This window comes from Populus nigra, chromosome 10 (assembly GCF_951802175.1).
Source record: "Populus nigra chromosome 10, ddPopNigr1.1, whole genome shotgun sequence".
Taxonomy (NCBI): domain Eukaryota; kingdom Viridiplantae; phylum Streptophyta; class Magnoliopsida; order Malpighiales; family Salicaceae; genus Populus; species Populus nigra.
Window position 1 is genome coordinate 10,776,678 of NC_084861.1, and position 273,170 is coordinate 11,049,847.

At 35.3% G+C, this 273,170-nt stretch overlaps 35 protein-coding genes, 1 long non-coding RNA gene and 3 pseudogenes across 86 annotated transcripts; 21 read left to right on the forward strand and 18 right to left on the reverse strand.

Annotated features, from left to right (window-relative positions):
- Positions 1-762: 762 nt before the first annotated feature.
- On the forward strand, positions 763-4,168 carry LOC133704339 (probable WRKY transcription factor 3). Of its 2 annotated transcripts, none has more exons than XM_062129139.1 (4): positions 763-1,457; positions 1,984-2,666; positions 2,750-2,911; positions 3,140-3,553. In XM_062129139.1, the coding sequence occupies exons 1-4, from the start codon at positions 1,089-1,091 to the stop codon at positions 3,207-3,209; spliced, it is 1,284 nt and encodes a 427-aa protein (XP_061985123.1). In that variant the 5' UTR covers positions 763-1,088; the 3' UTR covers positions 3,210-3,553. The 2 variants fall into 2 exon arrangements, with proteins under 2 accessions (XP_061985123.1, XP_061985121.1); XM_062129137.1 differs by lacking the exon at positions 3,140-3,553 and adding an exon at positions 3,591-4,168 and having other exon boundaries at positions 769-1,457.
- A 4,736-nt stretch (positions 4,169-8,904) lies between these two features.
- LOC133704276 (uncharacterized) lies at positions 8,905-9,731 on the forward strand. Its single transcript, XR_009844036.1, has 2 exons — positions 8,905-9,354; positions 9,456-9,731. It is a non-coding gene; the product is annotated as an uncharacterized LOC133704276 (long non-coding RNA).
- Positions 9,732-14,410: 4,679 nt separating this feature from the next.
- On the forward strand, positions 14,411-20,363 carry LOC133705832 (probable protein S-acyltransferase 22). The gene is made up of 9 exons (XM_062131219.1): positions 14,411-15,161; positions 15,271-15,384; positions 16,780-17,178; positions 17,500-17,568; positions 17,649-17,720; positions 18,303-18,431; positions 18,508-18,588; positions 18,818-19,006; positions 19,216-20,363. The coding sequence occupies exons 1-9, from the start codon at positions 15,120-15,122 to the stop codon at positions 19,978-19,980; spliced, it is 1,860 nt and encodes a 619-aa protein (XP_061987203.1). The 5' UTR covers positions 14,411-15,119; the 3' UTR covers positions 19,981-20,363.
- Positions 20,364-21,984: 1,621 nt separating this feature from the next.
- On the reverse strand, positions 21,985-23,485 carry LOC133705833 (uncharacterized). Its single transcript, XM_062131220.1, has one exon. It carries the CDS (start codon positions 23,189-23,191, stop codon positions 22,190-22,192), a length of 1,002 nt encoding a protein of 333 aa, XP_061987204.1. The 5' UTR covers positions 23,192-23,485; the 3' UTR covers positions 21,985-22,189.
- A 2,198-nt stretch (positions 23,486-25,683) lies between these two features.
- LOC133704095 (uncharacterized) lies at positions 25,684-29,155 on the forward strand. 2 transcript variants are annotated; one of them, XM_062128838.1, is made up of 3 exons: positions 25,684-27,448; positions 28,588-28,887; positions 28,953-29,155. In XM_062128838.1, exon 1 carries the CDS (start codon positions 26,123-26,125, stop codon positions 27,203-27,205), a length of 1,083 nt encoding a protein of 360 aa, XP_061984822.1. In that variant the 5' UTR covers positions 25,684-26,122; the 3' UTR covers positions 27,206-27,448; positions 28,588-28,887; positions 28,953-29,155. The 2 variants fall into 2 exon arrangements, with proteins under 2 accessions (XP_061984822.1, XP_061984821.1); XM_062128837.1 differs by having other exon boundaries at positions 28,588-29,155.
- A 644-nt stretch (positions 29,156-29,799) lies between these two features.
- LOC133704097 (uncharacterized) lies at positions 29,800-33,132 on the forward strand. Its single transcript, XM_062128839.1, has 7 exons — positions 29,800-29,979; positions 30,336-30,435; positions 30,751-30,780; positions 30,964-31,065; positions 31,155-31,262; positions 32,410-32,464; positions 32,834-33,132. The coding sequence occupies exons 2-7, from the start codon at positions 30,344-30,346 to the stop codon at positions 32,900-32,902; spliced, it is 456 nt and encodes a 151-aa protein (XP_061984823.1). The 5' UTR covers positions 29,800-29,979; positions 30,336-30,343; the 3' UTR covers positions 32,903-33,132.
- A 3,042-nt stretch (positions 33,133-36,174) lies between these two features.
- On the reverse strand, positions 36,175-37,350 carry LOC133705299 (ethylene-responsive transcription factor ERN1-like). Its single transcript, XM_062130435.1, has one exon. It carries the CDS (start codon positions 37,348-37,350, stop codon positions 36,175-36,177), a length of 1,176 nt encoding a protein of 391 aa, XP_061986419.1.
- Positions 37,351-40,313: 2,963 nt separating this feature from the next.
- Positions 40,314-49,179, reverse strand: LOC133704976 (CSC1-like protein At1g69450). 3 transcript variants are annotated; one of them, XM_062130059.1, is made up of 11 exons: positions 48,989-49,179; positions 48,361-48,689; positions 48,122-48,277; positions 47,114-47,177; positions 46,608-46,817; positions 45,143-45,307; positions 43,671-43,969; positions 42,697-42,973; positions 41,757-42,032; positions 40,885-41,118; positions 40,314-40,717 (listed from the first exon to the last, which is right to left on the reverse strand). In XM_062130059.1, the coding sequence occupies exons 2-11, from the start codon at positions 48,639-48,641 to the stop codon at positions 40,550-40,552; spliced, it is 2,130 nt and encodes a 709-aa protein (XP_061986043.1). In that variant the 5' UTR covers positions 48,642-48,689; positions 48,989-49,179; the 3' UTR covers positions 40,314-40,549. The 3 variants fall into 3 exon arrangements, with proteins under 3 accessions (XP_061986043.1, XP_061986041.1, XP_061986042.1); XM_062130057.1 differs by having other exon boundaries at positions 45,128-45,307; XM_062130058.1 differs by having other exon boundaries at positions 45,128-45,307; positions 48,943-49,179.
- Positions 49,180-52,370: 3,191 nt separating this feature from the next.
- On the forward strand, positions 52,371-54,396 carry LOC133704176 (26S proteasome non-ATPase regulatory subunit 11 homolog; annotated as a pseudogene).
- Positions 54,397-55,531: 1,135 nt separating this feature from the next.
- On the forward strand, positions 55,532-57,701 carry LOC133704678 (vesicle transport v-SNARE 12-like). 3 transcript variants are annotated; one of them, XM_062129590.1, is made up of 6 exons: positions 55,532-55,690; positions 55,777-55,925; positions 56,009-56,067; positions 56,165-56,353; positions 57,053-57,223; positions 57,366-57,701. In XM_062129590.1, exons 2-6 carry the CDS (start codon positions 55,829-55,831, stop codon positions 57,519-57,521), a joined length of 672 nt encoding a protein of 223 aa, XP_061985574.1. In that variant the 5' UTR covers positions 55,532-55,690; positions 55,777-55,828; the 3' UTR covers positions 57,522-57,701. The 3 variants fall into 3 exon arrangements, with proteins under 3 accessions (XP_061985574.1, XP_061985576.1, XP_061985575.1); XM_062129592.1 differs by having other exon boundaries at positions 55,536-55,690; positions 55,771-55,925; XM_062129591.1 differs by having other exon boundaries at positions 55,542-55,690; positions 55,781-55,925.
- A 6,303-nt stretch (positions 57,702-64,004) lies between these two features.
- On the forward strand, positions 64,005-69,974 carry LOC133704244 (serine/threonine-protein kinase VIK-like). The gene is made up of 11 exons (XM_062129022.1): positions 64,005-64,731; positions 64,875-64,949; positions 65,681-65,797; positions 66,332-66,426; positions 66,952-67,072; positions 67,190-67,269; positions 68,265-68,324; positions 68,573-68,694; positions 68,783-68,868; positions 68,950-69,068; positions 69,563-69,974. Exons 1-11 carry the CDS (start codon positions 64,411-64,413, stop codon positions 69,687-69,689), a joined length of 1,323 nt encoding a protein of 440 aa, XP_061985006.1. The 5' UTR covers positions 64,005-64,410; the 3' UTR covers positions 69,690-69,974.
- Positions 69,975-71,737: 1,763 nt separating this feature from the next.
- On the reverse strand, positions 71,738-74,247 carry LOC133704740 (transmembrane emp24 domain-containing protein p24delta9-like). Of its 2 annotated transcripts, none has more exons than XM_062129683.1 (4): positions 73,905-74,247; positions 73,610-73,819; positions 72,113-72,189; positions 71,738-71,983 (listed from the first exon to the last, which is right to left on the reverse strand). In XM_062129683.1, the coding sequence occupies exons 1-4, from the start codon at positions 74,121-74,123 to the stop codon at positions 71,953-71,955; spliced, it is 537 nt and encodes a 178-aa protein (XP_061985667.1). In that variant the 5' UTR covers positions 74,124-74,247; the 3' UTR covers positions 71,738-71,952. The 2 variants fall into 2 exon arrangements, with proteins under 2 accessions (XP_061985667.1, XP_061985666.1); XM_062129682.1 differs by having other exon boundaries at positions 71,738-71,988; positions 73,905-74,245.
- A 4,436-nt stretch (positions 74,248-78,683) lies between these two features.
- LOC133705349 (rhamnogalacturonan I rhamnosyltransferase 1-like) lies at positions 78,684-83,691 on the forward strand. Its single transcript, XM_062130490.1, has 8 exons — positions 78,684-79,371; positions 80,339-80,406; positions 80,480-80,568; positions 80,651-80,813; positions 81,714-82,003; positions 82,335-82,539; positions 82,924-83,081; positions 83,190-83,691. The coding sequence occupies exons 1-8, from the start codon at positions 79,137-79,139 to the stop codon at positions 83,461-83,463; spliced, it is 1,482 nt and encodes a 493-aa protein (XP_061986474.1). The 5' UTR covers positions 78,684-79,136; the 3' UTR covers positions 83,464-83,691.
- A 145-nt stretch (positions 83,692-83,836) lies between these two features.
- Positions 83,837-87,730, reverse strand: LOC133705351 (fructose-bisphosphate aldolase-lysine N-methyltransferase, chloroplastic). The gene is made up of 6 exons (XM_062130491.1): positions 87,225-87,730; positions 87,081-87,109; positions 86,455-86,666; positions 85,760-85,882; positions 84,973-85,377; positions 83,837-84,371 (listed from the first exon to the last, which is right to left on the reverse strand). Exons 1-6 carry the CDS (start codon positions 87,689-87,691, stop codon positions 84,159-84,161), a joined length of 1,449 nt encoding a protein of 482 aa, XP_061986475.1. The 5' UTR covers positions 87,692-87,730; the 3' UTR covers positions 83,837-84,158.
- Positions 87,731-90,112: 2,382 nt separating this feature from the next.
- On the forward strand, positions 90,113-94,203 carry LOC133706022 (phosphate transporter PHO1 homolog 3-like). Its single transcript, XM_062131520.1, has 12 exons — positions 90,113-90,902; positions 91,027-91,427; positions 91,537-91,608; positions 91,748-91,877; positions 91,998-92,118; positions 92,231-92,489; positions 92,594-92,698; positions 92,787-92,831; positions 92,916-93,065; positions 93,209-93,487; positions 93,605-93,741; positions 93,828-94,203. Exons 1-12 carry the CDS (start codon positions 90,314-90,316, stop codon positions 93,925-93,927), a joined length of 2,388 nt encoding a protein of 795 aa, XP_061987504.1. The 5' UTR covers positions 90,113-90,313; the 3' UTR covers positions 93,928-94,203.
- A 426-nt stretch (positions 94,204-94,629) lies between these two features.
- On the reverse strand, positions 94,630-100,874 carry LOC133705094 (phosphate transporter PHO1 homolog 10-like). Its single transcript, XM_062130187.1, is given in 17 exon segments — positions 94,630-95,021; positions 95,361-95,497; positions 95,584-95,602; positions 95,604-95,860; positions 96,761-96,910; positions 97,005-97,049; positions 97,140-97,244; positions 97,429-97,687; positions 97,785-97,926; positions 98,082-98,187; positions 98,486-98,557; positions 98,793-98,841; positions 98,936-99,284; positions 99,372-99,452; positions 99,768-99,864; positions 99,866-100,383; positions 100,643-100,874. Coding segments are annotated over 16 exon segments (2,445 nt in total). The 5' UTR covers positions 100,340-100,383; positions 100,643-100,874; the 3' UTR covers positions 94,630-94,918.
- A 5,532-nt stretch (positions 100,875-106,406) lies between these two features.
- Positions 106,407-108,796, reverse strand: LOC133704757 (uncharacterized). The gene is made up of 3 exons (XM_062129719.1): positions 108,436-108,796; positions 107,201-107,274; positions 106,407-106,651 (listed from the first exon to the last, which is right to left on the reverse strand). The coding sequence occupies exons 1-3, from the start codon at positions 108,697-108,699 to the stop codon at positions 106,573-106,575; spliced, it is 417 nt and encodes a 138-aa protein (XP_061985703.1). The 5' UTR covers positions 108,700-108,796; the 3' UTR covers positions 106,407-106,572.
- Positions 108,797-111,343: 2,547 nt separating this feature from the next.
- Positions 111,344-113,897, forward strand: LOC133705654 (galactoside 2-alpha-L-fucosyltransferase-like). The gene is made up of 2 exons (XM_062130971.1): positions 111,344-111,771; positions 112,240-113,897. The coding sequence occupies exons 1-2, from the start codon at positions 111,495-111,497 to the stop codon at positions 113,697-113,699; spliced, it is 1,737 nt and encodes a 578-aa protein (XP_061986955.1). The 5' UTR covers positions 111,344-111,494; the 3' UTR covers positions 113,700-113,897.
- An 843-nt stretch (positions 113,898-114,740) lies between these two features.
- On the reverse strand, positions 114,741-117,421 carry LOC133704209 (uncharacterized). 2 transcript variants are annotated; one of them, XM_062128990.1, is made up of 5 exons: positions 117,296-117,421; positions 116,725-116,889; positions 116,251-116,360; positions 115,778-115,920; positions 114,741-115,083 (listed from the first exon to the last, which is right to left on the reverse strand). In XM_062128990.1, exons 2-5 carry the CDS (start codon positions 116,873-116,875, stop codon positions 115,041-115,043), a joined length of 447 nt encoding a protein of 148 aa, XP_061984974.1. In that variant the 5' UTR covers positions 116,876-116,889; positions 117,296-117,421; the 3' UTR covers positions 114,741-115,040. The 2 variants fall into 2 exon arrangements, with proteins under 2 accessions (XP_061984974.1, XP_061984973.1); XM_062128989.1 differs by having other exon boundaries at positions 117,265-117,403.
- A 1,257-nt stretch (positions 117,422-118,678) lies between these two features.
- Positions 118,679-120,548, forward strand: LOC133706078 (uncharacterized). Its single transcript, XM_062131603.1, has one exon. It carries the CDS (start codon positions 118,837-118,839, stop codon positions 120,436-120,438), a length of 1,602 nt encoding a protein of 533 aa, XP_061987587.1. The 5' UTR covers positions 118,679-118,836; the 3' UTR covers positions 120,439-120,548.
- Positions 120,549-130,355: 9,807 nt separating this feature from the next.
- LOC133704248 (transcription factor MYB106-like) lies at positions 130,356-132,331 on the reverse strand. Its single transcript, XM_062129025.1, has 3 exons — positions 132,168-132,331; positions 131,904-132,033; positions 130,356-131,405 (listed from the first exon to the last, which is right to left on the reverse strand). Exons 1-3 carry the CDS (start codon positions 132,298-132,300, stop codon positions 130,523-130,525), a joined length of 1,146 nt encoding a protein of 381 aa, XP_061985009.1. The 5' UTR covers positions 132,301-132,331; the 3' UTR covers positions 130,356-130,522.
- A 10,920-nt stretch (positions 132,332-143,251) lies between these two features.
- LOC133705341 (anaphase-promoting complex subunit 2) lies at positions 143,252-150,432 on the reverse strand. 6 transcript variants are annotated; one of them, XM_062130480.1, is made up of 17 exons: positions 150,148-150,431; positions 149,789-150,071; positions 149,355-149,671; positions 149,057-149,128; positions 148,369-148,613; positions 147,526-147,632; positions 147,216-147,438; positions 146,896-147,097; positions 146,651-146,762; positions 146,445-146,527; positions 145,737-145,856; positions 145,537-145,625; positions 145,374-145,455; positions 144,740-144,931; positions 144,116-144,184; positions 143,864-144,027; positions 143,252-143,711 (listed from the first exon to the last, which is right to left on the reverse strand). In XM_062130480.1, the coding sequence occupies exons 1-16, from the start codon at positions 150,367-150,369 to the stop codon at positions 143,905-143,907; spliced, it is 2,541 nt and encodes an 846-aa protein (XP_061986464.1). In that variant the 5' UTR covers positions 150,370-150,431; the 3' UTR covers positions 143,252-143,711; positions 143,864-143,904. The 6 variants fall into 6 exon arrangements, with proteins under 6 accessions (XP_061986464.1, XP_061986462.1, XP_061986463.1 ...); XM_062130478.1 differs by having other exon boundaries at positions 143,252-143,704; positions 147,216-147,632; positions 150,148-150,432; XM_062130479.1 differs by having other exon boundaries at positions 143,252-143,704; positions 143,857-144,027; positions 147,216-147,632; positions 150,148-150,432.
- Positions 150,433-151,027: 595 nt separating this feature from the next.
- LOC133705342 (methyltransferase FGSG_00040) lies at positions 151,028-153,860 on the forward strand. Its single transcript, XM_062130482.1, has 2 exons — positions 151,028-151,202; positions 151,910-153,860. Exon 2 carries the CDS (start codon positions 152,018-152,020, stop codon positions 153,644-153,646), a length of 1,629 nt encoding a protein of 542 aa, XP_061986466.1. The 5' UTR covers positions 151,028-151,202; positions 151,910-152,017; the 3' UTR covers positions 153,647-153,860.
- Positions 153,861-154,260: 400 nt separating this feature from the next.
- Positions 154,261-155,295, reverse strand: LOC133705346 (protein SHORT ROOT IN SALT MEDIUM 1-like). The gene is made up of 4 exons (XM_062130487.1): positions 154,902-155,295; positions 154,757-154,798; positions 154,621-154,683; positions 154,261-154,524 (listed from the first exon to the last, which is right to left on the reverse strand). The coding sequence occupies exons 1-4, from the start codon at positions 155,016-155,018 to the stop codon at positions 154,429-154,431; spliced, it is 318 nt and encodes a 105-aa protein (XP_061986471.1). The 5' UTR covers positions 155,019-155,295; the 3' UTR covers positions 154,261-154,428.
- A 29-nt stretch (positions 155,296-155,324) lies between these two features.
- LOC133705344 (protein SHORT ROOT IN SALT MEDIUM 1-like) lies at positions 155,325-158,257 on the reverse strand. 8 transcript variants are annotated; one of them, XR_009844245.1, is made up of 5 exons: positions 158,038-158,257; positions 157,134-157,337; positions 155,959-156,004; positions 155,758-155,832; positions 155,325-155,670 (listed from the first exon to the last, which is right to left on the reverse strand). XR_009844245.1 is itself a non-coding variant. In XM_062130486.1 (4 exons), exons 1-4 carry the CDS (start codon positions 158,119-158,121, stop codon positions 155,816-155,818), a joined length of 351 nt encoding a protein of 116 aa, XP_061986470.1. In that variant the 5' UTR covers positions 158,122-158,257; the 3' UTR covers positions 155,325-155,815. The 8 variants fall into 8 exon arrangements, 3 of the variants coding, with proteins under 3 accessions (XP_061986470.1, XP_061986469.1, XP_061986468.1); XR_009844246.1 differs by having other exon boundaries at positions 155,325-155,676; XR_009844244.1 differs by having other exon boundaries at positions 155,325-155,832; positions 155,959-156,751.
- Positions 158,258-158,700: 443 nt separating this feature from the next.
- Positions 158,701-159,706, forward strand: LOC133705300 (uncharacterized; annotated as a pseudogene).
- A 3,432-nt stretch (positions 159,707-163,138) lies between these two features.
- Positions 163,139-165,045, reverse strand: LOC133705343 (transcription factor MYB106-like). The gene is made up of 3 exons (XM_062130483.1): positions 164,818-165,045; positions 164,551-164,680; positions 163,139-164,189 (listed from the first exon to the last, which is right to left on the reverse strand). The coding sequence occupies exons 1-3, from the start codon at positions 164,948-164,950 to the stop codon at positions 163,304-163,306; spliced, it is 1,149 nt and encodes a 382-aa protein (XP_061986467.1). The 5' UTR covers positions 164,951-165,045; the 3' UTR covers positions 163,139-163,303.
- Positions 165,046-174,895: 9,850 nt separating this feature from the next.
- On the reverse strand, positions 174,896-178,414 carry LOC133704719 (anaphase-promoting complex subunit 2-like). Of its 7 annotated transcripts, none has more exons than XM_062129647.1 (6): positions 178,279-178,414; positions 178,087-178,183; positions 176,474-176,665; positions 175,839-175,907; positions 175,587-175,750; positions 174,896-175,434 (listed from the first exon to the last, which is right to left on the reverse strand). In XM_062129647.1, exons 2-5 carry the CDS (start codon positions 178,168-178,170, stop codon positions 175,628-175,630), a joined length of 468 nt encoding a protein of 155 aa, XP_061985631.1. In that variant the 5' UTR covers positions 178,171-178,183; positions 178,279-178,414; the 3' UTR covers positions 174,896-175,434; positions 175,587-175,627. The 7 variants fall into 7 exon arrangements, with proteins under 7 accessions (XP_061985631.1, XP_061985635.1, XP_061985633.1 ...); XM_062129651.1 differs by lacking the exon at positions 178,279-178,414 and adding an exon at positions 177,147-177,372 and having other exon boundaries at positions 178,087-178,243; XM_062129649.1 differs by lacking the exon at positions 178,279-178,414 and having other exon boundaries at positions 174,896-175,427; positions 178,087-178,245.
- Positions 178,415-185,484: 7,070 nt separating this feature from the next.
- On the forward strand, positions 185,485-186,962 carry LOC133705860 (NAC domain-containing protein 2-like). Its single transcript, XM_062131265.1, has 3 exons — positions 185,485-185,803; positions 185,935-186,215; positions 186,351-186,962. Exons 1-3 carry the CDS (start codon positions 185,635-185,637, stop codon positions 186,768-186,770), a joined length of 870 nt encoding a protein of 289 aa, XP_061987249.1. The 5' UTR covers positions 185,485-185,634; the 3' UTR covers positions 186,771-186,962.
- Positions 186,963-187,080: 118 nt separating this feature from the next.
- On the forward strand, positions 187,081-190,524 carry LOC133705859 (cytochrome P450 704B1). Its single transcript, XM_062131264.1, has 6 exons — positions 187,081-188,318; positions 188,479-188,694; positions 188,957-189,253; positions 189,337-189,723; positions 189,910-190,110; positions 190,231-190,524. Exons 1-6 carry the CDS (start codon positions 187,989-187,991, stop codon positions 190,408-190,410), a joined length of 1,611 nt encoding a protein of 536 aa, XP_061987248.1. The 5' UTR covers positions 187,081-187,988; the 3' UTR covers positions 190,411-190,524.
- Positions 190,525-190,863: 339 nt separating this feature from the next.
- LOC133705861 (2-hydroxy-palmitic acid dioxygenase mpo1-like) lies at positions 190,864-193,472 on the reverse strand. Its single transcript, XM_062131266.1, has 4 exons — positions 192,850-193,472; positions 191,421-191,483; positions 191,271-191,342; positions 190,864-191,176 (listed from the first exon to the last, which is right to left on the reverse strand). Exons 1-4 carry the CDS (start codon positions 193,204-193,206, stop codon positions 191,060-191,062), a joined length of 609 nt encoding a protein of 202 aa, XP_061987250.1. The 5' UTR covers positions 193,207-193,472; the 3' UTR covers positions 190,864-191,059.
- Positions 193,473-194,659: 1,187 nt separating this feature from the next.
- On the forward strand, positions 194,660-195,377 carry LOC133704588 (photosynthetic NDH subunit of lumenal location 2, chloroplastic-like; annotated as a pseudogene).
- A 344-nt stretch (positions 195,378-195,721) lies between these two features.
- On the reverse strand, positions 195,722-199,050 carry LOC133704319 (casparian strip membrane protein 5). The gene is made up of 4 exons (XM_062129116.1): positions 198,888-199,050; positions 196,521-196,778; positions 196,301-196,424; positions 195,722-196,208 (listed from the first exon to the last, which is right to left on the reverse strand). The coding sequence occupies exons 2-4, from the start codon at positions 196,742-196,744 to the stop codon at positions 195,993-195,995; spliced, it is 564 nt and encodes a 187-aa protein (XP_061985100.1). The 5' UTR covers positions 196,745-196,778; positions 198,888-199,050; the 3' UTR covers positions 195,722-195,992.
- Positions 199,051-203,680: 4,630 nt separating this feature from the next.
- On the reverse strand, positions 203,681-208,745 carry LOC133705113 (KH domain-containing protein At4g18375-like). 11 transcript variants are annotated; one of them, XR_009844198.1, is made up of 9 exons: positions 208,506-208,740; positions 207,634-208,289; positions 206,826-207,227; positions 206,481-206,735; positions 206,063-206,329; positions 205,879-205,943; positions 205,631-205,706; positions 204,485-204,523; positions 203,681-203,938 (listed from the first exon to the last, which is right to left on the reverse strand). XR_009844198.1 is itself a non-coding variant. In XM_062130217.1 (8 exons), the coding sequence occupies exons 2-7, from the start codon at positions 208,231-208,233 to the stop codon at positions 205,658-205,660; spliced, it is 1,638 nt and encodes a 545-aa protein (XP_061986201.1). In that variant the 5' UTR covers positions 208,234-208,289; positions 208,506-208,740; the 3' UTR covers positions 203,681-203,938; positions 205,631-205,657. The 11 variants fall into 11 exon arrangements, 8 of the variants coding, with proteins under 8 accessions (XP_061986201.1, XP_061986200.1, XP_061986198.1 ...); XR_009844196.1 differs by having other exon boundaries at positions 204,614-205,706; XR_009844197.1 differs by having other exon boundaries at positions 203,681-204,523; positions 204,614-205,706.
- A 1,805-nt stretch (positions 208,746-210,550) lies between these two features.
- On the forward strand, positions 210,551-214,307 carry LOC133704517 (uncharacterized). Of its 2 annotated transcripts, none has more exons than XM_062129361.1 (6): positions 210,551-210,909; positions 211,291-211,386; positions 211,665-211,718; positions 212,148-212,244; positions 213,621-213,683; positions 213,771-214,307. In XM_062129361.1, the coding sequence occupies exons 1-6, from the start codon at positions 210,646-210,648 to the stop codon at positions 213,962-213,964; spliced, it is 768 nt and encodes a 255-aa protein (XP_061985345.1). In that variant the 5' UTR covers positions 210,551-210,645; the 3' UTR covers positions 213,965-214,307. The 2 variants fall into 2 exon arrangements, with proteins under 2 accessions (XP_061985345.1, XP_061985344.1); XM_062129360.1 differs by having other exon boundaries at positions 210,553-210,909; positions 211,500-211,718.
- Positions 214,308-228,539: 14,232 nt separating this feature from the next.
- On the forward strand, positions 228,540-230,718 carry LOC133704296 (expansin-A1-like). The gene is made up of 4 exons (XM_062129093.1): positions 228,540-228,693; positions 228,827-228,960; positions 229,064-229,376; positions 229,859-230,718. Coding segments are annotated over exons 1-4 (756 nt in total). The 5' UTR covers positions 228,540-228,691; the 3' UTR covers positions 230,166-230,718.
- Positions 230,719-238,424: 7,706 nt separating this feature from the next.
- LOC133705095 (agamous-like MADS-box protein AGL30) lies at positions 238,425-244,002 on the reverse strand. Its single transcript, XM_062130188.1, has 12 exons — positions 243,198-244,002; positions 242,918-243,103; positions 242,530-242,589; positions 242,410-242,428; positions 242,210-242,274; positions 242,084-242,099; positions 241,916-241,977; positions 241,712-241,808; positions 241,135-241,182; positions 240,914-241,041; positions 240,246-240,624; positions 238,425-238,905 (listed from the first exon to the last, which is right to left on the reverse strand). The coding sequence occupies exons 2-12, from the start codon at positions 243,100-243,102 to the stop codon at positions 238,894-238,896; spliced, it is 1,071 nt and encodes a 356-aa protein (XP_061986172.1). The 5' UTR covers position 243,103; positions 243,198-244,002; the 3' UTR covers positions 238,425-238,893.
- A 1,983-nt stretch (positions 244,003-245,985) lies between these two features.
- Positions 245,986-251,310, forward strand: LOC133705831 (transcription termination factor MTEF1, chloroplastic-like). Of its 14 annotated transcripts, none has more exons than XR_009844349.1 (4): positions 245,992-248,866; positions 249,428-249,918; positions 250,614-250,897; positions 250,974-251,310. XR_009844349.1 is itself a non-coding variant. In XM_062131216.1 (3 exons), exons 1-3 carry the CDS (start codon positions 246,230-246,232, stop codon positions 250,779-250,781), a joined length of 351 nt encoding a protein of 116 aa, XP_061987200.1. In that variant the 5' UTR covers positions 245,992-246,229; the 3' UTR covers positions 250,782-251,310. The 14 variants fall into 14 exon arrangements, 2 of the variants coding, with proteins under 2 accessions (XP_061987199.1, XP_061987200.1); XR_009844348.1 differs by having other exon boundaries at positions 245,992-248,573; positions 248,774-248,866; positions 250,614-251,310; XR_009844344.1 differs by having other exon boundaries at positions 245,993-248,866; positions 250,614-250,653; positions 250,746-251,310.
- Positions 251,311-265,341: 14,031 nt separating this feature from the next.
- On the forward strand, positions 265,342-272,493 carry LOC133705301 (uncharacterized). Its single transcript, XM_062130436.1, has 5 exons — positions 265,342-265,615; positions 268,721-269,368; positions 269,487-270,008; positions 270,338-270,630; positions 272,374-272,493. The coding sequence occupies exons 1-5, from the start codon at positions 265,342-265,344 to the stop codon at positions 272,491-272,493; spliced, it is 1,857 nt and encodes a 618-aa protein (XP_061986420.1).
- Positions 272,494-273,170: the final 677 nt, after the last annotated feature.

Here is a 273,170-nt window from a genome sequence, read left to right on the forward strand (position 1 = left end):
TCCAACTCAGGTAGTTGGTGCGATCCATGGGGACAGTGAACAAGGATGAGATATTGAAGGAGGTGGGCAAGGAATGGGATGAGAGTGGAGGAGAGGAAAGTTTTGACATTTCAGAAATCAGTTTTGACATATCAAGATTACTTGATTCTCCAGATTTGGGTGTGTTGGCCATTGGTTTGGGTAGGATCGATATTTTGAGGGTTAGCTCCAAAGAGCTCTGATACCATATAAGGATTATAAACTCAATGGAAGAGAAAAAGATGAGAGCAGAGAGATTGAGAATTATTGCTACACAACCATGTCTTCTATTAAGTTGTATGCAGTATAAATATTAGTACAAACTCAGCAATGTAAGGTAAGTCCAATCAATTACATGTATTACAAAGGGAATGTCAATTAATCATTCTAACTAAGGAATGCAGTTGCTTGCGATTAGGAGACTTCCAAGGCTGATGTAGTGGAATCAGCAGATTGCATGGGACTAACAGATTTTATATGATTTGCTGATGTAATTGTCTCTGCAGGTATAATATTCTCTTTAGTATGGGCATAAACAAGCATGCTTCTCCCTCTCCGGCTACTCTCTTTTAAAAATCGATTGGACACCAGACTCCAAAGCTCCATCCTCCGATTAGCACTCATGTCAATCCAGTAGTCGTCGGGGACACAATAGTGATTTCACCTCCTTTCAATGAAGTCCCTGTCCCCGTAAATTATCTGTAGCTATTTGCTATAAAAAATTTAAAATAATACTCTTTAAAAAGATACATTTTAAACAAAGGCTGGAGACTGATTCATTAATCGTGCGTGTGCGTGAATCAACTGGGATTATAGCAGAGTATAAGCTTGCAAGATCATCATGAAGGCTGGAGACTGGTTCATGATTCATTTACCCGTAAAAAATAAAGAACAGAGACAAGTCCTTTTTGCTATATTAATTTCGTTTTCTTCTTCTCGTACCAGCAGCTAGCGTGGACTTTCTCTATCTTTTATTAATTTCCAGATCCACCAACAGCCAAAGAAACAATACAAACCGAAACTAACAAACTGGACACAAACAAACACACGGAAAACAAAACTATAATCGAATGGCTGATGAAAAGGAGAATCAGCAGCCATCTTCCCGCCCGATCACCATAACACTCCCTCCACGTTCCTTCACCGAAACTTTCTTGTCCAGTGGGCCTCCTGGTTCCATGGGCTTCAGTCCAGGTCCTGTGACTCTTCTCTCTGGGTTCTTCTCCGACTCCGACGACTGCAAGTCCTTCTCTCAGCTTCTTTCCGGCGCCACGGCCTACCCTAACTTCAAACCAACAGATGACAAGAGTTCCGCCGGGGACTTTAGCAGGCCGGGAAACTTGTCGATCGTCCCTCCCTCGCCGATGTTCACGATGCCGCTGGGGCTCTGTCCGGTGGCTCTTCCTGATTCACCGGGGTTCGGGCTCTTCTCTCCTGAGGTAATCGAGTGCTCATATGATGGTTGCATCAGTTATATATTAACTCTTCTTTTTCGTAGTTTACTTTCGCTTGAGAAAGTTTCGGTCTTTTTCTTGTTTTACACTATTTTTTATTTTCATTTTTATTTTTGATTACTTAGAAAGAAATAAATCTTTTTGACATTTTAAGTTTATCTAAGAAGGTCTTTCGTTGTCTTTAAGATAGACATTTTGTTTGCTTGGAGATTTTTTTTGTTTTCCTACCTTTGGTAATAGCTCAGGTGCTTATTAGTCACATGGATTAGTTTCCATGAGGATTCTTAGCAGAAGGAATATTAAATATTTTTTAGCTTCAAAGTGATTTATTTGCTCGCAGTTTCTATTATTGATGCTTTCAAGAATTAAGATTGCAATGTGGTAAAGGTTTGTATTTTATTAATTTATTTCTCCCCTCTATCATTAATACGCCACCGCTCTTGTAATTGAAAGCCTGTATTTTTATTGTCTAGCTATACCTGTATTCTTACGATTTTTGAGATGTCTGCAGGGCTGTGGAATGATACACCAGCAGGCACTAGCACAGGTCACGGCACAGGCTGCACAAGCCAATTCAAATATGCATGTTCAACAGGAGTATTCGACACCGGCAATGTCTTCGACACAGTTTTTGACCTCTATCAATAATTCAGCAGCGCAGCAGCAGCAGCAGCAGCAAATGTCAGGCTCAGTAACGGACTCTAGAGTGACAGTGCAGGAACTGTCGGGCATTCCTCACGCTGATCGGAGATCCGAATCTCCTTCTTTGGCTGTTGACAAGCCCACTGATGATGGATACAACTGGAGGAAATATGGGCAGAAACAGGTGAAAGGAAGCGAATTTCCTAGAAGTTATTATAAATGTACACATCCTAACTGTCCTGTCAAGAAAAAAGTTGAGCGATCACTTGATGGTCAAGTAACTGAAATTATCTACAAGGGGCAACACAATCATGAACCACCACAACCCAATAAGCGTGGAAAGGAAGGGATAAACGGCAATTCAAACAGTCAGGGGAATTTTGAAATGACTACCCTTCAAAGTGGATATGTCAGAAAAACGAGAGATAGGAAGGATCAGGAATCCAGTCAAGCTACACCTGAACATGTATCTGGGATGAGTGATTCTGAGGAAGTTAGTGACACTGAAACTGGTGGTCGGATTGATGAAGATGAGCCTGGTCATAAGAGAAGGTACTTTTGGGCATGCAAATCTTAGTGTGCTTTTACTTGGAGGACTGGAGTATAACTAATGAAATAGTTCATGTCATGTGCAGAATAACTACAGAGGTTAGAGTGACAGAACCAGCTTCTTCACACAGGACTGTGACAGAGTCTAGAATCGTTGTGCAGACAACCAGTGAAGTTGATCTCTTAGATGACGGCTATAGATGGCGCAAGTATGGGCAGAAAGTTGTCAAAGGCAATCCTTATCCAAGGTGGTTCCTTAACTCCATAAGATTGTAGTTTGTATTAGTAAAATCTGGTTATATTATTGGTTACTGTGCTGGTTTACTCATGCATTTTGGCCACTTGCTGCTTTTAGACTTGCACTTAAATGTTGTGCAAGCGCAAGCTCTTGGTTCTTGATATCAGTGGGGGGGGGGGGGGGGGGGATAGGCACACATATTTTATTCCTAGTTAACATCGATCATTGTTGTGAACAGCTCTGCTAGAGTTGGAAAGGGATATAGAGTTTTGGAATGGGATAAAGATTTTGTCTTGGGTTACCATTGAAAATCGTTAAAATGTGAAACGTGCTCTAAAGCTGTTTATTCCTCGATAGAGATCCACGAGCTGCATCCTCAATAGCTTTGCTGGACAAAGGTAGTTCCTGTAGATTCGGTTTCAGAAACTTGTTAGAAGGGCCTGGATGTGCTTGTGGTGGGATAATGATGAGCAGCATGCTATTTCGATGCCCAAATAGCGGCATGCTGCTAGTGTAATTGCTGAATTCATAGGTTGTCGTTGTTTATTCTGCAAATGGAAAATGTATCTCCATTTTATAATGTCTGGTTTCTATCTCTAAAATATGTGGGCGGCACTTGCACCTTGGATGTCTATAGAATATTTTTAATCCATCTTTTCCTTCGGTTTTCATTTCTGTACAATCTACAGGAGTTACTATAAATGCACAACCCCAGGATGCAAAGTCCGTAAACATGTCGAGAGGGCTGCAGCAGACCCTCGAGCCGTTATAACAACCTATGAGGGCAAACATAATCACGATGTACCAGCAGCTAAAAATAGCAGCCACATCACAGTCAATAGCAATGCATCTCAGCTGAAACCACAAACTCTGGAGGAGAGTGCATCAAACAACAGCAACAATCAACAGCCTATAGCACGTCTGCGGTTAAAATAAGAGCAGATAACATAGTTCATCTGAGTCCGTATCATAGCAGGAAGATAACAACAAACGTTTGCTACGGACCGGGGAATGGTTGTAAGTTATCTTTTTCTCGGATTTTCATGCTTTGGCCATTATTTTGATGAAGGTCCCCATGTCACCCAACTGCGAATATACAGAAGATAAATCAATAACAAAAGATATACATAAGGAGAAGTTAATATGAAGCGAGCTTTCTTATTATATGTAAAAAACAGTTCAACGGACACAGTTCCTTGAAATTATGCTCTGTGCATTCTTCTGTACATGGAAATATGAAAGAAATGTTTCATGTGATTGTTGACCACTTCAGCCTTTGGAATTTCATGTTTGACAGTCTCTCTTTCCCGCTTTTACGTTGATATAGGAATTCCTTTATCCACTCTGCATCTTTTACTGCTGGTTTAACTTGATTTTTTCCCCAAGTTTGGCGAAAAAGTTCTTCAGTTGTTAAAGGTTAAGACCGTTCTTGAAGTCAGTTCTGGTTTGCATGCAGTAGCTTCGAATCCATGTCCATTCAGTTACATAAGTTACTTGGTGAACAAGATGTTTCGATCCGGCTCAGCCCGTAACACGAGACCGCTTGCTCATGAATGTTTTATGGGATCCCGCAAAAGAGCTGGAGAGCATGAGACTTTTTATTCAACACGGAGAATAAAACCCCTCTACTATTAACGATCTTAAGAAGGTTCAAACTCGTATACTGTTGACGCATCATGGACGAGGCGTGTCCTCAAGAACATTAGTGAAGAAACAAATAATTTCAACTTCCTATTTAATACCCGTAAAGTTTGGTACAGATGTAGTTGTGATGATAGCACTCTTGAGCCCTTCGATATCATTAACTGCCTTCAGATTTTGTCTAAAGTAAAAATCACTGAAGGCACGACCCCTGTTTCTTTCTCTCTTCCCCTCGTCAAGTAGTGGGTCCATTAGAAAACTAGGGGCCCGGACCCCATGGTCTTATAATTATCCCGAGATTCCACTCTTCATGGTGTAAGGATGAGATGTCATGTCAACAGAAACCCCAAAGAAGCCTTTGCGGAACTGATAGCACTTTGTGTTTGTCGTGGATAGGCAGTGGGCTTGAGAAAGCAACTGATCCAAGCAAATGGCTTCTTGTGCTTTCGTGTAATGGAGTGGGAAATCGAGCCCATGAAATGCACTCCTCCAGATCATTGGTCTTGTCTCGGTCGAGCCCAGACCTGCAGGGTCACCCTGATGGCGCAAACCCAGTCGTAGCTGCCAGAGTATCCTCGTCAATAGTTCCCCTTCAACAATTTTTTTTTCATTTTGTGAGCAATTCTCTCCAGCATATCGAAATGCTGGCAGCTCCGCAACCTCTTTGAGGAGGATAAGAGTGCTTGGGTTGGTTAACTTAGACAGCAGATACAGGAACCCGCTTGTGTTCCTGTTGCGGAGATATTGATTGATTCCTTTGGAAAGGTACTTCCACTTCTCAGTATGTTGCCGCATAGGGTCCATAGGGTCACGCATAGTACAATATTGACCGAGCTCAAGGGCATGTTTATTCTGTACAAAACTAATAATAAAAAAAAGGTTGAAGTCATTTTTTATTATTTAGATGCATACAAGAATATTTTCTCTGTAATAAATTACTCTTACATCCCTAGTTTTAAAATAATGGTTATTTTAATAAAATAAAATAAAAATAGTAGTAGTGATGAGGCGAAACAGTTGCTGTTGATGTTGTATTAGCAGCAATATAGTGTTATGTTTAGATTGTAATAAAATGATGGTTTTATAGTTATAAAATATCCTCTTATATTTTTTTCCCACGCAATTAAAGTATAGTTTAAGGGTTGATTAAAGAATATTTTCCTTACTTGTTATTTACTCTCTCCTTTTTTTTTTTGTATTCAACTGAAAAAAAGAAAGGAAAACGTTTGATGTGAAATAAAAAGACTCCAAGACCACGTCTTTTCGCTGTCCCTTCCAGGACCACCTTTGGAAAAAAGGCAGAGCTCCAGAAAGGAGAAGAAAGTGGGGATTGAACATGTACCAGATGGTGGTGAAAGAAATAGCTCCTCCTCCTCGCTCGGCCAGGGCCAGTAGGGATCGATGAACACACTGTTAAATCTGTGACATTGTAAAGCAACTGAAAATGTAAGGTACAAGCTTCGCGCTTTCTTTCTTGTCCCAACCTCCCCTCTTGCACCCAGATGAAGCAACTTCTTCTCCATCGTTATCCTTTGGATGTTGGATTGGGTCTTTTTTAACCAGAAGATCCGTTTTACGTCCGGAAAAACACATTCAATGTAGACGCTGACTTGAGTTGGTGAATTTTTTTTAATTTGTAAGACTTAAGTTTGTTTTGGAAACCGATGCCTGCTTGAGTCGACTAATTAAAATGGCTGCATCCCGGTAGAGAAACTTGAAAACAAAATGTCGCTGGAATAAATTAACAAAGAGACACGGTGCTTTTCTTTTATTTTTAACAATAGCACATTAAAAAAATATAAATTTAATATTTTTCAAGTGAAATATTTTCTTAAAATAAAAATAAAATTACCGCGATCTCAACCAGAAAATTAGTTTTTCAACTCCCAACTTAACTGAACATCATCTGATTATTTTTCATTAAAAAATCCTTTTTGTTAAACTTTCATTCGAATTTAACAGCATTAAACACATGGATACGCGTTTTTAAACTTATCTGTCAAAATTTTACCCGACTGATTACACATGTAATGTTTTTACTTTTTACCAATCTTGCGAGTAAAAACAGTAAATTTCTAATATCAAGATTTAGAAGGAAAAAAAAAAGAAAAAAAAGCTTTATGCAAAAGGAGAGCGAAAGGCCATAGGTGGCACTTCTATCTTCACGATGTCGCGACGGATATCGATCAGATCGTGCCCTAGAAAAGATGGAAAATAAAGGAGAGAGAAAACACTAGAATGATCACTCACGGGCCACGTCCTTTTATTTTGTCACATTAAAGCGATATATGCTTGCCTTAATAAATTACGGTCAACATTACAGCGGCACGACTGAATAAATCTTAGATCACGAGTCACAGCTTAGTGGGGAGGAAAATACATAAAGTTCCTTCGCAGTATTCGTTCCTTGTCTTTTCCCTTTCTTTCCTTCCAGCATACCAGCCTCATGTTCCTCTCCTCCACGGCGCGGAATCAAAACAAACAATACCTCAAATATTCTATAATAATTCAAAGCACCGGTGTTAAAATTGCTCCCAAATCTATGAAAGTGAACACTGTCCACCTCAGCGTTGTTATTTTGAACTCCCAGTTACACTCTGACTGTACTGTACCTACGAAAACCTAATTTCAAAAAAAAAATAAAAACAAAAACAAACCATATATAATTCATCGGTCAAGAGCACTAAAAGCAACAGTATTATTTCAGCTTCTCGTTAGATCAATTAGCGAAGCTATAAAATACTGCAAGCTGTAGCAATTATCATCCATGCATGCATGTGCTTTCTTCAGGAGATGTTGTTTCGTCTTGACTAGTGAACGGGACATGAAAATGTTCCCCAGTCTTTTCTCTTTTTTTTAATTTTTTTTCTGGGCGACTCTCTTGCATGGTACGTAATAAACCCAGCCATTTTTACCGCAGACAACCCATGGCCGACTTGGAGGAACAGCCACGTGTACACAGGTCCATTTCCTTCTGGGACCAGGAATAGAAAAATCCGAAAACAACCTCCTGTTACCAGACCGAAGATATGCATGTGCAGCTAGCTAGGAGGTGCATATATGGCGCCGCGTGTATATATATATAGGGTCCCCCTTGTACAAGATGGTGTTTGGTACGTTCATGTGTGAGTATATGAATGGATCGTTACAAAAATAATATTCATGGATGTAAAAGCGAGTATGAAATTGATACTTTAAGATTATTGTTCGGCGCCAAGAGGTTAAGATAAACTATATTAGTAGAGTCAATTGGAAGAATATTGCATTGTTGCCTCGGCGCTGAGACCTCAAAATTGTTACTCGATGAATTTCTAAAACTCCAAGTAGCATAAGATTTTTGGATTGGATGTTCAGTTAATTAGTTAAGCATAGCAATCTTGTTTATTTTTTATAATCAAAATGATTGATAATTAACTTGTATTTTGTATTTGGTAAGATAAGGTGGCATGTGACTCATACCTATAAATAGTTCTCTTCAATGGATGTGTGAATTATCTGATACTTAAATAAATGTTCTTTTTTAAAAAAAAAATACAATAATATTTTATAGAAAGATGCCTTGAAAATATATATGTAGTCTAAAATGAAAATTATGAATCTTTGTTATGGAGATCTCGTGATATATTTGTAATTAATGAGTTTTCTTTATGGAGAAAAGAGATTAAAGTGTAAATTTACACTTTTGATGTTTGGAGCTGGCCTTGGCACACCACCAACCCCAATTGTGATCGAGTCTGGCATTGGCCACCCCCAACGTGCCCGGGGTTTGACACACCACCAAACCCCAATCATGGTCGAGTCTGGTATTAGCCACATTGCTGCCAAACCCGATTGTGGTTGAGTCTGTCTAGCAACAGATCCAAAACGTTTTTATAAAAAACATGTTTATGCTCAAGGAGATTTATACTCGTAAGTATTTATTGATCCCTTTTTTATAAATTATTTAATACACACAGACTTGTGTTCTACATATTACATAATGAAGAAACAATGAACAAATTTTAGCATGGAATCAATTTTTTCACGCGAGACAAAGAAGACCCCATTGTACCTAACGATCACCGCATTCATGTTTTCCTAATAAATATAAATCGATGACAAAAAGTTCCACGACTCGCGTGTGAAGCACCACCCTGTACCCAGTCCGGTTCCATCTTCCCCGGCGCGGGGCTCAAATATTATACACATGTCCTTGACCTTGACCTTCTAGGAATAGTTTGTAATTGTTTTTTAAATAGCATTTCTTAAAAATTTAATATTTTTTTATTTTATTTAAAATTATTTTATTTTAATTTTTAAAACTATTAATATAAAAATAAATTTGAAAACATAAATTTTTTTTAAAAAAGTAACCACTGTCACTCCATTAATGTTGTGTCTGGTCAAGGCCCGTGATCATATGAAACCCATTTCTTGCGATACCGGAGATCTGTACGAAATGAACGCGCAGCCAGAGAAGCCTGTGCAACATGAACTTGTTCACTCATGTCCATCCTTCACCGTCAGATCCTTCTTGGAACAAATATCAGCGTCATAGCGTTCTTTCAATATCATCTCGTCATTACCATCAAGTACTGTCAGCTCAGCTGTGACCTGTACTCCTGTCAAGTTGAATTTGAAAATTCCCTTTAGGGTCAACCTCGGGTTTTACAGTGGATGGATACGGTATGGTATTTGTGGGGCGCTGTGCTGCGAAGGGGAGAGAGAGAGAGCAGAGGTGTCTTTTGAGGAACGACAGATTGGATCCAAAGAAATTAACGCACTTGATCTACCCCTTCCACTTCACTCCAACACTCTATCAATTAATTCAACGTAAACGCCCTTTTCAATTCCTTATTTTATTCTCTCTTTTTCATGATTTACGTGTTAATAATGCTGCAAGAATAACTGTTTTTTCTATCGAATTCTGATAGCATGCAGCTAGGATGTCCGTGCTCATTGGACTCCGTTTCGTTGCCCCGTCAATCTTCTTTCCTCCCTGCCCTTCCTCTTGCCTTTCCACTATTCCCCAATCGTGCATGGAAGGACTTTTGTCTCTGTCGCGGTGGAGGCTGATAAAATCACAAAAACACTCAACGATCTCAGCTATGGAGATCGATGAGGTATTCTCCGACGCTATTCATCATCAAGTATGTATGTTTAAGATTTTATCAATACATATCTAGAATAACCTATATAGTTATTTATAATGTTGTCTATTTGTCGTCATGCGTGCAAAACATCTTTACTCCGATCGAGTAGTTCTTTCAAGAGGACTGCGTATTTAATTCAGTTAATTGCAATTAATGGACAATATTGTGATAAAGCATGTGAGAAATCTGATAAAAGTTGATGTCTTGAATTGAAATATGAAATTGGATATGGAGGCCAGGATATAATAAAACTTCATTTCCATCTGCTTGGGATTCAAATCCCATAAAAAGATTTTTGTTTTATTTTTTTAAAATTATACAAATTAATTAGTAAATAAATGAACCTGTTTAATTTAAATGAAATTAAAAAAAAAAATTAATACCATTAAATGAGAGCGTACTCTGAAAAAAATCTAGCCTTGGATTATAATTAAAATTATGTGAAGTAAATGTTTAACAATATAGTAGCAGTTACTTTTCAAATAACTTTTTGTTCTGAAATGTATGTTAATGATTTTTTTTATTTTTTAAAAATTATTTTTGACATCAACACATCAAAACGATCCAAAACATACAAACCATATTAGATTTTAATAAAAAAAAATTAAATTTTTTAAAAATACAATTTGTACCACGTTCTCGAACCATTCCTGATTTCCTAAGCTTAATCTTATATCCAAACAAGCATAAATATAGGGTAGTGAATATCAATCATCGTACAATCTTGACTAACGATTAACCTTAATACCAGGATGTGAAAATTGACACGTAATAAATAGTCTTGCAGTCCGGATATAAAAAAAGAAAACTGTTAAGGGAGATGTGGCCATGGACATGACTTTCCAAGCAGGCCATGCTGCTGTCCAATCCCAGACATGTATTCATGCCGAACGCATGTAAATTCCATACATACGTGTTATGCGTGCACACTTTATGCAACAGTGCTGCCCATACACCCTGCACAGGATGCACGGACCATCTTCCAAAAAAACAATCAAGTGGTATCAGATTAAAGTTGACCCCTGATCTTACGTGGAGACAATAATGATGACTGTAATGATGATCATCACGAGCCCATTGTATCAAATATCACACTAATCTTGCTGGTCACCACTGCGAGCCTTCTAATCACAGACCACAAAAGGGGTTTCAGTACGTAGAATTTTCATATACTGTGTTTGTAACTGTATTTTTAAAATATTTTTTTATTTAGAAACATATTAAAATAATATCTTTTATATTTTTAAAAAATTATTTTTAAAACTCATCCCCGTGTAGAGTCTGTAGACCATAATCCAAAATAAGAGCATAGAATGCTGATAGATAGTGCATATGTATGCTCGGCCACACAAGATAATCTCTCTCGCTACAATATTTTAATTACCTGCGATTAGCCTATGTATATTTTACTTCGCTCATCAAGTCCAATACCTGACAAGAAAATGCCAATTACATCTTCCAAGCTTTTGCAGAACCCTAAAAATAATACCTGCTGTAAACACCATTCCCCATGAGCCTGTTTCGTAATGGTATATTAATGTGTATTTTTATTTAAATATATTAAAATAATATTTTTATTTTATAAAATTTATTTTTGATATTAATGTATTAAAACAATCTGAAATAAAAAAATAATTTTTCAAAAGTAAAATAAACTGGCTATGTATCTCTCTCTCTCTGACTGTTGGGTCGCTCTCCTTCCTCTTTGCCATCGTTGGCTGGGAGCCCCTCATTTAAAAATTAGTTGAAATACTGTAGCAATTTCCGCTGCAACTCTGCATTCACAGGTGACGACGAAATTTCATTGTTTGTGTGTTTTTAAAATATTTTAAAAAATATTTAATTTTTTTAAAAAATAATTTATATATATATTTTTAAATCATTTTAATGTGTTAATATTAAAAATAATTTTTAAAAAATAAAAAAATATTATTTTAATATATTTTTAAATAAAAATAATTTAAAAAATAACTCCAATCATATTCACCAACGTTTTTTATCTTCTCATTTTCATTATATTTTGTGTTTAGTTAATTCATGATTGAACCTAATGATTTACTTCCATTTACTTTGCATATGATTCTCGTGGTGCTGGAAAAGAAATTATGTCGCCTGGTTTAGAAAAAATAAATTCAATCTTATTAATTTAAAATAATTAAAGTTTTAAGAATTAAAACAAAACTTGCTAAGTCAAGAATTGTTTTGAACAGAAATGAGAAATTTTAGAAAAAGTGGCCAATATGTGCAGCACAAGTGTCGTCTTGTGGAAGAGGTCGCCGCATTTGAGCGGCATGTATAGCAGCCTTCAACGTCTGTTTCAGGCTTTCAGCCCTTTCTTGCTGTCAATTGAATCGCCTCGTCGTGCTCTATCTCCACGAGCAGTGTGTAGGTGGCAGGGCTCCAGTTTGGCTTCGACAAATCACTCTTTTTTTTCTTTAATCTATTTCCATTTTCTTTATCCTCACTGGATCTCTACGTTTAGCACTATATAAAAATCAAAGTGGGCTGCCAAATTATTTTTTTAAAAAATAAAATTTTAACTATCATTATTTTGATTAATATTTCTACCAATCATTTTTTTACCATTTAACCCTTTGGTAATTTTTCTTTTTAAAAATTGATTTCATGATTTTTTTAACTTTTTTGCAAAAAAAATTGATCCTGTTTTGTGAATTCATCAAGTTAGCAACAGTTTACTCAAGTTTTTTTTTTATATTAGTTTTTTTTTTTATTTTATCTTTCAATATTAGACTAGTTAAAAATTATAATGCATATTTTTTTTATGTTTTTCCATCTACGAGGTAATCTCGGTCTCATGACACTAGTTGTAGTTTTGCAAGGCCTGGCTAGATTGACCTGAGTTTTTTTTTAAATATATTTTTTCTTGATTTAATTTTTTAAATCTAGATTAGTTGAGATTTAAACTTCATGATTTTTTTTATTTTTTTTCTACGAGGTCATCTTGATCTAATGACATGTGCTGTGGGTTTTATGTCATTTTTATTTTAAATTATTTTTTTTCAACTTCACCATCCAATAATGAGTTGCCTATAAACTGAGCTTTGTCAATTTTTTAAAAGTTACTTTTCATAAGATTATCTCGTTTTAATGATCCGTATTGTAGGTTTGATAATATAACTAAAGTTGATTTGATTTTTTTTTATATTTTAAAAAATAAAATGTTTTTTTTCTCTTTAATTCTTCAACAATAGGCTAGCTTGAGCTGGACTTCTTAAATGCTTTTCAACTTGCTTTTTACGATGTTGTCGTATTCTCATAACCCGTAAATTTATCAAAGTTAATCCAAGTTAATTTAATATGTCGTTTGTATCAAAATTTACACATAAAAATGTCATATAACATGTCATTGTCTATGAATTTAAAAAATATGTTGGCAATTATGCATTGAAGTTTTATCTTGTTTGAGCTGGCGGTGAATCGGACTTTATAAATGAACTTTAATTTGTTTTTCAACTTGTTTTTTATGAGGTTATTGTATTTTTATAACCCGAATTATGAATTTAGTAACTTAATCAAAGATGATTCTAGTATATCATTATTTATATATATATATAAAAGAAATATAATTTAATAATCAGCTATCTTCATGTATATATAAAAATCATGTCATCGGATATGCATCACATTTTCATCTCATGATTATTTTTTTAATTCCAACAAGAAACATGTTAGCAATGCATTAACGTTTTTCACATTTAATATTTTTTTTCCCGACCCAGAAAGCGGTGCGGAACAGGTATGTAGTTGCTTCGAAGTGCACAAGGCCATGGAATATTTGGCCAGCCCCATTTTTTCCCATGATTCCTCACCTCTTTCCATCCATCCATCCTGTTTAATTAATTTTTCATTTCACGGGGCTGAAATGTGCTGCTGTTCACTATCTACTCTATTTTTTCTCTGGTCACAACTGTGAAGCAAAGCAACCATATCATATAGCCTTTTTGACTTTTTGCGCAAGCGCTTTTCAATTAACCCTCTACCATCCATCCCCCATATTCGACTGCGTCCATCTTTGTCCCACCCCTCTTACTGAATACTGAACATGATTGGTAGTTAAACTCCGTCTTTCATGTCTCTTTTTTAATTGGAAGCGGTAGCTAGCACAATAATCTTATGTTTTTGTTCAATAATTGCTCCTTGCTAGGCGACACCACAGAATAGAACAGAGAAAAGGGATAAAAAAACATCGCCACACTGGGATCTTGTCAATTGTAAAGCTCACCCACCTATGGCATATGCCACCTTCAAGCTTCATATTTTCCTTTAGGAATCAACCACTCCATTTATAGTGGTATGAAAAAAAGAACAAGGTCAATAAATATAGTAGGTATTTGTCTTAATTCCTCCAGATGAGTTACCAGCCAAAAAGCATGCCAAGATGGCGATGATGGATACAGGAGCTCTAAAAGGAAGAAATGCCATTGAAGAAGTGGGGTTCGAGGGGAGGGTTCTCTGTTCCCTCCATTTGTTCCTCAACGTGCTATTCCTTTCCACGAAAGAAGTCTTTAATTAGGAAGGCGCAATTCTGCGTCGATGTGGGCCTTCTTCCCTGCCAGTTTTTCTGCATAAAAAAAAAAACCTGTATAAGTGCGTATGTAAATACAAAAAAATCCATCACAGAGAAAATATCAGTAAATAACTACAACAAGATAAGGTACAATGGGGTGTTACTGTTCAATATTGAAAAGGGAAGAGAGGTTGGTGGCAATTACAAAAGTGAAACCAAACAACTCTCTGTTGCACTGGCCTGTTACACATGATTTGGCCAGAGAAAAGGCAACGCTAGAAACAGGGAAAAAGTAAAAGGGAGGTTGCAAGGTAATTATAGGCACGAAAAGAAATCCAGACCCCAATGTTGTTTCTTTCTCTCTCCCCTACAGTCACATGTCTTCTTCTTTTTTTTTGCCCAAAGTGAAAAGCTTTGCTTGAATATACAAAACAAACAAAGAAAAACCCAAATCCTAAGCCAGGCCAAGCCACACTCTTTTCTCTCTTTTTTCTCTCTTCTCTTCTTAATTTTTCTTATCCATCTCCTTCAATTCCATGACCTTAGGCCATGAATGATTGAGTGAACTAGACAAAGGTTTCCTCCCTGTCTATTGACTCTATCCCTCTTCACCACCCAGCACACCATACTAGTCATATCTCCAACCTCCAGCTCCTTTTCTAGTGTCCTTTTCTCTCCGCATTTCCTCTCCTTGTTTGGCTAGACTCATGAGAATGATGGCCATGTGTTAACCTTTGCTCTGGTTGGTAATGCAGTGGAATGAGAGATTTTAAAGTAGCCTTTTTTACTAGGAGAATGAGGGAAAGTGAAAGAAAATAAGCAAAACTTAAGCCACTCCTCCTGCTTTCCCATTCATTTTCACTCTTTTATCTTGAATACATATTTTTTTGTGCTGGGCTGCTTCATTTGGCTAGAAAATGAGAAAGCATGGATGGCAACTTCCTTATCACCCTCTTCAGGTACTTTTTTTTTTTTTATTATTATTCTTATTTCTTTTTATTGTGTTATTTTTCAGTGTTCTGCATCTTTATTGGTTGAAAGTTTTGATCTTGAGTGGTCGATGTGAAGGTGGTGGCTGTTGCTGTATTTCTGGCACTGGGGTTTGCTTTTTATGTGTTCTTTGCTCCTTTTGTGGGGAAGAAGTTATTTCAATACATAGCGATGGGAATCTACACTCCTCTTGTAAGCGAATTCACACTTTTCCGTATAGTATTTTTTTTCTCCTTGCATTTTTTTTAATGTGTACTTTCATTATTTTTAGCGGGTTTCACAACCGAGATCTGTTTTCCTCTTCTTGGTTCCAAAGCTCTTAGCTTTATTTTCTCTAATTCGATTTCCTTGTGTGTTTCTGTTTTCAGGGATTCTTCTATCTATAGATCCTTTCAAACATACTGTCACTTTAGTTGATAAATGTGATTGAGTTGATTGTTGTCTGGTCCCTGTGTTTGTTACCTAAAACCATAACAAATGAACTACAAATTTGATCCCCTAAAGATCAAAATTGTGGCACTAGTTGGAACAAAGCCACTGTGCCATTTGTTTCTCTGTGAATGCTAGCCCTTGGCATATCCCTGTGTTAACAAATCGGGGATATTTGATACAGTATGCTATTAATTGTGGTCTTCCAATGAAAGCAGTATAAAGCCAGTCCTTGCAATTTTCTATTTAGACTGTAATTGCTTAATCAGTGGCCTCTCTCTCTCTCTCTCTCCCCTTTTTTTATTTGTGGATTTTCACAAACTGTCAAAACCCCTCCAAAGCATGCATTTTTTTAAGAAGAGAGTCAAAAGACTTTCTGGATTAACATGGAACTCAAAATAACCATTAATTAATTTCATTATTCTACCCTTTCATGGTCTTGGGAATCCATGAAAACATATCACCATTATGTCACTTGCAGAATATGAATGGTGTCTATGTATAACAAATGTTTTATTGCTAAGTACTGAATAGACAGCTAACAAGCTTTCTATTCCGCCAACACACATAGGCGCGATGATACTGAAAGCAGTTAATTACCAAAATACAGAACTGGGTTAGATTTTATTAGTGCATGCTATGCATTTTCAGGCTACCTAATTCCATGTTTAACAATCAACTTCTCTTGCATGATTCACTGTATGCCTTTGGATTGATATATTTCCGACTGATTAAATTCTGGATGAGAATTTAATAGGTAGTAGCTATGGCATCAATATATTTATATCTGACATGCTAGCCCATGCTAGTCAAATAGATATCCTTGGACCTGGTGATATATTCGAAACACTTTACATTTGGCTGTTAATGTGGTCTCTAAACGATAAGTCATTTGCTAGAGGAAAAAAATAGTAGGCTTCTATTTCGGTCATGCTATGGTTCTAAATTTCATTTGAGCAAATCATGACATGAGTCAGCCATTTTAAGCATAGAAATTGCATCTTCTAGTCTTGTTTATTAGTGACAACTAATACAGGTAAGTGTAAATGCAACATACATGTACTTCACAACCACTGTTTCTTATGCTGGTTTCATTAGATGTGTGCTCTCCGCTTCTCCTCTAGTTGGCACTTTAATAACTGCTCCTCTGCTTTTCAGATTACCTGTGCCTTTGGTCTATATATTTGGTGTGCAGCTGCTGATCCTGCGGACCCTGGAGTGTTTAGATCCAAAAAGTATCTCAAGATTCCAGACAGTGAAAAGCATAACCCACAGAAGGATTCAAAACTCGGTGGAGGGTCAACTTCATCAATACATGATGCAAATGCTTCTACAGTTGTAGGAAATTCTCTGGAAAAAGAGGTGGTGGGTGCAGAATCAACTAAGAAAGAGCCCAAGACTCAAATTGATAAGGTGTCATCAGGGAATGCATCTTGTTTCCAGTGGGTTTTCTTTCCTTGTGCTTTTATCTGTAATCACTGCAGTTCGAGTGATGAATCTTCTGAGCTACAGATGAGCGAAGATGGGATGTTCTATTGCAGTTTGTGTGAAGTTGAGGTTGGTAGGAGTGCTTGAAGTCAATAGATTTTTCACTTATTTTTAAATTGTCCAGTAGAGTTAATAAATATGCGCACTGACTTGGTTGAAATGAATAGCTTGACACTCAAGAATTATTGTTCTAATAATGTAAGCATATGCTTGCAATTTTTAAGTATTTCTGAGGATGTTTATTTTTATAGAGAAACCATTTTGATACATTCAACCTGCAAAAAGCTAACAGCCATTGCACGCATCTTGAGTTCAATCTAAAGTTCAACTGTACTACTTGTGTTTACAGTTCATGAAAGTTTCTGCTTATGAAATTATAATCCTGTCCAGGTTTTCAAGTACAGCAAGCACTGTAGAGTATGTGACAAATGTGTTGATCGTTTTGATCATCACTGCAGGGTATGGGAGGTCTTGTTTTTTGGAAAATTTTCTTTTTCATCTTATAATCCTTATGCTCATTTGGTCCCTGACATTTGCAGTGGCTTAACAACTGCATAGGCAAGAAGAACTACAGACAGTTTTTCACACTTATGGTTTCTGCTCTCCTCCTGGTAAGCCCAAGCCTCCACATTCTGCCTTACCTGGAATCTTCAGATGGTCAGACTGCATCAATAAACTGTAATCCCAGCTTCTGAAGGTCAATAGGATTTTCCATGCCCTAATTCTCAAAATCTTTCCATTCTTCCCTATGCAAGTGTCTTCGTTCCCAATCATGTGAAGCGAACCAAAAAAATTCATCCTGAGTCCATATGATGCTGTTGCCTTCTGTAGTACATAACTTATCCATGCATGACACAATCTTTTGAAAGCTCTTTCAGTTGAGTCCAAGACAGATGGATATTTTTTTTTTATTCCATTGGTTACTTTGCTTAATTGCTTGATTATCACGTTCCACTGGCCTCTGGCTTTACTGTTTGTGCTTAAATAGTTTCCCAATGATGTCTGAGATTCTTGAATCATTCCTGGTATTAAACAAGTTTTCACTTCCTGAACTTTCTACCATGATCCCCCCAAGCAGCCTCCCATTACTGAAGATTTCCCAGAGTAAGCGTTTAATTTTCAAGCCATTTTCAATTTAATTGACTATTGACAGGTATATACATGGTTTGTGTACCTTGGGCTTGAGATTGCAGCTTATTCTACAATGGTCGACTGGAATCCTTGTACTTATCTGCTGTTTTCTTGAACGGAGGCGATTCTCTGTTGATATCTCTGTTAAACTGGGAAGCAGTTTCTCTTTGGCACCCTTTGTTATTGTAGTGGTGAGTGCTCTAATGTTGTTATATGTACCGCTTCATTTCTTTGCATTAAACTAATAGAATGTGTACATTCATGTAGTTGGCCTGCACCATCTTGGCTATGATTGCAACCCTACCTCTTGCCCAGCTTTTCTTCTTTCATATCCTCCTTATAAAAAAGGTAATGATGCCTGTCATTTTATCTTCAAATTGCGCCTTCTGCTATTTTTTATTATTAAATAAAAAAATATAGTATTGATAAAGCTTTTTTTAATTTTTTTTCCTTTTTGTATTTTCTGGGCAGATCAGCCGTACATATTTGTTTTGGTACCTTTCACTATTGTTTTGGTCTCATGCAGTTTTATGCCTAGTTGTTAGGTATAATAACATAATTTCTGCACACGTCACAGGGAATCAGCACTTATGATTACATAATAGCTCTAAGGGAGCAGGAACAAGAGCAACAAGGTGTTGATGGTCAGCAGAGTGCGCAAATGTCTCCAGCCAGTTCACTTACTGGATTAAGCAGTGCAAGCTCATTTTCTACTTTTCACCGGGGTGCTTGGTGCACACCACCTCGCCTTTTTCTGGAAGATCAGGTACCTCTCACTAATCAATATTTCTACTAGGTGTATTGTGTGATTGTGAATCTATATATTAAAAGAGGGGCGATAACTTCAACACTTGTTTTATTTTTAAGATTTTTTCTGCTGTCTTTTTTGAATGCTTTGCACTTAAGCACGAGTTTACACTTTTAACGACACTTCTAAACTTCTTGATGCTACTGTAACATTCCCTGTTCTTTCAGTTTGATGTTGTTCCTCCAGAGACTGGATCTGTCAGCTCATTAGGAAAGAAGACTATTGGAGAAGAACCAATCAAGAAAAAGAACCCGGCGGCAGTAAAGATCAGTCCTTGGACTTTGGCCAGGTTAAACGCAGAAGAAGTTTCAAGAGCTGCAGCAGAGGCGAGAAAGAAGTCGAAAATCCTGCAGCCTGTGACAAGAAGGGAACCCCCTTTTGGGCTAGACATGGATAGCAGCTTTGGCAGCAGTGGCCGTCGGATGGTCCCAAGGACTGATAGTAATAGAAGGAGAGCTAGTAAGCGAATACGCATTCCAGCTGACCTACCCATGGAGTCTGTAACTAAGGCTTCAGGTATAGCTCCTGACAAGGGTTTCACGGAGACATCAACAAGCTTGGCCCCTCTCCAGCTTGAGGCCCGTAGTGCTTTCCAAACAAGCCGAGCAATGTCAAACTCAGTTGGGGTTGTTGCTTCTTCTCCTGAGAGCAGTTTAGACTCCCCAGATATCCACCCTTTCCGGGTTTCCTCATCCGGAGAGTCGAGACGTCTCATGGGTCTATCAGTGGGTGGTCCTGTTTCTCACAATTTATTTCCACTTTCAAGGTCTACCAGTGATGGCTATGAAGCTTCTGGCGGGGAAGATAGTGACAGGGTTTCTTCCAGGATTGCTCAAAGGTCTAATAACTGGAGTAACCTTCTCTTCCGTGCTGATCAGGATGAGAGTGTCTTTAGATTGAAAGCATCATCTTCATCCAGCCAGGCACAATAGAAAACCTTGACAATGACTCATTGAAGTTGGGTTTCGCTTTGGTTTCTCCGTGGGGAAAAGTTGAGCATTCTTTCATTTTTGGGCCAAGAAATAACTGGCCACTTACTTCGCCTATTGACTTTGTATTTTGCTATGGATTCTGGATTCAAGGCCCCAGGAGAAGACATGACACTGATGCAAAAAGGTCGTTGAACTTTCTTGTTTCTCTTAGCCACACTGAAGCTTCATGCACTCTCATGGCAACGGTCGGTCCCTGGCTGTTGCATTTGGTACCAAAACTTCGATCTTGTATTGTTTATAATACTTGATTTGTATTCTATTGGAAGGGTTTGTTGGAAATGGACTCTCATGGATGGTTTCTATTTAAGATTTTACTTTTAACATTCACAGACTAACAGTGTATTGTTTCCGGTTCTGTCAATGGATCCAGCAAGGAGGAAAAGCTCAGTGCCAATTAAAAACCAAGTGCAAATGCACCCAAGTCAATAAGCTTTTCAATCCTTTCCACCTCATTTTCTTGTTTACTCTGGATTGTCTGATCGTCTTGTGTTGGTTCAGGTACAACTTATAAACTACTGATTAATGGGTACCAAATTTAGGTGGAAGGATATCCCAATTACTAATTCATGTATTCCGGTATTAACAATGCCAAAGCTGAAAACTTGCTGCTACCAATTGCTACTGTGTTACCTCGTCCTGCAGCTTCTTCCATGGCTTTGTTTTTGTGGTTTGGATTTATTTAAATTTTTTCTTGAAAAATATTAATTTTTTTTATGTTTTTGATATGTTGAAGTTATTTTTTTTTTTGAAAAAACAACATTTAAATATATTTTTCATTGAAATGACCTTCTGGTGGGCTTTGTTTTCTCAACAACCACAAAAATAGCTTTCCAAGGACTGTTTTGTTTGGCTTTGAAAAATTTTGAGTACTAATTATTAATATTTTACGTTTCTAAAAACAAAAAAATGAAAAATGAAAATGATACAAAACAATTCCTCGGCTGTCAAAACTCTATGAACTGCAGGTCTTATGGCTAGAATTTCCAACACCAGACTTATTCCATGCATGTCACTGCCAGACTGAATAGTAGTGATTAGAGTATATGATAGCACTGACATCGTGAGTCCGATAGTACCAGGTGAAGGCATAATATTATAGCTCCATGTGTCTAAAAGAAGAAACTTCATTGCATTAATCTCTGCGAGCTTTAACTTTCTATGGCACAGATTTGACAAAACTATTTGAATCGGAACAGAGTAAGGGCAATTCAATTTCCAATAAAAAAAGCAGGGGACTCAATGGGTTTCTAGGTTTGCACGTACCATTTTTTTTCCCAATTCAGATGCTTTAACGATTGGCAAATGACAGCAAGACATCTTAAGATTCAGTTTCAACATTAACTGCAGTCTGTAGTACACCAAAACTAACATACTGCACGATAGTAAATGCAATGATTTATTACGAGAACTGAAAAGGCCCACCAACCTCCATGAAAAACTGTCCAAAACTGAATCAAACTGGCTATCTATGTCACTGTCAAGCCACAAGCAAAGACAAACCTAACAAACTCACCTACAATCTCTATTCCTAGCTCCTAACATAAAAAACCTTCCACGTCCAGGCACAGCAGTATTTGGGGGGCATAAATCTAACAAATGCCCCCACAGATGAAGCTTCAGGATTCAGAAGGTCATAGCAATTAGGAGATAAAATCTGAACTATTTCAATCACCAATCCCACCAATAACAATGCTGCCAATGGTTAACCACTTTACAATTGAAACCACTTAAAAATCCTCAATATAGTGAAAAAGCTTTAAGCCACACCTTGTTCCTTAACTGCGTTTGTGATTCGACAAGGCATTGATACAACGGAGTCTCAGGGATATGATACATACATCTTTCAAGTTTATGTAGATCAAATGTATCAATATCCCACCAGTATGGACCTGTTCATTCTCCATCATAGATTTAGCCAAACCAAATATATGTGAAAAGACGAGCTATAATAATATCCATTCATAAGCACCAGCAACTCAAATCTTATTTCAGATGATGGTACACACAAGTTTCATACTCATTGCAGTATCTACATAGAAGTGAGTTCAAATACACAAGTACAGACTAGGATAAGCTAGAAAAGAACAACCAACAAAACATGTAATGCAAACAAAAGGGATTACGAGGTCGCTAACCTTAGTACTGCATGTCATATATAAGCAACAGAAACAAAATGAGGGGTCTTTCCATCATCAAAAGGCAAGCTAACATAGTCACCAGCAAACTCCTCAGCAATCTCCAAAACAAGCTCTCCGTGCACAGCCTTGCAATCCATGTAAAGAACAGCAAACGCCGCGATATTGTAAAGCTGCAACACCATTTGGAGTGCTGAAGTCACCACAATTCGAACAACAAAAGGCCAAATCTTCCATGCACTGTCAATATTACCAACATGCAAACCTTCCCAAGGAAATGAACTGGCAATTACCAACAAGCCAGAGAAAAACCCAAAAAATAAAACCATAGACAAAGCCACTCCCTTCATTCGTTTCATTAAGTAGTCACTCCTTCTCAACGGCTCAAGACCCCAACTTGATTCGGCAACCACAATTACCTGAGCTAAAATCCACTTCAATTGCAAATTAAGCAATACGAAGACCAAAACAACCCCAAGAATCACAAGAAAAACAATAAAATAAGGCGAAGAGACATTAATTTCAAATCCAGGAAGCTGAATTCCATTTATAACAAAAAACAACAACAACACAAAAGGGAGAAGGACCCCCAAAAAGATAATTTCAACAAAAGAGCCAGTGATCAAAAGGGGAAAGAAAGAAGTGAAAGCAGATTTGATTGAAGACCAAAGCTTTACAGGTCTACCGTAGAATCCATGAATAACACTGTAGGTGATGGAACCTAGAGCAAAAGTTGAGAACGTGATGGTAAAGAGTGAAACGAGAAGAGAGAGGATAATGAAATTTGTAGTGAAAAGATTTGATGGGTCATCTTGATAAAATGTACGAGAGAGGAGGGTTTTGGAGCCCCGAGTGGAGAATTGAGAGATGATGTTTTGGATGGCGGGGTAGACAGAAAGAAAGAAAGAAAGAGGGAGGATAAAGAGGACAGAGAGAGCCAAGAAATGGCGGGAGTGAGCGTTTATTATACGTTGTGATTCTGATAAGACGGAGCAAAGGTTTGCTGCTGATCCCATGGTGGAGATGAAGGGGGAGGGAGGTCGTGGTGGCGGTCTTGTTTTATGGGATGAAGAGATGGATTTGTTCTGTCTTTTTTTTTTGTGTCTGGAGAGATCGAACAGTTAAAAGACGGGAAGTTATTTCCGGTCGTTTACTTTGTTTGTGTGCTGCTTACTTGGTGGTTCAGGCTTGAGATTGGAGATTGGAGACAGCAGCACAAACCATTTGATCGCCAAGAATTTTCTTGTTCGTGATATGACGGCTAAAACCAATCAAACTAGATTGGCATCAGGGGACGGGGACGGGGACGTTTTAAGAGTTAATAATTATTATAGAATTTTAAGGGGTCTCACCCGCTATATATGAAAAAAAAAAATATTAAGTTATTGGATTGAAGGAATCCACCAATTTTGACATTGATTGTGTGATTGGTTAACTCAGTAAAATTTATTTAAGATACACGTCAACTAGAAGGCTTGATTCGTTACAAGAAGTTAACCCATGAAAAGCTACCCTGGAAATAATCCAATTCCTATATCAATGAGGTTGAAGATCCTCTTATGGAGACGAGGCTTTTGCTCAAAATTGATGGGAATGAATGTTCTTGGTTCATCATGTAGCAGTGATGACTAGAAAATCTGCAAAGACAACTTCTGTTGTTATCATTAAAAAGTATTTCAATTTGGGCTAGGAAAGGAGAATCCGAGATTGTATAACTAGATCTAACTAGAATAGTTAGTTATGGTTTTTTGAGGTCGAGTTGGAAATAGAGGGAGCCGTCTACCTCTTCGAAGGATAAAAGAGTCCCGATTGTCGCTTGTCCTGGGAAGACTCGCATAAATTAACGAACATGTGGAAAGAAATAAGCCTTAGAAACCGTGTTGTTTTTGCAGGGAGATCAAGAAGGTCGAAAATTAAGGTTGTTTACTTAGTCAACTTGCATGAAACCGAGAATAAACGAGTCAATTTCACCGCCATCTCAGCAGGCTTGCCAGTCATAAACACAGACATAAGACTAAATCTATTTTCAGATCACTGAAGCTTAAGCTATCCGTTCAAGAACCGATGTCAATAATGGCAGGGGGAGGGTTTATTTTAAGACGCGGAAGATGGGGAACAAACAAGTTTTCCAATTGGATCCTCGACATTAAATTAACAGGAAACGAGGATCTATGTGTCTTGTTTTGATGCCAAGTTTGTCATAAAATAATTCTAACGAGGAGAGTTAGGGCTTGTTTGTCTTTCCCTTCCATTGTGATATGCTTTTCAAAATTTTAATTTTTATTTGTATATTATATTATTTTGATGTATTAATATCAAAATAAATTTTTAAAAATAAAAAAATATTATTTTTATATATTTTTGAATGAAAAACATTCATCACTACAATATTAAACACTATCTTAATCGGGTGAGTGAATGATGCTTAATAAAAAAGTTATTTAAATTAATTGTTTTTTGGGCAAACATTTTTTTTCCTAGAAAAACAACAGTGGAAATTAAATATTTTGTATTATATAATCGAACACAAACCTTGTTAAAATTTCCAAAAAAATTAAAAGCTCGAGACTCGAAATAACCATATCAAGGATGCGATGCTTGAAGAGTTACACCACTTGAATGAAAACTGTTCCCAGACTTGTGTTCTTGTAAACTAAAAGAGGGCGAAGAGTGAAGTCATGAATCTAGCAGTTTGGGGCTACCTGGAATCTAACAAACAAGAAAAAAGGAAAAGGACTTGAACCTCTCTACACAAAAATACTCAAATTTAATGATCGAAGAGATGAAATTTGCTGAATACAAACAGTTGAATGTTCATAGTTCTAAGGATAACAAAATCATGGATTAAAAAATTAAGTTATAAAGAGACTAACACAGAATTTATCGCTGTCCTTTTCTTCTTTAACTTATGTTTTTCCTTTTTGAACACCTTTGACTGTAAATGGTAGGAGATCAATGAAGAATAAAGTTTTAAACTTTGAGGATGAAATGAATTTCTAGAGGGTAATGATTTGCCTTGCTACATAATCATTACTAATCAATGATAACATGATAGAATCAGAAGGATGTGACTGCCTTTCTCTCCTTTAGAACATCTAAGGTTTTTTTTTGTTGTTGAAAAAACCTCAGTTTAGTTATAAATCTTTATATTCATTCTCAATTGAATCCAGATTTATAAATTTTACCAATTTGATCACAATTTTATTTTAAAAACTCTCAATTAATGTTTATCGACATTCTCATCAAATTTCCTCAAATTGATGGTGATTTAGTGCATAAATATACACATTAGACCAACATTATTAGTGTTTATTAATTTTTCCTTCATTTGTTTCCTGAGATTAGGTCCTTTTATTTAGTATATAAAACATGCATATGAAATTTAAACTATTATAAGAGCTTGACAAAAGGATGCAATTGAGAATGTATGGGATCTAATCGATAAGATTTATAGGTTTGAAATGCAATTGGAAATGGGTATATAGTTTGGGGACTAGATTCAGATTCCCAATTTTTTTTTAACCACTTTCACGTAACGCCCATCCAAGACAAGCGCAGGCTGCAGCTAAAAAAGCTCCAATGGTGGCATCTTCAACTGCACACCTTAGAAAAAATGCCAGCATCCTGCATCTATGACACACACACGCTTTTGAATCACCATCCCATTCACGCCAAGAACCCACCGACTCTTCTCTTTCAGTATCAGAATCCCTCACTATTAATTCCCTCCAATTCCAACAATTATTTTGCAAGTTCCCGGGTTTTTTTCACCATCCGATCTATCTTTTCCATGTTTCTCTTATTGCCCTATAAATCTAAATCTAAGTTTTGTTTCTTTAAGTTATGTTGCCTGGCAATTTTTTTAATTCAAGATCCAATATAGTGGCACTGTGTATGCATTGAGTCTTGTTTCTTTATATTGTTGAGTCTATAAAAATATCGATCAAATGGAGGTTTCTTGCGGAGCTTCTCCTAGAATGAGTTTGGATCAGCTGCAAAAGGAGGGATCTGAAGAAACCCATCTCCAAAATTCTGAGCTTTATTCATTTGATTATAATGATAGCCATAATCTTCAGTTCTATTCAACGAGTGCATTGGATATCTTGAGAGAAACAGCGAGGATTCTCCGATGTAATTCATGGTCGTTTATGACAATTGCTGCTTTGCTTATTTGTCCAGTATCTGCCATTCTTTTGTCGAATGTATTGGTTGATCAGTCTATTGTTAAGAGATTGAGTACTAGGCTTTTGTTAGTTGCGAATTCTAGTGGACTTCCATTGAGGCCTCTTATCAATCAGCTGTGTCATCGTTTTGCCGAGATGGCTGTTTCGTCCGCAACGTGTTTCCCGTTGTTTATTACCTTGTCTTTGTTATCAAGAGCTGCGGTGGTTTATTCTGTAGATTGCACATATTCGAGGAAAGATGTTGATGGTTCAAAGTTTTTGGCAATGATAAGTAAAATTTGGAGGAGGATTGTTTCGACGTATTTGTGGTCGTGTATGGTGATCGTCGGCTGTCTCACGTTATTCTTTGTTCTTCTTTTAGCTGTTTGTAGCACATTTTTGGTGCTTGGGTTTTGGCCGGAGTTAAATCTGTATGCTGCGATGATAGTGGGGCTAGTTTTCTCGGTTATTTTTGCCAATGCGATTATTGTTTGCAATATTGCTGTTGTGATCTCTGTGTTGGTGGATGTTTCAGGGCCGCAGGCACTGCTCCGGTCCAGTATTTTAATTAGGGGACAGACTCAGGTGGGTCTTTTAATATTTCTTGGATCAACAATTGGGATGGCATTTATAGAAGGTTTGTTCGAGCATAGAGTTAAGACATTGAGTTATGGAGATGGGTCTTCCAGGATTTGGGAAGGTCCTCTCTTGGTTATTATGTATTCATTTGTGGTGCTTATTGATTTGATGATGAGTGCAGTTTTCTACTATAGTTGTAGATCTCATGGCATGGACGCCTCGGATGGCGAATGCCTGTCAATTTTAGGAACAGTTACTGTTTCTGCCGAATCTGTGGGCATTCCATGACGTGATCTTGTAAATCGATTGACATTGTAGAGTTTTCTCCAGTTAGTGAAGGCAGGACTTGTATGGGAACTCTCTACTGATAAGGAAGTCGCATATTGGAACTTCACTTGCCATTAGCATGCAAAGATTATGGCTGTTGCTAAACTCAGATGAATCTCTAGTTTTCTATAGAAATATTGTTACTGGAATGCGGAACATCACATTCTTGGTATTCTGCAGGAGACAAAATAAAATTCAAAACAGGTATGTGAAGTTTGATGGGCACAGTATAGTTGTAAAACAAGATAATCCTTGAAGATAAACCTTTAAAAATGATAGTAACATTTTCCTTTCATCTGGTGGAAATCCATTTCCTATTAGCTTCTTCTTTTATTTTTTCAGCTACCTTTTGTCCTTTGCATATGCTGTCCTCAATCATGGATGATCAAATTTGTCTAGACGTATTCAACTGCAACTATGAATTTGTTAATATTTGAGTTCTATAAATTAATTTGTTCATTGTATTGGATGTAGTTTGCCAGTTATATGCATTCTTTTCCGCACGAGGACATTGCGCGCATAAGTTTAAAATGTTGGAAATGCCTGATGGACCAAATGAAATTCATGATTATCTTGCTCAGGATTGATTTTGATTTCTTTTGCCCTGTTTCCCAAGTCGTTGAGAAAGTGTGTAATTTCATGTACTTGTAATCATTGTAGCATTCATATGGGCAGTCAGTGATATAATAATTCCGTTCCCCCGGTCTTTCACTTTGAAATCCTTACATATAGCTATTGTCACTCTTGTTGGTTGCTGGAAAATTTAGGGGAAAGGATTTCAAAGTATGCTTCTCAGGTTTTCTTTTTTAATAACGGATATCCCTTATTATATTCAGATGCATGCTGGAAAGCAAAACATCTCTTAAAGAGAAAATCACAGTTTTTTTTGCTTGTAAGAGACACACCTTCAATTTGAAAACCATTCTACTTACTTATGAACAACCCTATGGGATTAATTTTTTATTCATGTAGTTTCATTGCCTAAATCATCAGAATTTTGAGAATTGTCATTTATGCTGTGAATTTCACCAAAATTTCATCCAGGTGGAAGCAAGATTCAATAGGTCACACTTCTTCTCGAATATGTTCACCACAGTACCTTTATTATAAGTATCCAAACTATTTTGTTCTTGTTGAACATAAGCTACATAAGCTGGTGCTTGTGCTGCATGAGGCTTTTGCCGAACATTGGGTTCTCTAACACCTCGATCCTTGTTTCAACATTAAGGAAGTCTACTAGTCTCTAATTCTTACGCCCTTTAGATGATTTGTTGTTGTGCCAATTCTAAGAATCAGGTCTTTACTTCCAGGAGCTTCACTGTTATTGTTGCACAATCTCACAGGTATTTCAGTGCTTGTTGACCCTTCAGGCTGAGTTCAGATGCCAATACTTCCATTACTGGATTTTCCTTCTCTGAAAACTAGCGATATAAGTGAGACAAGATGATTTCTCGCATCTAGACAGTCTATGTACAGAAAGCAAGGATAATACAGTACAATACAATTCTGCTGGTAGCAAATTTTGATGTTAAGTGTTGCAAGTCATACCCACAAGATTGATTTGTTCTTGTTAACAAAGGTTGATGCTTCTCGTTGCCTCATAGTTTGCCGGAGTTCTTGAGGGTTCACATTAATGCCAGAAGGTCCTGGATCAATATTGGTAGCTATTTGTTTCCTTTTATCCTCAGATAATGCCTGCTGCTAGAAGGTCCTGGAAAATGAACGTCATGTTTTCATGGTGGGAGGAGTAATGCGCAAAGCAAGGCCGAAGGAGCTTAGCATTAAAATCAGTGTGATAGAGGAGCAGAAACTATGGTGAAATTTGATTAAAAAAGAATGTTGGTATTGTGAAACATTGGAATCTCTTTTCTAGGTGCCGCTTGAATTTTAAGGTTCAGTTCTAAACTCTAATCTAACAGCGTAACAGACCCAGGACGCCCTGCGGAAGACATGTCGCTCATAAATAAAATAAAAGAAAAAACCCTCCATACTGGACGTGAAAAATAAAAGACATGCCATTCATTTGCTCATTCATATTCATGACATGTCGTTTATCCTGTCTAAACGATCTACTCATCACAGACAGTGGTTGCTTTACTTGTTGCCAATGTTAAAGAAGGAAATCTCAATAATGACTTCATAAATCGGTGGCAAGCCAAATTGTTGTAACCCTCCCCCCTAGCTCATGCGAAAAATAGAACATACCTTCGAAGAAATAAAAAAATAAAAATCCTTATTTTTGGTTTATAAAACAGTTTTTATTTAATACAATCTTGTTTTTAAAGAAAAATGATTTTTTTATTTCAAATTATTTTTTTAATATTTTAATATGTTTTTATAAAAAATAAATTTTAAAAAGTAAAATCATTTTAATATATTTTTAAATAAAAACAAAAAAAAACCCCTAAATCACAAAAACACTTTAAATTACATTATTTTAAAAACAATCTCTGCAAATCACAAACACTGTCAGAAACTAGCAGCGGGTAGTGTCATGACACGTAGGTTGAGCTTTCCCTTGTAAAATAATTTAATTTAATAATATGCAAGTGAAAAAACAAACTATAATATTTCTTCTTTTCGGCTGTAGCCTGTAGCTGTGGCAGTGCTTGGAAAGAACTGGACGCCTCGCCTCGCGCCCATCACCGTATAAGGAGTAAGAACCCCGAACAGCTACGATTCCTCCACTTCTTGTCAGCGTTTTATATATGAACAAAACCTAAACCTGGGAAAAGGTGAGCAATTTAGTTATTTAACACACATATAATTCGTATTTTCTCTTGGCTTGACAGCGGACTAGTTGTTTAACTCCTTTTTCTTTGTTAATTATACTAATCATTAATATTCAACTCTATTGCATATATTTTTTTTCCTGTCTATCAACCTGTGTGCGTAAAGTTGAGCATGCGGTTATCTGAGTTTGTGCACTCAAACTGTTCGACAAAAAGCCTAAACGAAAAGTTTGCTTGTTTCGTATTTGATTGAAATGCTTTAGGTCAACCTTTTTTATACATATATTATATGTGCAAGTTTGCATAAGAAGAGTGTGACTTCTCTAGTAGGACGTCTAATGAGCTATATTTTGTAACAGGGATAATAATGGACAGCTACATACAGGAAAAGATCCATAAATTTGAGGAATTTGTCGATGGCCATTTGAAACCACAGCTTGTTCGCGCTATTGCTGAACGGTATGGATAAATGTTTTCCTTTTTTGCTTGTTTTCTTTTAATTATGGCTGCCACCTCTTTTTACCATTATTCTTATTACATAAGTTCTGTTACTGCTATTGTAATCTCAAAGTTTTCTACTTTTTAAGTGAGAATGAATGGGAAAAGAAGCTTAAAAAAATTAAGTATAGCTTACATCAAATGCTTAGCATGTTGCTTCTTTAATTTGCTGGATCGAGAGTTCACAAGTAAAAAGAGATATTTATAATTTACTCTATGTTGAATGCTGGCGTTGTTGGATGCTTATTAAATGTTTTCCATGTTCTTATTTTGCAGGGACAAGGTTTTTGAGCAACAAAAGATTTTGTATCCTTTTGTTTCTGTTCATGTTTACTTTGAAAATAAATAAATAGTGGGTAGTCAATACCCAACTGCTTATAACCAAAATATCCTTGTGCACCTTGGACATTGAACGTTTTTCAATTCAATTTTACAGCTCATTTAATGATCCTTGATAGCATCAATGTTTTCTTGACTATTTACTTCTAGCTCAGATTTGCGAAGGAGTATAGAGAACTTAGAGAAGAACAGTGTAACTAATCTCAGAACAATGGTCAACCTTGGCTCTGAAGTGTACATGCAAGCTGATGTGTAAGTGCTTGTTGCATTGAAGTACTCTAGTTTCTATCAGTAGCTGCATGATTTATCTTTCTTTGATCTCCATGTCTTTTACATATTAGGCCAGATACACAACGCATATTTGTGGATGTTGGACTTGGATTCCACGTGGAGTTTACCTGGACTGAAGCTTTGAATTTCATAGCGCTAAGGGAGGAAAAAATAGCAAGGTATGCAATTTCTCTTTGGTTAATCAAAGCTTTCTCTTAGCCTTTACTTAACAATATTTTCATTGCCACCAAAATTTTCATGCCATTACTTACCAAGCATCAGAAAATATGTCAATGCACAGGTTACGGTTAAATATAAAATATTTTGTGCAAAAAAAATGCTCCCTGAATAACAAGACAACTTGCTGATGGCAGAGTTGAGAGAAGAAATCCTTGCTGGTTACTTTTGTCATGTGTTATCTAGAAGTAGTTCGTAATATAACAAACCTTATTAGTCATTACATATTCTGTCATGGTAGTACCAAACGCAAAGAACCAAAAAATTATATCTTGTCATGCAAGTTCCTACATCTGAACATGGTGTACCTTATTTATCTCTAGACTCCCTTAAAATAACTAAGAGAGGACACAGAACTAAATCCTGAATTGATAGCATATATTGAGATCTCAAAGCGCCTCTGAGGCAGAAGTTAGCAGTGCTTGTCAGATTATTCTTCTCTTTGATCATTTTGCTTGGCCTCAGCTACAGTAGGAGGGAGGGTAGAGGATGTTTAGGAGTGTTTCCCTTTTGCTTGACACGTGGTCAGGTATAAGGACAAATGTAGGGGGTGGCCAGGGGTGGTCCTGGCTCTCCCAAAGTTTGAAATTTTTTCAAAAGCCCTCCTACATTTATAAAAAATTTGAAGGCATTTTTATGAAATGCCCCCTCCCCTCAAAATCAGAATTGTATGTTATGCCTCCCTACAGTTTGCCAAGTCTAGATTCGTCCCTGATCATGTGGACAACTTGTTGGCATTAATTATGATGAACCCTTGGGCGGGGATGCTGGAATAGGGCTACTTTTCATTGTGATCGAATTCTGGAAGTTCAATAATGGAATGAATGATCTTAAAGGCTTTTGCTTAATACTGTAGGGTATGCCACAGGTCCCATCAATGACATGGACTGCACTTGCATCTTCCCTTCAGTTTCTTGTCTGCACATCTAATGTCTTTGTATCCATCACTCTTGCCATTGTGTTTGGCTGTATCACCACTCTTGCCATTTTCAAGTCCTGTGAATATTTAGGGGTGTTCTGTATTCATTCTCTATAAGGAAAGGGTGTTCTATTCAAAACCTTAATGATTCACTGAATTCGATTCTGCAGACAAATAGAGGAGTACACTCGGTTAATATCATCAATTAAAGCCAGGATCAAATTGGTAAGTTTTGTTGTAATCAAGGCTCATTTTGTTCTAAGTTCTTGCTGTTTAGGAAAAAAAAATCTCTCATTTTTTCTCAAAGCATCTGAATGCTGCTAGGAACTACTTTTAGTAGGTCCTTAGTCCTGTATGTGTTTTTCTCGAAAGGGGCTTCAGGACGTAAATTGTATTCTTATTAACAAACAAGGTGAGGTATGAAGAACATTGCATTAACTATATAATTGCTTTCACCGGTGAACCAAGAGCTTTTCTTGGGTGAGAGTTTTAACCAGACATATCCATGGTGAAAGCACTTGATACTATGACTTATTTCTTAGCATTTCTTGATAGTTTCTGGGATTTGAGAACTATATCATTGGTTGCGCGCAGGTCTGTGAGGGGATTCGAGAGTTGCTCCAACTGCCGGCAGAGAAATCTTTACCACATCGTGTTTTTTAATATTTACGAGTTAAAAGTGTACTGCAACCACTTACCCTCCTTCATAATTTGCACTCGGGAAAGTGATGGCCAAGAGAGTGAAAAAAGATTCTTGCTCTGTGATGTAGAGGATAATAGTTCGGCGTTGATGCTTTTCTGTTACTTCACTTCTGTAAGTTGTCCCTTTTGCAGTGTTGCTGAATTTACTTTTAACTGCTAAAACATAAAGTAGAAGTAGATATAGTTTGGTACTTTTATTTGCCAGCAGGGATGCTGTAACACCCATGTCGTAATTAAGAAATACAAAGAAGTCACATAATTATATAGATTTATTTTTTGAAAATTAAAACTTTTTTAAAAAAAGAAAAAAGAATGGGTATTTAAAAAAGAAAAAAGAATGAGAAACTAGCACAAGCTAAAAAAATATTTTGAAAAATAGCATAACTGTGATACAGTTACCAAGTATAGTATTTTAAAAAAAAAACACTTGGGAATTGGGTATTTTAAGTTGTCAAAATGAATAGAATGAAAGGAAGGAAAGAAAGAATGAGATTTTAGATAGCTTGTTGAGAACATAAAGGAATGCTATCAGTGGCTGGAGTGATCTGTAAAGGCTCACTTAAGGATCTCAATTTTTATTTTTTTTTAATATATATATATATATTAAAATATGATTCAAGAACATCTAAAAAAATTAATTTAAGCTAAATTAAAAAAAAAACTAAACAGGACTAAGAGTTTCGCACTGGTCCTCTAAAAATTCAAATCTTTTTTTTTTAATTTTTTTTGATATTTTTAATTGTTATTAAAAAATAAAAAAAATATTATTTTGATATGTTTCGGTACAAAAAATATTTTAAAAAATAATAACAACCATATTCTCAAATATTATCTGCCCTCACCTCCTATAATGCACCAACCTAGTTACGGGCTAGCAGTGCGAGTTGGCTCATACTGAGGGCTAATTATGGTGTTCTTGTGAAGGAAGATGCCTAATTGTTCACACCTTTGAGATAGCCGGTTTATGAATTTTGGAATGTTCGACTTCTGATAAAGGGTGACTCCAAAACTTATCAGTGCCCATCTTTGGATTCTAGTTCCTTCAAAGACATAGCTATCCAGTAGGTTCCACTGGCGATCATGGCGAGAAGGAATGGGATCTCACGACATAGCTATCTGGAAGTTTCTTTTTTGGTTTTGTCTATACCTATGATTCATTAACACCATGTTGATTCTTACCTTCGGCTTTCCCTTTTCCCTAAACTTTTGTTATCATGATTAGTGGTGATGGCCAGTGGGGATGTGATTGGGGGCCATTCATGCACTTGGGAAGGCGGGCCTTTCCAATTCTTTTAAAGGATAAAACATGGTTGAAATGTGGCGATGGGACAATGTCATTAGAGTGGAGCCGAGGATAATACAAACTTTTTTTTATATTATTACTATTATAAATTCTGACCACATCAGGCCCCCTAGTAGTGGTGGTTTTGCAAGATAAAATCAGAAGATTGGACAAGCAATCGAAATTTCCAAATTACAACGAGTCAGACATGTGGCACCATCAAAATTCCCTGTTTAACGTTGAGCCTTTACGCCACAAGACTCTCAACTGGGGCTATGGGCAAAACAGGCGACCTAGGTAGGTGACAAATAAAGAGAGCAGGGCATGTAGAGCCAACAGTATAAACGAATCCATGTGACCTCGAAGAACCGATGATGTAAGCTTCGGTTGTTAACACATGGTTTGGACGATGGACCAATATCAATCTCAAAAAAATTCAGGGGCAGAAGAGGATAGCAGGAGGAGCTTGGGATTTTGATCCGGGGGGCCAAATAGGGCACAAATGTATTGAACATATCGTATTGAACTTGAGGTGGGAGGGGGGTTTACTTCTTTTCTTGTAAAGGGGGCTTAAAAATTAAAGTTTTCCAATCAAGTGTGCCCTGCTCAAGAAACATTTAGGCAAATGAAATAAGAGTAATGCAGAGAACAATCTCTTGAAAGAGGATTATTCAAACACCCTCCAGGTATGCTAATCAGTGAGATGTATGCACGCATTTTTCATGAGTTTAATCAATAGTTTGTAATTCCCGCCAAGGATCATATGATGTTTTTCTTCTTCTTCTTCTTTCTTGTGAAAAAGGAGTGAGAGGTATCACCGCAACCAAAACGATCAAATTATCAACAAACAAAGAATTAAAACCCTCCAAGATGGCTCGTTTTGTACCATAATGCGGTGAAAATAATCCCAACATATGTAGTGGGTAGTGGCCATGCTAGTGGGTATGTGGGTGCCACGAAAAGGGGCGTGGAGGGAAAAAAAATTCAGAGTTATACGAAGCCTGGAAAAAGAAAGATTGGTTAGATAGGTGGCTATGAGAGAAATAAAATGCATCTGCCTAGCAGCTGTAACACGAATTGTTTGCCTGCCATGCCAGTTAATGTCTCAGAATCTGTCACATGAATATCTGCATTTCTATTCTGTGCTCCCGGGTGTTCCTTTTTATCCTCACATGAATATCTGCCATCACCACTTTGGAATCATGCACCTTCTCACGAAACACAACTCTGTTAGCATTATAGACACTTTGAATACGCTCTCTAGCCACTAATTTAGAGTTGAACTTGGTACCAAATAGAAACATCTTAAAGTCTCTCTCGCACTCTCTTTCTCTAGCTAAAGTTGTAAGTCAAGCCTACAACGCTCCATGAACATGATTTAGGTAAATGGAAGGGAACTAAACTTTTGACATTCTGCACAAAGGCTAGGAGAAGTCTTGGATCATCACATTAACTAGAGTTAATAAGGTTCTTTATCTTCCCAATTAGTGATGGTTAGTTAACCTCTCGATTGGTTTAAAAATCAGGTTTATGGGTATTGCAGAAGCACTAGGTGTGCTCAAGGATAGTGGAAAGAGAGGAGCAACCCTGGATTTGAATCCTATTTTTTTTTGTAATTAATTAGAGTACCAAAATGAAAGTACAGCGTAATTACACAAGTGATAACCACATAGCTTATTTATGGAGGCGAGGCAAGCAACCTCCTTCTAGCAGTGCTGTTTGCTCTGCTTTAGATTCTTGTACATTGGGAACATAATTAAATAATCCAAACTTGACAATTAATTGGAATTTGTTTGATTATTGTTCTCTGCAATGTAGCATGAACCAAATGCAGCAATGCTGACCTACAATTGTCACTTATTTTGATGCTAAATGAAATATTAAGAATTCTGCCTTAAGTTGCTACAAAAATAGGAGTAACACAATTAGCTTAGACTATGACCAATATCGCCTAAATATTATTGAAGCAGATAGGAGGAAGATCGAGCGAGCTCCAGAGAGACAATTCACCATCTTCCTTGCTCAAAGAAGAGGAAGAAGATGAGGACCCCTTTTCTGTTGGTGTTTGTGGAATCTCGACTTCTTCTTGCACCTCCTCTTTGGCATCCTTTCCCGTGTCATCTCTTCTCTTTTCCTCCTCGTTGTTATTACTATTGATCCCAAGGTTAGATGGCAACTCATACCCACCATTTGCCATCGCTGGCATTCCTGGTCTGAATGCCAGCCTTAAACATTCGGATACCCCATTGTAGGCATAAAGAGAAGCTGAGAACTTCCGTTCGTGCTTCCACCGCTTCATGATCTCTCTAATCATTGGTGGCTCATCCCCATGATGTTCCTGCTCCATTGGCTCCATCATCTCCTGTGCTATATCAAATGGAGAATGGTAGAAAGATGATCCTAATGCATCATCAAATTGAAAATCAATCAGCCCCATATCAATCTCTTCTTCTCCTCTCCCTTCTTCCTGTCCACCTTGACCACTGCCATCAACATTACTCCAACTATCATCCACTTCAAATGTGCTTGTGCTCCCATGATCTTCTGTAACATAACGTGATTCAAAGAAACCACTCGTGTGATCGCTGATAGTCATAGTATCAGCAGTGCTATTAGCAGTATCACTATTTTCAACAATGCTGATATCTCCAGGCATTTCGAAGAAATGGTCGAACTGGTTTTCCTGTTCTCTGGCTTCTTGCTCCTGTTGGTTAACAGGGAAAGTAGTGGCCTGTGTCAGTGAATTGTGTCTAGCTTTAATCCTAAGTAACAGGAGGTTGACAATCTTTGGGGGAAGAGCTGGCTTTGAATGAGAAGACGGGGAGCAAGGCCAGAAATTTGTCCGAGTATTAGCTCCACGGAGCAAGCAAGCTGCCTCGTCATAAGCCCTTGCGGCTTCCTCAGCAGTATCATAAGTCCCCAACCACACTCTAATCTTCTGAATTGTGTCTTTTATCTCTGCCACCCATCGGCCTGACGGCCGCTGCCTCACCCCAAGGTATCGTTTTCGAGCTCTCCGAACTCCATGGAGTGATTCAGCCTCCTCCATCATTTGGTCCCAACCCACGTTCCCATCATTGCTTACCCTCTCTTCTTCACCCTCACCTGCCTTTCTCTTCCTCGCCATATTCCTGATCTGACGATTGTTTTCTAGTTTACAGTCTTCCTGTTTTGTTTAAATACGGTGTTCTGGTTGATGGAGCTTGCACGTAAGCTCGCTTTTATGTGTTATGTGCGACGTTTTCAGACGTGTATATAAGGGTGAGGGGGTGCTGTCCACTTGCATGAAGCTTGTTAATGGTCTGGGATTCTACTGCTTGTAATTACCTCGTTGTTCCTTGTTTAATTCGGCTCCTTTTTTCTTTCTTTCTTTAAGCAAAACCTCACTGGGATATCCCTTTCGACGAAGAGGAGAATTCAATGTAGAGCAAGTTCTATGAAATCTTATGAGACCATGTCAAAGCTCTTTCTTAAATTATTTATGAGTCGAGAGAGGAGTACGGTTTGTGTGTACTGATTTATTTATCACTTGTGACAACATGCACGCCATATTTTGATGGGTTTTAATTTCCTTCTACTTCTCTCTTGTCACGCAGGGACAGTGATGTGTGGTTTGTTTCGAAAACCAACACTAAATAATCTTTCAAGTAATGACCAATGAACATTGTAGAAACCAATCTAGTTAAAGGGACATGCTGTCTCATAGTGCTTGTTGTAATTCAGAATATTTACCCTTCTTCTTCGTTACATTCAACACAAGCAAGATTTTCCAAGAAATAATACAAAACCATCAACTTCGCAAGGGAGATAAAATCCACAGATAAATTGAGGGTAAGGTTGTTTGGTCATTGCTTTTTTTTTTTTTTTTTTTTTTTATCCCGGTCTCTATACGCTTATCCCGTTTTTGAGGCCAATACGAAGCAAGCACTTCAAATACCCTGGCCATATTTCCTAGACCTGTAATGGAAATTACCCGGCCATGGCATTTTCTCTGCTGCTGCACTTTTCAATAATTGAATTCTAGCATTTTATATTTTCGGTGGTTGGTCTCCAGACTATCAATGAGGTTCAATTCTTCATGCTTGAGCTCAAACTAACACCATTCCTTCACTGGTTAATTGTTGTGTGGTTCAACTACGTTTTTTTTATTTTTTGGAAAGTTTTACTAGGGTCAAAACCTCTTGGAAGAAAAGTGAAAAATTAGAAACTTGACAAATGAGACGTAGCACAGCTACAACAATGTTTGCGGAGACAATCCCAAAAGATGAGACAAACAGCCCAATGCTCTCGATGAATTCCCCGTCTGCGTTCTTAGTCTTGTTCCTTGCTCCATTGATATTACCATCCTAGATTAACCCATTCGAGGCTTAACCCCTCTTGATTTTTAATGCAATTTTAACAGAAATTTCGAGGGAAAAAAAATAGTTTCATTCATTTGTTGTAGCTCCAACAATTCAAACTGCGAGAGAAGATTTCCCTAAACAAGAGCTACGAAGCGTGCCTTCACCAATCCGAGTGCAAGGTCACCATATCTAATGGTCACCAACCTTTTGATTTGCATTTATGAAGAAACTGAACGATAGGATATCAAAAGCGCAGGAGTAGCAGAGCAGACCCCGCTTATAGCTAAGAATCTCTGCTTTTTCTGATAAATTGCAGAGATAACTGTTACTTCATGATGGAAAACATTGTGAAGGACATTTCTATGTTCTTTGTCAGATTTATCTGCCAAAAGAACTTGAGCATGAACAGTTTCAGGTAAGGTTATGAGCTCTCGGGGCAGTTTAGTGCTAAGAAAAGGATTTCTGCAGTAATTCTTTCTAAGTAAGTTTAGAAGCATAGAACACGATGAATTTGAGGAACTGGGAGGAGGGAAGGATACAGTATGCTTCTGGTATTCTTCATGAAATCGGGGGACAAGATAAACTGTAACATTCAGTCTCTCAGTGAACTCCATCTAGTACCCCATTTCTCAGCCCAAAGTGTACATAAGTACCTAAATGTCTCTTGGGTTATGCTATACATTAGCTAATTGATTGTCAGGTGTACAAAACCACATGTACTGTTTATCCCAGATGAACTCCAAGGCCAAAATGCCTCTAGTTTTCACTGCCGAATAACAATCTCCCACTTCGAATATGGCCTAAAGCTCCTAGATTCAGTTCCAGACTTTGATAAATCATGAAGAAAATAGTAAGAGAATGGTTTTGAGAGTAAAAAAGTGGAAATATGATTTGCATGTAGGAGCATCCACTAAAACAATTACTCAGCAGCAAATCAAAACCATTTCATCATCAAAATCACCCAAAATGATCACCCACATGGGCGGTGCATAGTATAGCTTTGAGAGGGCCATCTCTCCACCCCCAGCACAAAAAAAGGAAAAAGGAAAAAGAAAATTTAAAAAATGCAATATCAGTCCCTAAAGTTCAGCTATTTTTCATTTCGATCCCTTTAGAATTATTTGTTTTATCACGTGACAAACCATCCACCAGCCATTGGTCTCCTCTGCCTTCCAGGATGACTTCTAACACTTATAAAGCCACTCCGATAAGGATCGTCCATGACATGGATTGATAATCTGCCGGTGTTTGATCTCCCCAAAAAACAAAAGGCTTGCTGAACTTGATGCTTGCATTAAACCAACCATCCTTCTAATATAATTATTTGGTACTCGACATTCTACAACTAGAAGCCTTTGCCACACTGATATCATTCTCAAAACAAAAACATGGAAAAACAGAAGGCTGATATTTTAACTGAAAAATCCATGTTGCAGGGACCTGTATCATTCATTTTATATTTCAACTTCTCTTCAATTTCGTAGATACCAAACATTTCCAGCTAGGCGATATTAGACGAGTACTTAATTTAATAATGGTGTAGATTTGACTAAAAGTACAGTTTTAAAGTGAAAAATAACCTCCTACATGCACTGAAAAAATAACCAGTACCAACTTTTTAAAAATAAACATGTTTTCGACTGCCATTTCTCTGTGCTTCTGGTTTTTCTCCTATTTTTCTAGCTCACTGACCAATGGCGAGTAAAATGTAAAGGAGGGGAGCTAACTATTAGATGAAAATAGTCAGTTGAAACAAGTATTTAGAATGTCATTGCAATAAATTGGAAAGCATGTACATGAATAAATACAAGCATGCGTAGACTAATATGTGCTCACATGTGCATCGGATGTGTTTTTCAAGGCACTTGCTATTTCACTTGAAAAAATGAAAGATAAATCTAGGGTAGCATATGGAAATGGTGGTTGATAATTGAAACCACCACTACTATTCAGCTCAATAGTCAATACAGTGCAAAGACAGCCTCACATTGACATTTCAGCAGATGATATAAGCGGTCTGTTAAGACTTTCACTGTCTGCAGAGTACTGAATCGGCATTAGAGCCGGGTCCTGATAGGTGGTGGCCAATTTATCAAAAAATTCAGACATCGTAGCATCATTTTGATCTTCCCTGTCCTTCTTTATCAATATCTGAAAACACATATCCAGGTCAATATTTGGGTTGAACATTGGACGCAGAAGAAATCATAAGAACACTTGGGGAAAGGGTGGCGGAGAGGGGATGAAAGGATGAAAGCACAAGGATTGATATCCCCTTGGCCATGGTGTGCAGTAATAAAATTTGAATATCAACATACCTCAGCCGGATAAGCTGTAAAAATGGGGAGGAAGCGTTTCCTGCAGTACTCATTAAACAGAAGCGTGAGAACTGGAAGAGGTAAGACTAAGGTTGATGCGAGAGAGAGCTTCTTCAGAGAAAAGATTCCCACTGCAATCGCATGCATGAGTACCAGAGAAAATATCACCAAATTGTGTACGATAGGCCAAAACTTCCCTGCAGTTTCGTGCTTGGGAGCATATACATTTATGAACTGCATCATAAATTTGCACAGTATTAAACTTATTCCAGAACCTGTAAAACTAGCACTAACATAAAAATATTTAAAATTGAGCAACGCAGAAATACAAACTGTAAAAATCATGGTCCCTTCCTAACTGTTTACAGCATAAAATCTCTTAAAACACTGTTCATGCAACTGTTTACAGTCCCAAACATCTCCTGAAGAACAGCCCCCATAGCGATCATACATCGTAATGAAAGAGGAAAATTTACACAAACTCACGCTTGCAGCTACCCGCACTCTCATTATGATTATTCTATTCCCTATATCTGCTATAAACAGGCATGAGCTAAGACCACAGTGGACTCTTACTAGCTGATACTGCTCACCACATTTTTTCAGTGGTAATCTTTGCTGTTATAAAAAGGTAATGCCCCTTCTTCATATCTCCCTATTTACCAAAATAATAAAATTGAGCAGGTAGATATAACTGAGAACCTTGTATTGTTACTCATTCTGTAAACATTTTAGTGTTTCCACACTTTAACTGTCTTTGACAATGATAAAATTCTGAAACTACATAACAACAAAACAACCTACCCTGACATGATATATTTTGAAGTCATAAAATTATAAAAAGCATGATAAAAAAAAAAAGGAAAAGAAACCTGGTTGCGGAAGATGATGTATGCAAGACAGAAGTACACCAGAAGGAAGGGCAGAATGACGGGAGCTAAGAAGAAATATGCAATACCAAGAAGTCCAAAGAAAAGAATCCTGGGAATGTCCCTGTGATAAGGAATAGATGGAACTTCAATTTCATCATCTGTACTCTCAGCACAACACTTCGTCATTAGACTGCAAATTAGAGGGATTATGCGAAAAAGTTCCGATGAAGTGCTTGTCCATCCAGATGTGACAACATAAGCAATGAAAAATGATGCCTACAAAAAATAAAAAATAAAAATTACACATTCTTGTTATATGCCACAGCAATTTTTCAATCAGAAAATCATCTAGCTGTCATGAATCTCATAATTGGCTATTTCACTCCTCATAGTGGAAGGCCGCCAAATATTTTTGGGATGATTATAAAAATCCTCCTATAGTTTGATTTCAATTTCACTTTCCCTCCATACCTTCATAAATTACACTTTCCATCATGTAGTTTATATGTTTAATAATAGTTTACATTCTCAACAGTCAACAGTGCATTTTATTTGAATTTTTTGATTAATCCAGGATGTAAAGTATAATTTCTGAAAGGATGGAGGGAAAGCAAAGTTTAGATCAAACTATAGGAGGGTTTTTGTATTTTATCCCAGTATTTTTAAGTTCCCGGTCCTTGAAGAAGTTGTATTAAGCACTCCAGTTGACAAAATGCTCTTAGATATCCTTCCACTTCAAAAAAATTCATTTGTTTTTTTATTGTCTTTTCAATATTGAGAAAAGGAGTGGAGAACAATGCAAGATATAATTGATAGAAAGAATTGAGTTTTCAGCAAACGTGTCAGGTTTCTCTGCTACCAAAAACACACACAAGCTCACACACTCCTCTCTCTCATATCAAATTGAAAATTTTGTAATAAAATCTTAGCATATATTCACCTGTGCTGGAACAACAACAGCCAGTTTTGTAGGAATATTCTTGGGATCAAGAACAATGGAAATCTGATTCAACACGGAGCCGGAAAATACAGTGGCGAAGAAGATGTTCCATACTGTGAACCAGAGTACTTTGTTGCATGCACTCCTCTCTATCTCGCTATGAGAAATGTATCCTTGAATGGAGGAGAGGAACTCCATGATTGGGGGCACGATCTTTAGGAACAACATAAGAATCAGACTAGGAAGATATCCTGTAACTATTTGACTGACAAATGCTCTGCAAGATTCACAAAATTTAGTGTCTTGCAAAAATCCAGCTATAACAGAGTAATTCTTATTAATAACCTCAGTCAAGTGTCAAAGAAGAAAAACATTTTTTTCTAATCTGGAATGAAATAGTAGTTGAAACAATTCTATTTGTTTGGCACATTTCAGATATGATTGGACTTCAGAAGGGTCCCACTGTAAAGAGCTGATGCAGTTCATCAAGAAAGTACTTTTCTTCCAAGATCATGAAAAACGAACTTAATGCACTTATTATTGATAATCTAGTGGCAGCATATAACACCAAATGCCACGTCAACAATAAAAGCATCCAATGTATAAAAAAGGGTTCCACGATGTCAATAGACGATCCTTGGAGAAACTACATATGAAAAATTCTGAATTATTTCATTGATGTTGTTCAGCATAAATCCTTAAAATTCATAATCATGGTTAAATCCTATCACATTGACATTCATGAAATGCATACTAGAAGCAAGCACCCCAGGATATACTCTTAACATACCAGTCACCATTCTTTGTTGACAGTACCAATTTCAATTTATAGTGGGAGAAAAGTAGAAGGCAAGAGAGAGTGGGGAAGGGTTTTCAAGTAAAATAGCAGCAACAGAAGCAGCAATGATAATTGAAATGTCAAGGATGATATGATGGAAACTCTGGTAATACAAGGACTTGAGATCATTACTTACAAGGTTAGAATGCTTTTGAGGAATGGAAACCAAACTTCCAGCTGACTCAGGTTAGTAAGACCTTGTACAACTACCACAGGAATAAGGAACAAAATTGTAAGAAGAATACACGCAACTACAACCAAAAGCTTAGAAATCCATCTTCCCATGAATGATGAAGAAAAAAAAGGCCAAAAGACGTCATTTGGCTGAGGAGCTTCTTCTGTGAGCCAATGTGTGGGGTTGGTTGATTGTTGCAGGTGGAAAACAGTGGAAGCACCATACCGAGTCTTGAAGGACACAAAGGCAGCATGAGTGTCCTTTTACAAGAGAAACAATGTAAATTAATAGCATTCACCGCACAATACCAAAACTATTAAAAAATAGACAATCTAAATAAACTAATCAGAAGGCGTGGAAATCAATGGAAAAAATACACATCTGGGCATCAGCTTGATTTTAGAAAGCCAGGTTTTTGTAGTCATCCTATACCTGAAGATGATGAGTTATAAACTTATTATGAAACATTCCATTCAGAGTACAGTTGCTGCTACCATGAGACTTGAAGTGCTTCAGAAAAAATGATGTACTGCAAAGTTTCAGTTATAGTGCTCTAGAGCTGTGACGAAAATGAAATCCAAAATAAACCATCCAAAATTGGTATGAGCAAGCACACAAGCATGTACTAGTGTGCGCCTATCTAGACACAAACAGTGCACTGACAAGAATGTCATCTCCTTTGGGGAAGTGGGTTGAAGGAGAGAGCATAGGGTTGTTATCAAGCACACAAGCATGTACCAGTGTGCGCCTCTCTAGACACAAACAGTGCACTGACAAGAATGTCATCTCCTTTGGGGAAGTGGGTTGAAGGAGAGAGCATAGGGTTGTTATCTTTCTTTGAGGTGAAGAGGGAGGGGAAAGAGCAGGGTTGTAATTTTCCTTCCTCCATAAGCTCCAAAACCGACACAAACATTCAAGCACTGATTAATCCAAAGTTGTGCTTTACCATTTTGACTTGGGTTATTCTTTTGCAAGTCTTTGCATTTTTCTATGGCAATATTACAATTTCAGAAACTTCTTGATCTCCAATAAATTCTTGACAGGAGAAAAAAATTCAACCAATTTTCTTCCTTGTTTTATTGGGGGGGAAAATTATGTGAACCAACAATATCATGCAAGCATAGCTGCCTTTTCTTTTTTGAGAAAAACTAAATTGTACTGTAATGCTATAACCATTTTGATCGATCATAAACACTATTTACCAAGATACATGCCAAAGCATTCTGCAACTTGCACATCTTTGAATGTTACTAAATTTGATACTTGTGATGCACAACCAAATTTAAAGGATTTGAACACCTTCATGTATGTTTGATGGTTATTTGAATTGTTGAATAAGATATAAATTTGATAATTAAAGAATGTAAATGGAATTTAAATACAACAGAAAGGATAAAAGTGAAAATTGCACCACATACTTTTGCCAATGATACCTCAGATTGCTCCAATCTCGCATTCTGCTCTAAGTCTTCTAACCTCTTCCCATAATGATCCAAAAGATCAACCTTTTTTTCAGACAATCCAACTTGCTTATACTTCTGCTCAGATGGTTCTGATTGCAAGTGAAGAAGCCTCCTGTATAATTGCTTTGCATCATTCTGAACCCACAAGAAAAACAAAGGAAATAAATGTGAAGTAATCTAAGGGGAGTGGTGTTTCACTGATTATCCATTCCAGTTTTTAATCTAATGGCTAAATTACTCATCAAAGAATAGCTCACTTTTTTTCTCTTGCCATCACTCTGAGACGTGACCAGAATTTGGTACCTGGTTTCTTGGAATAACACTGAGCAGCTTTACAATTTTCATTAGTTTTGTGATTCCAGAAATGTTTAACAATCAAAGAGAACTAGTAGGAATTTTATGTAGCACATCTCATGTTTCCAAAAAAGAAAAAGGTGTATCCAATTCAAATATCAACTATTATGCCAGGTGCAGTTTTCAAAGGAATTTATCATTACAATCTGACCCGGGATACTAGCAGCAGGTTTTCTACAATTTTGGAGAATAATTAACCACCAAGAAAAAGCTTCATAGCTACTTTCCCTGGAATATTAATATTTTTTCAGCAGTTTTGCAACAATGATGTGCATAAAATTAGTCTGATTCGAAAAGTTGATAATTCTTAATTTAAGGTAAACTGATTTTCAATTGAGATATTTATATGTATGTTATAAGGTAAAGTGTACAAGCCATTTAACAATTATCAGCCACTAGCTGGGAGTTAGAATCCACATGATTCAAGGGAACCAACTTTCACAAAAATTGTAGTTTGCAGAGATTTTATAATAAAAACAATCTCATTTCAACAAGTCCTTAAGAAATTCTCATCGTAGATCTATATGCAATAAATGATTGGACAACCCCACCCCCCACCATCCAAAAAAAATAAAACACCCAGTCTTCGTTCCATTACTCTTTTTTATGTCCAACGCAATGGTAACAGAAGCCTTGGACTTATATGACCAAATCGATTACAGGTTCTAAGACTGAAAGCCTGCTAATTCAAGGAAGAAAAAAAGAACAGAAAGGTAGAACCTTCTACAAATTTCCTTCTCACAACCCCACTTTGTTTTGGTTTTACAACTGTAATGATGATCTTATCTGCCTACCACTGTTATAATCCACCTCCCAAGTCTGTAAGTGCAAGGTCTCATCATAGGGCCTTGATATAAAGACACCATGATCATATAGTTTTCCTTTTGGCGACTGCTTTTGGAATCAGCCTAATCCTATCAAGACAGACCACAAACACTCCAAATCAAGCTGCCCTGTGACATGCAACTCAGCACAACACTAGAACCGTGTATTTTTCCCAAGAGCTCAAATATATAAAACAAAAGAAAGATAAAAAATTAATTATAAACAATGGTGACAAAGAAAAGGACAAGTTACTTACAATGAGGCTCTGAACTTTGCTAGTTCGGCGAACAACTATATGTGACAGATATGTGGTAGGGTAATACTCGGTAAAGAAGCTCTCAACACTGTCACTGACACTGCTTCCAGCTGAGACAGGGATATTGCGAACTAAGATGGTGAACTGATGTGGCTGAGGTTTGGATGAATAAAAATATGCAATCCTTTTTGAAGAAATATAGTTATATTCCTACATAATCAAATACACATCAGCAGCTGTTTATGTATCAAGAAATAACTTATTAATATATTTTATCTGTTAATTAAGCAAGAGAATTATGATTGCCACCCCGCTAAATAATTAACAGTTTCCTTCCCATGTGAACAATAAATATGGATCTACACCAAAATATATATCTGATTATCACCTGACCATCAAAATGGAAATCTTACAGTCACAGTACCAGGAAAAAGACTTTGGAGGTAATCAAATTCTGCTAAAATAAGAGTAGACAATAACCTATAACTGCATAAAATGGAACTTACATGATAAAGTAGATAGCAGATGAAAATAGTGATAGCGTATACAGAAGAGAAGTGAATCCATAACCTGCAAAAATGGACAAATTGCGTGAGTTTCTCTACCCACTACACACTAACTTGCATAATAGAGTAGATGGCAGATGAAAAAAGTGCAATATGTACAGCTGAGAAGTGAATCCATAACCTGCCAAAATGGCAAAAATGCGTGAGCTTCTATACACAACACACACTATCCTTACCATAAGAATACTACACTGCCTGATACTGTGAACATTGGACGAAGTTAATTCATTTCCAGATACTCACCAGGGCATAAATATGTGAATATTTTAATGGGAAAGCGAACCATCTCACTCGGATTTACTTCAAATTAACTATGCATATGAGTTATGTATCATTTTTAACAAGTGGATTCTTAATTTTGGTTGAAAACCATTTTCCATTACAAATGAAAGCCCAAATAAGCTAGCACCATTCGGACAAAATGAGCAACATTTTCTAATGTAATCAATATATAAACCAATTACTGATGAGAAGCAAGAACAAATATGTTTCTTAGAGTCATCAATTAAGCAAATCATAAGAATCAAAATATTGCTAAAAGCCATAAAAAGAGTTTCAAATTAGTATTCTAAGCATCAAAGCCACAGTAACATTGCTAAAAATTATATAAAAGTTTAACCAAGTCTTGCAACTGAATATAAATGTGAGTGGTGAAGTTTCCAGAATTAAGGTTTCAGGCAAGGGTTGCTACTACATATGTTCAAAATGAGAAATGAAGTTTAAAATTGAGTTTTACAACTAAGAACTAAAATAAAAGTGGACAGTGAAATAGGAACTGCACGAATAAAAAGAAGCAGCAGTTAAGAGCAAATATAACTTTAGAAGCAATCCTGAGCCTCAGGGGATTAAGAATATTCACATGGATAAATTTAGCATGTTAACATTTCTTAATTGAATTGAATGTTGGTGCTGATTCAAGTTAGAACCAAATCTGCAGATGGAACTTACCACTTTGAGCCTCGATTTACATTTGAAATGGTGAATACATCCAGAGAATTACTATACAAATCTTCGAAGTCAATTTGGTGAAGCTCGGTCCCCGAACAGTTCACTGGAAGAAGAATAAATATCCCTATTATCCCAGCGAATGAAAATACTTTCAAACTGCAGTATTCAGATAAAGCAAGAACATATAAGGCTTTGTTTAATGGCGAATAAAAGGCTTCATCAAGGAGGACTATAATTACCAGAAAGTTATAGTTCGCATATACACCACGGCGTCCAAGCCTGAAGAAGACAACATTTCCTCTTCCGATAGTTTCCATGCCTTGGGCAACCAGCCAGTAGATGGTATTAGCCTTTCAAGGTTGAAACGGCTTCTCCGTTTAGAATTCCCTTCCGTCAGCAAGCGCGGTATATAAACTTCATAATAACTTGGTTGTTTCTTCAGTATAGAGTACAGTACAACGAATAGAACACATAGAGCAGAGTTTATCCCCACTGATGTTAGAATAGCGGAAACGAGCATTTCAGCATACCAATCTCAAAACCTCCAAAGCATGAACGAACTCCTAAACTGCAGCAGGAACAGGACAAATATTTAACACCCCTGAACGGATTGCACTCTCCTTGCAATTAAGAAATGATAATCACAATACATCTTGTTACTTCAAATTAATCACTGCTTCTCTCACTCTCAGTAGAAGCTGACAACGATTGAGAAAAATCTAATGCAAAGCTCAATTAATTTGATTTCTTTCTATATGTTAGTCAAGAGGTAAAAGATGATGCTCCAGAAAAGAAAAGGAAGGAGAAAGAAAGCAAGAAACCTGGAAAATAGAAAGCAAGAAAAATGTCAGTGGAGAAAATTCACACCTCGTACGGTTTGGATTTGGCTGCTTGTGAGAGAAGCGAGATGCTCTGCTGAATCAAACAACTACTCTAATGTGTGGTGCGATCTAATGTGTGGTGCGATCGAAAGTTCGCAGCAATTGAGCAGAGACTAGTGGAGGTAGAATTTGGTACTGTTTTGCAGGGAACGTAGTGGATGGCTAAACCGTGCATTCAATAATGGTACTGAGCTTGCTTATTTTAGTTTGCTGATTGAGTAATTACCGGTAATGCCCCTGGTGGTATCATGTTATTTGCTTGTTTCAGAACGGCAAATAAGAGGGCAGGGATGATTTGGGGATTTACGGGGGAAAAGGAAGGAACGGTTGGTAATCAACGTCTTTGAAAATGATACTATTTACTCCATGTGCAGCGTATAATTTCCCTGATACTCTGGTAGCAAACTATCCCACCCGACACTCTTTTGGAGTGCCGTTGTTAAGCAGCCACGTGTCTCTTTAATACTAAAATACGCAGTTATAAGACTGGACAGGTTAATTCAATGACCTGTAGCCTGTCATTTCATGTCAAATCACTTTTTTATTATTAAAAAACTCAAAATAATATTATTTTAATAAAAATAAAATAAAAACTACCAGTCAATGTACAAGTTGACTTTACCTCTTCACACCCGGCATCAAGGATCGGATCTTGTAGTTATGAAATTAATGAGGTGGCAGGCGCTACGTTATGGTTTACTTTTTATTTTATAAAAATTAAATACTCAAGAGTATTGGATTAGGGTATAATATTGCATTCAAAAACATTGAGATTCAACAATAATATTTATAATATTAATAATAATATTTAATTTTTATATTTTTTAATCTTTTAAAAAAATATAGTTTTTTTATAATAATAATAGTTTTTTAAAATTTATTAATGATAATAATAATAATTTTTAATTTTACTCTTCCAATCAAATCTATAGTTGTTTTTCAATCTTGATAGTAATTTTTATAAAATTTATTAATTATTTTATTAATAATATTAATTATAATAAAAATACTAATATTTTTAATAAAAATACTAATATTTTTAATACAAATAATAATATTTTTAATATTAATACTTTCAATTATAATAAAAACAATAATATTTAAAACTCAAATAATAATATTTTGTATGTTAATACTTTGAATTATAATATAAATAATTCTAATTCTAATATAAATAATTATATTTAAAAACTTAAGATCCAAGAACCTTGGGTCTTGACGCTGGACCCAAGGCTAACGGGTCCTAACGCTGGACCCGAGAGAATTATAATAAAAATAATAATATTTATAGTACTATAATAATAATAATAATTTTAATTTTAATTTTAATTTTATCCTTCAAATCAAATATATGGTTTTTCTTTGGTAATAATAATATTTTATTTCAAATTTACTAATGATAATAACAATAAGAAAAATAATAACTTATAATTTTACTGTTTAAATCAAATCTATAGTTGTTTTTCAATATTAATAATATTTTGTAAAAAATTTATTAATTATTATATTAACTATAAAAAAATAATAACATTATGATACATATAATACTATTTATCATATTAACAATGATATTAAAGTTCTCTTGCTTAAGTTTTTATAATAATAATTTTTTTTAATATATCAATGATAATAAAAATAACAACAATTATTATTATTATTATTTTAAAAAATTAAATTTATTATTCCTCTTTTGCATGGTCTGCAAACCTCAAGCGTCGGCCCGTAAACAAAGATAAATCCCGGCGCGTGATCTCCAAACCCAAGTACTCTGGTTTGTCACCCATACACGCGGGTCTGCATCTCTAGGCACATGGGCCTATAGATCCAGGTAAGCACACCTGCAGACCTACTTTCTTGAGTCTGCAACCATGTATGCGGATCTGGCCCTAACATTCAGGGCAGAGTAACTCCAACACCAAGTGTTTACAGCCTCACAACGCGCAGGTCTAGCCTTAATATCAGGGCTTTTTAGCCTAACACTAGGTGTCCACGTATTGAGGTCTTTAACCCTACCAAAACCGGAAGCCCAGTCTATTTACTTATTCTTTCTGTATCTCTAATCTTGGGCACGAATTAGGTTACCTTCCAATTGGGTCTGGCTAACGATAAAACATCTTTTTTAAATTTTCGATTAATTTGAGATTTTTATCTCATTTTACTAAAATAAGATGGGGATTTTAAGCCTTTTTCGATCTACATCGCTCAATTCAAAACTGTTATTATTTTTGTACAGGACAGGGGTCGGTAGTGATTGATGATGGTTTTGTGTTGATTAGCTATCGGTAGTTTAAGTGTGCCCATGGTTAGTTTATTGCCTCTGGTGGTAGTAATTGGCTCAGCCAAGCCAGTCTGCTGGACACATGGTGTTTTTAGTAGCTCCTCGAGTCCTCTGGCACATGTACTGGGTACGATCGAACTCCATTGGGGCGGACTAGGGTTTGGTTGGTTGAGGTCCATGCTGGAGTCCCGTCTGCAGTGGACATGCAGTGCATAATTGGGGTTTCCTTCATGATTGATGGAAGAACAGCTCCTAGTGGAGGAGGAAAAAATGTTAGGAAGCGATCAAGCTCCTCTTTTTGCTTTAATCTATTTCTACTGCCCAAGTAAATTACCTGCCCAGCAGAAATGTATCGCAAACAGCCTTTTTACCTTGAATTGGCAGAGGGTCTGCAAAATCGAATCATCAAATCGTCAGATTTTATAAACTATGCATTCGACAACAGAAAAAATAAATAAATTACACGATCTAGTTCATGTCGGCACTATTTTGTAAATCAATAATATTTCCATTACTCTTCTTTGTTAATAAGAAATTTCATATTTTGTGTTTTCTGAAACTCGAATAAAAAGGTCAAAAATGGTCACCGCTTAAAATCTTTTTAAATTATCACTGATCATCATATTCTATCATTAATAAGTTTTCTTCTAATATCTCTAATAGGAAATAAGTAAACATGTATATTAAAATTACTTTCCATCGAATTACATGCAGGATATGCAAACATCAAAACTCTCTCCTTTCTGATCATAGCTTTTAAATATATTACTGAGATGACATTGAAATTTTCCAAAGTACCACGCATCGATTATTTATTAGAGAATTTATTACCAGGAATATTTTACAACTTAGTGTTCTTATAAATATTTTTCAAACCAGCTCAATTAACAGACCTTAAAGAAAGCCTCAATTGTGACCAGAATAGAAAAGAGAAGGAAAGCCTAGAGAATTGGAAAGTCAACGAGCTTTTTAAAAGTGGGTCACGTGGCACATTCATCGCCGCACATTCCCACATCTGGATAGCCAGGCCATTGTCGCACTCATTAACATTGCCATAAATTGTGTTCATTGACGCCCGTTGAGTGTTGAAGTTGGCTGTTAAGATCAGTGCTTTTTTAAAAATACTGATTTCGTGATATTGTTGGTTTTTTGTCTTTTTTTTTAGGGATGAAATGGTGTTGCGAGCTCTAATGTTATTGGCAGTATCAGAGACAATAATTGGAATCTGGTGCAGCAAAAGGTTTTAACACCATCATGTTGTCAAGATTGCTAGCAGTTGCTCAGGAATCTTGCCTGGGTATTCAATACCTGTGTTACTGTCTAGGCTCTAGATGGAGATGCTGCAAGCAGTTCTTCTTTGGACATATGCATACTTTTGTTCTGTACCGTCATTTTTCCTTTCTCGAGGCAAGGTTGCACATTTCAGATAAATTTTCATTTTGCAGGACTTCAATATTTTAAAAGCATTCACCATGTCAGCATCGTATCTTTCTGCAACCACGGATTCAATTGCCCAGGCTTTAGATGCAAAAAATCCATCTGAAGCCATTTTAATCTTCTACCGTATACTAGAGAACCCATCATCTTCTCCTTGATCCCTCAGGCTTAAGGAGCAAGCCATCATGAATCTCTCAGATCTTCTGACTCAGTTCAGGCCCTTTTCTACATTGATTCCCAAGGCAAAAACTGCTAAAACTGTTCCTGAGATAATTGATGCAGTTGCTAAAATACCAGGCACTGCTGATCTCCAGATTTCTCTGTGCAAATAGATGGTGGAAAGCAAACTTTTCTTCGGCGGTGAGTATTCACAAGCGTTGGATCTGCTTTCTAGATTGGTTTAGGAGGTGAGAAATTCGACGACAAGCTTCTTCTCTTGGATATAGACTTGCTGGAGAGTCCGCTCCACTTTTCTCTAAGAAACCTCTCTAAAGCCAAGGCTGCAGTACTGACAGCAGCAAGAACAGCAGCCAATGCAATTTATATGCCAGGGTACTATAGAATTAGCAGAGTGGATACTTCACGCGAAAGAGAAGGATTAGAAAACTTCTTACAGCTACTTCTTTGAAGCATTTTAAACTTTCAGTACTCTTGAAGATCCCCGAGCAGTATTTAGCCTCGGGTATACGTTGTTGCGCAAAATAATGGTGAGCCAAGCTGATTATGTTGCATGAATGACATCATCCAAAACAGGGCTATAATATGCGGGATGAAAACTGTTGCCAAAACGCTCCTTGAAGCTCTTTGAGACTGCACTTATGGACTTTAAGGCCCAACTAGAGGAAGACCCAATTGTTCATCGGCATCTCTTATCCCTACATGACACTTTACTAGAGCAGAACCTCTGCAGGTTGATCGAGCCATTCTCAAGAGTTGAGATTTCTCACGTTGCTGATCTGATTGACCCCTCAAGCTGCTTCGTAATGCAATGGTATTGACCCTTCTTCGAGGGTTGGAGAAGAAACTATCTCAGATGATTCTGGATAAGAAAATTGGGACTTTAGACCAAGGTGCTGGATGCCTCGTCGTTTCTTATGATCCAAAAACGGATGCAACCGACCCCAGCTGCATCGGAGACCATTTCCAATATGGGCAAGTTTGTTGATAGCCTCTATGTTAGGCCTGCCAATATTTGGTCTTAAGGTTCTGGATGCAGGGGGGAGCTGCCTATCTGCTGCTTGCATCCATGCTTCCGAAGAACTTTCTGTTTTTTGTTGCGGAAATGCATTTATCATTTCTTCAATTGATTTGGCTTAATGTTTCGTGTATGGGTTACATTATCATCCATCAAGTTCGAGAACTGATTTTTTTTCCCTCGGTGTTAATTGAAGCATGCCGTTCAAGTTGGAATGTACACTGGGGTGTTTTCCTTAACCAGCAGAAAGTCCATTACCGCCGGGGAATGTATTCCTTGTACGTGTCTGCATGACGAAATGATAGTGTTTTTAAGTGTCGGTGCAGGGACTGGCTCCCCCGACTCTGATTGCTTTACCCGTGCGTGATCACATGAACGAAATAGGAATCTGATATTCAAGCGAGAGACCAAAAATGAGTATCTTAAATAGTTTGTTTCGGGTGCCTCGTTATAATTTATCAAATATTTGTATGCCATTAAATTACTCATAGCTACTTAGAGTCAAATTGAATTTAATTTTCGAACTTTGAATTTTTTTTTAGTTAAGTATCATTGATTATGTTTGTAGTAAAAAATAGGCTTCTCGATCTAGGATTTTTATTTCTCTTGTTAACTTTTTTTTCCACTTGAATTATGTGTTTTCATCGCAAGAGTTTTTAAACTATTATTTATGATCCAAATCGATAAAAAGTAACTATTTTTTTAAACAATTAATAATTTGAAGTATACAAATAAAAAATTAAAGTTGAGTGATCAAGTCCAGATTGACACAAAATCAAAGATAATTATGGATAATTTAGTTCGTGTTTTTTTAAAGAGGTACGAGAAGATTTAGTGTGTAAATTAGCTATTTTACATGTATTGTTAGATTTATTTTTCAATAGAAAAAGATGAATATACTAACTTTTTTGATACTCTTATTATATAAAAAAATTTAAAGTATAAATTAAAAAACTTATATATGTATTTAATTAAATAAAACAAGAATAATTTATGTAAATAAATAAATAAATCAAATCAAACTTAAAAAATTAAGAGATACATATTGATTAAGATATTCGATCCCACAACACAAGTTATACCCAGTTATGTTCGATGAATTCGTTTATTAAAATCAAATTGTTATTCAATCAAATAATAATAAAAATAAACACACATGTGAGATTGATTTTATAAAATAAAAAATATATATATTATGTATGATTGCAAATATTAACTAAATTTGCTAGAAATTTGTGATTTGCTAGCCAAAAGTTGCCATAGGTTCTAGTTCAAAACACGAGAACTTGGGTGCCCAAACTAGCCTTATTCTGATTTTGGAGTAATTAATTATTTTTAAGAAATTTTTAAAATTTTTAATATTTATTTTATGTTTTTAAATTATTTAAGTGTGTTAATTTTAAAAATAATTTTTTAAAACATAAAAAAATTTATTTTAATATATTTATAAAAAAAATATATTTTGGAACTATCATTATTACCACAAACATGACGAATGAAACAATTTCTAAAACTCCACTCTTTACAAAAATAATTAAATAAATAAAAAACAAAACCTCCCATGATAAAATCAACAGACAATAGGGAAAACGGTGCGTTTTGGTTTTCTATTTCCGGTTTTCTTGGGGCAGCAGCCACGGACAAAGCTGAAGGTGTCTCACATAAAAGTCAAGAGATATCCATTTCTAAATTTGCGGTCAATCCGTTTTGCGGGCACCTACCTTCGCTCAACCAGCTCTCATCTCAATTCCAGATAATCAACGAGCAATTAATTACCTGTAAGTAATCATAACATTTTTACGATACTTTTTTCTTCGTGGTCTTACTCGTCGAGAACAGAATTGAATTTGACATCTAGATCTAGGTAGGTCACTTCGCGATTCAAACCGGACCAATTTTTCTTTCCGTGCAAAATCATGAGTGAAGTCTTCGAAGGATACGAGCGTCAGTACTGCGAGCTCTCTGCCAATCTCTCTCGAAAATGCAACTCTACTTCTCTTCTTCCCGATGGAGGTATCTACAATTCCCTCTAAATAAACTCTCCATCCTTTTTCTTTTAATTAACTACATAATTATCAATTTCTTGAAAATCGCAGTGGAAAAGAACGCGAAGGTCAATGAGATTAAATCTGGACTGGATGATTGTGATGTTCTGGTATGCTGTTCATTAGTTTCTGTCTTGCATTTTAGTTTTAGCTGATTATTATGCGGTTTTGAATTTTCTAATTTCGTGGGGGGTTTGGTTTGGGTAGATTAGGAAAATGGACCTTGAAGCTAGGAGTTTGCAGCCGAGTGTGAAGGCTATGTTTCTGGCCAAGTTGAGGGAATATAAGTCTGATCTGAATAAGTTGAAGAGGGAATTTAAAAGGATAACGTCCGGTGATGTTAGTCAGGCTTCCCGTGAAGAGTTGTTGGAGGCTGGAATGGCTGATGCGCATTCGGTATGCATTTCTTCTTTTTATTACAATAATGAAACACCACCTTTTCTGTTTAGCAGAACTTGCCTTTAGATTATTTGTCTACTTCTGGGTCTTCGATTGCATGGTGTTACTTTCACTCTTTTGTTTAGTCTCTTTATTGATTTGGTTTTGTTGAACCAATGCATAGTTTTCCCTTGCGCGAGTGTTTTCAACTCTCTGTTTTTTTTTTTTAATTATTATTATTATTATTAGGCACTGTTTTAACTCTTCTCGAGCGAGGTTCTGATTTTTATGTTTGCTGGAGTTGAGGATGTATTTGTTATTAATTCTGCCGTGCGCTACTGTTTAGACTACTGAGCCAGTACTGTTTGATGTGGTCGTACGTATTTGCCTGCAATAAGTAGACTTTGTAGCAGCAGTGCTTTGTGCTTAGTGGGCTTCTGAAATGAGAAGTCTTCCTGTTTTCCTTGAGTGAAATGACTCTAAACACGTTAGGATAGAGGTTAAAACACAAATGTAATTTGTGTTGGTCAATCCCTAACATTCATCCCAGGAATTTTAGAGTTTCACTTGATGTATTTCAAATGATTTCTCTCCTTAGACATCTCGGTGTTATGTCTAGAAGATGATTGGAGGGTTCCTTGGATATCTTATTGTTCGAGTGATTACAAAATGCATTTGATCAAGAATGTTTTGGTAATTGGTCAAATACCGGCACAGGTTTCTACTGATCAAAGGGAAAGATTGACTATGTCAGTAGAGAGATTAAATCAGTCCAGCGATAGAATTAAGGAGAGCAGAAGAGCCATGCTAGAGACAGAAGAGCTTGGTGTCTCAGTTCTTGAAGATTTGTATCAACAGCGCCAGACGCTCCTGCATGCTCATAACAAGGTATTGCATCTAATCTTTTCCCCTCTAAATGGACAAGCTCCTTGGTGATACTAGTTAATGACCCATGGATCCAATGTGTGCACAAATTCATCAGAACTAACGAGTTTGTTGTATTACGAATCATGTATTGTTCCTTTTCCAGCTTCATGGAGTAGATGATGCTATTGACAAGAGTAAGAAAGTCCTATCTTCCATGTCAAGAAGAATGACCAGAAACAAGTGGATCGTTGGCTCAGTAATTGCTGCTCTTGTTGTAGCAATCATTTTTATCATCTTATTTAAGACTTCTTATCATTAATAAACACTTGAAATTATTGGTCGTAAATTTGTTACAGTTGGTGGTCTCCGGTGTCTGTTAAATTCACTCCACTGTTATTCGTGCACGTGTGTATAAAGAATTTGTCAGTCGAATTCTAAGCATCTGCCGGTTGTAATTGTGCCATCACTAGGTATATGAAAATCCTGTGTTGTATGTTTAGCCTTTCTTCTTTATTGGTTTTTTGCATTCAAAAAGTAACTATTCACTTAATTATTTTTATTTATGGTATAAGTTGCTTTGATAAAGTCACGTTCAGGCAAAAAACACTTGATGACGAACATCAAGTCTCTTGCATAAATTGCTACAGAAGAGTTTCAAATGAAGAAATTAAGAAATTACAGGTTATACGTTTATTTGTTAGAGGTTTTTTTTTAAAAGTTGTTTTTATTTGAAAATGCATCAAAATATATATATATATATATATATATATATATATATATAATAATTTTAATATTAGCATATTAAAATAATTAAAAAATACATTAAAAAAATTAATTTGAAGTAATTTTTTAAAAAAAATATGATTGGATCGCAATAATAAATATTATTTTAAATTCCTAACGAATTGTGTTTTAGCCTAACAGTGGCTCCTTCATTTCAATCAATTTTTCATTTGTTTATCACTCTCATTTCACCGTCATGTTTATTTATAGCCAAATAGCTAAACTAGGAAATGTTTTTCGCAGATATACATCGTTTTTTTTTTTTTTTTCAGTGATCAAATCTTCTAGTTGAATGTATGGGTTCAACTACAGCAAGAACAAATGCACATGCGTCTTCAAGCCTTCAAAGTTCAAAGTGCTCGTGAAGGCTATAACCATACAAAACAAGGCCCATTGGGCCACCAGAGTTTCTAGCGCAGGCCGAGGCTGCAGGTTGGTATAGGAATCGAGACGCTCAGCAACTATCACGAGATTCAACCACGTGGACCAACTGCGGCCTGATCAAATTTTCCCTCGCTAATTTTTCACACACCCAAATATTCCTGGACCCACCGCACCAAAAAAAAATAAAAAAATCCCGCAGAATGCAGATTCGTCCACAGGAGAAAGAAGTTAAAAGAAGAATCAGAATCTCAATGCAAACTTTCCTGGTTCCTTCAACCAACCACTCAACGATTCGGTTACAGGGTCTTGTTACGCCGAGAATTTGTGAGCGCTTTTCTCTCTTAATCCACACTCTCGCAACTTGTTCGACTATGCTACTGACTCAATAATAATCAAAATTCATTTCCCTCTTTTGTTTATTTATATAGAGTGAGTGAGTGATCGAAGACTCAAAGCTAGTAGCTTCTAATCATGGATTCTCTCACCCCGGTTTCTCCATCTAATTGTTCTCCCTCTCCCTCTACGACGTCGTCGAGTCTTAACTCCGTCATCTTTCTCCGCTCATAACCACCGTCCTCTTCCTCCTCGGCTTTCTTCTCTCTCTCGAATTTTCTACAAGGAGACGATTTTCTTGTAAATTAGCGAGCGGTAGTGGAGATGGAGATGAAAAAGAAGAGGACCACAACAACGATGATGGAAGTGAGGAAGTGGAGAGAGCGTTTCATTCAGACGGCACAGTTCCAGGGACTTCAAATGAGATTGTGAAGAAGGTGTCGTCTCGTGCTTATGATATGCGTAGACATCTTCAACAGAGTTTTGATAGTAGCAGCTATGATGGTAGTTACCTTCCTGACTAGTTCTGCCATGTAGTTCTTCCTTATATATTCTGCCAACAAAGTTGATTCTAGCTAGCTTGCTAACTTTTAGCTGGTTTCTCTGAGACTTCTCTCCGTCCCTTTTGCTTTCACTTCTGTTCCGGTGCATGTTAATTGGTTAATTGCTACTGCATGCGTGTTTTCTTGATTAGTGTGTTTTAAGTGTTTTAGACTCGAGAATTTAGCGTTACATCACAGTTTTTTGGATTCTGAAGCTCATATTCGTTGCTCTAGTTTTTTTGAATGATGTATCATTTTGCATTTCTAGTGAAAAAAGAAAACAGAGGTTTAGTTATTGAACAACAACCAAGCCTCAACTGCGAACTAGTTTTCTTTTGTTCTTGTGAAGTAAAGAAATTAGGAATTTTGACAAATTTGTAGGCATTCTATAACTTCTTGATTCATTGAGATCGAGTGAAGTGATGTATTTTCTGCATACCGAACTTGGTTTTTGAGGGAGGTGCTTTGGCCTCTCCCTCTTCTGTTTTTGTGGGAGAGGTGCTTCCGCTCTGCTGCTGAATGACACAACTCAATCTTCAGTAGCTGCCTGCCTGTATATGAAAGAGTTGCAATTGAAAATGTGGCACTGATCAGCGAGCAGTCTACTTTGGGCTCAAGTCATGGACTTCACGAGTTCATTATATTTTAGCAGCCTTTTGCAGCTATCCTTTCTATCACTTTACAAAAATTAAGAAAAATAGAAAAAAAAAATAAAAATCTTCTTCCTTTAATTGGTGGTATCAGCTTAATTGATGATGCTACCTGATGATCTCCAAGCTAAACTGGGGTGTTAGCTCGTATTAATCAACGTACTTGATAATTCTTCTTCATGTTGTTGTTCTTTTGAGATGGTATTTCTTTCACATTCTTTAATTAATAGAATAAGACAGGTGGCTATGTTTCATGGACATTGACCATGAAATTGATGTTTAGAATTTCCAATTTAAGAAACCATCCTAAATGTGTGCTGGTGTTGGACTTGACACGCTTTTTTAGCATTAAAATCACATCTAAGATAAATAATGTGTTTGTTTGGTGCACAAAATCAAACAATCACTTTGCTTACGTGTAGTGTTGTGCAACTCTGAAAATGGCATTCCCTAAAGCATGCGAGAGCAATTGTCAATTTTGTCTTTCTTTCAATTTAACCTTTCCTCTTTGACTTGAGTCTTAGTCTTCATTTCTAGCACATAGTTCTCAGTGTCTGTAATCACTACTCTCATCAGTTTGCTTGAATTGAGTATTTCAAGTATTCAACTATATTGGATTCTCATTGATGTCTGAGGGTTGTTTCACAGATACTTGATTACTTTTATCTTATGAGTGAGTGTTTTTGGAAGCACAACTCCCTTAATGAGAGCGGGACCGAAGACCAGTTGGTAAATGGATACATTAGTACACTCTTACGTATTGCTTTGAGTAAATCTGCAGTTGTATTGATTTATGAAGTCCTTTATTTGCTTTTTTCACAAAGCTTCACCAAATTTCTCCCTTATCGTTCTTATTCAGTTCTGGATGCCAATCCATGGAGAGAAACCTCAAAGCTAGTGTATGTGCTCACTCAAAGAGAGAACCAGTTGGGCACAAGGAAAACTCGAAGAAATCGCAGGTTTAAGTTGTTTTAGTACCTTGTATTCTCCTGAGTAACTGTTAGAATTGTCCGAGCCCAAACTCAGGTTTTGCTTTTGAATAAGTGAAGTTGAGAAGGTGCTTGGGCTACTTTTTTCCGAAGGGGGAAAGTGGACTTCGGAAATAGGAAGTCAGGCTAAACAGTCGAGGAGAGGGACAAAGTTCCAGATGCTTATGGACAGGGCGGGCTAGGATTATTTAGTAGGAGGGATCAAAATTAATATAATAAAATATAATATTTATTTTAATTTATTATATATAAGTTGTAAAACAAAACTTATATAATTTAGTTTTATTCAAATAATTTACTATAAATATATAATAATATTTGTATAAGGTAAAAGGTTTAGAGCAATACCAAATTGAGTCAAAGCAATGATGTTAATTTTATCTTCATAATATATCCATCACTTTAATATTGTTAGTCTTTATACCTATCAAATATAAACATACAAAGTATATAAGAAACATTAGCTAAAATAAAACATTATTTATGTTTGATAAACTTTGAAATAAAGCAAAAAATAATAAAGAATGATTCTTACATATTTATTTTAATTATATTCGTTGTTCTTTCATATAATAGAATTCATCGATTATCATATCAATTGTGAATCTTTCAGCAATTTTTTTTTCTATATAAACAATCAAATAATTTATAAGAAAATCATCCTCTATCCGATTGCGAAGTCTTGTTTTAACAATCTTCATCGCTGAAAAAGCTCGTTCAGTAGGTTGTAAGTTATCAATATTTTTTTAAAAAAAATAAAATTAATTCTTCTTATTTTGTTCATGGTTCAACCTAAAATCAAAACATATATTGTAAGAAAAATTGATAATTTTGGCGGTTCTGCTAAAAACAAAACGCAAAAAAAATCCAAGTATAATCAAAACAAACCAATAAAATATATCTAATTAATTAAAAAAAATCAATATAACAAGAATTCAAAAAACAATTGATAGAACTAGCAGATCTAAGGAAAAAAAGAGCAAAAATGATAGAATTATTAAAAAAACCTCATCAAATTATTAACAAACATCTCAAAACAAAACAAAAATATATTTTAAATTTAAGTTACCTTATTTTGTTTGATGAAAGATAAATGAATTAGTAACTCTGCTTCAATCTTTTTGTAGAAAAATTTTGCTCGCGATTTATGTTTTTGATTGGCTGCAGGATTTATATTATGATAAATTGGTGGCTCTGTTTTTTATTTCACAAAATAATATCTTTATATTTTTTTATTTTTTAAATAGGTCAAGAGTAAATTCAAAGAATAAAATAAAAAATATAACACTTTCTCCTATTTAATTATCTAATTACCCCCCCCCCCCCCCCCCTGCTTGTGGAGGATGTTAGGGAGAGTGCTTGTAAATGTCCGATTATTTTACTTGTTGAATTTTCTGCAATGCTAACCAAATGCTTCAGCAAGATTAGCATAAGATTGGTCGTGCCTGAATGCATTTAAGTCAACTGCTAGTATCACTGAACTTCTTAGGTGGCCTTTTTTGTTTCTATCACGAGGTATGTCATTTCAGATTATTCCTTACATGTTCATTGTTCAAACTTTAAGAGTGTGCCATCACAAGTTATGGTAACAAGTATCAAGTCCTCACTTCTACCCCCTGATCAGATGCTTTGGAAACTAGGATAACCTTGCATGCCACTTCCTGTGAATTGTTGTATCAGGTCTCCTTATTTATTTAAGATCCCACTGAGTCTCTGGTTGCTTAGCCAAAGATACAAACTCTTCACTCTTGCCGCAGGTTTTTGAAGATGAAAATGAAGCTGTGGAGGAGGTCAAGGTTGTGAAGGTGTTGCTGAAATCGAAGCCTCATCGGTAAGAGTCTTGAGCAAACTTTCAATCCCACCAAAATCTTGTTGCAGCTTATAGATAAGGTATCTAATGGTTTCCCTACTTTTCCTGCTGGTATTAGATCTTTTTCGGAAAATGAGGGCTCATGCTGTTCTATTTCGTCGGGGTAGGAAACCTCCTCTACCTCAAAGCCTTGAGCTTAACTTGAGGGCTCGTAAGCGGTCCCTTGAAGACCAAGAGGACTTGGTTTACATGAAGGAATCAGAAGATTGGAAGTAAATATTGTATTGTACATCAACGTCTGCAATTTATGTACAGGAACATGGTTTACATGTTGTCATTTCTTTTTCAATCTATATATAGAAAGAAGTTGAAATTCAAAACGCGTGTTGATTCTTGGGAGTTGATTTGATCATATAAACGGAATTGGAATATCTAAAGGTGGCATGTAATCATACGAAGTTGCTAGCCATTGAATTCTTTCCTCTCTTTTTCGGTGGCGGTAAGTTGGTAACAATAGGGACTGGGATCTCACCCAGAATAATTGGACTGGTGTGGCAACTTGCTCTTTCTGTGCAGTGTATAGATCTGATTCGTTATTAAGGCTAGTCAACTTGCCTGTTTTAGAATAAAAAACAACAATTTGCTAAAAATTTACTATCAATTTGTGAAACTCTTATGAACTGAAGTTTGAATTATAAGGAAAAAAAAAAACACTGGATCTTGACAAGCTCCAAACACTGCTGCTCCTTGTATGGATGTATTATTCAATGCACGGTTGAAAGGTAGAATCATAAATAATAATTCATCTCAGACGAATCTTGTTTCTCAAGGCTCCTATTGCACTTTCCATCTGTTATGGCCGCACTCTTATCTTGTCTAAAGGCATTAACGTTACCTTTCCATTCCAGCCAGAAGTTGTCGAGAAAAAAAAATTGTTTAATTTTAATATTAATGTTGCTGGCCGTGGTGTATATACTACTATTACATCCATATTTTCACACGTGAATGAAGGAAAGGTATTGGGCTCAACCCCAAACCCTAAAATTAATTGTTTTCTTTAGTAAGATTATGGGTACGAAGATGGGTTGATTCCATACCCGACAGGGAACATGGCACTCAGAGGACCCCTCCCCCCAAACATCTGGAGGGAGCCCCACCGGGACCGAAGCTAAGGGTACTTTATTGAGTGGAGCCCACCAAAGGACAGTAAAAATAATTCGAACCCAAGATCGAGGATGAACGAGCGCCTACTTTGGGGGCACCTTACGATTAATTGATCATTGGTAAACACTGCTACCGTCCAAATCCAAACCCCTAAAATCCCAATTAAAAAAATATAGTTTCATGATATTTATTATTCGCCCTGCGGCGAGATCTTTAAAAATCGACACGGTCCTCACTCCTCACCGCCCCAGCTACGGCCCGTCTTTTGATCTGAGAATATAAAACGAGACACCGAAGGGGGATGATCGAGGAAAGAAAGAGGGAAAAAAAAAAGCAGAGAGAGGGAAGCGAACGTTACATTTTCTGTTGAAAAAGTAAAAAGCGGAATAACGGATACAAACCTCCGCTTTTCTTTATAGAATTCCCTCCCCTTCCAATTTCCCTCCCCATTTCCCACTCTAAAATAAATTTCATCCACACGCATTCAAAGCAATATTAACAAAACCAGAATCACTCTTCTTCTTTTCCGATCCTGATCCCGATCTTCCTTCTCATGAGCTCCGAGACTCCATCCTCCGTTGCCGACACTTCCACGGCTGGAATTTCTTCTTCATCTTCGTCGTCTTCGACGGCAGGCAAGCAGAAGGAGAAGGCGAGAGTGAGCAGGACGTCTTTGATACTGTGGCACGCCCATCAAAACGACGCCGCTGCCGTCCGGAAGCTTCTGGAGGAAGATCCATCTCTCGTTAGTGCTAGGGATTACGATAAACGGACTCCTCTCCACGTGGCATCTCTCCATGGATGGATCGATGTCGCTAAGTGCTTGATTGAGTTTGGCGCCGATGTCAACGCCCAAGATCGCTGGAAAAACACGGTATCATCATCATCATCTTTCCCTGCTCTTTTGGATGCCGTTTCATTTGCCTGTTTTGTGTCTTTTTGATATGCATGGGAGTGCGCTTGTGATGGTTGCAGTTGATAAGTTGTCATGTAAATTTGGATTTTCTGTCATTGCAGCCACTAGCTGATGCAGAAGGAGCTAAAAAGCACAGCATGATTGAACTTTTAAAATCATACGGTGGCTTGTCATATGTGAGTACAGTCCTTCTCCAATCCTTTATTGACACATGTTTCTGTCTCATTGATGATAAAATAAAGTATTTTGTTTCTTGGGGATATATGTTTATTCTACAATCAGTGATGAATTAACCAAGGAACGTGCTAGCCATGTTTCCCTGTTTTCACCATAACTAGTGTTAGCATTTGTAGCTTTGGAGGTTTCTTGCTGGATATTTTTAACGTATTGTTTCAGTTCATAGCATCCAACATTCGGGATTTGGGCGTTTTAGATAGCCACTGCTAATATGATCTATCATATTCGGCAGCATACTATTGTATAAACCTATTGGTACAATGAAATTATGTAGCTCTTGATTGTTGGGCATTTATTGGTGGATTAATTGCAAGCTAATTACTTTACACCATGTAATAGAAGGGGAAAGCTTTTACCCTTTGCTTTATCACTCAAGTAACGACCAGCCTAGCAATTTTCCAGCAAGACTGGCGTGTAATGAGTGCTACTCTGTGTTGGCATTGGTTATTGACTGTTTTTTGGTTATCTGGTTCTTTTCGTCAGCTGTAACTAATGTGTAGTGACCCACTGTGGCAATTTGTTTGATAACTCAATGTTCCTTCTCAACACTCCAATGCCGTATGCTTTGTGCTTTGCTGTCATACACTTTATACAAATATAATTGCACATCACTCATTCTGTGTCTTTTAATTGCCTGTATTAGAGCTAACTTCGTTTATTCAAATTGCAGGGACAAAATGGAAGCCATTTTGAACCAAAGCCTGTTCCACCCCCTCAACCAAATAAGTGTGACTGGGAAATTGAACCTTCTGAGCTGGACTTCTCTAACTCAAACATTATTGGAAAGGTTTGATTCTATTTCTCAGGATCAATTATACAGATAATAGAATGTCTAAAGTTGACAAACTATTGTATTAATAAGTTTGAGTATAACTGGGAAATCGTTATTTGATGTTTTTGGATGGTCAATCCTGTCAAGTTTTTAGTGGACATTATAAAACTGTTCCGTGTGTAGAAGTTCTGCAGCAGTTTGATACATGTTAGAGTTCGTGTCTTTTAAACAGTGTCTTTTATTATGATAAAATTACCTTTACTGTTCTAATCTTGCCTTATATATATGCATAGCCATCTCTCAACAAGCAATTGTAGTTTAAGCTTATATTTGACTTGAATAAAGGGAATAACTTTTTCGGCTAGAAGATCTTAAGTAAGTTTTGGTTAATATGTTTTCTTTTTCCATTTTACACTGTTGGTGTATATTTTTTGCATCTGACATCTTTGCTTCATTCTAATGTCAAATGTTTGAACTTTGGGGCACGACTTTCAGGTTCTTGGTTTATTTTCTCCGAATATATCCTCTAATTGTAGCTTATTCTGTTAGGGATCTTTTGGTGAGATTTTGAAAGCATCTTGGCGTGGAACACCAGTAGCTGTTAAACGCATTCTTCCATCCCTCTCAGACGATAGATTGGTGATGTAAGTCCTTTCTTTGTAACGTTTTCCTAGTGTTGAATTGCGCGCGTGTATTACAGTTGCATTTCCCTTGTGTGTTTGTTAAACATTTTTTCCTTGTGAGTAAAAACTTTGGGTGATTTATAACATGAATTTTGATCTCATACCAAAACAAAAGATGGCATCAACATCAACAATCAGGCTTAATATGTGAACTTCTTACTTTGACCAATAATTTATTTGTTTTCCTATTTGCTTATGCTATATGCTACGAACCATATCATAGCAGTGAATCAGAAACAGGTAGAAGATAGGATTGATGTATTTTTTCACTCAGAAAGGATGAAGTTTATTCTAGATTCTATAGTTTCTTCTGATATTGACAAACCTCCACTTTCTATTGAAATTAAAAGAGAATTTCACTCAAATGGGGACAATATTTCAATATCTTGATCAATCTGGTGCCTTTTGTTGCTGCAATACACTTTCTTTTTCTCTAGTTTTTTATATTGTCAATTTGTCAACTCTTCTTTCACTTTACTGGTTCAGTCAGGACTTCAGGCATGAGGTTAATTTGTTAGTCAAGCTTCGTCATCCTAATATAGTCCAATTTCTGGGAGCAGTCACTGAGAGGAAGCCTCTTATGTTAATTACTGAATATCTGCGAGGGGTATATGACTCAATATCTGTTTGTTATTCCAAATTTTGGATTCTCTTTGAAAAAGGTTTTTTTTTATCACTGATTAACTTTCTAAGCCAATCTTAATCTATTCATGTGGTGACACAGGGTGATCTTCATCAGTACCTCAAGGAAAAGGGCGCGCTAAGTCCATCAACAGCCATAAACTTTGCGCTGGACATTGCCAGGTACATAAAAGCTTCTATACTTCTGTATTTGCTATAGGGGAAGGAGCACCTTTCTACCCATTTATCTGGTTTGTTGTAGCTACTAGACCATGCTTTCATTTTATAGGTGTGCATGAATACCTAAAAGAGCTCATCTCGCAGGGAAGCTAATACCTTTGCTGTTAGAATCCAATTCATTGGGTTTTCAGAAAATAAGGGAGTTTGTGAATTGACAAGGGTAGTAACATGACCCAAGCATAGCAGAACCTCTCCACTTTCTGAGCTGTACCAGTAAATTGTCTAGTATTTATTCTTTCATTGAAACATTAGTTTTTCATTCAACTGTTTAAAATTGTTGGATGAGATTCTCTTATAATTTTTTTAATATAAGACCATTATAGTGAAGCTAATTACAATTAATTGAATTATCATTCTTTTTCAAATATTTTATAGATCAAGGAAGCTATGCTTGTCAAATAATTTCTAATCAAAGCCCCCTTTTCTCTTTCTATGTCTTCTTGGTTTGGGCCTCTTGAAATCAATTGTTCTACTCACCAGAAGATGCTTTTTGGACCCTGTGAGGGCAATATGGTCCTATTCACATCACATGTGCCTTCTCTTCCTTCCTAGCTGCAGTTACTTGGTGACACTTTAATAATAGGAGTATTTTGTTCAGGTCCAACTACCTGAACGTTCCTAGTTTTTCAGTCATATTTTTCAAGAAAGAAGAATGAGAATAATTGAAGAATCCGTATCATTGTACTTGAATGTGAAGAAATGTATTCTTTGTTAACTTCCCTTGTTTTCCACGCATAGCTGCTTTGTGAAACATGCACAAGCCATGTAGCTTTGTGCAAATAGTATTGCAGTATTTCATTTATTTGGGAAAATGAAGCATTAGAAAATTTGAAGTATTTTGAAGCTTTGTCTCAGAAAGTTTTATCCAAGTTATGGATGCAACTGTAGTGGTTTAAACTGTCATGCTAATCTGAGTTCTGTTTATCTTATATGACCAGAGGCATGGCATGTCTTCACAACGAACCAAATGTCATTGTTCATAGAGACCTAAAACCAAGGTGAGTGAGTACAATTTTTTTACGAATCACGCGGACATTAATTATGCCTTATAGCTCTTTAGCTAATATTTCCATGCTTTAACTGACGCCTTCCTATTTGAAGAACTCTTGGCTAACAGACTTAGCTTTTCCTGACATGCAAAATGCATTTCTTAGATGTTTGAGCCCTTCCAGTATCTAGAATATGTAGTTGATAGTTACAGCACCCGCCCTTTTTTACCTGTTAATATTTGTTCTTCAAATCTCAGGAATGTTCTTTTAGTCAACTCCAATGCAGACCATTTGAAAGTTGGAGATTTTGGTCTAAGCAAGCTCATCAAGGTTCAAAACTCTCATGATGTGTACAAAATGACTGGCGAGACAGGAAGTTGTGAGTGTCTCTTGCATTTTTTTTTTTAATAAAATATGATCTCATGCTTACTTCTTTCTTTCTTCCCTTTTTTTTGAACAAACAAAAGACCGGTATATGGCTCCTGAAGTTTTCAAGCACCGGAAATACGATAAAAAAGTAGATGTTTTCTCCTTCGCAATGATACTATACGAGGTAACTGTGATTCTGTTGAGTATAAAAATTAGAAATTTTATATTCAAAACAAGTCTTGATGCGTTATGTTCTTCGTTGCAGATGCTTGAAGGGGAACCACCTTTTTCGAATTTTGAGCCTTATGAAGCAGCCAAGTACGTGGCAGAAGGGCATAGACCGACATTTCGATCCAAAGGATTCAATGTCTTCGAACTCAGAGAGTATGTCAGATTTAAGATGTTCTAAGTTCATTGGTTTTGTTTTTTAAATATTTCCTGTCTACGAAGGTCTACAGAAGTTCCACGTCCTGTACCATTCCATAACATACTCCTAACTACTGATGGTAAATGTATGTGAGGGAAAGCGAAGTTGAAATTGGTAGGCATCTTCCAAAGCCAGTAAACCAAACTGCACTGCTAGATAGACAATAACTGATAAGCCATATCTAATTTGTCAAAATGAAATGGGAACGAGTTTCATGGTTTTAAGTATTTGACAGTTACCTGAGAAGAAAAAAGGAAAGAAGCTATTGATATAGTTATGAAATGGGCATCCTGTGTCTAATAATTATCAAATCTTTCAGCATCATTCTTTATCTTGAACTGCCCTTCGGCTGTTCAACAACCAAAATATCAGTCCATGTCAATGCTCTATCTTCTTCAGCGGAGGTGTCTGAACCTTTGATTGCTAATTTTTTACTGTTCAATGTTTTTAGATTGACAGATCAGTGTTGGGCCGCTGACATGAATAGAAGACCTACTTTCTTGGAAATTCTTAAGAGACTTGAAAAGATCAAGGAAAACTTGCCGACAGATCATCACTGGCATATATTCAATCCATGAACGAGGAGCACGATGAGAAGGTCAAATATTCTGGCCTTCTACCATTCCTGCCAGTCATATTCTGTACTCATGATTTGCGCCAGTGTAGTGGATAGATTTTGCTAAGAAGACATGAGAATCAGCGATATTCCATGTCCAGAGATTTTTAAAGCTTCTAGGTTGTATTTCTTGTGCAAGTTGTAAATGCTAGACTTCGTTATTGCATTGAAATTCATATTCTTTTGGTGGATTAATTATGGTTTAGTAGGTTAACCTAATGAATCTAATGAAATTTTATGTTTGAAACTCTTTTGAGTATCAAGATTTGAATTGAATTTTAAATGAAATTTAATCTCTAAAAATACTATAAAACTAAATCAGAGGTCAATTCCTTTAATTGAAATAAGATAAATGTAATGAGGGTAATATAAAAAATAAAATGATTTGAATTTTATCTTTTTCAAATACATGAATTTAATTTATTTATTTATTTATTAAATTTAAATCAAATACTATAATTTAGAATTGATTATAAACAATCTATAAAGCTTTTTTTCAACTTTTTTAATAGCATGAAATTCAATTTCATATATGATTTAAATTCAATTAATAATATATTATAATTTTTATGTTTGTAATAAAATATTAAATTATATAATTGAATTCAATTATATTGTTTGGAATACATATAGAATTGAATTGGATTATCAATCTTGATAATTTTACTCTTGATTTAGAAATTATTTTTTTATATAAATCATTTTTTTATTACAAGTATCCTTATATTTATTTAAAATGATATAAAATGCAGGAACTTAAAAAAAGATATAAGTAGATCTATTAATAAAAAAAACTTTTTGATTAAAATATTCTCATTGAAATGTTGAGAGAAAAAAAATACATATTCCAATAAAAATCCTAGAGTTTTCTTATATCAAACTTAATAAAATAAATTAGGAAGGTATACAAGTCATTCAACTGCTTCAAAAAACAATTTAATCCCTCTAATCACAATTTACTCACTACTTCAGATATCTTTGTCGACTTCTAAACTCCATGAAAGAAAAGCGAAAGAAGAAGAAGAACATTGCTCTCTGTGAGACAGTGGTAGTAGAGTGATTCAAATGGAGGTTGTTTTGCCGTCGTTCAATATGAAGAAATTTAAAGAATGGTTTAAGGGAGGGTGTCGGTTGGTAGTTAGAAAACCAAGATCAATGCGCCTAGGATTTTGTCTCGGCGAAAAAGTCGGTGTCACTGTCTCAGTATAGATTTTCTAGGTTTCTTGTCATTGACAATATAATACTCGTTGTTCCTGTTACATTTTTATTTTATTTTTTGGTGAAAACAACCCCTAAGATATTCAACCAACCACAAACTCTTAAGGAAGTTGAAAATACACAAATAAAGAGTGCGGTGTGTGTAATATAATGCAAGTTCTTCGTTTTTTCATGTCTTAAATGAACTGGTGGAGCTATTGGAAATCACAAGTGTTAAAATAATTTGAAATTTTATCTAATTATTTAAGATTTTAAATTGAAATAATTATTCAATATGATATTAGAATATTGATAACTAAATAATGGGTTCAAATCTTATTATTTTTATTTAATTAATAAAAATTAAATATAAAATAATATAAATATATATAAATTTGAAGTTCAAAAGAATTTTCGAAAGGAGAAAAGTCCCGAGCCATTTGTTTTGAGCTGGAAATCTATCCCTTCTTAGCCGCTGGAAGCCCGAGGACGTTTAGATCTGCCGGTAACTACAGTATAGTGATAGGATTGAGGAGGTGAAAGCAACTGAATGGTCATCCCAACGCAGAATCAATAGCTACTGTACCGTGTTGTAGTACCAAACTTTCGCATATGCTTGGCCATTAGCCAGTGATTCGAACCCACATAACTAAAAAATTTATAACACCATCCCACTCGGGTCAAGCAAAGTTACCAAGCGCAAGTCTGCAAGGACTGTAGGTTTTGACGAGGAATCTAAAAGCATTACAAAGAAATGCTTCCCTTGTATCCGGAAAACTGTAATTGTACACAAGATGGCTCGAAAGTCGTGAATAGCTGGTTAAAGTCGTATTGTTATTCTTCCTCAAAAGTATTACCATGTGTAAAAACATTTTACAAGGGGGGAAGGATGAGATAACTGTTTATCAAATATATAAAATTAAATGAGCTTCTTTTTCTGGAAAAAGGTCTTCAAGTGCCACACTTGCAAGCCCGCCACTGATAAACTTACAATAATCGAAAGAAAACTCAACCAGGCCATCTTTACATTAGTAGATGTGTTCAGATCTTGCATTTCGTCTTCTCTGCAACAAACATCAAGCATGTTAGAAAGTGTTTGATGTCCAGATAAACTACAATCCTGCAAGAAATAGCATATTTAAGCTTATTAGCTCTCATGATTGTTGGAGAAAACAGATAAATCTTCACCTTTCACGGAGATAATTCATTTCCTCTTGAATGGAAATGACTGTGTCATACATTTTCTTCAGCTCCATTTCCATAACCTGGTGTTTAAGATTGATGCAAACGGATAAGAATCTTTCATTGTTTCAAGCCTGGCACTTTCAAATAGAAAACTAACGTGGAATTGGTAAAACAACACAACACACAATATCAAAAGGTGTCAATGATTTTACAGGAGAGTACTGTTATAAAACAATAGACAACAAGTACTGGAGACTGTCTTTGTCTCAGTCTGCAAATCACTACTTATGGATGCTAAGCAGCTGCAAACAGCAAATCACTGATAGTCTAACTCAAAGCTAAGAGCTAAAGCGTGGAAGATTCCATGGTTTCAGAAGAACAACAGCATGTCTCTCGCTTCTAGGTTAAGATCATCTTCCATCGCCAGTTTTTTCCACTCATAGAACCCCTTTTATGAAATTTAGATGCTATGCTATAGATTAGATAACCCTTAAAAATGAAAATACAAAACGGGAAAGAGCCTTCAACTTAAAACCCCAGGGAAAGGATGAAAGGGTGCTTGAAAGTCAGCTATTAGAGGTGGCAAGGATTGCTGTTGGGGGAGGGGATACAAAAAGCACGAGCTCGGCTTATAGAAGAAGGTATCAGTAACAACAGGTTTTATTCCGGGGCATGTATCCTTTTCTTTTTTCAGCTAATTCACAAGGTTTGCAGCTTTCAACTTGCTGAACTAAAAGACAATTTCTATGGCGCATCCTTTTAGAATTTAGACAATCCCTCCAAGACCTTTTTTTTAAACTGTAATTCCCGCTCCTCATGGGTTACTCTAAATAATGATCTCTGATCTGACACAAATTCTTAATTAACCATGCCATTCCTGCATACGTCATAGTTTTTTGATGAGCCATTCTAAACACATCATTTGAAGCTAGTATTGCTCTTGTAGCCTAGTTGCTATCACATGAGAATCCAATTCAAGTTTCCTACAACACTCAGTGATACACTGCTTACGAAAATGACAGGCAGCCATGTCAGGGTTATGCAAATCAAACAGCCACCATAGACTGGTTCTACGGATAAAGCCCAACTTTTCTGCTACAGTTAATTATTTCTCTGCTATCGTTAATTCTTTCTTACATCTATGTGGATCAGAGCTACAGCTATGTGGCTCCATAGATTAGGTTCCTAGGGCGCCTAAAACGACATCTCTTTATTCTTAGACATCATCTAATCTTACAGTAGGCGATCACAATCCATCTGATAACCTTCAATAAGAACTAAAATAGGAGAATTTCCCCTGATCTATCCACTAAACCCAACTGCATATTAGCCTTGAACTCAACATCTTTGTCCCCTTCATTATAGCGCACCTAATACTTAATCATAGTATATGATAATTAAGACTATTAACACAAAAACCAAATAAGAACAGCCTCAAATTCAGAAATTAAAATCAGGGCAAAAAATAGATAGATCAATAACGAAAGCAAGTTGACTTACATCCACAGAGCCTTTCTTGGCAACATTAGACCAATCCTTAGCAGCCACACCAGTCTTCCAATCAAAATCAACAGACAAAGTCACAGTTGGCTTATGATCCGCCGCCCAAAAACACGCCATGTAATCCCCTGCTTCCGCCGCCGTGAAAGCAAACTGCCCTGATTCCACACGCTCTGAATAATGATAACTATTCCCATAACTCGATGTCACCTAAGAAAAACACAAATTACAAACTTTAAAATAGCCAGAAAAAAAAATCGAGAAGAGAAATCATGGGTCTTTTTCAATATCCTACCCTGACAGTGAGTTTATGTGATTCGGGCAAGGGCTGGCTATCATGGGGGTTGACAATGCTGTACTTTCCAACAGTCATAGAATTGCTTTTGATGTCTTCTGATATGCATTTCGTGTGTCCTGACTCTAGCTCGAAACGAAGTGATTTTGATGGAGATGATAAAAGCCCAATTATAGTCATTATTACAAGGAGATAAAGGTTGAGTCTTGGGGTAATCATGGTGGTGGATTATGAGCTGAGTTTTTTTTTTTTTTCGTTTGTTGAGAGTTTCAGTTTTTGAGTTTTTGGTTAATGAGTTGCTTTTTCGGTTTACGTTTGTTGTTTTGAAATGAATCGGGACCAGTTTTGGTAATAGGAGGAGGAGGTCAGACCAGCAATTGAATTATTGACAGCTGGTAGTATTTGATTGGTAGAGACACGTATTTTTTTTTAAAAAAAGATACAGAGCTGTCTAGTTTAGTTTAGTACACTGAGAGGATATACAGAGTGTACAGTGTGGGAATAATTATTTTTTAAAATATTTTTTAAATATATTAAAATAATATTTTTTATTTTTTAAAAATTATTTTTAATATTAACAAATTAAAATAATTTAAAAATATAAAAAAATAATTTTAAAAAGAAAAAAATATAATTTTAAAAAACATAATTTTGACTTCATTCTCAAATACAGTTTTAGACATGATACATACGGATGCGTCATATTATTATTATTTATTTAGAAAATAAGTTGATTGCTGTGTGTTTTATAAAAAAAAAATTACATGGATTATAAACCCAAGTAGAATAAATAAGTCCATTTTTTTAATTAGATGTTAAGAAAATAAGTAATGATAATATACATACTAGATTTTTTTAAAAAAAACAGCGGTTATATTAACTTGGAAAAAAATCTTTTTTTTCAAAAGATGAAAAATATTGTAATTCAAATTGTAGACAATTAAATATAAAAAAACAAAAATAGATAAAAAAATTTGATTTAGGTCAATTTAAGCTATCATGACAAGTATGTAACATGGATAATAAGAGGCGAGTCAACATGAAAAACTCACGGTCCATATCACGATGTTAGGATAACCTGATAGAAAATAAATAAAAAAAAACTATAGAGTTTAGTTTTTTTTAAGAAAAAAACACGACATTGAACGATAAAACGAGAAAAAAAAAAAACAAGTAAAACAAAACAAAAAATGTCAACATGCATTAAGATCCATGATCTGGGTCATTAGACCAAAAGTACCTTACATGGAAAAATCACGAAACTCAATCCCCAGCTAATCAAATGTTAAATGATAAAATCGGGAAGAAAAATCCAATTACACAAAAAGATTCAAAACCAGATATAAGAATTAAAGGAATGAAGATCAGAATAAAATATAAAATAAATTAGAGGACAACTATAAATTTTTGATTGAATTGTGAAATTGAAAAGAAAAATCACTATAACAAGAGTAAAAAAATATATTTAAAGAATAAAGTTCAAATTAAAAAAATAATATATCATAAATTTGAATTAAATAATGAATGTGAAAACGGATAAAAGTTGTACAAAAAAGTCAAGAAAAAAAATAAAATGAAAAACAAATAGGGACTAAAATGAAAAACAAATATCACAAATTGAGATTGAATGATGGAATTGAAAATAAAAATAAAACTTAAAAAAACCAAAAATAAAAAACAAAAATTCAAAAGAATAAAGATTGGGGTTGAACTATCAATAACTAAGAGTAAAACTCTAAAATTGAATGACCAACGTGATTTTACGTGATTTTCAAGGGAATGAGGAAAAAAAACCTCATTGGCAACAACTCAACCCACAACCAGAAAGTCATGGATGCTTGACACTTTTCAACAATTTTTTTATTTAAATAATATTTTATGTTTATTGGAAGACTTGATTGTCCTCAACCAACATAGTAATAGCATAAGAAACATGATGAAAAGACTAAAAAGCCCCTTGACGCCTCGGCCTTTTCTTTCCTGTCTTCAAAAGATAAATAAGATACACATTAAATGTGCTTGGAGAGGTAAAGAGATAAAAAAAGTTCTTAGATGCAATCTTTAAAACATTTTGGTTTTAAGAGCATTTTAATATTTTTATAGTGCTTGAAAATAGAGAATATACACTCACATGCAGTCAATCTTGTAATGACTAATGCATCATAAAACAATTATTGAAATACCCCTGTTATAAAGGCCAAATATTTTTGTTGAGAAGGGCAAAAAATAATTACATTGTTATGCTACAATATTTTTGCCTTGAGTGCATTTTTTTTCCCTATTATTGGTAAATGTAAAGCTCTAAGTCGTGACTTTGTTAGGCTTTTTCACCACGCCATATAGGACCACACTAGCCTTGATGCCCGTTCTTCACTGCAAGGCTAAATTATTTTTTTTAATGATATTCAGGTACCAAAATGAGGTTAAAAAAAAGATAGAAAAACACCGGTCACAAAAAACCTGTAACCCTGGTAACTATGACTAAGCCAACCCGAGATATCCCACCAAATTAGCAGCTAAAATCATGAAACTTAAATAACTCTATAAAAAAATAAAGAGGATTATAAAACTTTTTTTTTTTAAAAAAAAAGTAATCATGTCTCAAGTCATTACATTCAAAGCACCTAATCTGGAAAAACTATTAAGTTTAATTCCTAATCAATCAATGTTGAAGGATAAAATTAAAAAAAATTAATTATATAAAAGGACTCAAAACAATAGAAATTAAAATATCGAGGATCAAAATTAAAATACAACATAAATCTTATATTTAATTGAAGGCAGAAATTCAAAAAAAATAAATTTAGTAAAAACAAAATGAAATTAAAAAGAATGAGGATCAAAATTTACATAAAAAATAAAAACAATACTGTAGTTAAAGGGTGATATTGAAAAAGAGAATATTTTTCATAAAAGGGCCAAAAAAATAGAAATCAAAACAACAAAGACCAAATTATAAAACATAATACTGTCAATTTGAATTGAAGAATGAAATTGAAAACCACTAAAACTTTTACAAAAAATGACAGGAATAAAAATTAGAAATTCAAAAAATAAGAACCACATTGGAGAATATAATATTTGGTAAACTGAAATTGAATGATAAAATTGAAAAAAAAATAAAACTTTTACAAGAAGGTTTGAATAAAAAATAAAAAATCAAAAGAACAATGACTGAAATTGAAATATCAATAACCAAAAGGGTCAAGTTATAATTTTCAATTAAATAAGAAAAAGTAAGGCCCACCGACACCAAACTAGACCATCGATGGATACACATGCAGCAACAATAGAAAGAGAACACGATAACGCTTCCAATAACAAACAAAATGGTATTTTTGGACGTTGAGAGGCGCTGCACAAGCCACTCGAAGGGCACAAGGGCCTCCCACGTGACCTTGGGTGCCGTACATGCATGCTCACATTTTTTTTGACAGCCCATGAGTTGACTTTGTAACTACAAAAAACAAACACCATGAAAAGCCAAAAACACCATTTGACCTTAGGCTTTAAATTTTTTATTTAAGGATATTTTTATAGTTTCATTGTATATTTTTTATATATATTTATACAAATATCAAAGTGTCCCTCAACTTCAAAAGTAATAGCCCAAAAACCACTATGAAAAACACAAAAATACTCATTGATGTCGGGTTTAATCTTATTGTTTCTAAAGATTTTTGGATCATTTTACTATACAATCAAGATAGATTTCTTTTTTGCGGCTTTATCTAATAATGATATAAATAAATCATGTAAAAAGATCTCCATGCTTTTGGTTAAAACTGTGGTTAAATAAAAAATAGTTTAATGTGTTTGGTAAACATGCTTTTCAAATTGAGGTTATAAAATAACTAAAAAAGATGTATGTTAATATTGATGGTTTTTAATTTAAATATTGTAGATTTAACTACCATTATTACATCATTAAATAAATAATATTTTATATCAAATATTTTTTATTATTCCATTAACTTCATGGTTTTTTGAGCATGCAACAAAATCAGGTAAAATATCATCAAAAACAAAATTGAAATTGCGATTAAATTCCACAAATGCTATGTCATCATGCGATGTTCTTTTAATTTATGTAGTGTTATTAAATAATATTAAATACTAGTTTTTCAAATAAAACACAATTTTACAAAAATTAAAATATTTTACTGGGTCGGACACGGTCTAATGAACACTGTTCACGTTAACAGTGCCAGGTGAATGCTTCTTACGTTGCTAGGTGAATTATAATTCACCTGGCATGGGCACTGTTGTGAACAGTGCCCAGGTGAATTACACGAGAAGCAACTCCCAGCTACTTTGTGCGAAACCAGTTTGAGGAAAAAATTTATAGGTCCCACCAAACAATAAGTTGCTTTTTTCATATTACCAAATGCTTAGTTTACGTGGTTTGCTTTAAAAGCTAAAGCTACCGCGTAAACAAACACCCATAAAATGGGTTTGAACCACAAGTTTGCGGAAAGCAGCTGAGAGCTGCTTCCCCGCATCCTGCAGACAGTAGAGAGTGACTCCACTATTCACGTGAATAGTGGAGTCACTCTCCACTATTCCAGCCGGACTGGGTCCGGTCCAAAGCTAAATGCATTGAACCGGGTCCGTTCCAGTTAAAAAAAATTAATTTTAATTTTAATTACCTTTTCTGCTCTAAACTTTCACTCAACTAGCACCGCGAAAGCAAAACAGCCAGCCAATTAGCACGGTGTGGCTAAAAGACTCGTACGAATATCCAGTAACAGATAGAGAGAGTTTTAACTGATTAACACAAAATTATCTAATAATCCCTGTATTTTCAGTCATTATTCTAGAAAAAAAAAATTACTTAATTTATAGCCGTCGGATTTCTCGAACATGCATATCTTCTAAGAACTTGATCACATTCCAAATTCTCTGGCAAGAAAGTTTCTTTATATATTCAGTCAATTCCTTTCCCGGAAAAAAAAAAAAAACCTCTTTTCAGAGTTTGGTTTCTGAGATATAATTAATTTTAACTGGTCCGCTCCTTATGAGTACATTTTTCCTCGTGCTTTCCTTTTCTTAACACTATTTTCCCTCCCTTGTTCAAAGATTTAATCAACTCGTGATCGTCCTATCCCTTATTTTCGTCTGGATTAAATAACAATGTGGATCCTCTTTTGTTGATCTGAAAATCCAATTAAAATCTTAGTGTTGTTGTTTTATTGTAAATGAAGAGGCGGCGATGAGGAGAGCAAGAGAGAAATGGAGGTTGTTAGATCTGAGAGTGGAGTAAGGAGCGAGAAAATAGCAGCGCCGGTGGCTCCAGTCATTGCTAGAACTAAGCGATTACAAGTTTGGTTTATCAGGGTTTGTTCCAGTATTCTTTTATGGACCTGTTTGGTTCAGCTTCTCACGGTTGGAGAGTTATGGCACCACAATTTTATCAATATCATCGCCCCCTCCGTTAAACATCCTCCTCTTCCCCTCCTTCCCCTTAGTAAGTCTGAAAAGAAAATTATTATTTTTTTGTCTTTATTTTTGTAGGGATTTATTTTTAATATTTAAATTATTGAAAAAAAAAGGAACGTTGGAATTCTGAATTCTAATCGGGACATGGCAATTTGTGATCTTGGTTTATAAGAAGACGAGGACAGTTGAGATTACTAAGAGCGGGACTAGTGTATATATCATAAGTTGTAAGGTTTGGTGATTTGTTTATCTGCAATTTGGTTTTGGTTAAGTTGTTGATTCTTTTAGTCAGCCAAGTCAATTATTCAGTAAAAAGGGAAAAAAAACACTGCATTTTCGTGGGGTTTGGAGGTTAATTTCTGTTGTCTGAAAGGTTAAAGTACGGATTTTTAAAACATCTAGTTTGGTTATATTTTGAATTAATCCCAATCCCTGTAGCATTCATTCTACGTGTGGATTGCTGGTTTATGGTGGTACACATAATCTTAAGTTATGTCGATGATGTAAGAGTTTTGGAATTGTTAATCAATAAAAGTTTCTTTTTTGGCCTTCAACCTGTCTTGAATTTTTTTTCTAAAGTTCAAGTGCTAATGGTTGAGTCACGATTCTTGCTTCTCTGGGAGCTCTCGTGAGTGGTTTCATCCAGAAGTTACATCTTGGTAGTCCTTTCATAACTCTTAGCTTTCTCCTGTGACTGATTCTAGCTTCTGAACCAAAGTTCTTGAGTTGGTGGTTCATCATATACATCTCAAACACCTTCTGTTTGAGTTTTACATGCATCTGCATTTGCTATGATGATTTCTTTTTGAAGAAAAACATTTCTGGAAAAATACTAAAAAAGTTCTGTTTTAAATTGTGGTGGGACATTTTTCATGTGCAGTTAAAGCTTTAACGTATAGAATCTCTCAAAAGTCCAAGACTTCTTTTATGGACGCCATTAGGGTCTTTCTGTCTATCTCTGTAAATAAGACATTAAGAGCTGCAACTTTTTGCAGGAAACTATACAAGCAATGGTTATCTTAAAGTGTCCTGCAATGGTGGCTTGAATCAAATGCGATCCGCGGTTTGTACTTCTTCTTTTACTACTTGCCGTAATTGTTCTTCAGGTCACTAACCTGGCTAGTCTGGAATTTCAGATCTGTGACATGGTGGCTGTCGCCAGGCTTTTGAATCTCACTTTGGTTGTTCCAGAACTTGATAAAACATCTTTCTGGGCTGACAATAGGTATTTTTTCTGTTATTGGCATGCTTTGATATTTTCTTCTTTCACAGTTATTTAATATTAACTACGCAGATTCTTTCTGCAGTACTTTTGAGGACATATTTGATGTGAAACATTTCATTGAGTCACTAAGAGATGAAATTCGAATTGTCAGAAGGCTTCCAAAGAGATTTAGTAGTAAATATCGATACAAAGTATTTGAGATGCCCCCAGTTAGCTGGTCCAGCGAAGAATACTACCTGCAACAGGTTTAAATATTCTTACTAGCTTCTATTAGTGGAAAATATGTTTATATCAGGCATTATTTAACAGTTTGTTTAAAAATTAGTAGATAATCATGCAATCTCTTTATCTTAAAGCTGGGTCGTTAGATATTGAAATTTTGCTCCAATTTGGCTAGTCAGATCAGCAGTTGACCTGTGAGAGCATCACTTAAAGTTGATTCTATGTAAGGGTCAACTATCTTTAGAATGAATGTTCTGATTCTCTCCTAAGTTTTGGTATGATCTTTTGGGGATTTGCTAGAACTGTCATGAAGATCAACTTTATGCAACTTAGTAACTTTCTGAGGAGTTCACAATTAGTCAAAGACTATAGTTTGCCAGAGATCATCTCCTCATCTCCCAGTTGTATACAGAGATTCCCCAGATACAGGATTTGCATGTCCTGAATTATGATGTATAAGTGGATGATGAATTGAAATGGCCATCTTCATATTGTAATTTTTTTTGTGTGTTATATGCTTGTAAAGTTACAGCAGATGGTGTGGAATTACTAATCAAACCAACTGGGTAAATGAGCTCTTAGAAAATCAATTGCAGAGGATGAAAGAACAAAATGAAGAGATTTGAGTAGACTGAATATGGTAATTAGAAGACTCGGTTGATTCTTGTACTGAAGAATAATAGGCACAACAATGCCACCGCCGAAACTCTTGTGTAATAATGGATTAGGGATTTGGTTCTGATATATAAACTTTTAAAAGCATTGTTTCATTTATTTATCTTGAGGTTCAAGGCTTTCAAAGTACTTTTAAGCTGTGGGATAGGAAGATAAATTAGCCTTTAGCTGAATGTATGAGTTATGATGCTGTTTCTACTTTCTCTTAGTAATACTTCTTGTTTAATGACTTTGAACTGGTAATGCAGATCTTGCCACTTTTCAGTAAGCAAAAGGTGTTGCACTTCAATAAAACAGATGCACGTTTGGCAAACAACGGGGTTTCAATTGATCTTCAGAAAGTCAGGTGCCATGTTACTTTTCAGGCACTGAAATTCACTCCAGAGATTGAATCTTTGGGGTACAAATTGGTTCGTGTTCTACATGAAAGGGGGCCTTTTGTGGCTTTGCATATGAGATATGAGATGGACATGTTGGCTTTCTCAGGTTGTACTCATGGCTGCACCAAGGAAGAAGCCGAGGAGCTCAAGCAGTTAAGGTTTGTTGTATTTGAAAATTGCCATTTCTTTTTTTCATTTTCGGTATATAGTTAATGATCCAACTAAAAGTCTTGTTCTAAAATAAACTAACGGTCTTCAATCTTCATCATTCTTATTCTGCTTGAGGTCTGCCCTCATTCAGTAGCTGCTAGTAGATACGTAAGTTGAGAAAGAGAATCAGTAAATTGTAGTCATTGCTAAATATTTGACAAACTAACTATTTTATAATCACCGTAAGAAAGGATGCCAACTTTGAGGTAATCCATTATTTTCATCTCTTTTGTAGAGATGTATAATAATTTTTTTATTGCATTTTCACATTTCGTTTAGGTATGCATACCCTTGGTGGAGAGAGAAAGAGATAGTTTCTGAAGAGAGGAGATCACAAGGTTTGTGCCCATTGACTCCTGAGGAGACAGCGTTGATTTTGCAAGCATTGGGTTTTGACAAGGACACACAGATATATATTGCAGCTGGTGAGATATATGGCAGTGAGCGGAGACTTGTGGTACTAAGAGCTGCTTATCCAAGGATTGTGAGTTATTAACCATTCTCTCTGTCGTGTTATTCAAACACTAGCAGATCTGGCTAATGCTTTGCAACAATCGGAAATGTCTCGAAGAATATTGGTCAGTACATGTTGAATCCCATATCATTGATTGTTGCTTGTGGTCCATTTGCCAATGGGCCCAGCATGCAAACTGATGGGTTTGAATCTAAAGTAGCAGAGCAGTTGGGTCTTTTGGATTTTTATTAGAGCGATGAACTAGAGAGGACCTCTTTTAGGGCCCTATCAAATGGTTTAAGCTGACTTTGGAATATGCATGTCCACAATAACTAATTCCATATTATTGAAACTAGTTAGTTATCATTTTGATTGCATGTTTCTTCTGGATCTCAATGCCAAAGGTTATTTCAGGTGAGAAAGGAAATGCTATTAGATTCAGGGGAACTGCAGCAATTCCAGAACCATTCATCACAAATGGCTGCACTCGATTTCATGGTCTCAATAGCCAGTGACACTTTCATCCCCACCTATGACGGAAACATGGCAAAAGTTGTGGAAGGTCACCGCAGGTACAAACACCGTTTCTCTCATGCAGTGTTTATCTGATATCAATTTACCATGGAAAAAAGTCATCATTTGAAGCATCTTGGAGAGTTCCTGATTAGTTTTTTGTGCAGGTATCTTGGGTTTAAGAAGACTATCCTGCTAGACCGAAAAAGACTTGTGGAGTTACTGGATTTGCATCAGAATGGGACACTTACATGGAATGAGTTTGCGTTTGCTGTTCGATCAGCACATGAGAAGAGGATGGGACAGCCAACTCGACGTAGGGTTATTGCAGATAAACCAAAAGAGGAAGATTATTTTTACGCAAACCCTCAAGAGTGCCTCTGTGAGGGAACAAGCTGTGATGATTTATTAGGACTTGGTAATTCAAGTTCAGTTCCGTGATTGCAACAAATCCAAGCACACCGAGATGGTGTTCTACTTAATTTTTCATAGTGTGGTGCACATACCGTGTGACTTCCATCAATACCTAATTGACCAACGTCTACACACCTTAGAGATTTGTAAGGAACGACAGACCAGAATCCTTTGAGTGCCCATTTAGGCTACCAAAGGCTAAGCTCTTCAAGTTTTTCTGTTGATATATTTATTCATTTCTTCTCCTGCTAAAAAGTTTGTTCAGGAATGTCATATAATCCCACAGTTAAAAGTTATACCTGTAGCCATTTCTCTGATACAAGGCTTCAGAACAATGTCTGTGAACTAACAGAAACAATTTCCAGGATAGGCCCAGGAAAACGGAGAAGCAAGAGTAGTGTAAATGAAAGAAACGGATCCATTTCTTTCCTAATGCAAAGTGAAATATACAAAAACGCCGACCTCAACTTTGCATGCAAATTTCAGAACCTACTTGGCATACAAATGCCTTTACGTTTCCTTGAACTCTTGTTATATCAACTGTTTCTAAAAAAATACAGGGCGTGCCGACTGGAATAATACATGAAGCAAGAGAATTTAGGGCAGCAGAAACTATCTTAGTGCATTGCTTGGATATGAATACAACTAATGTGCGTGCCGACTGCCAAGGGTGTTCTTTCTTGAGAACTTCATGAAGGGCGTCCAGAAAGTAATGGCCTCAATTACTTGGACTCCCAAAATATGATATCACCTTGCTCCCCAACTAGACCAAGATCCTTGAGCCTCCTCTCCTGGTAATATTCCAACTCATCTAATTCTGATTGTCTCTGCTTGAAAATCTCCTCAATTTGCTGCAGCACCTTCTTTTCCCCTGCCCTTATTCCAATTGCAATCTCAAGCCTTGGGTTGAGTTCTCCTCCTTTTAGCTTCTCATCCTACATTTCACACTTGTATTTATTTACTTCACATTTTTCGCTATTAATTAAACATCAGAAGAAGCTATCTATTTTAGAATTTGGAAAGTATAACTGCAATGGAACAGGGGAAAAGGAAAGGCCCTGTGTGCCAAGAGAAGTAGAATGCTCTGAATCATCTGAAAAAGGAAATTAATCTAATTCTTTCTTGATCAAATTGTGCATTAGACTAGCTTTATTTGAGCTCAAAATCCTAGAAGCATCGTCTCAAGATGAACATAACTTGTAACCAAGGAAAAAAATATATGAGTATAGCTTAAGTTGTTCCATGATGCTCAGTTGCATTACTACTTAAGACTGATAGAATCTCAAAAAGATTCTCTCATAGGAAGCATGTTGAAATAAACATAAACAGGTGTCAGCAAACTTGTGTCGTGAGCCATCACAAGCTCTGTTGCCTATAGTTATGCAGATATTTGTATAATGATTTATTCAAGCTTAGCTTGGTGACCTTGTTAAATGTTCATGTAAGATATACAAACACTGCTTCCTATATTGAAGCCAAGCACATAACATGGACCACATAATAACAAATATCTTATCTGCTTGGATGAAAAATCACCTCTTCAATGGTGGTATGATATCCAGAAAGAGCAGATTTGCAAGCATCTCTGACCACTCTGCATATGAGCTCCTCATTGGCACGGCTTACTGGCAATTCAAGATGGCCCCATATAGTGTTTCTGAAAATAGATTCCAAGAGGAAAGAATCGGTACCCCCAAGTGCTACCAGCCTCAGATATGGAAGCAATGCTGGTGGAAGAGGATTGCCTAGAACAATGTCAAAATCTGCTATCTCACCCAGACCATTTGTCTCGGCAATATCCAGCTTGTCACCGAAAAATGGGTCTGACTCAGATATCTGAAGTGTCAAGGTATACATATTGCGGTCTGACTTTGCTTCTATGAATCCATAGTCCACAGCCAACTCAGCATTGCTCATGTTTAAATTATATTGGATAAGTACCTGCAGAACATCCCTCCAACTTAGTCATAATCGATAACAATATTGACAGGATCACAAATCAACGATACGATCAGGTCTTTTTTCTACTAAACTCTCGAGGAGTTGTGGGTTCTTGGTGTTTATGTGGAGACTCCCTTAACTAATTCCTCATGCATTTTTAATTATTTCCAATGTTTTAAAACCCTCCAATTCTGTTTAACCCCCTTCCCAAATAGATGTAGATATAGATAAATGCTTTAAAGTTTTGCAAGGATGCCATCGGAAAATACACATTCAGATTCATTGCAAGCTAAGGATACACGCAAAGTGATCGATGTCTCTAAAACCTTTCTAAAACATACTTTTGAAAGCTTCAGTAGAAGTATTTGTTGGAGTACTTCACCTGCTCACCAGCCTTGAGTGAAATGGGGGACCGCAAAGAAAATATGAGATCTCTGGAGAAAAGACCTGCTCCTTTAATCTCATAAACACCATCTTCTATGGTAATGTCTGGGCTGTGGTTGACCTGATCCAAGAGCCAGGTTTGCAGAAAATTACACTTTAAGGAGGAGGGAAATCATAATAAATTAGCCAGGACATGTTGAAATTGGATTTGCCTTTTCTTTTTTCTTTTTATTGGTGAATAAAGCCTGTGTATAGAAGGTTGAAGCTTAACATTCTCGAAAACTTTTTAGGGCAACAAGAGCTGCAAAGTTCTGAGCTGTATATTTTCTTCACTATTTCCTTGTGATGATTGGGATTCGTGTATCAACATTGCTTAGTTATGCTGAGCTAAAATCAGAATGCTGTGTGCAAGCAAAGATTCCGTGAAGTAAACTAACTGCATGGCTAAATCACACATTCTGAATTGCTCAGTGAAAAGGTCAAGTTTCTATTTGCTGAAGTATAAAACAGGCTCCAACCTAACCGAGTTCTTTTCTAGTAAAATACGGGCACTGATAAAAAATCGAGGCCATTTCCAGAAGATCTCTTGGTTATTTCAAGCAAAACCAGCAACTAGCACACCACAAGTATTATGTACATTGTACGCTTTAACTAGCTACTGAAAACTGACATGAAGAAAAAGAAGGAGCTTACCAAGTCTGCCAAGGGGATCAAAACAAGGTTTTGACCACGAAGACGTGAAAACGACCTTGATCTGAGAATCCCAAATGCCCAAGAGAAGTCATCCAACGTTACAGGGGAGGGAAAGAGCTGCTTATGAGGGACAAGGATTTCTTCTTCTACTTTCAGAAATTCACGCTGCAGATAGCTTTTCACACCCAATGTTGTGCTCAAGAGCTGGGTTCCTGTACTTGAAATCAAGAAAATCACAACGATTGGTGACGAAGACAAAACAACAGCGGATAAAAAATGACAAATCTAGCATTAGAAAAAAAATCATAAGAGTATCTATGCATAGATAACAAAATGCAGATAGGAGTGTTGATTGTACCTCGAATTTCATCTAATTTTACACGGAACTAAACAGTTGAATTTACAGTACATATTAAGCGTTCTAAATTCCAAGTTCTTGATATGGAACACGCAACTCTTATCATTTATATACACATGATCAAGATGAAGCTAACCAAAGTATCAATAAATAGTCTCATTTTTTATTCCCAAACTATAATTAGCAAGCTCTAAAGACTCATATAGCACTAATTCGACAGTAGTTAAGACAATATACGATTATAAACTAACGTAAAGACCACACTAACCTTGAAGTTCAGCAAGCTCCTCTTCCGACCTGCACTGGAATCCATTAAAACCACATTTTATCAACCCCAAAATCTCAATTCAAAAAACCATTTAGTTAGTTCAATAAGAAAACTCCGAAACAATGAAAGCCAAACCCAACCCACCAAAATATAGTGGAATTAGTACTTTCGGGAAGGACATCCAAATAAGGCCTCCAAGTCGAATCCTCCTTTAACTTCTCTCTTATCAAGAAAAGTGCGACGGATACCCAAGGCTTCACTCCACCGCACACATTCCCTATCTCAGAAGCAGCTACTACATCCGGGTTTATCCACAGCTTCTTTGGTATCTCCAAAACAACTTCATTTCTTGAAATATCTCTCTGTGCTACCAGCCCCAGGCCTTGAGGCACCAAACCAGGCCTTGCAGGAGTCTTGGCTGACACCACATCTTGATCACTCAGCCACTGCCAGAATGTTTGCACTGCCGCTGCAGCAGCTGCTGGTGGTGGTGACTGAAAAGAGGTTATAGAGAGTGGTTTCTTGAAATGAAGAGATGGGTTCTTGGTGAAGAAAGTGGAGTTTTTGAAGGGTTTTGAAGGAGAGAGTGAGAGAGGTAAGTGTGTGGCCATTAGGACAGTCGAGAGTACTTCCTTCAGTTAATGGGATAACGAGAAAAACCGAGTTTATAGCTAGCTAGTGGTTGATCATAGTCGAGGGTTTGAAACGGTGTGTCGTTTAACTGCATGGGAGACGTATTAATTGCTTAAGAAATGAGATGTCGTTTATTAGTCACCGGGAACAAATGTCGTTTTCTTTCTTTGGTAAACTAATATTAGTGAAATTACACTTCCGCATATGTTTTAATCCTCTTTATACCTTATGTTTTATTATCTGATAAAGTATAGGGTTTGATTAGAAACCTAAAGGGCATATACGTAATTACCCAATACATCAAAGTAAAGTTGCTTCGTGAACAGCAAGGCTATTGGACACGTGCCAAATTTTATCTGGAAGGACACTTTGCACGTGCTCTATGTCCACTTGCTTTGCATGCAGGGGCTGGTGTTGTCATTGGTGGCGGGATCAATGTTGTGCATGCACACAACACAAGCAATTTAGAGTCATTTGTTGTATAATAATGGACAGCAAGTTCATACATGCATATGACTGTGAAGACGATTTTCCTTGATTTTTTCCTTTTGATTTATTCTATATTCCAACATGTTTTTTTTTTCCTTTTTCATTCAACAGATTTTAATTAAAAAAAAAAAATACTATTCTAAGGTATCCTCTCGAAATTTGAATACCTATAAAGAAAAGAAAAGACAAGACGAAAACGACAAGTTCCCTGCACCCAAGAAATGAAAACAAGATGAAGAAATTGAACAAATATTAGAATAATTTATGGGACGGTATTCCGTATCATGAACACCTTAAATAATGGATGGCACAGCAAACCAAGAAAAAAAAAACTATACCTTAGTAAGTTGATTGATTTGATTATTGCATGCCTTTTTCGTAAGTACACGTTTTTTATTAATTGATTTTATTTTATGCTGTTTTTTTTTTCTTGGATGAGTTTTTCTGAAAGAAATTTGAGGTCTCCGACTCCGTTTCCAAGATTAGAGAAAAATAAAATAAAATCTTTGTAATGAGGTTTACAAATTCTCAGTGCCAGGCGGCCGGGCAACCATACTACTAGGATGTAATAATTGCAAGGTAGATTGGCAGGTATTAGAAAAATCAGGGATTTTTGTATGGGTTTTAAAAGATCTTTAAAATAAAATAAAAAAAAAGCTTAGGGATAAGTAAATTTCTTACAAGTTCGGTTGTTTTGCAGATTTCTCTTTTTTTTTTTTCTTTTTTTAATTTAGAAGAACAAATTTAGAGGTGGGAATTTTCTCTGTTCTTCTTTTTGAATGGTTAGTAGTTTTAAGAAAAAAAACTAAAGAAAAAAAACAACACTTTGATTGATTGCGAGTGCGGTACAAATACTATACTCCAAAACGTTTTTACCGAAAACCTTGAAAACGTGTGACTGTCTATCTAAAAGCAAAGTAGGAAATTACCCATCACATCGTCACAAATCACAATAAGTGGGCTGAGAAGCCGAAAACAAACGGCCTCCGGGCCTGTATCAGCCGACCTAGAGAGAGAGAGAGAGACTCCATTTTATGTTCAATGTATGCTCATAGAGAGGGTAGATGGAAGATCTATAGGATTTGGGGGTTCCCTTTTTTTATTCCATCCATGTGCACCATGCGTTCTGATATAAGGATACACCTGACAATTTTATTCTTTTTTTAAAAAAAAGAAAGAGAGAAGAAGAAACAAGACAATTACTGACACCCCACCCTACTATCCGGGGGCACAGCCATACTTGACTGGAAAAGGAGCAGGGAAGGGAAGCACAGTCTTCAAGGGAAGGGGTTGCTACTTAGCCTTTTGTCCATACAAGTCCATTCAAAGGCAATATTAAATTTACGGTACCAACCCTTCCTCTGTCGCCAGCACCTCAACGTTTACAAATCCTTGCACATTGAAGCGCGAAAACATCTTTTTTGCACGTTCTCCCTGTTGTTATACAACTTTTACCTACGAGACAAAGTTTTTATGCACAGGAGAGAAGGAAACTGCTAGTCGATGTGACTGCTTCCACGTCAAAAAAGTGTCAACTAAAGTTCTGTTTTGAACCATAAAGAAACCAGCCACTCTAAATTTGAATACAAGCAGACAGAGATTGCGAAGGATGATAATTTAATAGAACGCCACGCATGGGCGTTGAAAGATATAATATTTTATTATTTTCGGGGCTTTTGCAAAAAGAATACACGACTGGCCTATTTCTGTCTCAGGGGGGAAAGTGTTTCCGTACCTGTAGCCCACCACCCACCCCTTACTTTTTCTTCCATTTGGAAGTTGCTGTTGACAAGGAAAGGAGAAAATTCAACAACTAATTACAGGATTACCCGAAGCTAGATACCTCTAAGGAGTTATATATATACATCTGATGAAACCTCACACCCATCAAAGCTGCTTTCAATGTCATTTTCTAGTTGCTTGATCTAATCAACAGCATCCCTTCAAACATCCATAATATAGATTCTTATTACAAACGGTTGGCTAGGTACCACCTCATAGCTACTCTCGCAAGATCAAGCAGCAATATTAATTACCAGCTACTACTAACCAAACACCGTTTCATATAAACTGTTGTTGCTGCTACTTACTAGACATACAAAACCTGAAAGATGAAGTTTGGGAAAGAGTTCCGCGTCCAAATGGTGCCTGAATGGCAAGAAGCATACATGGACTATGATTTTCTCAAGACCCTTTTGAAAGAGGTACAGAGTTTCCAGCTAAGAACCAGGCCACCCGCAGCTAATCCAGTAGGCCTAAAAAGAAAGCTCTCGCTATATAGAGCTTTCAGTGGCCTGACACAAAGGACTAGTGACTACACCTCTAAGAGCCCTTCTTCTCCTGATATTGAAAAACAACCTATTTTGGTGAATTCTGTGAACCTCGATGGATCTCAAATCTACCAGACTTCATTTCTTATGCCTACTGTCGAAGGAGGAGAATATGAGCTTTTGTTTTTCAGGAGGCTTGATGACGAGTTCAATAAAGTGGACAAGTTTTACAGGTCTAAAGTGGAAGAGGTATTGAAAGAGGCTGCAATGTTGAATAAGCAAATGGATGCTTTGATTGCTTTCAGGATTAAAGTGGAGAATCCCACTGGGTGGTCTGATAGAACTGCAGATATGACTCGCCTTGCTTCAGATGTTGCAGCTTCTACTGCTGCATTGGCAGCTTCCACCCCATCTGGAGCTAGATCAAGCAGTAAGTTCCCCTAATTGTGACTACATCTGTTACCAGTGAGCCTTCAAAAGCATTTTTTTTTGAATTTCAATAATCTTTCTTAAATTTGCTAATTTATTTGAAAATCCTTCCGCTTAATGTGCAGGAAGAGGTCTACAGGTAATGGATGCGATTGATGAAGGGCAAAGCATGCACGAGCGATCAAATGAGTCAAACCATGATAAAGTAGAGAAGGAAAGCGATAACACTGGCCAGAAGGAAGTACAGAAGCCAAAGAACATGATCAGAACCTTTAGGCCAGCTCCACTGGAGATCCTAGACAACGTGAAGATTAACAACACACTGGCGACACCTCGCTCTACCATAAAAAACTTCCTTAAAGTTCCCCAACAAACCGAACTGAGATTCACAAGGGAAAATCTTAGGAAAGTCGAAGAACAACTCAAGGGTGCTTTTGTTGAATTTTACCACAAGCTTCGCCTTCTTAAGAGTTACAACTTCTTGAATACGTTGGCATTTTCAAAAATTATGAAGAAGTACGATAAGGTATATAAATCATCCCTCGAGAATCCAGATTTTGTCTCCCATAACTTATATTTTAATCCACAGGAGAGTTTGAATTTTTTCCCCTATTCGCTTTGCATAATTCTGGCAGATTACCACAAGAAATGCAACTAAATATTACATGAAAATGGTGGATAGCTCCTACTTTGGAAGCTCTGATGAGGTGAGCTTAGGTTCCGTTTCATAATGTTGAAGGATACAATATTCAATATATAAGCTTTTAATCCAAGTACATTTGCTTATCGAGGATTCATTCTGTTGATCAATGCCTTATTTAACTTGCAATATACATTCCATCACAGGTTACCAAGCTTATGGAAAGGGTTGAGGCAACATTCATTAAGCATTTCTCAAACTCAAATCGCAGTAAAGGCATGCGCGTCTTAAGACCAAAAGCAAAAAAAGAGAGACATAGAACAACATTTTATATGGGTAAGATACTAATTAAGATTTGGTTTACAACATGATTTCACGCAATTTAGTGTAAAAAAGCTGTCTTGATCTTTTCAGGGATGTTATTGACTAGTTGATAACTCATGAGAAAATTTTCAGGTTTTTTTTCTGGCTGCACAATCGCTCTGCTGATAGCCCTTGTTTTAATCGTGCATGTCCGCAAAATCATGAATGAGACAGGAAGAATCTTATACATGGAAACAATGTTTCCTCTTTACAGGTAACACTATTTTTGTTTCAGCATAGCGTCTACAATTACTTTCTACTTCTATCACTCAGTTCAACCTGAACAACCTTATCCCAAAATTTCGTTTGACAACCTATGTTTGCAGTTTGTTTGGATTGATTGTTCTACACCTGCTCATGTATGCTGCTAATATATACTTTTGGAGGCGCTACCGAGTGAATTACTCCTTCATTTTTGGTTTCAAACAAGGAACCGAACTGGGCTACAGACAAGTGCTTCTTTTCAGTTTTGGAATTGCGGTACTAGCTCTATGCAGTGTGCTCTTAAACCTTGACATGGAGATGGACCCTAAAACGAAAGATTACAAGGCGTTCACAGAACTTCTCCCTCTGAATGTGCTAATAGTAAGATTCTTACAAATACTCGTTTTTTCCCCTTTATTCTCTCTCGTTTTCCCCTTCCACCTTCCATTTTTCGCGATTAAACTGATATTTTGCTTTCCCTGCAGTTCCTCCTCATCATATTGCTCTTGCCATTCAACATGTTTTATCGCTCAGCTCGCTTCTTCCTCCTCACATGTGTCTTTCACTGTATTGCTGCTCCTCTCTACAAGGTGAAAATTGGTGGCAGACAATCACAAAATGTAGATATGGAAGCTAGATTTTTCGAACTAATTTTCTTGTAAAATTTTTCTTCTGCAGGTAACACTCCCTGATTTCTTCTTGGCAGACCAACTAACTAGCCAGGTGAGTTATCAGCCTAGGCTGTACTTCGGTAGTTCAAAAACCTGTTTTTCAGAAGTAATAGAAAGCATCATTATATTGATGCAGGTTCAATCTCTTAGAAGCCTGGAGTTCTACATTTGCTATTATGGTTGGGGAGACTATAAACACAGACAGAACACTTGCAGAGGCAACACCGTCTTCAAAACTTTCTCATTCATCGTTGCTGTGATTCCGTACTGGTCTCGCCTTCTTCAGGTTTGCAAGCAGCCAGCCTGGTTGTCTGTGTGTCGAACATGCCTAGCTTTTTAAAACTTTCAAACACAATCTTTTGATTGAAACGTGGAAGCAGCGACCACCAATAGAAATCACTTATCAACAAGTTTTCCTCCTTGTTTCAGTGCCTCCGACGCCTATTTGAAGAGAGAGATCCAATGCAAGGATATAATGGATTGAAGTATTTTTTGACAATAGCAGCTGTTTGCTTGAGGACAGCTTACAGCCTTAACAAAGGAGTTAGTTGGAGAGCAATAGCATGGATTTTCTCAGCCATTGCAACAATATTTAGCACGTATTGGGATCTTGTTTTTGACTGGGGGCTACTTCAGCGTCATTCTAAGAATCGATGGCTGAGAGACAAACTCCTTGTCCCTCACAGATCTGTGTATTTTGGAGCCATGGTACGTAGCCTAAAGGAAAGAAGAGCAGAAAGGGAAAGAAAGAGACCTAAATTTGATAAATATCAACTTGTCATAAAATTAAATCGCTCCTAACAGTAACCTTCACTTGATTTACAGGTCTTGAATGTATTGCTCAGATTTGCTTGGCTGCAAACAGTATTGGACTTCGGGATTACTTCCTTGCACAAAGAAACCATGACTGCCCTTGTGGCCAGCCTTGAGATCTTTCGCCGCGGCATGTGGAATTTCTTTAGGTAACAAAAATCTTACGTGTATGTGAAAAATTCAAGATCCGTGATTAACAAGAATCTCTAAATCTTTTGGTTGAATTGTCGGTCAGGTTGGAAAATGAACATTTGAACAACGTAGGAAAATATCGCGCGTTTAAGTCTGTGCCTTTACCTTTCAACTACGTAGAAGATGATGACAGCGATGACTGAACTACGCTGCAACATTTGACAAGGAAGAAAACAAGATGAAGCAAAATAAGACAAGAACTCTAGCGGTGGCAGAGGGATCTAGAATGCATTTCTTGAAAAAATGTTACAAAAAGAGGTCTGGATTCGATACCTGTTTGGAGCGTAGATTATCTTTCTGCAAACGTGGTCGTATTCTTTGATTTACTTTTAAAAAAGTCCAAGATTGTAAAGCAATGCCATCCATGTTTGTCAAAATGACGTTTTTTCCATTTTATATGAAAGTGGACCAATTCTTTCCGCGTCGGAACTGTACGGATAGTATATTTAGCAAGTCGCGTGCAAAGGTACGTACTTGTCGGTATTCCACAAACGGAAGCTCTGATAAATTCAAATCATGAAGGCTCTTCTTTCCACGAACCTTCAGCTAGCTACGATAACTTTTCACTCATCTTCAAATTCGTGTCCTCTCTTTTACATCTCCCTTTCATACCCTCCTAATCAATCTAAACATCTGAAAAAGCCTTCGCCAGTGCTCGAGAGATAATCCATTGCGAGCAAGAGAACAAATCAGAGATTCGTTGAAGTAGATTCTCATGTCATGATTCTTCAAGGCATTGATAAACTTTGAACCCTTTTCATATCTTGCTCTTTGAAATGTACCACAAGAGAAGATGAACTCTGAAGCCTTTTCATATCCTCGAGGAGCCTTAAAGAACAAACTAAATCTACTCAATTACTGCTTTTCAATTTGTAAAAACAATTTTTCATCCTGACCACTTTTCAGGCGAACTGTTTCTTCAAATTGCCGCGAGTATATGTGGTTAGGGTAGCTTAATCCCGCTTATTTTAGAAAAGGTGTCATTCCCCATCATGGAAATCAAAAGGTGTTGGCAGTGCACATCATCCTCAAAGCAATATCATTTCCTCATGGAAGTAATGTCGAATACAATGATTGCTCATCTTCATGATCAGTCATTCTTGTTGATCAACAGAATAAAGTCGTATTTGATGCTTAGTCATCCTTGTCAGCATCGGTATCATAGTAAGTGAAAGGAAGAGGGACTGACTTGAATGCTCGATACTTGCCAACGTTGTTCAAGTGCTCATTCTCCAACCTGATGGAATTTGACCCATTTCTCAAAGCACGAATTACACATTAAAAATCACTGGAGAAGACTTCACTTAAGACAATTTTTTAGCCCGCTAAGGTGTCAAGACTTGTATCATTGTATTCTACAGGCAACTTCCATTACCACAGGGCTTTAACGACAGACAGGTGTTGGGACAGTTTAGAGGAACACAGGAGAACTCAAATGATTTAGAGTTTAATACTTGATCCCAAGTAAATGGAGTTGGCTACTAAAATTAGTTTTTATCCAGAGCCATATCGATTAGTGCGTATATGATACAAGAACTCGACGAATGCCTATCATAATATCAAGAGTGACAGTTACCTGAAGAAGCTCCAAATACCGCGGCGGATGATCTCTAGGCATGAAATTGTAGTTAACGCGGCCATTTTGTGAATACTCTGCAAATTAAATTCTATGACCAATTGCATCCAAGCAAGCCTCAGAACTACATTCATTATCTGTGATGAAACCTCATTAACATGTTGGATCAGTAGCAAGTCAGAAACTGCAAAATTATGCCACATGTTTTAGTACTTGACCTTACCATAGCTGCAAAGTAGACACTTATGTGAAATCACAAGTTTGTCTCTCAAAAAAGCATTCTTTGATTTTCTTCTCAAAAGCCCCCAATCTACTGCAATATCCCAGTATGTGTTCACAATTACTGCAACAGCTGAGCTGATCAATGCAAATACCATCCATGTCCTTCCCTTCTTTAGTTCATAAGCGGTTCTAATTAGAACTGCAATAATCGTCAAGAAGTATTTCAAACCATTATATCCGTGCACTGCATCTTTCTCTTCACACAATCGACGGAGACACTACAAATTATATGCATCATATGTTAGTATATTTTCTAATAGCTAGTGATTCATTTAAGAAGGCTACTTCAAACGTTTTTTCTTGTCATTTTGAATTTTAATAAAGGACTGAAATGGAATTGAAGTAAGAAGTTTAGTCAATAGAAAGGTCTTTGTCCTCGTTTTGTGCATTGGTGCATGGGCAGAGGCTATTCATAGTCCTTTTTGTTTGCACTGTGATTATGCAAACACAAGGTGAATGGTTAATTGGATTTGCTGCACCTCTGGTGTTTAAATCAAAGATATCACGGTTAGCAATTGCAACTAAAAAGTAAAAGCCCTCAGTTCTTTATTGCTAGTAATGTTCTAGTTTCACCAATCCCGCCAACTCAGAACAGCATGTTTTCTTTTCAGAGTTAGCCCAGGTGACTGGTTGGGAATTCGAAACACGGAACTGAAACAGAACAGTAGTCAATGGCACAATTTTATCTTGAGCAGGCAAGTTCCAAAAATTATTAGAATGGAAATTCTTAAGAGTGAACAATCACACAATGAAAAATATTTGTTGTTCAATGGCCCACTTTGATTATGAAAAAATGAGGACCTTTCCCGGTCAAAGCTGCAGCTGAGACATCATTGAAATGCTAAATTTATAGTAATCAGGAGTGTTTTCTGGTTGTCCCAGCTGCAAAACTGACATATTTAATGTGAAAATTTCATTTATTATATTAGTGAACTCTTATAATCCTCTCAAATAAACTGGTGCCAGAACAAATGTATTCCAAGAGACTCATCGGTCCACGCACACTTCTCTCAAATGTTTGATTTGATACTTTATCACCATTAATACTATCGAAAATTATATCATAGGATGCGGCCAAAGTTTGGACATGAGAAACGAGTAGAGAAAAGAAGCGTTACCTGCAGAAGGCGGAGCCAGAATGGTACTACAGCAACAACAAAATAGAAAGCATTATAGGCACCATGGCTATGACATTTGTTTTGCCTTCTGGAGTATTCCCCTAAACCATAATAGCAAATGTACAACTCGATACTTCTTATTGCTTGGACCTGAGGGGTCAAACAGAGGAAAACACTACCATCAAAATGTAAGAATTGTAACCTTTACTCATCGTTGCATGAAATTTTTCTGTAAGACATTAACCTGGCTGGTAACGTGGTCGGCCAAGAAAAAATCTGCAAGTCTAACCTGCAAACGTTTTCTGTCAAGAAACTTTTCCATCTCACCTTAGTTATATCATCTATTTATTGATGTTTAAAGCCTTTTAACTTTGTTTACCTTGTAAAGCGGCGCACAAATACAGCGAAACAAACATTGAACAAAGAAGAAACGACTTGAACGATATATGATGTTGAAAGGGCAGAAGATGATGGCAAGAACAACCTCTATAAGGAAATACGTGTATGGAGTTATACAAACTTTAAGTCTTCAGACTATTATCCCATTTACAATGAAACCATAGTGTAATGCAAAATATCAAGTAATTTCCAAGGAGCAGTAGTTTGTCCACTACATCTCGTGTAGAACATTTTAATAAAAGAAGCTGTAGCTTCTAGTAGAATCTTACGGTGACTAAGCCCAAAGGAACGAGTTCGGTGATTGTTTTGTAATTTGAAGCTTTAGAACCCAAATCCAAGTGTAAATTTGCCAGGAAGCTGGATAGTGCAAGTACTGCAAGACCAGTGCCCAAAAGGAAAACGTCACGATGTCCCAGCTCAGTTCCTTGCTTGAAACCAAATATAAATGGGTAATTGACCCGATACTGCCTCCAGAAGTATATGTTTGCCGAATAAATGAGTATATGCAGGACTATAAAAGCAAATAAGCTGCATAAAAACATAGCCTGGCTAAATATTTCTTGAAAATTTTCATCTGATCGGTTAAAAATGTAAATCTTCATGGAGGTTTATGGCTGTCACTTGCCTGTAAAGTGGGAAAATGTTGACCATGTATGAGGCACCTTCAGCCTTATCCATAAGCTTTCGAGCTTGTATTCTCAAAACAACAGCAATCAGAAGTGCAATTGAGCAACCAGAAAAGAATCCTGAAAATAACAGCAAGAAATCTGAATAAATCAGTTCAGGCCACAGAACCATGACACCTAGTCCAAGATGTCACCCCAACCTTGCAAATCCATTACAAACTCAATGTCATCTTGGTACATAGGTATGATGTGACATCTTTCAGTTACTACTGTTACTTGCCTGAAAAGAATGTTACACTGTGCTTTTGCTTTTGGCCGCAAAGAGTCCATACCTTCCCTCCGATTTGAGTTTGCAAAATGCTTGATGAAGGTAGCCTCCACCCTTTCAAGGAGACCATTCACCTATAATAACTCAAAGATCATCAACTAGTTTGCCAGCCCGCCCGCCCCCCACCCCCCCCCCCCCCCCCGGTATCAAATAGTTTTCCAGATTGTTGGAGAAGAAAAGATGTTCTTATAGAGAGAGACTTTACTATATTCAGAATTTGAACTGGGAGAACACTGATTTAATTGAAATGTAGCTCAAGTGCAGGGGAAATATTTTGTTCATTGTCAATGTGTAAAATGAAAACAAGTATCCTAAATACAGTATGTCCAACTTCTGTGATCTTACAACTGGAAGATGGATGAAACAACGTACCTCATCAGAGTTGCTGAGGCAGGAGTTGTCCACTGTTTTCATGTATGATCTAGAAGCTCTCCTTGATGAGATCTGAACTATTGCGAATAAATCATTAAGCAGAGGAATTTAAGCAAGAATATAGTTTAAAACTGCTGAGAATATGTTTTCCCGCCTCCCGCCTTCCAATCCCCTTAAATAGAACAAAGAAAAAGAAAAATGCAGAACGAAATGCTTCCTCTTGACCTGTGGTCAATGTAGGTTGATAAGTACTTGGAAATGTGGAAATGTAAGAGAAGATTAAATCCTTTTAGGTAAAATTCTTGACCTTTTCATACTTCTTCATGATCTTTGAAAATGCTGCAAGGTTCATATAACTGGTTCGACCATTTGCAAAACAAATAAACACACAATAAGTACGAAAACATCATTCAAGAGTAGAATTTGTGCAAATCATTGAAAAACTTCCACCTGTAGTGCTTTAGAAGAAGAAGTTTCTGGTAGAATTCGATTAGTGCAACTCTCAGTCGCTCTTCAACTTTCTTCAGTTCCTCTTTCTTGAAGCTCAGCTCTTCTTCTTTTGAGTCCTTAAAGACACCTTTTATGGTTGCTAGTGGAGATTTAAAAGTGTTATTAATCTTCACGCGCTCAAGGATTTTCAAAGGATCTTCGTTGTAGTCAGTGAGGTTGTCCTTCTCTTGGTGAGCATTACCATGATCTTTGGCTTGCACTTCAATTACTTCTGGACCACGAGTAGACTCTTCTTGGTTACAATCAGTTCTTCTAACCAGTTCACTGGTCAATTCCATATGCTCCCTTCCTGCATATTGGCACAAAATTAGAAATCTAAACTTCTCAAGGGTAGGAAGTTACTGTAACTGTGATCACAGGATCAGAGATGCATCACCACTCTGTTCATAAGAGGATTTCTCCAGCTGAAAATCGTTACTAATCTCAGCTCCGCGTTCAACATTCATATCCTCCACTCCTGCAAATAATATTGCACATAATACTGAACTACATACCTTATTAGAATTATAGTTGAATTTGCGAAGTGTCATAATGATTTGAGTCACATATACAACTTAGATATAATTTCAAATCCAAGATCACAATATCTTGGTCCATAGATAAACTATGTCAAGATTTTAAACTCAGGCTACCAAAAATCCTTCAGTTATTAGCTACTTCCCAAATTCTGCTCTTTAACCAACTTAAACAACTAAAATAATTCTGGTTTGTTTTTCTGATCTCTCAAAGGCTTCTTTGAAACTCAACTACCACCGTGTATGTGCTCTCATACCTGAAGTTGTATCTCTGCTTGGACTCTTCAAGGGGTTTGTGGTAGCGACACCAGTTGTATCACGTTTCCTCGCATCAGAGCCGTCAAAATGAGGGTTATATATCCACCTTGATCCGCAAGGCAATCAAGGCATCCATTTGCTTATTCAGCAAAAATGCTTCATGCTTCATCTCCTCGGACTTATCCTTGTAAAATGTGTTAACGTTGTTGAGTTCTTCATCAAGTTTCTTAAAGAACTTCGCCTCTATTTCGCCTCCTTCTTCAGACTCCCTCAGGAACTCAGTCTTATAATATAACTTTCTAGAACCCTCTTCAGGCGACGCGTTAACATCTATAACTTGGTCCTCAATATCGCCCTTACTGGAGAGATTGGTAGATTGCAGGTTTAGTCCACTGAAGTGTCTATGCGAAGTTAATTTGTGCTTCATTGCTGCTCTCAAAGGTGTCGAGGGCTGCCTGCTTTGCTTGTACTGCAAGATCTCTCCCAATATTCTTTTAAGACCATTATAATCCATATAAGCACCAGTCCATTCTGGCACCTTGTGTTGCTTGAAATGCTTTCCGAACTTCATCTTTCGCTGATCTCTTCCAAATTCACCTTCACTTTCTTAATTATCTGTATTCGAAATTAAGCAAAACTGATTTAGGAGGAAGAAGAAGAAGAAGAAGAAAATCTCTGGATTTATCTCTTAGATTTAGATTGGCTAAACATAAATTAGTGAAGAATTACAAACTGATTCGACAACAATTGAAACACATTCGTTGATTACTTCAAGAAACAATCATGATAAGCTAGCTAGCCAAAATAGTTTCTGAAAAAAAAAACAGCAGAGAGAGAGAGAGAGAGAGATTGAATACTATTAGTTGATAATTACCTTTCTATCTTTTGATGAAACAAGAATGAAGCCGGATGGAATTTTCCAGACTCAGCATCAACACTGCCATTGAAGATTTCTTAAGTGTGTACATCTCTATCTCGATCTCTCTCTTCATGCAGAGGTGCCATCTTATAAGGTGCCCTATAAAAGCTGCCCTCTGTTACACTCAAGTTAGTTATGCTAAAAAAAATCCGATGCTCCAAATACCAATGCACTCGTCTTGTTTCAAGCGATCAGACCCGTGATTTTGAAATACAGTGGACGCGACCTCACATGATTGGCTAAAACCAAAGCGGAGAATGGATGAAGCATACACATGGAAGAGAACCCCATAGTATATTAGTATATTATTTCGGTGCAGTATGATTTCCGCTAGTGGCTTGACACGTGTATTTCGCTGCTCGCTTAGATTGTGAAACGTCTCTTAAAAGGGAGAACGGTGCTGCAGTCGGGAGCATTTTATAGAACTGAGACCGCTTTTTCGACCGTTTTGCTTTGAGGAGAAATACATGTCAGAGATTGGGATAACTCCAGTCCATCTTCTTAGATGCAGCAGCCGCCTTGCATGTGTTGTATGGTGTGTACAGGATTATCTCTCCCTTGAATTGCTGTGTGTGTGAATGTGTGTGTCTATATATTATATTAATTTTTAACTGTGTGAATGTTAAGATCAGCTTACACGTACCTCGATTAATTTTCAGAAGTTCTGAAATTAACGATCATATAAGTTTTTATTAGCACTGAGGTTTGTAGCATTCAAATTACTATTATATTTATTTTAATATGTGCTAGATTAATCCTGCACATTTCTACTGTGTGCTAACTATTATCAATATATTTTTATTTTTTTGGCTTGATTTTTACCTTCTATGTGCTTGTTTGTGCTATTATTATTACATAAAGCTAAAACATGTAGGGAAATCACTGTTCATCAAGACTCATTGCATTGTGGATTGTGATAGTGTTAAAAATGAACAATATTCACCAAGACTCGTTACATTATAGATTGCACCATTTGTGGGGGCATTGTGTGCTGCAGCCCAGGCACATGCAATTGGCGCAAGGGCAGTCCATTCCTAGCCACAAAAGTTCCAAGGTTGCAGGGGGGAGGGGTTGCGGCCCAGGTTGCGGACACTTGTCACTTAAGTTGTCATGCCTGGCACCGAGGCCATACCCACAAGCTAGTTGCCCAACCAAGCTAGCGGGGTCTGCTAGCAAGACCCCTTTATGTTGGGTCAGGCATCGAAACCCAACTGTCTTGGGTTCGGACGCAAACCCCAAACCCAAAACAAACACTCCTAGGCCTGGCCATGAAAGGACCTAAACCTCAACCATATTAGGTTCGGCCACGGACCCATCCCCCAACCCTCTTGGCTCATGACAACAAAGGACCCACACCCAAACGCTCTTGGGTCCGGACATGGACCTAGCCCCCAACCCCCTTGGGTTCGCACTCCAACCCCACCCCAACCCCTTTAGGGTCCGAACTAAGAAGGACCTAGACCCCTTAGGTCCGAACATGGACCCAACCCCCTACCCTATTGGGTCTGCACTCCGACCCAAACTCAACCTATTTGGGTCATGACTAAGGCCCGAGTGGTTATGGCAGCCCCAATATCACGTGACGCAAGGGCAACTCAAATGTCAGGTTTCCGCTTCTCATTGTTATTATAATATTATTACTTATAATAAAAATTCTAATATTTATACCTCAACTCATAATATTTTTAGTATTTATACTATTAATTATAAATAGAATAATAATATTTATAACACAAATAATATTATTTTTTATATTAATATTGTAAATTTTAATAAAAATAATAATATTGTTAATGCAAATACTATTCATTATAATAAAATAATAATATTTGTAACACCAATTATACTATTTTTAAGAGTAATAGTTTGAATTATAAGGAAAATTAAAATATTTATAACACAAATTATACTATTTTTACTATTAATACTTTTAATTATAATAAAAATTAAAATATTTATAACATAAATAATACTATTTTTTATATTAATACAGTCACCCCCATCGCCACGTGGCGCTAGAGCAGTGCAAGACCTATTGAGCTGGAGTTATGACGCTGGACCCAAGACAATCGAGCCCTGTCTCAGACCTCAAATCATCAGGCCATTTGCCATGACCCAAATGTGTTGGCTCACCCCAAGCCACCCCCTATCACCATGTGGCGCTCGGGTCTGTACGTGGGATTGGTGCCCCCTGGCTCACCCAAGCACTCCCAAGCGCCATATGACAGAATCGAGCACCACATAGCGCTGGGGCCATGGCAAAAGGCCAATTGGCTATTGTAGCACCAACACCACGTGGCGCTCGATTAGCCCCAGCGCCACATGACCCAAGAGCAACCCAAACGCTATGTTTCCGCTTCTCATTGTTATTATAATATTATTACTTCTAATAAATATACTAATATTTATACCATAGCTGATCATATTTTTAATATTCTTGCTATTAATTATAAATAAAATAATAGTATTTATAGTTTAAATAATACTAATTTTATATGAATATTATTATTTAATGCAAATACTATTCATTATAATAAAATAATAATATTTGCAACATCAATTATACTATTTTTAAGAGTAATGCTTTTAATTATAAGAAAAATTAAAATATTTATAACACAAATTATACTATTTTTTATATAAATACTTTTAATTATAATAAAAATTAAAATATTTATAACACAAATAATACTATTTTTTATAATAATACTTTTAATTATAATAAAAATTAACATGTGTAAAATCCTTCATCAAGACCTAATAGAAGTGGGTCATGCACGACCCATTGGGCTGGGATTATAACGCCGGACCCAAGACAATCGAGCCCTACCTCAGACCCAAGATAATCGGGTCCTTTGCAATGACCCATATGTGCTGGCTTACCCCAAGTCAGCCTCATCATTACTTGGCGCTCGGGGTGGGGTTGGCATGCCCTGGCTCACCCAAGCACTCCCAAACACCACTTGGCTCTCGCAACTGATTGCTAGGGAAGGGTCGCCCTAGCGCCATGTGGCGCAAGGACAAACGAAACGCCACGTGTCTGATTCCCATTGTTATTATAATATTATTACTTATAATAAAAATAGTATTATTTGTCTTATAATTATTTTTATTTTTATTATGATTAAAAGTATTAATATTAAAAATTGTATTATTTGTTATAATTATTTTTATTTTTATTTTTATTATAATTAAAAGTCTGTGGGTCTGGACGTGTCCACGCTCACCCGTCCACACCCACCTCGAAGTTGGGCCTGGACACGTCCCCACCCAACCCCAAGTTGGGTCTTTTCTCACAAAAAACTGTGGATTGCTACAAATCATTCTATTTAGTCTCTAAGTTTTTAATCACCAACACAACTTTTTTTTTATCATGAAATATTAGCTCAATTGCACCTTTAGTTTTCATTATTTATTTAATATTAATTTGTAATTATAATACTATCAAGTATATTTATCATAGTTTTAAAACCCGGACCGGCCCGGCAGGTCGACCCGGGACCCGGCCGACCCGGGCATGAAACCGGTCCGGGTCTTGGTAAAAACTTGCTTGGGAGTTGGCCCGGAGAAACCCCGTCGACTCGGCGGGTCAACCCGGAACCCAGGCGACCCGGGTAAACCCGGCTGAGACCCAGCCTCTTTTTTTATATACATGGATGCGAAACGACGTAGTTTTTTACTCTCATTTTCTATTGCTACATTTTCTCAGAAACCAAACTGAGGATATCAAACAAAGTAGAGGATTTCAAAGTAAATCAGGAAACATTTAAGTACCAATCATTTAATAAAAATATATCTTCGTACCAAGAGAAAGAAATTGTAAAGCCCTTAAATTTCAATTCAAAGAAAACAAAAAGAAGAAAAAATCATAATTTTAAACAGGCATGAAAAATATATAAAATCTCTTTTTGAGCATCAAAAACTCTGTTTCTTATGACAAAATCATTTTCTTGGAATATCTAAGAAGATATTGCCCCTCCAGATTTGCTCACAACGTTCCTATCATCCGTGTATCAACTCAACCAGAGAGCTCATCTCAGCTGCTATATTCACAAGAAAAAAAAGCTCATTTTCTTCTTCTTCTTCTTCTTCTTCTTCGCAGCTAAAGAGACAAAGGGAGAGTCTTCTTCTTGGCTGATCCGTGTATATGAGAGGGGAGTTCAGAGTTGGAATATAAATGAAGGGATATATGCCACGTTATGAAATGTTAGAAAAGTGATTAGTGTTGATTATTACTGTGTGAATTTTGATTTTCCCAATACTCCTTTCATTAATTGTTTCATTAATTGTTTTAATTTAATTTAATTAAAGTGGAGGTAAGTGGAAGGAGCTGGGAGGAGAATTCAAAGAAAGGGAGGCGCCTAAATAAATGATAGCATTTAATGCTTTGACTTAATACTGACATGTGAGTTTTCATGGAGGGTGAGGATGCTTTGTAGACCTCTGGTTCAGTAAATGACAGATAAAAAAATAAGTTTCGAATTTTATTTGAAATTTGCAAGTTTTGAATAAGTTTGGTTTTTTTGGGTTGACCCGGGTCAACCTGTCTAACCCGTGATCCGGTTATTAAACCGAGTCGATTACCAGATCAAGTTTTAAAACTTTGATATTTATTTCATAACTCGTGACAACACGCGAGCATATTATCTCGTCGTGCATATTTATTGTAGCTAATAAGAAAATTGGGCGACGCGGGAAACTTTCTTGCCTTCTCGGTCTTGAGTCCAGCCCAGCCCTGCCTATAAGAATCATCAACTCTCAACATCCTTGCAAGGTTTGTGCGTTGTGAACAGTCAACGGTGACATCAAATCGCTCTTTTAAGAAACTAATCACTTTCAATTTTTAAAGTGTATGGAATTGTCAAGATTTTAGATTTTAGAAGACGAAAAACACGGTATGAAAATGTTAAATTTTTTTGGATATGGAATGCTTTCACTTTACATATGATCATTACCAAAATATTAAAAGATCCAATACTTTTCTTATTATTAAGCGAGGCCCTTGATCCCCACTCCAAATAACATTAGTTCATGTCCCAATTTGTACTATAAATAAGCCCACATGTCTGTGTCTGGTTAGATTAATTATTCCAGCTATGTGTCATCATTAAAACGTGGGGGCCTGCCTCTGTTTCTTCTCCTTCCTTCCTTCCATCTGCAGCCAAGACATAAAATAGAAAAACAAGAATATGCAGCAACGACTAGATCAGAGATCGGAGAGCCAAAATTGCCCAGTCTGGATTTTTTGGCGGGGTTGAACTCGTATCCCGCCACCATATCCGTGTTGTGCCATGTCTACAGGGGTACATCGGGGAAAACCAAAGAGTCCAAGCATCACAGATGAAAGCACATACTTAACTCGAGCTACATGCACGTTCAAAAAAGAAAAGAAATAAATGCACATGCATTCTGCGACCAAAATAGCTCCAGTTACCTGATAAGAAATAAGATATGCTAAGGTCTCAACTCAACAACTTAATTCCAGAGAGCTTTTATAAACCATAACCAACCGTGTTACACCTCAGTATCCTTTAATATACAAGCTGTGTGAAGGTCTTTGCCTTCGTACTGATCCATTGGCCACAACACCGCATGAAGTCTCCATTTTGGATTTTTTTTCCCTACTCCTTTTCCTTCCTTCGTTTTACATTGTGTATATTAATATCTCTTGCAATAGGGAAGGCAAATTTTCTCATAAAAGATTTAGAGGGGAAAAATGTAAAAGAACAACTAACACAATGCATTCCACATCCCCACAAGAAAACCATTTATTCAAGTTCTTAACAGCTACATAAATTTCAACCATGGAAATAGAAATTTAAATGCTTAGCTATATAGGCTATCAAAGGAAGCCATTTCATAGCCAGTTTACTTGACCAGATTGTTTAATTATTTCGCTCGCCATTCTTCCCCCGGTCACCACTGCAACAGTAAAAGTGTGGCAGCTTAACTTGTCCACAGCTCCTGCAATCAAACAATCAATTGCAGCACATCACTTACAAGGCATTGGCATACTCTGCTCATAGGTGAATATTTAAGGAGCTGGAATCAAACAAAAATGCTACACTCGCAGAAGTTATGAGAATTAACAATGGGTTTGAAATTCAATGATGGATAGATAGTATATGAGATTAAAAGGCAACTAAAAATAACAGAAGTCAAAACTGAATTTATTCAGTCATGTCCTTGTTCAAGGCTTCACGGTACAGAATTGTTTCAACTTTGTTTAATCACTTTATAAGACGCTCCTTTTGTTTGAGATCATGGACATATAACGTGATAAGTATATCTCAGATCCCTTCTGACTCATTTATCTAGTAACCCATAAGTTAAAATGCAAAAGAGAGAAACCACAATTCTTTCTTAGTTGCTGGATGAGCAATTTGTACTGTTAACTATTTTATTTCAATTTCTCTAGGTTTATCTTTTCAGATTTTTATAATATAAGACTGTCAAGATTTTGCTTCATATAATGATTTCCATAAATTGCCAACAACATTGGCAAATCCTTACTTGCAGCGAATAATCACTGGTATTGGTTTCAAAGCCTTTGGCCCATTTCGTATACCTCTCTTATGGGGAGTAACCTGCATGAGGATAAAGATTTAAGAATCACTACTGTAAATTGAAAGAAAAAAACAAAACATAAGCATGAAAAGAAAATCAAAAACCAATTTAATGACACATAAAAAAGCACACTAGAACAGATTTCGGTGTTTAAAGCACCATATTCATGCATACGAGCAGTTACTGTCAACCTGATAATGGATATATAATGAGTTTATTCATCAACAGACCTGACAACTGAAAGAAACTATACAAAATAAATTATCAAACAGCTGGGAAAATGAAATGCCTGTGGAAAACACTCTACAGGCCAAAACATTAGATATGCTGATTGCTGAAAGCAAAATCCCCAATTAAAAAGGGACAATATCTGACAATATCCAGGTCAACCTCATCACACTCTAAATACAGAACCAAACAAGTAATTGCAGCAAAATCCCCTAATACCCTTATCACATCAAATATGAAACCAAACCATAAGGAAATAAAGCAAGATGTGTTGGGTCATCAAATATCTGACTTTAGGGACAATTTCTTCTCAGTAAACATTAATTTCTCTGGCAGACTTTCGACTCATTTCAACTACCAATACCTAATATGTAGTTAAGTAATGCTATAGTGCAGAGAGGTTTTCCTGCAGTATTGACTTTTAGAAGTGTTGGGTCATCAGGTTCCAATCGCTCTTTTTACAGATAGATGAAAACACAAGCAGTGGGTTCTTCCCTAATGTTATACCTCGTGCTTTATGTTCTTTAATAAGGCCTTTCAAGGACAAGGAAAAAAAAACTGCAGAACTTAAAATTCAGTCTTAAAATAAAACAAACTAAAATGGCAGCTCCGAATCCTCTGAATGGTTCTAATCAGACAGCAGTCTGTATATAATGTTAATACACGAATGACCAGTTTCCGAAAACTAAAACAATAATCATAAGAAGTACCGTCGCCCTAATATTTCAAAATTCAATGATAAAAAAGAAAGAATTCTTAGGCTCTCAAATCAGATAGGCATCCATTCTAAAACCCTAAACCCTAATTATCACAAAAATCATCACAGGTAGTTTAAACCTAAATCCTAAACATCAAAGAACACGTAAAAAAATAAATCAATAAAGGCATAGTCACCGGAAAAAAGCAATCAAATGCTTAATGCTAAGAAACAGAAATGGAGCGAATAACTTTACCTTCCTTTTAGGAACAGCCATGAGTTCCATGGACCCACCAAAAGAAAAACCCGGCAACCCGAACCCAGAATTGCTACTGTTGCTGCTGATGTCTTGGTTTCCATCGAACTCGGGTAAAGTCAATTGTGGAGACGCAATATAGCTTTCTAAGGCGCCATCCAAAGGCCGAGCCATGACTGGAACATGGGCCCACCTCCTGATTCCTGACCTGCACCCACTGTTGCCGCCGGCAGCGCATTTTAGCATTCCCAGTCTCAACGCCATTGTTGCACGAAAGTAAAGTGATAAAAACCTTTCAGTTCTGCTTGTGTTCAAGAGCGAGCAGCGGAGATTTATTAAAAATTTATACGGTGTCGTTTCTTCTTCTTCTTTGTTTTTTCTCTCCTTTTATTCCAGGCTAGGTTAGTTTTCATGGCATTGTCGTTGATAATATTAAATTTCTTTTCTTTCTTTGTTTTTTTTTTTAGAATTGATATTCAATTTCTTGGTCATACATGTAAATGAGCATTCTGGTAATTCGAAGAAAAAATTTCCAATTCATAATTTTTTTTTTCCAAAATTTCCAACCTAAATTTTATTTTTTATTTTTTGAATTAGGTTTTTCCAGATTATATTTAAGAAAATTCAAAAGAACAAATCCTATATTTTTCGAAATAATTTGAGTTTTTTTACCCAATAAACTTTAGATAGTTTGAGCTTTAGACAATTTACTTGTATATTAATTAAAAAATATCTCAAGTGATTTAGGGTACCTCGGAATTGTTTTCCCTTTACTCAATTTTTTTGAAATTTATTTTGGAGAATTACCTGATTTTTCCATTCTCTTAGAATTTTTTTAAAAAAAACTGAATTATCTAAAAAAATCATATAATTCAAAAAAAAAAACAGTACTCGCGCCTGGTCACACTTTAAATAGTAAAATTTTGAAATGTATTGAAAAAGTGTAATAAATTATTACAACCAGATGAAAAGACATAGAAAAGAAATATAAGCCCCCTGTTTCAACACTTTATAGCCTAACAAAAACAAACTCGTTGGATTTGAGCAGAAACTCAATTCAAGCGTATTTTCATTAATTTACTCCAATATCATTTCAAATATTTTAAGCGATTTTCCAATAAAATTTTTAAAAAATACTTACTAAAAAAGTATTTGACAGTATGATTGCAGTTGCTTTTTAAATAATTTTTTATGCCAAAATACATTCTAATGATATTTTTTTTTAAAAAAAATTATTTTTAACATCAACATATTAAAACGATCTAAAATATACAAAATATATTAAATTTTAACCAAAAAAAATTTAAATTTTTTAAAAACATGATTGAATTCTCAAATACCAGCTGACACAAGAAAACACAACAAACTTATGGAGATTGGTGTAGTTGGCTCCCAGGAGACTATATTTGACCTTGAATATTGTTACTTTATTTATGCATATTCAAGGAGAGCAATGCATATTTTGGTCGCTTCTTGAAAAGGAATTTTGTTCGCTGCAAATATAGATTGTCTAGGTATAGATACATATTTTGATGCTTAATTGAGCAAGAGATGTAGAGATAAGTGGTTCATTTTTTATTAATTTATCAAGTATTATGTTTAAGATTTTTATTGCAAGATTTGAGTTTCTTAATTGAGATAACCAATTCGACTATATTATAATGATAAAGTAATATATGATATTCGTAATATAATCTTACAAAACATATAAAGATAAATATATTTTCATTAAAGAGAAGTTAGAAGATAAATTTGTGTAGCTGTCTAAAATCAAATCCAAGATCAATATCACGTGTACTTAAAGTTTTCGGATAAGTTGAGCATGTATTTATACACTAATTTGAAAAGGAGTGTTGAGATTTCTTTATTTTAGTTAATTTTCTTATTATTGGATCCTTTGATTTTCTATACAATTAATTTTCTAATTTAAATAGGATATATTAGGGGTGATCATTTTCGGTTCGATTCGGTTTTTATCAAAAAAATAACCATACCGAATTTTTTTACTGAAATCGGGTCAAACCGATCGGTTTCGGTTTGGTTTTTTAAGGCAAAAAACTAGTTCAAACTGGTTTGGCTTGGTTTTTCTGATTTTGGCTCGGTTTTCTCGACTTTTTCTGGTTTGGCTCGGTTTTTTCCAGTTTTTTTCGGTTTCGGTTAGGTTTGGTTTTTTCAGTTTTTCGTTTATAAAACCGAAACCAAACCAAACCGAACCGGCCAATTTTTTTAAAATTTTAATCGGTTTTTTTTGGTTCAGTTTTTTCGGTTATTTTTTTTAGTTTTATCAATTTAATCAATTTTTTAGTTTTTTACTCACCCCTAGAATATATGTGTGTGCCCGTGTGCTATTTTCTTTATGTCAAACATTTCAAAATTACAACTAAACAATGAGAATAAAAGAAAATTCAACAAACAAGTTTTCCCCTCCACGTTGAATACTTTAGGTCCGTTTTAAACTTGTGAAATTTCATAAAATATTCTACAAACAATAATTTATTTACAATATTTTTTAATTATTTCAATTATTACCATCATCTTCATCTCACCATGATTGTCTTCTCTGTCACCACCGCTATTCAAACTAAAAGGCCTATTAAGATCAAACCACTTATTATCCCACCATTACCTTTTTTTTTATCATAATTATATCATTATCATCTCATCCATCAATACTAGAATTTTACCATTAATTTTTTTATCACTAATATTAAAATATATTTTATATATAAAATATTCTATAAAGCTATAAAATATTTTCCACATAACAAACCAACCTTTAAAACCAAATAATTTTCCTTCGGACGACCCCCTTGAGATGTTCCTAGTTTGGGTTGGATGCTAATTTCGGTCTGCCCTTTTTGACCTTTCCACCATCTGCCGACTACATGGCGAATGTGTAAATAAATACGTTTTAAGTTTTACCCTGCGGAAAACGAAATGAACCTCTCTTTCTATACAGCAGAGCACACTCTTTCAAAAGAGACAACCCTCTCCCCGTCCTTCTCTTCGCAGTGAGGTGAAAATCGAAACTTCAGAGATGCAGAATTGAATTGAATTGAATGGATCTGAATTCTTCCACAAGGAGGCGATCACCACCGTCGGAGGACACAGATCAACAGCTAGCCCAAAACTCAAAAATGCAAGCGAAGAGATTTGGATCCAATGCGATCACGTTCACCCAGATCTTTGCTTATTGCTTGGTAGCTTTGCCAATAATATTCGCAATATCATTGATCTTTAGACACCCGTCGTCTGATCGAACGATGGGGTTCGCGGATGCTAGAGTTCTTGAAAACAGAGGAGTCAAGCAGAATGCCACGCTAATTGGAGCAGGCGGTGAGTTCACATTTTGGAAATTGAGTTTTTAATTTAAACCATTTCGAGGTTTCTTAATTGCCAGGATTGTTTGATTTATTCGAATTCATGACTTGGGACCTGGTTTGAAAACTGTCGTGCTAGCTTTAGTGATCCGTGATTTGATACATTGGATGGTTGCATTATTGTTTTTTTAATTGTAATTATAGCTATCTAATTGATTAGGAAAAAAACGCGGTTTCTAACTGTAATTGCGTAAGTTAAGGATCTGAATTTACCTTCTTTGTCAAAGCAAGAACGCCCTGGTCTTTTTTTCGTGGACCACAGCTCTCTTCTACCATTACTGTTACTGCTGCATTTCAAATTGAAGATTCAAAATCCGTGTTGAAAGTCTACGCATATATTATTCAGTTTACTACCCAGTAAAGGATCGGAATTATATGTCTTGCTGAGTTGTTATAACTTCCCTTTTCTTCTCTGATTCGTTAGGCTCGGAGGGCGTTCTGTTTCAGCACGCTGACAAGTATAATGGCAAACTGCTTGGAGGGCTTCTTGCGGATGGGTTTGACGAAGCTGCTTGCACGAGTAGGTACAGTTCATTTTTATATCGCAAAATTTCTCTCCATAAGCCTTCATCATATCTCATTTCGAGACTCAGAAGCTACGAGGATCTTCATAAACGTTGTGGACCAAATACTCAATCCTACAATAAAGCCTTGGAACAGCTCAAGTCTGGCAACAAAATAGGTTTGACTGACTGTAATTATATTGTGTGGATATCTTTTAGCGGCTTGGGCAACAGGATATTATCCCTAGCTTCAACATTTCTTTATGCTCTCCTGACAAATAGAGTCCTGCTTGTTGACCAAGGAAAGGACATGGCAGATCTCTTCTGTGATCCGTTTCCTGATAAATCTTGGTTGCTGCCCAGGGACTTCCCTCTCATTGATCAATTCGACAGCTTTAATCAGAATTCTCCTCACTGTCATGGGAATATGCTAAAGAATAATGCCATAAACTCTTCAGCAATGTCAAAACCATCATATTTATACCTCCATTTAGTTCATGATTATGGCGATCATGATAAGCTTTTCTTCTGTGATGGGGAACAGTCTTTTCTTGAAAATGTCCCTTGGTTGATCATGAAAACAGATAACTACTATGTTCCTTCACTTTTCTTGATTCCATCTTTCGAGACAGAACTGAGCAACTTGTTTCCTGAGAAAGGAACTGTTTTCCACCACCTCGGACGGTACCTTTTCCACCCTTCAAATCATGTGTGGGGACTAATAACAAGGTATTATCGAACTTACTTAGCCAAGGCTGATGAGAGAATTGGCATTCAGATAAGAACTTTTGATTCAAGACGTGGCCCCTTTAAACACGTCATGGATCAAATTTTAGCTTGTACTTTGAAAGAGAAGTTATTGCCTGCAGTAGACATGCAAGACTCCGTTGTCAATCCTTCTGAAAATGCCAAATTGAAGGCGGTTCTGGTGACATCCTTGCTTTCAGGGTATTCTGAAGATTTAAGGAACATGTACTGGGAACATCCAACCATGACTGGGGAAGTCGTTGGAGTCTACCAGCCTAGCCATGAGGAGTTTCAACAAACAGAAAAGCAGATGCACAACAGAAAAGCCTGGGCAGAAATGTACCTTCTCAGTTTGACTGATGTCTTGGTCACAAGTGCATGGTCAACATTTGGCTATGTGGCTCAAGGTCTTGGAGGTTTGAGGCCATGGATCCTGTACAAGACCGAAAATGATACAGCCCCCGACCCCCCTTGTCGCCGGGCCATGTCGATGGAACCTTGTTTTCATGCTCCTCCCTTTTATGACTGCAAGGCTAAGAAAGGAATTGATACAGGTACACTTGTTCCTCATGTGAGACACTGTGAGGATATCAGCTGGGGTCTAAAGGTGGTTGATGATCATAATGACTTGTAGTTTCGGTTGTTATTTTTCATTAGTTCACCAATTTTGCATAGAGTTTTAGATGTAGAATGTAATGAATTTTCAAATGAATTATGCTCGGAGAGCTTTGATGTGATTTTCTTGCTGTGAAGTACCTGTTAACAAGGCGAGTAAAGGTGTTTGTGTTGAAGGCAGACTTCCTTTCATCAATGACCCGCCGTTCAACTGAAATTAGTGTCTTTATTCCTTGTAAGAGGTATTTAATTTGCATTTTTTATTATTTTTGTAACTGGAAATTTAGGAGAGTCGACCCCCACAGTGAACTGCTGTCAGTGAGTTTTCCGTTTAACAAAATTTCCGTACTTCCATCTATACTCAAACATTGTTGTTATCCACGTCGCTTACAAATTTTCTTGAGGTACGAGATTTATATGGCGAGTGTGTTTGGATTTAGAAACTGTTTAGAAATATGATTGAAACCATGATTTTAAAAAATTTAATTTTTTTTTATTAAAATTTAATATAATTTATAAGTTTTAATGTGCTATGTTAAAAGATAATTTTTAAAAAATAAAAAAATATTATTAATATATATTTTAATATAAAATATTATTTAAAAAACAATTACTACTACGCTAATGTTTCCGAGAAAAAAGAATTGCAATGTAAGAAACGAGGATTAGGCGAGGGAGAGATCCAAGGTTGTTGCGAGGGATCGGTGAATATGCAAAAGCAGATTAGCATGCTCTTAAGAATCCGCACTACAGTGGCAGGCATTATTTGTTTTCATTGACTTCTTTAACTAGCTTTTATGCTGGGCACAGAAGACCATTTACCAAAACAGCAACATGCTCTCTTTGTTCGACACAAGAAAAAAGTACGACTGACCGCAATTGATGGAGATATTGAGCTCAGGTAGAGATCACCCTCGCTGCAAGCATTAGCATTGTAATTTATGGAAACTACAATTGATAGTAACCCCTGCTATCCCGGCGAGAATTAACATGGCAAAGCTCTTCTCCAGCATACCTGCTCCTGGCCCCGTCCCACTGTCCTCCCAACACCCGCAAAAGATAAGAAATATTCTGGCCTCAATTACACAGGCAAAGAGGTTGATATGTCACAAAATCACTAGATATCGTATCCGCAATAATACTTTTGGGTTCTACCTGTCCACTCATCGCCTCTGGCTGGGCTTCAGGCCAGCAAGTGGACAGAGAATGACCCGTCTTCTTCATCTTAATAAATTCATTTCCTTAGTCACAGAAAAAGCGAAAGAGCCATTATGTTCACAGCAACAAAAAGTGTCTAAACACATATTTAATATCGCACAAGCCACTGGTCCAAGACTTCTCCATCAGAAAGGCAGCTCGATTAATTCTTCCTCCCTTCACACAATATTACGTGATACCCATGTCTGCACCAATTTATAACTAGTCATGGTATAGAAGCTAGCAAATTTGCATGCAATCAGAGTTTAACGAAAGACAATCCTGAATCTTAAACCAGGAAAATGTAGTGAAGATAAAATCTACGAAAACACACCAGCACCAATGCAAGATCACAATGTTATGTCACAGGCACAACTATAAAATCAAAGGATGGTGATAAAAATAGCATATGCTGTTGGCAGCAGGGGAAATATCAGAATATAATCAGGATTATAGCAAGGTAGCATCATTTTTGTCAATGGAATACTGTGCAGTAAGTTAAATCCTGAATGTTTCATGGACAATTTGGACATGAATGTGAGCGCTTCTCTCTCCTAGGATCCTTCTTGTTTCCATGGAATCATGTGTTGAGGTAACATGATTTCCAAGTGTTTGGTGCAACTATATGACTTTCCATATTTAGTCACGTTCTCGACTAGTTTTGAATGTGATTCGCCTTTTAATAGATAGAAAAAAACAAAAGGGATTATTTGTCCAACATGAAACTTTCACGACATGCATGAATATCAGTATTGCTATTTATTCTCAAAATTCTGTCATGCTTTGTGGTGAAGGATAAATTGCATATAAAGGCATAGAGACACAGCCGCAGAGCAAGCTGCAGTCAAAATGATTCTAGAAGTAGAGAGGATTGGATAATCAGAAAAGGTTATTACATACGTTGACTTGAATGGTGCACTTGTAGCTCCAATTTGAGTGGCAAATGCCACATCTTGAAAGGGACCCGCCATCTTTCCTCGAGGGAACCATCCAAGGTCTCCGCCTTTCTTTCCTGATGGACACTCTGAGTACTCGGAAGCCAACTGGAATATAAAAGGATAAAATATTACATAAATTCAATACCAGGAAAGCAATAGGCTATACAGGCAATAACCAAACTACCAAAGCAACACCCAAGATTCCTTTAGATATTTTGCATAACCAGAAGTTCAAGCCAAATTTATCCAATTTTCCGCTTGCAATTTATCATATCAGAAGAAAATTGATCCAGATTTAAAAAAAGTCTCTTTGCTATAGAAAGAAAGGAAATGTTGGAACATCCTCAACCGGGTAAAACAATGATTTCTGTCGATACTCGATGCATATTCAGAAACCAAAGTCTTGCAGAAATAGATCATAACTAGTGAGTTTACCTTTGCAAACTCAGCTGGAGGAACCTTGTCACCATTGCTTAGCCAACCATCCTGCAACTTCTGGTATGCCTCATTGATCTTGCCTTGCTTCTCACATAATATATGCCTCGCTGAAATAAACAATTAAAGGCAATTTAAGAATCTCAGAAACTGGAGGACTGATAGATCACGTGTAAGGGATATAATAATTGAATATGTGTCCCCTTGAACAAAGCCAAGCTCATGTTGACAAGTAAAACATAAAACAGGTACATAGTTTGATGCATAGTGTATAAGCATGCCATCCTGAGCACAAATTTCTAATCCAGGGAATCCAAAATTTATCTTCTACAATCAAGTTTCTGAACAACAGTCTTCAAACAATAACATTGAAAAAAAACAACTTTCTAATGGATTGTAAGAGATCAAATTTCACTTTTAAACCAGATAGAAAAATAAAATAAAAAACCCACTAGTAGAGCATTCAACAAACACCTTTGACATAAGTGCAAGTGCCGAGCCCATCTGAAGCCTTTCCAGATTTTCCTTTCCCCTTGGAAGCATTTTCATCACTCCCACCCCCTGCCTGCTTTCCCTTACCCTTTCCCTTCGCTCCAGCGTCTTTTGCCTTCGAGTCCTTTCCCATTTTAGCTTACAATCCTAAACCAATGATCGATCATGAGATACAGGACTCGTTACATAAAAATCAATAAACTAAAGAACGGTATCTAAAAGAAAAATCAACTAGCAGTAAATTAAAACCACAGTATTTAATAATAGACGTGCAAATTGACAACCCCCAAGTTCAAAAAAAAGAAAGAAGGAAAGAATTTAGCCAGTAATAATAAGACCCCGTGTGGAAATTATAAGCAACGAGTATCAAATCTTGCTGATCAATACACAGAATCTCACGCCATCATAACGGCAATACATCCGAAATTAGAAGACAATAATAAAAATTGAAAAACAAAAACCAAGACTTCTAAACTTTTGATTACAGTTATTAATACTCTATTAAAAGAACATGAACCCAACTGATTATTAGACGACTTCTACTACGCCTGACCTGAGTTCTGATTTCTGAGTTCTACCTTGGAATGGGGAGTAGGTAAGTTCGGGAAGGAAGTAACCACAAACTTGGAGATAATAATAAGTTTGTCCGCGTTGAATCAGTTGGTGAACCAGTCAGCCCAAAGTCAGTATAATAGAAGAGCCCAATTTTGTTAATGTAATTAAAGGGCCCGTGAGACTATTCACCGATCCATATTTTATTCTCTCCCGGTCTACAAGAAATGTTATAAATTAAATTCTCGCTTCTCGTCACGAGTCATTTATTTTTTAAAATAAAAAATTATATATATAAATTTTTTTAATATAATTTTGTAAGTGAAAATATTTTTTTAATATATGTAATTAAACAAATAAAAAATTATGTATGTTAATAAAAAAAACCATAAACAATAGCTAAAAATAAAAAAATAATTAAACATATAAAGGTAAAAAGATTAAAATCTACCTAATAACCCAGAAACAAAAAAATCTACCCTAGAGATTTGTTTTTTCATGAAATTTAAAGGTAAAAAGCATATAATACAAACTTTCTTCGTCAAATTAAACAATTTAAAACAAATAATGACTATTTTAACGTGATTACCTATAACAACATGGGGGTGTTTTACAACAAGAGCTAGTATTGTTCATGCATACACAAATCACTGTAAATAACTTTGTTATATTTTTATATATAATTTATTTTGGTCTTTTAAATTTTATTTTAAATAATTTTATTTTAATTTAAAACCAATTACTTTTGATTTTGTAGTCTAGTGAAATTAAAAGAAAAGGAACCGGAATAAAAAAAATATAAGACATGGATGGTGTGCCAAAAGTTTTGAAAAAGATATAATTTGGTCATTGAATTTTAAAAATAATATAAATTATACGATTTTAATGTCTCGAAATTTTTTCAAATTAATTGTGATATAAAAATTTATTTTTATTTTTTTAGTTTCTGATTGAAAAGAAAAGATAAAGAGAGATTGTCGGATTCTAATAATAAAAAATAAAAAAAATATTATGGAAATCAATTTACGAGAGATTGTTCTTTTCATTGCTATAATAAAAAATTAATTACAAGTGGAACTGACTTACAAAGAGATTGAACTTGTTACAGTCTATGTACGAAGATGTTTAAAAAAGAAAAGAAAAGAAAAATCTATAACATTGTATAGGAATAATTTCTGAGGACATGCAAACAGATTAGCTTTCTTGCCGAAAGCGAAAGGATACAGTGAAAGGGCCTAAGAAAAAAGAAGCTTGCACAATAGTCTGAAGTTACCTTTCTTGAGAAGGAAGAACAAAATATCTCTAAGAAAGAACAATGATAAAATTTATATTAAAGAACAAATGTGCAGGGGAAACATCATTCTCCGATGTAACTTTAACTTCTTATGCCTGAGAAGAGGTAGCGAAATGCAGGCAAAATTGTGATTTTTACAGATCAAAAACCAAGAACATAATACCCTGCTTTTTTTTTCGAGTGCTTTTGCTCCATGACCATTTTATGGCTCAAGTTCACCACGCGCACCTACACGGGCTAATGATCATATGGAAATTCACTTCTTGGCCGAAGTGACTAAAAACTTCCTCGTCTCTTGCGAAACAGGCTGTCAACATTTTATTTGTCCTTGCTTCTACAAACAGACACCACTCAATCTCCACCACTTCTCTCCTGCCATGGAAGTCACTCTATCATCAGCAGCTTCAGCTTCAACACTGAAAAACGCTAACGTCTTTGCAACTTCCATCACTCAAAAACTAAACACCTCGATCCTAACATGGCCTTCTTCTACAAATCCCAAAGTGCTACATCTTTATGTCCCAAAGAATCCTGTCCAAAGAATCAACACCCTTCTGTCTCTCACTCGTTGCTCCACAAAACCAGACACCAACACAAACAACGAAACTGACCAAACTTCTACCCCTGAATCCAATTCAAATCCAGAGCCCCAATACCCATCAACACCCATTTCTTCAAATGATTCGCTGCCCTCCAATTCTTTGCCATCACAGTCATTATCTAGGGGATTGGTGTTTGATTTGGGTCCCTCAAATTCATGGGACGGCAAAGAAATTGGGTCACCGGTGGTGAAAAGATTCTTGAGTGACGAGGAAGAGAGATGGTACATGTGGTACCATGGGAATTCTAGTCAAAACTCAGGCTCAGCAGATTCAATAGGACTAGCAGTTTCAAGCAATGGAATTCACTGGGAAAGAGGGGCAGGGCCCGTTAGCTCCAGCGGTGATGTGGGTTCGGTTATGAAGTGTGGTCAAGATTGGTGGGCATTTGATACAATGAGCATTAGGCCTGGTGAAGTGGTTGTAATGTCAAGTTCAAAAGTCAGAGCTTCAAGTGCTGTTTACTGGCTTTACTACTCTGGTTTTAGTTCTGAGAAGGTGGATTATACGGATGATGATTCCTTGGTGTTCAGTTTAGAAAACCCAGAAAGGTTTTGCCTTGATAATGTGAATAATGGGAATTTTGATAAGGGAAAGATCTTTAAGTCTCTGCCTGGTTTGGCAATGAGTCAGGATGGGAGGCATTGGGCTAGAATTGAAGGGGAACATCACAGTGGAGCTCTGTTTGATGTGGGGTCTGAGAGAGAGTGGGATTCTTTGTTTATTGCTGGTCCACGGGTTGTTTTTCATGGTAATAGTGATCTTAGGATGTATTATCACTCGTTTGATGTGGAAAGTGGGCAATTTGGTATTGGGATTGCAAGGTCAAGAGATGGGATTAATTGGATGAAGTTGGGGAAGATAATTGGAGGAGGAAAAATTAGTTCTTTTGATGAGTTTGGTGCAATAAATGCATGTGTTGTGAGGAACAAGCAAGATGGGAGGTATTTGATGGCTTATGAGGGTGTCGCTGCTGGTGGAAAGAGGAGTATTGGATTGGCAGTGTCTCCTGATGGATTAAGAGATTGGAGGAGATTTCAAGACGACGCAGTGCTGGAGTCATCGGTGAAAGATGGATGGGATAACAAGGGAGTTGGATCTCCCTGTTTGGTTCAAATGGACGGGGAAGTTGATGAATGGAGGTTGTATTACAGAGGAGTTGGCAGTGAGGGAAGGACTGGAATTGGAATGGCAATTTCTCAAGGAAATGATGTTAGTAGTTTTAGACGATGGACAGGATTCCATTTATAAGATAATGTGAACTAGGTGATTTCGTTTTCTTTTGTTTACTTGTTATCATCATCTAGATCCATTGTAGTTTGCTCATGTGCACGAAGCTATTATAATCTGAGTTTTAAGTATATTAATTTGTTTTTCTCACCATTCCTACAAGCATGATAATCTGCGGTTATTCGAAACACAGGTTTAGATGTTCCGAGTATATATTCAGGGTGTGTATTTAGGGTGTTTTTAAGATTTTGACAGTGATGATAGTTTAATGTGTTTTTTAATTTGAAATATATTAAAATATAATTTTTTTATTTTTTAAAAATTATTTTTGATATTAGTATATCTAAAAATATATAAAAAATTATTTTAAATAAAAAATAAAAAATAATTTAAAATTTTTAAAAAAGATATTAAAATGTTTTTAAAAAACCCACAAAAAACTAGCACTAGAAAACTCAAAGAAAGCACTAGAAAACACAAAGAAAGAGATCGAGGAACCATCTACGTGGTAACTCAGTGATAAAAACTTGAGATTAAAAGGTTTATTTTCTCTGTGGTTTTATGTTCGAACCCTTTAGTTGTTTATATGATGTCTACTAGAGGTTTATATAGTCATTAATTTTAGAACCTGTAAAATTAATTGAATTACATGTAAATTGATCCTAAAAATTACATTAATAAAATAAAAAAAAAACTAGGACAGATAGTACATAAAAGGCGTGCAAACATTGAATGGCGGCAGTAAGATTAGATGGGATAGCATATGCAGACATTATTGCGATGATCAATAATAGCGCAACGGGAAAATGTTATTGCCCTCGAGACACCATGTCTGTTAATATAGTGTCCACCGAGTGGCTTCTACGTCCAGGGAGAGATCCTTTAGTTAATTCAATGGTGGCAACAAATGGCTCGTCATCTGTGTTTAGGCAAATCCCATTCCCTTTATCCGGTGGTTTTTCTTTTTGTTTCTGCACTTTTATTTCACTCATGTCTTCCCTTTTTGTTGCTCTGTTTTCGGTTGTTGTTTTTTCTCAGCCTCTGTTTTGTGTTCCCTTCTCCATGTAGATTCCCACTTAATCACTGTTTTAATTGATCTCGGCTTATGAAAAAAAATAAAAATAAAATTACAGATAGATGCTTGACTCGCGTGGAAAAATAATAATCACAATATTACGACGCGTGTAGATAAAGAAGACAACCTTGGTTCGTGAATTAATGACTTGCTCCGTGCAATTCTCAGACGGTCTGTGTAATGTCACTTGGGTTGCCTCATATCAGTCATCTGCCTGAGATACTCGAGGGGTACTGCTCTCTGCCTGAAATAGCGAGACACTGTGCATGATAATAGACCAAGTGATGCGACACCTCCATTCATTAATGCCTTTTCAAAACACCGACCAGGATTCTTTTTTCGCATGGCTGACAAGATGGAATTAGGTAAAGACAACAAAATGCAATCTTTATTTGGAAGGCATGAGAAATTGGGGGAGATGATCACTTTTTTTTTTATTTTTTTAAAAAAGAAGAAGTTTCGGGGTTCGGGTGTCTAGGATCAATTCATGTATTTTTCTTGTTTAGAGTTAATTATAAATATTTAAAAACATTACCATGTGAAATAATAATTATCTAACGTATTAAATTAATATCATTGATTTTTATTTGAATAATGTTTATTTTTTAAAATTTTTTAGCATAATTTAAATATAAATGAAGTCTAATAAACACATTCCGCTAATACTTAATGTGTGCCCTAAGGCTTAATAAGCCTATTTTTTGTGCAAATCAAGAAACTCATTTCCCTATATTATGATAATTGGGTTAATTGAATAATAGAAAAAAACCATAATTGATTAATCAACGTAGATTTTATAATATTAAAGTTGTAACTAATAGTATTTTATAAATTATAGTTTGAGTCATCAATTAATATGCCATGTTATCGGTCCATGTTAGCAAATTCTAAAAATCATCAATTATGTCAAACTTTTTATTTAGAACAACTACTAACATGAAAAATTAAATGGAGACGAATACTTCTTAAAGCCAAATTACTGAGCATTATAAAATTTGTCTACGTGGCACAAGAACATTTGCATTTGTGCCATGTCTCAAGCTTAAAGACCAAGTCCTTTGCATAATCTAAATAATTAATATAGCAATGTTACATAAGAATGATATAAAATTATTATTGATATTTCATTTAATAATTTAAATTTTTAAGTTAACGTAATTTCTTTATGATTTTAAGCATTAATAACATTATTCTTGATAGTTCATGTAATAATTTAAAATTTTAAGTTAACATAATTTTTAATATAATTTTAAGCATTAAAAACCGAACAATTTGGTTATAAGTTCCAATCTTAACACCTGATTCTCTCTAATTAAATTATATAAAACTAAAATAGTGATGGACATGTTAATTAAATAGCCAATATAAATGTTATTGGCCATTTTCTAATCAACCAGACAAAGAAATCAAGGAATCAAATAATGAAAACAATTAGAAAAATATTTTCATAATCTAATCAAATGAAAAAAAATCAAGAATTCTATATAATTTATTTTAATTATGTTTGCTTAGTTGTATTACTTTATAAACTCTCATTGAGTTGATTGTTATTGAATCTCTTAGTTTAATTTGGATTCCATCTAAAAAACTTAAGTTGTATGGTAGGTGATCTATTTTCAATTTTATATATTACTCTATAGTATTTTTATTTATTTTATGCATGATTGGTGGTTTTAACACTCCCTTCATTTACAACCTATATTTTTTTTTTGAGGTTAGTCAAGTGGACTCGAGGATCATTGAGTTATAGTGACTTTAATACCATATTAAATTTTATAGTTAAGTTTACATTCTGTCTAAAAAGATTCGAGTCTTATAATAGGTGATTCATCATCAACTTTACACATTATTTTTTTATTTTTTCATTCATTACACTTATAATTGGTAGTTTTATCTATTATAATTCATGATCAATTACTAATAATTTCATTTTTTTAGAACCATGTAGATTTTAAATTTAAAAGCCTTTTCACTGGAAGAAATGGATAAGAGAACAACATAAAACTATTTCTAATAACTACAATATAAAATGATGTTGTTTTAGTCGACATAGAAACAAAAAAAAACAGAGATGTCAGACGACTTGTCGCATGCCTATTATTCATCATCTTCAACCTTTTATAACCAAAAAACTGCTCAGGTGGCTACTTTTTCAGAGCATTTAATACCTCGTCTCTTCAACAAACCGGGCAAACAATACACCACTATAACGACTTGACATTGTACTACACCCCGACGTAAATCTTGATCGTTGGTTGCCCCTACAGCCATCGTTACGTCACCCCAAATAGGCTAACCCAATCAGCGTTTAGCAGCCAAATTTTTGCAGCTTGTGATGATGATTTTAAGCCAACGACTAGGATCATTCCTGATTGAATCTGGAGCCAAAATTGATCCCTAATAAAGACAAGATGTCCCCTTTTCAGCCCTATAAATAAGAGTGGATCTCGAGCATTGAGGAGCAAGAAATAAGAGTGCAAAGTGAGGAAAAAACCAACCTTTTTTAGCATTTTCAACATTGTTCTTCCTTTCTACCGCCACTTCAACCATCTCCTTCGCTGTGAATCCCAACAGCTTCAACCTCTACACTGTGACTGCAGCGGCCCAACACCTTCTAAAGTTCCTTTTCTTATCGGTAATAGGAGCAATCTTGTTGACACTAACTTCTTCAATTCTTTTTAGACACGTTAGCCTCCATCATTCTCATGCCGAACCTTCTATCCATGGTAGTTACACCCCCTCCACGCTAGGTAACCTTCTTTTCGCTTCCCCTCACTCCCCTCTAATAACCCAATTTTGAATTCTCCAAAATTTTCTTAAATGTTACTTTATTTATATTTTTATTCATAAAATCCAAAAAATAAGGAAAAAGTTGTAAATTCAAAAATACATTTTTCTCGAGTCAACCGCTTTTTTCCATGAAAACCGAGCCCATCAGGTCAATACGAGTCAAACCATGTCGACCGGGGTAAAAAATAAGTTTCAGGTCATTTTCGAGTCAAAACCATCACTTTCGGTCGAAACCGAGCCCATCAGGTCAATACGAGTCAAATCACGTCGACCAAGGTAAAAAATAAATTTAAGTCCATTTAGGGTCAAAACCATCATTTTTGGTCAAAACCGAGTCCACTGGGTCAAACCATGTTGACTAGGTCAAAATTGAGTTGTGAAGCCATTTCAGGTCAAAATTGTTTTTTTCAGTCAAAAACCCGGTCGATTGGGTAATACTGGTTAAAAAATATTTTTTTGGTGTTTGTAATTTTTTTTTCGATAATCAAAATTGATTTTTAACGGCTGAAACGAGATTTTTCTAATATTGATTTGAGTTTTTTAGTTTTACCCATATAAATATTTATTATTATATATAATAAAACAAAATCAATAATGCAGAAGTTTTTATTGCAATAGTTGGTGCAACTGGGATTGTGAAATTTTTTCTTCAATACAGTATTTCCTGGTTATATATTCTCATGTACCCTCAACGTTACCTATAAAAGCAATGAAAATTTGAGAAAAGGAAAAGGAGGAGAAAAAAAAGAGATTCTGATATTACTAATGATGTTTTTTTTTTCAGTTTTTCTTCATGCGAGTAAAATATTGATTTAAAAAAAAACAATTTGAAAAATACAAAAAATTAATATCCTAACCGTTAGATCTAATAGTCTTTAGTTCTGGATCCTTGATTTGATAGGATCTAATAGGGCTCACCACACTGAATTAAAACCCGAATCCATCTTAGCCCTTAAAATAATCTGCTCTTCGATCCTGTCGTGCTAGATAACCCGGTGTACCAAGCTATTGGTACATCTCACCACACTGTAACAACAATCGGTTCTTCAAGACCATCCGATCAACTTTTAGATTAAGCCAACCTCAATCGAAGGATTAGCTCATCAATAATCCAGTGGTTCACAACATTTTGATGCACCGATTTACCATGCTAACGACCGCACTCTAGCATATCTCAGAGATTCTCTCTCTTCTCCTGTCGGCGTTTCTCTCTCTCTCTCATCAGATCTCCCACCTCTGGCCACTTAAAGACTTCGGACTACCACAGAAAGGTTACTTGCCTCCTTTCAAGTAAAACACAGGCAGTTTTCAACATCTTCACCGCCGAATCCGGCAGGAAGAAGGTCGCGACTTCTTCGGCCACCAAAAGTTTCAAACCGTCGATTCTCTCTCCTTAGCCATCAACGGCCATCGAAATCACCGTCATCAAAATCCTCTCTACCAGATCTACCATAATCTACCCTTGTTGGTCCGGAATCAAGCTGAAGAATTACACCCCTCCAACAGTGGCCGCGCGTGAGCTACACGCACCATCAAGGGAATTTTTGTAATTTTCTAAGAAGTTCAAGGGTATTTCAGTTTTTTGCTTATACAGTGGAACTCAGGTAATTTTGGGGATTTCTAGTAGTATTTTATTTATTTTTTATACAAGTATTTGTAAAATTTTCTTTGTATTTTGTAAATACCCAAAAGAAATATAAAAAAGAATAATGACGCGGGTCTAACACCCATTTTATCTCGTCATTGTGAGCGGGTCCAAAGCTTAATTTTCAAGTATGGGTTATGCTTATTTTTTAGCTATACCCACATAATCTTCCTTTTTAGGAACCAAAATTGTTTGTCGACACGTCTTTTTTTTACAACAAAAAGACCGATGTCAAAAGTTTAAAAATAAAATATGAATTATGTCCATTGTTTCTCTTTGTAACTCAGACGTAGCTCTTCTTTTTAGGGTTAAAAGTCAACATTTTAGACAAGTCTTCTATTTTTAGGGATTGATGTCATTTTTTAACGTGTCTCCTATTTTAGGGACCGACATTAACCATCTTTAAAAACATATTGCAAATAAGCCCAAAATATTATAGCATTTGAATAATAATAATAATAATAATAATAAAAAAAAAACATAAGTAAGGGTAACCTTTATCTTGAAATGATGTTTTAAGGGCGGTGTCTATCTTCCCTTAATCATAATTAACCCAGTACCTGAATCTCTAAGACCAGTGTCTAATTTGGAATTTCTAGTTTATTACTAAATGGCAACTCCAATAAAATCTTCATTTCCCCCAATTAATCTTTTTGTTAAAAATAAAAATAGTGGAGTCGCCGTGCAACATCGTGTATCGACACCCCCTCTAAATCTCTTACTGCTTCTACCATTTGCATGCAAAACATGAATTCATGTTCCGCAGCAGAATAATTCACATGGTCACTAAGTGGGGTAAGTGACCATGTGACGTGGGTGGGCCCATTTCAGCTCACCCCACACAGCTTGGTCGGGTTCAACCTATTTTTTTTAAAAAGAAAAAGGTTGTTGGACCTTCAGTTGGACCAACCCAATCTGATCAGGTCGGGTTTGGGCCTGAGCAGCCTATACAACAACAACAACAATAATAAAAATTTTAAAATTTTTCAAATACCATTTTTATAATTGTCGCCTGTGTGCGACGTTGCAGCGATCGTCCTCCCCACTCAATGTGCGGTGTGTATTTGGAAAATATAGGAAGACAAGGAATTCTTGTCTTTTATTAGTGGAAAAATGGAATGGAGTTGCCACCTAATATTATGGTAACTAGGAACCCTAACTGGTCTCAGAGATCGGGTACGTAGACTGGTTGCGTAACCCCAAATAGGCCCTACCTAAGATAAGCTGCATTGTTTTATTTGTCTGGTCAAAATCTAAGGTTTGGTCGTGTTTTTTAATTGTTGGTCTTGTCTATCTAAAATTCAAGAAAAGCCCTCCTCAATAAGGAGGTTCTTATCTTATGGGGCAAAGCCTAACCATTTTAATGTCTATAAAAGAAAACTACCTTTTTAATATTGGGAGTACGTTTTACGTATAAATTCATAATCTCTGATATTAAGAAAACAAAATAATTTTTTTGGAATTTTTGAAATATTGGCCAAGTTCTCGTGACTTTAATAAATTGGTTATTAAAGCCAAAATGCATGCTAAAACATTTTTTTTTGAAGTTTTCTTTGTTGTATGAAAATACAATATGAGTTTTTTTTTTATTCTTAGAGACTTGGCCGTATGCATGAAAACAAAAACATGTTTTTTTTTTTAATGTTTTGACAAAAACCGGGTATTTTAATACCGGATGTATATTTTTACAATGTAAAAATACAAATCAATATTAAGCAAAATTAGTAGAAAAATACGCAGAAGAGTTACAAATTTTGGAAAATATTTTTTTGAATTTTTTTTGGACCGGGATGGACTCGGCCCACTCATTTTGGACTGGCCCGGACTTGTCCGGCCCAGTGAATAGTGGAGCACTCTCCACTTCACATGCTACGTGAACAGTGGAGACAGTGCAGCGAGGAAGAAGAAGAAGGAAGAGGGGCGGACCTGCGGTGGCTTCGAGACTGTGCTGCTGGCGGTGGCTGACCGGAGAACGGCTCGGACGGTGGTCGGCCTTTCTTCTTCTTCTCTATGTTTTTTTTATTTTGCTTTGTTCTTCTCTGTTACTGTTTTTTCAGTGTTTCTTCTTCTCCCCGCTTCTGTCTGCTGCTTCTCCTTTCTTCTTCTATTTCTAATGGTGGCGCTGCTGGTATCAGAGGAGTTGTTGTCGCGGCTCAGTGGTTGTGGCAACCAGTGCTGCTGTTTTTCTTCTTTTTCACGGTGCTGCAGCAGGGAAGGAAAATGATGGGAGGCTGACGGTGGCGCTGGTGGCGGTTGCTGACCCGTGGAGTTGTTGTGAGGGGCGACGGGGAGGAAGAAACAGCGGTGGTGCCCAGGGGGTGAGGTCGGTTCTTCTTCTTCTCTGTGCAGAGACCGCAGTCTCTATTTTCTATTCCTTTCTCCCTTCTCTCGTTTTTTTTTCTTTGCCTGTCTTTGGTATTCTTCTTTTGATCTTTTTCTTGTTTCGGTTTGCTTGCCTCTGCTCTACTAATGAAGAAATCGATGGTGGTGTAATGGCTTCCCCCTCTCCTCTATTCCTTCTCCCCCCGTTTTTGCAGCTTGCTTCCCTCTTCTCTCCAAAAAATTTCTCCTCCCTCTTCTTGTCTTTCTCTCTGCCAAAAAATCACCCCTCCTCGGTTTCCTTTTTCCTTTTCCTCTCCCCATTTGTCTTTTCCCTTCTCTGTATTTATAGCCACAGGAAGAGAGGGGCACCTTACCACTGCCATGACGCAGGGTAAGGTGGCTACACTGCCCATGTCTTGGCACAGGGTAGGGTGGCCGATCATGGCTTGCATTAATGGTGGCAGGGTATGGGATGTGGCTTGTGTTTTTTGGGCAAGTGAGGATAGCAAGACAGATAGGGAGCATAACGGGAAAAGATTTTCAAAAATCTTGTTCTCCCCTGTCTCTGCATTTTGCAGGGGAGAAGAAACAGCATAGTGCCGTTCAAAATGGCATTGTGCAGTTTTTTTTATTAATTTTTTTTAGAAAATTAAAATGAATTTGGGAGTGACCTAAAAATGGGTTACGACAATAATTTTTTGTGGGACCGTCGCGTGGGTTTTCCAATAATTTTATCTAATATCAGGTTGTAGACTTACATTATAAGATACAAATCCAGTATAAAAAATATGATTTTTCTCTAAAACTAAAAAAAATAATCCAAACATAAACTTTATTCTTAAAAAAATAATCCAAACATAAACTTTCTAAATCATATTTTTATCTTGTTTTAAGAAATGTAGAAATGGATATCGTAATCGGTTTTATTATTATCAATTAGGGTTTGATCAAGATACCAAAAAACCTGTAATAATTAATTTGTTATTCAGAACGTTAGGAGTTAGCTATATCTAGGAAATAAATGCAATGATAAATCTAAGTCTAAGAATGGTTAGAATTTAATCCAATAAGATAGAAACTCTCTCATAAAAGAAGATCTGTCTTGAACCTTAGATGTGAACAATGGATAAAAATATGACTTAGAAAAACAATCAGTCAACAATGCAGCTTACCTTAGGTGGGGTGTACTAGGGGTGATGCGTTTTCCCCTTACACAACTAGTTCCTTTACCCAAATCTCTAGCAGACCATTAGGTTTTTTAGTGACCATAATAATGGGTGTCAACTCTTGAACCCTATAATAATAACTTTATGATTAAACTTAAAACTTTTCATTTCAATTCCAGGAGGCAGCTCTGTCATTCGATGTCGTGCACGTCACGACATATATATAGGAAAGACAAAAACTAGCTATTGCATCTAGAGAGCAATTTAATCTGAACCAAATGGATATTGACCTGACCTGACTTAAATGGACGAGTATTTTTTTAAGATAATTACATTACTTGAATAATAATGGATACAATATGAATATTGTCAAACTCGACATAAAACCCATCCACACGTTACCTAAAATATATATTTATATTATATAAATACATTTGTCTATTATATAGATATATTTGTAGAACATTTATATTTTTTTAATATAGTATGATATATACATATTTTAATATCAACATAAAACATGTACACACACATACGTACATGCATACTTCAAATACAAATACTAACTATTTTATTTTTTATTGAATAATAATCAAATAATAAATACTAGAATATCAATAAATAATTTATAAATATCTAATTTTTTTAATAAATAGAATATAAAACCTATTATAATCCCTAATTTCATCTTCCGATCTGCGAGGAAAGAGCTAAAAGTTGGGGTAGCATTGTTTAAATAAAGGATGATGCGACCTATATATATATATATCAGCGAAATAGTCAGCTAGGCAACCTTTACACGAAATCCTAGCCTCAAAAACTATGCAATATTTTATGACAAAATTTGGAACCCACGAAGAAATTGGCGAAAGAGATCCTTGATCGAGTAATATATGACCACAATTTAGTTTCAATCCCTAGCAGCTAGCATTCAAATTAATTACAGACAGAACATCTAAAGAACCTTTATTTATAAAGATCTAATGTTACACTTGATGCAATGAAATTAACCATTACGAGTCCCTCAGTCAAACCCTACAATTAGCCTTTTTTTCCTCTCCTTTCTTTATAGTACTAGAACTATAGAAGTAGCTATAGTGTAGATGATCAAAATACAGATGACCCAGTTGGAGAAGCATCCACCAGATTGAGTAAGCTATTCCAATAATTATCTTCAAGACTACCAGCATAGCAATCATTAATATTCTCTCCAGAACAGGTCGGGTTGGGGTCCAGAGAATTACACACTAAAATTTCCGGAAATCCATCAATGATATTCCCCATAGGTGCGTTTTCACTCGCTGAAGAGTCAACAAACCACGCATTATGATCGCCGGCATACGGGCTTATATCATGAATTGCCATTGAACTGTCCAAATTTCGTTTCACTTGTGCTGGATCTTTCAGTTTCTCAAAGCACTCCAACTGGTTTCCCCTATCAAATTCACTGGCCGTAGTCCCTCTGTTGCATGTAGCATTATTTGTGGCAAAAGCTAGTGTGGTGGTTGGATTTTTCTGAACTCCAATGAGTGGGATGGCTAATGCATTTTCTGAGAAATTCAATGTGGATGTTGGAGACTCGAGAGAGTCAGTGCTGCCTACCGAGAACATGCTGAAGACGACCCCTTGCCATGCTTTGAGTACATCAAGACACCGTGGTCTTTCTGTTGGAGGTGCACTACCTTTGTTGGAGACTTGAGCTGAAACTGCAGAGCCTAGCATGTTTTTGGGAGGATTAGGTACACTTAACTTTGACTCACGGACCAATCTGGCTTCTGCCTCTAGTCGAGCACTCTCCCATTGAGCCATGTGGCTTAAACTGGCAGCACCCTTGGAATGGCCACCTCCTGAGCCGAAAGAATCAGCTTTTGGCTTGTGTGTCACAGGATCAATGCCCATTTTGTCTAATCTTTTCTTAAGATGTGTGTTCCAGTAATTCTTGATCTCGTTATCGGTTCTTTTCGGCAAGTGAGTAGCAATGGCTGACCACCTGTATAAAACAAGACGGTCATCTTTACGTACAAAGCATCATGCATGTGTCACTGTCTAAAGCAATCCGAGCATTGATTGCAACACCTAGAGTTTATACTTGGTACGTAGTGATGTCTATGATAGCACCAATATCAATAACTGACTGAGAGCTTAACTTTATATCAAGTCCCAGGATATCATGTTTAAAAGTGTTTTTGTGAATTTTTTTAAAATATTTTTTTAAAAAATATATTAAAATAATTTAAAAACATAAAAAAAATATTAATTTGAAATAAAAAAATAAAAAGATTTCAATATTTTTTAAAAATATTTTTAAAATATAAAAACAAACTTGCATAATAGCTTTCCAAAGACAGACACAAAATCCGAAGACCAAAGATCATCGAAGGAATAATAATACCAAATTAAGTGGAAACCATGAGACCACACATGATGAGAGTGTGACGACCGTCAATTTCAAGATCCTATATATCACCGCGAGGAACTACCATCTCACCTGTTTCCAAGAAGAGCATGAAGCTGAATGATTGATTGTTCTTCCTGCAAATTAAACTTTCCTCTCTTGATATCTGGCCGAAGGTAGTTGGTCCACCTGAGTCTACAGCTCTTCCCGCATCTTCGAAGTCCTATATATATATATATATAGACACACCAAAAAACAAAAGGAAGGGATAGCAATCAAGCTATCGTTTAATAAAGACTAGGGCACCAAGTGAATAAATAATTGGGAGTAAATAAAGGGTCTGTTAATGTAAATCACCAGCTTTGGCAGGCAAGGCTCGCCAGCTTCCATGCCCATGCTCTTCGATGTAAGCCAAAAGCTTCTGGTCTTCTTCAGGAGTCCATGGCCCTTTCTTCAGTCCCACCTTCTCAAAGCATTGAGACTTAACCATATCTCAGACCAACCGAGAGAGAAAGAGAGAGATGAACTATAACGTGGAAAGTAAGGAGAAATATCAGGGGAAGACAAGTGAATTAGAAAAACACATTCAGAATATATAGGCGCGCTGGTAATATAATAAATATTATCGATATGGATCCGTACAAATCCACCTTGAACCTACTAGCGATGTAACCAGGTATTTTAACCTAATTCTCAAATTATTTTTCTTTCATACCCAGGTTTAACCAAGCACCTCAAATGTGAAAAACGAACTGAAAATGTGAGCAGCTTTAGTGAGACAAATATTTAATTATCAACAGACAGCAGATATTTCTTTGCCTTGTCAGCCAGCCACGCATGCGGTCACTCTATCTCCACATGACCGACCGATTTTTCTAAGGCCATTCATTGGGCAGTTGATAGTATTATAACTCCCAAAGCTATTCTTTATCAACCATAAATGATTTCTTTTTATAAGATGAAATAATAAATACGACTACTTCAATTGCACATGAATACCCCCCCAAAAGAAATTAATTACATATGAAATATTCCATCTAATCCTCGCCAACTTGATCCTCTTCCACAGGGATCCCAGATGAGGGAACCCTAGGAGAGCTGCCGACTTCAACTATACCATGTACGATCCGTACTAGATTAGAGCTGACCAATTGTCCATCCTATCTCCTCTACGTTCTTGACAGCCTAGCTATTTTTATCTCAGTAGAGTGTTTCAGCCGCTGATGTTGTGGTAAAAGATTATTGACTTCTAGTTGCAGGAAAGAAAAATTCTTTAATACCTGGCCAATGATAGGTTCCGCTTGTTAGCGAAGCTAAAACCATAGTTATCATACCTGGCCGGAGTTGACCCGGCAAATAAATTAGATTCTAAATTTTATGAGTTAACCTGAATCATCTCGAGTCAACTCGAAAATTTTTTAAAAAAAATATTTAAAGTTTTAATATTTTATATAAAAAAATTAAGAAAAAAATCCATATGAATATAAACTATACATGTTGTAAATAATGAAGTTTAAAAGATATTATGTTATCTTTTTAAGTTAAAGTATTTAAACCAAAAACGTTTCTTATCCCACATTGAAAAAACATAATTTTTTTCTTGTGAACATAAAGTATATATACTAAAGGGTTTCAAATCCCACATTGAAAAAATAAAATATTTTTATAATATTTATATAGTGAGCTTTAAAAAGTATTAATAACCAACTAAAAATATATATAAAAAAGGAGTATAGGAGAAAAATTATATTTGAAAAAAAACACATCGGGTCTCGCCCGGGTTTGTCCGGGTCGCCCAAATCATGAGTCAACCGTGTCATTGCACCGGCCGGTTTTTTGACGAACCTGAATCGGTCTAGTTACCGAGTCCCAGTTCGACCCATCGGACCTGTCTAGGTTTTAATGACTATAGCTCAAACTAGTACTAGTACGAGTATGCAAAATCTTGAGTACAAATTCCTTTCATATATTTGTTGTTGTTTGCGTTTATCAAAATTAAAAAATAAAAAATAAATTGTGAATGCTTTAAACCTCAATTTAATATGTGTATTGATCTTCAAGAATATAAAAAATAATTCAAATTACCTTAAGTTATTATAAAAACAATTTAGTATAATAATTTGATTATGTATAACTTACTATTTTGTTATCTTAATTTAAGTCAAGACCTTTTCTTAATTAGATAATTTTTATATTAATAGTTCAGACATAAGAATTTTCATGTACGCTAAATGATTGTTACTGCTAGTTGTATAAATGAGGCAGATCTTGGAGACTTAATGGTTTTGGCTTCGGAATAATAGAGGCAGACGTTCAAGAGTATTATGAAATTTTTAATTAGGGCATAATTCGGGAGTAACAAATTAATTTGCAGCATCTTTTCAAGGAAAAGCCCTTGAAGGTTACACGCATTAAGAAAAAACATATATATATATATATATATATATATATATATATATATATATATATATATATATATATATATAGATTGCATTCAGATTGAATGCATTACGAGTGAACACCTCCCTCGTATTTTTGGGTTACATGTGCAATTTTTTTTTACCGTGTTATTATAAAACTAAAAGGGCATTAATTATAACAACTGCAAATTTAATGTCTTTTTGTTGCATAGAAATTTGATGTCAAATCTAAATATAAAATGTAAAGTTGTTGTTATTAACCTTAAATTATATTATATTTTTCAATACTTTTAAAACTTAAAACCATCTCTTTAATTTTTCAATGGAGCATTTTGTAACACTAAATAATGTGTCTTCATAACTAAACAATTTTTTTTATTAACATGGATATTCGAGTCAGTTTGTGCGCACCTCGACAAATTTCATGAGCCCTGAAATTAACGATCATGTACCTCATGTGGTCATTATATTAGCAACCATATGACTCGAACCTGAGAACACAGGAAAAACAAACTCTTTAGTTCTAAACTTTTATCATTGTATCACCTACTAGATGATTCATAACTAATCATTCTTTATTTAGAAGAAACCAACTATCAGATTTTAGATCGTATAAAAACAAATTAATTGATTATAAGATATGTCTATCAGGCTTGCATTCTACCTAGGTAAAAAAAACAAATCTAAACCAAATCAAAATAGAAAAAGTAGATGAACATTTGTTTCATTTAAAAATAATTAAACCGAAATCAATGGAAAACAGAACTAAACTGAAAATTGAGGTTGGGAGGGCGGCGCGTTCCAACCGGGGAAATTCCCTTGCCCGTGATCTTGAACGCGTGCTTTTGTGGGTTATGGAGCTAGCTAAACCGTCCGAAACTGAAAATATATGCATTTTTTATATAGTAAACACACACTCCCAAAATTTAGAGGCAATTCGCTCGCATGTTAGATGGAAAACTTAAAATATACTAAAGAAACCAAATTCAGTTCAAATTAACTTACGCGTGATACACACACACGCACCCCTAGTCTGCCCAACAACAATAATAATAACTTAATTTGAGTGCCAAAATATATTAAAAAAGATCAACTTAGACTCCATTTAGGTATGGTTTTAATTTTAATTTTAATTTTGGCATTGGAATTTGACTTTTTAATTAAGGCTGATTTTATCTTCTTTGGAGCCGAGTTAAAGTGCATGAGCCGCCGTACGTTATCCATGTAGGCACCGTTTAGGAACGTGGCTGCGGCCGCGTTCTCAAAAAATTTAAATTTTGTTTTTGTTAAAATTTAATATGGTTTGTATGTTTTGGATCGTTTTGATGTGCTGATGTTAAAAATAATTTTTAAAAAATGAAAAAATATCGTTGGCATGCATTTAGACACGAAAAGTTATTTTAAAAGTATCGGCAATCACACTGCCAAACACACTCGTAATTTGGATGATTTCGTGAACTGTCAGTGAAGAGCGTGGATGGAAAGTGCAACACTGCGGAACAGAGTATACATTTAGGATAAACCTTGAGAAAACTTTTTTTATTTTGGGGTGAAATCAATAGATATAGAGATCAATTTATCAGGTTAAAATGTTTCTGGCCAATTTGTTTTTTTTTTTTAAAAAAAAAAAAGGAAGAAGAAGCAGGAGCAGATGAGAGTTTATTTTATATTAATTAGAAATGCACGGAGGATTGAAGGGTCGACGTCATCGCAGATAAATGCAGATTGAAGGATTTTAATTTCCGTAGCTGCAGCATTTAACTCCTTTCATAGCAAGAGAGTTTGGATTGATAGCGTGATATTAATTTGTAATAAATTTTGAGTGTAGGGGTGATTTTTTGAAAAAAATATTTTTTTATTTAAAAATATATTAAAATAATATATTTTTTATTTTTTACAAATTATTTTTAATATTAATAAATCAAATAATTAAAAAAAATAAAATTCAAATTCAAATTTTACGCAAAACCCGGTTTTTAAGACGCAGGGTGAAACAGCGGCGACGGCACCGTTTGGGAACGCGGCTGCGGCCGCGTTCCCAAAAAATTTGAAAATTTTTTGTTTTTTGTTTTTGCAAAAATTTAATATGATTTGTACGTTTTGGATCGTTTTGATGTGCTGATATCAAAAATAATTTTTAAAAAATGAAAAAACATCGTTGGCATGTATTTTGGCACGAAAAGTTATTTGAAAAGCACCCGTAACCACACTGCCAAATACGCTCGAAGTCTATTGCCCAAAACCAGTGGTACAGCCAGCACATGTTACCGACGATCGAGATCTTTTCTTACATTGCAGAAATTTGACAAATACTTATCAATTATTATTTTTATAACAATAGTAGGTTGTATGTATTATTATATGTGTATTTATGTTTACAATTACATGTCTGCTGAGTGTCTGATATTCGAATGAATACTGCATTTACTCTGTGGGATGGGTCCTCAGCACATTAATAAGAAAATTAAAACGTTCGATGAAAAACGAGTTGAAACTGTTTCCCTTCGTCTTTAATTCAAGATAACAAAGAGTATTGATGTCATTAGAGTTAGAACCCACCTAAAATTTTGCCTGGCTTATGATCTTGGGTGTGGAGTTGTAAACATGCGTGGCCTGTTCCATGCCTGTGTCAATAAAGCAGCTAATATAATTATTGATAGCAACGGTCATAAATGACAGGCTTTCTTTCTTTTATAATTATTAATAACGAAAGGATTATAACTTTTTGATCCAATTTCAAATCCCATTATTTATTAAAAATACTTATCTTTGAAGAAAGATTAATTAGAAAAACAAAAGAAGATTAGGAAAAGAAATATCGATCTTATTATCCTTGCTTTGCCTCTATTCTTTCTCGTTTTCTTCTTTTTTTAGTTTCCAACATTATCTTGAAGGTGTGACGTTTTGGGGGATCCATCAGGGTAAACTTTATGCATTCCCCTCTTCGTGCATGAAGTTATTTCATTCATTTGTATCCAGACTCTGAGGATTAATGGTCCTCGTTCCTTTTTATATATGATGCATATGTCGATCCAGCCAAAGCATTTCACGTGGTAACGGGTAACTCAAAAGATTATCAAATGTCGCGATAACAGACTCCCTGGAGCTCTTAATATACATAGGCCCATTGCATCAAAAACCAGCAGACAAGATGGTAGACGAAAGTATTTGAAGGTGAAGTCGAGTGACCATATTGAAAGATACACAATCAAAATAAATGATGTGATGGAAGAAAACTTCATATTGAAATATGTTTGATGAAATGAACGAAGAGAAATGTTCATTCAATGAAAGCAAAGGGAAGAAGTTCGATGCATGAAATTCTTATCAATCTAATACAATTTGAAAGGAGATTTTTTAATTTTTAAAGCTGAAGAAACAATAACAAGGTTAAAGGTATGAATATGGTTGTTATAGATCTCAATGTTTGTTATAATATGATAGGATTTCTCTTGGAAAAAAAAATGAAGCGTCTAATATGCATTTTATGTTTAGCTGTCTAATTAGAAATCCTTTTTTAGTGTTAAATCATAACCGTTGCTTTATCTAATGCATGATGATGCATGTAATGAATTTAAATATCGATCATTGCATCTAAGAATTGAAAATTGTTCCATTACATCGACAGATGATTTTGGGACTTTATCCACGTACTTCTAATCAAATGAGAGGCTGAAACTTTATTATATTTAGATTTTAACACTTAAATTAATATTCAAAAAAAGAAAAAAAAGAAATTGTAAAAAATTAGCAATATAAGCCTTATTTTCTAGGATAAACGATCGATATATAGGTATTCCACAACTCTGTCTAAAAGCATTGCCCCAGTACCAATAAACCGTTAATGAAATATATTTTCTTGACAACAATTCTAAAAAAGAAATGGCATTCATCGTTCTGGGTTTTAGTAGTATATTTTGTTAGATGTAATAGCACTTGGAACTTTTCAGAAAATAATTTGAGCATTTGTTTTTAATAAAGAAAGTTAGCAATTATTCAATTAAAGAATCAATGCGTGCCTCGTTAACTGGTGAGAATATATATATATATATATATATATATATATATATATATATATATATATAGAGAGAGAGAGAGAGAGAGAGAGAGCGATATTATATTCACTGGCGAGGCCGGTGGAGTAATTGTGTACAGTTTCCATCACTGGATCGGGCAGCATTCTTCACTTCTCCCTTCCCGTTTTTAGTACTCAGTGAATCGAGTTTTTTTTTCCTGAGAAAAAACTATCACATGTTGAAAAAATATTTCACAAACCAGCAACAGCTTAACTCAGAATTGTTATGTTTTCTCAAATGCTTCTTGAACGGTGCTAATTTCAATTCTCAAATAATATTTTTCGTCGTGTCAGTGGAAACTGCAGATCAGTGAATTTGGTTTGTTCAGGTCTGCGTAAGCAATGATTCGGCACTGATTCAAATGCTCATCATAGTTAGAAAGTGATAAACAGTGTTTATAGTTATGGTTCCCACTATTACACGCGACCACCGCTGCCTCCCTCCTTCTGTTGGCATCTGGCAAGCAGGATTAGGAAGTGAAAGTGATGTTCATCTAATTAGTTATAGTTACCGCTATTACACGGGATATAATTTGCGTGAAATGGGATATTCAGGTGAGAATAAACAAAAAGAGATGAAGGAGTGGTTATCTAATTTTATAGAAAATATTTAGGACATTTAAGCATGCTTCGCAAGTATTTTATAACAAAAAACTGGTTATACCAAGAAAAAAATCACCAGAAAGTATTCTACTTGAAGATAATCCTTCTTCAATGTATTTTGAACTTAAGAGAAAGTCATTTCTTTTATGTGAAATTGTATATAATTGTTTTGTTATTGAAAGGTCCAATCCTCATTTGTTATTTGTACTCGTATTCTCTGAGCTGCCTTCCTTTTTTCTCATGAAAGTAAAGTATTTCATTCAGATCACCGAACACCATCCATGGCAGAGTCGATTGTTTTCGGAGTTGCCTGAACAGTGTCCAAGTCTTATGCTTACTTATTTCCTCAGAATGCCTATGAACACCTGTTAACCTCCAAGGTGAATTAGCTAGCACCTAGTTGCTGCACATTCATATCAATACAATGATAAGACATGGTTCTGAGCTGAAGATCCCATTCTTCTGTTCACGGCATAATTAAACCAACCACCTTTTCTACCATGACCCTCTCCTCCACAATCTACACATAGGCTACTGAGAAAAGAAGTCTTCTCTTTCAACTCCTTCCAAATTCTTTGTTCTTATATTGTCACCGATAAAAACACAATCTCGGGGTTTTCAAGCTTAAGCAGCTTGCATAAAAATTGAACTGCACTTGGGTGCCCCAACCCATGGCAGTTCCAACTCAACAGACTCATGGCGATAGGCTGGGTTGCTGAGCCACCTCCGCCTCTGATATGTTTTGGAAATCTTCCTCACTTCCTCATATCTTCTGTTGTGAATTTAAAAATGCTTTCACCCAAACGGTTTATCTTTTACCGACAAGCTCACATACAGAACTAACTAATTCGTCAGTAAAATTGACAGTAATCTACCACCAAAAAAAATCTTCCTCATATCTTCTGTTGGTGACGAACAAGGCCAGAGTAACGCTCTCATGTAGCCTCGGGTGGAGCATGTTCTATCACGGGTCATGTCATGTCTTAAAGTGGTATTCATTGATGTGTTGACAGATGAGTAGGAAGATTCTACCTCATTTCCTAGCAAATAACTTCAAAGTTGATGGTTCAATTGGAACGAGTGTGGTATTTATGGTTGGTTGAGCTCTCATTATTCTACTCAATGGTTGAAGTAGTGTTTTGATGTGGACGAGAGACTCACACGTAAGTGAGTGGAGAAATCCGCCATCGATTATGAATAAAAAGTTTTAAGTTGTTTGTATACAAAATAGACTCGTAATCGAACAAAGGGTTTTCAATATAGTTTTAAGTTTACTGGACGGAATAGGTAGCTACTAGCTAGGGATGTTAAAAAAAAAAGTCAGATTTATAATTTCATTGGAGATGCAATTGTATTTACAATCTATATTATAATTTCATTTTTAAATACAGTTATATGAAAATTAGTAATAGAAATCTAACCCTTGAATATCTATACAAAAATTTAATTCAATCTATATATCCAACTCATTTAAGTTAAAAAAATAAATAAATCAAGTTTATAATTTATAAAACATCATAAATTAAGTTAGATAAATCAAGTTTACAATCAAAATTACACTTCCAATCCAAGCACGTTATTAACTTCAAGCCAAGTATTCTTTTTTATATTGTTACTTTGAGTTTTTTTTTTGTTTGCTTAACTTTTTCTTATTTATACTATTTATATTGTCGCAACCGACATCGCGACGGTTTTAAAAATAATTCTATTATGAAAAAAATAGATTTCTGGCATCTTGTTCTTTTAGGGGGAAAATATTTTGTTTGGGGAGTCGCCACCTAGTATTATGGTCACTAGGAATCCTAACTGGTCAACAAAGATTCTATGGTTCGGGACTGGTTACGTAAAAGGAAAGATATTATCACCCCTTAAACGTTTTGTCTAAGGCAAACTGCATTGCTATTTTTTTGTCTTAAAATGCTAAATTTTTATTGGTTTACGTTCTGATGATTTATTGACAATATTCCTGACTCTGGCGTCAATGAATATTCGATTATGGATAATTCCAACTCTGGCGTTGGTAACTATTACGTAGCCATAAAAATAAATTTAGATTAATATATTTTTTTATTCCTGACTCTAACGCTAGTAAATAAACAAATAAACTAAATTCATTTTATTACGCATTCACATATTTTTTTATTTCTCATGTAAATAAAAAAAAATTAAATCAGTGTTTTTTATTCCTGACTCTAGCGTCAGTGAATAAATAAATCAATTTATTTTTCATACATGCACATATTTTTTTTATATAAATAAAATAAAATATAATGAATAAGAATAATATAAACTTAAACTAGTATTTTACTCCCGACTCTGGCGTTGGTGAATAAACCGGTAAATTTATATTATTTTTATTCATGCTTAAACATATTTTTTTCTATTTTTCTATTTCTCTTTTTTTAATTATTTTTGGCTCAGCCCATATGGGTTGGACTAAGCCCAGTCGGCCTAGCCCAGTCACTGGCCCAAGCCAGTGACCTGGCTAGGCCACAGCACACATGAACTAGCTTCATGCGTGCATGGCGTTGTGCCAAGGTAATTAATTACCTTGGCACAGTGCCTAATGCATTGAACTTCCAAAAAGAAAAAAAAACGATGAAAACAGAGGAAGCCTACCTTGTTACAGTTTGCTTCGCCGGAGTGCTAGCGTGTCGGGTGACGATCAGTGGTGGCATTCGTCAATAATAAGCTAGAATCCCTCCTTCAACCTTTGCCTTTATGCCCCATGTTTCCTCTATCTTCTTCTGAAAAATTATCCTCGTGCTCTGTTTTTCAAGTTCTCCCAACTCTCTCTCAGTTCATTTCCGTTTTCGTAGTTTTAGGCCAGTGTTGGTGAGGGGAAGCTCGTTTTCGGTATGGGGTTCCAAAAATACTCAAAAAATGCAGCTGGTGTCTTTGTGTTTCGGGTTTCTTTCTTCTCTCCCTCCTCTGTTTCTTTCTCTATCACTCTCTAACCAACCTTTGTTTTTTCGATGCTCCTCCGTTTATATAGAGTTCGGCGGGTGGTAACGGGCGGCAGACTGAGGGTCGACCACCATTAAGGCGCCCATTACTGAAGCCAACGGACGACGATTACTGCTGCAACGTTCGACGTCCTTTACTGTAGAAAACGGTCACTGGGTTAAAGGAGAAGAAGATGAACAACGTCTTCAAAACGACGTCATTCGGCCATTTGTCCTTTTGATCCATGTAGTTTTGAAAGTCTTGTAATTAAACCCCTGGTTTAAACTGTAATTGGCCCCCTGCATTTGCGCGCCTTTTTTAATGTAGCTCTTGGATTTTAATTTCGCAATTTGGACCCCCAATTAACCCCAAACTTTGCTATTTCTTCAATTAAGTCCCTCATTTCATTAATTCAATTAAATCCAAAGTCCAATTAAGTCTAAAACTTATCAATTCTCTAATTAAGCCCCTGATTGAATTAATTAGATTATTTCCAAGCTTAATTAAGTCTCAAAACTTATCAATTCTCCAATTAAACCCTTGATTGGATGAATTAAATTAATTTCAAGCTTAATTAAGTCTCAAAACTTATCAATTCTCCAATTAAACTCTTAATTGGATTAATTAAATTAATTCCAAGCTTAATTAGATTAATTTCAAAGTTTAATTAAACCTCATAACTTCCAATCATGTTGCCTTTAACCCAAATTTTAATTCATTCTTCATTTATTTCATTTTACTTGTTTTTTCATCAATAATAATAATTAAAATAAAATGGTCAAAAATTAGGTTATGACATATATAATAAAACATGGCGATCTTTTATGTTATTTTATTCCCATACCATCATATTATTAAATTAATATTGAAAACAAAATAAATAATAAAAACAAAGTATAAAAGTATTTGTGTATTTTTTGGATAATTAAATTCAATGAAAATATATTAGGACATGTAAGAAACATATAAAATATATACAACATAGAGAAAATTAAATAAAAAAATCTTTAAATTCATATACTACAAGATTATGTACAAAGACAAACTAGATATTATCTACATTTTAATTTTATTTCTTGCTCTACAACCATACAAAACAAAGACAAAGTTATGTTTTATATACCTAACAAGCACAAATCAATCCCGTCCCGTCCCGTACTGTTTGTCTATTACGTTTTGGAGCATAGCCGTCACACCATCACCATTACTATTAGAAAGTACGTTGACTTTTCATATTACAAGAATCAACCAAGTTTAGTTTAGTTTTGAGATGGGTTGGAGCAATTCAAGGCCTCAACTGATTTATCTTTGTAATACATATAATTGTTATGGCAATACAGCGTGTGTGTGTGTGGAATTGTTATGTTTTTTTTTTTTGTCAATGGAGTAGACCATCATGATCAAAACATCTTCATTCAATGTCTACTTTACTTGCTCGTTTTCCACCATTCAAAATTTAAGATGGTCTTTTGGAATCCACCTCTTCCTGCTGGGCCGATCAATGTTTTCAACCACATATGACACAAATTTAATTAATTAACGGTGACAGCGAGGGGTCATTGTTTTAATTAATAAAGGAAGCCACAAAAGGACACCCTTATAAATTTTGTTGGGAAATTGCAACTCATCTTTTGTTTTCTGTCCTGTAATCAATGTATGGAAAGCTCCTAGAAATCACCCGACGTGCATAGCAGGAGTACTTGGCATAACGGGAGTTGGATATGATTCAAGAGGACAGTTGGGATTGCTGATAATTGGAAGGGAGACAGTCTTGCTACAGAGATCTCCATCTTCATAAAGCTGCATTTGCTGTTCCAAACCTCCCTCTGATAAGCTATATCAATATCTTCCTGTACACTTTTCAAAAGCCCCACATGAAACCAGTGACCATCAGTGCCAAGTTTATAACAGATAGCATAGTATTACAAAAGAGTTACTACTCTATATTATAATGAAAAACATTGCGCGCGGTCTACAGCAAGGTTTTGAGAGAGAATCTCACTGCTTACTATTTCAATAGTTGATGGGTGAATTACAAGAATGCCAGCTTTTACTTCTTCAAGAAGTACATCCCATCTCTAAGTTCTAACTTCTCTTCAGAAACCAGACCTGATAAAAAGCTTTGCAATTGTTGGAGTGACTTGTCGTAAGGAGGATCAGCTACGCAAAACATCTGGAGCAACATGATGTTTGGAGTGATTTGGTTCAAATATATCCAACAAAAGTAATGGGGCATGTTTAAAATCTTAAACCATTCGCACCTTGAGAGTATTGTGAATGCGATCCAATGCCATGCTGCCGAAATTGGTGAGCATGCCCATTATAAACTTCTACAAGACACCAACTTAAGAAAGTTAGAGAACAATGATACTTCAAAAAGGTTTGAGCACAATTTAACGTGCACAACTACATCTAATTTTCATTTAATTTCCAGTATTTGTACTTGGGAAGCTGTTATCCAGATATGAATCCTCAGCCCCACCCCACACCCCACCAAAACTGACATCTTCTTCGAAGTTTAAATACAGCAGAAGCAACAGCTCATTAAAACATTTAACCTGTCAATACTAGGGGCAAGCAGGCAGGGAAGCAGCTACACTAAATTCAATTTTACAGTTGAACCAGTTTATGACAATTAAAAATGTGTCTGAAATGATAAACTGCAGTTAGGATGAGAAGGAGAGTAGATATATTCTTCCTAATCTTAGAGGAATTGAGCGAATCCACAAGGGGAAAGACCATATCCTTAACAGCAGGCTCTTTAAGAGCTGAGTTCAACTGAGAATAAATCACTGAATTACATTACACTCGACACTGGTTTCAAGCATTAAGCATTCATTGAGAAGGTGAAAACTATCGATATCAAGAATATTCACGTCACAAACCTCATAGATGGTCATTTCCTTGCGTATCTGGTCCTCGACAGAGGCTACAGATCTCTCTCCCTCCTCATCACCTCCTAACAACTCCTCACAACTACCAGTATTGCCACTGTTTTTGCCAGCATCGACAATGCTTTCCACTAGGGTAAATACATGATCATTCAAGTCTTTGCCCAGTGATTCTGTAAGAATTCCCTGCGTATAGAAGTGAGGTGAAAACTACCAGTCAAACTCCTAACTTGTAGCCCGTGAAATACTAAATAAAAAGCCAATCCAAACCATATAGAGAACTTTCAGCCAAACTTGTTCAGTCAACATGACAATCATCGTATTTGTTAAAACTGTGAGCAGGCATTATATCAATCTCAAGAAGTGACTGAACATTGCCAATCCAAACCATATAGAGAGCTTTCAGCCAAACTTGCTCAGTCAACATGACAATCATCGTATTTGTTAAAACTGTGAGCAGGCATTATATCAATCTCAAGAAGTGACTGAACATTGCCAATCCAAACCATATAGAGAGCTTTCAGCCAAACTTGCTCAGTCAACATGACAATCATCTTATTTGTTAAAACTGTGAGCAGGCATTTTATCAATCTCAAAAAGTGACTGAGCATTAAGAATTCAAATATACCTTGCTTATCCAAAAATTTATCCTCCGATTCAACACATCCACAGGTACTCCAATAACAGTAGCAAGCCTATTTGAGGTCCAACTGAAGCAGAAACAAGCACACTTTTACACAATCAATGAGATACACATCCAGTCTTGCAATGGAAATGATTCCTGAGCTTACCTTGTTTGGTCTTGAAATTGCATGATAATTGCAGCATGTATGGGAGCCACGCTTAACTGCATTGTTCTATCTTCAAATTGCAACTCCAACTAAAACAGCAAATCCCAAGACCAAAAATAAATGAGATGAAATAAAGCATTGTAATATATCATGTGATGCAATAAAATAAAGAACTGGATGGAGATTTTGAAGCACCTAACCTTGACTGTTCCAAGATTTTTCTTCCAGAGTAGCTTACGAGGGGTCTTGATTTCATGGAATCTTTTTGCATAATCAGTGAGTAGCTGGTTTACAGGTTCAGGTACATTAAGAGCCTCATCCTGAAATCAAGTGCAACAAGATTTGTTGCTTGTCAAAATGTACTTGTATCGAAAAGAGTGGCCTTGAAAGAAAAGCATACGATGACCAAAAACATAATACGTGACATGTGAACATATCAAGCTTGTCAATTTCTGACAGTGAAATGGAATTCGAGAATGTTCTTTTTTTTTTTTTTTTCAAGAAGGGGGGAATATGGGGCCAAATTCTGGAGGTATATTTATGTCACAAAAGAAAATTAGAATATCAGCACTTAATAACACAATAATTCAATGTGCTTGCAGGAATCATGCAGAATGTTTTATTAAAGCTGACACCAAATGGAAAAATCTAAAGCAACCAAGGTCCTCATATGGATTAGTTGTTTTCAGCTACAATTAACTTCAGAAAGTGAAAGACACAGCACATGGCCCTGCCTAGAATAGCATTGACCACAATAGAAGATGGCTTTTACATAAGCCCTCCAAAGTTTCATCAAAAAGCACGTCTTAATATATCACTATGAGCCACCACTGCCCCGGTACCTTTTAAAATAATTGAAAATGCATCTCAATAACAGCAACAGACCAACAAAAAGTTTTCCTTGGTACCTGGATTGGAGGCCAAAAATTTGAAGATAGGATTGTAGCATTAAGGATATCCATAGATGCCCCTGTTTCTGCTGGTTCTGAACCTAAGAATTCATTCACCATAAGGAAATTCATCAACAAAAATTCAAATGCTAATTAGAATTCATCTGCAAGAGTAGCCAAGAGCTATCTGGTGCATTTAAAATCTTCTAATTTTGTATGGTTACCTGTTTGAGCTGACTTAATTGTTGCTTTAATATTGTGGTTTGTCCTCTTGGAATCAATAAGATCGTTAAGCATAATTTCACACCTTTGCATACTACTCTCTCCAAAATGTATCTGGAACATGACAAGAAAAAATAAATTAAAAGGCTGGAGCATTTTATACCCAATTAAACACAAATGAACATGCCCCACATGGTAAATCTAATTAAAACAAAGATCACATGTAAAAGGACTGGTGGGAATCTACCTTGAGGAGTTCTAAAGTACGTATTTCCAAGTCAATATCATAATCAGATTTGTTGAGAAGCTTTTCAGCCAGCATAACACGGTATTCATTGACAAGTTGGTCTTTTGAACCAATTATGCCGACAATCATCCCTAGTATGTCAACCTTCCTTTGATTCCTGCTGCCCTTCAATGGATCAGCCTCGACAGGATCAGGCACCCAGCTGAATGGGCAAAAGTCAAGGAGAGCAACATGTTAGCTTTACAAGTAGTTGAAGGATATATACTAATCAGCTAAGTCTACAAAGTACACTCCATTTTCAAATTACAACTTTTGCATACCTTGCAGCATTGACCCATGCCTGCTTGTCATCTGTGTTGAAATCATCATCAGCACCAACATTCTCCTGACTTTCCTCATCCCTATTTAATTCTTCAAGAAGACTATCGCCAGTAATTCCAGATCCATTTGGATTCCCACCAGTCCCATCAGTGAGCATGGTGACAATGCATTTTATTGTATCTTTTCTACCCCTTAAATAGTCTTTTATTGGTTCACCAACAGCTTCAAGAAAGACACCAGCCGGGTCAATTGTCCGCAGTGCTTTAATAGTCGAAACATACTGATGCAATATATCATTGGTTGAGGCACCTGCAGTGAGCAAGCGATATCTCAATGCAGAAATAAAAGACTCCACAAGTTTAGAATGCTGTCCAGTATAGTCAAGGCACTGCTTCAAGTCTTCGATTGCAGGAGAGCTGCGAGGTCATTAAATAATTAGGAAAGATAAGAGTTTTCCCAATAGCATCTTACATAAACATTATCAAGCACTTGTAGCATCAAAAGACAAGCAGGATTCAGATCCTAGAAGCAAAGAGGAAAGGAATAGCAACTAAAATTGGATTGATATGGTTTCCAGTTTCAACACTTGTTTTCAAGAAAATAATACATAGACATCATTCACAAGATCCAATTTCACCAATGCATGTCCCCATCAAAATGGGATCCAAGACTTCTCATGCTATACTAATATATTGGTTATTAATATCTATGAACAATATGGAGAGAGAGAGAGAGAGAGAGTTTTGATGAATCACCAACAGTGCCAGTTTACCAAATCTATTTACTTATAAATTTAAACAGTAATTTGTGAAATTTCAAAATCACTTTCTAACACAACACCATGACCAAGATTTTTGAAGGTGAGAATATGCCCAGTGAAAAGTGCTAGTTTTAATGCACAATCACAAATGTGAGCAACCACACAACATTCTGGATTCGTTATGTGAGACTGTAGACACCAACCCCCACCATATTCTGTTTGTTACACAGGAATCTCATAATCATCGTTTAGATTAAGGCAAAACTATAAAGATAAAACATCAGATAACAGTAACTGTCATTGCTGCCTTATGAATAGGAATCTGTAGAGGAAAATGAGGTTAAGAAGACTCTGTTGAGGAATATGAGATTAAGAATCCAAAAAAGAGTTACCTATCAGGATAGTCAACAATAATCTCAAATAGTTTGGAAATCCTCAAATCTTGCAATGTTTCATAAGCAAAATACTCTAGTCGCAAATGCCATCTAACAAGTCCTTCAGAGGGAGCATTAATTGCAGGATAACAAGCTGAAGGGTGAGAAGCAAGAGGTGACCTGTGACCTGGTGAAGGGCTATAATAGCTAGTAGTCTCACCAAGATAAGCAAGGAGTGCATGCAAGAATTGGAGAGGCACATCCTGTAATTATTACCCAAGGAATCGTCAATCAATATTATAGAAATAGAAGAATATACAGATAAGAAAAGTAAGGCATAAAATAAAAATTAAAATAAAAAATACAATGAAAATAATGCGTGAAATGGCATGATGAGCATTTTTAATGCTTGCAGGTTCTGAGTATCGCATTCACACGGAATGACAATAAGATTTGCTATAGCTGCTCTTTGCAGTGCATTACCATTTAAAATAGCTTGTCTTTATAGTGCAATACATGATCATGCATCTGATGCGTGACATTCCCTGTGCATTCCTCATGTAACTTGACAAATGCAGTTTGTCAATTTAATGCAGCACATGGATGGTGTTACGACACAATAAACGAGTCAATAGTACAAATATCTATGATGCAGCAATTGTATGAGGTGGAAGAAATGTAAGCGCTGATAAACACTGGAAACGACCTTGATCCACTCATTAATGGAGCCCAAAACTGAAGCCCTGTAATCGTCGCCGGCCAGATCATGTACTTTAGCCTGCCATCCAAATAGGAAATATGTTGTTACAAATAATGGGGATACATAATTCAGAAGATAAATGATGCAGACTAACTTAAAATAAGTTGCTCTTATTTTTGTGTGCACATGCGAGTGTGTACTAATTATAAGGTTGTCAGACAAAATATGTTAAAACAACAGAAAGTCAGAGTGGAAGCAAATTAATTTGGCCAAGCATTGATTGCATGGCAAATCACACGCTCACCTTCAGAAGCAAAAAGATGGCAGAAGCATACGCATCTTCAGTCATAGATGTGAATCCAAGACTTCTGAGGTCACGTACAACCTTTCCAATATTCTTCACTAAATTGTTATTCTCTGTAAATTTCCCTTGTAGGCAGCTTTCATCAATATCCATCGCACCATTCCTATGTAACATTTTCCCCATCTCATCTAAATCCATGTCATCTTTATCTTGAGAAGCATCATCATCACCACCATCATCATCACCACCATTAAACTCTCCATCCATTATTGTACTCAGCTCCTCCAGCCTTCCCTTAAAATACCAGTGTAGTAGTTCTAAGAACATTATAAATCACGGAAACAACACTACAAATTAACCTTACTATCAAAACATCTTTAGCCGCACATAAATCACTAACAACAAAAAGCATACTAATTACGAGGCACGCATACCAGGAAAATGGCGAGGAAGACTAGCCATTAGAACTGAAGAAACCATCAATCGATACTTGGAAAAAAGATATTCTCTTTCGACATCAGAATCAGTTTTTCCTTCCAGTAATAAAGCACGAACTAACAGTAACAAACACTTCTCCTGATACTGTTTCTCTAACGAAATCTCTTCAAGTGCTCTGCACAAAACTTGCTGCAACTCAATTTCATAATTAGCTCCTACATTGCTATAACAATCAAAATACCGCCAAAATTTTGACGCTAGGTTTCTCTCGAAAGCTTCCTGTCATGAAAAAAAAAAACACATTAAATTGCAAATGCTTAAAGCGTTCCGTATGAGAAGCATTTATATACGATACCTCTAGTGACTTGAGAAAGAAATCGCGAACGAGAGAAAGGAGGCCGTGCTTGCAGAGGATTTGAACGTGGGAGAAGAGATCGGAGGCGTCGCCTCCGTGGAGAAGAGATAGGGTGGCGGAACAGAAACTGCCATAGCTGCCAACAATTTCTTGAACTGAATCAGCGCTGAGTGTGTCTAGAATTTCTAGATTGCTTACTAATGATAGAATTGATTCTTCCATTCTCTCTACAAAACCCTAGAAAGAAAGAGTTGTGGGTTTTGGGAGGGAGCGTGAAAATCGAACATCTCTAGAGATTATTTTCTTTTTGCACCTTGGTCCTCGTATTATACATAATGTTTGAAGATAGTGATAGCGTTAAGCAATGTTGTCGATTGAGTACATCTTGTTGGTTAACGTGGGCGGGTATATCCACAGGCTCCTCTCTCTCTGACTGTGATTGCAATGCCTCTCTCTCATGTCCAGATTTTCTTCTGTTTTCAACAGTTTTCATATTTTGTTCTAATCACAAGCAATCTTGCATTTAAGCTTGATTTCTCTTCCAAAAAGAGAGGTGTCAAGTACAATGATTTCGTTAATAACATGATGGTCTAAGATTGCTAGGAGTATTTAGATCATATTCACTGCATGCATGAGCTGATGGATTTCATCAGAACATGTGGGACAAAGTCAAGTGACATGAAATATTTGCAATATCCCTAGCACTAGCCTTATGCTAAGGTATATTGTTATTGCAGCTCCTGCGATCTCCCATGGTGCCCTTTATTTCTCAAGCTGGGATTGATACATCTTTGCAGTCTAAGCATGCGACGGGTCTCTTCTCTGGAAGCAAAACTCGGCAGAGTTATGTTACCGGCTTCTTTCACCTCTCTTAACATCAACTCTATTGTCTCAAGATCAAGCGCCATGATTGCTGGTAATTTACTTATCTCTGGGCTTTATTGGTATGGTGTTGTTATGGCCGTCAAGAGAACAACAAGGAAGCTAGCATGGATTCCTCGGGTTGAAGCCCATTTCACCAGTGTCATCACCATGTTCGCAGCTTATTACAAAAGGTTAGTCAATCTCACTTTAGCCCTTTCTATGTTTTTCTTGCCATTCCAGATTGTCCTCGGAGAAAACAAACTTTGATGGATGCGCTTTTTTTTTTTAATTATTATTAAAGAGGTTCAAACTAGAGACAGTGGCGGAGAAAGTAAATTGTTGTGGAAGCTAAATTAGAATTATCACGAGACTTCGTAAGTATTAAAAGATGTTTTGAAAATTTTTGGAGGGACAGGGTAATAATCTCCGAGGGATTAGCTTGAAAACATGCATAAACTTAAGGGACTTTACTGATTTTTTCAAAATTTGGTGGTCATGCCCCCTCAAAAAAAGTTTTTTTTTTTTTTTAACCTGAAAGCCCACAATTCAGGTCCAGCTGACACGTAGGTATTAGTATCCGAGTCAAGCTCAATCCTTATACAAATTAACTGGTCATGTTATAAGATAACAGTGTTTTTTTAAAAAAAGTATTTTTTAAAAAACAAAATGTATTGAAGTATTAGTTTTTATATTTTAAAATTTATTTTTAATATTAGAAAATTAAAATAATTAAAAAATAATTTCAAATAAAAAATATAAATTTCAATTTTTTTCTGAAAAAATAAACATGCTCACGGTGGCCTGCCACATGCAATCTCTTTTTTTGACGACAACATTCCAAACTTAACTTTATCCTTTAAAAAAAAATTATTGATTGATATTTGACTCATTTATCTAGCTGTTGCGTTCAAGGATGTGACCGTTAGAAGCCCCCAATTTCAAATCCGCAGAGAACAAACCAGTCAAAACACTAGAGATACCCTACTGGCCACCACTGCCAAAAAAAATGAGAGAAGAGGACCAACTGCAACAGCCATTAACACCAGAAGAGTTGATGCAAGAGCTCAGATTCAAAGCCACTGAGCTTCTTCTCAGAGAAGAATGGCAAGAATCCGTTCAAGTCTACACCCAGTTCATCAATCTCTGTCAAGACCAGATCTCTGTCAAGTCACATCAAAATCACCCAGACCCAGACCTCCTCACCAAGCTTCAAAAATCCCTCTGCTTAGCCCTGTCAAACCGTGCTGAAGCACTGTCCAGGCTTAGAGATCTCACGGGAGCGCTCAAAGATTGTGATCAAGCATTGAAAATTGAGAGTACACATTTCAAGTCCCTTGTTTGCAAAGGCAAAATCTTGCTTAGTTTGAACAGGTACTCAGTGGCCTTGGATTGCTTCAAAACTGCTGTTCTTGATCCACAGGCTAGTGGAAACCTTGAAACTCTGAATGGGTACGTGCAGAAATGCAAGAAACTGGAATTTCAATCAAGGACAGGAGCTTTTGATCTCTCTGATTGGATCCTAAGTGGGTTTCGTGGCAAATCTCCAGAGCTTGCTGAGTACACTGGTCCAGTGCAGATTAAGAGGTCTGAGCTCAGTGGAAGAGGCCTGTTTGCAACAAAGAACATTGATGCAGGGACTTTGCTGTTAGTGACTAAAGCAATTGCCACAGAGAGAGGTATATTATCAGGTGAAGATTCTTGTGAGAATGCACGGTTGGTCATGTGGAAGAATTTTGTTGATAAAGTTGTAGATTCAGCTACTAAATGTGAAAGAACTCACCATTTGATTAGCACATTGTCAAGTGGTGAAGATGAGGATAAGCTTGAGGCTCCTGAAATGAGTCTATTTAGGCCTGAGGCAGAGGAGATTGGAGAGTTAAATGAGAAGCTTGATAAGGTTAAAATTTTGAACGTATTGGATGTGAATTCTCTTGTTGAGGATTCAGTTTCAGCTAAAGTCTTAGGGAGGAATAGTGATTATTATGGTGTCGGATTATGGGTTCTGGCTTCATTCATTAACCATTCATGTAATCCTAATGCTAGACGCTTGCATGTTGGGGATCATGTGCTAGTTCATGCTTCCAGGGATGTTAAGGCGGGTGAAGAAATCACATTTGCATATTTTGACGTGCTTTCTCCATTAAGCAAGCGAAACGAAATGTCAAAGACATGGGGTTTTCATTGCAGTTGCAAGAGGTGCAAATTTGAAGAAGAAATGTGTTCTAAGCAAGAGCTGAAGGAAATAGAGATAGGACTTGAAAGAGGGATTGATGTGGGCAGTGCAATTTTTAGGCTAGAGGAAGGTATGAGAAGATGGATGGTGAGAGGGAGGGGGAAAGGCTATATGAGGGCATCATTTTGGGCTGCATATTTTGAAGCTTATGGCTCTGAGAAATCTTTGACGAGGTGGGGAAGACGAATTCCGGCTGTCGATATAGTAGTGGATAGTGTTGCAGAAGCTGTGGGGTGTGATGAGAGAGTACTGAAGGTTTTTATGCAAGCATTTAAAGGAAACGGCGTTAGCTTGGTGGATATGGAGAAATCACTCAAGTTGGGAAGAGGAGTACATGGAAAGGTGGTCAAGAAACAACAAGCCTTAAGGTCCCTCCTTGACTTTGGCACTCATGATGCTTGAACATAGGCTATTGAGCTAGTAGCGATGCCAAGTTTTTTCTTTTTCTTTTTTCTTTTTTGTCTCTGTTTTTCCTTCTTTTTTTAACTATTGCAAGGTCATTTTTTACTTTGTTTTGTGCCATATTGACACGATCTGTAGCTTTTGTTTTCTGGCACTGTCCAAAAATTAGTTTGTGTTACCATTCATAAATAACAAGGAAGCACTTCTCTTACAATATCAGAATATCAGGTAAAACTCTAAAAAAGTAGTTTTGAGCATTTTAGTTAAATGCGTGCCCATCTGCATGGCAACATCCAAATTAAATTTAGAGTTCGCTGGGAGAATCATGGGCAGACTGCAGAACTCAGTTTTGTTCCGCAATCTGACTGCATGCACCTGAGCACCAAAACCATCCGGCGACACTTCTAATAATGGCCATATCGACCCCTAGAAGCAATTTGTGACGGCATAGCAGAGAAATTTTTTTTCTTTTTTTTCCCGAAAAACTCCTTGGACGAGGAGTGGATTAATTCGCCACTCTTGGAACAGGGGATTTGAGCATAACTCCAAATTAGGCATATGAAAATACTTCATTATCATCAATACCTGCCATTTTCTTTTTCATTAACAAGAAATAATGTAATCTATTTTTCCCCCATTACAAAAGTAAAGTTATAAATAATTTCTGTTGACAGTAAGATATGGTGACCTCAAAACTAATACAGTTACATGCACTCTCAAGGGAGCAAAGGTGCATTGTAACGGCAGGGTAACTGCAGTACAGACCAGAGCAGCCTGAAAACCTACAATATCAAATGATTCATTCTGACCAGCTTATTATAGAGAATGCAGTCATCCCTCCCAGTGTTGTTCTCCAACAAAGCACTTTGCACAAGTTCCTGATGCAAAAAACCATTGGAAACTAGAAACAGCACATTTGTACGAGTGCAACCCTTATGGGAGAAGCTGAGAGGATACAGAAGCACAGTTCTAACCTTGACTTCCGTGTGGGAAAGAAATGTCCCCAAGCTGTGTATAATCAACCTCATGTCTTCAACCTGAATAGGCAGCAGTTAATCCTCAACACTCCCAGACGCTGACAAAGAGCAAAATTAGGAATTTTAGTCCTACCCTGATGTAGCCAGTTTGATTCCAGTCAAAACACCTGAAAGCCTGTCCCAAAAAAGAATTATTGATAGTGGGTAGATCAAAGAACAATCCTGATATTCTCAAATTGCAGACAAAGAAAAGGGAATTAAAGTTTCTGAGAACATACCTCCAATAATTCCTTATCAATCACAGCCTCCTTCCCAGACAGCTCTTTCTTCTGTCTCCACCTTGTCATCTTTTTTTTCAGACAAATCTGAAACAGACTTGGGTTTTGTACCTGCATCTTTTAAGTCCGTTTTGTCCTCAATTGCTTCCTCTGTCTTGTCTCTTTCATCACCAGACCGAGGTTCATGCTCAGCATCCCCACTGGTCTTCCCCTCATCTTTTTTCTGTTTAGCATTTCACCCAATAAAACAACTTATGTCGTACGGAATCTCAATGTTTTTACAGGAAAACCAATATTATAATAAATTATCAAACTTGAACTGGAAACTTTTAACATGCAATCCATCTTAGACTTCCCCAACTTGATATGCGACTATTTTGCATGAGAGAGCTTGTCTGAAAGATTATAAAGAAGAATTCTTGCCTCGTTAGATGAGTCATGCCCAGGGTCATCCATTTGTTCATATTCTTCAGGATCGTCCATTTCTTCACATTCTTCAGGATCTTCCTCTGGGTCTTCCTCAGCTTCACTTTCTTCTTCCTGCTTTGGCTTATTAATAGGATCAACAAAAGTATCCTCCTCCATGACAGTTTTTTCGTCATCCGGCTGATCTGCACTTGACAGTTCACTGTTAGCAGATTAGCTTTCAGAGGTAGAGCTCACTAGTCTTCAGGCGCCTTCCTAATGATTTCTTGTCGTCCTTCACATCCATTCCGCCCCACTGCCTCTTGCGTCGATTTCTTTTTCTTACGAATTTTATTTGTAGCTTCTGCATCTAATAGAGGAACACTGGAAAATGCCTTAGCAACTGAATCAAGTAACATTCATGTAGATGGAGTAACCATTGTGAACCAACCTGGAGAAATGTCAAAAGACGAGATCACATTTGATACTGAAGCATCTCATATAGTGATTCAGCAAACAGTGAGAGCTGCAAAACAACAGTTACATAACTCTCAGCACACAGAGTTTCATTGAATTTAGGCATACATAAAGGGAAAATATAACACGGTATTAACAAGGCAAACGTCAAATGTTGATTCCTCAACATCCTTACCAGTGTAATCCAAAAGTGCGTCCAGGGAAAGTGATAAAGAGCACAGCTGTGGCACAGAATGTATCATTAGGCAATAATATTAAGTGAAGGCAAAGTGTTTCATATTATTGGTCTTTTTTTTTTTTGGACAACACTGACAATTAATATAAGTTGCTTATGCCTTTTAATGTAGCAGTTAGTAACATAAATATGTGCCAAGCAATAATCAAAACCTATTTTGCCTTCCTCGTTGCCTTTTGTTTTCAAAATAAGTCCAGGGTGTCTAGGAGGTTGTTCAGGCTTCCTCTTTTCCTTTACTTCTTTATTTGATTTGTTCCAGGACTCATCATTTTCACCTTTGTCCTTGTTTTCTTCCTTCAATCTTTCATAATCCTTCAACTTTCCTCCCTTACTATTAGCATTATCCTTCAGGGCAACCTTTTGCTTGTCAGCCTTAACTTCAGTTTTAGTCCCTGAGCTGCTTTTCTGGTCAATTTCCTTTTCATCCTTCTTATCCTCCTCGAGATCCTTCACGGCCTGAGCAACTTTTTCCTCATCCCTTTTGTCATCTTTCTTAAGGTCACCCACCACTGGCTCCTGAACCGTTGAGCTTTCTTTTCATTACTTTCTTAATTATTTTCTTTTTTATGGTAGTTTTGATACCAGTACCTTGTGCAACTACAGGACTGATGGTATCTGAAGTATTCTTTGGTTGATCCTCACTGCAGTCCTTCTCAGCTTTCATATCAGACTGCAAGCCATTATCTTTATTTTGAGTAGATTTACAACGCAGCAGACTAAACTTGCAGCCAAACTATTTAGGAGGACAAACAAAGAAGAACATATATTATTTAGATGAAGTTAGTTTTGGATACAGAACATTTTGTCCTATTCAAGATTTCAGGGACCACAAACATGAGAGCGTAAAAAAAAACTCCAACATCAATGTGTGATGTAATCTTAGATCCTAAGAAATTTGTAGCAACTAGCAAGTACTTCACATTAAGTTAGGATATTATCTTAATACATGCAGTAGCAAGAATTTCAACCCACATTACTGATTAAATACTAGAAAACATGCAAATAAGCTAATGAAAAACAGAACACATAACTATAAGGATTATGTCAGGTTATAGATTTCCTTAAATTAGAAAAAAAAAGATTCTGAAATGACTATGAATAGCAGTAAAAAAGACCTGTTGAGCACCACTCATGGAAGTTGAGCCATAAACAGCTCTGTACTGGTCCTCATAATGTGATGTGGCTGAAGCATAATCTCTGTATCCACCAACATCAGCCTCCTGAGGACCGCCGAGAATCGATGAATGCCTATAGGCCAATGAATGTTGAGAGCCCCCATCAAGCCCTCCAACAGAGCTCCCAGAATAGGTCATTCCCAGCTAACCAGATTTCAATTAAAAAAACGACACGTATATCCCGAATCAATCAAAGCATGAGACACGTATATCCCGAATCAATCAAAAGTAATACACATAAGAGTGATTGTCCAAATTACAAGAAAAGCTACAATAATTTTACTGATTTGCGTACAATCAAAATTAACAAGCAGTAAGAAAGAACAATATGCTCGAATTACAAAGGAAAACTCATAGAATAAGCAGCTCCCAGTTGTGAAAAAAGAAAAACAAATAGCGAGAAGACGAGATTTCAAATTTAAAAATGAGACCTTTACTCCACGACCACTCACACAGGAAGAAAAAAATTACACCAGAACACAGCATGGATAATTATCAACTAATCAAGCTTTGGTATTGCGTTTGCTTCTGCTTTTCAAATTGATTTTCACCTCAAAAGCATCAAATTGATGCTTTTGAAAGTAATTTCTAATGATTTTGATGTGATGATTTCAAAAATAAAAATAAAAAATCATTTGAATGCATTTTCAATTGAAAATCAATTTTGAAAAGCACCTCATCACAATAACATACACTGAAAGAAATTGCCCAAGAACAGCAATTTTCAGAGTCATTCATACGTCATCAAAATCGAAAGACGGTGAAAAGTATTAATCTGGCCTAAGTACAAGAAAAGCTGCAATTTTTACTTTGCAGTGAGCAACACGTAAAAGAAAGTTCTTACATATTGAGCATAGGCAGATTGGGCACCATAAGCATTGCTGCCTCTCGGAGAATACATATTATTTAAACCAATGAATAAAAACATGGCAAAAAAAAACCTGCAATTAAAAGCCAAGCAAACATATTACAAAAACAAACATTGAAAGAGACAGCCAGTGATTAGAGAAGAAAATGATAACAACCAACCCGCAATTGATATTATACGGACTGCTGCTAGTGGGGTTTTTCTTTTTCTTCTTAAAATCTCTAAAACAAGAGACCATTGTTCGCATTTGGGCCCTGAATTAAAAAAAAAATAGATAACGTGTTGTTTAATTTGCTTAGATTTTAGTGATTGATATAGCTAGAAAATTAGAGTTGAAGTTTTTTTTATTAAAGAATCTGTTTTTTAATTTTTTTAATTTAAAATATTTTAGAAACTGTGATAAACTCATTAATAATATAAAAAAAACTAAAAAATCATTCTAGAAATTAAAATAAAAAATTTATCCAGAGATTTGTTTTTCACAAACTAAAGAATTATTAAAAAAATTAACACATTCAAAAAATATATAAATAAAATGTTCATGTAATTACACTCTTCATTAAATAATACAATTATAGTATATGTATCAATATATACTGTTTATGTTAATTGTACTGTTAAGTAAACAGTATAATTAGCATGAATAGTTTTCAAAAAGTATGAATTCCCTGCTTTCTAAAAATCGAGTTCCTGCGTAAATAAATAGTGGGACTCATTTTTTTTATTTTTTAATAATTCATAACCAAACAGCTAATTAGTATGTTTTTTAAAAAACACGAACGCTAACGCGTAGACAAACTGTTTCTAGTCAAGTTCAAAAGTAAGAGCTTCAAGTTCTGTTTACTGGCTTTACTACTCTGGTTTTAGTTCTGAGCAGGTGGATTATACGGATGATGATTCTTTGGAGTTCAGTTTAGAAAACCCAGAAAGGTTTTGCCTCAATAATGGGAATGTTGATAAATGAAAGATCTTTAAGTCTCTGCCTGGTTTGGCAATGAGTCAGGATGGGAGGCATTGGGCTAGAATTGAAGGGGAGCATCACAGTGGAGCTCTGTTTGATGTGGGGTTTGAGAGAGAGTGGGATTCTTTGTTTATTGCTGGTCCACGGGTTGTTTTTCATGGTAACAGTGATCTTAGAATGTATTATCACTCGTTTGATGTGGAAAGTGGGCAATTTGGTATTGGGATTGCAAGGTCAAGAGATGGGATTAATTGGATGAAGTTGGGGAAGATAATTGGGGGAGGAAAAATTAGTTCTTTTGATGAGTTTGGTGCAATAAATGCATGTGTTGTGAGGAACAAGAAAGATGGGAAGTATTTGATGGCTTATGAGGGTGTCGCTGCTGGTGGAAAGAGGAGTATTGGATTGGCAGTGTCTCCTGATGGATTAAGAGATTGGAGGAGACTTCAAGACGAGGCAGTGCTGGAGTCATCGGTGAAAGATGGATGGGATAACAAGGGAGTTGGATCTCCCTGTTTGGTTCAAATGGACGGGGAAGTTGATGAATGGAGGTTGTATTACAGAGGAGGTGGCAGTGAGGGAAGGACTGGAATTGGAATGGCAATTTCTCAAGGGAATGATGTTAGCAGTTTAGACGATGGACAGGATTCCATTTATAAGATAATGTGAACCAAGTGATTTCGTTTTCTTTTGTTTACCTGTTATCATCATCTAGATCTACTGTAGTTTGCTCATGTGCACGAAGCTATTATAATCTCAGTTTAAGTAAATTAATTTGTTTTGCACCATTCCTACAAGCATGATAATCTGCGGTTACTTGAAACACAGGTTTAGATGTTCCATGTATATATTCAGACAGTAGCTAGGTTACATGCATCCAAGACCCTAGCTTGCATAAGCTTCTTGGGTTGTTTGGAATGGGATTTTTAAAGCGTTTTTTATTTTAAAATATATTAAAATATTTTTTTTAAAAAAAAAAATAATTTATAACAACCACGTATTAAAACAATTTAAAAATTAAAAAAAATCAAATTTTAAACAACTCTGTGCAAACACAGCTTCTTCAAATAAGGTCTTCAAATATCCTTTTCGCTTTAATCTCTAGGAGGGCCCATATCCACCAAACTTGCATCTATTTTCTTTTGGATATGTTTTCTTGTTTGCAATCATGATCCCGGTCCAATGGACTTCGAGTCTACAAGGCTTCACTAAAGAGTTCTTTTGACGGTCAGTATGTTCATACTTCAGACACCCTGAAAACATGTTACCCGTGAATAAGAATGGTTAATTGCAAATGCTAGAGATCAAGAACGTTGAGTGTGTTTTTTTTTAATAATATCTGTATATTAATATTATTTCCATTTGTATTGTATTTTGAAATTATCCCACGAAGGTTCAACATTGGGATGTGCAGTTACAATGAATTGCCTAAATAATGTATAAGTTTTTTAGAATTTTGAAACTAAATCTTCATAAAAGCTTGTATGAATCAAAGTGAAAGAAAATGCTTTTAGTTTAAAATGCAATGAATTCTAAGAAGTTAGCCGAGCGATTAAATTAGAGGTATGCTTCATTCATTACCTTGTTGAATTTAAGATTTGAATAGATTTATTCTCTGTAAACGCACTAAATTAAAACAAGCGTGTGTTTAAGATTGTTTAGAAAACAGATTTAATCTTGATTGATGATGCATTATCTAGTTTAAAGAATAATCTTTGACATGGAAAATAAAATAAAATGCAATGCCCCTGGCCACCAAGATTTCCAAGCCATAGCGTGAACCGTCACCTGTTACCACATACAGTGATGTATGCATAAGAGAAAAGGAAAGATGCTGAAAATATTGTTGTTGTTGTTATCATTTCAAGCATGAATATTTCTAAAACAATTGCTAATATTACCAAGAAAAAATATGATCTTATTCAATATATAGTCCTGGATAATTTTGCAAATATTATGTAATTTTATTTGAAGAAACAAAAATAATAATTAAAAGAAGGAAATTGAAAGTGACGTGCCAAAATGTTCTTAAAAAACCCGCAAAAAACTAGCACCGGAAAACACGAAGGAAAAGATCGAGCAGATCGTAATTAAGAGGCAAAGGCATTTAAGAAATATATGTACAAACATTGAATGGCGGCAGTAGGATTAGATGCAGGGGTGGAACCAAAACATAAAATTAAAGAGAATTAAAATGTTATAATTTATGCGATTTGTGCGGTGTCTTATAAAAATACTAAAAACAAACTTAAAAAGGGTTGGAAAATTTTTTTCCTTGCAGGGTCCAGCCCCTACCAGCCTTTCCTGTCTCCGTCCCTGATTAGATGGGATAGCATATGCAGACATTATTGCGATGATCAATAATAGCGCAACGGGAAAATGTTATTGCCCTCGAGACACCATGTCTGTTAATATAGTGTCCACCGAGTGGCTTCTACGTCCAGGGAGAGATCCTTTAGTTAATTCAATGGTGGCAACAAATGGCTCGTCATCTGTGTTTAGGCAAATCCCATTCCCTTTATCCGGTGGTTTTTCTTTTTGTTTCTGCACTTTTATTTCACTCATGTCTTCCCTTTTTGTTGCTCTGTTTTCGGTTGTTGTTTTTTCTCAGCCTCTGTTTTGTGTTCCCTTCTCCATGTAGATTCCCACTTAATCACTGTTTTAATTGATCTCGGCTTATGAAAAAAAATAAAAATAAAATTACAGATAGATGCTTGACTCGCGTGGAAAAATAATAATCACAATATTACGACGCGTGTAGATAAAGAAGACAACCTTGGTTCGTGAATTAATGACTTGCTCCGTGCAATTCTCAGACGGTCTGTGTAATGTCACTTGGGTTGCCTCATATCAGTCACCCGCCTGAGATACTCGAGGGGTACTGCTCTCTGCCTGAAATAGCGAGACACTGTGCATGATAAGAGACCAAGTGATGCGACACCTCCATTCATTAATGCCTTTTCAAAACAGCGACCAGGATTCTTTTTTCGCATGGCTGAGAAGATGGAATTAGGTAAAGACAACAAAATGCAATCTTTATTTGGAAGGCATGAGAAACTGGGGGAGATGATCACTTTTTTTTTCTTTTTAAAAAAAAGAAGAAGTTTCGGGGTTCGGGTGTCTAGGATCAATTCATGTATTTTTCTTGTTTAGAGTTAATTATAAATATTTTAAAGCATTGCCATATGAAATAATAATTATCTAACGTATTAAATTAATAATTGGGTTAAGAAAAACCATAGGTGATGCATGAACATAAATTTTATACAAGCATGATATTGAATTGATTAATTACTTCAAAAAATTCCATATCGCAATAAATCTTTCTATAGTAATCTCTTTACATTATATTCAATTTCCTTCTTTGGTATAGGGAAAATATTATCTGTATATCTAACTAAGCTTGTGTAATAAATAGCTATTTAATAGCCACTGGTTCGGTTTTTATATATAAAAATAATAAAAATTACCTATTTAATTAATTTAATATAAAATAAATAAATATTGAGCTGACATGATTTAAATGATAGATTTTTTAAAAAATAATTACATTACTTGAATAATAATGGATACAATATAGATATTGTTAAATTCAATCTAAAATCCGCCCAAACTAACTTAAATATTTATATTATATAAATATATTTATAGAATATTTAGATTTTTGTAATATAATATGATATATATATATATATATATTTTAATATCGAGATATATATATATATATATATATATATATATATATATCATTTTATTATTTAATATATATATACACTATTTTATTTTATATTAAATAATAATCAAATAATAGATACTGGAATATTGATAAATAATTTATAAATATATAATTTTTTTTACTCAATAAAATATAAATATGAAGAAATTTACCAATTAACACCCATCATATTCCCTAATTTCATCCTCCGATCTGCGAGGAAGGAGCTCAAAAGTGGGGGTAGCATTGTATAAATAAAAGATGCTGCGACCCCCCGCCCCCCACACACATATCAGCGAAATAGTCAGGCACGCAATCTTTACACAGTAACATATCAAGTAATTTATGACCACAATTTAGTTCCAATCCCTAGCAGCTAGCATTCAAATTAATTACAGACAGAACATCTAAACAACCTTTATTTATAAAGATCTAATGTTACACTTGATGCAATGAAATTAACCATTACGAGTCCCTCAGTCAAACCCTACAATGAGGTCTTTTTCTTCTTCTTCTTCTTCTTCTTTATTGTACTAGAACTATAGAAGTAGCTATAGAATAGATAATCAAAATACAGAGGACCCAGTTGGAGAAGCATCCACCAGATTGAGTAAGCTATTCCAATAATTATCTTCAAGACTACCAGCATACCAATCATTAATATTCTCTCCAGAACAGGTCGGGCTGGGGTCCAGAGAATTACACACTAAAATTTCCGAAAATCCGTCAATGATATTCCCCATAGGTGCGTTTTCATTCGCTGAAGAGTCTACAAACCAAGCATTATGATCGCTGGCATACGGGCTTATATCATGAATTGCCATTAAACTGTCCAAATTTCGTTTCACTTGTGCTGTTTCTTTCAGTTTCTCAAAGCACTCCAACTGGTTTCCGCTGTCAAATTCACTGGCCGTAGCCCCTCTGTTGCATGTAGCATTATTTGTGGCAAAAGCTAGTGTGGTGGTTGCATTTTTCTGAACTCCAATGAATGGGATCATGGCTAATGCATTTTCTGAGAAATTCAATGTGGATGTTGGAGACTCGAGAGAGTCACGGCCGCCTACCGAGAACATGCTGAAGACGACCCCTTGCCATGCTTTGAGAACATCAAGACACTGTGGTCTTGCTGTTGGAGCTGCACTACCTTTGTTGGAGACTTGAGCTGAAACTACAGAGCTTAGTACTTTTTTGGGAGGATTAGGTACAGTTAACTTCGACTCACGGACCAATCTGGCTTCGGCCTCTAGTCGAGCACTCTCCCATTGAGCCATGTGGCTTAAACTGGCAGCACCCTTGGAATGGCCACTTCCTGAGCCGAAAGAATCAGCTTTTGGCTTGTGTGTCACAGGATCAATGCCCATTTTGTCTAATCTTTTCTTAAGATGTGTGTTCCAGTAATTCTTGATCTCGTTGTCGGTTCTTTTCGGCAAGTGAGTAGCAATGGCTGACCACCTGTATAAAACAAGACGGTCATCTTTACGTACAAAGCATCATGCCTGTGTCGCTGTCTAAAGCAATGCGACCATTGATTGCAATACCTAGAGAGTTTATACTTGGTACGTAGTGATTTCTATGATAGCAACAATATCAATAACTAATTAAGAAATTTTAATTTTTTAAAAAATATTTTTGAAATATAAAAGCATTCGTACATAGTAGCTTTGCAAAGACAGACACAAAATCCGAAGACCAAAGATCATCGAAGGAATAATAATACCAAATTAAGTGGAAACCATGAGACCACACATGATGAGAGTGTGACGACCGTCAATTTCAAGATCCTATATATCACCGCGAGGAACTAACATCTCACCTGTTTCCAAGAAAAGCATGAAGCTGAATGATTGATTGTTCTTCCTGCAAATTAAACTTTCCTCTCTTGATATCTGGCCGAAGGTAGTTGGTCCACCTGAGTCTACAGCTCTTCCCGCATCTTCGAAGTCCTATATATATATATATATAGACACACCAAAAAACAAAAGGAAGGGATAACAATAAAGCTATCGTTTAATAAAGACTAGGGCGCCACCAAGTGAATAAATAATTGGGAGTAAATAAAGGGTCTGTTAATGTAAATCACCAGCTTTGGCAGGCAAGGCTCGCCAGCTTCCATGCCCATGCTCTTCGATGTAAGCCAAAAGCTTCTGGTCTTCTTCAGGAGTCCATGGCCCTTTCTTCAGTCCCACCTTCTCAAAGCATTGAGACTTAACCATATCTCAGACCAACCGAGAGAGAAAGAGAGAGATAAACTATAACGTGGAAAGTAAGGAGAAATATCAGGGGGAGACAAGTGAATTAGAAAAACACATGCAGAATATATAGGCGCGCTGGTAATATAATAAATATTATCGATATGGATCCGTACAAATCCACCTGGAACTTACAAGTAATTTACATGTCGACAGATAGCAGTTATTTACTTGCCTTTTCAGCCAGTCATGCGGTCACTCTCTCTCCACATGACCGAGCGAGCCATTCATGATTTATTTTTCTAATGCAATACATTTGGCGCGCAGTTGATAGTATTAAAACTCCCTGAGCTATATATTCTTTATCATCCATAAATGATTTATTTTTGTAAGATGAAATAATAAATACTACTGCTTTAATTGCATGTATACCCCCCCAAGAAGAAATTACATGTGAAATATTCGATCTAATCCTTGCCTGAAATGGGAAAGAAAAGGCAAACGAATTAACACGATCTCAACTGCTAGCTACTTGGGATTCTTTGTTTGCACATTACATCACATATATAATAGCAAAAATTATACGGCGTAGGAATTTGACTTTTTAATTAAGGCTGATTTCATCTTCTTAATTTTGAGCGGAGTTAAAGTGCATGAGCCGCCGTTATCCATGTAATTCGGATGATTTCATGAACTATCAGTGGAGAGCGTGGATGGAAAGTGCAACACTGCGAAACAGAGTATACATTTAGGATAAACCTTGAGAAAACTTTTTTATTTTGGGGTGAAATCAATAGATATAGAGATTAAAATGTTTCTGGCTATTTTATTTTTTTAAAAAAAAAACAGAAGCAGATCGATGAGAGTTTATTTTTATTATTTAGAAAAGCAGGGAGGATTGAAGGGTCAACGTCATCGCAGATAAATTCAGATTGAAGGATTTTAGTTTCCGTAGCTGCAGCATTTAACTCCTTTCATATATAGCTAGAGAGTTTTTTTAAAAAAAAAAAAATTATTTTTAATATTAATACATTAAAATGATTTAAAAAATATCAATAAAAATTTCAAATTTTGCTGGAACCATTTGAGATGCAATGTGAAACAAGGGCGACGAAGTCTATTGTCCAATTGTCCAAAACCAGTGATACAGCCAGCACATGTTACCGACGAGATCTTTTCTTACATTGCAGAAATTTGAAAAATACTAATCAATTATTTTTCTTATAACAATAGTAGGTTGTATGTATTATTATATGTGTATTTATGTTTACAGGTACATGTCCTGCTGAGTGTCTGATTTTCGAATGAATACTGTATTTACTCTGTGGGAGCGATGGGTCCTAAGCACATTAATAAGAAAAGACGTTCGATGAAAAACGAGTTGAAACTGTTTCCCTTCGTCTTTAATTCAAGATAACAAAGAGTATTGATGTCATTAGAGTTAGAACCCACCTAAATTCTTGTCTGGCTTGTGATTTTGGGTATATATGGATCGGAGGTGTGAACATGCGTGGCTTATTTCATGCCTATCAATACAATACAATACAGCAGCTAATTCTAAAAAATATCTTAATTCATTATATTTTAAATTTGTTTTTTAATAATCATGAGTTCGACTAATCTTAGAATTGCTGGAGACTTACATGATCATTAACTTCAAAACCTATAATATTAGTTAATGTACATGCAAACTCGTCCAAATCGACACTTATACGTTAATAAAATAATAAAACAACCTTTAATATAATTATTGATAGCAACGGTCATAAATGGCATGCTTTCTTTTAAATTTTTTTATTTCCAACGATAATAACGAAAGGATTAAAAAAATTGGATCCAATTTCAAATCCCATTATTTATTAAAAATACTTGTCTTTGAAGAAATATTAGAAAAACAAAAGAAGATTAAGAAAAGAAATATCGATCTAATTATCCCTGCTTTGCCTCTATTCACTCTCTTTCTTCTTTTTTTAGTTTCCAACAATATCTCGAAGGTGTGACGTGTTTGTGGATTCACAAGGATAAAAATTATGCATTCCCCTCTTCGTGCATGAAGTGATTTCATTCATTTGTATGCAGACTCTGAGGAATGGTCCTCGCTCCTTTAAATTTTATGATGCATACGTCCAGCAGCCAAAGCATTTCACGTGGTAACGGGTAACTCAAACGATTATCAAATGTCGCGATAACAGACTCCCTGGAGCTCGAAATCTACATAGGCCCATTGCATCAAAAACCAGCAGGCAAGATGGTAGACGAGAGTATTTGAAGGTGAAATCGAGTGACCATATTGAAAGATGCACAATCAAAATAAATCATGTGATGGAAGAAAGCTTCATATTGAAATATGTTTGATGAAGTGATCAACGAAGAGAAATGTTCATTCAATGAAAGCAAAGGGAAGAAGCAAGGTTGTCAAAATCGCGATTCAACTCGTAAAATCGTACGTTTTTACGAGTTGATATAGGCTTTACGTGCTAAATCGTTTGTAAAACTCGAAAATGGGTAAAATCGGGTCAAAATCGCGTAAAATCGCGATTTTACCACCGATTTAACGATTTTGCCCACAGAAAAAAAAAGCCTTGTATCTGCCAGGTGTCGACCGCCTATTGGATTTAACAAAGCAAATGCAATGTTTTTCACTTTCTCTTCAGTCTTCTTCGCATTTCAGTTCCAGTTCCAGTTGAAATCCCTAAATTGAAATCCCAAAATTCCAGTTCCAGTCGCCCCTAAACTGAGGATTCCTCAGTCACTCAGTGTCTCAGTCTCTACTCTCTATCTCTTTCTCTCAGCCGTCCACGATTCCAGTTCATCATTCACAACAGCCCTCGCCTCTCATCGACGACGTCCTTTTCACCAGCCACCGTGAGAACCAGAGTCCACCCAACAACAACGACGTCTCTCCAGTCTCCACCAGGTAAGTTACTGTTCATCTTGTTTCTCTGGTTCTCTCTTCTCTGTTGGTAACTACCAGCGGCTGGGGGTGCTTTTTTTCCCCTGTTCGTTTCTTACTCTAATGCAGTAAGCCAGTATGCTAATATTTGTTTGATTGAATTTGCAGGCTCCAAGTTTGACTGCAATAATGATCTCCTCGGTGCTCACTGCTCAGAACAGAGGTAAGAGTTTCTTACCATGTCCATTTCTTACCTTGTTTGTAATCTGTCGTAACTGTTGTTTATGACCATTAGGTGCTTTAATCTTTACAGTTTAATGATGTTAAAGATTGAGATTTTGATTCAAAGTTTCTGTGACTGTCTATTATTGAGATATTGAAAATCAATTGGATTAAACCGTGCGGTGTGTGTGTGTGTGTGTGTGACTCTGTGAGTCTGTGACTCTGTTTTTTCACATAAATCAATTGTCTCTGTTTCTTGATCTGAACAAGTTGGAGTCAGGTTAGTAATCCATGTGCAATTTTGTTAGTCCTTGTTAGTTGTTAGTAATCTATCGTGACTGTTAGTTGCTAGTGAATTGAGCTGTGAAGCCTGTGAATTGTGATTATGTTGAAAATGCATGTTGCTTCTGTGTGCCTATGCACCGGCACCCAGCATGCATTTGCTATCATGTATTGGGTGTTTGATGTTTCTGTTTCTTGCCCTTTCCTTCTGGCTTTTATTTCTATTTTTTTTTGGAAGCTGTAATGGTTACCTTATATGCATAAAATGTTTGGATTGATTACAGGGTTGATTTGAATTGATTCTTGAATTGTTGAACTTATGGCATCTAGGAAAAATTCTTCTGGTAATAGGCTTGATGTGGGATGGCAACATGGTATAGATATTGATAAGAATTCTAGAAAAGTTCAGTGCAAGTATTGTCAAAAAATTATCAATGGAGATATTTTTCGTTTTAAACAGCATTTGGCTTGCACTCGTAAGGATGTTGAACCATGTCAACAAGTACCAGAAAATGTTAAGCAGATGATTTTAGGTGTTTTGGTGAAAAATCTAGAAGCAACTGAAAAGAAAAGAAAGGCCCATCAATATAGTGTAAATGATAATGATGATGATGATGATGAAATAAAAGAAATTAGCTCCAAGGACAAAGGAAAGAGAGTAGCTAGTGGGAGTGGAAGTACACAAACAACTCTAAATCAATTGCTAAAAAAAGTTATTAGAGAAGAAGCATGTCGACAAATTGCAAGGTTTTTTTACACTAGTGCAATTCCATTTAATTGTGTAAAAAACCCTGAGTTTCTTAAGGCACTTGAATTGGTTGCAAAGCATGGGCCAGGTTTCAAGCCTCCATCCTACCATGATATTAGAGAGAAGTATTTGAAGCAAGAAGTGGACCAAACTATGAATTTGCTTGAGGATTACAAGCTAGAATGGAAAAAAACTGGTTGTTCAATAATGTCTGATGGATGGACAGATAAAAAAAGACGTTGTATTTGTAATTTTTTGGTTAATAGTCCTAAAGGGACAGTTTTTTGTCATCGGTTGATACTTCTAATATGTCCAAAACTGCTGATAAGGTATTTGAGATGTTAGATGCCATTATGGAGAGGATTGGGAAGGAAAATATTGTCCAAGTAGTCACCGATAATGCTGCAAATTATAAGGCAACAGGACAATTATTGATGGAAAAAAGAAAGAGTTTGTTTTGGACACCATATGTTGCCCATTGTATTGACTTGATATTAGAGGATTTTGAGAAGAAGTTAGAGATTCATCAAGTAACTATTGCTAAGGGAAGGAGAATCGCCTCATATATTTATTCAAGAACTATTCTTATTTCCATGCTAAGGCACTTTACGAAAGGAAGGGATTTGATTAGGCCTGCTGTCACACGGTTTGCTACTGCATATTTGACTTTGGGATGTTTGAATGATCATAAAATGCAGTTGATGACTATGTTTACTTCCAATAAGTGGAGTTCATGTAGGTTTGCAAGAATAGAAGAAGGGAAACGAATTCAAAATTGTGTTTTGGACAGAGCAGGTTTTGGCATGATGTTACTATATGTATTAAGGCAGCGTACCTCTAATTAAAGTTCTTCGATTAGTTGATTCTGATGAGAAACCAGCTATGGGTTTTATATATAAAGCAATGGATAAAGCAAAAGAGAAGATACAAGTGAATTTTGGTTCTGTGAAAAAAAGGTATATATCTTGCTAATTTCTATTTTAGATGTTGTCATCTATTAATATGAATGTCTTTAGAGATACTTTCAATTGAGATATTCCTTGAGTGTAATGATATATTTTTTTTATATATAGTTATATACCTATATGGAATATTGTTGATGCAAGATGGGAACTTCAACTCCACAGACCCTTACATGCAGCAGCTTATTATTTGAATCCTCATTATCATTATAATCTCAATTTTAAGGTTAATGCCAACATTAAAATTAGATTATATCAATGCTTAGAAAGGATGGTGCTTAATGCAAGTGAAAGGTGCAAAATTGACTTGCAACTTGAATCATTCAAAGATGCAAAAGGGTTGTTTGGCATTGAGGCTGCCAAGACAGCAAGAGATAAAAAAAACTCCAGCTCAATGGTGGGATTCTTATGGAGATGAATGTCCAGAACTACAAAGATTTGCAATTCGAGTTCTAAGCTTGACTTGTACTTCATCTGGATGTGAGCGTAATTGGAGTGCATTTGAAATGGTGAGTTTTTTTTATTTTTTTATTTTAAATGTTGAAATATTTGATAAAAATCTTATAAATTTGAATTGAATTATTTATTTAGGTTCATACAAAACGAAGAAATCGTTTGCACCAGAGAAAAATGAATGACTTGGTATTTGTAATGTGCAATCTGAAATTGAATAATAATCAAGTCAAAAAGCAAGCAGATGATTTTGGTGTAGAAGATGATCTTTCATCTGATGATAATTGGATAACCGAGGGAGAAAAACATTCAAACATTGATTTGTTTGGTGCTATTGACAATGCAACACGAAGAAAAAATGGTAATGAAGATGAAAGTGATGAAGAAGAAATTCCTAATGATGCTGAAATAGAGATTCATGGTACTGAAGATGATTTGGAGATTCAAATTGATGATATTGGTGTTGGTACTAGTAGTAGCACTAATACTCATAATATTGGTGTTGGTACTAGTAGTGACACTAATAATCCTCTTGATGAGTGTTTGAGGAATAATGAGGAAGATGAAGGCAATGAAGCTAGTTTTAGTTTACATGACACACCAGCAGATTATTTGTTTTAAATTTGTTAATTATTAGCTAATGAATAGTTATTTAAATTATGTATGGATTTTTATTTGAAACATGTATTTTAAGATGCTTGAATTATGTATGGATTTTTATTTGAACCATGTATTAACCGTGTATTTTAAGGTGCTTGAACTATGTATGGATTTTTATTTGAAGCATATATTTTAAGGTGCTATGAATTTTTATTTGAAACATAAAATTTTTTTTAATGTATTTTAAAATTCCTTACGATTTTACGATCCGAGTTTGGTTTGCATGTTCCATGCCGTGTCAAAATCGTGATTTTGACAACCTTGGGAAGAAGTTTGATGCATGAGATTCTTAATCTAATACAATTTGAATGGAGATTTTTGAATTTTTAAAGGTATGCTTTATCTAACCGTTGCTTTATCTAATGCATGATGATGCATGTTATGAATTTAAATATCGATCATTGCATCTAAGAATTGAAAACTGTTCCATTACATTGACAGATGATTTTGGGACTTTATCTACGTACTTTTAATCAAATGGGAGGCTGAAACTTTATTGTATTTAGATTTTAACACTTAAATTAATATTCCAAAAAACAAAGAAATGAAATTGTAAAAAATTAGCAATATAAGCCTTATTTTCTAGGATAAACGATATATATAATAGAAACAAGGGTATTCCACAACTCTGTCTAAGAGCATTGCCCCAGTACCAGAAAACCGTTAATGAAATATATTTTCTTGACAACAATTCTAAAAGAGAAATGACATTCATCGTTCTGGGTTTTAGTAGTATATTTTGTTAGATGTAATAGCACTTGGAACTTTTCAGAAAATAATTTGAGGATTTGTTTTTAATAAAGAAAGTTAGCAATTATTCAATTAAAGAATCAATGCGTAGTTAACCGGTGAGAATTAACAATATACTAAAAGGCGTGGGGGAAAACACTGTAGCTTCCCCACACCTTTCACATCCTTTCACTTATTAATATATTATATTATTATTATTATTATTATTATTATTATTATAGAACTGTCTTTATTTTTTTTTTTGTTTTTTAATGAATGTTTATTTGTTTGATTTAGTTTATTAATGTTAATTTTTTTTATTTAGTTATCATATTTTCATGATACGGATCTCGGGTTTGATGGATTAACCTGATTTGACGAGTTAACCCGGATTTTTTTCTTTTTAATTAATTTTTTTCATTTAGTTTAGTTTGTTGATGTTAAATTTCTTTCTATTTAATTTTTATACTTTCATTATACGAATCCTAGGCTTAACGGGTTAGCTTGGTTTGATGGGTTAACCCAGTTAAATCTAGGTAAACCCATCAATTTTTTTTTCTATTTAGTTATCAAACTTTCATGACGCGAATCTCAGGTTTTACGGGTTAACTTGGTTTGAAGGGTTAACCCAATTAATTCAAAAAAATTTTTCTTTTTCTTTATTAGTTTTTTTTCTTCCTGTTGGTTTTTTTAATTAATCTATTTAATTATCACACTTTTATGAAACGATCTTATAGCCGGACCCACATCCAATATTCTTGAATCCAGTGTTGCAGTCAGGTTCAGTTAAACTTGGATCATGTAAGTTTAATGTTATTATTAATATTATAAATATTATTTTTAGATCAGGCGTTGCAGCCAAATCCAAGACTTTTGGGTATAGCTTTGCAGAAAAACTCAAAACTTTTAAATTTTAGTTTTTTAATATATTTTTTATGAAAAAAATAACCCGCAGCATCGCGCGGGTTATATAACTAGTAAGAACTCTAAAACGCGTGAGTTTTTTACTGTAGCAGCAGGATATTTTTTTTTCGGTTTTGTTTTTTTTTTTACATGTTTTTTTTTCCTTTTTTTTTACCCAAAATTGATTTCTTCTTCTTTTTTTTCTTTTTTTTTAATTTTTTGTTTCAAAATTATCTTTGCTAATTTTTTAAAATATTAAGCTGGTTCAAAATTTAACTATGTAGTTTTTTTCTTTAAAACATTGTGGATTGCTATAATATTCTCATACATTATTTTCTTTTCTTTTTTTTTTTTTCAAAATGATCTTTGTAGATTTTATTTTTTTTATATTAAGTTGGTTGAAATTTAGCTTTGTAGTTTTTTTAACCCAAAATTGATTTCTTCTTCTTTTTTTTTGTTTCTTTTTTTTTAATTTTTTTTGTTTCAAAATTATCTTTGCTAATTGTTTTTAAATATTGAGCTGGTTGAAAATTTAACTTTTTTTTCTTTAAAACATTGTGGATTGCTATAATATTCTCATACATTGTTTTCTCTTTTTTTATGATTTCTTTATTCTTTTTTTTTTTCAAAATGGTCTTTGTAGATTTTATTTTTTTTATATTAAGTTAGTTGAGAATTTAGCTTTGTAGTTTTTTTTTTAAAAAAAATATGGATTGCTACAGTGTTTCCTCTACATAATTTTTGTTTTGTTGCAGTGTTTTCCCATATATTTTTTTAAAAAATTATCTTTATCGAATTTATTTTTTCAATATTACGCTGGCTGATAATCTAGCTTTAGCTTTCCCCACATGTTTTTTTTATTTTTTTATTTGTTTTTCTTTTTTCCCAAAATTGTCATTTTTTACATATTTTCTTTTTTTTTTGTTTTGTTTTTTTCAGAATTATTTTTGTTGATTTTATGTTTTTACTATTCAGCTATTTGAAAATTTAGTTTTTTTTGTCTTTTTTTCAAAACATTGTAGCTTCCCCCACGTGTTTTTTTTTCCGCTTTTGTTTCGGTTTTTTTTACATGTTTTTTTTTTCATTTCTTTTACCCAAAATTGACTTTTTGTTTTTTTAAATAGTCTTTGTCGGTTTTTTTATATATATTGAACTGGTTGAAAACTTAGCTTTGTAGTTTTTTTATAAAAAAAAAACACTATGGATTACTACAGTGTTTCCCTTACATGGTTTTTGTTTGGCTGCAGTGTTTTCCCCACATGTTTTTTTTTTAAATTATCTTTGTTAAATTTATTTTTTCAATATTGAGTTGGTTGAGAATTTAGCTTTAACTTTAGCTTTCCCCACGTTTTTTTTTTCATTTTTTTAAATTTTCCCCACGTTTTTTCATTATAATTATAATTATAATTATATTATATTATATAACTGTTTTTTTCTTTTGTTTTTTCTTTTTAATTTTTGACGAGTTATTTTTTTCATTTAGTTTAGTTTGTTAAAGTTAATTTTCTTTCTATTTAATTATCAAACTTTCATACTTTCATGACACGTATCCTAGGTTTGACGGGTTAACCTGGTTTGATGGGTTAACCCGGTTAATTCTGGGTAAACCGGTCATTTGTTTTTCTATTTAGTTATCAAACTTTCATGACGCGAATCCCAGGTTTTACGGGATAACCTGGTTTAAAGGGTTAACCCAATTAATTCAATTTTTTTCTTTTTCTTCATTAGTTTTTTCCTTCATGTTGATTTTTTTTCTTTGTTTTTTTTATTAATCTATTTAATTATCACACTTTTATAACACGAACTTATAGCCAGATCCACATCCAATATTCTTAGGTCCGGTATTGCAGTCATGATCAGTTAAACTTGGATCATGCAAGTTTAATTTTATTATTATTATTATAAATATTACTCTTAGGTCAGGCGTTGCAGCCAAACCAAGATTCTTGAGTATAACTTTGCAGAAAACCCCAAGATTTTTAAATTTTTATTTTTTTTAATATTTTTTATAAAAAAATTAACCCGCGGCATCGTGCGGGTCATGTATCTAGTATATATATATATGAGAGAGAGAGAGAGAGGAGAGAGAGAGAGAGAGAGAGAGAGAGAGAGAGAGAGAGAGAGAGAGAGCGATATTATTTATATTCACTGGCGAGGCCGGTGGAGTAATTGTGTACAGTAATGAGTAATGACTACTTATCGCGCGCATGGGTTTCCATCACTGGATCGGGCAGCATTCTTCACTTCTCCCTTCCCGTTTTTAGTACTCAGTGAATCCACCTCTTCTTGCTGGGCCGATCAATGTTTTCAACCACATATGACACAAATTTAATTAATTAACGGTGACAGCGAGGGGAATGGTTTTAATTAATAAAGGAAGCCACAAAAGGACACCCTTATAAATTTTGTTGGGAAATTGTAACTCATCTTTTGTTTTCTGTCCTGTAATCAATGTATGGAAAGCTCCTAGAAATCACCCGACGTGCATAGCAGGAGTGCTTGGCATAACGGGAGTTGGATATGATTCAAGAGGACAGTTGGGATTGCTGATAATTGGAAGGGAGACAGTCTTGCTACAGAGATCTCCATCTTCATAAAGCTGCATTTGCTGTTCCAAACCTCCCTCTGATAAGCTCTATCAATATCTTCCTGTACACTTTTCAAAAGCCCCACATGAAACCAGTGACCATCAGTGCCAAGTTTATAACAGATAGCATAATATTACAAAAGAGTTACTACTCTATATTATAATGAAAAACATTGCGCGCAGTCTACAGCAAGGTTTTGAGAGAGAATCTCACTGCTTACTATTTCAATAGTTGATGGGTGAATTACAAGAATGCCAGCTTTTACTTCTTCAAGAAGTACATCCCATCTCTAAGTTCTAACTTCTCTTCAGAAACCAGACCTGATAAAAAGCTTTGCAATTGTTGGAGTGACTTGTCGTAAGGAGGATCAGCTACGCAAAACATCTGGAGCAACATGATGTTTGGAGTGATTTGGTTCAAATATATCCAACAAAAGTAATGGGGCATGTTTAAAATCTTAAACCATTCGCACCTTGAGAGTATTGTGAATGCGATCCAATGCCATGCTGCCGAAATTGGTGAGCATGCCCATTATAAACTTCTACAAGACACCAACTTAAGAAAGTTAGAGAACAATGATACTTCAAAAAGGTTTGAGCACAATTTAATGTGCACAACTACATCTAATTTTCATTTAATTTCCAGTATTTGTACTTGGGAAGCTGTTATCCAGATATGAGTCCTCAGCCCCACCCCACGCCCCACCAAAACTGACATCTTCTTCGAAGTTTAAATACAGCAGAAGCAACAGCTCATTAAAACATTTAACCTGTCAATACTAGGGGCAAGCAGGCAGGGAAGCAGCTACACTAAATTCAATTTTACAGTTGAACCAGTTTATGACAATTAAAAATGTGTCTGAAATGATAAACTGCAGTTAGGATGAGAAGGAGAGTAGATATATTCTTCCTAATCTTAGAGGAATTGAGACCTCGGACCCGAATCCACAAGGGGAAAGACCATATCCTTAACAGCAGGCTCTTTAAGAGCTGAGTTCAACTGAGAATAAATCACTGAATTACATTACACTCGACACTGGTTTCAAGCATTAAGCATTCATTGAGAAGGTGAAAACTATCTGATATCAAGAATATTCACGTCACAAACCTCATAGATGGTCATTTCCTTGCGTATCTGGTCCTCGACAGAGGCTACAGATCTCTCTCCCTCCTCATCACCTCCTAACAACTCCTCACAACTACCAGTATTGCCACTGTTTTTGCCAGCATCGACAATGCCTTCCACTAGGGTAAATACATGATCATTCAAGTCTTTGCCCGGTGATTCTGTAAGAATTCCCTGCGTATAGAAGAGAGGTGAAAACTACCAGTCAAACTCCTAACTTGTAGCCCGTGAAATACTAAATAAAAAGCCAATCCAAACCATATATAGAGAACTTTCAGCCAAACTTGGTCAGTCAACATGACAATCATCGTATTTGTTAAAACAGTGAGCAGGAATTTTATCAATCTCAAGAAGTGACTGAACATTGCCAATCCAAACCATATAGAGAACTTTCAGCCAAACTTGCTCATTCAACATGACAATCATCGTATTTGTTAAAACTGTGAGCAGGCATTTTATCAATCTCAAGAAGTGACTTGACATTAAGTTAGGATATTATCTTAATACATGCAGTAGCAAGAATTTCAACCCACATTACTGATTAATTACTAGAAAACATGCAAATAAGTTAATGAAAAACAGAACACATAACTATAAGGATTATGTCAGGGTATAGATTTCCTTAAATTAGAAAAAAAAAAGATTCTGAAATGACCATGAATAGGAGTAAAAAAGACTTGTTGAGCACCACTCATGGAAGCTGAGCCATAAACAGCTCTGTGTTGGCCCTCATAATGTGATATAGCTGAAGCATAATCTCTGTATCCACCAACATCAGCCTCCCGAGGACCACCTAGAATCGATGAATGCCAAGAGGCCAATGAATGTTGAGAGCCCCCATCATGCCCCCCAACAGAGCTCCCAGAATAGGTCATTCCCAGCTAACCAGATTTCAATTAAAAAAACGACACGTATATCCCGAATCAATCAAAGCATGAGACACGTATATCCCGAATCAATCAAAAGTAATACACATAAGAGTGATTGTCCAAATTACAAGAAAAGCTACAATAATTTTACTGATTTGCGTACAATCAAAATTAACAAGCAGTAAGAAAGAACAATATGCTCGAATTACAAAGGAAAACTCATAGAATAAGCAGCTCCCAGTTGTGAAAAAAGAAAAACAAATAGCGAGAAGACGAGATTTCAAATTTAAAAATGAGACCTTTACTCCACGACCACTCACACAGGCAGAAAAAAATTACACCAGAACACAGCATGGATAATTATCAACTAATCAAGCTTTGGTATTGCGTTTGCTTCTGCTTTTCAAATTGATTTTCACCTCAAAAGCATCAAATTGATGCTTTTGGAAGTAATTTCTAATGGTTTTGATGTGATGATTTCAAAAATAAAAATAAAAAATCATTTTAATGCATTTTCAATTGAAAATCAATTTTGAAAATCACCTCATCGCAATAACAAACACACACTAACATACACTGAAAGAAATTGCCCAAGAACAGCAATTTTCAGAGTCATTCATATGTCATCAAAATCGAAAGAAGGTGAAAAATATTAATCTGGCCTAATTACAAGAAAAGCTGCAATTTTTACTTTGCAGTGAGCAACACGTAAAAGAAAGTTCTTACATATTGAGGATAGGCAGATTGGGCACCATAAGCATTGCTGCCTCTCGGAGAATACATATTATTTAAACCAATGAATAAAAACATGGCAAAAAAATACCTGCAATTAAAAGCCAAACAAACATATTACAAAAACAAACATTGAAAGAGACAGCCAGTGATTAGAGAATAGAGAAGAAAATGATAACAACCAACCCGCAATTGATACGGCTGCTAGTGGGTTTTTTTGCTCTTTCTTAAAATCTCTAAAACAAGAGACCCATGGGTTTGAAGACTGGCAAAACAAGCGGTGTAGGTTTACATCTCAGACCGGCTCACGGGTTTGCATTTGCATTTCAGGGATTGGTTCATGAAGGTGAGGCCTGAAAGTTTAATTCCTCCTGGCCTGATAAAAAGTTTTTATGCTCGTTCTTGAACCAGGCCTGGTTGATTGGAGTTAGAATCCAGTGGATCTAAGTTGTCTTACTGGGCCCTGGCTAGGTGGCCAGGTTTCTTCTTCTTCTTCTTCTTCTTTTTTGCGATGGAATAGATAGAAACCAATGTTAAGTATTAAATCATTAATCCGTTGATTTTTCTTCCTCGTCCCTAAAAATTACCAAATAAGATTAGGAAGGATTAAATAATAAGGGATTAACATGTAGAGGGACTTTTATCTCTATAAAGGTGAAAGTGGTGGCGGTTAAAAATTTCCGAATTATACAAATATGAAGGGAGACGTAGCATCATCCAGCTTGATGGACCTCTACATTTGAATTTATTATTAAAGTTGTTAGCTACACCGGAGGTGGACCAATTTGATTATTTATATTCAAGATTATGCAGTGGTATGATCTGGATCAAAACTTTTTAAATGAAAAAAATAAAAAAAGACTTTGTTAATATTTTTTCTAGCTGAAAAAAAGATTGTATGGGGTTTGATTAGATTGAATCTGTTCAACTTAGCAGATTTACAAACAAACCAAAATAAATTATGAAATATAATTCTTGATTAACTCAATATTGAGAGATGAAATTATAAAAAAAAATCAATTTAAAAAAAATAAAAAATAACTTAAATTAACTCGTCAAACTCATGATTCGAGTCATGAGATCAAGATAACTTCATATAAAGCAAACAAAAATAAGTCAAGAAAGCCTGATTCATGATAAATAAAGTATTGAATGATGTAACTGAAAAACATACCAATAAAAAAAATAAGTCAATCAATTTAATCAGTAACTATAATTACAAGGTTGTGATAATTTTATAAAAATTAAATTAAAATAAATTATAAAATTTAATTCTCAACTAGTTGAATGATAAAATTAAAATTATATCTATAGATAGATTTAAAAAAAATAGTAATTCATGAGGTGGTCCATCATTATTATTTTTAATGTTTTATTAATAAAACAATTTGAATAGGTATTTTTTAAAAATTTCCATGACCAACTTTGTTTAATATATATATATATATATATATATATATATATATATATATATATATATATATAAAAGATACTTTACCTTTTATGGTCCAAGTCTTTTATTTAATGGGAATTAAAAGTGAAAAAAAATCACATGGAACTTCAATTGAGGTTCGTTCTTTGGTGACAATGAGCATAAAGGAATAGAATTTCCTTCGATGTGAACGGGGACGAATACGAAGGCTGGAAAGTCTTTATGAAAGAGAAGGGCAAATCATACACTTCATTGAACCTCCATTATAATCCAAGTCAATAATCCAATCCTTTCTAGTACAAAACTAATCATAGCATCAAGGTAATAATTATTTCTTAGAAATTCATGTAGATCCTAATCAATGATTTACTACCATGTTCTCATTCTAGTAACTATTTGGATAGTTGTATATTACTTGTTTTAGGCTTTTAAAAACGATATAAATCCATCCTCATTTAATATTTCTTGTTTTTGTGTGTTATAAAAATATTTTAAAAAAAATTAAATTTTTTTAATTAAATTTTGTTTTATATTTTTAAATTATTTTAATATTCTGATATCAAAAAAATTATTTTAATATATTTTTAAATAAAAAATTATTTTAAAAACAATAATTATTACATTTCATAGTAGAATAGGACAGAAGAAAAAAAAAAAAAAAAGAGATTTGGACCAGTAATATACGGTGATCTATCAACCGTGAAGGCAGATCCCGCGCGGTTAAGAGAGGGAGTGGGTAGTTAAGGAGAGGACGCGTTGTTACAAAATCAAAACGAACACAACAGCACAACCCTCCAAAACTAAGTGCCCGTTTTTGCAGAACGGAGGGGCTTTTTTTCAAAAAAAAAAACATGTTTAGGTTTAGTTTTATTACTAGATTTGTGTGTCCTCGAGCGCTAAGTCACAGGACATAATATTTTTTTAACAAAAAAAATATGTTTAGGCAACATAAATGTGTTCTAATTTATTTTTAAAAAATATATTTGGGACATACGATTAGCTAAGAAAAAAAAACTATTATATAGACCAACCTTAAAAAAAAACATTGAAATCTAAAAAAAAGGTTAAAAAAATGATATAGAAGGAAGTTAAAGAAAAAAAACAAAGCTCAATCACTAATAATATAAAATGTTGAGTGGTGAAATTAAAAAAATATCAGTTTAAAAAAAATGCATAAGCAAATATTCCAAACTCGTAACCCATTAAATTTTAGATTCGGGCTCAATTAAAAATCTTAATTCCCAATCAATTTAATATTGGGTAGTCAAAATAAATCCAACAAATAAAAAGATATAAGAGCTAGAAAAGCAAATAAACAAAAATAAATTTAAAAACCTATCTAAAATTAAACAAATAACAACTGAAAAAATGAGAATTATATTCGAAAGATAAAAGAAAAATAAAATAGGATGAAATAAAAAAAATTATAATCTTGCAAATCATTTAAAAGAATCATTTCAAATATTAAAGGATAGGGTTGAGGGTATCTATTTAAAGAATTATAAAAAAAACAAAGAACGGTAAATTAAAAGACTCGAGATAACCAAGTCATTTTCAAAACCAACAAAAAATTAAACATAAAGCAAGTTGAAAAAAGAGGGGAACTTGGTCTCCGATTAAATGATTGCTGAAGAATGAGAAATGAGAAAAAAAAATTAGCTTAGATAAAGAAAAATAAAAAACCAAACAAACCTAGAAGAACCTTCTAAATTCATGAAACCCTGGCTCCATGTTCAATTAAAAAACTTCATTGCCAACCAATTTTAAAAAATTTCTAAAGAAAAAAATAAAAAAATCAAAAAAATAAAGATCAAACTTATCGAAAAATAAAACAAATAGGGTAAATTGTAAAAAAAATCAATTTAAAAAAACAAACAACAATTAAAAAAATACAATTTTTATAACAAGGACCAAATATGAAAAGTTAACAAATTAAAAGGAATTTTTAAAAGGTTAACATGAAAATCTAGAAGAGAGAGAAAAGGAGGGGTTGGTTGCCACCACCAAACCGGTTGGAAATTTGAAACATACATCGTCCCATCACGAAGAGGGGGCGTTGTGAGGATTTCAACATCGTCGATGAAGACGGGTTTTGGTTGTTAAACGACCCCATGTGTTAGCAAGTTTTTTTAAATATTTAATATTTACTAACAATACAACAATGACCATAAACTAACTCAATATTACAAAAAAAAAATCACGGTAAAAACAAATCTTGGTAAAAAGATCAAAGAGTTTATTTGGATTTTTTAATTAAAGAGCTGTAAAGTATTAACACTTTAAAAAATTGAAAAGACTGAAACTTGTTGTAGTGAAAGATATTTTTTTAGGGTTATATTAGTGATTTTACTATGCAATAAGAAAGAAAAGGATTAATCTAAAATAAAAGGATTAATCTAACCCCATATAATTTATAAAAAACAATTATATTATGAAAAGACCATCTTGTCTAAAAAATTTAGTTCAAAAGTTCCATAATTTAAGGGCAATTTTGTTAATATAATAAATAGTGTTTTGCTCCTTGAGCTACAAGCCTCCCTTCTACTCTAGATTTTTGTTGATGATTTTTTTTTCAAAGCTAGATCAAAAACCAAATACATAGGTTTTATACTTGATGGTGAATCTAGAAATACATATATTTAAAATATCATATGCAAGAAGTTGTCGTTCGATTTAATATCTCGATTTCATTTATCTATAAAAAATTAATTACAATGATTGTTTAAATACGTGCAACCTTTTTTTATTTAATAAAAATTGAGAAAACAAGATGAAAAATCAAAGTAAAAAATAAAACCCAATGACCCAATAACAACACTACAACCTCGCAAAACTAAGTGCACATTAATTTTTCATACTTCCTGAAATGTTTTTTTGTTCAAAAAACAGGTTCATAAGCAAAAACAAAAAGTGTCTCAATCTAAATCCAACTCCATTACGTACAAACATAAGTCAACTAACTAACCCTCCAAGCATGATAAATTTACAACAATATTGATCGCAATCGTAAAAAATGGTCACACAACTAATCCAATAATTAAAAAGTTCATTACAAAACATCAAGAAGACCGAGACCGAACTAATATTTTACAACCGATTTTTTTTTTAAATTGTCCGGAACAATCTTAACAAGACATGAAGTCTTTTAACAACACTAATCTCGTCCATTGATAGGAGGGAGTAGCAATGAAAAAAATATAATGCATGTACATTTATAGTTGATGTCAAGATGAAAAACAAATGAATGCATTTTCTAAAACTTGAAATAAAAAGTGCATAAATTAATACAAGGGAGTTAACGGGTAAAAGTAATTTTGTCCATCTTTAGAAAAATCAGCTAATACACTCAAAACTAAGAAAAACCACCGACACACACACACACACACACACACAAAAATGAATTTAAAAGTTGTAAATCAAGAACTGAAATATAGTTTTTTATTTTAAAAAAGCTATATATATATATATATATATATATATAAAGATATTTATTATGTGTTTGAGAATGTAATAATTAACTTCTATTTTTTAATATGTTTCACTTGAAATTGCATTAGATATATATATTTTTAGTTTATTTTTTATAGTTTTGATATGTTAATATTAAAAACTAAAAGTATAAGAACAAAAATTATTTTAATATATTATATTATTTTAATGAAAATTACTTTTTTAAAACAACCCACTCCACAATAAAAAAAACTCACCTAACAAGCATTTTTTTTTTATGATTCTATCTATCCAAATACCAAGCAGCAAACTTGGACCAAGTAAAAAAAACAAGGAGAGAAAGTCCAAGAAGGATGGCCGCAACTTTTACCTTGATTTTTTTTATGCCATGTATCAGCAGCCAATTCTCAAACTTTTTTGTTTCCCAGATGAACTTCTAGGATCTAATCGACTTCACATCTGTCATGTTTTGTTTCCAAAACCGGCACCTTCATGATTTAATCCTCTCCTAATCTCGAGAAAGGACCCACATCGTAGTGGGGTCATGACCTAATCCTTTCCTTAATCAACCTAGCTCCCAAAGCTATTCTATTCCCATTTCTGTAATGCGTACGTGGATGCTCCATCATCTCCATCCTAGAGGACAAAACAAGAAAACAAAACCTGGGCGGGTCAATAAAAACAAGCCACCAACTGGTGACGCATGCTATGCCCAAAAAAGGAGGCTGCATCTAACGGCTGAGATTCATAGAATATTCCGTCCCATTTCTTGACATCCTATAAAAGTAATCACTGGAAGGGTTGGTTTGATGTTAATCCGGATGACCTCATAATATCAACACGTATTCATTAAAAGATTGATTAATGCAGTGATCAAGGATGCTGGTTTAAGCCAATCAGGACAGAGTGCGTGAGGTGGCTAGATAAGAACCACAGAGTATAAAACACTGGCCTACAATTTCCCCCGATGCTTATCCCTAGTCTACTACTCCTACTTTTGGCAGGACACGTGTCGTTTCAATAGCAACCCCAGACTCGGACAAAGCCTCCGCCATGATTCCATTCCTAGTCTCTCGAGTTGTAAAACGGAGCGCACTCTCTTCTCAACCATTACCTTGCTCGCACGAGGAACCGACTGGGTTTTGAAAGAAAAACTCAAAACACGACCCTGCAAGAATGGTTTTATAAAGCAAATTCCCTCCGCCAAAAAGTCTGGATGCAAGAATAATTTCAATCTAATCTTCATATATGTAATTTAACTTATTAGTTATAAATTTACACTTGAAAAATTATTAGTTTAAATTTTATAAATTTTAAGATCATTAGATATTTATATAATTGTTAATTTTAGAATCTATAAAATTAATTGAGATACATTCAAATTAACTTAGATATTCATATTAAAATAAAAAAAATCAACTTTTTTTTATCATTCTACAAAATAAAAAAATATACAAGGTGTATATTTGTTCCAAAGCTCTTGAAAGTACATGCTTAGCTACCTTAGAATATGTTTGGCAACAACTATTTGCCAAGTTTTGGCTAAAATTTGATTGGTTTTTTTTTAGATATTTTTAAATTATTTTAATATGTTGATTTTAAAAGTAAATTTTAAAAAATAAAAACATATATTATTTTAATACATTTCTAAGCAAAAAATACTTTGAAACATAACTAATATCATAACATTAAACACTACCTTAAAAACATGGTCTATTATACAAGTTGTTTAGGTGTTGTTTAATATTACGGTTTAATTGTACTTTTTTTAAAATTTTGAATTATTTTTTTATTTTTATATATTGATGTTAAAAATAAAAATTTAAAAATAAAAATATATTATTTTAATATTTTTTTAAATAAAAAACACTTAGGAAAATAAGCTCTACCACTCTCCGAAAACAAACAATTAATCCCAACTTTAAAGTCATTGCATAGCATTTGAACATCAAATTATTTGATCATGTCTAATTTGACCACTTTATATAAAGAAGAATTCCAAAAGAGGAAAATTTCGATTGAAAATACTTGAAGAAGCATATAGATATAATACATGGAACAACAATAGTGCCAAAAGAGTTGGACTTTTCAATGAAAATATCTTATTGGATATTCTTTGTACATAAAGGTTTGTTTTTATATTTAAAAATACTTTTGAAAAAAATTGATTTTTTTTAAGTTTTTCTTTACTTAATTTTTTTTTAGTATTTTCAGTTTGTTTTAATATATTAATATAAAAAATTATTTTTTAAAAATAAAAAAGATATTTTTTAATAACAAAATATAAAAAAAACAACAATTATATCATGATTCGAAAGAGCAAGTGCAAAGAATGAAGCATAAAAGTCAGATTTAGAAGGTGTCCTCAATCTTTACACTCAATGCGACTATGGCTACCTAGGTATCATCCGAGGTATTCAAGTCAACAAAACAACCAATAACCATGCATCCACAACAGGACAAAAAACCCTCAAAAATAAAAGGGCCAGCCATCTCCTTGCAAACATTTCAAACACCCTCATTTCTCTCAAGCCATCCCCTCTCCTCCCTCCCTCCCTTAGCCAAGTCTTCATCATGAGGTCTCTTTAATCTTATTAGCAAACTACCCCAAGCTTCTGTCTTTCTTTTTAAACACCACTTGTCTTGTTTGAGCAAAAAAAATGCAAGGAAAAACCATCTATAACCAGCTTCCTCCTGGTTTTAGGTTCCACCCTACCGATGAGGAATTGATCGTGTACTACCTTCGTAACCAAGCCACTTCCAGGCCATGCCCTGCATCTATTATCCCAGAAGTTGATATTTACAAATTTGATCCCTGGCAATTACCTGGTTGGTTTCAAATTAAAGGGTTTTCTTTTCTGCGCACATGCAATTTAAAGTGTCCTTGTAATTCATAATCATGCTTGACTGTTTCTAGCTAGGCCTTGTGATATTGATTGTTTAACTTATGTGATGTGTAGAGAAGGCAGAATTTGGAGAAAATGAGTGGTACTTCTTTACCCCTCGTGACCGCAAGTACCCAAATGGAGTGAGGCCTAACAGAGCAACCGTGTCGGGGTATTGGAAGGCCACGGGCACAGACAAGGCCATCCACAGCGGATCTAAATATGTTGGTGTCAAGAAAGCTCTTGTTTTTTACAAGGGCAGGCCACCAAAGGGTGCCAAGACAGATTGGATTATGCATGAGTATCGCTTAAATGATCCAAGAAAACAAGCCAACAAGCAAAATGGATCCATGAGAGTAAGCTCCCTTTTTCGCTTCTTTTCCTCCCTACGGTGAATATGTATCATTGGATATTATTACGATTATTTGCCATTCAATTTACATTTGTGCATTTTTTTCATTTGACCATGGTTTTTGTTTTTTGTGTTTCAGTTGGATGACTGGGTCCTATGTAGAATTTACAAAAAGAGGCACACGATAGGACATTTAGAGGAGAAAACAGAAAATACAGTAGATGCCCATTTGGACGTCACCCCAGCTAATGATGTTAGTGAACAACAAATGATGAAATTTCCAAGAACATGTTCTCTTTCTCATCTGTTAGAATTGGAGTACCTGGGTTCAATTTCCCAACTCTTGAGTGGTGACACATACAATTCAAATCTTGATCTCCAAAACCTCATGAGCAATGCTGGAACTGACCACGTTGAAAAAATCCAGCTAGGACAGATGTCTCTCCAACACACAGATCGTGGGAAGTTTCAGGGGAACCTGCAGGGCAGTACCTTAAACCAGCCACTATTTATGAACCATTCCAGTGACTTGCATGGTTTTGAGTCTTTTGACCATTGAATCAAGAAAATTTGGGTTTATCATCATATTGAAGACAACACAGTGGTTAACATCCAATTAAAAATGTACAAATTGTTTGTTAGGACATATATACATTTATCTTGCGCAGTTGTCAACTGTGAACCAGACACTTGCAGTTTCTTTAATGTGGCACCTACTAGGCATCTAAAAAATATATATTATTTTCACACTTATAGGACAAGCTTGAAGGTGTTTCCTTTTGTTCTGGGCACGCAATTTATAAATATCCCTTAATCCAAGGCAGCCAGCCTCAATATATATAAAAAAATTCCCAAAGATTTATGTAAATTAAAGTGGTGCTTCTGTTAGTGAAAGTCAGAAGACTTTGCTGCTGGTTCTTTTGTTATAGCTAAAACCCAGGATGGCCACAAACAATACAGAAATGTAATTTTCACCATATCGAGCAGATATGCAGCCGGTCATGCACTTTATATCATTATTTTTCGAACTTTGGAAAGTAAATCTCACCTATCTAAGAAAAATATTGAAATGTTAATTTTAAGATTGGTCAAAAACAATGTGGAAAGCAAATTTTATTGATGCAACTAACCAGGTGTTTCGGTGGGTGCATGGGTTAATTTGTCTTTAGCTTGATAGCGATTTATACAGGTAAGAGCTTTAAAGGCTTTAGATTCCGATCATTACACATCATCAGCACAGCTAGTTGCATTAGGAAGGTTGAATTCCATTATAGGTTCTATCCATTACCTGCTTCTCAGACCGAGTCAATATTGGATCAGCTATAAACTCTACCGGGTCAGAAATTTAATTCTGATATTCTACGTATACTGAGAGTAATTGCCGCTACTTATGGAAATCGTTGCTATCATTATTATTATTGAGCACTACTTTTGGATGGTCATTGGCAAATGCAGACTGTAGAGTTAGAGGTGTGCACACAAGTCTTGAGCCTCAAGGAGCGAATGCAACCATCAAGTTATGGCCCGAGTGATTGCTTGTCTACGGTAAATTAGGTTAAGAGCAAAAAAGAGATGAGGCATTATTTTATCTAGAGGATGCCTAAAGCACACAAAGATTGTTGACAAAGAAAACGAGCTAATTCAGTTGTTCATAAGGTTCACCACTTCTTTACCAACTTCTCAGTTACCTTTGCCAGACTCCATTATAAGAATCAATTCCAGTTAGGCCTTCTCTACCAATACTTTCAATATTTTTGCCCTTTGAATTTTATAATCAATGGAGGAAGATAAGAATCTTCCATTAGTTTCTTCTAATTCAGATGGCTACAACATGGGAATGGTATTGATGCTAGCTTGCATGGTTTTGTCTTGGATTTTTATCCACAGATGGAACCAGAGGCAAAAGAGAGGCCCGAAAACATGGCCGATTGTAGGAGCAGCAATTGAGCAGTTTATGAACTATAATCAAATGCATGACTGGCTTGTTAAATACCTGTCTGAGTTAAGAACGGTGGTTGTACCAATGCCATTCACAACATATACTTACATTGCAGATCCTGCTAATGTAGAACATGTCCTCAAGACCAACTTTGCTAATTATCCCAAGGTAATCGCTTGTAAAACAATATATTATTTACTCATCTATTCTGAGTTCAATAACGCATCTGCATTGACATTGAATTTTCACTCTACCAAGTTTTTGGGTTTTAAGGATCTCTCGTAACTTTCTATATATGATAATAATGGGATATGAAATTTCATTGAAGGGTGAGACATACCACTCATATATGGAAGTCCTGCTTGGAGATGGGATATTTAATGTAGATGGAGAACTCTGGAGGAAGCAGAGGAAGACTGCTAGTTTTGAGTTTGCTTCCAGGAATTTAAGGGACTTTAGCACAGTAGTCTTCAGGGAGTATAGCTTGAAGCTCTCTTCTATTCTTAGTCAAGCATCTTTCCACAATCAAGAAGTAGAAATGCAGGTAACTTTTAAAAGTTTTTAGTTTTCAGTATCATTTATTGCCATAAGGTTAGAGCACATTTTGAACACCATGAAAATAAAATCATCCAACCCTGTTCTACATAACATTGAAAATAAAACTATAGTCGAATTTTCAGTTTTCCTCACAGAAGTCGAGCCTAAAAGCATTGTGAAAGAAGCTATTCAGACTACTTTTGATTTTCGAATAGAACTTGCGAGGATTTCTCTGGTTATAAATAAAGCTCACAATTTCTCTTTTATAGGGATTGTTAATGAGGATGACTTTGGACTCCATATGCAAAGTTGGGTTTGGAGTAGAAATTGGAACGCTGACTCCCAGCCTACCAGACAATCGCTTTGCTCAGGCATTTGATACTGCCAACATCATCGTGACGCTTCGGTTCATCGATCCATTGTGGAAAGTAAAGAAATTTCTTAATGTGGGTTCAGAGGCTCTACTTGATAAGAGCATTAAAATCGTTGATGATTTCACCTACTCCATGATTCGCAAAAGGAAAGCAGAAATAGAAGAAGCGCGTGGCACTGGTAAAAATAACAAGGTAACGTCATCTTTGTGAAAGATTTAGTCTCTAGAATGATAGAAGGGATTGTGTTCACTAACCAAATTTATGGTCGCTGTCAGATGAAGCATGACATACTATCAAGGTTCATTGAGCTAGGTGAAGACCCGGAAAGCAACTTGACAGACAAAAGCCTAAGAGATGTTGTCCTGAACTTTGTGATAGCAGGGAGAGATACAACAGCAACAACTCTCTCATGGGCTATATACATGGTAATGACACATAACCATGTAGCCGAGAAGCTTTACTCCGAGCTCAAATTTTTTGAAGAGGATAGGGCAAAGGAAGAGAATGTTAAGTTGCATCAGATAAACACAGAAGATCCTGAATCTTTCAGTCGAAGGGTAATGCAATTTGCAGGATTTCTGACTTATGATTCCTTGGGAAGATTATACTATTTGCATGCAGTGATCACAGAGACACTTCGTTTGTATCCAGCAGTCCCTCAGGTATGCCTAATGTATTCACTGAAAACCGTCTAAAAACTTCGGATAATAGAAAACATAGATGATTAAGTTCATATAGCTAGAGAAAAGGGGAATCTAGTCCTGGAAATCTTGGTTATGATATACAAGCTTTTCACAGAAAACATGACAACAGTAGACAGCTCAATAACTGTTATTGAATGATTGCAGGACCCCAAGGGTATCCTGGAGGACGATGTCTTGCCTGATGGAACCAAAGTAAAAGCAGGAGGCATGGTTACTTATGTTCCCTATTCCATGGGTAGAATGGAGTATAATTGGGGTCCTGATGCTGCTTCATTCAAGCCTGAGAGATGGCTCAAAGATGGTTTCTTCCAAAATGCATCTCCGTTCAAGTTCACTGCATTTCAAGTAAGTTAAAAAGAATTCACGCTCACAACCAGTATGTTAATGCTTAATCATTGTTCCGTATGATTTGTGTTTTCTTGAAAATTAAGGTCGCTCGCGATCATTGATTCTGATATTCCACAGGCTGGACCAAGGATATGCCTGGGTAAGGACTCTGCATATCTCCAAATGAAGATGGCACTGGCCTTATTGTGTAGATTTTTCAGCTTTAGTTTAGTTCCAAATCATTCAGTAGATTACAGAATGATGACAACACTCTCGATGGCACATGGCCTGAAGCTTAGGATAGCCAGGAAATCGTAAGTCTAGAAGGCGTTATCTTGATGTTAATCCGAGATAGATGCAATCAATTTCCATGAAATTTCGAAGTCATATCACTTCGAGCTAAATATAATGACAATTGGTTTAAGGTTTAAACAGCAAGCAGCTGGTATACATTCCTGTTCTCAAGTAGAGTTGTGCCGCTCCACTCGTATAGTTAAAAACCATTTCATGTTACTCCAGTTATTATGTCGGCGCAAATATTGCATCTGAGAAAATGGAACTTGTTCTCTCACAAGTCACATCTGAGTTGCAAAATAAAAAACAAGACCGGCATTCTGAATCACGTTGAGTAAAGGGAAAGAAAAGGGTAAAAAGTGGGTAAAATAGCAAAAAAGCTTCGCTAAAGATGCTGTCCCTCCGCGAGAGTAATCACAGAGATTAAAAACTAATCACAGATATTCCCAGGGTTGAGAAGAGGAAAGAAGAAATGCATTTCGTATCCAATACTATTTCGAAGCTTTATCAACAGAAAATAAGTACAGGGAATAAAATATAATCACACTCAACTCACAATAAAGTTCTAGGTACATTGTGTTGATCAGTGATATTGTTTAGAAGATGTGGCATGATTTGTTTGGTGGCAAGGGGATATAAACTGATCAATCATGTTTATTGAAAAGGCTCCAGTTTAACTAAGCAACTTAAGCTTCTTCTCTCGCCACTCTTTTATTTCAGCATCAATCTTTGCTTGAACACTAGCATGGAACCCTGGGTACGGTTCATAACCGAAAGAGGTTTGAAGAGCCTGAAGCAAGGCAACATAACCACCATAGTTTTGAGATCAAATTGTCAAAAAAAATGCATGCAAATGACGAAGAAGATTAAACTAGAAGTTATACCTCCAGCAGCACAAAGAAGGGAGCCATTATAAAGGCTTGAATGAGGTTATCCAAAAGTGCAGGGGCTCGTTTCTGCAGGAAATTATCTGAACTTGAGGCACATTTTAATATAACCAAACTTTAATAACTCCAGATCACAAGATCAATTACCTCAAAGACCCCATGCCCGATGAACTGTCCAGTCCAACAAACTATTTGAGCCACCAGAACAACCTGGAGAACAATTTTTTTGTCTTTAAAATTGAATGAAACAAAACAGAAACACCATCTCTTGGTTTGCATTGTTGAAAGAAAATGCATGATGCATGAATGTACAGAGTCAGATTTAAATGGTACATGAATCAGATGTTTATGTGCAGCAAATATTTAAAATAAATTGTACAAGGAAATTATCACACAAATCAATGTGATAATGTCCAACAAAATGATCAGTGAAGAAGCATGCCTTAGAAACACTTCTATACTGCATTATCCTGTAACACCGCTTGCAGCCGTAAAAAATCAATAACTACTTTGATCCAGCTAACAAGACTCATGATACTCCATTATTGAGATTGGATCTGACTTCTACCTCCAAAACACCATTTCTCAAAATTGGATCAAATCCAATAACAATTTAAGCCATGGGGACTCTGAACCAAGAAGCATTACATTCATCATCCCCTTCTTATTTATCAGACATTAGTGTCAATCGAGTACACACCGATTCAATCCTCCTCTTGATTCCAGCACCCAGCATGGCACAGTAAGAAAAATGGATAGATTCAGGTTGTTCACCAGTCAAATTTACAGCCAATACCCAGATTCCAAACAAATGCCTTATCTTCATATAAAGTCAGATATGGACCAAGAAAGCCATTCAAAACCAAAGAAGGCCTACATTTCTCAAGCCTTGGCTACAGGAAAAGTATCCATCTAGAATTCTAGATGTGAAATATGACATATTCTCTACAGGAAACATATGGTTTGCAATTATTACTGGCCTCCTAATTAAAGTTTTCTGTTATACAGAACGTCAAAGAATAGCAACAGATTAGGCTGTATGAAGAGCCATATTAATCAAAGCCACGTTGACAAACAAATTGGAACATCGGAAAGGAAAGAGATTTCGAATTTCTTCTTCCATGCTTGTTTTGACCCTGCAATTCGCAATATTTGTAAAATATAACTTTTAAGAGGACCGGATTATTAAATAGAAGCCATCTACTATTCTAAAAGACATTTTTCTGCTTCTACAATAAATGCAAACGACAGCTTCCAGAGAAAGAGTTCTAGTGAACTTAAAGAATATAGACGCAGCAACATAATTATTTCCAATTTGACAGTAGCTACAAACTTGTATAAAATTTCGTATTCAGGTTGCAGATCATCAGAAGAAGAAAAAATATTTAACGAGGCATATGAATAAGTAACTATCATTGAAATTTCAATAAAAAATGGCAGACCTCACAACAGACTCATTATTCTCGGTTTTTGAATTTCCATGAGCCATAAGCTATCACCAACAACTGAACATTATTGTTCAATACCCAACAAACCAAAAACTAAGAATAACACCAAAAGAGAATAATAAAATTACCTTCCAAGCAAGAGAGAACCCGAGCCAACCAGCCACCAAAGAACTAGCCACCCAACAAAAAGCACAAAGCAAAGCAGCCAAGGAACCAGCTTTTGGGTCCAAACAGATATAAAACAAAGCATAGATCAAAACAAGAAAGAACCCAACGTTAAAAAAGAGAACAACACCATAACCAAACAGAGATAACTGGACCTGAGGGAGACTAAACAGAGGAGGTGTGAAATAAAGAATCAAACAAGCGGTGAAAAAGATTGGCCAAACAAATATCATATGAATCAATATGTTTATTGAGTTACTATGGTATGCACCATAGAATGCAAAGTGCTTCTCTAGATCAATCAATCCATACTTTCCCATCGAAACCAGAAAGAAAAGGCAGAGGAAAAGATGGGATTTTTTTCCTGGGAAAGTATTAATGGGTCTAGAGCGTGTGTATTCACTGGGGATGGAGAAGGAATCTATGAGATGAGATGGTAGATGTGAGACGGCGGGAGGTTTCTTAAATTTTTATAACCAACACACACAACATACGACAGACAAAAGAAAAGGCAGCTCTGAAAACAGGGGTTTGCCGTGAATGGACTTCCATTTAATTTTTAGGTGCTGGGTCAATAACTTCTGTACAAAAAAATTATTACTATTTCTTTACTTCATGAAATAATTCCAAAAAAAAAAAAACTTCTGTACAAAAAAATTAGAATTAACAGTCTTTTTGATACCTAACGAGTTATTAAAAAAAGACTAAATCTCGTAAACTAAAATCATTAAATTTTCTCAATTAAAGGCAAGAAAGTAATTCATTGTTGAAGCTAATAGTAATTTGTGAAGTTTTTGGGAATTTCAGGGAGGCAGCAAAAACGAACGTTCCTCCAATAGATTGGATGAGAGAGACGCATCCATGGAGAGAAAAGGAGGATTAGTTTAGGTTCTTGGTGTTTATTTTTAAAAAGCAAACCAAGATGGAGTCAAGTCAACTAATTATCGATTGGTTGGTGAGGTTTCTGAGAAGCTGAAGGAACTTGCACCGCGCGAGATGACAACGCGAACCAACCTCTCAGTGGTACAAATTAAAAGTTTTAGTTTATTCTCGATGAAGCATACCTGTTGAAGATGCCGTAATTACTAATTACTTATTATATTTAGTTTAAAATGGATTATACACTCATCTAGAAAGACGATTAATTAAACCAAACAATTTGGCTGACGTGGCAAATTAAACCCGATCTTAATCTTATCATTAAAAAAGATAATGGAGTTCAATTCGACCATATGAAACCACTGGCCATATGCCTCTGCCTCCGGCTGGTTTTCCACAGTAACAATGCTAAAGGTGAATAATAGTTTGTTTGTTTTCATTTTGAAAAAAAATATTTATTTTATTTTAAAATTATTATTTTAATATATTGATAATAAAAATATATAATTTTTAAAAAATTAAAAATATTATTTTACTATATTTCCAAAAATACAATACTTTAAAATATAATTATTACTACACCTCCGAAACCTTCTAATTATCAGAAACCATGGATTTTAGTAGTTAACGGTAAAAATAAAAATAAAACACCAGAGGTAAATGGTCGGAGTGTATTCTTTCTGGCTTCTAATTGGATATGTTTTTATGGTAAAAGAAACAGGAAAGGAACAATTTTCCTTTTCAAGATAATTTCCTCATAACGACGGTCCAGGTTGAAGTGGAGGGCAAGAGGTCAGCACGCCGACCTACCACAAAATCCGTACAATTCCTCCCTTCCCTGCATTTCCTAAGAAATTGAAATAATAACACCTCCACGTTTTATCCAAACTCCGCATGAGCAGCTTCACTAACACCCCAACTCTCCTCCATGCCCATAACATCATCAATAAACCCCACAAGCACCAATTCAAACACTCAATTCCAGTAATCAAAGCATCATTTCACCCCAAGAAAATGTGAGCAACAGAGGGGGAAATCATGACATTTTTATCCATTTCACTAGCACTTGGGCAGCTACATGGCACCATGCACGACCGCCGCTAGCACTAGCTGAGAACTGGGGTTCACGTTCATTATCACGGGATCATTTTTTTCAGCTTCATTTATCACCGGAAGATGCAGTTGTAAGAATCAGCCAAACTGATGAGGGGCTACATAGTATTGGAGACATGCTAGAGAGCATGGCTTGGAGGTATATATGTCATGTTTTAATTACATTGGGCAAAAACAAGCATATCTTTCCAAAGATTTGAAAAATGCTTCATCTACTTTGCCTTCGAGTCGCCGGGAAGATAATGTTAAAAAGGCTAATGAGTTGGTTGATAATATGGACGGGGTATGTGCTTTGATACGTATACGATGCGGAAGAATGATGATGTGCTAGCTAGAACAACTCCAGATTATGTTATCATAAGATCTGTACTCTTAGATTTTGTACTCAATGCCTGGTTATTTTAACCACATCGAATTCAGTTTTGAAAATAATAATTACTGTACCACGTTACATTGCTCTGCACTGCACGACCATCAACTCTTGGTTCTTTCCTGTCGAGTTGTCTTCTCTTTCATTTTTGTTATTGCATGACAAGAGTGAATGGTCGTAACCTATAATATTTTGCAGCAGCTTGGGGTTCAGACATATGTAGTTGGATGGATATACATTGGAACTAGGTTCAAGTTATAAACATTCCAGCACTTCTAGTTTTTAAATTAGATATGCTGCCGCAACCGTCACTTGCATAAACAAATCCAGCAGTAGTTTAATCGGTTATTTAGAATATTCAACCATAATTTTCAATATTGCTTTTGTTGAAGTTTTGAGATCCCGAATAAAATGTTACGTGCTTTGTTCTAGGAAAAAAAAAACAGAAATAATTGTGGAAAGATAGGAAACTGTTTGGAGAAAAAGCATTCAAGGCTTCGATCGTGAAAAATGTTCATGCCTCCAATAAATTGTAGTCGTAGGCTCCGTTAGGCATTTATCAAGTGGCTGGACATAACATGCATGTATAATACCACACTCCTAGTTTCTTACCACAAATACACAAGCTCTGGATATTTTCAGTGACAACATCTTATAATATACTAATCAAGAAATATAGATACATATGATCTAAGAACAGAGACTTAATGACAGTACGGATACATGCATCGCATTTATAATTCATTAGTGCCGCGAAAGAGCCACAGCTGACGCGATGATCATCAGCATAATCATAATTATTGAGGCAAAAGAGCCTATTAAAGATCCAGATATTCGCTCACAGAAATTATTGAATTGTTGACAGATTGCCAACCAATTTGCATTAGCATTCCCCTTGTGTGCCAAGTATACAACGACTGTTGCAGCTGAAGCCCCAGCAGTGAGAAGTTCCACCATTGCCTTTACATGGTTGAAATTCATTAGAAAGTGAGTTTCTTCAAATTATACAAAAACTACTGATCCTCGCTAATTAAGAATACAAGTGGCCATACCGTATTAAGGATGACCAAGATAATCCTGGTGATTCTTGCTTCTCTCCTGATGAAGTGGGAGATAGATAGGGGGATGGAAAGAACAAGATACCCACATACAATAGAATTTGCAATCACAAAAAACCTGTTTGACATGGATGTCCACGTCCATGATTATTATGTTATGGAAAACTTTGGAAACATGCATACGAGGAATATTTAAGATATGGAAATGACTTACGTTAGGGAGGGGAGATCATTATATTTAGCCCTGATCATGATGGGTTGTGTGAAAATTGTAAGTGTTTCAGTAGTAGTTCCCATGGTCAAAGCACTTGCAAAAGTCCCAATAGCCGCTACACCTCTTAAAATGAGGTCTGCTATTGAGATCCCTCTATTAATCCCTCGTTTTGGAGCTGCAATGATCGTGGATGCTTCACCTGATTCAACTGCTTCTGCCTTCATGATTGACCCGAGAATCTTCCCTCTTTAATTTCTCCTGCAGTACGTTTTTGGCTCACCCTGTTAACAGCTATAACTGGGATTTTGTATAGCTCTAATTTCAGCTCAAATAGCATCAGATTAAGAGGCGAGGAAAAGTAACGCAAGGTATATTAATTTTAATATTGAATTAGCACGCCCAAGCAAATCTGGATTTTCTCCATGGACGCAAGGGTAAGAAACAACTGCAGCAGGTACGATTAGGTATGCCAAGGCTGATGAGGTAGCTTCGTTTTGCTTCCCTAAGCATTCATTGTAGATGTCACTGTCGTCTGACAGGCTACACGATCTAACCAAAGTAAAGCTTTATGAATACTGATTTCTCTATGTTTTTCAATGTACGTGTTCATATATATATATATAAGCGCCCAGAATGCTTTCCTTCTATTTGATCCCTAGGATCTCCAAAAACAAAAAAATAATCCTAATTCCAAGAATGCAAGTCAAATATGCCGACCTTAGCAGCTAGCCATTTATATATTGATTTTCTTCAAATAAATTATTCAACCATTTTTTTAACATTCGTATCAATTATTTCATTCAATTAATAAATTGATCGTGCGCATCTACAAAAACAATTGTTATAAATTTCTTATAAATGAACAACTTTGAATTGTTATTAGATTAAAATGTTGAAAATGTTTGATATTTACTAATATGTCCTTCAGTTAATAAGTTGATCACATAAATAAACAAACTTTAAAACAACTAGTTTGCCATTTTCTTTTAAAATAAAGCTAAACATTAATTATAGATGAAAATTATTACAATCAAATGTTAAGATATAAATACGATAATAAATATAATAATCTAATATTTGATTTTGATGAATTGGAGTGTAATTTAATCATTTTCAATTTCATCAATTTCTATTGATTTATTTTTAATTAATCCTAAAGTTTTCGAAGATCAAAATAAAATGTAAACAATATATTATATGGGATAAAAATAATTTTAAAAGTTATTTTAAATTATTTAGCGTTTTATGCATTGTATAAACAAGTATAACAACAAAAATAAAACAGCCTATCTCTTAGAAATTAGTAAAAAGTTCTCAAGAATTTCATCAATGTTCGTCCCTTCTGTGATACAAGAGCAGCGCTCATGAGTGTGTATACGCATAAATCCATGAAAACAGTCCCATCTTCAACCAACTATTGTAGCTTGCAAGGAAGGGCTACGCTGGCTTGTACTTTCTCACAATATACAAGGGCTAACAAGTACTGTCTGTTGTGAGGAGAGGAGGCTATGATGTCTTGTATTCAAATCTCTCAATAGATAGCATTTACAAGGGAGGTGCGAGTCAGTGGCCTTTCCGGCGGGGCCTTGCCAATTTTCGGATTTGGAACTGTAATTAATAATTATATCCCATTTGACTTTGAAAAGAAAATAAATTGAACGTGGAATTTTCCCTTTCCTTGAAAAATCGTAGACGTCGTGCTTTAGGAATTAATAAATAAGTTATAAAACATTACATAATCAAACTTTAAATCTTAAAAATCTCAAATAAAAAAAGTTAATTGGTCAGACCAACTGTAATCGCTAATTAATAAGTATCATTGTTAGCATATTTGAGGTATACAGTTTAGTAGACCTTTTGCTTTTACATGATCTGTTCTCCAAGTGTAAGCAGAAGTTGGAAACTTCTGGTACTCAATGCAACAAACCTACCGTGAAGAAGAATCTAATTATCTACTCATGTGGATCGATCATCCTTAACCAATTTCATGTCGATCAGTGCTACCCAAGAACAATCTGTCTAAAAAGTAAAATAGTGTTTATAATTACAATGAGAAAATTCAACTTTAAAGTGCGACGTAGAAGGACGATTTCCAGTTATCTGATTGATGTAAAAGATTCTTAAATCCAAACATTTCGTTTAATAAAAATCCCAAATAATGAGAAGTTTTGAGATCTAATAATATTTTCTATAAATTGAAGGTGTATAATTAATTGGATTCTGTTTTTTATAATATGATAATCAGTCGAAAAAACACCATATTTCTTAATAAGTAACGATATATATATATAGATAGATAAACACAGAAGATTTGTTCCTGAAAATATATAGAAATTAGCTCAAGAGATCATTAGGAGAGAAACTTACTTGTGTAGCTGATATGACTTGTGTAGCTGATATGACCATCACCGCATCAACCTTTTGCTCCATGTGAACTTCACAATTGCCGATAGTAATCATCGTAGATCTAGCATGTGAATGTGAAATAGAGACATAGCCAAGGACAGCTTGCCGATCATTTCAACCAGACAATGGCCCAAAAGTTTGAAATACGAAATCATATATATATATATCAAGGAATTAAAGTTTTTTTTTTAATTTGGGATGAACGTCACATCGATGTAGCAATGCCATCAATGAAACTCGAAACAAAATACGTGTGAGGAGCTTGCCGGCAAGTCATCCTTGGCTGCGCCACGATATCTCATCTTCACATGTTAAGATCCTAGATGAATTAATAAATCTAGTTCTTCTTTCAAAGAAGAATTATTGCAACTCTGACCATGGCACCAGAGGAGAGAGCTATATATATATATATTTGAGTGATATCGTATCACAAGAATATGAGTAATGCTTTGGTTTTTAAGATGACATGATTGTGTTGCATTGAGGCATCGGACTCTTTGATTCAATCATTGCATGGAGGAGCTCAAACTTCATACCCATATATTATTTCTAACAACCAACGGGATGCGAGAGACGTCAGGAGTTGAATTGATGGTTTTCAAGGGGACTGGTGTCACAGGATAAGAGATGATAATTAAAGATCAGAGATATGGACATATCTACTCCATAATCACATGATAAGGTTAAAGTATATCCTAGTGGTGGTGATTTTTCATTTTATGTACCACGTGATGTGATGATATCTTAGAGAAGAAAGCAATATCTACCTACAAGATTTTACTGCTTTCAAATTGTTTTGAAAAACAAAAACCTTATCACTGGCCAGCTTCAAAGCTCGGATAAGGAAGTGAAACTGATTCACTCACCAATTTCGGTGGCATATTCACACTATTCAAGAAAGTTTTTGAAGGCAATGCTTGGCTTGCACATGGAGGTCGCTGTTTTGGAGGGGTGAATTCCCATATGTTTAGCAATTACCATTCATAGTTCTTACACCAACCATAAAAGAAACCAACACCGCAGGTCATTTCTATTTGTGTTGTTCACGCATACAAGTCAAGAGTTGTCATATGGTCATGGGAACTTGTATATCGTGAGTGATCATGGCTAGCAAACAAATTGTTTCAATATTTTACATGATTTTTTTATTTTTATTGTTATTGCTATATCAAGAGTGTTCAGAGGAGGAAAAGATGTAGACGTTTGCCCTACAATCCCCCTCTGTCTTTATGGTATGAGTTTGTGTTATATGAATATGTGATTCAATCTTAAGAAAATCATCATGTTACTAATGCCCATTGTGTAAGATAGAAATGGACGGGAGAAGGATAGGACGAAGAAGGGAAAGACATGGACTTCAGTACTAGGTACTCAGACAGAAGTGTGAGTGCGTGACGTTAATGGAACAAGGGAAAGACAGCCTGACAGGGCAGCACTGATCTCGTGAACAAGGACTATGGTTAATTAGTTATAGGATGACATGAGCTTAGGATTCTTTTTTGTACCAGCTTCGGCAGAATGGTTTCCCTTTCCCATCTTGAGCAGAGAAATCAGCGCAGCACTCCCCCTCTTCTTGCCTCCTCTTGAGGTCCAAGCGTCCAGCCGTGCAACACTCCCTTTCTTTCAAGTTTCAGCTGTTGCAGGGATAAAATCACTCCATCCGAGAAATTCAACCAAAATTGTAATGGCAGTTCCGTTTATTTTAAAAGAAAAGGATGGGGAGTGAAAGTTTCCGGTAATTGAAGAGAAGAATTGCAAGCTTTGGTTATAGAAATCAAAACTGAAAATAAAAGCTTGATATCAACAAATCAGAATCGTTCTTTTATTAAGTTGAAAACACTTTGCATGAAATCAATGAACATTACGAGAATTATTTTTTCTGAGGAAAGAATCCAGAAGAAATACAGAGGAAGAAGAGTATACAAAATGCAAGACAAATTTCGTCTTAGCTTAAAATTTCTCACCATTAAGAACAAATTTCATCCATAACTCCTTGAAATTCCACACAATGTTACCTAGTTCATACAAGCATTGAGCATCCAAAATGACATCATAAGATCCCAAAGTCAGAATATACACATCAATGTGAAACCATTTTCCTTGCATTTTACATTTGAAGTTCTTCCACATTTGGGTGCACATAACCTTAGCACCACTAGCCACCTTAACACAAATATTTTTCAGAGCCACCAGTTCCCAAAACCTTCATGGTCCTATATGAGCCATCTCCAAACATGGCATTGACAGAAATCGGTACAAATCACCACTTCCAACATTCATTTCCCCGCTGTCCTACTAAATGGTCGACAAGATCACTTCTGATTCACCATACTTAATTCATCAACTTCTAACAAGAACAACTGTCTCCCTTTACACCGGTGAAGATGATCAGGGTATATTTTTCCTCACAATAGCAGCATTTTCCCTTTCGCATTTTCTCTAGGACTAGGTACCCTTCTAGTTCTGAAAACCGAATTACCCTTTTGGAATTGTGGTGGTAAAGGAAATAGATCCTTTTTGGTTGTTATCGGCAACAGGACTAGGAAGTTTAAATTGGTTATTGGTGGGTACAGGTCTAGAAATGTTCAAATTGGTTTTGTTTGGAAAGAATGAATTAGTTTTGGTCATGGAGAAATGGTGTGATTTGGGCAATGATTTAGGATCTAAATGAAGGTTGGGGGTAAGTTCTTAAAGTTTGGCTAGAGAAAGGCTTGTTAAAAAGTTTTTGGATCGAACATTCTAGCTGGTATCTGTAACTCAGGGCTCAGGCTCCATGTTGCCTAAGAATCAACATTACATATTCCTCGGGCGCAGAAAGACGATTCACTACAGAAATAAACTTGCGAAATGAAGAACTAACATCTCCTTTCTGTTTTGGATAAATGAGCCCAGCCATAGGATCACTTACAACCATCTTTCTAAAATTAGCCATTAAAGCCTCAACATACTCAGGCCATTGTAAAACAATAACCACCCCATTAACATCTCCATGAGCACGTCTATTAACTCCATATTGTCTAACCCGCATTGTCTCAATATATTGCAAATTAATTCCTTCAATCAATTCCCTGATATCAGAAAACTCTTGATTATACCTATTAGCAATACCATCATATGTAGAATTCAAAGAACTCTGTTATTTCAAGAGCTGAAATTGTTGGTTAGTAAGTTCAGAGACTACCTTGGTCAAAGTCTCCAGTGATTCCTCCATGCGCTTCAAATCCCTAGCTCTCGTCTTTTCTGCCATGTTGAAAGACCTTCACTTCCACACTGATCAACCCACCACAGGTGCCAATAGCTGCTATCTAGTAATTGAAGAGAAGAATTGCAAGATTTGGTTGTAGAAATCAAGACTGGAAATAAAAGCTTGATATTAACAAATTAGAATCGTTCTTATATTAGATTGAAAAAAGTTTACATGAAAATATATTTACTCTTGTCACATAAATACAAGTTAGCTTGAAAATACCACCTGCAAGTGTTTTTTTAAGAAAAAATAAATTATATGCCATCTCTGTAGTTTAAAAACTACTGGAAGAAAATATATATCTGACCCTATGTTAAAATGTAATGAGATGAACATTTGTCTGGTTCAGTTCAGTAGGTTAATGAAATTAATGTTGTTAAAAATACCAGACATGGCGATCGATGAAGGGTGGTTCTCTTCTTTTTCCTGCTCTCCCATCATTTAGCAGGCCTGGAAACTCTTTACCAACCCTTACAATCTAAATGGGCTAATCTTGTCTCCTAGCAGGCGAGCGTTTGACTGGGCCTGCTCTTGAACATGCTTTTTTTTTCCTCTGCTGATTGGGCACTGGTAGTAAGTAGTCATTTGAATATTTTTATTTTTCTACAAGTTCGATGGCTGTCATTTATTATAGCTCTAGTGTTGAGTTTGCCGTTTATTGTTGTCTTTGTTCCGTCATTCAACTTGTTCAACAGCAAGGAGCTCAAGAACCTGAAGGACCATCTGAAGCTCTCCGCCCAAAACTTCAGGTATTGCATGCTTTCTGTTGACGACTTGAAAAATATTCCCCAGTCGACACAGTAGATCAGTAGCGTAGATATTTCCTCATTTAAATTTTATGAAAAGGGCCATGCTATATTCATTGACCTATCTCAGATTGAAATTTGGCAATATCCTCGAAAACTGAGGTTGCCATAATTGCAATATAATAAATCAATTTTATTTTTTTATATTGAGTTATTAAAAATCATCTGGATGACTTTAGATCCATCAATTCATTTGGGCAATATTAAGTTGTTAAAATAATTATATATTAAATTACAAATAGCTCTTCTAAATGGTTTCTTACCATTAAAGTGCACATAAGAAAATAATAAATAAATAAAAACAACGTTTACACTATTTAAAAAGCCATATTTTATTAGGAGAGATGCTCTAATAAAAACACGAATTTCGACGGGCTGAAAATATTAAGATTACTGAAATTTTAACGCAGCTAAAGTTTGGTCCCCGTGTTATGAAAACCAACACAACAAATCCCATCAAGGATTTTGTAAAGAACCCGATAAAAAAAAAGAGGAAAAAACAGAAAATTGACCATAATAACGGGAACGTGTTTTTGTGTGCGCGTGCTTGTGTTTTTTTAGGGACACAAACACTAGTGTTCAACAACAGCCACAAACCGGATACGGTTAATCCAAGTTTGCTAACATTGTTGTGAACAACGTTGATCGAGGGAAAAAATCGGGAGGGAAGGTAGAGCTATTCAACAGGGAAGACAAAATCATCAGCTAATACAAAAATCTTATTCATGACAAAATCCTACCTCTAAAAGATATTACAGGCCATTAAAGAAGAGAAACTATTCAGGAGTTCGGCAGCAGAAAGCATTCTTCACCCTTCACAATATAAGCAAAACACAAATTAATTACTACACATTAGTTTTCCAGATAATTGAATGCACTGCACTATCAAATCGATTACTCAAATTTGACTCCAATAGTCCCAGCCACATCAAGAATCCCACATGCACACTCATATTTAACTGCATTGGAGAGGTAAGAAAGTAGAACAACCAAGAATCAGATACCATCTACTATGCTGAAACATTATATAAAACAACAAATCAAAGTTCGATGAGAGTGCTTCCACAAGAAAATTAAGAAACGAGGCATAATGAAAACATAGGTATATAACTATACCAGAAAAAACAGGTATACATACATAATTTAGTGGATTTCTATGTTCAAAAGTGATGATCGCTCAACACGGTAACCATACCAGTGAACACATCCAAAAATAAGGCAATCTCACTTGTTTCTTGAGTCTGTCTCCATAGACGAGATGAGATTGAATACCAGTGCCATAAAAGAACGTGGAAATAGCATCTAGTTTTATTAGTATTGGGAAAACCTACTTAACCAATTTTAAATTGCTGGGCATCAAACAGACAATGATATCATGCCTGACTTTCTTTGTGTTCTTGCATTGTTATACAACAGCAACCAGCTAACTAATTACCAATAAGGCAGCCAGGTCATGACCTGTACAAACATCCTGCTTACTGAAAACCAGGAGCAAAGAAACATACCTGCTGGTGATGCAAATGAAAATAGTTGATGCATCAAACCTGCCACATTAATTGCACAAAGGACTTCAACACATCCATCCAAGGCTAATGGCCATGAACACTAAGATGCAATGTATAGAATATGCCTACCCCTCAAGCTGATTTCACCTTCACCATGCCAGCAATTTGTGAATCAGCTAGAAGAGGGATGTGTGCAACTACCTCCCAGCTAAACTAATTGTGATTTCCCACAGCTTATGAAACAAACCTGAACACAGACCATCAAGAGATGTGCCTTGAAAGCAATTTGAAATATTAGAACATTTTCATATCAGTATTTCCAGCCTACCAATTGACATGAAAAATAGAGATGCAAAATATTAAAGAAGAAATCAATTTTTGAATAAATAGAAGAAATCCAAAAGTTCCCTCTCTGCATAAAGGTAATGGCAAACCATTGGCCACAAAGAAATTACAAATGCAAATTAAAAAAAAGAAAAGAAAAGAAAAGAAAATTGAAATAAAAGAATGTCTTCGCCAAGACTGATATGGTAAAATCCAAATTACAGCAACCTAAAGTTTTCCAAGACCTTGCCATGATCTGTAAACCCACAGATTAAAAACCAATACAACCATATGCTTTCAGAATTCAGTTATAAAAATCTCCCTCGTTATATTAATGACAAAAATACACGAGTGCCAATCACAAATCTTTTACATAGAAATACATCATATCATCATTGCAGATAAGCATGCTGATGGCATGTAACATCTGGAGCAAGATATATAAGCTTTGCTAGTTACTGGTGTCAAGGTTCACAAATGATTGAATGGTGAATTACATCAACAGATATCCAAAATAAAGCATCTGAAGGTGGGATAAGGTGAAGCATAGTTTTGTCAAAGCCTGTTCATCTGATCTTTTATGACTTAGGCTGAAGGCTTCGTCAAAGGGCAAAGGGCGGCATCAGGATTTGTAGATCACTGCTGTTTAGATTGTACAGGGAAGGCAACAGAGGCAAAAAGGTGAATTAGAATTCTAAAACTAGGATGGCCGGGTTAGACATCAATGTGTAGTAATGTCCTCTTCAATTGCAAAGAAAACAGAAACCAGCATACTTATTGAATCATAAGGATAAGCAAGTAGAGGATGGAGAAATTATCTACCTGTTGGCCCTGGAATAGAATACAGGACTAATACCCATGTTTTTTTCTTTGGGAAACAGGGTTCTTACCAGATAACCTGGTAATAGAAGTTAAAAATCAGGCATGGAAGAGATTATCAAAATTGACAACAGATGAAGATCTCCAAATACATTTCATTTAAAAAAAATAGAATAATAAAACAGTAATAAATTGCACCAGAATTGAACTAAAAACTTGAGTGATAAAGTTTCAAACGAAAGAAACCTTACCCAGCACCACTAGAACGACCAGATGAGAAGCCACCGTATGCTCCATAACTGCCTTCACCACCAATCTGAATGGACAATCACATAAAACTTCTAAGAGGCAATAACAACTTAGGCATGGTTACCAATCCATTAATATCCAAAAATAAGTTCCCTCCACACACACACTATGCAAAGATAAGCATACCAGCGGACCTCCATTACTTCCATAATTATCACTTGGGTTCACATCATGAGAACCATATCCACTAGATGAAGAAGAGTATCCGCGCCCACGTGATTGTCTGTCTCGGCTCCCATATTTTGGACCATCTGATGTATCTAGTGACACAGGAATGTACGGAAGAGCTGGTGGAAATGTAGTTAGTGCTCCGTCTCTTCCAAATATATTGGCTTTCAACCTTAAAATCACTTGTAAAAGAGCATTACTAGCAACTTCAAGGCTTCCGGTGATCTGGTCAGCATTAAAAAACATAATTCCCATGGCATTACAAAGGATGGACCAATTATGCCCTTGAAAAGAAAAAAGAAAAATTAAGCAAAACATGCACACACACCTAGCAGGTTCAAAACAATTTTTTACACAAAACATTATAAACATTCACCTGCACCATCTCATCATCTTCACCAGCAACCTTGGGAAGATTGTCTTCGGAAATAATCCGGATGTTTGCCCTTGTTAGATTCCTCATTTCTGAAATAATTGCCCCACCTTTCCCCATAAGACATCCAATTTGTGATCTTCCCACAAGCAGACGGGTGGTGATTACAGAATCACCTGATTCCTTTTCAGTTTTTTCACTGCATCGTGGTTGCATGCGCAGTGCTGCATTCATGGTTGGAGATTGATCTTCAAAGAACTGCAGGATAAATGATTAGATCATCAACAGTGTGGAATCCCATCAAGATTACTTCACAATGAAAACCATAGAGAGCTGGTTAATGCTGACCTCCTTTGCTGATATAAATATTATGCAATCATTTCCTTCAGCCCCTGAGCTATCAACTTTAATAGAAGCCCTGGATTCCTGTCGAATTTGTTTGATGATTCCGCCACCTTTCCCAATCACACCTCCGATGTTTGCAATGGGACAAACTAAACGAAGAGAAAAATCTTTTGCAGAAGCTTCATCTCTCTGGTCCGGGTAAAAGGATGATGACCAACTACCTTTATAATTGCCATATAGACCCAAAAGAGGGGCTCCAGCATTTGCAGTGACAAACATGCCACCAGATTGATATGTGTTGGCTGAAGAAGACAATAGCAAGTGCTGTGACCGAGATGGATTCTCATGAAGCCGTGTTGCCACTTGGTAAAGTGCCTTTCTCACAACAGAAGGTTCTCCATGTATCTGTATTGTGCCAAAAGTTCACTGCTCTCGGTAAATATATCACTATCCAACAGCTACTTCTGAAAAAGCAATTCATCTTGAAAAGCATGATTGAGCTGAACTAACTAACCCTAGAATTTTGGTTCAGGATTTATGTAATTGTGTTGCTTTTTAAGACATGAAAAGGAAAGTACGCAGCCAATTATTCAACTCTTATCATTGGTCGACACAACACTGGATTGTGAAAATATCACAAAAAGAAAACATGTTTCTAATATAAATTAAATGCAGACAGCTTCACTATCAACATTGCAAGCACACAGGTTCAATCTTTTGTAGCATTCTTGTTTTAAACAAAGCTCGACAAGAATATAAGTTCCAGTATGATACAATAGCAGAAACTACTATAGCTTAAGAAAACCCTTACCAGGAGAAGCTCATCAGTACTCAGAGCCAAAGGAGGTAAATGCTCATCCTTGGTAATCCGAATCTGCGCACGAGTCTCACTCCTTATATTCTGAATAACTTGTCCACCTTTCCCAATAACACAACCAATTTGATCCGTGGGCACAAGCATTCTCACAGTAACTTGCTGCACCTCCCCAAACCTATCCTCCTCCTCCTCCTCAGCAGCAGCAGCATTATTCAAGTCCTCGGCAATAACCCTATCGTGAACCATAAAAAGCGCATCTTGAGCAGGACAAACATACTCACCAGTATCTTCAAAAAGATTAGTTTCGTCACTGGAACTAAAAATAGTAACAACTCGCTCATCATAACCCGGCATTGCCTCACTGATCCTAATATTTGACTTACTATCCGCCCTTAATTGCTTAGCAATCTCTCCACCTTTACCAATAATACTACCAATCTTTCTTAAAGGACATAAATAACGATAGACCGTATCTTCATTGGTAACAGTATGCTGGTCAGAAGGGTCGTCTCCAGGGTTTCTTCTTTTACCCCCACCATAATCAGATTGTGAATGCTGTGATCTTTTGCCATGGTCATTCCTTTGACCATCCATTATTATTAGCAGCAAAAAAAAACAAAAAAGAAAAAAGAGAGAGAGCAACCCTTTAACTGCAAACACATAAAAACCAACTAAAAATTAAAAAGAAAAAAAAACAGTTTTTTTTGTGATTAAGATAAACAAGTATGTGTCTTAAATGATAATGACAGATCTGGGATTTGATTAAATAACAGTTTTATAACAACAACAACAACAATTATGCAACATAGATAAATGATAAATAAAGGAAATTTAATGGAAGAGGGGATTGAGAGAAAGAAACTAACACGGGATGCGAAGAAGATTGAGAGAGAGTGTTGTGCTTGTTTTCTTCGATTTGTTTTGCGGTGGAAAGGATAAAAAGGGTTTTGAAAAGTGCGCGCGTGCGAGAGAGTGAGGGAAGAGGGGGGCCAGATATGACTATGTAACAACATGTAATGGCAAGCAGAGCATTGGATTCTAGGGGTTGTCCAGAATCTTTTGCGAGAACCCTTTACCAAGACATTACTGATATTGTTTTTGCGATTGTTTTTTTTTTAAAATAGTTTTTTGTATAATTTTAAATGTATTGTGTTGATATAAAATAAATTTTCAAAAATAAAAAAATATATATTATTTTAATATATTTTTAAATAAAAAATATTTTAAAAAATAATCTCACAATGCTGACCGTCGTTCTTCTGATATGTGGATTTTTTGTTTGGCAGTACAGGATAAGTAGCGAAGCACACCAATTTTTTTATTATTTTAATGCTCCTGTTGGAAATTATAAATAGGTAGATGAAGTTGTATTATTCTGTTTAGCAAGTCAAGCGAGTGAGTCAAGCACTGGCACAACTATCAAGGCAATTCCGACCACCACAGTTGCTGAACCGCTTTAGATACTCGCTGGATTATTGGCTCCTGCTACGATACGCATGTCGTATTAATTTTTTTAATATATAAAGATTATCAGGATGTTGATGACATGTTTCCAGAGAAAAAAATCTAATCATAAATTCAAAATACAATGTATATTAAATAATATTTAAAAAAAATATATAAAATGATATACTACATAATTATTTTTAAAAAAATATTAAAAAGATGATATATTGAATCAATCTTAGTTAACCTATTAAATCTGTAATTTTGATAAACTTATAAAAAATAAATAAAAAAATTACAAAACTCATACCCTAACAAATTAAAAATCAAATGATGAGATTAAAAAAATAATCAATTATAAAAAAAACAATTTGAATTAACCTGCTAGACAAACAACTTTGATTGTGAGATTATAATAACTTTTAAAAAAACAAACAAAACTTTCATGAAGCTTCATTTGCCATAGATTCAATAACCAAAAAAATCAAGAAAAAAACTAAATCAATGAGACCGGGACAACTCCATATAAAACAAAATTATGAAGTCTAATTCTCAAATAACTTAATATTGAAGGATAAAAAAAATAAAATACTAAAAAAAATAAAAATGAGTTATTGAAGGGCGGGATTGAAAAAAAATATTTGTTTAAAAAAAGGATCCAAAAAATAAATCGAGTCAACCCGAGCCAACCTATCGAACATGTGACCCAGATTATGAGATCATAATAACTTCATAGAAAATAAATAAATTAAAAAAATTAATTTTCAATCAACTCATTCTTGGATAATGAAATAAAAATTTCAATTATAAAAATAATGTAAAAAAATAATTCAAATTAGTTCAAGTTAACTTATTAAACTCACGATTTAGATTTAGATTGTGAAAATAGAGTAAATTTATAAAAATTAAATTAAAAATAATTATGAAACTATCTTCCAATATATTTAATATTGAAAATTGAAATTAAAAAGAAAAAAAAACTAAATCTAATAGAAAAAATGTATGTTTTCTACTATTTTTTTTAGACTTTAATAAATTATTTGGAATAATTTATAAGTAAAAAAGTTTGAATAGCTATTAATTAGATATTTGATTAAAGTGTGAATAATTGTATGTTCGGAAGCTCGATCAATTATAATTTAATTAGTTTGTTTAATCTCTTAAAACATATAATTGAAATATCTTTAAATATTTACCAAATTAATAGCTCTTAGAAATAATAATCAATAAAAAAATCTGCCCCAAGTACTTGTCAAAAATTGAAATGATATTTTTCATATAAAAATTTTCATTTATTTTTTCATTAAAAAATTAAATAACTAAAGAAAATTACATTAATCACATTTTTCTTGTCCTAACACACACATGGATCTAGGGATCAAGTGGTCCATTTCCTTTCTTCCTTTCTTTTTTTATATATAATAATATCTTAAGTGGCCCATTGTATGAAATATCTTCCATTGCACTCAGGATAACACGATAATTATTTCTCATGTTTAAATTCATATATGACATTAATTTCCACCGCAAACTGAGTATATACCGGCCCCTCCTGTGAGGATGAGCCTTCAGTCCTCCCTCTTCACCTTCAGCTTCACCACTCCCTGCAGCAGCTCTTCTCATGAAACTTCAACTCCAACAATCACACCCTTTTTGAATCAACCAGACAGCTCAGGAAGATCAGAAGAAAACAATGGGGAGCTATTACGTGCCAGCAGCAGATCTTGCACGTGTGGAAGAAGACATTTTCTTGAAGCAGCGTCTACCGCTTTATTTCCTGTATGTCCTTCAATCGCTTCTGATAATTTACAGCCTCGTTACAAGGTATGCCTGCCTATCTTAATTTTCTCCAAAAGCATACACTATAGAATGGTGATCACAGAGATATCCTGGATGCCAATTCACTCTCAGTTATGTTTCATTTGTATTCAACCTTGTAACGTTGAAAGATTAACTTCACAGATGAAAATTCTGAGTTCGGCAAACTCAAAAATGTATCACACTCTGAGAATCCAATTATATTGTCAAACTGCCTGTAATGTTTGCCAAATAGAAGCAGAAATTAACCATTGTAAAAATGTTATTGATTGTATTGGTTGGCCAACACCAAACTAGAGGCCAGAATTGAGATATTGCTGTCATTGTTGATTTTATTGTGTGAGAACACAGTGGGAGTAATTAGGTGACACGGAAAACATATTGCAGACAGTGTTAAATAGAGTCCACCCTCCAAGACCAGATTGGTACGATGAATTTTATGCATCTGTATTAAATTCTACCGTGGAACCCTATGAAGCAGAGGTTAGTGGAACTCTTGTTAAACAATTTTTTTTCTTGTAAGGATTATGTATTCAGGCCTCCATTTGATGACATTCCTTTCCCCTTTCCTTTATTGTTATTTTTTGGCGGGTAAGGTTGCTGTTTACAAGACACAGCTTTTTACTAATTTGAGAGGAAAGGCCCAGAAAGTGTTGGAGATTGGCATAGGCACTGGTCCTAACCTCAAATATTATGCCAATAGTGCTGATATCCAGGTTTACGGTGTGGATCCTAACACAAAGATGGAAAAATTTGCGCAGGAATCAGCAGTGGCTGCTGGTCTACCACTTTCAAACTTTGAATTTATACAAGCAGTATGCATGTTTCTGCTCTGACAGTACTATCAATTCTACTAAATTTCTGTATATTTGACTTAATTTACTACAAAATGGAAAGTTCATTACCATGGTTTAATATTGTTAGCAATATTAACATCGATAGCCTTCAAGTCAGGTGTTTATGTGATCGTGCTATAAGACTATCAATTTCCTCTGTAGCCTTTAATACATGTTTAGACATCAGTACAGATGAAAACTCCATGATTTTATGTGTGAAGCTGCTGCTTTAAATCATTAGCTTACTCTTTAGTCTCTTACTCTCTTTGCCATTATGGGCGCGGGTCATCAACTGATTTTATCATTTGTTTCCTGAGTGATTACTTGCTTGTTGAGATTAACGTAATATCAAAATTGAAAGTTGTTGCACTGCTCTCCATCGATTTTGAAAGCCTTGATTGCATGCAGGTTGGGGAAGCTATACCATTAAATGATGCTTCTGTTGATGCTGTCGTGGGAACTCTTGTACTCTGCTCCGTTGAAGAAGTGGGCCAGACACTACAAGGTAATTGGATTAAACATGCTTTTGGTTCCTCACAATAAACAGATTTTTCTCGCGCTCGTGTTTCGTGATATTTTTTTAAAAAATTTGTTTTTAATTTTTTTTTAAGTTGAAAATTATTTTTAAAAAATAAAAAATATTATTTTTATATATTTTTAAATAAAAAATACTTTAAAAAACAATTATTACCCTAAACTTTCCGCTTATACAACTTCCTAAACTAGAATCTAGCAGTTATGGTGATGTTTGGAATTATTGTTGTTTCCGGTTTTCTAAAATTGTTGTATTTTCTTAATAATTTTAAAAAAACCGTTTCTAAAAATAATAATAAAATTTTAATTATTTTCCTTTTTTATATTTTATGTGTAGTATGTTATATTTGTATCATATCATTCATTTTATCAGTTATATCATCTTAAAATTATAATCACAATCACATTATTATCATAATTATCATTTCTTCATCCATTATCTTATATTTTGATGTTATAATTATCATCATTAACTCTACGCTATTATTATTATCAGGAAATTTAAAATTTTAATTTTAAAAGTTATAATTTAACTGGTCAGATTCTAAATTTGCTCTCTAGAGATCATCAGTTTAAGTCCCACAAATTTCAGAGCCATTGAAGGTTTACATGGTCGTTAGTTTCAGGACTCGTAGGATTAGTCGAGGTACGCGCAAGCTGATCCAAACACTCATATTAATAAAAAAAAAACTTCACAAACATATTAAAAATTTGTCAGTATTATTAGTAATCTCTACGGTATCATCATCACTTACTCTACTTTTCAAATTTTACTAATAAACTAACAATTTTTGTTAAATTTTTTATTACTATAATGATATTTACCAGCATGCTATTATCATATCAACAATCATCATGTATATATCATATTATATGTTTTGTATTCTACCTAATAACATATTTTTATATTTCTTTAATCATCATAAAATCTGCATAATTTTTTTCACATACCTTTATTAAAAAATAAATAGTAGTTAAACAACTATAAATAATAAAAAAGAGCTAGTTTTTTTTTTTTTTACAAGAACAAAAAACCAAAAACATGAAACGGTAGCAATGCCCCTACATTTTGAAATTTTAGTTGTTAAAATTGTAACTTGTTGTGTGAGAGTCTGTGGTGACTGAAAAGTGTTCTGCTTCATGAAAAGCCGAAATGACCTTAAAGTCCTCTCTGGAGGTCAGAGCTTATAACTTGTCGGGGTCGATCTTATTGCTTGCATGTTTCTGTGCTAGAACTAGTTTGCGACTGCAAATTTCAGTCCAGCCAAAAAAGCGAAGAATGGTATACCCAGCACCAAGTTTTTCTCTGTGTGAGGTACATTATTAAACTGGAACCTTTGTGTGCAGAGGTAAAGAGAGTGCTTAAACCTGGTGGGCTTTACCTATTTGTGGAGCATGTGGCTGCAAAAGGTCTCGTGGGCTAAACTTCCAAGTAAACGTTGGTGAGCTTGGTTGATCTCGTTAAATATTTGTTATTAATGTTGCTGGTTTATGCAGATGGAACAATTCTTAGACTCCTGCAAAGTGCCCTCGATCCATTACAACAGACAGTTGCTGATGGTTGTCACCTATCTAGGGATACAGGAAAGGAAATTCTTAAAGCTGGTTTCTCATCTGTCGATTTAAGCATGGCTTTCCTGCCTAATGCCTTGATTATAAATCCCCATGTGTATGGAATAGCCAGCAAGTAACATTAAGGGGGAACATCTATTACAAATATATATATATATATATATATATATATATATATATATATATATATATATATATATATATATATATTAAGAGTGAACACAATAACGAATTTGATGGCCACCAAATATTTAACATTAAAATACAGCAAATGTACTTGAGACAATGACGTTTCTAGAACAAGGTTAACCTGCAAATGCATTTGTGGATTGCTTGTGTTTGTCAGCAAGTTTAATTCTTAAGAGGCACATGTACATCCCATTGTTTAGTCTGCTGGAACCCATTTGTATTCAACAATTTATTTTCTTGGTGTTATATCACAGTCGAACCATGCAGCAGAAATATTCATCTTCTTATAGCGTAAAGCTAATCTTACTGAATATTCTCTTTAAAAAACTCATGATGATCCATTGAATAACTGGGCACACCAGTTTATACCTTGATCCAGACATTAAGGTTTCTTTTAGAATTATTTTGGAAAGAAATTTTAAGCAAACTAGCACTGTTCTTTTCCGTTGAATAATCATTTTAGCTTAATCGATATTGTTATTAAACTTTCGTTGGTGGTTTTTTTTGTTTTTGTTTTTTGAGAGAGTGAAAATTGCTTTCTCGGTTCTCAACCAAGCGGTCCACTTTCTCGCTGTGAGAGGTAGCAGGAGAAAATTACTTCATTTATGATTTAACCATTGTAATTAGCCAATGATATTGACTATACAAGAATACAGTTACCTTAGGGTCGTTGGGATTTGTTTTTTGGTAAATAAACAGTACAGGTGTCTGGGTGTTCGTTTTACGTGAAATAATATACATTGAAGGTGAAGTAATTTCGTTAAATATCAGAACAGTTTGTAAATAACACGAATTTCTCTCATATTGGATAAGAAACTTATGAAATGAATTCCAAAATGGAATGATCTCATTAGATGATATTTTTTAAATAACTTTCACATATCAGAATCAGATACAGAACGGAATTCCAAGAATTTTTATTGAATAAACCTCGAAAGCCAATAAGTGAATGGCTCGGGAGAAAGAACTACAACTAACCAAATAGCAAAACCAAAATTGCAGACATGTAAACAAAGCTAGCAGAAAAACAGAGATGAAATTAGAGCCATGCTACCCAATCACATTCCCGCTGCAGACTTTGTTTAGTAAGACAGCTTGCTGCATCATTCCCTTGTCTACTGGTTCATGTGAAAGAAATGGACCTCGCCTTTTTTGTAAGAGAGGCAATGCATATGAGATGGTCATGCATCTTCCAAGACTAATCTTCTGTTGATGTGGTGACCCAATTAATGGCGTTAGCAAAGTCAGATTCAACTATTCAATGAACTTGACTAGCTTGCACATGTTCTGCGCTCAACTCCAAAGCCTTTTTTATATTGCCAGTACCTCAGCTTCATTAGAGTCTTTAATTCAAGTTAGCACTGGGAAAGCACAGATAAATCTCCCAAGATGGTCTCTCAGAACCCCACCAACCCCTGCCGTTCCTGGCTTTCCAAGAGCTGAACCATCTACGTTCCATTTTAAACACCCTGACTTCGGTTTTTGCCACACCACTGCTCCATTGCTACCTTACTTGAGCTGAAGCTAGTCCACTTCTGAATACCTTAAGCGGACCTTGCCTGATCATTCCCTCAAGTTTTGTTTTGTCCTGACCCTTTTAAAATTTGAGATTTTTCTAGTCCAAAATCTTGGTCCGGTGGAGATAGAAAGTCAGAAGAACAAATCGATTAATTGTTCAAGATTGAATATGATTTCACCTCCTGAAATCACATTATAGTTTAAAAGAAGAGTTGCTTGCCTTGAAAATTAATTTACTTGTAGGGTGCTGTGGGGGTAAGTTGGGTCTCCATGTCAATGGAGGGTCCATCCCGTTGCCATTTTTATCAGCACAACACAATAATTGCAAAAGGGATGATTCCATTCAAGGCCAAAGAGCTCTGGCATGTTGGCCCCTGCGTGTGGAAACAGTTGCCAAGTAAGTGATACAAACTGTTTACAGCATCCAACTAACGTGATGAACCAATTGCCGGGTGTACTCAGATGTCTCATCATAACCCGTAGGATTTCTTCACAAGGCCAAGGACATGAAAAGGTGTTCTTGTTGAGTTTGTTAAAAGGAAGTGGGGTTTGCTTTTCATTTAGTGCTCGACATTACTGCCTTTGAAGCATGCCTGGGCCCTGTTTTATCTTGATAAAGGACATTAATAGTGTTCATCTTATTGTGCTGCAAGCTGGATTCGATTACCTTTTCATGGTAGTTTTCTTGCCCCTTCTTTTTCATAACCTTGCCCCTCTCCCTCTCCCTCTCCCTCTCAAGTTATCGATGTTAGGCGTGCCGGGCTATGATAGTATTTAGCATTATCATAATGATTGTTATTTAATTTTTTTTATATATTAAAAAATATATATATATTACATAAATACATTATAATTTAATTAAAAAAATGCGACGTAGCTACAATGACAAACAAAATGTAAATCTAAAGATACATGTATCAAGCTACTCTCATCACTTTTATTAGTGTTACGCTTTAATATATTTTCTTAATACAAAAATCTCTGTATGATTTATTTATTTGCATACCATTTTTTCATATGCCAAATAAAATTACATCAAATTATTCATATTAACTAAATTACATATTTACACATAGTAGTACTTAATTCACGAGGCAATTCCTTAAAATTATTTTTAAATAAAAAATTAAATTTTTAAAAAACACAATGTTAATCACATTCCTAAACACTTCTGATATCACCGACGCATGGCGGCTCTTCAAGTTGAGCAACTTCTAGTGGTGGCGATTTCTAATTCATTATAATGCATACATGTCCTCAGCTTCTTTATTGCCTATTGCCACGTAACCGGGTCTAAGTCTTGGTCCCTTGATATATCAAGTCATTTTATTTTTAGTTCTCATATTTCAATTGGAAGCCTCGCATTATTACACGTGGATATATATAGTTTATATGTTGGTATTGGTTTTTAATTTATTTTTTATGTACCCCTATATATATATATCTTTATTTTTAAAATATTGTTTAGATTGATCTCATGTTGTTAGGATATTAAACTGGGATCCTTCATGTTTATAAATCTAGCAAAGCATATACATAGGAGCTTGTTTAAAAAAAGAATAAAAAATAAAAAAGAAACAAGCGAAGAAAGAAAACTACAAGATGGCGACCGCAAGGGCCAAAAGCCAGCCAACGAGTGATGACGGTATGGGCCTTATAAACAGGCCAGCCAATTGTAGCAAAACTAGAGCTACCTAATATGCACGTGGAAATTGCTTTCTAAAAGTTAACCAATTCTGCAAATCTCAGAATCAGATTTACATAATAATTAATTTTAAAACCAAATCGGATATAATGACACTCGAATCAAATCGGATCTGGTGGTTCCGATCAACAGTATCGTTCCAATGACACTCAAGCTGACGAGCGCATTGCCCGTGGCATCTCCTTCCATGTAGGATATTCATAAATCATAATCAAACGCCTGCTCAAGCTAGCATACAGAAGTGAGAAGTTAATGGAATAACCTAAAACCAAAGCCCTCGATCTAGGTCCCATGCTTCATCTCTTTGGTTGCTTGCAAGATGGAAGAACATGGAAAAACACACTTCAGAATCGGATGCACATGGGCTAGTTTTCAACTAGGGTCACCTTCATCACAAATAGTATCTCGTGGCAAATAACATGGAGCCTTAATTTGACCTCATCTTCTTCATGCATGGTTAACAACTTAGAACAAGAACCAGTTTGGAAATTGTTCTACTTTTCTTAACTAGTTCTCGACGTCTCTCCCAACAAATCCAACTGAAAATTTTCTATAAGCATATTGTTCTCAGTAGATATTAATATTCACCCATCACATCGGTTCAATTGCTTTTTCTCTGTATGAAAAATGGGTTTCTCTCTCTGTTTTGTTTTGATTTTTTTGTTTTGTTGAATTAGATGGTTTAAATTATTATTTTTTTATTCGAGAAAACCCTATTTCTCGAAAAGCACATTTTGTGGCCCTAGATAAATGAGTAAAATCTCGACTGTCCCAGATTCTTATAAGAAATACATGTCCTGACTCGAACTCGAGAACTGTTATACAGATTTCAAGCTCTTTACCACGACTCACTCTTACAAGATGGTTTAAATTATGTTCCTGGCTAAGTTATGTTCTCCGCGTGATCCAGGGTAGTTAGATTTCCCAAATTGTAATTGAATGGACCACGAAGACAGATATTTTGTTGATGTTCTTGGACACCATTTTTGCGTAGACAATATATATATATATAAAGTAAACCACTAGCTATTAGCACAATACTATGTAGTGATGTGGCAAAATTTAATTGTTCATTCTATAAAGTTATTGTAAGTAATTTTTTTCATTAACATGGTTGTTCGTGCCAGCTTGTGCATACCTAGATTAATTTTACGGGTCATGAAATTAACGATCATATAAACCTCTAGTAATATTATATTAATAATCACAGAACTCAAACCTGAAATTATAGAGAGAATAAACTCTTTAATCCTAAATCACCTACTATATAGTTAAGTTATAGTAAATATTTTTTTATTTATTTTTACTTTAACGTGGGTGTCCGGACCAGATTTCGCGCACCTCGACTAATCCCACGAGCCCTGAAGTTAATGACCATATAAGCCTCTAGTAGTCATCATATGAGTAACCACAGGGCTCGAACTTGAGACTATAAAGAAAGCAAACCTCTTAATTCCAAGTTTTTATTACTGGATCACCATTTAGATAGATAAGTTATAGAAGTATATCATATCACGTGGTATTCTTCTCTCTTTGGGTTTATATGAAACCAACTTAAAGAATGTGTGTCTATGCAAGAATATATGTGTGTGTGTGTGTGTGTGGGGGAAATTTCATGAGTAGAACGATATTGGCTACATCACTGGTTTAACTGTCCTTAACTAACTTTTCTGTAAACTTGTTTGATGCTCTAATTAAAAGATGTGGCCAACGTACTTTGCGTAGCTTTTCGGCTTCCATGATTTGTAAAGTTGTTTTTATTTCAATTCAGTTTTTTTTTATTTCCCTCTTCTTTTGTCTTTTTTTTACTCATTTTCATCGTGAAACTCTTTTTAACAATCATCTACATTATTTTTTAATTAACTAATTAAGTCCATTGAATCACGCCATAACAACTTTTACGCAATTTTTTTAAAAATTTTGTATAGGAAAGAGTCAAGTAATAGGGTCTTTTGGTCAATTTCATCTTCAAAAGTTTTTACCGAATATTTGGGATGACTTTAGATAGATCAAGTTGACTTTGTTACATTGAAATAGCTTTTATATAATTTAATTTTAAACCCGGGTTAGATAAAGAGTTGGATAAGAAAGATTTTTTTATCAAATTCATCGACATATATTTTTTATTAGTCGACATGTTTCTCTTTAAACTGGTTAAGGTGATTGGGTAACGTCAAGAAAACTTCTATATGATTTAATTTTAAATTTGAGCTAGACAAGAAGTATTAGTTTTATCCTCGAACTTTTTATATTTGTCAACTAGGTTGTCTCTAAACCGACCATGTTAACCAGATTACATCAAGACAACTCTCATACAATTTAATTTTAAACTCAAGTTAGGTAAGGAGTTGGGTAATGAGGTTTTTTTTGTCAATTTTATTATCAAACTTTTTTACTGGTCGAGACAATTGTCTTGAGACCAGTTAAGTTAATTGAATCATGTCAAACAAATTATAGATAATTTAATTTTAAACCTAAAATAAATAAAACGTCATGTTATAAAGTTTAAAGGTTAATCCGTTAGACCGAAAACTAATTATAGTATCAAATAATTGTTTACCACTTTTAACATTTTTTGTTTCCTTTTAACAAAATTATTCCAACCTGTGGCATGGAAATATCACTAGTCCATGTTTGTTTTTATCGTAGAAAATGATGTTTTAAAAAAAAATTAAATTTTTTTTATTTGAAGTAATTTTTTTTAATGTTTTTAAATTATTTTAATACATTAAAATAATTTTTTAAAAATAAAAAATATATATTTTCAAACAAAATACATTCTAAAAAAACAACTATTATTAATAACGAAGCTAACTCTGTAACCTTCGCGGCCTTTAGAGTATGTACCTGTCCCAGCCGCCTAATCACATTCGCGGAATCAGCCTCAACAATCCAGTTCACTTGTTTCGCTAGCATGGAAGTGGAACTAATCTCCAAGGCCTTCGTGACAGCAAACACTTCCACCACATTCGACCCCGTTATTCCTGTTGAGATGGGAAAATGTACATAAAAGTTGAAACCCTTCCTGAAGGTTCATATAAATTATTTATTTCTATAAACTAATAATAATAGTTACTATATATCACGAGAGTGAACGGGGAAACAACTCTTATTTGCCAAATTCATTTAAAAAAACCAACAAGTCAAGGATCATGCAGGTTCCGAGTTAATTATTCATCATATTTTCCATCAAACATAAAAGAAGACCACATACATTCTCAACGAGAGTGGAGATCTTTCGAACTGATCTTCGAAAAAAACACTAATTAAAGAGCATCCCAGATACAAAGAAATTCGTGGTGCTCACAACCTCACCTAGCGATGTTAATGGTATGGAGAGAAGTCGATCCAAGCACCCCGATGGTGGTGATTTGTGGTGAGATACAGAAGGATTTCTTATCCTCTCAAGCAAACTAGTAAGTTACAACTTCAATGGTGGAGAGCAGAGTTTTTTTTTTCCGAATTTGAAATAGGTGACCAGAGATACAAGTTATGGACGATTGCTTTTTCTCCGGCCTCGAGCAAAAATAAATAAATTAATCTGTGCGTGGAGGAAAAAGAAAGCTCCTTCTGAATATTGTTTGTCGGTATGTTTTTTAATTAAAAATATTTTAAAATAATATATTTTTAAAAAAAGCTAAACATTAAAATTTTACAATCATTCTGAGAAATTATTTGAAAAACAGAAAGCAATGCGAAACGGAAACTTTAGAATTTAAAATTCAAAGGAAGATTCACTGCGAGCTTTTATGTGGGGTTAAAGCGATGTAGTTTAAAATTTTAAAAATTAAACTGTCAAAAAGATCCATTACAGAGGGAAAGAACGGGAAGTGCGCGAGAATCATTCCGCAGCATTGTTGTCGGCAACACCTCTGATACTCATACTCATGAGTTTGGATATTTCGAAAATTGATCACTTTTAATCCCGAATTTCAACAAGAGCTCAGATAATTCATCCTAGTCAACCGTGAGCTTATGAGTTTAACAGAAAATAAAAATATCACAGAATTCGAAATTTATATTGAAATAAGAAAAAACAATTTTAAATTTTCAAAACAGAAATAATTTGAGGTCGTTTTGAAGAACCAAGCTATATATAAAAGGGCTTGAAAACATATATCTCTTGCGTGGGTTTTCATCGTATAAATGATCTCGGTGGCTTTCAACGCTTTGTCTTGGTACGAACGCTGGAATAAGATCTGGATCGATAAAGCAATAATTTTCCTTTTATCCTTTCCAGCTATCTTTTTAAGCTCACGCTAACAAATGGTGCATCATTTATTTACTTCGTCTGTGATCGTGGTTCCCCTCCATTGTTCCCGAACCAAAAAATGCTTGCTTCATGAGGAATGGAATCAAATCAAACGGTGCTCATTGGACAATCATTCCACTCATCAACCAGACTCTATTCTTTACTTGTTGTTGAATTAATGAGCATTTACAATTCTTACAGCTAGTTTCTGTAAAGCTTACAAAAACATTAAGTACACCTACTAGTAAAGAGGTTCTTCACCAAATCCAGTAGGTAGCTGAGAGGACACTCTTCTGAGCATCAGTTGGTTTTTTATAATATAAGATTTAATGAGTATTTAATAGTATGATAATGTTTTTTATAATTCTGACTGCCTTGTTAATGTAAAAAAAATATTAAAAAAACACACCATTTATTACCCCACCATGATACCAGAACGCTTTAGTGCTCAAAATTAGACAATGGGTTGTAGAGGTTGTTAGTTTAGCTACCTCCAAGGTAGTTTAAGGCACAAGAAAAAATCTAGTCTAAAGATCCGGCTGCCTCCCTCCCTTTTCTAAGCAAGATTTCCACCGATCACGGGGTTGGTATACTGTACATTTGACGAATTATCGTTTCCATCGGGAAAAAAAATGGAAGAAAAAGTCGCGTTCTCTTTAAAAGTATTACAAAATTATGTTAAATTAAACCAATTATATTAATTATTCTTGAAATTAAAATAAAAATTATTTTAATAAGCTAACGGGGAATGCGACCATAAAAATATTCGCATTCAGATATTTATTTTTAAGAAATGAAATAATTAACTAGATTAATGTCATGTCATTACAAAAATATCACTGTATGATTTAGAGCTCAAATAATTATCTACCATGTATACAAAGAAAAAAAAACGCTTATTCTTTGAAAAATAATTTTTCTCGCATGATAAGATAAATATAAATTAACAACACAAAGAAACATGGCTCATTTTTTATAATCAAGAATATAATCTTTGACAGAGATATTTCAAGAGATGTGTTTGGTAGCTAAAATTGTTTATTTTCTCTTTTTTGAACTTTCTGAATTCGAAAAATGACAAACAGAATAGATACAAATCTTGCTTCATATTTTGTACTTTTTATAGGGATAAATATAATTTAATTATAGGGATCGAGACCCGCTCGCGTCGACGTTGGCGCAGATGAAGCGTCTGACAAAATCTCGGGCAAGGAAATCTTGATGCCACAATTAAATTCAACAGTGACAAGACATGGCCTCTCACCCAGATCGATTTTCTCAGTTTCTCTTTATTTTCCGAGAATCTCACACAGTGTAGGCTGCGTAGCAGCTAGGGGCAACGGAGTGAGGAGGGTTAGATTTTAGGTCAAGAGTCGTAGCAAGAATGATCAGCCATGAGAGATGATCACTTTCTTCCTAGACCACATGGCACATGGGGAGGGACAGGGAAAGAAGAACGGGACAACTAGGAAGATTGTGATGTTTGGTTTGAAAATCACAAAGGACAGAAGATATGATTAAGCACATACGAGATGCAAGCAACAAAAAAGGCACCATAATCTCCCGACAAATTAATTAAGATGAGAAACTTTTTTTGTCATCCACGGCCTCGGTCATGGTATCTTATTCCTGCCAGTTCTTTGATTTTGAAATGGTGCATGGCGCACTGGCATGTACTGTTTATGGTTCTAGACCATTCATTGGGTGTCGGGAAAATAAAATGACCCATAAAAACTGTTCATTTTCAACATTAAGCCAATTTTAATGCTAAATTTCTGTTATATTTTACAATTTTTGCAATTAAGAACTTGAGATTCTTAGAGTTTCATCATAATGTGAAAATAATGCAATAGATTCGAGTAATATACCAATTGACACTGAGATATATTAAGATTTGAGATATAACAAAATTATATCAACACTATTAAAAATAAATAAAGTGTAGCAATCAAATTAAAAATCAGGACAAAAAAAAATTACCATCCAATTAAAATAAATGTTGTTAAACTCAGTTGATTTAATGGGTTAATTTGATGACAGATCAACTTAAAAATTAAATTGAATATAATTAAATCTGTCAAGTAAACTAACTATCTAAACAAAATCCATGCTATGTATAACTGAATTTTTCTAAGAAAATAGCATTTTAACATATTTAAAAAAATATTAAAATAAAATTATTTTTTTTAATTACTCAAATCAACTTCGATGGACCTAGACAACTGCTGTCCAAACCTTGGATCAGGTTGTGGACCAAACCGGCTTTTATAAGCATGGTTGAGTCACACACGAAACAAATACAAATAATGAAGACCTCCGTATCAAGCTGGGAGACACATAGCTAGTTTTAGAAGACACCATCCAGTCGCGTCTCATCTCTCCTGGAAGAGAAAAAGGAAAGCATTATGATGAAAAAGTCGAAGCGGAGTCATCATCTTGCCAGAGTGCATTGCTCTGTTCTTTTATTCTCAAATAAAGGGCGTGAGTTGATGTTCTTGACCTCCCATTGCACGTAAACCTTGACGAACAACAAAGTTCATGATTGGCGAATTTTACTTTGAAGACTATAAAAAGCAAGGTCGAAAGGGAGACACCAATATGGAAAATAAGCTTAAAAGTTGTCACGCAGAGATCAGTCTCATGCTACATCATACACATGAAACAACGAAGACCAGGCAGGAGTGTTTTGGGCGTCGACAGGAGCAATGCTTTTTCCCCCACTTGACTTGTAGTTGCGGGGCATCAAAATCCATGACAACAGGGAAAGGTGTGATGAAACACGAAAGCCAGAAAATCTAGTGTGGAATCAAAATAGGATAGCGGTGGGTAATGTTTCCGGAAGATAAGCGGTCCAGATCAAATCCATAAAGCCGAACACAAAACATAAAAGCAAATGGGTGACGAGGAATCTGGCATGCTTAAGCATGTTCAAACGACAAGTTGGTTATTGGCCGTTAAAGTCCAGGAAATGTCAATATGGTATGCAAGCACCCCCATCCACACCCAAGAAAACACAGAGCTAGAGCACAGTTGTCTTTTTTTAAAAAAAAAATTTCCAAGAACAATTGCCATTTTTAAATGACAGGGCTGGCTGACAGAAAATTTATATTTTACAGCAAAAAGGAAAACTTAAACTACCCGTACAGAGTAAAGGATGCCATAATTGATGGAGTCAAATGCCACCTTCTCCTTTGTTGTTTGTACGTGAACTAGGTATTACTTAACCCTATTTTGGGTTTATCCTGTTTGTCATAGTTAACCTGCTTGTCTTTAAAATTTATTTATTTATTATTTTAATATATTGATATATCTTTTCGAGTTTTCGTTGTGTCCCTTTCTTCGGGGTTTTACTGCATTGCACCCCAACTCTCATCTAACAAAAGATAATAATAATAATAATAATAATTAAAGTTCAGAAAAGATAAAATGTTTTGGCAGCAGTAGCCAAATGGGTTTTGAATATAGAGAAAAGAGCAAAAACAAAAGAGAGACTGCATGTGTTTTTTTAATATCAACATATAAAACATATTTAAAAAGTATTAATTTAATATATTTTTTAAAAAAACAATTTGAAGAATATTTTTAAAAACATGTTAAGACATTAAGGGTCACCCCGAGTAAAGGTTATATATCGGTCAAGATAACAAGTTGTCATTCCAGAGGTGTTTTATTTAGTGCTGCCTTATTCTTAATTTGACTGCTGTCAAACATTAACAGCCTAGAGAGAGCAAGGGTCGCCCCATGATTGGATATTCTCTTTCTTGATATGTGCACTGTTTGACCCTCTAGGGAGTTGTGATGTGGGGTTGGCGTGGCACGAGCTTCGCTCGAAATCTGGGCTGTTCTGCCCATGCCTGTTTTCTTCAGCAGTGGAGGGGTTTGAATATCTCCACGGTGATCTATTAACTTTGTCCAGGAAATGCATGCTAGTAGTAACCGAGACTCATTTTTTCTCCCTCTTCCCTGTCCATCATGATTCTGTAAGCGTGAGTTTGTTTTTGCTGCTGTGTTTTTTACTTTTAGTGGCGAGCCCACACCACTAAAAGTAAAAAACACAGCAGCAAAACTATGCTTGTGTTTGTATCTCACAGTAAACGTATTGTAAGATGATTTGCATTTAGCAAAGCTTTTTCCTACAGTGGCGATTCCGTTTCCAAGTTGAAGTATCTTTTAAAAACACCCCTGTATTTTATCATAGTGGTACGTAGCTCTGAGAGAGGAGAGGGTGGGGGAGGAGGAGGGAGATCAGAAGGGGATGAATAGACCAAAAAACTTCCAAGAAGGTAATATCTTTTAACACGAGTACACGATTAATTGAGATGGACGCTGATCCTAACATTCCATTTAAATAAAATAAAATAAATAAATAAAAATAAAAGTCTTAAAATCCTTTCTGGTGTGAGATTTTTCTTTAATATTTTAAATTAGGAGTAGTAGGCTGTCCAAGCAAGGTCTGGTGGGAGGAGAGTTTTATCAATGGAAAATACTGAGATCTAGTACACCAAAAATACACGTAACTCGTCATTGTAGAAACTATACTACACTTGCTGCTTACATTTTTAATTAATGAAGCCGATTGGAATTGGATACGCTCGGGCCGAGAATCGCGGTCCTCTGATGTCGTCAATCAGCATGGAATCCAAGTGCCTAATGGCTGTCCATGCAATCTTCTTGTCTTGATTAGGAAATCATATGATAGTGCCTAATGATTATACACATAATGAGACACTGAACATCCAATTAATCCAGCTAAGTAACCATTACAGCCCCTGTCCAGGTCTAACCCAGCCAAGGATGATAAATTTTTTTTTTTTTTTACCATGACACGCAAAATACAATATAAATTTAAATTGTAAAATTATAATTAATTTTTTTAACTAATTATATATTAACAATTCTAGCTAAGAAATTAAATTACATTAAAATCTAATAAAGTGAGTCAATAATATTATAATTAATAAGTGATCTAGATAAAATGAGAGCTATAGATAGTATAAATCAATGAATTAATGACATGGAGAAATAATTATTATTCAAAAATAAATAAATAATAACAGTAATAAAAAGCCTTCATGTAACCTGAATCTCTAATTTTAGTATATTCTTTGTAAATTTGAGTCATGATTTCAAATATGTTATTCTCTCTCGTTTAGATGAATTACTGGACCTACAATATATGGTTGGAAAGCTTCAGTTATCTAGTTTCCAGCCGAACTTTAATCGCTGTAAAATTTAACTGGTAGCCTTAAATATGTCCAAAACAATAAATGAAAGTCTAGTTTGATATATTTAACAAGATTCGTTTACTAACTTTGACTCTTATAAATATTATGTTCCCGAACTTCATTTGATCTGAAAAATTACCATAATATATTTTTATGTGTCTAATATTTTGATGTAAAATATTATTTATATTCAATATATAGTTTAAAAGATATGTCCAATCTCGCAAAACTAATCAACATATATTTTAAGATCAAATTTGAACCTAACTTTGTTCATGTCGCAAATTTATTGATTTTATCGATTTTGCATGAGTTAAGTTTGATTTTAATAGTTTTTGAGTTTTAGTCCAATTTTACATGTTAAATACATGTTTATTCATAAAATTATATGATTTTACAAGCTAACTCATGATTTTAACAAAAATAAACCCATCCCAAGAAATAGTTGATGGTTAATAGAGTCAATTTATCAGCAAGTCAACCTATATCTATTTTAAAATGATAATTTTTTATTTTTTAAAAATAAAACAATCTTATTTTAATAAAAAAAATTAAAATAAAACAACATCGTTTTGAATAACTTTTTAAAAAATAAATTCTTAAAATTTATATGATTATTTATACTCTTATTTTCTTGTTTGAAATAGATCTTATATGAATCTATTAGGTCGCATAAATTTAATCAGAATAATTTTTGATGAACCGAGTTTTTAGCAGTATATATTTACAAAAAAAAATAATAGTTCAAAAAAGATTTGTGGGTATAAATTTTCAGGAAAACAAGTATGTTTCAGTGAATGTGTACTGGGTATGGCACTAACCAGATCCAGACTGGTTTTGAATTTTTTTAAAACTGATATCATTATTTCTACTTTGATTTTTCTGTTTCTAATAAATAATTTTTCAACCGATTTAATTTTTAACTTGATTCAAAACCAAACCCAACCATAACTATGCTCTGTGTTGACAAATCACTAATTTAATTTATGCACGAGGCATGCTCCATTAAGCCTGTCCTTCAAAGAAAAAAAAAAATCACAAGGCAGCTAAAAAATATTATCTGGCAACTCAGGAAGTTATTATTTATCAGACACGTGCTGCTGCAAGTCTGTAAAATACTTTTTCTCTGTTTCATATTTGACGGAGTTCTCCTAGTTCTTCCCTAACCAGAGGGTGTTGGTTCAGTTGTACTTGAAACCATCCACGTGCTCGCATTTCACAGCTGTGAATATCAATTAAGGAATTGTTCGAAAACAAAAAATAACATGCTGTCTAAACAGGAATTTAATTCGTTTACCAAAGTAGATTTATTTTATTATTAAAAAATTGACCCAACTGTCCCAGTCCTGGTAAACGGCTGCGTATGAGGCTCGTAATGTGCCCATGCGCGTCACTGTGCATCTGCTCATCACAGTCCAAGGCTAAAAATCAACGAAGGATCAAAACAGACGTTTTTTTAACCAAAAAAAAAAGTTTAATTGTTAGAAAAACAAAAAGAAAAGGTAGCGTTTTTCCTAAACAAAATATATTTTAAATATTTTTAAGAAAATTCAAGAAGGGGGATGAGATAAAATGAAGGGTGCCTGCGACAAATGAAGGTTGCTTGCATGTGGAAAACCGCCCATACCCCACTCGGATTCTAGGGAATTTTTCTACTAGGAAACAAAACCACACGGTTTTCAGCCTCATAACAATTTCCCCCCCCTCAAAGCTCACATGTGCTCTTGTTTTTTCACCATCACAAGCTTGACTTTTACGCCCAAGCGGTTCATGGTCCCCAGCTGCTTCAAGGACGTGTCTTTGCGATAGTTGTGTGTGACTAGTGGCAATGGTGGCAAAATAGTTCTCCTAAGCACCCCTGCCGAATCCCTATAAATTCTCCCTCATCCCCTCCTAACCTTCTCCACTCCAGCGCCAAACATTTTCACTAGCCTGCTCTCTTTTCCTCTCTCTTTTCATGTAATAACCGTCTCTCTTCTCTCGCATTTGCTTTTCAAAATGTTGTTTCTCTTGTTAAATGAACCTGACAAAAAATGAGCAAGGTGGTTTTTTTTTTTTTAAAAAAACTAAACTGGTTTACTCCTTTGTGCAGGAAAATGGCTCTAGCTGGATTTATCTTGGTGGGTCTCCTTGCAATGGTTTCATCTGTTAATGGTTATGGTGGTGGAGGGTGGATTAATGCCCGTGCAACCTTCTACGGAGGTGGTGATGCTTCCGGCACAATGGGTATGCCACTTTGCAGAAGCGAAGAACCTTTTTAAGAAATTAAACCCTTCAGGGCACACCATATGACTAATTTTGCTGGTTTTGATAAAATATATAACTTCAGGTGGGGCTTGCGGTTACGGGAACTTGTACAGCCAGGGGTATGGTACAAATACTGCAGCTTTGAGCACAGCTCTGTTCAATAGCGGGTTAAGTTGTGGGTCTTGCTACGAGATTAGGTGCGTGAATGACCCCAAATGGTGCCTGCCTGGCTCCATTTTGGTCACAGCCACCAATTTCTGCCCTCCAAACAATGCCCTGCCTAACAATGCAGGGGGGTGGTGTAACCCTCCTCAACACCACTTTGATCTCTCTCAGCCTGTCTTCCAACACATTGCCCGATACAGTGCTGGTGTTGTACCTGTGTCCTACAGAAGGTAAGTCTCTATCTTCTTGAGCTTCAAATCTAACCATGGAGGGATATCTGGTCACGAATAAGGGCGTTTTAATGAAATTAATCTCAATTTTTTCCTTAACGAGTTTCTGGTGAGGGTTATTTCCGTCTTTAATCAGTCTCTTCATGTTCTTAAATCCTTTCTTCACGGTTCAGGTCCTTTTCATAACTCTAATTTGATTGCAGTCAACCTTTCCCTGTCTAAACTTTCCCTTCCCCAGTAATTTCTGAGGTTTAATAAAAAAAAATTAAGATTCATGTCCCAAGACCAGTTTTTGAACTAAACATAAAGGGCAGTTTAAGTTCTTAGCAAGGTCCCCGCTTTACCACTTTCTTACCACGAACTGTGAGAGAGGAAGTTCAATTTCCTCTTGAAATTTGGAAGCTTACCCTTCCCTCACAAGGAGTTCTCTTCTTTCTGGCTTTAGTAGAAGTGTTAACTGTCTTGGTGGCGGGTTTTTGTAGGGTACCCTGCAGAAGGAGAGGAGGCATAAGATTCACAATCAATGGTCACTCCTACTTCAATCTAGTCCTGATAACCAACGTTGGTGGTGCTGGTGATGTGCATGCTGTGTCCGTCAAGGGGTCTAGGACTGGATGGCAACCAATGTCAAGGAACTGGGGGCAAAACTGGCAAAGCAACAATTATCTTAACGGACAAAGTCTTTCCTTCAAGGTCACCACCAGTGATGGCCGTACTGTGGTCTCCTACAATGCTGCTCCCTCTAGCTGGTCCTTTGGGCAGACCTTCTCTGGTGCCCAGTTCCGCTAGGGACCGACACCGTGTGCCTTCTGTTCTTTCAGCATGCTAAAGTTTCAGCATGTTAGCTCTATATTTATTTAGTACTTATTATCAGAAGTAATATTAGTATGATTTTATTAGTACTAATATATACTTGTATCTCGATTGGAGGTCAGTATTAGGTTCTCTTTGGTCAGGATGAGAAGGGCTTATTTTAATTGGCACTCTCATTTTGAGCTAATTGAGTCACTCAGGGGTGTCCTATTCAAGGGACATCTTCATTAGTCTTGGGGCTTTTCCTTTTTTTCTTCCGCCGTTGAAAAGGGCGGAAGATTATGGCAGGGGTGGACTTTTACCACCCGCCGCTAGTATTTTGAGTAGTTGCTCTTCTTAATTTCGCTCCCCCGCAGCTTTCAAGGGATTTGGGAGCTGCGTTTTTTTTTTTTTTGTTCTTGTAAGCTGACTATGATCAGCGTCCGGTGAATTATGTCCTTGGGTTTTTATGTCTGAAATTTAAGACTGAAGTGTAAATTTCCAATTTCTACTAGTGATGAAAGTGGTGGTAGTGTGCTGTTATTCCCAACTATCCTCTGCTGTCTTTCTCATCTTCTCTTGTGCGTATGACAATGCCCTTCCTTTTGTGCACCCTCCAATAAATAAATTATGAAAGATGTAATTAAAATCAGTGGCAAGCTAATTGACTAATTGGGCTACCCGAAGGCCTGTAGCTGGTTCTTCATAAGTTCCAAATTCAAGCTAAGCCTCGTGATAATCGATCATTCCAAGCCTAGACCCCATTTGCCCAACCTCGCACACCATCGCGATAATGAATCCAAATGCATGAAGGCTATACAACCAAGGTTTAGGCCTTGTGCTCTTAAATGTTATTTAAATTGATTTTGAGTGTTTTTTATATAAAAAAATTTATTAAATTATATTTTTAATTTTTTTTTGAATGGTTTTGATGTATTTAAAAAAATATTTTTAATCTTATCAAACATATTTAATATTTAAGAAAATTCCTTCTTCTTTTTATTTTATTTTCTGTCTTGGTCTATATGCTGCCGCACTTATCTGCCTTCACCAACCAAAGATCAAGTTTCCAGTATAAAAGTTGAAAGACAGTTCTTCAAGAGATTTAAGCGAGTTTTTACTCTGACTCTGTCTTGAGTTTTGAATATTGATGGTTAAGGAGGAGCATCCCTGGGGACAGACATCCAAAGCCAAAGGCTTTATATTGTTGAAGGCTGGTCTTATATTGTTGAAAGTCGCCCTAAGAGTTAGTTAGAAGTGGACGAGGTGTGGCAAATAAAGACGATTAACTGATGGCTTGGTATTTAGATTTAGACTAGTTTACAGTGACGCACTGGTCAGATTACTATTGATATTGTTATTACACACGACTAAGTAGGGTAATCTTACAGTATTTTGATATATTTCTTTACATAGATTTAAAATTAAACTATATAAAATTTATTTTAATATGATTTAGTTAACTTGATTTGTTTATAGATAACCCGGTTGATTAATAAAAAATATTTAAAAATAAAATTCACATAAAAACCTTCTTGGTCTAACTCTTTATCTAGCTAAATTTTAAATTAAATTATATAATTTTTTTAATATAACACAATCAATTTGATTTATTCAAAGTAATTCAGCCTATAAATTAAAAAAAACTAAAAGGTGAAATTGACATAACAAAAAATTTTTCAGCTCGATTATTTAATTAGTTCGAGTATAAAATTAAATTATTAAGAAGTTGATTTAATATAATTTTATTATTTTTATTGATTTAAAATTAACTCAAATATTACAAGGATAAAATTAAAAAAAATTAAGAGTTGCCTTGACTATAGCTGAAATGGAATGATCTTGGCGTAGGCGGTAAATTTAATTTCAGTTAGCACTGTGTGATAAAACTTCGGGATAACGTAGACCTTAAAGAAAACACAGGATTTTTTTTATTGCTACCAACATTTCAAAAACACCAAGGGCAAGTTAAGATTACAAGAATTTGATTTGTCTTCTCTTCTCGCACTTTACCACGTTTTTCTTTTTTTGGGCGTACCCTAGATGGTGACTCGCATTTAACTGTAAACGGGAAACTGTCAAGTTTTAACCCCGCCGGTGTGTGTATTGCTCCACTTGTTAAATTCCTGGTTTATCCTCATTTATTTGTGTTAGAAGTCAAAATCCGAAATAACTCAGCAGGATAAATGATACTAGCTAGCGGATGAACAACCTTTTTAACTTTTTTTTTGTTTTGTATTTTTGAATGAATCAAAAAACCATTTGTCAGTTGCGCTTCCTTTGACAGTGCCCGGTGTCGATGAAGCAGGTCATTTCATATCAATGTCTCCTCTGCTTGTCACTTACCTTCCAGTCTCTTTATGGGAACATCGCCTCAATATTCATTGTGTTTAGTTACACGAATACCATCAGAGAATAGGATAAAAGAAACCAGACATGTTTGTTGTTACTATCGAATTAACAGAACGTTTTCTTCTTGTTTTTTTATTCTTCTTCTGAGAAATTCACATGGGAACTAACCCTTTAGCATGGAGGCTCGGTACTGGTAAAATGGATCGAAGTGGTAGTCCTGGAGGTTCCTGAAGATAACAAATGAATGGGAGATCACATTGAACCTGTTTTTCAAATCCCGAAGGTAATAAGATTTGAAAGATTCAACAACCAAACAAAATACATGAAGGAGGTGGGCATATCTATTCACATTTGAACTCTGAAAGCAACTGTGCATAAAGAGCATCAAGGATGGAAATACTCGGGACAAGATAAGAGCCGTGTACTAGTGAAATTTCTCGGGAAGTTCAAGTAGTTTTATTCCCAGTAATTCTTTGAAATTAGCGATTGCTGGGTATGCAAACATTGATCTCTCTGTTTTTATTTTATTCTTTTATAAATTTTAATTTTAATTTACGTTTTACCTGGATTGGCAATTACTTGGGTGCTAAGAGACTTGAGTTGTTTGCTAGCGGTGGTGTTTTCTGTATGTTTTTTAAAATAATTTTTAAAAAACACAATTTCCTTATGTCTCTCTTCGGAATCTCGATAGCTAACGGAAGGCATAAAAACGTATTTCGAGGCTTGGGGATGAAGGGGAAGTGATTTCTTTGTGTTCTCTGGCAAAAACCAATTGTTTGTGGCGATTTTTTTTAGAGAGGGAGGGGGGCTGGCCGTCAATTTTTGCAGAGAGGGAGGGGGCCGAATGTTTTTGTTGGAAGAGAAACGGGGGCTCGGGGAGGTCAAACAAACTCTCGTTTTGTGATTGCCGTGTTGCCAACTGGCGGCGAATCTGGAGCCACGTGAAAGGAGTCCGGTTTTCTGACACACCACTCTTTTTCTTACCAATCGACGGCTTCTCGCTCTCCACGACAAAACTGCTTTCGTGGCGATTAGACAGTGTACGAGCTAAGCCTTTAATATACTCTGGATGTTTTTTTTTTTTTTTACGAATCGTATGAATAATTTTTTTGTGCGTTTTTAACACTTTTTACCTTTTGTTTGATAATCAGATTTATATTATTTTTTTATATTATTTTCATTTTATTTTTTCAAAAGTTTTTTTAAAGAAACTAGATGAGTGTTTTTTTTAAAAATAATTTTAATATTAAATTATTTCTTTTTAAAATTATAAATAAGAGGATTTAGCATTTAATTTATTTTTATAGTACTTTAAAAATTAATTTTCTTTTAAAATTTAAAAAGATTCCCAAAAAACTAGATGCGATATGTTTTGAACAGTTTATCATAGCCCCATGTGACTCGCCATATTTCGGTTCCTCACTTTTAATAAGAATATAGAATTAAATTTTTTTTTTTTTATGATTATAGATTTAAATTATATGATTATTAATATTAATTGTTGCTAAAATCTTATTTAATTATTAATTTTAGAACTTATAAAAATTAATTAATATTTAAATATATTAGCCCACCTCACATTAAAAACAAAAAATCATATCAGGAGCTAATGATAAGACGAGGTCAGTCCCGTCGTTAAACGATGATTTTGTCATTTTTATGATGGCTTGTTTTTTGCTTGTAGCTTTGGGATGCTAAATGATAAGTTAAATGTTTTTTGTTTTTGTTTTTATTTGAAAAGTCACGAGACTCGTGACTCAGTTCAATTTTGAACCCAAAAAAAAAAAAAAAACGATTTCACTCATTCAATTCAAGTGAGTGAGGCTTATGCCAATTCAATCAGAGGGATGTGATAGTTCTCTCGAGGTATTTTGTGGTTATTGGATTGATCTGGAGCCTCATATGTATTTTTTAATTTATATATTTATGGATTCTTTTTAAATCTTGAGATTTGTTTTTTTTTTCACTCGACAACGTTATCAAGAGTTTTTTTAAACCTTCTAACTAAATAATTTTTTAAAACAAAGCAGTGGTAACATCATGTAAGCTTTGAATTCAAAAGATTTTCGGTGTTTATTTGTTATTGTGATTGAGATTATATTTTGAGCATATTTTTCATTTAAGAAGAATTAAAATAATAATTTTAAGGTATTTTTTAAATATTGTTATACACTCAAGTCAAGATATTTAAAAAAAATTAAAAAATATGTTCCATGAGATAAAAAAGAGAAAGAAAAGGAGAAAACCCTTAAAAGCACCCAAAACGCAACGTCAAATATATCAGTGTAGATAAAATTATTTTGAAGACTTTACATGACAATTTATTTTTTTCTCTTCTTAAGATGGTTATTTAATATTAAGTATAATCAATGAAGAGTGATAAAACTCAACTCGACTGGTGCCATGCCTCTTAGAGGGTCCTCTTGCTCATACCCCTTCGTTCCTCGGAATGGAAAACTATCTTTTAAACGGACGTCTTCGAACGACTGCATGACTGTCCTCCTTTGATTTATTTTATGAACATTCCTTGTAGTTTTTTCGATTTAAAACCCTGCCGTTCTAAACGCACGAGTCTCGGGGCTTTGGCAGTGCCGAGAATCTAGTCCTTGAGAGAGTTCGGTATCGATGTCATTAATTTGTTGACTTGTATCAGCTTTGTCTCATAAATACATCATACGGAATTTCTGATGCATGTTCCTCTACTTCAAGAACAGCTGCCGGTGTTGATAAAACATCGCTAAGCTACAGACCAGACTCCACCAAGTTAAATGCTGCTTCCGTTTTTCTGTACAGTAGTACAAATGAATGAATGATGCTGCAAAAACTACCTCAAGGAGCTCTGACATTCAATCAAATCACCAGCCAGCCAGTGCCGTGAGAAACTGGGGTTGGATTATTATTAGTTAAGCAGTGAGAGTTATGACTAGTTAAAATATGCAGATGGGCATTTATTAATGCTGCATCTAAGGTAAGCAAGCGGCATTCACCGACTCTGTCCAGAACAATAACCACTGAGGACGATAACTACTCCGTCAATTGCTTTAATATATCAAAGCAATCGGCCATGGCATTTAAAGGGTTAAAAGTTAAAACTTAAAGCCATGGCATAAAAAGGAACCGAAAGCTGACGGTTAGGCAGCTAAAGCGGGTTCGCCTCATTACTGCACTTTAATGCATCGACTGCTATTCTTTCTTTTCATCAGTTTCACCGGGAGGGCTGCTGTGATTTCCAAAGCCTCCTCGTTCAGTTAATTTACTGCCTGGCCAAATTAATTTTCTCGCGCACATGACATGCTTTTTCCTGACCGTCTAATCTAACAAGATTTATAGAGCGAAGCCCAGTTTGTCAATTCCCAAAAGGTGATTAATTTATTTTTTTGGATTAGAGTAGTGTATTTTATGGAAAATAATTTTTTTAAAAAACTAACATGTAGTTTATAATGAAAAATACCTAAAAAACATATTCTAGCGTGACCCTCCCATGAAATCATGAGCTGTAAATAATTTTTTATGTTTGTTATTTTTTAAAAAATAGTAAGATTGTTACGTTGTTATACAATCAAAGAAACTTTTAATTTTATTTTAGACCTCATTTGTTCAGTAAAAAATAAATTATTTTATCATCTCTGTTTGTACCTCAATAAATAAGCTGAAAAATAACTTCAAATGTTACCATGAAAACCCAATCACAAGTATAATGAACGATAATGTTAACCTATAACATTTGAAAGCGTTTTTCTATTTTCTTTTTTAATTAGAAACAATATATGCTCTCTCCTCTCAAGACATTACCATTTTTTCTGACTAAAAAAATAATCTTATAGTTATTTATTTCGTAGTAGGTCTGGGGAAATGGTTTCATTTTCTTGAAAATAAACAGAGCACGAAGTGCTGGACAGCTTGTCAAGGCATAGCCATTCTTAAAGGCCCACCGGGCCATTGTGTCTGATAGCTTGCATGTTGCATTTTTCAGTCTTGAATTCTAACAAATGAACCCCTTAATGAAATAAGAAATCCCCATTAAAATACTAAAAAAAATACGTTCTATTTTTTAAAGGAAATTCCAGTTAAAACCCGTCAGAAGATGTATATTTGTTTTTTAATTTTGAACATATGCTACAACCTTTCAAGTTCCAAACAAAACTCGAAGTGAGTAAAATGATAAGGGTTTTGTTTATTTTGATGAACAAGTTTGTACTTATAAAACCACCATCGCTACTAAGCACCTGCGAGGGGGTTGTATACCTGGCCATTGATTATATTACATGCCACTGCTCGCCTGACAGGGGGGGCTGTGCGCCTGTGCCCTCACAATTACTGCTTAGTTCACATAATTAAAGAAATAAATTAAAAAATAGCACAAATGGTATAGTTGTGCTATTAAAAAGAACGCAGCTAATAAGCGTTTAATAGCGCAACAAGCTATTAGAAATTACGCAATTTGTAAAGAGTGTGCTAATCAGTCGAATAACTCTTTAATTTTTTATTTTTATTTTTATTTTTAAGAGTTGTATTACTCCCATCTTTGTTTTAATATTTTATTTTCAACCCTCAACCCTTTAAATATTATCAGATTACGGTATTAGGAGTATAATTTTTATTAATTACGCAATTCTCGGTAGAAAAATTATTCAAGCTGTGCGATTTCCTTTTCCTTTTTTTTTTTTTCAAAATCTCACCTTGGATATATTTTTTTAAAAAAAAAAACAAAACCTTCATATTCAAAAGGGAAACTTCGTTTTCATAGACAAGTCATACATCAAAAGACAAAGACAACAACAATAGTAACAGACGTGGATTGATTGCCTATGAATCGATCGTAAGACAAGACCTATGCATGTGATCACATTAAGAGAGAATTTCACTTTTCATGTTGGTCCTGAATTTCCACGTATTGAAACAATTAAGCTGCCTGCCGTAGTGATTTTCTGTGTTTTAAAAGTGTATTTACTTTGAAAAAATATAATTTTTTATTGATTTTTAATAATTTTAATGTATTAATTTTTTTAAAAAAACGCTATATCAGTGTTGTGTGGTTTTCTTCCTCTCTGATCGTAACTTTCTCTCTGACAGCTATATATAGAAATCAAAGAAAATCTAAAAATGCAAGATACTAGGGTCTCATCAAACCGTGAAATTCTCCCTTATGACCTTATATAATGGTTCAGAACAGCTACTGTAGATTGGGTTTTTCTGGGCATTTTAATTTTCTCTTGTCAAATCTCACGATCATATATCAATATCTAGCTGAGCTGTGTGCATGTTTACTAATAAGTACGTTGTTAAATTTGATCTGGTAGTTGGGTTGTCAAGGTGTTTTACGTGGAGAGATTTGCCTAGATTGTGACTTGATCGCTCTCTATTCACATGATTTTGATGGCATTCCTATGCTGGAGTTGAATAATTGCTTTGCTTGCAGTTGAAACAGTCTAATCATGGATATGATTCTTACAATTACAGGGAAGGAAAAAGCGTAGGGTTTCTCAAATTTAAATGAGTTCAGATATAATATGATAATATATTAAGGGGTTATACTTTGCAATTTTTTATAACTTAGTGTATCAAAATTTATTTTTTACAATCAAGTGGAATTTTGGATGCATGTTAATATGGCTGTCAAGTGACCGTGTAATACATATAAAGCGATATCATTTTGATGGGAAATCTCAATCTATTTCACTGAGATGTTCTAACAGGCAGCTCCATGTTCAGGTTGCGTCCCTACAGCCCATCCATTTTTGGGTTCTAGGCAATTGGATTTGTGCTCTCAAGCAGGCTGCAAGTTTCTCACGTATACTGGAAGAAAATGTTGCAGGGGAACATGGTGATGCCTTGTTTCATCGGGGTGAAGGTAAGAATAACCAAAAAAAAATACATAGGAGGAAAATCAGTGCGGAAAATCGGTATCAAACTGCTTACATAACTCCATTCACAGAAGTTGTTTTAAATTACATGGTTGTTATATGGTTTTAATATACATTGCTATATGGTTTCAATATACATCTCCAGGACACACCAAGGCAGGATGCGGGCGGCAGCCCGCCTGCCCTTTGTGACCTCGTCTCGCCAGAGTTTAGACAGGGAAAGCTTAAATTTAAGTAAATCCTACAACTTGTATGCATAAGATTGGAAACAATGCCTCATTTGATAGAATCAAGCACCATTCTTTCTAACAAGTTACCAGCATAAGGGAATTCCTATGCTGATATCAAGCTGTATAGATATTATGTTTTCACTGGCTTCTTCTCGCTGTTGAAAAGCCACGAACCTATAGCAAATTCAATATCGTCATTTAGAGGACAGGTAATTTCACAAAAATGTGACCAAGCTCTCCAGCAACTTATCACTGACTGAAGAGTTGCATCCCTCAATCTCAGTGTGGTTGCTGCAAAAAATAAATCGGTTTCAATTTACAATAAGCTGGATGATAACAATTTATGACCTGACGATAAGCAATTTAATATAGCTGATTCAAAGAGGAACTTATACTCATCAATCTTTGCTCTAAAATGAGATCTGACCATTATCAAAAGACTAAATCAGTGGTTCTTATTACTCACAACAGAAATCCAAGAATAAGAGCATCAAAATTTGCAATAGGAACAACAACTTGAAGACCGAGCACTCTTAAGGAATAGGGATGTGCGAGGAATCATAACTTGCATGTTGCATGTTTTTCAATAGATTCCCACTTCTACCACCTTCTACCTAGAGAGTCCGCCGTCTGCGTTTCTAACTGAGGTGTAGGGCAAGATAAATCTAGCAATACATACACACTAACTTAATCTATTTGACCTGATCTGAAGCAACTAATATTTTGACCATAGCCGGGTGGCAACACCAATATAGATTCAGTACTTTTTTACACTAATAGAGAACTTAATCTATTTGAAGTGCATTCCAAAGGTGCAACTTAATTTTAACCAAGGTATCTCTTACTGGAGCAACATGCAACAACAATAAAAATATTCCCGAAATAATTGAATTCCAAAATCCACTCTCTTATTACTGAAATAAACATCTCCACCATAATGAATGTAAATAATACTATCTGAATCAAATAAAATTAAATCTCAATTCAAGGCTTCTGTAATGTTGATGTGGCATTCTCCTGGAAAATAGAGAACTTTAAAGTAAAATAATAGTACTGAAATGAGCTACCGCAGTCAAAACACACCTCAAGAACAGAAATTCAACACCTGGATCCCTAACACACCATAATAAAAAAATAGCTACAGAATATAAAATGGCTTCAAATCCTAAATTAACCCAGCAAACAGGCTAAACATCACTCAAATAGGTAAATACTTCGAAGAATTTCCGCCTCTTATTTTGGTAAAGCCTAGTTGAAGGTCACATTGGTCATCTAGTAATATGCTCAAACTATCGCCTATGGGTGATACTTTAGATTGAATGGAAGCATTGAAAGAGATAATACTCTAGCTCTTATATATTTAATTGCATCTTATAGATGAACTTTAAGTGACCGTTTATTATTCCAATGGGCATCATATTACAAGCTTTTAGATGATTTTTTACTTAGTAAACACCATAATGGAGGATGGTTACGTATATCCATATCTCCACATATATTTTTACTAATTCCAGCAATCGCTAACTCAATCAAAAGGTTCAGATCAGTTCATAGATGACCCATGTGAAATATAAGGGGAAAAAAAAAATACTTACCTGCTTATTTAAACCATAAACGAGGAAAAAACTTACCTGAGAATACAAATGGTCCTCAAACATAGTAACAGCGCACGATCCTGGGGTAGAAGCCCAACCACAAGGGGTGGAGTCATACCCAGGTTTAGGAGCTTCAAAACTTCCATTAACATGAAAATCCTCAGGGCTTTTTTGTGTTTTCATCTCTGCTGCAGGTTGGAATTTTGTATCGTTCAACAAATTTAGATTGTATGACCCAGGCAGGTAAGGGTACTGCCCAGCCATCTGTAGCCTCAGTGATGCAGTTCCATTAAACTCATCAAGAATACCATTCATACCACTTTCTTGACCAGAACTTGATAGCTCCGAATTTTTCCCCGCACCAAAGTAGCCAGAATAACTCCCAAAAGAGGTGGTTGCAGAGCACTCCGCATCCCTTAAAAAAGATATTCAATCAATTAGTTAAGAGCACATCATCAGGAGGGGTATTCTAAACTCCTCTATGCATAGGTACATTGTTAATTTGTAACCTTTTCTGCGTATATTTGTGTCCTATCCTGCAGAATATAAAATACTTCTATGGATCCTACACTATGCCTCAATCCCCGACTCTCTTTCCATGTGTTTATGTATACACATGGGCAGAGCAAGCTCAGACATGATCTTCCAGTTGGAAAATAATTTTAGCGATGGGATTAGAAGTTTCCTTTAATTGGTTCACTCACCTATGGGGAAGCAGATTTGGGTCCTCTGGTAACATAATATGTTGACTGTCGGTGTTAGGAATCCATGAAATAGGTGGGAGCTGCTGCTCCACACCCATTCTAAAAGGTACATGCATCGCATTCTGAAACTGCAAGCAAGATTAGTTAGGTAACAACTTCCAGTGAATATTCACAGCAATACCATCAGGGAACCATTGTTTCAAATCAAAGTCATTTGTTACCTGACTATGGCATTCTAGAGACATAAGATGCTGTTTTCCCAGGTGTTCCTGGCAAAAAAAGGAACTCTGTTAAAACGTAAAAAAAAACCTGTTACGGATAATGAAGAGATATAATTAGCTCATAGGCTTTCTTTTCAAGGCCTGATAGAGTGTTTCCGCTAAATTGACTCAAAGTTTTGCAGCGCTGGCTTTTGTTTCACTCTACTACTCAAAGAACACTTGAATACTCTGAAGATTGGGAGGTAGCATTGCTTGTATATTTGATCCTTTTCAAAACCATCCAATTTAGTTAGAAAATTGACTAAGATGTCAAATCATCTTATTCTCGCTGCCCTCCTCATTATCCATCCAAAAAAAAAGAATGTTATGGGATTACACTGGGTAGGCTCATAGATTTTCTCATAGATAGGCTAGGCTAACATGCAGATCCTAATTAATCCCACATTCAATCGATACTGCCCAAGCTGACCAAAGATGAGACACAATTATAAATCAAAAACATAGGAGCTGTTGAATAACATCCAGAAAGAGAGTATATGTTTTCTCCAGATGAAATCCACCACAAGAATAGGCATACCTTATGTGATCGAATCCGATTAAGTGATTCCCTGAGTGAACTTTCCAATTGCCCTAGATGCTCTAAGCTGCTAATCTTATCTGGATTGGTCCAGTAGCTGCAGCAACTCAAAGTAACTTACGATTAGTCCAGGGTGGTGACCACCCACAGCATTCATAAGATCATGAAAAGGAACTCTACATTTAAAGATTTGGACGTGTTCACCTCAGCTTCTTGTGCACATCAGATAGTTGATTCTGCAGTAGCCTTGATTGGCTAGTCAGGTCCTGGTCAAAATTGCAATTTTGTAGGATATGGTACAATCCATCATCACACAAGAAAGAGTTTTGAGATGTCGTATTTAACAATGGATAAACTAGTTTGCACCCATACCTCTATTGTTTGAGAACTGAAACAAAAAGCACAGGATTCAAGAACTTTAGTACATAACGTTTAAAGAACATAGTCAGCCTATAAGCTACGCAAAATGAAATGTGTCTAACACCAACAAGCGCATACCTTGTACCAAGAAATTCTGGTATATTAACATCATGGTCCAGCTTCTTAAAAGTTTTCTTCAGTGCCTATAGGCTCAAAGAAAAAGAAAATAATAACCAAAAAGAATGACAACTGCATCAACAAAACCAAGTGAAAAAAAGAGCAGAATGAGAGTTAATATTAGAGAGAGGAGTCTCGTAAACAAGGATCCAAGGACTTACTTCAAGGCTTTCTAACTTCCTGTTCCAATCAAATAAAAGAACAATTTAGTTCCAATTTGATAAATATTCAATGCAGGCATGAGAGGACTAAAAAAACGAAGCAAGAAAACTTCACAATACCTCTTCGCCCTTTCTTGTGGTGTTAACTGAGCAAATTTTGTAATTACTTCTTCGATGCTACTAAAGAAGGAAAAGGAAGGAAATTATTCAAAACTGTTTACGTCGGTGAGAACCAAAATATGATGACAAACAAAAGTGATCATGATTATTGAATATCCCTAGAGGCCACAGAACCTTATTATACTCCTTTGCCCCTCAACCAGATACACAACTGATATGCAAAAATATAGTGAGGATCGCACATGCATGTGAAAATCAAGTTGAATCTGTACCTATTCAATGAAATTCCCGAAAAGATGCAAAGCAAGAAATTTCATAGGCAAGCTTAAAGATCACTCGCTCACTTTAATTCTCTAAAAAGGTGGAAGCGTGGCATTAATGACAGTACCTGCTTGCTCCTTTACACAACGAAGGCTTGCCAGTTGGTGAAAACATGAGAAGGATAATGTCTATGTCACATAGTATAGATAATTCATTAGCCTTCTTCATGATACCATGTTTCCTCTTGGCATAGGTCGCTTGACGTCCATTTGTATTCTCCAATTTCTTAATCTTTAGCTTTACCCTACCCATCCTGCACGTTTAACATCACCGTGTAACCATCAAAAGATGCCCCTGATTTGAAAGCCTATATAGAATATTCGACGTTTCTCAGAGTTTCCACTGACCTCTAATTTCATTTCAGCATTTAATTTCCAACATTAAGCACGTATTTCATACCAGGTATTAATTTTCATCAGTTAGCATCAAAATATCCTCGCAAGTTTGTAAATTTATCATGATTAAACACCTTTTAATACCTAATGCACCGAAATCAAGTATCAAAACAATAAGTACATAAAGACCAGCCAAGAGATTTGACAAATGAAAGTTGATCAAAAAACAAATGCAGATATGGAAAGCAATAGTTTTGACATAAGAGAGAAAGGGAAAGAAATGGGATCGTAGGAAAAGAAGAAACTAGGAATTTAAAAAGGAAAAAAAATAAACCAGCCAAGAAGAACTAAGCCATTTAGCTAGCTATCGTGACTGCCAAACAAAACAAAAGGATGAAACAGTCACTGCACAGTTTCCTCTTAATGAAAAGAAAGAGGAAAATCTACGAATCTGCCTGCCCCTCTCTCTTTCTTTCTGATGAAGAAGAGATGAGTTGTATGGGAAAAAGAAACAACAAAAAAGGAAAGAAAGAAAACTTGCCTTAAGGAGCAAATCAAACGACGAGTGGAATTTGGATGATAGAAAAGAATATTTAAATGTGGGAACCATGAAAAAGTAGGGAGAGAGAGAGGAAGAAGAAGAAGAGAGAGAAGGGGTTGCATATATGATAGGATTGCATGACATGACCGGGTGAACGCCAAAATCGGTCACCCAACGAAGCTTGAGGGTCGGGATCGTCAGTAAGTTTCCCCCGAGAGCTTCAAACCAACCAAAAACAACTTGACAATAACCTACGCCATATCACCACCTCGGAAAACAAAAAAAAAACACTCCACTACTATTCATTCTATCCGTTTCAATCTGTACCTCTTCTTTACTTTATATATATATATATATATATATATATATATATATATATATATATATATATATATTAAAAGTATTTTTAAGAAAATTAAAAAATATTTTTTAATTTTCATATCAATATTTTAATTTATTTTTAATTAAAAAATGATTTTAAAAACAAGCTCTATTAAAATAACAATCAAGCCCAAGAGTCAATTTGTGTTGCCCAAAAAAGGCAACAAAGACGGAAACAGGGCAAGAAAGCGTTCTGAACAAAATGACAGATATTGAATGCATTGAAATTATACATTTTTTTTATATTAAGTGTGTTGTTTTTTCATATAAAATTCTTAAAATAAATATAATCTAAAGTATTGTTGTGATTATAATATATAGATTTCTTAGGTGTCAATATATTTAAATTTAAATTAATAAGAAATTAATGTTTACTGGAAATATGTGAACTGTCATGATTAAAAAGGGGGTGTATTATTTTATCGTTAGGGAAGCTTGTATTTGTTTTTACAGTTAAACTCGTTTTTTAAAATGTTTTTAAAATTATATTTTATCTAAAAAAATATTAAATTAATTATATATATATATATATATATATATATATATTTCAATAATCTTAATACTGTATTTTTTTAAAAAAAAATGTTAATGTCCTATTTACCTTCTATGTTTCTTTTGTTGCTTGCTAGGCGTGCTTTAATTGTGGAATGGATAGAGTTTAGCATGTGAACTTTAAAAAAGGGAGTACATTATTTTACTATTGGGCCAGCTTTATTAATCTAATTCTAGAGTGTATTTGTTTTTGAGATTCAATTTATTTTTAAAATGTTTTTATTTGAAAAAAAATATTAAATTCAAATTTTTTATTTTATTTTTTATAATTTTAATATATTGGTATAAAAAATTAAAATATATATTATTTAAATATATTTTCAATTACATATTTTTATATAAAAATATTATGTACCACATTATCGATTAAATACATGGAAAAAGGTGAGGATATACATTAAAATAAAGAGAGAGGGACATAATTCAACCATTTATTTGCATCTCCCCTCCAACATAAGGCCCTGTATGTTGCTGAAATTTAATTTTTTCTAGAAAGTGGTCTTTATAAAAAAAATGATTTATTTAAAAGTAAATTATTTTTTTTTGACAATGTTATGAAAAAAAGTTAAAAAAATATTTTATAATATTTGACTACGCTATGAAAAATGAGGTAAAGAGTAACATATCAGTGTTTTATTTTTAAAAAAATTTATTAAAATAATGAAATTCAAGTCTAACAAAAAAAAAATTAAAGATGATGAAATTGAAAAATATATATTTTCTTAAATTATCTAAAATAAAACAAATACCAATAAAAAAATAGGACTAAAGTTAATTTATAAACAAATTAAAATAAAATTTAATTAAATTTAAAATAATCAACAAATAACATGATATTTTTAAATTTTTCATAGCTTTTAAAAACATATTTTGTTTAAAATAAAAGAATTTTTTTTTAATTAAACAGTGTTTTTTAATCAACTTTTACAATAATAAATAAATCTAAAAAAATCTAAAAAATAATTTTCAGAAAACGAATGAAACAATTGAAGAATAACACCACAACTTTAAAAAATTTAAAATGGAAGTCATACTGAGTTCAATCGATCCGTGACCGTGTGATTAACCTTCTCATAAAGATGGGCTGTGTTTTTTTTTTTTTTTCCAAGCTGATTACAGAAAATACTAGAATTGAAATTTGCTGTGAATGTCCATTCCACAAATACTGTGTATTAAAACCTCTAGCCCAGAAAGAGGATACAACAACCCAAGAAACATAAAAGCCCAATTACAAAATCAAATGCTACCTCTTTAAATGGGCCCCCACCGTAAACTGCCTCTCCTCCATGGGCCTCCACTGGCCGTACCCTTCCCTCCTCACCTCTACCCTGTCTTGCATTTCCTATTCAACGAAGTCGAAATCCCATTTCATAATATCTCTAGGCCGATCAATCGCTGTCCCAAATTGTTAGTTTCCAGTTTGTCTCATCAATTAAGGCCTGCTTTTGTTTTTCTAAAAGATTAGGGCTTTGTGGGTCTACAAAAGTTAAATTATCAAACTACTTTGTCGCTTGTTTATAACGTGGAGAGAAGATTGACGGGTAAGATTGAATTTAGGAAGATTAAAAATATGGCTGTGAGGGCACCTTGGATTTTGACTCTTAGTATGGACAGGAATTTGGGGCCTAAACTTGATTACTTTGTGAGAGAAATAAAAGGTGATTTAGAGGAATTTAAGAAGTTTCCGCGGTTCTTTTCGTTCAGTCTTGAGAGGAAGATTAAGCCTAGGCATAGAATGTTGGTGGAGTATGGACTGAAGATGCCACTGTCGAGAATGTTAAAGGTTAATGAAGGGGAATTCAACGCTAGGTTGTTTGAAATGCTGCTGAGAATGGTGGAGGAGAGGTAACTTGATTGGACATACTCAGTAAGTTGACCCATTGCTTGCTTGCCCGTGTATTTTGATAAAGTAAAGTAATGACTCCTTGCTTGCTTGCCTGTGTATTTTGATAAAGTAAAGTAATGACCCCTTGCTTGCTTGCCTGTGTATTTTGATAAGGTAATGTTTGGATTATGTGATATACCATGATAGTTTTACATGTGGGCATGTTTTGAGTTTGTGATAGATGAGATTTAATTTTTAAGTTGCTATAGATTTGATTGAGATATCATGCTGATCGTGAATTGTAATTTGTGTCTTAGGACGTGAAAAACTGTCTCGTGTCTATAAAGTTTGATTCTGTGTAGCGTAGTTCATATGCAATTAAACTGTTAAGGGAAATGATTGAAAGAGAAACATTTAAAAAGAAAAGAAAAGAAATAGGGACACCACATGTATTGCAGGAAGTTATGCTTAGCCGTGTACATGGAACTTTGCTGGGATGTGAAAAATTGTCTCTGTTTCAAGTGTGAGTGTGGTTTATGCAGTTTAAGGAGCCAAGACGTTGATCGTTAAGCCTGTTGTTAACATTGGTTTGGTATGTCGCGACATAGTCAAGCCTTAACAGAAACCAAACACTTTATGATGTCTTGCTGTGTAAACCTTTTTCTTTTACATGTGCTCTGTCGCAGAGCTTCTAAGGACACTTGATATCATAGAGATATTCCATCTCAGTGATGTGAATCCTAAATCTCTCAGATTGGGAGACTCCAAGAACTACTTTTATTTCTCAAACTCTGTTCTGGAAGGAAATGTTTAAAAACTCAACGGAATTTGGCAGTGTTGGGAGGATTTCGAGCAGTGGCTTTGAGCCTATAACAACCGTGAGGAATAGTCAAGTCAATAAGAAAGTCCTGCTATTCTGTCCTAATTCAAGAAATTCAAGTGTACAATTGTCCTGCTATTCGTATGTGGCCTGTTGGCAATAATTTATACCATAGCCATCAGTGTTCCTAGGTAGTTGTAGTTTTTTGACAGTCTTCTGTCTAGCATGTTAATTTGTGATTCTATCCATTTCTTCTTTTAGGAACGCTCTCACAATACCTAATAGCACTATCTACTATACAGTAGAGCTTTTAAAAAATTTAATAAAACACAATTTAACATGTTCCACTTGCTGGAGAACAGTAACTGTTCTGCAAACAGTAGAATGCAAAAAACTAAGTTCTACAAGCGTATTCTAGCATTATCATTACAACTTTTTGGACATTCAAGTCTTGTCAAATCTCTCCTTGCAATACTGGAATGCCCTTTCCTATTGCTAAAGAGAAAACCCCAACGAATGACAGGGAGTTAAATTTGAGTATCTTGTGTGCTTTTAGTGATGCCTTTTGAATTTTTGTTCTTTCCATTCAACTCATTCCCAGTGCTCTTTTGATGTCCCCTAATCATTTTCATAACCGAAGCTACAACCCAATCCTGGACACACCTGACTTCTAATCTACTTCCCCGACAGACCAATGTTGTTGAATGCGTTCTGTTATCCTCTCTATCACCACAAATTCCATAACCACCATCACCAATCACAACCCAACTTCTACGTCTAACCTCATGGAGAAAAGACCTAGTTCTGCTGCAACTGCAACTGTGTCGCTTATCAAAATGTGTGTGACTATATGCCTCGGGGATGGGAGTTGTCTAGGAATAGAAGTTAATGATTTGCATTTCCTCTGTTTGGGGTTGCATGCCCTTTCTAAAAATTCCTTAAGTTGTATGGTTTTTTTTGCAGTTGCTCCTTTTTTGTGCGAACTCCATGAGGTTAAAATGAGTTTGTCATCAGGTTGAGCTGCTTAAGAATTTTCTGTATAGGGCCACTTGGGCTCCTCTCTGACATCAAGATTGAGTTTTATATCACAAAATATAGCGTACAGTTGTTTGTGCTTTCTTTCTCCTTCCCTTTTCCGAGGGATGAAATGGATGTTGAAATACAGTATCAGTTGAAGCCCCCGAGTTTTTCTTTTCAACTTTTGTTTCCTTGACGTCTTCTGGCTCTATACTAGGCTGCTACCAGCATTTCTGGAAACTCTGGTTTCAGGTGAGTTCAGATTTTTTTTAGTGGAAAAGACTTCTTAGGAGTTCTAAGAATGCTGCTTTGGATTAAACGAGTTTATCAGCTTGACTGATTGATGATTTCCCATTAGTACCGCAGACACATGCAGAAGTTTTTTTTTTTCCTGCTTGATTTTTGATTTGAAAGAGTTTCTGTATCTGTGCATACTCTCTTGATTCACAAAGCAATAGTAGAGATACCGGAATGTCACTTCAAGGATATTTAAGCATCTCAGCAACGAGTACAAATGAAGTGGTCTTCCGAACTTATTCAAAGTGGTATAATCTGTTGCACCTTAACTGTATTCTCAAAGATTATCCTTATCATGAACTACTAAAGTACCCCTCTCCTATTGTTCATTTCTGATTTTGCCCATTCCCAATTTGAGAAACCAAATTTTCCAAAAACATTACCAAACATTTTCAATGTTACCTTTTCATCTAGTTTCTTTAAAAAATAGTTAACAAGTCATCATATTACTGACCTGTCATGTGCATGTTTCATAAACTCACGAGGAATGGATCTGCCAGAAAACCCAAAATCACCCACTTGCAATCTGGGCATTTTGGCAGTTTTTTCCCGTTAATGAAACGCCTCCATGGCATGTTGAGCATTTTGACAGTTCTATCAACTATTTTAAGAGGGACTGGATGAAAGGGTGACATTGAAACATTTGGTAACATCAAGGGCAAAATTGATTCCGTGAATTGGTAAATGGTAACATTGTTAATGAGCTAATAGGTGAAGGGCATTTTTGTAGTTAACCCTCATCCATATTTATCTCTTTTATTGATGGCATTTTATTGCGATTGCTAATGCACTATAACTGTCTGATTCAGGGATTTGCTTACATATATTACACCAGTTTAGTATGTATCAATCCAACCGCATGAATTCTTTTGTGACCATGAACAATATGTTATGGATACATCGTTGAAGTATTTGGTGTGGATTTGGGATGTCTCAGGCCAGCTCAGTTTCTCAAGGAAGACTTGAAGCACAAATGGTGTGTTATTCCTAATTTTTGGACCTCACATTTGTTCTGAACAGTGGCTTTTTCCTGCTTTATAAATGTCTTATTTTAGGGTGCTTGCTGACCACCTTCTAGTCCCCATTTATTGCAGTCTAAACACAGGTTAAGTGTTACTGAAGGTGGGAAGATTGATTTAAGGTTATGATCATGGGGTATAATTGTGCTGTCAAATCTATTTCACTTATTTTACTGGAGCGTACATGAACTTTGCAAGTATCCTTGCATAACTAATTTCCACTGTAGCCATTTAAAACTCTCGGGTATCCAACTGAGGTTGCTTTGTGGAAGACTTTGAAGGTATTAAACCACGTTGAGTTATATATTGAGTGTTCAATTCTGGTCCCCATTGCTCTTGGATTGACATAATCCTGGGTTTTTATGTTCTTTATCTTTATTCCTGACCAATTTAGTCTCTTGATTTAATTTTTAAGCCTTTTTGTAAGCAATCATGAATAGAAACATGGGAATTATGGCGCTGAACATTTGGTTCAGAAATGTTTTGCTATGTGACATGAAATTTTTGACATTGAATTTCATTGACTAAGGATCTTTAGTTTTGACCTGCTGCATCCTTTCCATTTAGCCGGGCAAGAAAATAATTAACAGTTTGTAGAGATTAACTGATTGCTGTTATAATCATCATCTGCTGCTGTGAAAGTACTTTACAGGCTGTTCAATGGATGCAAGAATGGCATATCTTGTACACTGTCCTTTAGTTGGTGGGGCCTCTGCATTGCAGCAGTTTAAAGCCACATGGTTTTCTGTAGAAACACTGTCCTCGTTATTGTTTTATTTCTATGGCAACCACTATATATGAACTCTTTGTCGATTGTCTTGTTTAATTATGTAACATTGACCCACATCTTGGCATCCATGAAAATTTGTTTTTTTCGTATCTCTTGGTAGCCTTAAAAACTTGGTCTCTTTAATCTTCCTGTCTTCTCCGAGGAGAATCTTGTGTTGTCAAGTCTTACTCGATTATGTACGGTCAGGTGCAAAGATGAAAATAAAGGAGAACGGTTTCCGTGCTTGGTAGGTCTCCTCTTCCTTTCCTCAAGTGTTAATATGGTTTGGGACCTGAATTCGGGGACGCTGCTGAAGCTCCACATTACGTGGGATTACAGGTTCAAATTCTCTACATCCACCCTAAAGTAATTTGATAGCTCAGGAAGGAGCTTGTGCATGGTAGAATGGAGACATCGATGGCACTACAAGTGACTGATCATCTTATTTTTGGTGGTTTACATGGAAACGTAGAAGCGTAAAGACCTGCACGGTGCACAGTGATCTTAAAATAAGTAATTTTCACTTCATATGTGAATATCCTGTGTTTGAACTAAGTTCCATTGTAGGCATATTAACCGAGCTGAAAAAGGTTGCCTGTAAGTTATATCCCAAGATATCCTAGTCTCTAGACTTGGAAAAGATGAGCATGTGGAGGAAAGCTTTGTGAATTTACGACACCGGTTCAACCAAGCACTGCGAAGGATGCTTATTCAACTGTCTGTTTTTGGATGTCACGTGCAGAAAGCTGCTGCTTGCAATTCCATCCGTAAGTTCTGATGTATATCTCGGTGTTCTGACATGAATTCATCATATGATAACAAGGTATTGGACATGCAGTGCACGACATTCCTTCAGGATGTTTGATTGCATAAACTAAATAAATAATTGAATCTTGTTCCAGCACCCAAGTTGTCTTCACCTTCGGTTTAGAGCGTGTTTGGCAGTGTGGTTGCGGGTGCTTTTCAAATAACTTTTCGTGCCAAAATACATGCCAACGATGTTTTTTCATTTTTTAAAAATCATTTTTGACATCAGTACATCAAAACGATCCAAAACGTACAAACCATATTAAATTTTAGCAAAAAAAAAAAACAAAAAATTTTCAAATTTTTTGGGAACGCGGCCGCAGCCGCGTTCCCAAACGGTTCAATTGCTTTCTTGTTCTCCCTCCGAGCTTCCATGCTTATGGCCATGCCTTGGTGGACTAGATGGCAACCAACTTGGGCCAAGTGCCATGTTCATGCATCAATGTGGATATAGCAGATCCTGGTGGGGTCTATTCTTCAGCTGAAAATTGTCCGAACTCTTTTTCCTATCGTAAGGACATTTTAGCGAGAGCCTAATTAATGTCCCTGAAATCATATGCTTATCATAACCGGTGCTGAAAATTCAAGCTCTTGTATAATACATAATGTAATCATAATTTGAGATGTCAGTGATAAAATTTAAGATGCAATATTTCTGTGGTTTCAGGTTTAATACCGGGACAACTTTTTGTGTCCTGTACAAAACAAATGCTTCCTTCCCTTGTAAGAGTGTATCAGTGCCGCAACGGTTATTTTTTAAAATATTTTTTATTTTAAAATATATTAAAATAATATTTTAAAAAATTATTTTTGACATCAACACATTAAAATATTTAAAAATCTTAATTTAAAGTGAAAAAATATAATATTTTTTTTTTAAAAAAATATTTTCAAAATACAATGCGAAACACATCTGAAATGAAGATCATGCATTTCAAAGTTTAAGACTGTGCGCGCGCGGTTGTGTGTATAAAACCTTGTATGCACGCTGTCGTCTTTGGTAGCATTTAAAAGAAAAAAAATCCTTAGGACAAGGGAAATGGTCCGTGCATCATGAAAAATTAATATCAAATGGGCAAATTCTAATGGATCTAGCCATAAGCCAGTTATGTGGATTGATTGTCAATATTCAATTTTCTAATTTGATACAACAGCATTAATATTTTGGAATGCAGCGTAATCGATTGAGAGCTGTTTGTTATTATTTTTGTTTTTAAAAGTATATTTTTAAAATTTTTAGATCTAGATGTTTTAATTTATTTATATCATAAATAGAATTTAAAAAATATAAAAATATTATTTCGATGTATTTTAAAAAAAATATGTTACTTTATTTTTTTTCAAATTATTTTTTTTCAGATTATTTTGATATGATAATAATAAAAATATTTTTTAAAAAAAAATATATGAAAATAATATTTTTTTAAAAAAAATATTTTAAAAAATAATAACTATTATTATTATATAATATTTTTAAGTTTGAGTTATTTTTTAGTAACGGTTTGGTAGGGCACCAACTGCGTGGGTGGCCTCGCTGGCAAATGATATGCTTTAATAAGTGCCATTACAGCCTCGAGAAGCAGATCCGGTGGTTCAAATACTTAATTTCGATTGTAAAACAAAAAAAATGCTAAGAAATAGCTCTCAGCCTCTCATCGTGTAGAGAAAAAGGAGTGCCGGCACCGTGTTTCGACATGTTTAGTGGATGTAACAGCTTGTTTCGAAAAGCTTGTCGAGCATATTACTCATTAGCTAGCTAGATTCTATACTAGCTGATTATGATCTACCTTGCCTCCTTGTTTGTATTTTTTTTCGTTAATATCAATTTCCATAATACACTATACTACTATAGTTAATTTTTTATTATTATTAATATAGGTATTCGAGTCAACTTGCGTGTACCTGACTAATTTCATGGATCCTGAAGTTAACAACTATGTAAGCCTCCAGTGACCATCATACTAGCAACCACATGACTCGAACCTGAGATCACAGGAAAAACAAATCTCTTAACCTTAAATTCTTACTGTTGATCTTCCTACTAGATGGTTTAGTACTATAGTTAATTAAATATGGTGTTTTATGACTTTGTTTGGTAACGTAATTCCAAAATTTTAAATTTTTTTGTTAAAAATTAATTTTTGTATGTTTTGATTTTAATGAGCTAATTTTAAAAATTATTTTTAAAAAATAAAAATAATATTATTTTAATATATTCCAACATAAAAATTACTTTAAAAAAACCACCATCACAATTCCAAATAAAACTCATGTATAACACAGGGTACAGAATGTTATGATCGAAGGCGTGTATGAAGAATTAACCCCATGCTATTGATAAAAGCTTCGACGTGGGGCAGCTATGTAAAACACGTGTATGAAGAATATGAGACAAGTAGCTAGGTGTCTCTTATTTCTCCATTTATGATTATTTTTAGTAAATTCCACCTAGGGATTTACTTTGCTACTCGCAATTAATTTCATTTCAAAAACTAACTTAGAACTTCAAATGAAAATTAATATAGTTATAATTGTGGGAGCATTTTTATACTAGACTGGACGTCTAGAAAATTAGAATAATAATATATTCAACATTTATATATAAAGGTAACTCTCTATAAAACACGAATAATAATAAAATCTAATAAATTTTAAATAAATATTATTTTATAATATATGCTTTTATGTCTTGTCAAGTTATATAAATATCATATACCAAGTATTTGATATTCCTAATTGTGTGAGGAGGATGATTTATAAAGGGCATATATATATATATATATATATATATATATATGAAAAAAATATTATATTTACACCATATGAAAAATCATATTAAAATTTTGACTATTCTAGGTAGCCTGGTCCCTTTTAAGATGCTCCCAGGAAAGGGCCCGCTACACTGCCTTGAACGGTTAAGGGAGCAGCTTGTGTTAAATATGCTGAATGAAGGTCATCTCTTTTTGGAAGATCTTTTCTGGGTTTTGATCATTTCCGTGTATCAGCAATTGTTATTGTCCATTAAAGTCCTGTGGCAGTCTTAATCTCTATAAGTGGCATAATAAATCTTATAGATCCATTCCTTACCTGGATGTTTCATGGAACCCAGTCTAACGAACCATCTCCACACAGTAACCTGTCAGCTGACTTCATTTCTGTCCATAGCTAGGGTTATAGCAGCATAGCTACCTGTCACAAGCAAGCACTGCAACCCTAATCTTTTTCTTACTTCTACCTTGAGCTACTGTTTTATTGTAGACTTCCTTCTTTTTATGAGGGTTTTGTGGGGTCGCACGAGGTGGAATGAACCTGCAGTATGCTATCAAGGTCGAGCATTTATACCATGGCTTGAGTGGATCCATGGATGCAGATATATATATATATATATATATATATATATATATATATATATATATATATATATATATATATATATATATATATATATATATATATATCATGACTATGCATTTATTTTAGCTTTTTCTTTGTCTTGGAAAAAACAATATGGAACAATCAAAAATACATTATTTTTTGTATAGACGAATCAAATACACTCAACAAGACGTGCCATTCAAGATAATTTTGTCAAGGGGGACAAGGGCCTGAAAATTCATCTATTACAATTTCATTTTATACGAGAACGAAAATACATTATATCTCAAATAAAGACATATACAGTTATTGAATAAGGTAAAATGTAAATTAATTTATAGTAAAAAAATAATATAATTCATAAACTCAAGTTTAAAAGATAAAAAAATCATAAAAATATTTTTATTGTTGAGGCAATCATGTCTAGCTCAACTTATTCCCAAGATTTATGGGCTCTGGCTATCATATCTGAATCCAACATACTTAAATTTAGGGAGTGTATTTGGATATATTTTTTATAAAAAAATAAAACTTGTGAGCTATAACTACATTATGAATTCTTTAAATTCAAGTTTTATATTCTCTTAATTCTTAATATTTTTAACACATATATATATATTCACAATTTATCTCTTTAAAATATAATTACACTTTATTTTTTACAGAGTTACTGACTTAAATAAATGTTAATCACTATATCTATTAAATTAAACTTTTTACAAGTATCAATACTAGCTACCTTGACTTATCATATACCATCCATAGTTTTAAAATCTGGCATGGTCCAATGCCCGAGTTTCAGGTTTTGACTGGGTCATCGGGTTAATCCATATTTAAAAAAAATTCAAAACGGCGTCATTTTAGTAAAAAAAAAACCAAAAGTTAACGAGTTGCAAACAGTCTTTTGACCGGATTTTGCTAGATCAGCCGGGTCACACCGGATCATGACTTTTCTTTTTTTTTTTCTTTAACCGGGTCCAGTTCCAGTCTCAGGTTCCGGATCGACCCGCCAGGACGAGCTGGGTTTCAAAACTATGATACCATCATCAACTAACCATATGTACTGTTTATAAACCGTGAGATACATTGACTAGAAATAATAATATATTACTTTAAACCAAAAAATTAATTAATTATCCAACGTATTAACATTATTCTAATTTAAATTTTGATACCTCCTCAATAATATCATAGGGTAGATCAGGAGTGGTATTCTAAAACACACCAAAGGAGATAAACGAGTGGCTTTTTTCTGCTGCAAAAGCTTTTGTCAATAATTGTATAGATCAAATAACTTTTTTTGGTGGAACTAGAAAGCAGAACTGAATCTGCTACTTCTAACCTAAAATTTTGCTTGTTCTGTTCAGTAAGGGAACTGGGCAGCGTGCTTTGAAAAAAATGTGCACAAACACCTTTTATCTCATGGAATATTTGTTATTTGGTATGATCGAGACTGTGCGTCGTAGACGGTAGACTGGTTTGATTGATTGATGCCGGACCCTGACATTGCGATCGATTGGATTTGGTATTTGGTACTGTAAGTTTAGATGGGGTATGATTATTCATAGGCTAGCTCCTTGCCAAAATCCGTCCTGTCCCTGTTAGTTAACCGGAGACCTGCCGGATCTGGATTTGAATAAGAAATAGAAAAAAATAAAAAAATTAGACGACTCGATCGGTTAACAGTTCAAATTGAATTGATCTTCTGACGTGATTAAAACCTTGTTATCTTGATTTAAAAAAAAATTAAAATAAAATCATTCTAATTAATTTTAATTTTTTTTAAATCGATCCATGACTCAACCTTAACTTACATTTGTGCTATCTACTGGATTCACACATAAATTTTCCTGGAATAAGAATCGGTGATGTAGCTATACCATTTGTAAAATTATATTTCTTGCTTTTAACTCTACAAATAAAAACTCTAGATATTACATAACTACACCAATTAACAAAAAACTGAAGACCAGAGGTTTTAAATATCTCTCTCGTCATACAGCACTACTCACTTAAATAATACTGTTTTCCCCTTTTCAAGTATGTGATTCATTTTTTTCCTATATTAATTATATCTTTTAACATAAAATTTACAAAATACTAGATTTTATAATTTATTTTTTATGAAATTATTTTGAACTTGTAGGTATAATAGGTTTATTTAGTTAATTGAATTTTTTTTAATTAATTTTTTTTCAATTTCATTCTTTAACATTAGATTGATTGAGACTAGATTTTATGATTTATTTCGGTTTATTTTTTACAAAATTATCTTTATTTCCTAACTTGTGTTACGGGTTTGATGGGTTAACCTTAGTTGACTCAAGTTATTTTTTAAATTCATATTAATTATTTATTTTGAGTCAAATTATATTTTTATTAGCTATTCAAACTGCTTTGAAACACACCAGAATAATTGAGTCATGTTAAATTAATTTTTACATTATTTAATTTTATTTACATTTAAATAAAAAACATTAACAAAAAAAATCTGGATTTAAATTATGTTATGGGTTGACTTTAGTAGCATCCATGTTTTATTAATTATTTATAAATTAAGATAATTATATGTATAAAAATCATTTAAATTTAATCTGATGGATTCGAATTTAATCTGGATTTCTGCTAGAAATGCGTCCCAGCATCGCAAAGGCTTGTTTGAGAATTTGCAGTGCACTGTAGAACGCTTAAATGTGTGTCCGGTCCAGAATTCGAAAGGATTTAGCTGGACCCCTTCGACAACACATTGAAACTATCAAACGACGACGTCACCAACAAATTCGAAACTGCATCTCCCAAACAGCTCCTGAAGAACTGGTCGTCGTTAAGAGCAGCCATTAAAGTCACATATGATCACTTGGCATGGGTGAAGCGAATTTATAGTTGCTTTTAGTCCTTCAGACCTGCGTACTTGATATGCAACGTGCGCAGGGAAGAGAGAAAGGCCTTAGCATATTGATGATCATTCTTTCTTTTTCTTTCTTCCAACTTCCATGAGCACAGCTAGCTTCTGCCTTTGAAACCCCCGATACTTGTCTTGTTTTACGGGTTATGGGGTACCCGTCTGCAACGAAGGCACCCACCTTACATACCTGACCACATGATTCCAAGGGAACAGCCCCAGCAGAATCTTGTGGATCAGCCCTACTGTTTATACGATGGGTCAGGCCCCGTGTATAGGACACCTCTGTTACCTCTTTTATCTCATGCACGGTAAAGATTTGATCAGGCCAGCTCTCTGATATAGTATCTCACAAGGGTAATCCCAAAAGCATGTTTCTTTCATGTGTTTAGTATAATTATAACAAACTCATTCACCCGAGCTCGGGGGCGTTGAGGGAACAGATCCTCTTCTCGACAGCAACCCTCACTCTCACTCGTACGCAAGCACGGCCACGGGATGCTTCTTCTAACATTTTTTTGCTCTGTGCTCCGGTGAATCAATAACGTTCTTCATCTGAAGTTTCACATCACGTGACAAGCACCTCTCTAGGGTTTGAATTGTAGCCTGGATTATGTTTCCATCTAGAATTGCAAGTAAATTATGTTAAGTGTGGACACAAGCCGGTGGTGGTGGCAGCCATGTCAAACATGGCTGCAAAGTTAGGCATGGTAGGTTGCCTACCATTGAAAATGGTGGCTACCATATTTGACTAAAGGAAAGTGTCTTGATTATAAATAGAGCTGCTGAGAGTGAGACGTAGAAGTGAGAACAGATTAAGAACAAGAGAGAAACACAGAGAGAGAGCTAGGGAGAGTTGAGTTGAGTTGAGAAGAATTTTCTCCTCCTCCTTGTTTTGTTGTTTGTATTGTTTCTAAGCTTGATTAATACAAACTAGTAGCTCCGTGGAGTAGGCAAGTTGCCGAACCACGTAAATTTGTGTGTGTTTGATTGCTTGAAGGACCCAACAACTGGTATCAGAGCTTGTTCTTGAAAAAGAGGGTGTTTGATCCAAACTCAAAAATCAAAGTTCTCAAAACGTGTTTTTGAACATACCATCGTGTAGAGCAAGAGGAGACGAATTCACTGGTGAAAACCCGGCGAAGAACCGACGTCCTGCATGCCCGCACGCGCCCACACGCGCCGACGACGCCACTGCCTACGCGCGCCCACGCGCCGCACGCTCTCCACGCGTCATCTCTACCCGGATACCTGCATCTGAACCGGGTTGACCCGCCATGCCAGTAAACCGTACAGTCACCTGCCACGTCACCTGCCACCTCAGCAGTCAACTGCCACGTCATCCACCCAGTCAGCAGCCACGTCTGACACCCGCCACGTCATCAAAAATCGCGCGTGTATTTGCCACGTCAGCAAAAGTGGGTCCCGGTGTACCTACGTGGAATCCACGTCATCCCGCCACGTCATCAAAGGTGGGTTTTGATCCAGTGCTTCGCAGACGCTATTCTGGACTGACACGCGGCTTCATCTGCACCGTCCGTTGATCCAAAACTTTGACTGTTAAGATCTCAGCCATCCGAAGTCCGATTGGGGTGATCTCAGTGTCGTTTCCAATATTTTTGGCCGTTCCGGACACATCTGTAAGGTCAGATTTGACAAATTCAAATCGGAGATACAGTAAAAATGGCAGATGAAATAAAGGCTGCGGGAATTGAAAAATTTGATGGATCAGATTTTGGATATTGGAAAATGCAAATTGAAGACTATTTATATGGGAAGAAACTTCATCTTCCTCTGTTGGGGAGCAAACCAGAAAATATGCCAGAAGAAGATTGGTTGCTTCTTGATAGACAAGTTTTGGGTATTATCCGGCTATCCTTATCAAGAAGAGTTGCGCACAATGTTACAAAAGAAAGATCCACTGCAAGACTAATGGAAGCTTTGTCTGGGATGTATGAGAAGCCCTCGGCAAACAATAAAGTGCACTTGATGAAGAAATTGTTCAACCTGAAAATGACAGAAGGCACCTCCGTCACACAACATCTCAACAACTTTAATACCATCACAAATCAATTGTCATCTGTAGAGATTGAGTTTGATGATGAGATCCGTGCACTCATTTTGCTAGCTTCACTTCCAAGCAGTTGGGAAGGTATGAGGACAGCCGTGAGCAACTCAGCTGGAAAATCCAAACTGAAATATGATGACATCCGAGATTTGATTTTAGCTGAAGAAGTTCGAAGGAAAGACTCAGGTGAAAGTTCAAGTTCAGGATCAGCTCTCAACATTAACACTCGAGGGAGGAGACAAGATAGAGGCTTATCCAGAGGCAGATCCAAATCAAGATACAGAAGTAAAAGCAAGTCCGGACCCAGAAAGCAAGTTGAATGTTGGAATTGTGGCAAACCTGGTCATTTCATGAGGAATTGCACAAAACCGAAAAAACCTGAAGCTGATTCTGCAAACGCTACCACAGATGAGGTGCAAGACGCTTTGATTCTTGCTGTACAAAGTCCAATTGATGATTGGATTCTTGATTCTGGTGCTTCATTCCACTGTACACCACACCATGAGATGATGCAAAACTATGTTGCTGGAGATCACGGTGTAGTCTATCTGGCCGATGGACAACCAATGAAGATTGTGGGTATAGGAGAAGTGCAGATCAAGACAATGAATGGATCTACATGGAACTTGCAAAATGTAAGGCATGTTCCTGGACTAAAGAAGAAGTTGATCTCAGTCGGACAACTTGATGAGAGTGGTCATTCAATCCTTTTTTCTGGAGGTATGTGGAAGGTATCAAAGGGAGCAATGGTTTTGGCTCGTGGAAAGAAAACCGGCACCCTATATATGACCACAAGATTTGAAGATATTATTGCCTCTACTGAAGCAGAAAATCAAGCACAGCTATGGCACTGTAGACTCGGCCATATGAGTCAAAAAGGGATGAAGATACTTCAGTCGAAGGGAAAACTGCCAGAGCTTAAAAATGTTGATCTAGACATTTGTGAAAGCTGTGTTCTTGGAAAACAGAAGAAGCTCAGTTTCTTAAAGGTTGGCAGGGCCTTAAGACCAATAAAGCTAGAACTGGTGCACACAGATTTATGGGGACCTTCTCCAGTGGCATCTCTTGGAGGTTCTCGGTATTACGTAACTTTCATTGATGATTTCAGCAGAAAGGTATGGGTCTACTTTCTGAAACATAAATCTGATGTGTTCGAAACATTCAAGAAGTGGAAGGCTATGGTTGAGAATGAATCAGGTTTGAAGTTGAAATGCTTAAGATCTGATAATGGAGGAGAATACATTGATGGAGGTTTCAAGGAGTATTGTGCTGTTAATGGTATCAGAATGGAAAAGACCATTCCAGGCACACCACAACAGAATGGCATTGCTGAAAGAATGAACCGGACCATCAATGAACGAGCTAGAAGCATGAGGTTGCATTCAGGGCTACCTTAAACATTCTGGGCTGACGCAGTTCATACTGCAGTTTACTTGATCAACCATGGACCATCAGTTCCTTTGGAGTTCAGATTGCCCGAGGAAGTATGGAGAGGAAAAGAGGTACAACTCTCTCATTTAAAGGTCTTTGGGTGTGTTTCCTATGTGCATATAGATTCTGATGCTCGCAACAAGCTAGATGCCAAATCTAAGAAATGTTTCTTCATTGGCTATGGAGATGAAGAATTTGGATTTCGGTTCTGGGATGATCAGAACAGAAAGATTATCAGAAGCAGGAACGTGATCTTCAATGAGAAAGTTTTGTACAAAGACAGATCAAGTGCAGAAACAGATATGACTGATTCAGATACAAGTCCATAAAAATCTGAATTCATCAGATTAGAAGGGCTTCCTGATGTTACTGAGCAGAACAAAACTCAAGAGTCTTTACAAGAAGATTCAAGCACATCTGTACCCACCACTACACAAGACGATGCAGAGCCAAGTGAACCAATTGTTTATGTTCGCAGGTCTTCAAGGACAATAAAGCCCCCACAACGGTTCACACTTCTACTGAATTATATTTTACTGACAGATGGTGGTGAGCCGCTAAGTTATGAAGAATCCTTACAAGATGGAAACTCAAGCAAGTGGGAGTTAGCCATGAAGGATGAGATGAGTTCGTTGCTGAAGAACAAGACCTGGGAGCTGACCACACTACCTGAAGGAAAGAAGGCTTTGCAAAACAAGTGGGTCTACAGAGTAAAGACTGAGCATGACGGAAGCAAACGGTTCAAGGCAAGACTTGTTGTAAAAGGGTTTCAACAAAAGAAAGGGATTGACTACTCTGAGATATTTTCTCCAGTTGTGAAGCTCACAACAATCAGAGTTGTTCTGGGGATAGTAGCGGCAGAGAATTTACATCTTGAACAATTAGATGTAAAAACAGCTTTTCTTCATGGAGAATTGGAGGAAGACATTTACATGCAACAACCAGAGGGGTTTGAAATACCAGGAAAGGAGAACCAAGTCTGCAAGCTAAAGAAAAGCCTATACGGTTTGAAGCAAGCTCCAAGACAGTGGTACAAGAAGTTTGACAACTTCATGTGTAGTTCAAGATACACAAGATGCCAGGCTGATCACTGTTGCTATGTCAAACATTTTGACAACTCCTACATCATTCTACTATTATATGTGGATGATATGTTGATTGCAGGATCCAACATTGAGGAGATTGACAAGCTGAAACAACAATTGTCAAAACAGTTTGAAATGAAGGATCTGGGAGCTGCTAAACAAATACTTGGCATGAGAATCATCAGAGATCAAGACAAAGGCATACTAAAGCTTTCACAAACAGAGTATGTCAATAAGGTTCTCAGCAGGTTTAGTATGGATAATGCTAAACCAGTAAGTACACCTCTGGGGAATCATTTCAAGCTCAGCAAAGACCAGTCACCAAAAACTGAGCTAGAAAGTGGATACATGGATAAGATTCCATACGCCTCAGCTATCGGCTCTTTGATGTATGCTATGGTCTGTACCAGACCAGACATTGCCCATGCAGTGGGAGTTGTAAGCCGATATATGAGCAATCCTGGAAAGCAACATTGGGAGGCGGTGAAATGGATCATGAGATACTTAAAAGGTTCATCAGAGACATGTCTTACTTTCACAGCTGGTGGTTTGAAACTTGAAGGTTTTGTAGACGCTGATCTAGCAGGAGATGTTGATAGTAGAAAGAGCACTACAGGATATGTATATACTCTAGGAGGGACTGCTGTTTCCTGGAGTTCTACCTTGCAAAAGATCGTCGCTCTTTCAACAAAAGCTGAATATGTTGCAGTCTCAGAATCTGCAAAAGAGATCGTATGGCTGCAGAGTTTTCTGAAAGAGTTGGGCAAGATGAATGAAAAGGGTACTTTGTATAGCGACAGTCAGAGTGCAATCTTCCTTGCCAAGAATCCAGCATTCCACTCCAGGACGAAGCATATTCAGATCAAATATCACTTCATCCGACAATTGCTAGACGAGGAGCAACTAATGCTAGAAAAGATCTCCGGAAGCAAGAATCCAGCTGACATGTTAACCAAAGGAGTTACTCTTGATAAACTGAAGCTGTGTAAAGCTTCAGTTGGTCTCAGAGATTAAAAGACAGATCTAGCACCATTTGTGTCCAAGTGGGAGATTATTAAGTGTGGACACAAGCTGGTGGTGGTGGCAGCCATGTCAAACATGGCTGCAAAGTTAGGCATGGTAGGTTGCCTACCATTGAAAATGGTGGCTACCATATTTGACTAAAGGAAAGTGTCTTGATTATAAATAGAGCTGCTGAGAGTGAGACGTAGAAGTGAGAACAGATTAAGAACAAGAGAGAAACACAGAGAGAGAGCTAGGGAGAGTTGAGTTGAGTTGAGAAGAATTTTCTCCTCCTCCTTGTTTTGTTGTTTGTATTGTTTCTAAGCTTGATTAATACAAACTAGTAGCTCCGTGGAGTAGGCAAGTTGCCGAACCACGTAAATTTGTGTGTGTTTGATTGCTTGAAGGACCCAACAACACACCCGTGCATCTAATGTGTTTGGTATTGGGTCTTAACTGTAATTTGCATCAACTTTGCCGCGTTTAATTTAATTTGGTGTTTAGCCCCGATATTTTTATTAAAAATTTAAGTGTGTTTGGCATTGCATTAATGCTTGTGGACGCAAATGTTACCTTCTTTAAAAAACTTTTTGGTTCTTCATATTGGGGTTTCTGCCTGCCTCGTGATGGTTCGCTCTCTGGGAGAGTGTTGGGACTAAAGATCAATTCAGGGACAGGGGAACGTAAGAGAGGCATCCTAAGTTTGTAACGAGGCAAGTCAGGGACAATAATTACACACACGCACACATATACGACAGGGGTTCCACACGTGAAAACAAGGGCACACGTAGGAATGGAAAGGCAGGTGGCCGACGGCACAATAAAAGAAGAAAGCCTGCGGTTTCTATTTGGGAACCAGAGGCGAAGATTTGAACGATGGGAGCAAATACATTGCCATATTTTTACATATGCCAAACGCATGTGAATTCCACACTCCGGTTCGGTTTAACGTCTGAAAAGTCCGAGACCAAGTGAATCGGTGCCGTAGAATATGGTTCCTTCGTAATTTGAAAAGTATGCAAGCCGCTCTCCACTGACATGGTCCCGTGGAAGCGATGTCTTTTAATTTTTGAAGGGCCTCACTTTCCGATGTTGGCAGCTTAATTTTTAGTATTGCTGTTGTTGCATTGGTCTTTCTACTGGACCATCATCATATCGACCTTCGTGGCATTTCTTCCGTATGGAACTTAAATCGTTTGCCCTGCTCTGGCTGTTAATTCAAAGCAGGGCCTGCTCCTGCTATTGTTGTGTTATGGACTCTTTTTTTTTTATTACCTGTCCAATTTAGGGCCTCCTACTTCAACACTTTTGCGAATTGCACTTTTTTAGTATTGCTGCTTTCATGGTTTCGGTTTTTATAGTTTCCGTTTGGTGTCTGTTTCTCACAGTATTTGCTTAATTGATCTGTTTTTGGAAGTCTGTGATGGCCTGGTTGCTCTATCATCGATAGCATTGAGTTTTTTTGGGGGGATTTGTCGACTAAATGCTTAATTTATCTGTTTTTGGAAGATTTTATTTATTTCTACACCTTTAAGGCTCAACACGCAAACTCTCCTATGTGTTTTCTCTAATGGACATGATATGTTATCATTACTTACTTTTTAAATCTTATAAATGATATTTTATTTAAATAAAAACTCAAATTTCTTATACAATCAAAAGTTTAAATATTTATTGATTGGTCTCTTTTTCTTCAAAGAAAGTTGATTTGTGCAATTTTTTTGTTAAATTTACCTTTAATTCAACTCATTTTCATCATAAATTATTTATGAAAAATAAATTTTGAATTACAATCTAAATTTTAAAATGAATCTTCAATAAATCATATCAAGCATGTTCTAAATTAAAATTTTTATAAGAATCAAAATAAAACGGATTTTGCCATTAAAGGTAAATTTGACAAAAAATTACACAAAGTAAATTTATATCACTCACACCATCACAATATCAAATTATCAGCTAGTGGTTGTTTGGAAACGTGATGTAAATTGTATTTTTAAAAAGTTAAAATTTTTTTTGCTAAAATTTAATTTTTTTATATGTTTTGGATTGTTTTGATGTGCTGATCTGAAAAATTATTTTAAAAAAATAAAAAAAATATCATTTTGATGTATTTCAATATAAAAATTACTTTAAAAAATAATTGCAACCACACTTTTAAAAACTCAAAAATAATAATGAATATATATATCTCATATATATATATATATATATATATATATATATATTAAAAATACAAGATTTTGTTTGTTGCTAGCTAAACAGATGGTCATGGTGACATCAGTCCCAATGATCTCGTCCCACAAGCAAGTTCACATGTTCACAAGCACCATAAATGACAGTGACATGGAGCAGTTGCGCGGTTTCAAGAAGGCAGGAGGGGGGACAGTGAGTAAAATGACGCAGAGACATGCCTTCTTTGGTTGGGACCCTATGACCCCAAGGGCCGTGGGGAGGTTGGAAGTAGCTGCAAATGGGGGGGCTTTTTGGCAATTGCACTGGGATAGTTTAGCTCGGTGTGTTTCCCACAGAGAGTCAGGTTTTCAAAGTTTTTGACCGCAACTCCTCAGCAAGCATGGTACATTCCTGCTACTGTGACCACAATAAATGAAACGTCTATCAGTGGATTTTCCAACAGGTAAAGAGAAAAATGTAAAAATAAATAAACAAATAAGGAGAGTTCTTCTCCTTAACACTGATTTATTTTTCTTTCTGGTATTTTATGGCAAGTGTTTCGATAAATGAAAGTGCAGTGTCAAAGACATTCCTTGAGATTGAAAATTCGCGCACCGCTTAACTTTTTTTGGTCACTGCTCTAACTGATGAATGTCGAGAAAACCTACTCTCTGAGAATTGAGTGATCCGACTTGTCAATAGAAGTATCAGGAGCTGAAATTTATGGTCTAGCATTGATTTGCTGTTCTCATTTGGTATTCAATACCTCAATTTTTATTCATTGAAAATTTGGCTACAGAAAATTCTATACAAACCACATTACTTTTAAAATTTTTATGGTGCATTTAGAATAAGTAAGAACATTGTATTGGCTATTTCATGATATTTAGTAAGAAAAGAAGCACAAAGAAGAGATAGAGAATGAATTTTATTTTTTATTATTTCCATTTTAAAAATACAGTTTCTATAATTGTTAATTTATCAGTTGGTATAAAAAATATACCAAGACAGGTTAATATTATAGAATCAATTTATAACTCCATTGGTTCATGCTTCTTTGTTTCATAGACGATATCATTTTAAATAAATAATTTTTTTTTTTGATAAAATGAGTTTATAAACAGAATGATCACAAACTTGACATGGGATGAAATGTTTTTAAGTCACGGATTTAATAGTAGTATTAAAGCTAGAATATAAAATACCTCTACAATTAGAGTAAATTGCATGTAAATACGGTATTCTATCCAAGGAAAAATAAAAAAATATATATTTTTTATTGTATTTTTAGAAAAATAGCATGAAAACCTCAACCATACCTTAGTATCTCAAACACACTCATTATCATCCAACGCAACTTAACGAGCAGGAGCGGAACTGAAATTATATAAGAAGGAGGGTCGATATAATTTATTATTAGAAAATTTATCTATTTAAAATAAAAATATATTATATTATTCTATATTTAAATACAAAATATAAAATAATAAAATATTTTGCAGAGACCCGAGCTCCTATCCGCCTCCCCCTAATTCCGCCCCTGTTCACGAGGACATATCAAACAAATATTTGAGCGAAGTTCATACGATGGACCACGTATATAGACACCAATAATGAGTTTCTCTAAATTACGCGCGCATAAAAGACAGGGGGTAACGTGTTTTCTTACAGCAAAATGGCTCCGTGAAAGTGACAGAGAGGACTGTACGGTCGTGTTGGGATTAAGATGACGTTAAGGTAAATTTCCTTCTTTGACTGTTACAATCAGGCTCCATATTTTTCTCCAATTTTATATTTAAAATTAATTAATTAATCAAAAAATACATATAATAATTTTCAAACTATAACAATGGTTAATACCTGCATACATGCACAACTAAATGTCTTGTGCATGTAGTATCTGCGCAATTCTAATTTCTTTTCTCCACCAAATTAATTCATCGTCTTAGAAGTCAAAATGCATATTCTATAAAGAATTAGTAACTACAAAATGAAAAAAAATAATCAAATGGCAGTAAAAAAAGTAAGACGCCGCAAATTAAAAAAAAAAGAAGAAGAAAGAATTACATTTTGTTAACATATTAGAGCTCCAAATCATAATACATAAAGATTTGATGAGGTGAATATATAAACACGATAATGTTAGAGAATAATATAAATTATATAATCGACTTCACCTAATAGTTTAAATTATTGGGTTGAGATGGTTCTTTAACATGGTATTAGAGTCTTGATGACCAAACAATCACGAGTTCGAATCTCACTATCCCCATTTATTTGATAAAAAATAAATACAAAGTAATGTAGGCCGTGCAAGTTTCAAGCCCAAAAGGCTTTCACTTGAGGGGGTGTGTTAAAGAATAATATAAATCATACAATAGACCTCACCTAATAATTTAAATTATTGGGTTGAGATGATTTTTGATATATAAAAAAATCAATTTTGAAATTGATAGATTTTATTTTTTTATATCATATCATCTTTTTTTTATGACCATTAGATTATTATTTTTGTTCATTTTATAGCTACTGGAGAAATTTGAATTTCATGGGTGCTACATGTCGCAACACATCTAGGCTAGCCGCACATGCTGTCTGTAAAAAGTGACATTAATGAAGTAATGGTTTGGCACAGCTGTTTAGTTGATGGGTCAACTTCAGGTGGTTAATTGAAACCTAGGTTAAGGCATTCGTGTTTTTTTTTAATTGATTTTTTTAAAGTTATTTTTTAAATATTTTTAAATTATTTTAATATACTATCTTTAAAATAATTTAAAACAAAAAAAAACTAATATTTTTTAAAAAACACAAGTATTTAATATACCAACAAACAAACACTAGGTAAAAAGATAACAAGAACTGATGGGGACTGAGAGGAGGAGTTGAAGCGGAGCTAGGTTTTACTGGAGCTTGACAGGGGCTGCCTTCATTTTCTGCCTCGAAAAAGAAAGCTGTAAAAGCCCAAGCTAGAGACGCTTGCACGTTTTAGTCTTTCTTGTCACAAGAGAGGGAGACAGCCCAAGAAGTAAGAACCTTCAACAGGAAAGAAAAGAGTGCGTGTCTCTCACTTTCACACGTGTGATGATTAAAAAAAAAACAGAAATGAAAATAAAGAAATGCTAGTATTATAAAGCACAAGAGGTACTCTGTAGTTAAATAAAAAAAAAAAGTGAGGATCCGACGGTATTTGGAATTATTACTGTAGATATTGTTTTTATTTTTTTTTAATATATTAAAATAATATTTTTAAAATTTATTTTTTACACTAATATATCAAAATAATATAAAAATATATAAAATATTAAATTTTTCTAGAAGGACAATTCAAACCCAAAAACAAACACTGCGAATTTCCCTATAAACCTTCTCTCCTTTCCCTGGAGTCTCGGAGTCAAGGTAGAAAAGATTATAACACTAAAACCGTGGAGGTCTCTCTCTTATAGCCCTTGCTGTTTTTCTCTGTTATCAGGAGACTTACATGTCTCCTTCGCTTCATCACTGTCTGTCAAAGCTAGCTTCTTATCTTTAGAGTTTAGACTCTCACAGGATGACTTCGTGTTCAGTTGTATAACTGCATCTGTCAGAGATAGAAATGAAGGCATGGCCAGAACCTTGTTACACATGCAACGCCAGATAATAACAGCAGAAATTAATGGTCTTGCTTGTTACTACTCTACTTCCCCCTCATCTTCCACTTCTTCTCCTTGTTCTTCAATGGGACTGATCGATAGAGACATTGGTTCTCTTTGTCCCAAATCTGGAATGACAACACCTACCTCTTCTTTTCATGAAATGGAAAATGGGAGGCTTACTTGGGGATTTCCTTTCATGGGAAACTACCATGCTAACAGTGATACTGCTGTGGAGGTCAGGGTTTCTGATAGCAGTGATGGGTTCGGAGAGAACAATGAGACTGTAAATCACGATGCTAACTCATCTAATGAAGAAAACCCAGATGAAAATATGATGAGTGGCAAGGAAACAGAAAGTGGGCAGTCAAAGCTTTGTACAAGAGGGCATTGGAGGCCGGCAGAAGATACCAAGCTGAAAAAACTCGTGGCTCTTTATGGCCCTCAAAACTGGAACCTTATAGCTGAGAAGTTAGAAGGTAGATCAGGTAAAATACTAATGAGAAAGAAACCGTAAACTTCTGTTCAAATTTTGCCGCTGTCATTTGTTAAGGGGTTCTTCTCACTAGTTTCTGCTTGGCTCATTTTGATTATTGTCATGTGAAGGTAAGAGCTGTAGATTAAGGTGGTTTAACCAGTTGGATCCAAGGATAAACAGAAAAGCTTTCACTGAAGAAGAAGAAGAGAGACTAATGCAAGCTCATAGACTTTATGGCAACAAATGGGCCATGATAGCAAGACTTTTCCCTGGAAGGACTGATAACGCAGTCAAGAACCACTGGCATGTCATAATGGCAAGAAAATATAGAGAACAATCAAGTGCTTACAGGAGAAGGAGGCTAAGTCAATCTGTCAACAGAAGAATGGAGGAAACTCCAAGCTTTGTTGGTAGAGATGCAGGCATGAAAACAGTATCACCACCATATTGTCCCAACATCTCCAGTGCTGGTGGACTAAACAAGTTATCTCCTTGTCAAATTGGAAACTTTAATGGTGCTGGTCGCGGTGGGGTTGACTATGGCTTAAATGGATCCCCCCACATGACCAGTGGGGGAGAAGCAGTCTCAAGCATTAAGGTTCCTCAAAGTGGGTTTTTTGCACAGCAGACACCTTTTGATTTCTTCTCTAGTATGTGTCCTTTGTGATCCCCCAATCCCAATCCCTCTCCCTCTCTCAACATTCTTTTTTGCTCATGTTGTGTAATCTTCTGTGTATCTGGGTTTCTGGGCTGCTCCCTCAGTGGTTTCTTTTTGGATAGCCTACCACATTTCCTAGCTTTATTCTCTTCAATTTATTTTCAGTCGATCTGAGTTTCATTTACTCCGCTTCGCTGACTGAAACAAACCTTCTCCCCTAACTCATTGGTGCTCTAAATTCTGTATAAACTTGGGCATGCTTCTTTCTCTTAACTGCCAGTAGTTATTTTCATCTTGGTAATTGGTCTGTGTTTCTTGCAGGTCCCAAAAGTAATGACATGATGGGCATGTTCAGCCAAACCATATCATGGGATAGGCCAAATAATGAACCCCGCATTTCTGGTTTCCATCCCCAACAACACCCTTCATACATACTGACAATGCAACAGTCAAACCATCAATACCCTTATTGCTTCTCAGACTCCACAGCGTCAACATTACCTCAAGCAGTTTCAGCCAGTGAGCCTTCACGCTCATCCCCATCAGTGGCAGATCAGAGCAGGGTTAGCGGCCATTTTGAGACCGTTCCACCACCATTCATCGACTTTCTCGGGGTAGGAGCCACATGAAGTCAGAAGTGTAGCAAGATAAAAAAGCTGTAAACCTTTTTTTTTGTGCAGAAATCATATCATAGAGATGCTTAATGTGGATGTGCTCCAATATAACCGAGTGGCCATTAGAGGAAAAAGATAAAGGGGTTCTAGTGAATTGTTGCAGTTGGATGGCAGAAGATAAAATCTGCGTTCGTCTGTTGCTGTCATGTCACACCAGCACCCTATTTTTGTTTTCTTTTTAGTGAAATCTTCTGCTAAAGTGAAACAAATAGATCCGATTAAGGAGTATTAATGTCATATTATCCTTTCTTATTTCTTTATTTATATAGTACTTGCCCTCCTCTTCAAAGCCCTCTATCCATCCGAAGCCATTGGCCTTTAGAACATTAATCTTGAGCTTTTGAAAGAGGGGAGCAACGATATGTCGTTTGCTTTTTCCTTTGTTTGAAAACGTCCATCGCCCGTGCTTTTTTTTTTTCTTGGTCCAAAATTACCAGTACTGTCTAGTGGGACCCTTCATCATTATGTGTTCTTAATGTGATTTTTTTTCGTTACTTTTACTAATTAATTATGACCGTTAAAAATGATAATATTTATGATAAATTATAAAACCATCAATCAAACATAAAATAAATTAATTAATAACAAAAAAAAGATTAATAACAATAACAATATATAAAGTTGATAATGAGTTTCCAACCATAAGATTTTAAGTCTTTTAGATATAATTCAAACTCAATCATTAAAAAACAATATTGAAAAAAAAAAAACAAGATAGCATTTAAGAAAAATATCAGAGACAGATCATAAAGATACCAGATAATAAATATTTTCTTATTCTACGTTAGTTAAGAGGTTTCTTGAATATCCTTGTGCACCAGTCAGATTAATTTCCTTTCTCAATGCAGCTCTCACGTTGATTTAGTATAGATTAAGAGAAATTTAATAAAAAGATTTGAATATTAATTAGTGTTATGTGTTTGTCACCGTTGATAAACCACCCTTTCATTAATTTTTTTTTAATTTTTAAATAATTTTAATGTATTGATATTAAAAAAAATGAAAAATATTATTAAAGTACATTTCAAATATAAATCGCAATAATAACCACACTAAATAAAATTTTGAAAATAAAAATATTATGACAACACATTTCAAATATAAATAACCACACTTCAAAACAGCCTGTCATCAATAGTGGCGAAATAATGAGGATATATAACTTCATTCCAACATCTGGGTACATGTGTTTTTTTTTTCAAATGTGAACGCAGCATGCGGTGACACTTACATGAAATCAGAGGACAGGATAGAGACTATTTGTCAAATTCAAATATAAATTAAAATAAACTGATGCATATTCTATGATGGAATGGACCCAATAGAGTTTAATTGGACGTAGTTGACTTTGTAAATAGTATGTGAAGAATAGCATCACCCTTGAATAAAACATGGAGTGACAGTCTCCTGAGAAGGAAGGAGCAAATTCAAAGGGCTTGGAGTGAAAACTAGGAAATGACATTAGTATCAGAGTATTTTGCTTACTTTACGTTGTCCGAAAGGGAAGCAAAGGTTGAAGATTATCAGGAGCTTGACCTTAAAAGGATGGTTTTTTTAAGGGAAAAGAAGTGGTTTGGTTTGTTACCGCAAAGTGGAAGAGGATGTTGAATTTTGTTGTTGATGGTCACGGTGACGATGCTTCTGCTGCTGCTGATGCGGAGGCTAATAAAGACGCAAAACAAGAAACTGAAACTTGTGTCAAACATCCTTTTCTCACGGGCCTGCAGAATTCAGGCACAAAGTCTGCAACCAGAAGCAAACACCACCCACCCCTCCCAGTGCATTCATGATGGGAACTGTTGAGCACCGTTTCCTTTCGTTCCCTCATCGGCAGAATCTTCTGAGATTTCATGCCACACCCACATGGGGTGTATCTGTTTGCAACTGTCTACTTCTGCGCAAAAAGTTCCGTGTGCATATAGTTACCTGCCGTTCAAGAAACGTATTATGTGGTGATATGATCTTTCGGTATACTGCTGTCATGCGCCACCATTAAGCAGCTGCTTTATATTTCATTCTTTCGTCTTCTCTACGTTTTTTTGCGTGGGGGTTCCGGATTTACATCCAACAAACATAGATGACCCAACAGCTCATAAACATTTGGTATTTATAATGTGTTCCGGGTCTGCATCAAGCCCAACAAAACATCGCATCCAGACAAAGATACAGTCTTGAACACATACATACGTCAATGCATTCAGGGCTGGGCTTCTGGTCCTGTGTTCGGACAGACAGCAAACGAAAAGGAAAATAACAAATAAAATAACAAATGTATCTTTCCATCTAGATTTATATTCAGAACTGGTTTGATTGATGAAAAGTGATTTTTTTTAAATAATTTTTTAAAATTTTATGTATTTATTTGTTATTAGAAAAATTGAATAACAGAAAACACTTTTCAGAAAAATATTTTCTTTTTATTTTGGATGAAAAACACTTTCCAGAAGTTGTGAAAAATTTAAAAATGTCATATTATTTGC

Coding starts and splice junctions, on each gene's coding strand:
- LOC133704339 (XM_062129137.1), top strand. CDS start 1,089: ATGGCTGATGAAAAGGAGAATCAGCAGCCATCTTCCCGCCCGATCACC. Junction 2,667..2,749: donor GAGCCTGGTCATAAGAGAAG/GTACTTTTGGGC, acceptor TGTCATGTGCAG/AATAACTACAGAGGTTAGAG. Junction 2,912..3,590: donor AAAGGCAATCCTTATCCAAG/GTGGTTCCTTAA, acceptor TACAATCTACAG/GAGTTACTATAAATGCACAA.
- LOC133705832 (XM_062131219.1), top strand. CDS start 15,120: ATGAGAAAGCATGGATGGCAACTTCCTTATCACCCTCTTCAG. Junction 17,721..18,302: donor TGGTTTCTGCTCTCCTCCTG/GTAAGCCCAAGC, acceptor TTGAGATTGCAG/CTTATTCTACAATGGTCGAC. Junction 19,007..19,215: donor GCCTTTTTCTGGAAGATCAG/GTACCTCTCACT, acceptor CTGTTCTTTCAG/TTTGATGTTGTTCCTCCAGA.
- LOC133705833 (XM_062131220.1), bottom strand. CDS start 23,191: ATGGGATCAGCAGCAAACCTTTGCTCCGTCTTATCAGAATCACAACGT.
- LOC133704095 (XM_062128837.1), top strand. CDS start 26,123: ATGGAGGTTTCTTGCGGAGCTTCTCCTAGAATGAGTTTGGATCAGCTG.
- LOC133704097 (XM_062128839.1), top strand. CDS start 30,344: ATGGACAGCTACATACAGGAAAAGATCCATAAATTTGAGGAATTTGTC. Junction 30,781..30,963: donor TTTGAGCAACAAAAGATTTT/GTATCCTTTTGT, acceptor ATTTACTTCTAG/CTCAGATTTGCGAAGGAGTA. Junction 31,263..32,409: donor AGGGAGGAAAAAATAGCAAG/GTATGCAATTTC, acceptor TCGATTCTGCAG/ACAAATAGAGGAGTACACTC.
- LOC133705299 (XM_062130435.1), bottom strand. CDS start 37,350: ATGGCGAGGAAGAGAAAGGCAGGTGAGGGTGAAGAAGAGAGGGTAAGC.
- LOC133704976 (XM_062130057.1), bottom strand. CDS start 48,641: ATGCTCGTTTCCGCTATTCTAACATCAGTGGGGATAAACTCTGCTCTA. Junction 45,308..46,607: donor GCAAAGTTCAGAGCCTCATT/GTAAGTAACTTG, acceptor TTGTGGGTTCAG/AATGATGCAAAGCAATTATA. Junction 40,718..40,884: donor TTACAGCTTATCCGGCTGAG/GTATGTTGATAT, acceptor ATGTGTTTTCAG/ATATTGATAAAGAAGGACAG.
- LOC133704678 (XM_062129590.1), top strand. CDS start 55,829: ATGAGTGAAGTCTTCGAAGGATACGAGCGTCAGTACTGCGAGCTCTCT. Junction 55,926..56,008: donor TTCTCTTCTTCCCGATGGAG/GTATCTACAATT, acceptor TGAAAATCGCAG/TGGAAAAGAACGCGAAGGTC. Junction 57,224..57,365: donor TCCTGCATGCTCATAACAAG/GTATTGCATCTA, acceptor TTCCTTTTCCAG/CTTCATGGAGTAGATGATGC.
- LOC133704244 (XM_062129022.1), top strand. CDS start 64,411: ATGAGCTCCGAGACTCCATCCTCCGTTGCCGACACTTCCACGGCTGGA. Junction 67,073..67,189: donor TTACTGAATATCTGCGAGGG/GTATATGACTCA, acceptor GTGGTGACACAG/GGTGATCTTCATCAGTACCT. Junction 67,270..68,264: donor TTTGCGCTGGACATTGCCAG/GTACATAAAAGC, acceptor TTATATGACCAG/AGGCATGGCATGTCTTCACA.
- LOC133704740 (XM_062129682.1), bottom strand. CDS start 74,123: ATGATTACCCCAAGACTCAACCTTTATCTCCTTGTAATAATGACTATA. Junction 73,820..73,904: donor CACATAAACTCACTGTCAGG/GTAGGATATTGA, acceptor TGTTTTTCTTAG/GTGACATCGAGTTATGGGAA. Junction 71,989..72,112: donor ATGAATTATCTCCGTGAAAG/GTGAAGATTTAT, acceptor TGTTTGTTGCAG/AGAAGACGAAATGCAAGATC.
- LOC133705349 (XM_062130490.1), top strand. CDS start 79,137: ATGGAGGTTGTTAGATCTGAGAGTGGAGTAAGGAGCGAGAAAATAGCA. Junction 82,004..82,334: donor GAGGAGCTCAAGCAGTTAAG/GTTTGTTGTATT, acceptor CATTTCGTTTAG/GTATGCATACCCTTGGTGGA. Junction 83,082..83,189: donor GTTGTGGAAGGTCACCGCAG/GTACAAACACCG, acceptor TTTTTTGTGCAG/GTATCTTGGGTTTAAGAAGA.
- LOC133705351 (XM_062130491.1), bottom strand. CDS start 87,691: ATGGCCACACACTTACCTCTCTCACTCTCTCCTTCAAAACCCTTCAAA. Junction 87,110..87,224: donor ACTAATTCCACTATATTTTG/GTGGGTTGGGTT, acceptor ATTCCAGTGCAG/GTCGGAAGAGGAGCTTGCTG. Junction 84,372..84,972: donor ATCATACCACCATTGAAGAG/GTGATTTTTCAT, acceptor TGTGAAATGTAG/GATGAGAAGCTAAAAGGAGG.
- LOC133706022 (XM_062131520.1), top strand. CDS start 90,314: ATGAAGTTTGGGAAAGAGTTCCGCGTCCAAATGGTGCCTGAATGGCAA. Junction 91,609..91,747: donor ACTTTGGAAGCTCTGATGAG/GTGAGCTTAGGT, acceptor ATTCCATCACAG/GTTACCAAGCTTATGGAAAG. Junction 92,119..92,230: donor ACAATGTTTCCTCTTTACAG/GTAACACTATTT, acceptor CTATGTTTGCAG/TTTGTTTGGATTGATTGTTC.
- LOC133704757 (XM_062129719.1), bottom strand. CDS start 108,699: ATGGCGTTGAGACTGGGAATGCTAAAATGCGCTGCCGGCGGCAACAGT. Junction 107,275..108,435: donor TGGCTGTTCCTAAAAGGAAG/GTAAAGTTATTC, acceptor ATCCTCATGCAG/GTTACTCCCCATAAGAGAGG. Junction 106,652..107,200: donor CCAGTGATTATTCGCTGCAA/GTAAGGATTTGC, acceptor GTTTGATTGCAG/GAGCTGTGGACAAGTTAAGC.
- LOC133705654 (XM_062130971.1), top strand. CDS start 111,495: ATGGATCTGAATTCTTCCACAAGGAGGCGATCACCACCGTCGGAGGAC. Junction 111,772..112,239: donor CACGCTAATTGGAGCAGGCG/GTGAGTTCACAT, acceptor CTGATTCGTTAG/GCTCGGAGGGCGTTCTGTTT.
- LOC133704209 (XM_062128990.1), bottom strand. CDS start 116,875: ATGGGAAAGGACTCGAAGGCAAAAGACGCTGGAGCGAAGGGAAAGGGT. Junction 116,361..116,724: donor CACTTGCACTTATGTCAAAG/GTGTTTGTTGAA, acceptor TGTTTATTTCAG/CGAGGCATATATTATGTGAG. Junction 115,084..115,777: donor AGTGCACCATTCAAGTCAAC/GTATGTAATAAC, acceptor AAATTGGTGCAG/ACATGGGTATCACGTAATAT.
- LOC133706078 (XM_062131603.1), top strand. CDS start 118,837: ATGGAAATTCACTTCTTGGCCGAAGTGACTAAAAACTTCCTCGTCTCT.
- LOC133704248 (XM_062129025.1), bottom strand. CDS start 132,300: ATGGTTAAGTCTCAATGCTTTGAGAAGGTGGGACTGAAGAAAGGGCCA. Junction 132,034..132,167: donor AGCCTTGCCTGCCAAAGCTG/GTGATTTACATT, acceptor ATATATATATAG/GACTTCGAAGATGCGGGAAG. Junction 131,406..131,903: donor CATGCTCTTCTTGGAAACAG/GTGAGATGGTAG, acceptor TGTTTTATACAG/GTGGTCAGCCATTGCTACTC.
- LOC133705341 (XM_062130478.1), bottom strand. CDS start 150,369: ATGGAAGAATCAATTCTATCATTAGTAAGCAATCTAGAAATTCTAGAC. Junction 149,129..149,354: donor CCATCTTTTTGCTTCTGAAG/GTGAGCGTGTGA, acceptor TTTGGATGGCAG/GCTAAAGTACATGATCTGGC. Junction 145,626..145,736: donor AAAATCTTGGAACAGTCAAG/GTTAGGTGCTTC, acceptor TTGCTGTTTTAG/TTGGAGTTGCAATTTGAAGA.
- LOC133705342 (XM_062130482.1), top strand. CDS start 152,018: ATGAGAGAAGAGGACCAACTGCAACAGCCATTAACACCAGAAGAGTTG.
- LOC133705346 (XM_062130487.1), bottom strand. CDS start 155,018: ATGCAGGTACAAAACCCAAGTCTGTTTCAGATTTGTCTGAAAAAAAAG. Junction 154,799..154,901: donor TTGATAAGGAATTATTGGAG/GTATGTTCTCAG, acceptor TTTTTGGGACAG/GCTTTCAGGTGTTTTGACTG. Junction 154,684..154,756: donor ATCAAACTGGCTACATCAGG/GTAGGACTAAAA, acceptor CTGCCTATTCAG/GTTGAAGACATGAGGTTGAT.
- LOC133705344 (XM_062130484.1), bottom strand. CDS start 158,121: ATGTTTTTATTCATTGGTTTAAATAATATGTATTCTCCGAGAGGCAGC. Junction 157,338..158,037: donor AATCTGCCTATGCTCAATAT/GTAAGAACTTTC, acceptor AAATCTGGTTAG/CTGGGAATGACCTATTCTGG. Junction 156,005..157,133: donor CCATGAGTGGTGCTCAACAG/GTCTTTTTTACT, acceptor TCTGTGCCACAG/CTGTGCTCTTTATCACTTTC.
- LOC133705343 (XM_062130483.1), bottom strand. CDS start 164,950: ATGGTTAAGTCTCAATGCTTTGAGAAGGTGGGACTGAAGAAAGGGCCA. Junction 164,681..164,817: donor AGCCTTGCCTGCCAAAGCTG/GTGATTTACATT, acceptor ATATATATATAG/GACTTCGAAGATGCGGGAAG. Junction 164,190..164,550: donor CATGCTTTTCTTGGAAACAG/GTGAGATGTTAG, acceptor TGTTTTATACAG/GTGGTCAGCCATTGCTACTC.
- LOC133704719 (XM_062129647.1), bottom strand. CDS start 178,170: ATGTTTTTATTCATTGGTTTAAATAATATGTATTCTCCGAGAGGCAGC. Junction 175,908..176,473: donor AGGAAATGACCATCTATGAG/GTTTGTGACGTG, acceptor GGTGTCTTGTAG/AAGTTTATAATGGGCATGCT. Junction 175,751..175,838: donor GCATTCACAATACTCTCAAG/GTGCGAATGGTT, acceptor ATGTTGCTCCAG/ATGTTTTGCGTAGCTGATCC.
- LOC133705860 (XM_062131265.1), top strand. CDS start 185,635: ATGCAAGGAAAAACCATCTATAACCAGCTTCCTCCTGGTTTTAGGTTC. Junction 185,804..185,934: donor TGATCCCTGGCAATTACCTG/GTTGGTTTCAAA, acceptor TGTGATGTGTAG/AGAAGGCAGAATTTGGAGAA. Junction 186,216..186,350: donor AGCAAAATGGATCCATGAGA/GTAAGCTCCCTT, acceptor TTTGTGTTTCAG/TTGGATGACTGGGTCCTATG.
- LOC133705859 (XM_062131264.1), top strand. CDS start 187,989: ATGGAGGAAGATAAGAATCTTCCATTAGTTTCTTCTAATTCAGATGGC. Junction 188,319..188,478: donor ACTTTGCTAATTATCCCAAG/GTAATCGCTTGT, acceptor ATTTCATTGAAG/GGTGAGACATACCACTCATA. Junction 189,724..189,909: donor TGTATCCAGCAGTCCCTCAG/GTATGCCTAATG, acceptor GAATGATTGCAG/GACCCCAAGGGTATCCTGGA.
- LOC133705861 (XM_062131266.1), bottom strand. CDS start 193,206: ATGGGAAAGTATGGATTGATTGATCTAGAGAAGCACTTTGCATTCTAT. Junction 191,484..192,849: donor GGTTCTCTCTTGCTTGGAAG/GTAATTTTATTA, acceptor ATTGTTCTCCAG/GTTGTTCTGGTGGCTCAAAT. Junction 191,343..191,420: donor TCGGGCATGGGGTCTTTGAG/GTAATTGATCTT, acceptor AATTTCCTGCAG/AAACGAGCCCCTGCACTTTT.
- LOC133704319 (XM_062129116.1), bottom strand. CDS start 196,744: ATGAAGGCAGAAGCAGTTGAATCAGGTGAAGCATCCACGATCATTGCA. Junction 196,425..196,520: donor AATGATCTCCCCTCCCTAAC/GTAAGTCATTTC, acceptor CATGTCAAACAG/GTTTTTTGTGATTGCAAATT. Junction 196,209..196,300: donor TCTTGGTCATCCTTAATACG/GTATGGCCACTT, acceptor AACCATGTAAAG/GCAATGGTGGAACTTCTCAC.
- LOC133705113 (XM_062130217.1), bottom strand. CDS start 208,233: ATGGATGGTCAAAGGAATGACCATGGCAAAAGATCACAGCATTCACAA. Junction 207,228..207,633: donor GTACTGATGAGCTTCTCCTG/GTAAGGGTTTTC, acceptor GGCACAATACAG/ATACATGGAGAACCTTCTGT. Junction 205,707..205,878: donor GGTCGTTCTAGTGGTGCTGG/GTAAGGTTTCTT, acceptor TTCTATTACCAG/GTTATCTGGTAAGAACCCTG.
- LOC133704517 (XM_062129360.1), top strand. CDS start 210,646: ATGAGCCTTCAGTCCTCCCTCTTCACCTTCAGCTTCACCACTCCCTGC. Junction 210,910..211,290: donor ATTTACAGCCTCGTTACAAG/GTATGCCTGCCT, acceptor AACATATTGCAG/ACAGTGTTAAATAGAGTCCA. Junction 211,719..212,147: donor ACTTTGAATTTATACAAGCA/GTATGCATGTTT, acceptor GATTGCATGCAG/GTTGGGGAAGCTATACCATT.
- LOC133704296 (XM_062129093.1), top strand. Junction 228,961..229,063: donor TGATGCTTCCGGCACAATGG/GTATGCCACTTT, acceptor ATATAACTTCAG/GTGGGGCTTGCGGTTACGGG. Junction 229,377..229,858: donor GTACCTGTGTCCTACAGAAG/GTAAGTCTCTAT, acceptor GGGTTTTTGTAG/GGTACCCTGCAGAAGGAGAG.
- LOC133705095 (XM_062130188.1), bottom strand. CDS start 243,102: ATGGGTAGGGTAAAGCTAAAGATTAAGAAATTGGAGAATACAAATGGA. Junction 241,809..241,915: donor GATGTGCACAAGAAGCTGAG/GTGAACACGTCC, acceptor GAGTTGCTGCAG/CTACTGGACCAATCCAGATA. Junction 240,625..240,913: donor CCAAATCTGCTTCCCCATAG/GTGAGTGAACCA, acceptor ATCTTTTTTAAG/GGATGCGGAGTGCTCTGCAA.
- LOC133705831 (XM_062131215.1), top strand. CDS start 246,230: ATGGCTGTGAGGGCACCTTGGATTTTGACTCTTAGTATGGACAGGAAT. Junction 246,505..250,613: donor CTGAGAATGGTGGAGGAGAG/GTAACTTGATTG, acceptor ATGTACGGTCAG/GTGCAAAGATGAAAATAAAG.
- LOC133705301 (XM_062130436.1), top strand. CDS start 265,342: ATGGTCATGGTGACATCAGTCCCAATGATCTCGTCCCACAAGCAAGTT. Junction 265,616..268,720: donor TGTTTCCCACAGAGAGTCAG/GTTTTCAAAGTT, acceptor CTCTGTTATCAG/GAGACTTACATGTCTCCTTC. Junction 270,631..272,373: donor CATTCATCGACTTTCTCGGG/GTAGGAGCCACA, acceptor ACGCAAAACAAG/AAACTGAAACTTGTGTCAAA.